Genomic DNA, 288,358 nt, shown 5'->3' with positions numbered 1-288,358 from the left:
CACTATTTCAGCCATGTGATTGACGTCAATGTAAACTCAAAACTTGTATAGAGAATATGTACCCTTAATTTAATATGATAAAAATGTCATGTATAACTTTGTGGCTTTCCTCTGCAAAATCTCTAACCTTGTTCTAGTCATGAGGAAATGATCAGACAAATTCCAATATAGAGACAGCCTACAAAATACCCTGTGCCTCAAAAATATTAAGGCCATTAATGACAAGGAAAGGGTGAGGAAACAGAGCCTAGAGGAGCCTGAGGTATCACAATTACTACATGTAATGTGTGTGGTATTTGGGATGAGATTCAGAAAGAGATAAACGATATTAGGTAAAAACTAAGTAAATTATAGACTCACATTCATAATAATGTATCAATATCGGTTCATTAATTGTGACAAATATACCACAATAAAGTAAGATATTAATAACTGGAGAAATGGGGTAGGCCAGGGGTGTCCAATCTTTTGGCTTCCCTGAGCCACACTGGAAGAAGAATTGCCTTGGGCCACACATAAATTACACTAACACTAATGATAGCTGATGAGTTGGAAAAAAAATAAAAAGAAAGAAAAAAAAATCACAAAAAACCTACAAAGTTTTTCGAAAGTTTATGAATTTGTCTTGGGCCACATTCAAAGCTGTCCCGGGCCGCATTAGGCCCATAGGTCACGGGTTGGACAAGCTTGGTGTAAGCTATATAAGAACTCTCTGCTCCATCTTAACATTTTTTCTGTAAATCTAAAATTCTTGTAAAATAAAAAGTTTAGGGCAGGCATGGTGACTCATGGCTGTAATCCTAGCACTTTGGTAGGTGGAGGCAGGCGGATCACTTGAGGCCAGGAGTTACAGGCCAGTCTGGCCAACATGGTGAAACCCTCTCTCTACTAAAAAAAATACAAAAATTAGCTAGGTGTGGTGGTGCACACCTGTATTCCTAAGCCACTTGGGAGGCTGAGACATGAGAATTGCTTGAGCCCCAGGAGGCAGAGGTTTCAGTAAGCCAAGATTGTGCTACTGCACTCTAGCTTGGTTGTTAGAAGGAGACTTTGTCTCAAAAAAATTTATAAATACGTAAGTATATATATGTAAATTTTACTTAGAAAACTATGTATTGAAAAGTTTTCTTTCCAAAGGTAGAGACATTTCTTCCAAAACAAGTGCTACAAGTATAGTTGCTCCTGGTGTAAAATACACAGTATAAATAAAACTGAAGACTCATGAAATTGTTCATACCACAATCCCCACAGGTCTGAGTTAGATTTGGTCCATAGTCACAACACATCATGAAAAATTCCTGTTTTTGAGGAAAAAAAGTAAAATTAATTGTCCATCGCACTTTGGACTGTTGCAAATGGAATGCAGTCTCCAACTGGTAACTAAACCATTTATACCATGCTCATAAGAGCTGGTTTTTAAAAATGGGTTGCAGTAACAGATTTCATTGTTCATCCTTTGGGAGTCTATTTATAACATTATTTATGTGCCAATTTGATGGTGTTCTTTCATCATGGAGCCTACTTAATTTAAAGTTAATTGGGTCATAAAACAAAATACAAACCAAAGGGAAAAGCTTGTTATATTTAGGGGTGAAGTTATTTCTAGTAGGTGTTGGTAGAGAAAATTGTTTGCTGTAGAAAGTTCAAGCACAAATTGAAGCAAGACCTTTTTCTGACATTTATGAAACATAAATGTTACATACATTGCAATGAAAATTTAATGAAGACATGTAGAATTGCTTCAAAGATTAACAAACTTACATTACTTTGAATAATTAAAAAAATTATCTATGATTCTTGACCAATGTAGTGCATATAGTTATGTATTTCTTAATTTTTAAATTTTTATTCTTTAACTTTCAATCTAAAGATAACACATGCATACTGCTATCTACCATTACTATATAACTGCTACAAAACTATTTTCCTACATAAAAATGTAGCACATCATGTTTGTTTACATCTTAAGATGAAATATATTTAGTTATTGGATAGCGAAGGAAATCTCATGGCCCCTTAGAGTTTCCATTTTCCTCTCTACAAGGGGAGAATTTTTGAGAGGACATTTTGGGTCTCTCGGTTCCCCTCACAAGAGAAGTGAGTCATCATGAATCCAAGTTAATTAGCTGCAGTGCACATTGTAGTTAATATTCCTGGCACCCATTCCACTTCCTCCTTTCAGAAAGATCCTGCATTTTCCAGTCTTGATGTTCAGATGGGAGAGATCACCCAGTTCGAAGGTTGGAACATTTCTGGCTTAAACCAATCAGCATGTTTTTTACATTCTTTTTCAGGTTTGGGGTCAAGATTGAACCTGATAATAACATCTAAGCAATGGCTTTCTCCTAATCATAAGAACTAATTTAGTAATGGGTATGAAACTGTTCTGCAAGGGTAAAATGACTGTGTGACATATGTGCAGTTATGTGCCCTCTTCATCTTCATCTTGTTCTTTCTCTGCCATCTCTCTCTCTTCCTTCAATTCTCTCTGCATATGGACGAGAAATCAAGCAGTTTCCAAAACTGTTGGTGGCCATCTTGGAACCATAAAACAAGATGGCAGTGGAATAACTGAACCCACGAAAAGCTGAGTGGAAGTAAGAAAATAAGCTATATTCTTAGTGACAACATAGACCTATGGAATAATACCAACTCTAAATCCATCTGACTGCTAGTCTTTATAGTTGCATGTGCATCTAAAACTCCTTATTACTTAAGCCAAGATAAGTTGGCTGGTGTTAACTATAATATCTATAGCATTAAGAGACCTAGGTTTCTAAGGGATATATGAGTGTGTGGATCACAGCAAAATATTACTGGTACGTATCATGCTGTGTTTTTCACTTAACTTGCCTGTGGTCAAACATAGCTGCCTCTATTCTGTCTCCTTCTTCCTTGCAGGAGGATCATATGAGCAAAATCTCATAAGTGAGAAGGGAAATGGACAATTTCTTCTGTCTCTCTTTCTCTCTTTGTCTCTCCTTTCTGGCGAATCAATGTGTGATAGAATGAGCTTGGTAAATCAAGATCTGTGCCATGCCCCCAACTGTTCACACATGTGGGTGCACAAATGTAGATTTTTTTAAAAAAAGTATCTATTTTTAGTGTAATCCCTAACAGTTGTAATCCAAGCACTTTGGGAGGCTGAGACAGGAGATTTACTTGAGGCCAGGAGTTCAAGACCTGCCTGGGCAACAAAGTGAGACTCTGTCTCTACAAAAAATTTTTTAAAATTAGCCAGATGTGATGATGCACAACTGTGGTCCCAGATACTCAGGAGACTGAGGTGGGAGGATCACTTGAGCCCAGGAAATTGAGGCTGTGGTAAGCCTGGATAACAGAGGAGGCCCTCTCTCAAAAAAATATCTATTTTAGTTGACAAATGAAAATTGTACATATTAATGGAGTATGAAGTGATGTGGATATGTGCATATATTATGGAATGATTAAATCAAGTTAATTCGCGTATCCATCACATCATGTACTTCTCATTTTTTGTGCTGAGAACATTTAGCTTACTATCTAGGCAATTTTTAAGTATATAATACATTATTAACTCTCGTCACCAGGCTGTACATTAGAGCTCCAGAACTTATTTCTCCTGTCTAACTGAAACTTTGTACTGTGTGGTCAACATCCACCCATCTCCCCGCCACCCTCCCCGAACTCCTCTTAACCACCGTTTTACTCTCTACTTCTATAAGTTCAACTTTTTTATATTCTGCATATAAGTAAAATTACCTACCTGTCTTTCTGTGCCTTGCTTATTTCATATAGCATTATATCCTCCAGATTCATCCATGTTGTTACAAATGATAGGATCTTCCTCTTTTAAGGCTTAATAGTATTCCATTGTGTATATATACCACATTTTCTTTATCCATTCAATTGTTCATGGACGCGTTGGTTTATTCTATATTTTGGCTATTGTGAATTAATGCTACAGTGAACATGGGGGTGCAGATACCCCCTTGATACACTGATTTTATTGTATTTACATATATACCTAGTAATAGGACTGCTGAATGTATAATCATATGGGAATTTCTTTTTTTTTTAAATTTATTTATTATTATTATACTTTAAGTTGTAGGGTACATGTGCATAATGTGCAGGTTTGTTACATATGTATACTTGTGCCATGTTGGTGTGCTGGACCCATCAACTCGTCGTTTACATCAGGTATAACTCCCAATGCAATCCCTCCCCCCTCCCCCCTCCCCATGATAGGCCCCGGTGTGTGATGTTCCCCTTCCTGAGTCCAAGTGATCTCATTGTTCAGTTCCCACCTATGAGTGAGAACATGCGGTGTTTGGTTTTCTGTTCTTGTGATAGTTTGCTAAGAATGATGGTTTCCAGCTGCATCCATGTCCCTACAAAGGACACAAACTCATCCTTTTTTATGGCTGCATAGTATTCCATGGTGTATGTGTGCCACATTTTCTTAATCCAATCTGTCACTGATGGACATTTGGGTTGATTCCAAGTCTTTGCTATTGTGAATAGTGCTGCAATAAACATACATGTGCATGTGTCTTTATAGCAGCATAATTTATAATCCTTTGGGTATATACCCAGTAATGGGATGGCTGGGTCATATGGTACATCTAGTTCTAGATCCTTGAGGAATCGCCATACTATTTTCCATAATGGTTGAACTAGTTTACAATCCCACCAACAGTGTAAAAGCATTCCTATTTCTCCACATCCTCTCCAGCACCTGTTGTTTCCTGACTTTTTAATGATCGCCATTCTAACTGGTGTGAGATGGTATCTCATTGTGGTTTTGATTTGCATTTCTCTGATGGCCAGTGATGAGGAGCATTTTTTCATGTGTCTGTTGGCTGTATGAATGTCTTCTTTTGAGAAGTGTCTGTTCATATCCTTTGCCCACTTTTTGATGGGGTTGTTTGTTTTTTTCTTGTAAATTTGTCTGAGTTCTTTGTAGGTTCTGGATATTAGCCCTTTGTCAGATGAGTAGATTGCAAAAATTTTCTCCCATTCTGTAGGTTGCCTGTTCACTCTGATGGTAGTTTCTTTTGCTGTGCAGAAGCTCTTTAGTTTAATTAGATCCCATTTGTCAATTTTGGCTTTTGCTGCTGTTGCTTTTGGTGTTTTAGACATGAAGTCTTTGCCCATGCCTATGTCCTGAATGGTACTACCTAGGTTTTCCTCTAGGATTTTTATGGTATTAGGTCTAACATTTAAGTCTTTAATCCATCTTGAATTAATTTTCGTATAAGGAGTAAGGAAAGGATCCAGTTTCAGCTTTCTACTTATGGCTAGCCAATTTTCCCAGCACCATTTATTAAATAGGGAATGCTTTCCCCATTTCTTGTTTTTGTCAGGTTTGTCAAAGATCAGATGGCTGTAGGTGTGTGGTATTATTTCTGAGGACTCTGTTCTGTTCCATTGGTCTATATCTCTGTTTTGGTACCAGTATCATGCTGTTTTGGTTACTGTAGCCTTGTAGTATAGTTTGAAGTCAGGTAGCGTGATGCCTCCAGCTTTGTTCTTTTGACTTAGGATTGTCTTGGAGATGCGGGCTCTTTTTTGGTTCCATATGAACTTTAAAGCAGTTTTTTCCAATTCTGTGAAGAAACTCATGGGTAGCTTGATGGGGATGGCATTGAATCTATAAATTACCTTGGGCAGTATGGCCATTTTCACGATATTAATTCTTCCTATCCATGAGCATGGTATGTTCTTCCATTTGTTTGTGTCCTCTTTTATTTCACTGAGCAGTGGTTTGTAGTTCTCCTTGAAGAGGTCCTTTACATCCCTTGTAAGTTGGATTCCTAGGTATTTCATTCTCTTTGAAGCAATTGTGAATGGAAGTTCATTCCTGATTTGGCTCTCTGTTTGCCTGTTACTGGTGTATAAGAATGCTTGTGATTTTTGCACATTAATTTTGTATCCTGAGACTTTGCTGAAGTTGCTTATCAGCTTAAGGAGATTTTGGGCTGAGACAATGGGGTTTTCTAAATATACAATCATGTCATCTGCAAAGAGGGACACTTTGATTTCTTCTTTTCCTAACTGAATACCCTTGATTTCTTTCTCTTGCCTAATTGCCCTGGCCAGAACTTCCAACACTATGTTGAATAGGAGTGGTGAGAGAGGGCATCCCTGCCTTGTGCCAGTTTTCAAAGGGAATTTTTCCAGTTTTTGTCCATTCAGTATGATATTGGCTGTGGGTTTGTCATAAATAGCTCTTATTATTTTGAGGTACGTTCCATCAATACCGAATTTATTGAGTGTTTTTAGCATGAAAGGCTGTTGAATTTTGTCAAAAGCCTTTTCTGCATCTATTGAGATAATCATGTGGTTCTTGTCTTTGGTTCTGTTTATATGCTGGATTATGTTTATTGATTTGCGAATGTTGAACCAGCCTTGCATCCCAGGGATGAAGCCCACTTGATCATGGTGGATAAGCTTTTTGATGTGTTGCTGAATCCGGTTTGCCAGTATTTTATTGAGGATTTTTGCATCGATGTTCATCAGGGATACTGGTCTAAAATTCTCTTTTTTTGTTGTGTCTCTGCCAGGCTTTGGTATCAGGATGATGTTGGCCTCATAAAATGAGTTAGGGAGGATTCCCTCTTTTTCTATTGATTGGAATAGTTTCAGAAGGAATGGTACCAACTCCTCCTTGTACCTCTGGTAGAATTCAGCTGTGAATCCATCTGGTCCTGGACTTTTTTTGGTTGGTAGGCTATTAATTATTGCCTCAATTTCAGAGCCTGCTATTGGTCTATTCAGGGATTCAACTTCTTCCTGGTTTAGTCTTGGAAGAGTGTAAGTGTCCAGGAAATTATCCATTTCTTCTAGATTTTCCAGTTTATTTGCGTAGAGGTGTTTATAGTATTCTCTGATGGTAGTTTGTATTTCTGTGGGGTCGGTGGTGATATCCCCTTTATCATTTTTAATTGCGTCGATTTGATTCTTCTCTCTTTTCTTCTTTATTAGTCTGGCTAGTGGTCTGTCAATTTTGTTGATCTTTTCAAAAAACCAACTCCTGGATTCATTGATTTTTTGGAGGGTTTTTTGTGTCTCTATCTCCTTCAGTTCTGCTCTGATCTTAGTTACTTCTTGCCTTCTGCTAGCTTTCAAATGTGTTTGCTCTTGCTTCTCTAGTTCTTTTAATTGCGATGTTAGAGTGTCAATTTTAGATCTTTCCTGCTTTCTCTTGTGGGCATTTAGTGCTATAAATTTCCCTCTACACACTGCTTTAAATGTGTCCCAGAGATTCTGGTATGTTGTATCTTTGTTCTCATTGGTTTCAAAGAACACCTTTATTTCTGCCTTCATTTCGTTATGTACCCAGTAGTCATTCAGGAGCAGGTTGTTCAGTTTCCATGTAGTTGAGCGGTTTTGATTGAGTTTCTTAGTCCTGAGTTCTAGTTTGATTGCACTGTGGTCTGAGAGACAGTTTGTTATAATTTCTGTTCTTGTACATTTGCTGAGGAGTGCTTTACTTCCAATTACGTGGTCAATTTTGGAGTAAGTACGATATGGTGCTGAGAAGAATGTATATTCTGTTGATTTGGGGTGGAGAGTTCTATAGATGTCTATTAGGTCTGCTTGCTGCAGAGATGAGTTCAATTCCTGGATATCCTTGTTAACTTTCTGTCTCGTTGATCTGTCTAATGTTGACAGTGGAGTGTTGAAGTCTCCCATTATTATTGTATGGGAGTCTAAGTCTCTTTGTAAGTCTCTAAGGACTTGCTTGATGAATCTGGGTGCTCCTGTATTGGGTGCATATATATTTAGGATAGTTAGCTCTTCCTGTTGAATTGATCCCTTTACCATTATGTAATGGCCTTCTTTGTCTCTTTTGATCTTTGATGGTTTAAAGTCTGTTTTATCAGAGACTAGTATTGCAACCCCCGCTTTTTTTTGTTCTCCATTTGCTTGGTAAATCTTCCTCCATCCCTTTATTTTGAGCCTATGTATGTCTCTGCGTGTGAGATGGGTCTCCTGAATACAGCAGACTGATGGGTCTTGACTCTTTATCCAGTTTGCCAGTCTGTGTCTTTTAATTGGAGCATTTAGTCCATTTACATTTAAGGTTAAGATTGTTATGTGTGAACTTGATCCTGCCATTATGATATTAACTGGTTATTTTGCTCGTTAGTTGATGCAGTTTCTTCCTAGCCTCGATGGTCTTTACATTTTGGCATGTTTTTGCAATGGCTGGTACCGGTTGTTCCTTTCCATGTTTAGTGCTTCCTTCAGGGTCTCTTGTAAGGCAGGCCTAGTGGTGACAAAATCTCTAAGCATTTGCTTATCTGTAAAGGATTTTATTTCTCCTTCACTTATGAAACTTAGTTTGGCTGGATATGAAATTCTGGGTTTAAAATTCTTTTCTTTAAGAATGTTAAATATTGGCCCCCACTCTCTTCTGGCTTGTAGAGTTTCTGCCGAGAGATCTGCTGTTAGTCTGATGGGCTTCCCTTTGTGGGTAACCCGACCTTTCTCTCTGGCTGCCCTTAAGATTTTTTCCTTCATTTCAACTTTGGTGAATCTGGCAATTATGTGTCTTGGAGTTGCTCTTCTCAAGGAGTATCTTTGTTTCGTTCTCTGTATTTCCTGGGTTTGAATGTTGGCCTGCCCTACTAGGTTGGGGAAGTTCTCCTGGATGATATCCTGAAGAGTGTTTTCCAACTTGGTTCCATTTTCCCCCTCACTTTCAGGCACCCCAATCAGACGTAGATTTGGTCTTTTTACATAATCCCATACTTCTTGCAGGCTTTGTTCATTTCTTTTTCTTCTTTTTTCTTTTGGTTTCTCTTCTCGCTTCATTTCATTCATTTGATCCTCAATCGCTGATACTCTTTCTTCCAGTTGATCGAGTCAGTTACTGAAGCTTGTGCATTTGTCACGTATTTCTCGTGTCATGGTTTTCATCTCTTTCATTTCGTTTATGACCTTCTCGGCATTAATTACTCTAGCCATCAATTCTTCCACTTTTTTTTCAAGATTTTTAGTTTCTTTGCGCTGGGTACATAATTCCTCCTTTAGCTCTGAGAAATTTGATGGACTGAAGCCTTCTTCTCTCATCTCGTCAAAGTCATTCTCCATCCAGCTTTGATCCGTTGCTGGCGATGAGCTGCGCTCCTTTGCCGGGGGAGATGCGCTCTTATTTTTTGAATTTCCAGCTTTTCTGCCCTGCTTTTTCCCCATCTTTGTGGTTTTATCTGCCTCTGGTCTTTGATGATGGTGATGTACTGATGGGGTTTTGGTGTAGGTGTCCTTCCCGTTTGATAGTTTTCCTTCTAACAGTCAGGACCCTCAGCTGTAGGTCTGTTGGAGATTGCTTGAGGTCCACTCCAGACCCTGTTTGCCTGGGTATCAGCAGCAGAGGCTGCAGAAGATAGAATATTTCTGAACAGTGAGTGTACCTGTCTGATTCTTGCTTTGGAAGCTTCCTCTCAGGGGTGTACTCCACCCTGTGAGGTGTGGGGTGTCAGACTGCCCCTAGTGGGGGATGTCTCCCAGTTAGGCTACTCAGGGGTCAGGGACCCACTTGAGCAGGGAGTCTGTCCCTTCTCAGATCTCAACCTCCGTGTTGGGAGATCCACTGCTCTCTTCAAAGCTGTCAGACAGAGTCGTTTGCGTCTGCAGAGGCTTCTGCTGTGTTTGTTATTGTTTACTGTGCCCTGTCCCCAGAGGTGGAGTCTACAGAGACAGGCAGGTTTCCTTGAGCTGCTGTGAGCTCCACCCAGTTCGAGCTTCCCAGCAGCTTTGTTTACCTACTTAAGCCTCAGCAATGGCGGGCGCCCCTCCCCCAGCCTCGCTGCTGCCTTGCCGGTAGATCACAGACTGCTGTGCTAGCAATGAGGGAGGCTCCGTGGGTGTGGGACCCTCCCGGCCAGGTGTGGGATATGATCTCCTGGTGTGCCTGTTTGCTTAAAGCGCAGTATTGGGGTGGGAGTTACCCGATTTTCCAGGTGTTGTGTGTCTCAGTTCCCCTGGCTAGGAAAAGGGATTCCCTTCCCCCTTGCGCTTCCCAGGTGAGGCGATGCCTCGCCCTGCTTCAGCTCTCGCTGGTCGGGCTGCAGCAGCTGACCAGCACCGATCGTCCGGCACTCCCCAGTGAGATGAACCCAGTACCTCAGTTGAAAATGCAGAAATCACCGGTCTTCTGTGTCGCTCGTGCTGGGAGTTGGAGACTGGAGCTGTTCCTATTCGGCCATCTTGCTCCGCCCCGGGGAATTTCTTATTTTTAATTTTTTGAGAAACATCTATATTTTCCATAATGGCTGTGCTAATTTAAAATTATTTTTCTCCCTTTTTTTTTTTTTTTTTTTTTGGCGGGAGGACAGAGTCTCACTCTGTTGGCCAGGCTGGAGTGTGGTGATGCAATCTCAGCTCACTGCAACCTCTACCTGCTGGGTTCAAGCAATTCTCATGCCTTAGCGTCCCGAGTAGCAGGGACTACAAGTGAGCTCCAACTATGTGGTTATTTTTTGTATTTTTAGTAGAGACAGGGTTTTGTCATGTTGCCCAAGCTGGAGTTGAACTCCTGGCCTCAAGTGATTTGCCTGCCTCAGCCTTCCAAAGTGTGGGGATTACAGGCATAAGCCACCACACCTGGCCTAATTTACATTTCTACCAACTTTGTGCAAGGATTCCCTTTTTTCCACAACCCCACCAACATTTGTTATCCTTTGTCCTTTGCTAAAAGCTATTCTTATGGGTGTGAGGTGATATCTCATGAACAAATGTTTATTTAGGCAGGGAGTAGGAGACTCCCATTTTAGCCTCAGATCCCATCCACTTTCCCCGATCTGACTTTATTAGACCTTAATTTTAGATTTATGGTCACCTCATTGTCCCATCACTAACATGTCCCATGATTTTCATTTGATCATCAGTTTACTTTGTATAATTTTTATAGTTTAAAACCTAAAGGGGGAAAGCGGATCAGGTCTCCTGTCCTATCCCTACATAATAAATCTATTTGCTTTTGCAAACTATCCACACTGCAAGTCTAGTAATTAAAAACTAGAAAAATGCATAATATATCATCTGCAGTTTTGAGAAATAGTTGTCATGGAGTGAATATGGGTGGGCGACTATGTTGTGGTTACATTACTCTAATGTTTCTCTTCTTCCAGGTTTGATGATTGGAGAATGGATGAACAACTAAGCAGCCCTTTCATAATGGTAATTGTTTGCCTTATTCAGTGTCACCTGTTAGGCACACAGTACTCCAAACTATGAATGTTTTCCTATCCTTACAACAACTACTGGAGATATGTCCAAAGTGGGTAAAGAGCTTGGTCAACAGCAGTGGGGTTTGGCAAAGCTCGCTTTTCAGGACAAGCCAGGATTTCAACTGCATTCCCCAGGACAACAATAATAAGGACATAAGAGACATTTTAGTGCTTTCTAACTGTTCCTCATCCTCTAAGCATCATTAATGAAATTCCTGGAATATCTTGAAAGCTATCACCTCCTTAACTTTCCCACAATGCCCCTGGTTATGACTCTCCTTATCTCTCACCTGAATTGCTGTTAAAGCCTCCTTAAAGTTTTTACAGCTCTATAGGTTGCAACTTTAATTTTATCCACTTACTGCTTATGTGACTTGGAGTAAGTGATAAACCTTTTATGAGCGCTTTTTCTAACAATGTAAATTATATATCACACTTCCAACATAGAATTAGGGCCAGGATTAAATGTGTTAGAATAAATGTAAGTGCCAGGGACATTGATTGGCACTCAACAAATGTTATTTTGATTTGTTTTCCTTAAATGAGAATTCTAACGTTTAACTGTTGAAGGCTCATCTTATTCAGGATAGTTTGGTAAATATACATAACTTCAAAATAAAGCCAAAACTCTTTAGACCGACATTTATGATTCTCTGCCATCTTATAATTTTACCACTTTATTTCCCACCACAACCCCTCCATACTATTTATTGTTCCAAGATTACATCCTGTGCTTACATTATTTATACATTCAGAGACACATTTAAATCTGCCTGGAATTTTGATTCCTCTTTCCATTAAAATCCTCCTTATTCTGCAAAGTGTACTTACATTTTCCTTTTTTGCAAAGCCTTTCCTGATCTCTAGGTTATAATTAGAAACTCTGAATCCTCATAAACCTAGATTTTTTTGTTCATTTTTATCTTGATTCTTCCTCCACTCCTAGAAAGCATTTCTACCTCTCTTCTGTACAATGTACCTAATTTCTTAATTAATATATATTGAATTGTGTCATGGAAAATAGACTTCAGAGAATATGAAGATTATCTGAACAATAATTATCAGTCATACATGAGATGAGAATCAGATACTGGAAAATACACCTCTCAGGAGAGAGGCAGGGAACTCAACTGAGATCTAAGATTAAAAAATGGTATTCATTTGTGAGTTATATGAAAGGAAGCATTTATGGTGTGTTGATCTTGTTGCATACACAAATAACTAGTAGAAGGATATACATATTTTACAATGTTTTGAGAATTTGAGAAAGCTTTTTGTACATTTGTGGAACAATGAGGACACAATTTTCAGAAAGACACAAGGTCCAGTGAGGATACAATGTGTAGAGCCATAGAGAAGTAGAGGTAACATTTACTGGACTGACCCTATCAGCCTTTTCTGAGGGTTCATTAGATAGGAACACGTTTGGGCCTATTTATTCACTAAAATTATGAATATAAGCAAACTTTAAAATGCTCTACCATACCCACTTTGCATACAAAACTATGTCTGATATATGTTCCTACAGAGTTGATATTTATTTATTTATTTTTCTTTTTTTTTTCTTTTTTTTGAGATGGAGTCTCGCTCTGTCGCCCAGGCTGAAGTGCAGTGGTGCGATCTCGACTCACTGCAAGCTCCGCCTCCCGGGTTCACCGCCTCAGTCTCCCAAGTAGCTGGGACTACAGGCGCCCGCCACCGCGCCCAGCAATTTTTTTTGTATTTTTAGTAGAGACGGGGTTTCACTGTGGTTTCGATCTCCTGACCTTGTGATCTGCCCGCTTCGGCCTCCCAAAGTGCTGGGATTACAGGCGTGAGCCACCACGCCCCGCCAAGTTGATATGTTTTAGGAAGTAGTTAAACAGCTAGCTTATTGGGAGGCCAAGGCAGGTAGATCTCTTGAGGCCAGGAGTTCAAGACCAGCCTAGTCAATATGGTGAAACCCATCTCCACTAAAAATTAAAGAAAAAAAATGGCCAAGCAAGGTGGTACGCGCCTGTAATCCCAGCTACCCAGGAGGCTGAGGCATGAGAGTCGCTTGAACCTGGGAGGCAGAGGTTGCATTAAGCCAAGATTATGCCACTGTATTCCAGCCTGGGTGACAGAGTGAGACTGTGTCTTAGAAAATAAAAAATAAATAAATACAATGTAAAAAATTAACAGCTAGCTTATGATTCATTCATGCTTTTTATGAGAATTGAGAGGAGCCTACTGGGAAATGGAAAGAAAGAAAATGATCTAGCTAATCCTGCCAATCAGATATTTAAATAAATGGTCTAACGATATATTCACTGGGATAGAGACTTGATCTCTGGAATGCCTTTAGCAGGATATCCTTGGCTAAAATATTAATTAGATTCAGAAACTATAGCGAATGGGTCCCTGGAGAATGTCATGTAAGCAGTATAACTCTCTGGGGTATAAAATGGAAAATTTTAGTAATTTAAATAACCTCTTCCATATGAAGTAAACACATGATATCACTTAGAATCCCTATTTATCATTATGGGCCAGAGGTGCATATCCAAAGCAAGAAGAATATTTTATCCAGCATTTTAAATTGTTTTCTGAGGTAGAAATATTTTGTTATTTAGTCCTTCATATGATTAGAAATGAAAGTCTTGATATTCATATTTCTGCTCAGAAATACAAATATGAATTGATACATGAGTAGCACAACTGGAAGTAAATGATATTATTATTATTATTATTATTTTTTTTTTGAGACGGAGTCTGGCTCTGTCACCCAGGCTGGAGTGCAGTGGCGCGATCTCGGCTCACTGCAAGCTCCGCCTCCCGGGTTTACGCCATTCTCCTGCCTCAGCCTCCCGAGTAGCTGGGACTACAGGCGCCCGCCACCTCGCCCGGCTAGTTTTTTGTATTTTTTTTTTAGTAGAGACGGGGTTTCACCGTGTTAGCCAGGATGGTCTCGATCTCCTGACCTCGTGATCCGCCCGTCTCGGCCTCCCAAAGTGCTGGGATTACAGGCTTGAGCCACCGTGCCCGGCCAATGATACTATTTTTAAATGGTGAATGAAAGACAACTTAATTACAAAAGTAAAACATGGATTTGGGCAGGGCTACTGAATTGTTCTAAAAACTATTTGGAACCATTTTTATAGAGTTTTATTTTATAATTAACATTCTATTTTTGTCAGGGCATCCAAAAAGTCTCTTTTATTTATTTGTTTATTTGCCCACATGTAATCTTTGAGTTTTCCTATATTTTGTTATTATTTTAAAAAGTGTCTCCAGGGAATATTACTATTTCTGCTAAATCGAACTTATCGCTTGGCTTTTTTTGCTTTACTTAACATATACATAATGTCTTTGGGTTTTATTTTATTAAGAACTCTAGAGAAAATACCTTTTATTAATAATAGAAATATATTTATTCTAAAAAAATTCATATTAAATGAAATGTATGAATAGCAGATACAGGACTTAGAAGTGTAGATAATAACTTTCTCTAATTTGTTTTAAGTATTTCACAAAGATCGTCACATCCTAGTGAGTGATAGGAAAGACAAATTGATGCCTTCAGCAAAGATACAGTCCAGCTCACTTGCTGAGATATCTATTATATAACTAAAGAGTTTCCTAAAACTTAATCCAAACTGTCAATTGGAGAGTAATAAGCTCAATATTTGTGTTCATACTAGGAAAGTAAAAGGCTGGTTACCACTAAATCATAAAATGAAACCAGGTGAGAGGTATGTAATATCTATATTTTACTTCTACTTTTGATATTTTTATTGGAATACTGTAGAAATTAAATTAAGTGAGAAGAACATGATTTAGAATCCACTTACAATAAACATTAAGAACTAGATTGGGTCTTCTGCTTCAGACCCAGATGTAGAAACAGAGACAGGGTGTACCCTCCTGCCTGAAACAACAAAGAAAAATAACATAAAATATTGTGAAACAATGGTTTTTAAGACACTGAAGATGAGATATTGAACAATAATCCCTGAGAGACCAGAAGCAAGTGAGGTGAGCACTCTAATAGCATTTCTTGGAGGGGTGCAAGAAGGAGTAAGCCAAGGAGAGCCCAATGGGAATATGGAACTGAGATTGCAGAAGACCAAAGAGAGCTAGGGTTTGCTAAAGAGACTATTCAAGGAGAAACTTGCAGAAAGAAAACTCCAGAGATCTGCAGAGGATCTATCTTAAGTGTACAAGAGAGTACTAATTAGTGCATACACGAGAAAAATACCAGATGCTAGGGAAAGAACCATTGACAAAGGTTAGAGAGACTAGTGCTTGGTGCTCACAGAAAGTGTTGAGAATAATCCCTCTTCCCACCACCTAGACTAGAAAGCCTCATTATTCAGTGAACAGTGAAGATGGTACCCAGAAAGTTCTTACTTTATAGTGTGACATAATTAGCCCTAGATTAATTGTTGTTCTGGTCCTGATTAATTATATGTCAATAAACCTCATAAATATAGATGCTAAAATCCATAACAGAATATTAGAAAATTTGATCCAGAAATATATTAAAAAATAACATATTATGACCAAATAGAGTCATCTTGAGAAAGCAAGGTTGGCTCAATTTTTAAAAATCAATCAATGTAATCCACCATACCAACTGATCCAAGAAGAAAAATATATATCATCATCTCAATAGATATGGAAAATCCATTTGACAAAATCTAACTTTCATTCTGGGTTAAAATTCTGGGCAAACTGGGTATAGAAAGAAACTTCCTCAACCTTATAAAGCACATTGACAAAGACTCTACAATTAACACTATACTAATGGTGAAAATACTGGGGCCTTATCTAGATAGCATCATAAAATGAGTTGCAAATTTGAATAAAAGAAATGTGATTCTCATAGTCTACATATGACATAGAAAATTCCAAAGAATCTAAAAATACTACCTATTAGAACTAATAAGTGAGTCATACTTGGTTGCAGGATGCCAAGTCAATATTACATAAAAGTCACAGTATTTGTAAATACTAGTTAAAAGCAATTGAAACATGAAAATTTTTAAAAAGCACTTGTTCAAAAAAGAGTTAACACAGCAGGTGTGAGACTGATCCTTAGAAAGGCCTATTTGCAAGGTTAGTGCCTGTCTAAATTCAGAGAAATTGGATTTCAGGAGGGTTCCCATCATTTCCTGAGAAGAATTATTCACCAGGCCAAAACTGCTTCTGAAAACAGTATGTTTCATATTGAATATTTGCTTTCTTTCTGGGAGTCTAGAATTGGTACATTCCAGGCAGAGGGTGTTTACATGATCAGCTCCCAATAAAAACCCTGTATATTTGATATCTAATCAGTTTCACTGATACACAATATTTTATCCATGGTTGTTACAATTTATTGTTGGAGGAATTAAGCATATTCTGTGTAATTCCCCTAGGAAAGGATTTTTGGAAATTTGTTCCTGGTTTTCTCCCATGTGCCTCTTCCCTTGCCTCCTTTTGTTTTATAACTTCTTTTTTCTGTTATAAATCATAGTCCTGGGTACAACTATATGCCATGTCCTGTGAGTCCTCCTCATCAATCATTAAACCTGGGAATAATCTTGGGGAATGTTGATATAGTACTATTTACAGTAGCACCAAAATTTTTGAAATACCTAGTGGTAATCTTAAAAATATATGTGTAGGCCTTTATTTCTTTCTGAAATCTATAAAACATTGGTGAAAGGAATCAAATAATCAATATGTAGACACATATACTGTGGTCATAAATTGGAAGGCCCAGTGTTTTTATGATAACAATTCTCCCCTAATTGATCCAAAGGTTCATTGCAAACCCAATAAAATATTCAACAATCTTTCTGGTAGAAATTGAAAACTTGATCATAAAATTCCATAGAATTTAGAATAATTTAAGCATTTTTTAAAAATGAAGAACATGAATAAAATGGTGTACCATAAGAAAAAGAAGAGCCACATAGATCAATAAAAGAGTGTGGAGATTCAGAAGAAGATCCACATACATATTATCAACCGATTTTTTTAAAAAAAAGATGCTAAGACAAGTCAACAAGGAAAAGGAAATCTTAAAAATAAAATATCCATGGGGAAAAACTAAATTTAAATTCTTACTTCTCACAACATAGACAAATTAACTAAATATAGGCCATAAACTTAAGTGGAAAATGTATTAGTCCATTATCACAGTGTTATTAAGAAATACACAAGACTGGGTAACTTATAAAGAAAAGGAGTTGAATTGACTCACAGTTCTGCTTGACTGGGGAGACCTCAGGAAACATACAATCATGGTGGAAGGCACCTATTAAGAGGGCAGCAGGAGAGAAAATGAGTACCAAATGAAAGGGTAAGCCCCTTATATAATTATCAGCTCTCATGAGAACTCAGTTGTTATCACGAGAACAGCATGTGGAAAACTGCCCCCAAGATTCAATTATCTCCACCCTGTACTGCCCTAGACATATGAGGATTCAAGGTGAGATTTGGGTGGGAACATAGAGCCAAACCATATCATTCCACCACTGGCCTCTCCCAAATCTCATGTCCTCACGTTTCAAAACACAATCATCCCCCTCCAACAGTCCCCCAAATTCTTAACTCATTGTAGTATTAACCCAAAAGTCCAAGTCCAAAGTCTCATCTGAGACAAGACAAGTCCCTTCCACCTATGAGCCCATAAAATCAAGAGTGAGTTAATTACTTCCTAGATACAATGGGGATACAGGTATTGGGTAAACATGTCCATTCCAAATGGGAAAAATTGGCCAAAACAAAGGAGCTACAGGACTCATGCAAGTCCCGAATCCAACAGGGCAGTCATTAAAGCTTAAGGTTACAAAACGATCTCCTTTGACTCCATGTCTCACATAAAGGTAACGCTGATGCAAGAGGTGGGGCTTCCATAGCTTGTGCATCTCTACTTCTGTGGCTCTGAAGGATACTGCCTTCTTTCTGGCTGCTTTCACTAGCTAGCATTGAGTATCTGTGGCTTTTCCAGGTGCACAGGGCAAGCTGTTGGTGGATCTACCATTCTGGGGTCTGGAGAATAATGACCCTCTTCTCACAGATCCACTAGGCAGTGCCCCAGTGGAGACTGTGTGGAGGCTCCGTTTCCCTCCCTAACTGCCCTAGCAGAGGCTCTCCATGAGGGCTCCACCCCCGCAACAAACTTCTGCCTGAACATCCAGGTGTTTCCATACATCCCCTAACATCTTGGTGGAGGTTCCCAAAACTGAATTCTTGACTTCTGTGCACCTGCAGGCCCAACACCATGTATAAGCCACCAAGGCTTGGGGCTTGCACACTCTGAAGCAATGGCCCAACCTGTACCTTGGTCCCTTTTAGCTATAGCTAGAGCTGAAGCAGCTGGACATAGGCCACCATGTCCTGAGGCTGCATAGAGCAGAAGGCCCCTGGGCCTGGCCCACAAAACCATTTTTCCCTCGTAAGTCTCAGGGCCTGTGATGGTGGTGGGGGAGGCTGCTGTGAAGGTCTCTGACATACCTTGGAGACATTTTCCCCATTGTCTTGGTGAAAAACACTTGGATCCTTGTTACTTATATGAATTACTGTAGCTGGTTTGAACTGATCCACAGAAAATGGGTCTTTATTTTCTATCGCATGGTGAGGCTGCACATTTTCCAACTTTTATACTCTGTCACCTCATAAATGCTTTGCTGCTTAGAAATTTCTTCTGCCACATACTTTAAAACATCTCTTTCAAGTTCAGAGTTCCACAGATCTCTAGGGCGGAGGCAAAAAACTGCCAGTCTCTTTGCTAAAGCATAGCAAGAGTGACCCTTACTCCAGTTCCTAATCAGTTTCTCATCTCCTTCTGAGACAACCACAGCCTGGACTTCATTGTCTATATCACTATCTGCATTTTGGTCACAGCCATTCAAAAAGTCTCTAGAAAGTTCCAAACTTTCCCACAGTTTTCTGTCTTCTTCTGAGCCCTCCAAACTGTTCCAATGTCTGCCTGTTACCCAGTTCCAAAGTTGCTTCCACATCTTTGGGTATCTTTTTAGCAGCACCCCCATCTCTGTTGTACCAATATAATGTATTAGTTTGTTCTCACACTGTTATGAAGAGATACATGAGACTACGTAATTTATAAAGAAAAGAGGTTTAGTTGATTCATAGTTTCACATGACTGGGGAGTCCTCAGGAAACTTACAATTGTGTTAGAAGACACCTTTTCACAGTGTGGCAGGATATAGAATGATTACTGAGTGATGGGGAAATCCTCTTATGAAACCATCAGATCTTGTGAGAAGTCACTCACTATCACAAGAACAGCATTGTGATAACTGACCCATGATTCAATTATCTCTACCTGGTCCTGCCTTTGACACATGGGGATTATTAAAATTCAAGGTGAGATTTGAGTGGGGACACAGAGCAAAACCATATCAGAAAACTAACAATATAACTTTTTTAAAGACCTAGCAGAGATACAACAAAAAAGAAAACTTCAGGCCAATATCCTTGATGAATACTGATGCAAAAATTCTCGGCAAAATACTTGTAAACCAAATCCAACAGCACATCAGAAAGCTTTTTCAGCACAATCAAGTAGGCTGCATTCCTGGGATGCAGGTTGATTCAACATATGCAAAACAATAAATGTGATTCATCACATAAACAGAACTAAAGAAAAAAACCACCTGATTATCTCAGTAGATGCAGAAAAGGCCTTTGATGGAATTCAACATCTTTTTCTTCTTAAAAACTCTCAATAAACTAGGTATTGAAGAAACATACCTGAAAATAATAGTAGCCATTTATGAGAAACCTACAGCCAATATCTTATTAAATGGGTAAAAGCTAGAAGCATTACCCTGGAAAACTAGCACAAGACAAGGATGCCCTCTTCACCACTCCTATTCAACATAGTATTGGAAGTTCTGACCAGGGCCCTCAGGCAAGAAAAAGAAATAAACAGCATCCAAATAGGAAGTGGGAAAGTCAACTATCCTTGTTTGCAGATGACATGATCTTATATTTGGAAAACTCCATAGTCTCAGCACAGAAAGTTCTTAAGCTCATAAACAACTTCAGCAAAGTCTCAGGATATAAAATCCATGTGCAAAAATCACTAACATTCTTATACACCAATAGCAGTCAAGCTGAGAGCCAAGTCAGGACGAAACTCCCATTCACAACTGTCATAAGAAGAATAAAATACCTAGGGACACAGTTCACTAAAGAGGTGAAATATCTATACAAGGAGAACAAAAAAACAATGCTCAAATAAATCAGAGATGATACAAACAAATGGAAAAACATTTGATGCTCATGGATAGGAAGAATTAATACCATTAAGATGGCCATACTGCTCAAAGCAATGTATAGATTCAATACTATTTTTATTAAACTACCACTGATATTCTTCATAGAAGCAGAAAAAACTATTTTACAATGAAATGTAACCAAAAGAGAACCTGAATAGCCAAAGCAATCTAAGTAAAGAGAACAAAGTTGGAGGCATCGTGCTACCTGACTTCAAACTACACTACAAGGCTACAGTAACTAAACAACATGGGACGGGTACAAAAACAGACATACGGCCCAATAGAACAGAACAGAGGACCCAGAAATAAGACTGCACAACTACAATTATCTAATCTTTGACAAACCTGACAAAAACAAGCAAGGTAGAAAGGATCCCCTATTCAACTAATAGTGCTGTGAAAACTGGCTAGCCATACGCAGAAGACTGAAACTGGACCCCTTCCTTACACCATATACAAATATTAACTCGAGATGGATTAAAGACTTAAATGTAAAACCCAAAACTGTTAAAAACCTGGAAGACAACCTAGGAAATACCACTAAGGACATAGGCACGGGCAAAGATTTAATTATGAAGATGTCAAAAGAAATTGCAACAAAAGCAAACATTGACAAATTCTATCAAATTAAACTAAGGAGCTTCTGCACAGCAAAAGAAACTAACAACAGAATAATAGCCAACCTGCAGAATGAGAGAAAAATTTTGCAAACTTTGCATCTGACAAATGTCTAATATCCAGCATCTATCTATAAGGAAGTTTACAAGAAAAAGGAATTTACAAGAAAAAAAAAAAAAACCATTAAAAAGTGGGCAAAGAACATGAACAGACATATCTCAAAAGAAGACATGCATTTGGTCAACAATTATATGAAATAAAACTAAACATCACTGATCATTAGAGAAATGCAAATCAAAACCACGGTAAGATACCATCTCACACCAGCAGAATGGCTATTATTAAAACACCAAAAAACAACAGATGCTGTAGAGGTTACAGAGAAAAGGGAACACTTATACAGTGTCGGTGGGAGTTTAAATTGGTTCAGTCATTGTGGAAGATGTTGTGGTAGTTCCTCAAAGACCTAAAGACAGAAATATCATTTGACAGAGCAATCCCATTACTGGCTATATACCCAAAGCAGTATAAATCACTCTATTACAAAGACACATGAACATGTATGTTCATTGCAGCATTATTTGTAATAGGAAAAACATGGAATCAACCTAAATGCCCATTGATGATAGACTGGATAAAGAAAATGTCATGCATATACACTATGGAATACTATGCAGTCACAAAAAGAATGAGATCGTGTCCTATGCAGGGACATGGATGGAGCTAGAGGCCATTATCCTTAGCAAACTAACACAGGAACTGAAAACCAAATATCCCGTTCTCTTACTTATAAGTGGGAGCGAAATGATGAGAACACCTGGACATGTAGAGGGGAACGACGCACACTGGGGCCTTTCAGAAGCTAAACAGTGGGAGGAGGGAGAGGATCAGGAAAAATAACTAATGGATATTAGGCTTAATACCTAGGAGATAAAATAATCTGTACAACAAACTCCCATGACACAAGCTACCTATGTAACAAACCTGCACTTGTACCCCAAACTTAAAAGTTAAGAAAAAGAAAATATAGAAAGAAAAGTCTAGTTTTCCTTGGAGTAGACAAAATTTCTTAAAAAATACAATTAAAACATAGGCCAGGCGCGGTGGCTCACGCCTGCAATCCCAGCACTTTGGGAGGCCGAGGTAGGTGGATCACAAGGTCAGGAGATCGAGACCATCCTGGCTAACACGGTGAAAGCCCATCTCTACTAAAAATACAAAAAAATTAGCCAGGCGTGGTGGCGGGCGCCTATAGTCCCAGCTACTTGGGAGGCTGAGGCAGGAGAATGGAGTGAATCTGGGAGGTGGAGCTTGCAGTGAGCCGAGAGGGCGCCACTGCACTACAGCCTGGGGGACAGAGTGAGACTCTGTCTCAAAAAAAAAAAAACAAAAAAAAAAACGACAACCATAAATGATTAATGAAAAACAATAAATTTGACTTTTTAAAATTAAAATATTTTTTCCTTAAAAGACATCCTTAAAATAATAAAAATGAGAACATTCTATAAAGAAAATATTATGTATGTATTTATGACATTTGTATGCATCCAGAACGTTTAAGGAATCATAACAATTCAATGGTAGTAAGAAAAAATGCCACATCCAAAAATATAGACAAATGATTTGAACAGGTATTTTACAAAAGAAGATACATAAATGGCCAATAGTCACAGGGAGAGATGTTCAACATCGTTAGCCATCAAGAAAATGCACATTAAAACCCAATGAGTTACCATTATCAATCCATTAAAATTATTCAAATTAAATGACCAACATTAGCAAGAAAGGTCAAGATGTAAAATAACTGGACCTCATATCTTGTTAATGGCAATGTAAAATGATACAACCTCTTTGGGAAACTATTCTTAAAAAGTTGAGTATTCATTTACCATGTGACTTAGTGGTGCCATTCCTAAGTATTACCAAAAAGAAATGAGAATATATATCCTCACAGAGACATTTGTAGAATTTTTAAATATAGCCCTAAACTGAATACATCTCAAATGCTCATCAACAAAGGAATGGATAAACGAACTGTAGTGTAGCCATATAAAGAAATATTTCTCCATAATATAATATAATAAACATACTACTACGTGAATCTAAAAATCACTTCTCTAAGTGAAAGTAGCCAGACAAAAGAGTACATGCTATTTTGTTCGATTTATGTAAGTTACACAATTCACAGTGGCTTTAAGCAAATCAGTGACTGGGTCCAGATGCAGATGAGCTTTGCACTTTAAAAGGAGCATGAAGAATCTTTTGTGGAGAATGGAAATGTTCTGTATCTTGTTTATGGTTGTGTTTTCATGACTGTACACAATTCACAAGACTGATCAAATTGTGTTCCTTAAATGAATGCAACTTGAATAAATAATGTTATCTATAATAAAATTAATAAAGAAGATGCTTGAGATAAATAGAATGCTTTTCTAAGAATGTATGATTCCACAGGAAGAATCATAAAGAAGGTGAAAATAATTTATGGCTGGGTGTGGTGGCTCACACCTGTAATCCCAGCACTTTGGGAAGCCAAGGAGGTGGATCACCTGAGGTCAGGAGTTCCAGACCAGCCTGGCCAATATGGCAAAACCCCATCTCTACTAAAAATACAAAAAAAAAAAAAAAAAAAAAATAGCTGGGGTTGGTGGCGGGCCCTGTAATCCCAGCTACACAGGAGGCTGAGGCAGGAGAATCCCTTGAACCTGGGGGGCAGAGGTTACAGTGAGCCAAGATCGCGGCACTTCACTCTAGCCTGAGCAAAAGAGAGAGACCTCGTCTCAATAATAATAATAATAAATAATCATTTATTAAAAGAGTATATAAAGGAGCATAGGTTAAAAAGAGATATCACAGGAGAACTGTAGATATACTAAACTCCTGTTTTATGTCTTATCTGATAATAATAATACTACAAATAATAAACAAAAGAAGTACCTTCGAGAGAAAATTCAATATTTAGCTATGGGAGATCATAAAAAAAGTTGGCAGTTTAAAATAATTTCAATTCTTAAGACTCAGATACAATGAATCAAAATTTACTGGAAGAATTTAAAGATATAACTGGAAAGTCAATATTCTTAATCCTAGAGACTATTCGGAGAAAGGAAAAAAGAGACAGAAAAATATATATGTATAAACTGACAATGTGAAACTGTTCATCAATCCTAAAAGAAGGAAAAAGGATTCTGAAACTAGGGAAAGCGAATTATGCAAAACGCTGGCCAATCTGAGAATAAATTACTAAAGTGATTATTTGTGAGTACCTTTAGAAAAGAATGTGCAGAGTTCTGGGAGTCAGTATTAATTCATTAAGAACAAGTTATGATGAATACAAATTTCCCTTTTTAATATGAATCATACATGCACAATTGAGGCAAATGCTTTAGAATATACATTTCAATAATAATACTTGAGGATAGAAAATAAATGTGGATTAAAATAATTATTATATTACAAATATTAATGATAATAATACTTTAGGCCAAGAAAGGCAATTCAACTTTCCATTATCCTGTAGTGTCTTTTGGTTGATTACTAAAATGAGGTAAATCTCAAAGGAGGTTTCTATGGCATACAGCAGAAACAGGTTAAATATCAAATATTAGTCATCGTTTTTGAGGTTTTGCCTATAGGTCTTTTAATATATTTACAAGCAACTTGTGTATAATAATTTCTATGTAATGTTATATCTCCTTGCTAATTTATACCAAGATGATGACGTAATCGGTGAATAAATAAATTTTATACAAAATTGTGTTTACTAAAATGAATTAATAAGAATCTTGAAATGTTTAATTCCTTAATTAGCATAACATTTAGAGTTCCTCTATTTTTCCTCATAATAGTATTTGAAGCCTCCAAATTTAGAAAATCGTCTTTGAGTTTTTGTGATATCATAAAATCACAAGAAGAATATTAAAATAAATATTCAATATCATATATGGATTTTTCTATGGTAACTTTTTAATACAGAATATTTATATGTTAAAAATTAAATTTTGCTTGAAGAAATAATTTTATGATTTTTTAAGAATATAAATCCAAAATCCAAAACGTCTTATAATACAAGAACCTATAGAGACATGTCATTTATATAAATGCTTTTTCACTCAATTGCTCACATATTTGAAATACCTATTTAGAATGAAAAGGAAAATGTGAATCTCACTTAACCTCTCATATAAAATACATATTCTAGTTTACTGAAATCAATTTACATTCCATTACAGGGGTTCAACGTAGACATCTTCAAGTTTTGCTGTAAGTTCTGAAAGACAATGGTACAGAAGGCAAGGAAAATAACCAAATGACACATAGAAATAATAGTAGCAAATATCTGTGTTTTTCTTTACAGAATACTAGTACTTTTGTTGGCATTCTCTATACTGGCAAGTTTGTACCATCACAAGTCTGCTGGTGGTACACAGTTTTTGCTGTGTTCTTTAACTATACTGTAACTTTATTTCTCATGCATATCCTTGTATGATTATATTAAATAATAAAAAGATATATGAGAGGCTGTTTATCTATATCATGACTGTGATAACATTCTTGCCTGTCACCTCAGAAACTTTGATCACGGTCACATATTTCAACAAAGATAGAAAATGCAAGAATATCAAGACTTTCGTCTCCACTCTCACTCTTGTTTCATTTTGACATAAAAACAAACATTTACTTGATGCTACTGCTTTACTTACATCAGTTATATCCATAGTCCACCTTTATTCATGTTTTGCTCTATGAAAACATGTCTTGGCAATGTGCACATTGGCAAATGGAGTTGAGTCCAGCAAATGAGTTCAACAAATGTGTTGATTTTTCTTCTAAAAATACGTGCTAGACAGATTCTTGTAATTCTAATGGCCATATTATATGGTAAAAATTATGCTGACTCCGTCTCTAATACATTTATTTTGTATAATTATTCATAGCTATCAGCTTAAGAGTTTTCTAAAAAACTCCTCATTGACTCTACCTTCAAATAGGTTAAACTCCCTTTTATTTCCCTTGGCAATAGTGTGTTATATAGGTCACAATAACGGGATAACCTTTATGATTCATTTTATTGTACCTCGTAACTAAAAAACAGTGCAAATGTGGCCCATGTTCTACTTCGCTTCATATTTTAGGGAAGTTTGAATTTGTTAGCAAATCCTTTTAGCTGTTTATTGTTTGAAGGTTAAAATGTTAATCTTTCAACAGAAATAAAAATTGTTTACATACATGTCCCATTTGCTTTGTTTCTAGTGATATAAAAACCACTAAATATTAGCAATTAAGAGAGGTTACAGGACCGGGCGTGGTGGCTCACACCCTTAATCTCAGCACTTTGGGAGGCTGAGGCGGGTGGATTACTTGAGGTCAGGAGTTTGAGAACAGCCTGACCAACATGGTGAAATCCATCTACTAAAAATACAAAATTAGCTGGTAAGGGTGGCAAATGCCAGTAATCCCATGTACTTTGGAGGCTAAGACTGGAGAATTGCTTATATCTGTGAGGCAGAGGTTACAGTGAGCCGAGATCGCACCATAGCTCTCCCGCTTGGGCGACAAAAGCAAAACTCCATCTCAAAAAAAAAAAAAAAAAGAGAGAGAGAAAGAGAGAGAGGCTGCATAATAATGGATATAGACATGCTATAGTTTTTTCAATCATCCTAAAAAAATTTGTTCATCTTGCATTTTGACATGAAACTGTGTGACCTAAAACTAAAATAGTACTGAATCATAGTAAAATTCTTTGTGTCAGAATTTTTCGGTAAGGCAAAAAATTGAATGTATACATACATTTTTGTTGTTATTTCTTACAATTTTAGTTAGCCATTTTCGTCAAACTATTCAGGCTGTCTTTTCAGATGTTTCAAAATCTTTTCAGATTTTGTTAGTTGTCACAAAACCATAAAGAGTAAAATGCACACATATTCACAGTACAGTTTGATGTGTTTTGACAAATGTATGCAGTCATTTAATCAATATCCAATCAAAATAATGAACTCAGCTAGCACATTAAATTATTCTCTTCTGCCCGTTTGTAATTAATTCCCATTCACCTTTCCTGATCCAGCCTCAGCCACTATTATGATTTCTTGCCCCAAAAATTAGTTTTGCCCGTTCTGTGACTTCGTGTAATATGTATTGCTTTGCATCGTGCTTCCTTTGCTCAACGTGTTTTTGAGGTTATCACGTCTATTATGTGGTATCTTCCTGTTGTCTAGTATGATTTTGTGTAAATATCCCACATTGTGTTTCTCCAGTCTTCTGTTAATTAACATTTGTGTTATTTCCATGTTTTCTCCCTGTTTCGGTTACTATGAATGAATATGTAACACACATTTTTGTTAAAAGTTATTATGATAAATGTAAGTTTTAATTTACTTTGGAGGTTAAATAGCTGGGAATGTGTGCCGGCTACTGATTTATAACTCTCAGTTCCAAATTCACAAATGTAACCTGCTTTGCGAAAATGGATCTCGGCCATTTCAATTGGCACGATGTTAAAGTGTGTCAATAGAGGGCGCCGGGAACACATTGCCAGAGGAAAGGAGGTTGCTAGAGGGTGTCTCTAGCAGGTTTCTACCTGTGGACCACTTCTCCAGCCTTCACCTTCTACAACAAACACATGGAGCTAAAGCATCCAACTCCTGCCCTGCATGACAGGCAGCAGCATCCAATAACCAACACCTTTTCCCGGACATTTTCCCCTGGAAAGTTTTGTGGGCGAGTACTTCCAATGAGACACCGCTTCAGGAACAGCTTTCCCCAGCACGCTTGAGAATAGATTGTAGACTGGCTCCAGCAAGTCGATTTCCAGCGGGTTTCACAGACACAGCAACCACCGCTCTCCTTTGCCCAGTGAGCTGGGACTGCACCTTTTCCTGAGGTTCTTGAATTCTCTAGCTTGGCCCTTAAGGGTAGTGGCTGCCTATTCTATCTGCCATTCCTGTATTCGTTAGAGTTCTCTTTACTTATAATCTTTTGTTATACTTAATTATTTTTGTATTAAAGTTTCCCTGTACAAATTGCTCGTAGTTTCTTTTGATTAAAACAGGACTGAGAGTAGAATTGCTGGATCTTATGGTCAGTGCATGTTTAGTAAACACATTGTGTCATTTTACGCTTCTACCAAAATTACGGACGTTTTCTAGATACCCCATATTTTCTCTAGCATTAGATATTATGTCGGTTTTACATTTTTCAACCATTCTAAGGCGTGCGTAATAGTTTCCATGGTTTTTGATTTGCAAATCCCTGAAGACCAATAACTGTTAAGCATCTTTTCATGTGCCTGTTGGCCATTTATATGATATCTTTTTTGAAATGCCTTTCTAAATATTTTGCCCATTTAAAAAAATAGGTTTTCTTTTTATCACTGGTTTACAAGAATCTTTATATATTTAGGATACATGTCTATTGTCAGATAAATGCTTTGGAAATATATTCTTCTCTGTTTCGTACTTTCCTACTTTTTATTCCTTAGCTTTGTCATTTGAGGAGCAGAAGTTTTTAATATTGATAAAGTCCAGTTTACAAATCTTCAAATTTTAGTACTATTCAAATTAAATAATCTACCTCAAATTGATGTTTGTGTCCAATGTGAGTATAGTCAAGGTTCATTTTCTTTCTCATATTGTTATCTAATTTATTCAGCACCGTATAATGAAAAAATTTGCCTTCCTTCACTGAATTACATAGAAATACTTTTAATTTCTTTTCTTCCTTGTTTCCATTAGCTATAGCCAGGAGTGCAATGTTGAATACAAGTCACAGGACTGGATGTTTTGCTCTTATTTCAGTCTTAGAGTAAAAACATTCCATATTTTACCAATAAGTGGTTTCTTTTTACAGCTTTAATGAGGTGTGAATGACATACAATGAACTACACATAATAAAATGTACAATTTGATAAATTTAGACATATATACAATTGTGAAGTCCTCACCACAACCAGAGTGATAAACATATTCATCTCCCTCAAAAGTTTTCTCCTTAAGCAACCAACCATCGCTGTTGGTAAGTTTGTGTTTTCTAGAATTTTATGTAAATGGAATAATACTACCTGTGATCTTTTTTGTTAGGCTTATATCACTTAACACAATTATTTAAAGATCCATCCACATTGTTGCATGTATCAATTGTTCATTTTGTTTTATTGCTGAGTGATATTCTTTTTTATGGATATAACATAATATTTCTTATCCATTTATCTGTTGATATATACATGGGTTGTTTTCCATTTTTTTCCTATTATAAATAAAGCTGCTATGAGCATTCATGTGTAAATTTCTGTGTGGACATATGGTTTCATTTTTCTTGGGTAAATGCCTAGCAGCTAAATGGCTAAGTCACAGGCTAGGGTTTAACTGAGCATGTTAAGAAACTCCCAAACTGTTTTATGAAGTGGTTATACATTTTATATTCCCACCAGCAGTGTACAAGAGAATTCCATTTGCTCCATATCCTTGACAATCTTGAATGATTCGTCTTTTAAATCTTAGTCATTCTAATTGGTGTATACTGGTAGCTCATAGCGGTATTAATTTGCATTTCTCTAATGACTAGTGAGGTTGAGCATCTTTTCATATGCTAATTTGCCACCCATATATTGTCTTTGGTGACTTGTCTTGAAGCTTTTGTCTATTCTTTAAAAGGTGTTCATTTTCCTATTATTGCCTTTTCTGAGCTCAGACATATCTTTTATCGCAGGTGTGATTTGCTAGTGTTTTCACCAGTCTACGTCTTGTTTGTTAATTCTCTCAGCAGTTTCTTTTGAAGAGCATACGTTCTTAATGCAGTAGAACATGATTTTTTTTTCCTTTGTATCCTGTGTTTTTGGTGTTATAGCTTAGACAAGTTTGCATAATTCAGAAGTTATGTTATTATAGATGTCATATTTGCATTAAGATTTATTTTTAGTTAATTTTTCTATGTAGTGTGAGGTACAGATGGAAATTTATTTGGGGACATATATATATCCAATTTTTCTAGTATAATTTGTTTCATTGAGATGCCTATTTCTTTATTTAAAAAATGATTGAACCATTTATGTGAGGGCTGATTCCTGGATTTTTAGTAATTTCAAAAGATATAGAAAACATCATAGTCAGTAAAAATTAACATCCACTTATGACTTTAAAATTTGGTAAATATGTATAGAAAAAATGTTACTCAACTTAATAAAGAACAGTCACAAAAACCTATACACACATTATGTGTAAGGGTGAAATATATTTTTAAGTTCTCTTTATATTCATGAAAAATCAAGAAAGATTGCTATCTAATCAGTATGGTAAAACAAGAAAATAATACAATTACATGATTATAAAGGAAAACAAAACTCTCATTATTCAAAGATAATATGATCATGTATATAAAGAACTCACAGTGATTTACAAATCAATCATTAAAATTTATATATATAGCAAAATTATCAATGCACAGTTAATTTAAAGATCATTGTTTGTCTTTATACCAGAGAAAACAAAACAGAATGTGTCATTGAAAAAATTATGTTACTGATATTCATCCACTAGGATCTCACAAAAGATGTAATCAAAGTCCAAATGAAGAAAATGGAAATATTTAAACAAATGGAAATATGTACCATGTGTATAAAAAGAGAAAAACAATATTATGAAATTGTAAATGCTTCACAAATTGATTTATGTATTCTAATAAAAGTTTCAAAATATTTTAATAGAAATTGAAATGAAATTTAATAACTTTTTAACAAGTTGTATGTAAGAACAAATGATACAGAATAGCATAGATGCTCCTGAGGAAAAAAAAAGGTCAGTACCTTACCATACCAAATATCCAAACTTATTAAGTGAGATTGACAAGGAAATTGTGTACTGGGGTAAAACAAGGCAAACTGATCAATGAGAAAGTAGAGTGCAAAGAAATACATTCATATATATTTGGACAATTTAGATTTGACAAAGATGGCAATGAAGATTAGTTGTAGAACTGATGAACTATTAAATAAATGGTGCTGGTAAAACTGATTATTTATATAACAAATTATATTAGAGCGCTATATCAACCTTCTTTTGTTATCCATTTCTAAAATAACTAAATATTCTATTGTGAAATGTATAACTATAATGGCTTCATAAGACAACACGGTAGATCACATAATCTTGAAATGGAAAAATGATTTTGTCAAACCAAATACAAAGGGCATAAAACATAAGTTAAAAGTTTGAGCAATTCACTTACATTAAGATTCCTAACATATATTAATCAGTAGACCAAAAGGTGATCAAAAAGTAGAAGACATTTGTGTGTGTGTGTACTTATATACACACATGTATGTATATTTGTATAATAGCTTATTATAGATTATTTTTTAAGATTTTATTAAAATGATTGACAAAAAGATAAAGAATGTGAAAAAAATTGAACAGACCCTTCTAATAAGAGGATATATAAATATCCCCCATGAAAAATGTAAAAAATATTTAACTGACAAAGTAGAAGTTAAGTATAGTAAAATATAATTTCATCATCAGTTTAACAAAAAATAAAATGTCAAGAAATAGAAAGTGTTGATGAGCATGTGAGCAACAAGAACTCTGCTGGTGGGAATATAAATGAGTACGATCACTTTGAAAAATAATTTATATCATCCAGCAAAGTTGAAGATGGGCATACACACAGATCTAGCAAGCCATCCTAGGCATTTACCCAGGAAAAAACCTTCCAAATGTATCTCAGAAGACATGCTCAAGAATATTTATAGCAGCTTTCATTGTCAAAACAAAATAAAACAAAACCCAGAAAACAGCATGATCAATGAGAGAATAGATAAATACATTTTACAGCAATACTACAATAAATGCTACACAATAATGAAAATAAATTATATGCTTCTATAGGGATCAAGATAGATAACTCTCAGGAATATAAAGTGGACTGAAAATGGAAGTCCTTAACATGTACAGCTAATACCATTTATATAAATTTGAAAATAGTGGAAAACTGAATACATTATTGAATGTAGGCATATGGAGTAAACCCCACAAAATAGGAATAAAAGGAATGAAAAACACAAAGGTCAGGATTGCATATCTTTTGAATGGAAAGGTATAAAGCTTTAATTACACCTACATTTCTATTTCTTAGACTGTAGTGAATATATTACTGTTCACTCCACTTTTATGCATTTTACCCTACACATGCATTATATATATTCTTGTATGTATTTAATATGTAATGGGTTTTTAATTTGTAATCTATATTTAATATATTGCAAAAATAATATATTACAAAAATAATATATATTTAATATATTACAGAAAAATAACTTAACATCATCCAGCAAAGTTGAAGATGGGCATACACACAGATCCAGCATGAAAATGAAAACAATGAAAACAATGAAATAATATTTTCAAATTTTCAAGGGAAATTAAAAAAATAGATTATCATTATGGGCATAAAGTACTATGTAAATACAATGACAGAATAAATAATATTTGGGTAAAAAAGCTTTATAGTTATACATTTCAAATATTTGTTTTAAAAAGTAGCAATCGGGGGCGGAGCAAGATGGCCGAATAGGAACAGCTCCAGTCTCCAACTCCCAGCGCGAGCGACACAGAAGACCGGTGATTTCTGCATTTTCAACTGAGGTACTGGGTTCATCTCACTGAGGAGTGCCGGACTATCGGTGCTGGTCAGCTGCTGCAGCCCGACCAGCGAGAGCTGAAGCAGGGCGAGGCATCGCCTCACCTGGGAAGCGCAAGGGGGAAGGGAATCCCTTTTCCTAGCCAGGGGAACTGAGACACACAACACCTGGAAAATCGGGTAACTCCCACCCCAATACTGCGCTTTAAGCAAACAGGCACACCAGGAGATCATATCCCACACCTGGCCGGGAGGGTCCCACGCCCACGGAGCCTCCCTCATTGCTAGCACAGCAGTCTGTGATCTACCGGCAAGGCAGCAGCGAGGCTGGGGGAGGGGCGCTCGCCATTGCTGAGGCTTAAGTAGGTAAACAAAGCTGCTGGGAAGCTCGAACTGGGTGGAGCTCACAGCAGCTCAAGGAAACCTGCCTGTCTCTGTAGACTCCACCTCTGGGGACAGGGCACAGTAAACAATAACAAACACAGCAGAAGCCTCTGCAGACGCAAACGACTCTGTCTGACAGCTTTGAAGAGAGCAGTGGATCTCCCAACACGGAGGTTGAGATCTGAGAAGGGACAGACTCCCTGCTCAAGTGGGTCCCTGACCCCTGAGTAGCCTAACTGGGAGACATCCCCCACTAGGGGCAGTCTGACACCCCACACCTCACAGGGTGGAGTACACCCCTGAGAGGAAGCTTCCAAAGCAAGAATCAGACAAGTACACTCGCTGTTCAGAAATATTCTATCTTCTGCAGCCTCTGCTGCTGATACCCAGGCAAACAGAGTCTGGAGTGGACCTCAAGCAATCTCCAACAGACCTACAGCTGAGGGTCCTGACTGTTAGAAGGAAAACTATCAAACAGGAAGGACACCTACACCAAAACCCCATCAGTACATCACCATCATCAAAGACCAGAGGCAGATAAAACCACAAAGATGGGGAAAAGGCAGGGCAGAAAAGCTGGAAATTCAAAAAATAAGAGCGCATCTCCCCCGGCAAAGGAGCGCAGCTCATCGCCAGCAACGGATCAAAGCTGGACGGAGAATGACTTTGACGAGATGAGAGAAGAAGTCTTCAGTCCATCAAATTTCTCAGAGCTAAAGGAGGAATTACGTACCCAGCGTAAAGAAACTAAAAATCTTGAAAAAAAAGTGGAAGAATTGATGGCTAGAGTAATTAATGCAGAGAAGGTCATAAACGAAATGAAAGAGATGAAAACCATGACATGAGAAATACGTGACAAATGCACAAGCTTCAGTAACCGACTCGATCAACTGGAAGAAAGAGTATCAGCGATTGAGGATCAAATGAATGAAATGAAGCGAGAAGAGAAACCAAAAGAAAAAAGAAGAAAAAGAAATGAACAAAGCCTGCAAGAAGTATGGGATTATGTAAAAAGACCAAATCTACGTCTGATTGGGGTGCCTGAAAGTGAGGGGGAAAATGGAACCAAGTTGGAAAACACTCTTCAGGATATCATCCAGGAGAACTTCCCCAACCTAGTAGGGCAGACCAACATTCAAACCCAGGAAATACAGAGAACGCAACAAAGATACTCCTCGAGAAGAGCAACTCCAAGACACATAATTGCCAGATTCACCAAAGTTGAAATGAAGGAAAAAATCTTAAGGGCAGCCAGAGAGAAAGGTTGGGTTACCCACAAAGGGAAGCCCATCAGACTAACAGCAGATCTCTCGGCAGAAACTCTACAAGCCAGAAGAGAATGGGGGCCAATATTTAACATTCTTAAAGAAAAGAATTTTAAACCCAGAATTTCATATCCAGCCAAACTAAGTTTCATAAGTGAAGGAGAAATAAAATCCTTTACAGATAAGCAAATGCTTAGAGATTTTGTCACCACTAGGCCTGCCTTACAAGAGACCCTGAAGGAAGCACTAAACATGGAAAGGAACAACCGGTACCAGCCATTGCAAAAACATGCCAAAATGTAAAGACCATCGAGGCTAGGAAGAAACTGCATCAAATAACGAGCAAAATAACCAGTTAATATCTTAATGGCAGGATCAAGTTCACACATAACAATCTTAACCTTAAATGTAAATGGACTAAATGCTCCAATTAAAAGACACAGACTGGCAAACTGGATAAAGAGTCAAGACCCATCAGTCTGCTGTATTCAGGAGACCCATCTCACACGCAGAGACATACATAGGCTCAAAATAAAGGGATGGAGGAAGATTTACCAAGCAAATGGAGAACAAAAAAAAGCGGGGGTTGCAATACTAGTCTCTGATAAAACAGACTTTAAACCATCAAAGATCAAAAGAGACAAAGAAGGCCATTACATAATGGTAAAGGGATCAATTCAACAGGAAGAGCTAACTATCCTAAATATATATGCACCCAATACAGGAGCACAAAGATTCATCAAGCAAGTCCTTAGAGACTTACAAAGAGACTTAGACTCCCATACAATAATAATGGGAGACTTCAACACTCCACTGTCAACATTAGACAGATCAACGAGACAGAAAGTTAACAAGGATATCCAGGAATTGAACTCATCTCTGCAGCAAGCAGACCTAATAGACATCTGTAGAACTCTCCACCCCAAATCAACAGAATATACATTCTTCTCAGCACCATATCGTACTTACTCCAAAATTGACCACGTAATTGGAAGTAAAGCACTCCTCAGCAAATGTACAAGAACACAAATTATAACAAACTGTCTCTCAGACCACAGTGCAATCAAACTAGAACTCAGGACTAAGAAACTCAATCAAAACCACTCAACTACATGGAAACTGAACAACCTGCTCCTGAATGACTACTGGGTACATAACGAAATGAAGGCAGAAATAAAGGTGTTCTTTGAAACCAATGAGAACAAAGATACAACATACCAGAATCTCTGGGACACATTTAAAGCAGTGTGTAGAGGGAAATTTATAGCACTAAATGCCCACAAGAGAAAGCAGGAAAGATCTAAAATTGACACTCTAACATCGCAATTAAAAGAACTAGAGAAGCAAGAGCAAACACATTCGAAAGCTAGCAGAAGGCAAGAAATAATTAAGATCAGAGCAGAACTGAAGGAGATAGAGACACAAAAAACCCTCCAAAAAATCAATGAATCCAGGAGTTGGTTTTTTGAAAAGATCAACAAAATTGACAGACCGCTAGCAAGACTACTAAAGAAGAAAAGAGAGAAGAATCAAATCGATGCAATTAAAAATGATAAAGGGGATATCACCACCGACCCCATAGAAATACAAACTACCATCAGAGAATACTATAAACACCTCTACGCAAATAAACTGGAAAATCTAGAAGAAATGGATAATTTCCTGGACACTTACACTCTTCCAAGACTAAACCAGGAAGAAGTTGAATCCCTGAATAGACCAATAGCAGGCTCTGAAATTGAGGCAATAATTAATAGCCTACCAACCAAAAAAAGCCCAGGACCAGATGGATTCACAGCTGAATTTTACCAGAGGTACAAGGAGGAGTTGGTACCATTCCTTCTGAAACTATTCCAATCAATAGAAAAAGAGGGAATCCTCCCTAACTCATTTTATGAGGCCAACATCATCCTGATACCAAAGCCTGGCAGAGACACAACAAAAAAGAGAATTTTAGACCAATATCCCTGATGAACATCGATGCAAAAATCCTCAATAAAATACTGGCAAACCGGATTCAGCAACACATCAAAAAGCTTATCCACCATGATCAAGTGGCTTCATCCCTGGGATGCAAGGCTGGTTCAACATTCGCAAATCAATAAACATAATCCAGCATATAAACAGAACCAAAGACAAGAACCACATGATTATCTCAATAGATGCAGAAAAGGCTTTTGACAAAATTCAACAGCCCTTCATGCTAAAAACGCTCAATAAATTCGGTATTGATGGAACGTACCTCAAAATAATAAGAGCTATTTATGACAAACCCACAGCCAATATCATACTGAATGGACAAAAACTGGAAAAATTCCCTTTGAAAACTGGCACAAGGCAGGGATGCCCTCTCTCACCACTCCTATTCAACATAGTGTTGGAAGTTCTGGCTAGGGCAATTAGGCAAGAGAAAGAAATCAAGGGTATTCAGTTAGGAAAAGAAGAAGTCAAATTGTCCCTGTTTGCAGATGACATGATTGTATATTTAGAAAACCCCATTGTCTCAGCCCAAAATCTCCTTAAGCTGATAAGCAACTTCAGCAAAGTCTCAGGATACAAAATTAATGTGCAAAAATCACAAGCATTCATATACACCAGTAACAGACAAACAGAGAGCCAAATCAGGAATGAACTTCCATTCACAATTGCTTCAAAGAGAATAAAATACCTAGGAATCCAACTTACAAGGGATGTAAAGGACCTCTTCAAGGAGAACTACAAACCACTGCTCAGTGAAATAAAAGAGGACACAAACAAATGGAAGAACATACCATGCTCATGGATAGGAAGAATCAATATCGTGAAAATGGCCATACTGCCCAAGGTAATTTATAGATTCAATGCCATCCCCATCAAGCTACCCATGAGTTTCTTCACAGAATTGGAAAAAACTGCTTTAAAGTTCATATGGAACCAAAAAAGAGCCCGCATCTCCAAGACAATCCTAAGTCAAAAGAACAAAGCTGGAGGCATCACGCTACCTGACTTCAAACTATACTACAAGGCTACAGTAACCAAAACAGCATGGTACTGGTACCAAAACAGAGATATAGACCAATGGAACAGAACAGAGTCCTCAGAAATAATACCACACATCTACAGCCATCTGATCTTTGACAAACCTGACAAAAACAAGAAATGGGGAAAGCATTCCCTATTTAATAAATGGTGCTGGGAAAATTGGCTAGCCATAAGTAGAAAGCTGAAACTGGATCCTTTCCTTACTCCTTATACGAAAATTAATTCAAGATGGATTAGAGACTTAAATGTTAGACCTAATACCATAAAGATCCTAGAGGAAAACCTAGGTAGTACCATTCAGGACATAGGCATGGGCAAAGACTTCATGTCTAAAACACCAAAAGCAACAGCAGCAAAAGCCAAAATTGACAAATGGGATCTAATTAAACTAAAGAGCTTCTGCACAGCAAAAGAAACTACCATCAGAGTGAACAGGCAACCTACAGAATGGGAGAAAATTTTTGCAATCTACTCATCTGACAAAGGGCTAATATCCAGAACCTACAAAGAACTCAAACAAATTTACAAGAAAAAAACAAACAACCCCATCAAAAAGTGGGCAAAGGATATGAACAGACATTTCTCAAAAGAAGACATTCATACAGCCAACAGACACATGAAAAAATGCTCATCATCACTGGCCATCAGAGAAATGCAAATCAAAACCACAATGAGATACCATCTCACACCAGTTAGAATAGCGATCATTAAAAAGTCAGGAAACAACAGGTGCTGGAGAGGATGTGGAGAAATAGGAACGCTTTTACACTGTTGGTGGGATTGTAAACTAGTTCAACCATTATGGAAAATAGTATGGCGATTCCTCAAGGATCTAGAACTAGATGTACCATATGACCCAGCCATCCCATTACTGGGTATATACCCAAAGGATTATAAATTATGCTGCTATAAAGACACATGCACACATATGTTTATTGCAGCACTATTCACAATAGCAAAGACTTGGAATCAACCCAAATGTCCATCAGTGACAGATTGGATTAAGAAAATGTGGCACATATACACCATGGAATACTATGCAGCCATAAAAAAGGATGAGTTTGTGTCCTTTGTAGGGACATGGATGCAGCTGGAAACCATCATTCTTAGCAAACTATCACAAGAACAGAAAACCAAACACCGCATGTTCTCACTCATAGGTGGGAACTGAACAATGAGATCACTTGGACTCAGGAAGGGGAACATCACACACCGGGGCCTATCATGGGCGGGGGAGGGGGGAGGAATTGCATTGGGAGCTATACCTGATGTAAATGACGAGTTGATGGGTGCAGCACACCAACATGGCACAAGTATACATATGTAACAAACCTGCACGTTATGCATATGTACCCTACAACTTAAAGTATAATAATAATAAATAAATTAAAAAAAAAAGAAAATACACTAAACTATTAAAATATTAAGAGTATACGAGAGCATAAGGTGATAAAATAGAAATTAAGAATAAAAAAATAAGACTGGTCAAAAAAAAAAATAAAATAAAAAAATAAAAAAAATAAAAAATAGCAATCAAAAGAAATCAGCAAAAAAAAAAAAAATAATCCACATAGGGAAAATTGAGCAGTGTGGATTAAATGTAAATTAAATTAGTGAAATTTGTGGCAAAATTAATAAAGCAGAAGTATGTAAATAAAATAATTAATTTTGAAACCCTCAGCATGAAGTGAAATAAATTAGAATTTGGAAATACAATGAACAATTATTTTAAAATACACAAAACATTACTAAAACATAGTGTGCTGTTCAAGTGTTAACATATTTTGTACTAAATATATGTAAGACTGAATCAAAGGAAGTGTTAAATTTATTAGTGTAAATATCTGTTAGTATAAAAAAAGAGGGAGAGATGAAGCATAAAGCTGATGGCAAAGCAACCCAGGGATAGAGGATAGAGAGAAGCAAAGAAGAAGCCTCTTGTCTCTCCACGAAGATGGACAATGTGGTTAACTCAGTCATGTGTATCTTAGGTTAGAAAGATTCAGTATAATACTGTACCTATGAAGATTTAAAGTGAATTGAGTAATGTAATGACTTAATTCTGAATAAATCATTTTTTTAAAAAATGAATGAAAACAATGCCACTGAATATTTGGGAATACAGTAAAGAAAGTGGTTAACTTTAGATTTTATTAAAAGCTTACAGTTGAATTGCATATTAAAATAATAAGTCAACCCAGGGTCAGGAATGGAAAGTGAAAGATGTTCCTATAAGGCATAATATAACATAAGAGATACTTGTGTTAATACAGTTAATTACCTTTAGTGTAGTTCCAAAAGACTGCATGTGTAGAAGTACACACACACACACATACACGCGTGCACACACATACACACACACAAGTGCAAGTATAACTGGTGAAGTCCTAATGAACTGTGTAGATTGTGCTAATGCCAATTTCCTGGGATTGATATTGTACTACATAGATGTGTCAGGTGTTAGTATTGGAAGATACAAGAGGGAAGGCTCCTAGAACTTTCCTGTACATTTCTTTGCAATTTCCTGTGAATCTATAATTATTTCAAAATAAAAAGTTAAAAAAAAACTGAAAAAAGATTAGAAATAGAATACACAATATTAAAAGTAGTAGGAGAGAAAAGCTAATTAGATATTGAGCAAAGAAGACTAAAATTTAATAGCTAAACATTCAATTAAAGAAGCCAGTAAATAAAAATAAGCACAAAATAAGCAGATATTAATAAAAGAAAATTCATTAAAAATAGAAATTATCACAAAAGTAAAAATGTATTTGACATTACTAATAAAATGGAAGTGTTATTGAAAGAACTAAGCAACAAAAATAAAAACATATTAAAATATAATAATACAAAACTGAAATACAGTGTTTTCTGTCTAAGTTTTTAGCACAACCATGAAAAGTCTTTTAACAATAAATCTAAATATTTTTCTGAAACATACTTTTTATCATGATTTGCCAAGGGAGTCTTTTTATCCTTTAAGTCAGAGATGATCCCTATTTCATATACAATATTCTGGAAAATAGTAAAAGAGAGTAAGCTACCCAAATAGTTTAATAAAAGTCATTAAGATACAGTATCAATACTGGACAGAAAGATGTAAACTGAAATGAGCATTAATGTGAAAATCTAAATACTGGGAAGCAAGCCAGTGGATACAAAATAGAAATAATAATTTATTTAAGGGTATAGCCAAGAAATGTGAGGGTAACTCAAATTGGATCATCCATGATTAGAATTCATCATATTACCATTTTAAGGGGAAGAATATAATTATCTTAATAGCCACCCCCTTTGAAAATTAAGAAAATGCAACACTTATTTATAATAAAATCTCTAAGCTGAATAGATTTAAAATAATTTTTAACAGAATAAATAGCATCTATCAAAAAAACTACAGTATAAATCATGTTAATGTAAGATCTTACAGGTATTACTCTTAAACTCAAGAACAATTGTTAGAACACACAGCACATCTTTTTGCTGGCCATAGCATATTGCCAATTGAATATGTTATTTTAAGTCTTAACCAAATCAATAAGGGAGGAAAAATAAACAATTAAACTAAAAATAAATTAAAAGTTTTTGCAGAGCAGAGGAAACAATCAAATGAAAAGGCAAGATACAGAATGGGAGAAACTATTTGCAAATCATATATCTGACTCAATATTAACCATCACAACGTCTAAGAAGGGATTAATATTAAAATCTGAAAGGAACTTACAACTCTATAATCAAAAAATCCGATTAAAAAATGAGCAAAGGATATGAACAGACATTTTTCCAAATAAGATATAAGAAATGTACAAGAGGTATATGAAAAGGTGCTCGACATCATTATTTAACAAGGGGATGCCAATCAAAATGCAATGTCATCTCACACCGGATGGCTATTATCGAAAAGTCAAAAGATAAACGTTTTTGAAAACGTGGACAAACGGAAAACCTTCTTTATACATTGTTGGCAAGAATGTAAATTGGCACAGCTATTATTAAGAACATTATGGAGCTTCCTAAAAAATTCAAAAATATTATTATTATATATCTAGCAATGTCACTTCTGGGGATACATGTGTATATATACATGTTTGTGTTTATGTGTGACTGTATGTATACATATATCTCCAAAACAATCGTTATCTCGAAGAAATCACTGCAATCCTCATATGTATTGACTGCAGCATTATTTATAATAGTCAAGATATGGAAGTAACCCAATGTTCATTGACAGATGAATGGATAAAGAAAATGTCATATACATATATACACACACTATATATATACACACACACTCCTTATATATATGCACAATGTAATATTATTCAGCCTTAAAAAAGAGAAAGTTCTGTGTTTTGCAACAAAATGGATGGACCTGGAGAATATCATGCTAAGCGAAATAAGCCAGACACAGAAAGACAAATACTACATGATCTTAGTTATATGTGGTCAAACTCATAGAAACAGAGTCAAAGGATGGTAGCCAGAGGTGGAGGGAGATGAAGTGTTAAACCATGGGTACAATCTTGCAGTTGTGAGATGAATAAGTTCTGGAGAGCTAATGTACAGCATGATGACTGTAGTTAATAAGAATGTGTTAGGTACTTGAAATTTTCTAAGAAAGTAATCTTAAGTGGGCCGGGTGTTGGGGCTCATACCTGTAATCCCAGCACTTTGGGAGGCTGAGGTGGACGGATCACAAGGTCAGGAGATCCAGACCATCCTGGTTAACATGGTGAAACCCTGTCTCTACTAAAAATACAAAAAATTAGCTGGGCATGATGGTGGAGTAGTCCCAGATACTCGGCAGGCTGAGGCAGGAGAATGGTGTGAACCCTTGAGGCTGAACTTGCAGTGAGCCGAGCTCACGCCACTGCACTCCTGCCTGGGGGACAGAGTGAGACTCTGTCTCAAAAATATATATATATTAATAATAATAATAATCTTAAATGTTCTCACTAGACACACACACACACACACACACACACACACACATAGAGAAAGGTAAACAAATGAGGTGATGGATATGTCTATTAGCTTGATTGTGGTAATCATTTCACCACATAAAGGTTATATCAAAACATCACTTTATATACCTTAAAAATATACAATTATCATTTGTTACTTACGCCTAAAGAAAACTGAAAAATTTTATATGGATATACAAAGAATCTAAATGAGCATCTGGAGGCTGCCAGACTCTAGATTGAGTGACAATTTTTACACCCAGAGCTGGGGAGCCACAAAGGAAAACAGCCAAGGCCTGCACACCCCACCTTTCCGAGGAGCTGGTTTGACTGTCTGAACTGGTATCTTACATGACTTTCCTCTCTGCAATGAGATTGTTCATCATCTGGTTTTTAGGGAGAGCGTGGAGGTCAGAATTCACAGATGCCAGCATGTTGGTCATTCATCATTGAGCAGAAGCACTAGCCTCGTGTTTCTCAGGATTCAGTCCAGTGTGGTCCATGGAGTGAGCCACACCTCTTAATCAGTCGTGGATACACATGCTCAGGGCATTCTTCATGGGCACTGAAGCAGCGCAGTAGATGGAGGCCTGCGCTCAGAAGGGTCACATGCTTGTAGTGCCCTTTGAAAATTCTTAATAATTTTATTTTTAAGTTTGTGTTTTGGACATGAATTTTGGTAAGACAAGGGAGCATGCTCAGGGCACTTGGAGCTTAAGCTCACCAGACATGTTGCCTCCTATCTCCTCCCTGGGACAAGGTTCTCTGAGACCTGCTTCACAGCCCCTCATGCTCACTCGACCCAGGCTACTCTTCCCCAAACTTCTCTCTTGACACAACGGTATGGGGGGAGGCCTACATTCCATCGTAGTCCTCCACACTTGGAGGAGGCTGGGCATTGGCAAACAGAGAGTGAAAAGGTCAGGGTTGCACTGCCACTGGCCTCTTGATGGTAGGGCAAGAAAGTGGCCAATCCTTCTAGCCTTGTGCTGCCACAAGGGTTTGGCTCTCACCTAGCCATGATCCAGGGTGACGAGTGTCCCCAGAGCAGAGGTTGCAATCTCTTGAGGGTCTTCAATTATCTGTACATTGAAGTAGTCCTGCCAGGAAAAGATATATTGATTTTCCTGCCCCTCTCAGAGTCCTGCCTTTTTGTTGTGCACTGGACCCTACAAATTATGTAGTTGGCCCTGTCTATAATGTCCCGCAAAACAGATATGAGTTGCTAGAGATGGGTAATCTTCCAGTCTTACATGGAGAGAAGATAGAATACCTGAAGATTCTCCACCACAGGACAGAAGACTGGTGAAACAGAGTCCCACGACAGTAGCCACCATTTGTGGGTGACATGTTCTGCCAGACACTGTTAGGTCCCGACCATAAGAATTCTATAAGGTCAGTACTATCATCCTCATTGTACTGATGGCAGAACAGAAAGGTTACATAATTTCTTCAAGTGGCAGAGTTTGTTAGGGAAAGGTTTATGGGAAAGGAGATCTTGGAATTGAGCAGTTCCAGGATGGGACTCTTAAGGAGAAGTAAGAATGATTAAAGGCATAGAACATACCACAGTGTGGCCCCTTTTAGGGCCTATGGGTATTTTCATTTAGCAAGTATGATTTGAGCTTAGGTGCAGCTTTAAGATGGGAAACTAGAGAGAGGTGCAAGGAATCAGATGGAGAATCAGAGCAGATGATTAGAAGCCTTGTTTGCCTTTAGGCAACTGAGATTCAGTGGATGTTTTTGGCAGAAGAGTAACATGAATAGACTCACATTTTAATAAAAATCATTCCTCCATAGGATCAAAGGTGACTTGATCAGTATGAGAGCTAAGGGAAAATTTATAAAGACTAGATGGAGGCAAAAGTGGTTTTGTTCCAACAAAGAGGAGTGAGCTGAGAAGTTTGGGTGAGTGGAGAAGGGAGAGGATGGTTGAGTACAGGGAAGACAGGGATCAATCATATCTAATGCCGCAGAAACATAAGAGGTATTTTCACAGTCTTAGGTGTTAACATTAAAAGGTTGTGGTGAATTTTCCTAGTGCAATTTTACTAGTGTGTTTGATGTGAAAGTCTTACATTGTGACTTAGGTGTAAGTGAGATTTGAAGAGGTAGCCACAGCAAATGGAGTATATTTAGTTTCATCCAAAGGCAAGAGACAGGAGAAAGTGGCATGAGTGTTAAACCAGTGGTATGTAAGGATGTTTTGCAATTTTTTTAAGAAAGAATTTCCTATCTCATATTCCCAAAGTACATTTTTAAAAAGACTTCTCTTATGATGTTTGCCTTGCTAATGACAGATTTAAGTATTTATCTATGACTGTAATCTCAACTAGTTGATGAGCTCTTGGAAGACCAGGATTATATTTTATTCATTATTTTAATCCCCATAGCATGCAAATTTCTAGATGAATATGAAATGAGAATTTAATAAAATTTAATTCATCAGTATGTAGTATTTCATCTTTCAAATGATTCTCAAACATTTAGCCTGGAATTGCAAATCTTGTTCACAGTAAAATGTAAAATACCCCAAGTGGGTCTTTCTGATGAAAAGCAGCTCAGTATTGAGCAGTGGTTCTCAAAGTATGGTCCTCAATCCAGCAGCATCAACATCACTCGGGACATTGTTGGAAATACAGATTCTCCAGTCCCACACAAAATTACTGAATGGAAACTCTGGGGATGGGGCCTCACAACCTGTGTTCTACAAGCTCTCCAAGGAATTTTGATTTGCCCTAACATTGAGAGAATCATTGAGGTAGAGAAACACAATCCTTGGATTTAATCATATCTGTTTCACACCTCATTTTTGGCTCGTAATTTTTGGCACTTACGAGCCAAGTGCAGTGAGCATGTTATTAATGATTACATAATGCAGTTTTCTTAAGCAAGGAAGGTGGGGTATCCGGAGAAATAGCTGCAAGAATTGAGTGACAGGCATTTAGCTCGCTATCTGATACAATGTCAATATTAAATAGATACTATTTTTCCCATTCAATATACAATGTGCAATTATGGAATTATGGCTTAATAGAGAAGCCTAGAACTAGCAAAGTAAAAACAAGAGGGGTGGGAATCAGTGTACACTGAACACTTACTTTTCCCTGTTTATTACTCAGTCCTGGGTATTTTCATCTAATATTATCTATATTAGAACCAAGCCCACTTCCTTCAAAGTCTATTTTACTTTTACCATCGTTCCAGTCACGCTTGTGCCAAGAATGAGTTCATTAATTACAAATGACAAATAAAATAAAAGGCTTCTATACAGAAGTCAGCTTTCCACTTCATAGTCTTAAATTCTTTTCTATTTTTCAACTAGGAGAAAAATAGCATCCTATGGTGAATGCTTTAATAGCAAAATTCTAAATAAGGAAGATTTCTCATATTTGAGGAAAATAAAGGCACTAATGCTTGTTTGCCCTGTAAATGCTTTTTATCATCTTGCAGGAATGGGAAGATAAAAGGATCAATCACAGGGAAAGGCATGCATTTTTCGGAGCTTTGTCTCTTACTATTGTTCAGCTTTAGCAAGGGTATTAAAACAGCATCCTATAAACAGCACTTATTCATACTGCTCACATTTTCATATAGCTTTCCCTGATCCTCTATCTGTAAATGCAAGGTCAGCTTAACACCGTTATGAAGAAAACCCTTCTGAAACCACACCTCTCCCTTTCTTTCATGCTTCAAATATGTATCTCTGAGCCCTGTTCTTGAATTGACATACATTTAAAAACAATTCAATCATGGATTGATCAGCTGATCCAGTGATATACAGACTACAGCTTGCTTTTGCCATTGTTTCTCTTTGTTACTAGTGGGCCTTTGTTTGAATCCTGCAGCATCAGCCCTGACTGCAAAAACTGATTGACTGAGCTATGCCACAGGGCATAAAATAACAAAGGAAGAAAAATATGAACAGTTAGTGAAAGGAGCCCCAGGAAAAGACATAAATAAATGTAGCATACCCAAATACTGCAGCACTGGTAGAATCCTAACCAGGGCAAGAAAAACCAGATAACAGTGTCTTTATTTTAATGTTTGAAAGGTGAATTCAAGGAGAGATACTGTGTTCCAAGAACTGTGTTAAGCCTTCGAATGATCATTTTCTAAACACATGAAACAAATTCGCCCACTCATAGATAATGCTGAACCTAAATAGTCTTCACACTTTGGGCTCTTTTAGATAATATGGTAATGATATTTTAAAGAAGTCCACATAGATAATAATCATCAAGTCAATATATACAGACAGGCTACGTCTATGCTAACATTTGCATATAAATCCATTTGAGTGAAATATTAAAAACTCAGCATTTAGCCTTTTCCAGGAATTTGAATAGGACCTAATAAAATTTCTAAATTTTCTGTGAGGTTTGTATATACACAAGGAAATCACGGCCTTTTAAAATCTCAAGGTTGGAAAGGACCTTAGAGGTCAGATGATCCAGCTTTTTTTGTTTTGCGATGAGTTGTTTGGGAAAAGCATTATTATCAAGTGTCCTCTACTGAAGACTCGCACACAATGGGTAACTTGGGAAGAAGCTCAGCATCTGGGCACTCTGATGACAATTTATATAGCAATTTCAGACAAAATATGCTTTAATTAGTGAAAAAGATCATTTTGAGCTGGATGCCTTTTGCAAGAAAGCACAGCATTTATATTGAATCAAATGAAGAGATTTCCTTAAAATGACTTTGTTTATACTGTACTGGGCTGATTTCTCAAGACTTCCTTCTCTGCTCTTCTTCTTCTTCTCCTTCCTTTTCTTTATCTTTCCCTCCCCTCTTTCTCTTCTCCTTCTCTCTCTCTCTCTCTCTCTCTCTCTTGCTTTCCTCCTTCCTTTGTTCTATAAGATAAGTATTAGATAAAAGCTAATTACAGAATCCATTTCAGGAATCTGTATTCAGGAATAGAAGTACACTTAATAAAGCTATGTAGACAAAAATGTGAGGCTGAAGAGAAAGAGTGAGTTGGAGCTGGACTATTCTGTGTGAGAAATTAACAGAATTTGTGTGTGGGTACAGTCAGATGGGAGATGGGAAGAGGATCTGAGCAATTGTTCTGAAATAGCTACCTGTGAAGAATTCTCAGAAGCTAGAATGAGTTACAGATATTTATGACCAGTTATAATTCAATTTTTTAAAATGTTTGCTGGGCAGTGCTGTAATATAATGCCTTTCTGTTTCCTCAAGACGTTAATCAAGTACGCTCACATGAAATAATTTTGTGTTAAGTGGGGTGAATGAAAATAAACAAAGAAATGAACAAAACCTGCTTTTAGAGGAAATATGGAAAGTACAAATATATGCTCATTTATTGATCATGGTGGCAGTTCCATTGCAGGAGAGATTGTTCAATAGCAAAATGTATAATGGTTTGGATCTAATTAAAAAATTACCAGCCATGCAAAAAGAAATATTTAAAAGGATGTTATATGTGTGTTTCCTATGTTCAAAAATCTCGAACATATATTGGACATATTAAATGGAGACATGGAAATATAAAAGTGTCTCAAATCAGATTTCTAGAGATTGAATTTCTGATACCTGGGATGGAAAAAATTTACTGGATGACATTAATGGCAGATTATAAATTTCAGAAGAAAAATTGATAACTTGAAGACAGCAACAGAATCAATCCACAATGTAACACACATACACACAAAGAATTAAACAAAAGACATAAAAAAGCATAAATGAACTGTGAAAAAGCTAAATATATGTGTAAAGTCCTGGAGAAATAAGAATAGGTAGAAAAAAATTATTTGTAAAAAACAGTAGTTCACAATTTTCTAAGTTTGATGAAAGTGAATATCTACTTCATCAAGAATGTGATGAATGTGAATGAATCACTTAACTGCAAGCTCAAGAAACAAGAAGAATATTATACAAGGCATATAATAATAAAACTATGGAAGCCAGCAACAAAGAATGTAAAGAAAATCTTTAAAACAGGCAGAGAGAAAAAAAAAAACAGATATCACATAAATAGGAACAGATATAAGAATGACAACAGATTTCTTTTTGGAGGTAATGTAAGTAGGATGTGAAGCACAATTTTTAAAGTATTGAAAGAAATAAAAAATCAACTTAGAATACTTTACCCATCAAAAATATCTTTCAAACAATAAAGTGAAATAAAGACATTTTCAGAAATAAAAAAGCTAAAAGAATTTATCACAATCAGATTTGCAAAAAAAATGTTAAAGTAAGTCCTTTACACTTTGGGAGGCCGAGACGGGTGGATCATGAGGTCAGGAGATCGAGGCCATCCTGGCTAACACGGTGAAACCCCGTCTCTACTACAAAATACAAAAAGAACTAGCCGGGTGAGGTGGCGGGCGCCTGTAGTCCCAGCTACTCGGGAGGCTGAGGCAGGAGAATGGCGTAAGCCCAGGAGGCGGAGCTTGCAGTGAGCTGAGATCCGGCCACTGCACTCCAGCCTGGGAGACAGAGCGAGACTCCGTCTCAAAAAAAAAAAAAAAAAAAAAAAAAGTAAGGCCTTTAAACAGAAGGACAGTAACAGTGAATGGAAACCAAGATGTAAAGGAAGGAAGAGCAATAGGTATGATAACTACCTTCATAAATATAGAGATTTTTTTCTTATTATTTAAATATTTTGAAGACATAATTCAATGTTTTAAGGAAAAATAAGAGCAATGTATTGTAGAGCAAGTGGAAATAAGAAGATAGCAATAGCACAAAGGCTGGGAAGAGAAAAATGGAAGTTGTTATGCATGTGTAAAGTAACACAATATCAATTTAATATCCATTCAGATAAGTTACAGATATGCACAATAAATCCTACAGAACAACTAAACGTGAATAATGGTTAATGAGTCAACAAAGGTGATAAAATTAAATAATAATTAATATGCAATCCAGACATGGGAAAAGGGAACAAAGAAATACTTAAGACCAAAAAGAAAAAATCAAAAATTTTAATTATACATGAAGAGTAAGTTTTAGAGATCTGCTGTACAACATAGTACTCAGAGTTAACCATATTCCATTGTGCACTCTTGTTAAGAGAGTATATCTCATATAAAGTTCTTACTATTAAAAAAATGGGTAGGGGATACAAGTTTACTACTGGAAATAAAGCACATGTCTATTACCTTGATTGCAATGATGGTTTCATGGGTACACACCCATGAAATCATATACATTAAATATGTAAAGTTTGTTGCATATCAATTATGTCTCAATAGAGCTGTTAAAAATAAGTGAGCAAATATTATCTGCAAGACTTAAACAAGATTTGGAAGAAAGACTTCATACATAGCAGTGTGGAAATGAAAGGGTGTATGTGCCCTCTTTTAAGATGTAGACCTGTGAAGAGGTATTAAATGAAGAACAGTTATGTAGAAATTCATAAAGTTGAGTAGAATTGCACTGGGGAGTAGGTGGAAATGAAGACAAGTAAAAGGGATTCATTGTATGGACATATTACAGACTGTCTAGCCAGAGAGGTACAATAAATAATCTCCAGAAGCAGAACAATATACTGGCTCAGCCTCAGTTAGAACAGAGATGAAGCACTTCATCTATTTCCCTGCCACTATGAGCCCCTCAACTATGGGATATTTCAATGGTGATGTTCAGGTGTTCAGGAAGTAGATTTATTTTCATATCAGCTATTTTGCACTGAATTTTTTTTTTTTTTTTTTTTTTTTTTTGAGATGGAGTCTCGCTCTGCCGCCCAGGCTGGAGTGCAGTGGCCGGATCTCAGCTCACTGCAAGCTCCGCCTCCCGGGTTCACGCCATTCTCCTGCCTCAGCCTCCCGAGTAGCTGGGACTACAGGCGCCCACCACCGCGCCCGGCTAGTTTTTTGTATTTTTTAGTAGAGACGGGGTTTCACCGTGTTAGCCAGGATGGTCTCGATCTCCTGACCTCGTGATCCGCCCGTCTCGGCCTCCCAATGCACTGAAATTTGAAGATATGCCTATTCTAATTTAGATGAGGTGGAACCATGCTCATACTGGAAAAAGAGAGTAACACAAAGGAAAAAGAAGAGGAAACATCTAGCCTAGGGTTAAGAGGAAAAGATTTGTGATATGGAACAAGTTCATCTTTCTGTATTAATTTTCCTTTTTGTTAAAGAGTGGGTAATACTTACCTTGAGCTACTTATGAAGATTAAATAAAATATGTATGAAATACTTAGCACAATGTCTGGTACATAGTTAATTCTCCCTAACTGGAAAGTATTACTTTTAGACTTCAGAAAGGAGACTTCTTCAAATAAAAATATATTTTCTTTTCTCCAGGTTCTCAAAATTTGACAGCAAAATCTAATTATGATAGCTTACATAAAAACCTTGGTTCATTGTAGTTAATTAAACTGAAGAATCCATCCATAATGATTTAGCATTTTTTTCTTATTTCTAATGAAAAAGTCCACCCAGGGAAAGTGCCATGGATTTTCTGTTATATATCACAAAACAGAATGTAAAAGAATCAGGTTGCCAGGCGCGGTGGCTCAAGCCTGTAATCCCAGCACTTTGGGAGGCCGAGACGGGCGGATCATGAGGTCAGAAGATCGAGACCATCCTGGCTAACACGGTGAAACCCCGTCTCTACTACAAAATACAAAAAAAACCTGGCCGGGTGAGGTGGCAGGCGCCTGTAGTCCCAGCTACTCGGGAGGCTGAGGCAGGAGAATGGCGTAAGCCTGGGAGGCGGAGCTTGCAGTGAGCTGAGATCGGGCCACTGCACTCCAGCCTGGGCGACAGAGCGAGACTCCGTCTCAAAAAAAAAAAAAAAGAATCAGGTTGATCAATGATGTCTTTTTTGTCTCCTGTAGCACTGCACTCAAAGACTATCATATATATAGATCAGACTTTTCTCAAATCCAGAAAAATTTAGGTAAAAAATATTGGTTTCAATTTTCTTATATTTCTACAATAAACTTGCATCAACCGTGTAATAAAACATTGATTTAAAGGTTAATATAAGAAATAAAGTAAAATTGACTTTAAATAAAAAATAGAAAAATGGTAGATTTAAACCCAATAATAGCAATAATCATTAAATGTTAATGTTCTGAACATCCAATTAAAATGCAGAGATTGTTGGATTGGATAGAAATGCAAGATTCAACTCTATATAAATTGTACAATATATCCAGTTTAAATATAAATACACAAATAGATGAAAAGTCAGAAAAACAAAAAATACTATGCCAACACTAAAAGGAATATTGTAGTTACTATTTTGATATCAGAGAATGTACACTTTAGAATAAAGAATATTTCAGAGTTAAAAAAGTAATTTTTATGAAAGGTCATAAAAATCCTAAGTGTTTATGTACCAAATAGCAGAGCTTTAAAATACACGAAGCAAAATCTCATAGAATGGCAAGGAGAACAGACAAATCTACCAATAAAGTCGGAGATGTTATTATCTTTCTCTGAGTAACTGAGAGGAGAAATAAAAAGATAATGGACAAGTATGTAAGAGACATGAATGACACTATAAAATAATTTGTCCTGATGGATATTACAGAATACTTCATCCAACAAGAGCAAAATGCACACCCATTTAGGTTCTTTAAAAAAAAAAAAATCCATTTACTAAATAGACCATATTTAGGACTATAAAATGAGTCCCAATAGAATTTCAAAAATTCAGATCATACTAAAGAAATTCTCTTATAATAAAAGAAAATTAAATTAGAAATCAACAACAGAAAATCTCAGGAAAATTCCCAAATACTTGAAAATTTAATAACACTTTTGTTCATAATCTGTGAGTCAAATTAGAACTCGAAGGAAAGTTAGAAATAATTTTGAATGGAATAAAACTCATAACACAACCTATCAAAATTTCTGTATGCAGGTAAAGCTACACTTAAGAATTTTACAGCACTAAACACCTATTAAAAAGAGGAAAATGATTTTAGTTTCTACCTTATAAACAACAAAATGAAGAGCAAATGAAATCAATTATACAATAGAAAAAAATTGATAAATATTAGAGTGAAACTTAATAAAATTGAAAACAAAACATATATACAAATAAATTAAAGAAAACCAAAACCAGGTTCTGTGAGAAGATCGATAATATTGATTTAGCCAGTCTGATCAAGAAACAAACTAAAAATATAAATGATAAATACCAAGAATGAGAGAAATGATATTATTTTACAGACATTAAAAAGTATAATACAGGAGTATTATGAAAACATGTATTCAAATAAATATGTATATATACATATATAGAGAGAGGTAAAATGAAGACATTTTTAAAAAGGTACAAACCACAATCCCTCACTCTACAAGAAATTAAAACTTGAAAAGCTTTATATCTATAAGAAATATATAATTTGTAGTTAACATTTTTTTAAAAACAAAACAACAGTCTTGGTTCAAATATTTTCACCAGTGACCTTTATATAAACAATGTATGTTCTATCCATATTTTCCCCCAAGACTTGAAAAGAAAGAAATATTCTATTACTATTACTAATACAAAAATTACATGGAGATATTTCAAGAAAGAAAATGCATATATCAATACTCCTCATAAACATAGATGCAAAAAGTCTTAGCAAAATTTTTGCTAATAAAATTCGGCAATACATAAAAAAAGATAATACATCAAGACAAAGTGGCGTTTACACTAGAGATGCAAGTTCGGTTTATCATTTCATAATAAATCAATGTCATTTACTACATTATCAAATTTAAAAACCATATGATCATCTCAACAGACGTGCAAATGCATTTTACCAAAACAAAATTAAAATTAAAAAAACCCTCAAGACTTAGAAAACAAAAACAATAACACTTTTAGCAAACTAAGAATACAAGGAAAGTTTCTCAAGCTTGTAAAGGACATCTACTAAATTCATACTTAATGAGAAGAAACTAATTGCGTTCCTTTTAAGATTAGCAATAAAGTATGTTTATTCTCTCTACTTGTTTTCCACCTTGTACCAGAGCTTCTAGTTAGTGCAATAACATAAGAAAAGTAAACAAAATACATTTATATAAAAAAAGAAGCTTAGGTTTTTTTTTTTTTAATTTTACTTTAAGTTCTGAGATACATGTACAGAACATGCAGATGTGTTATATAAGTATACGTGTGCCATGGTGGTTTACTTGCAGATAGGATAATTGTTTTTGTGGAGAATCACATGGAATTCACTAAAGTGCTACTAGAACTAATGAGTCAATTTAGCAAGATTGCAAGATACATGATAAATACGCAAAAAGAAAAAAAGGAATTCATGTTGGGTACAAAGAATCGGACATTAAAATAAAATAAAATATCATACATAATAATGAATTACTTACCTGATAAAAGACTTGCAACCAGTGTATTAAAAAAATTCTGCATCAAGAATATAAAAACTGAAAAAGAGAAAACAAAAAATTTTATTTAATTAAACTAAAGATCTTCTGCACAGCAAAAGAAACTATCATCAGAGTGAAGAACGGGAGAAAATTTGTGCATATGAAGCAATGCACAATATCATCTGTCATTTGGGAAATACAAAATTAAAACCCCCATGAGATATCACTATACAGCTGTTGGAACACCAAAAAGTAACCAAGACTAATGACTTTGTGACAGAAAGTAAACAGTAGCTGGCTGTGCAGAAGTGGGCAAGGAGGATTGGGAGGGAGAAACTACAAAGAACATGAGAAAACATTTGGGGATGATGAACATCAGGAAACTTTAAGGGTATTGATATGTTTATTATCTTAATGATAATGATAGTTTCATAGATATGTACATATGGGTCAAAACTCATAAAATTGTACATTCTAAATGCATCCAGAATAAGTTCAGAGACAGTTTCCAGAATTAGATGGAGAGTTATAAAACATGAAGCCCTAGTATAATAGCACATTCATTAAAAATTTCACGAGAGACTAAGGAAACATTTTATTATCTTAGTAAGGACGATGAATTTCTTACCCAGGAAAATATCTGGATTTGGTGCATGTAGGTGTGTATACGTATGTATGTGTGTATGTGTATGTATATATTAATGTTAGGGGAAAACAAACATTGAAATTAAATATTGTACACAATAGCTAATTACCTAAAAAAGTAGATGATATACATATATACATACACACATATATATATATATCCATGTGACATAATGCTCTTATTTTTGAAATTGGTTTAAACATAATATCCATTTCACAAGATTCTCGTGAAAATTAAATGAGTTAACATTTAAGATATTTATAATGTTAGCCAGCCCAACGTAAGTAAGTCCTTGAATGCTAGACATTATTCTTGGTCAGAATTAGTTGCTTTATATATTCATAGTGATGTTTTGAATATCCTCAACAAACGTTTTAAAGAAACTTTTGATTTCCTCTCTCAATCCAGCAATGCCCAGTTGGTTAATATTTGTCTTAACATCTGCCTCTCAAAATTATTACTTTAACATGCTAAGTGTACCTAGGTAATCTGAAGATTATATGTTTTGCCTTATCCATCAACAGTTAGTTTATTTTTATTGCTATATAATTCCTTTGAGATTATACTCATCACTTTATTTCCTTTCCACTTACATAATTTTAAATTACAATTTTTGGCATAAATGAAATTGACCTTATTACCTCTCAAGGTAACAGATAACTATCTATCTGGATAAAGGTTACTTTTCTTCATGGAGATATCCGTATCTGTTTACAGTGGAGTGAGAAGGAAAATTGATCCATAAAAATTAACTGAGGCTAGTTAAAAAATGCTGTTTTATTATTTTTATTTCTAATTTATCTCAGAATTTTTCATTGTCTCATGTTTGAAGAGCTCACCCATAAATAAAGCACACTTTACAATCTATAATCAATCAGGAAGCAGGGGAATAAACATCTGTAGCTGCAAGTCATCAATTAATTAAATGTTTATGATGCCATGATGACAACCTCAGTGTCTACATAGAATTGTGATGAACGTATTACCTAAAGAAGCAAACATATTTGTCTTATTCAGTGGGCATGGACTCCTCTCTCCATAGATGATAGATAGATAGATGATGGATAGATAGATACATAGATACATAGATAGATATAAATAGATTCATAACTGTATACACAAATACTCATACTGACTGCACACACATACAAATTAATACATATTCATATGTAACCATATATAGACATAGTTATACATATTTTGTATATGTATGCAATATTTCACACTGCATTTAAATACAAATTCTGATACATTAGTTGGTAGATACATGGGCACATTTGTATATACATGTATATACATGTATGTACTTATATATACATGTATATACCTATATGTTAAAAGTACATAATGTACTTTTAATATTTTGTGTGCACTAACCTAGCAAGACATTCTTAATTTCTTGTGCACAGGAATGTAAACTATATTTGAATGTTCTTTCACTCTGAGGGAAACTACAAAAGTTAGAATTGGTTAGGCAGGATGAACGAATAAATGTGAATTGTTACATGTGAACTTGGTTAATGCAAATTTTGCTAGCTGTACATACATTTTGTAGACCTAATGATTTTTGAAAACTATTTCCATGGCTGTTTATGTCTCATGTGGAAATCTAAATGGGATCTTACAGGTACTGGATTAAAGAATTTAGCTCTTGTCAAATATTGCTGGTCTCTGCTTTTTAATTTTTCTTTCCTCAGAGTTCTCCTGCCTTTAATACATGCTTAGACTTAGTAGGCCAGAAGTAGAACTCTCTAGCTAATATTTTCCCCTTCTATTGTACAAAGGAATTGTTCTTTAATGCTTACATGGTTATTTGAGTTTTACCATAGAATGCTGTGCACTGCAGTTTTGCTTTGAAATGAATGATCTTCGTTTTTGTTTCAAGGTAAACAATTTTCTGCAGTGTTTTGTTGCATATTGTTCGGGGTCATTCTATTGCTTAGATGTAGAAGGGGATTTTTAAAAATAATCGCTGCTGTGAACAATTAACTGTTTGATCATCAATGCTTCCTTTATTTTTTTTTCTTCATGTTCTTCCTTTTGTATTGGGTTTAAGTCCCTGTCTGTCCTCTATGACACATCAGGATATGACTAGCTGGTACCACTCACAGTGGAGGCGATTTCGTCTTTGTTCAAAAGTACTCTGTTTCTCAGAAGTCATACAGACATCTTAGAAAGAATGGCTGATTAAATTGTTTTTGGCAGCAGTTAAACTTATCTGACCACATACTCTCTTTGTTTAGGATTTAGAACATTTTCCCCTTTTCATTTCAGAGGATATAATCAGGCTTAATTTCTCCCTGTATCTTCTGCACATTTTGCTCTTTAAACGTTTTATATAGAAAGAGTGATTCTCAGTTGTTCTGGACTTATCTTCCAGTATAAAAACTTATTATTGTTCAGCAATGTAAGCAGCAGAGGTAATACCCCGTTTTTAAACTTCCAATTGGAGCTCTATTTTCTAGACAGTGAATAGAAGACTATTTTATAAATAGCATTTCACCTCATTGTTTGTATCATTTCTTCTATTAAACTAGGTTCTGTGTACATATGAAAGCTGGGTGAAAGATTTGGCAAGAGATTGGTATGAACCAGCTGAAAAATGATGTACTCCCCTGCTGAGAGTCTAGTCTAATTTCCTTCACTTTTCCTGGAACTTGAGAGAAAAATGACAATTGATGTTCTTTGGGAATTGGTTTAAAGATGATGAAGGACATTTCGGTGACAATGAGTGTTGTCCAAATAAAAGGCAGGGACAGACCTAGAGGCATACAAAATACTGTGTTTGTTAGGGCAATGAAGGGTCTAAACAAGAAGAAAAATAAAACTTGTTATTATTATACATTTTATACAATTTTCATTCTTATAAATTTATAAAAATAGTGTATTGGCGTTCATCCACGCACATCGATAATTTGGTAGAGATAATCCTGACCCAATTAAGTATTAACATCTTGTACTGTCGTTTTGGGGGATAATTTCACAGAACACATAAATTAGTTTTCTATATGTGTGTTTAGAGATTGCTTAGCAAAATATAATGGTATTTTAAAAACATACATGCAGCCCGCCGCTCGGCCGCCGCCGCCGTTGCCGCCCCCCTGCCGGCCAGCGTGGGAAGGAGTTGAGGGTCGCCGCCTCCGCCGCTCTGGGGAGAAAGTCAAGCCAAGCCAAGGAGAAGCAGCAGAAGCGACTGGAGGAGCGAGCAGCCATGGATGCTGTGGATGCTGCCAACAGGCTCGGAGACCCTCTGGAGGCTTTCCCAGCGTTCAAGAAACACGACAGAAACGGGTTGAATGTCTCCATTGAATGTAAGCGAGTGTCTGGACCGGAGCCAGCCACCTTGGATTGGGCCTTCGACCTGACCAAAACGAATATGCAAACCATCTGTGAAGTGCAGTTGGAAAGCAAGGTGCGGCGGAAAGGCCTGGGGAAGTTCCTCATGCAGACCCTGCAGCTCATGGCCAACAGCACACAGATGAAGGAGGTTATGCTAACAGTATTCAAATACCATCATGGCGCCTACCAGTTCTTCAGAGAAGCGCTGCCGTTTGAAATTGATGACTCTTCCCCCAGGATATCCGGTTGCTATGGGGAGGATTGCTCCTAGGAGATCCTGAGCCGGAGGACCAAGTTTGGGGACAGCCAGCACTCCCACGCGGGTAGGCACTGCGGTGGCTGCTGCCACTGAACTCTCAGAGCCACTTTCAAGTCACAGTGTTCTCTCCTAAGGCTTTTCCTCTTTCCTGGTCTCACCCTTTGTCAGGTGTCCTCAGAGCTGTGGCCTCCCCAGCCCTGCACGTGCCAGGTGCACCCTGAGAGCACAGAACCCTGGGGAGAAGTGGTATGAGCTTCTCCTCCTCTCCTAGGAGACCAGAGTGCTAGGAGGGAAAGAAAGAGGGAGGGAAGAATGGGTGGGGCCTGGCAGTGAAGCTCATCCTCCACAGTGGCTGCCTCCTCACTTGGCTCCTGGGGCCTGCAGTGGAGGTTCTCCCACGTCTGCAGCTCCTAGAGTCCTGGCAACCTCCCCTCCCCTGACACATACACTTGGACAAATGGAATGTTTATGCCCACCTTTATGAAAGTTCTGGAGTCCTGGGTCTGGGGTTCGCTGATCCCCAAAGAGGAACACACTGGGTGTAAGATCTGGGCAAAGAAGGGGGCTTCAGAGAGACTCACACTTTCGCAGATGGAATGCTCTTATGGAGACTGTGGGAAGGTCTTTTGTGCCAAGATGCAGGGTAGTGAAGAAAGCTCTTTCAAGCTGTTTTTATGGATTCGTGGAGTGGGCTCATGTTGAGACCAGCTGACTCTGGGAGGAAGACTGCCTCTCTCCATCACTGTCAGTGAGAGAAAGGCTGAAAGGCCCCGGAATGAGGTGTTCTGTGGAACCCACCATGGGGATGATTGCTTCTCTAGGCTCCTGGGATGTTGTTGCATTCTAAGCTTAACTTCCTGGTCTCATGGCCGTGACTTGAGCTTTTGATTCATAGAAGAAAGCCAGAGGTTCTGCTCGTTCTTGTCTGCCCGCCCTCACCATTCTTTCTCCTCTGCCTCTCACCTCTACCCCAAATACCTCTGCTCTTAGTCTCAAGGGGAGAATAACATCAGGGAGCCCTTCATCTTCCCCAGAAGGACTTCTCGTTTCTTATATAGTTAACTGCCATTTCTTCTCATCTCTTGGTGCTGATAGCTCTCTAAGGGTAGGGCACCCCTCCCCGCAGCCACCCTACCTCTTCAGAGAGCTCCCAGCCAGCAGCAGGCCCCTCTGCCTGCACTCCTCAGCTTTGCCCCTCACTGCCTCAGTGAGGCACTAGTGCCACTGCCATGGCCCAGCTGGGCCATAGCTCAGGCTGCAGCAGGAATGCCTCTCAGTGGCCAAAACAGCTGCTTTTCTCTCTGGTGTCACCCTGTGGTAACAGGCTGGAGCAGGGGAAGGAGAAAGCCTTCCTCTTCTCTTATAGGATAGAAAGGCAGGCTCAGAACTAATGCTCATCCTGATCTCTAGGCCTTGTTCCTCTTCCAGGGAAAGAAAAACCAAATCCTTATCAAGGAAAAAGCACCAAACAGCTCCCTGTGGATCTCCCTGAGCTCTGCATTGGGGAGTATCGTGAAGGTTCCAGCCTTCGTGAAGTAGCTCTCACAGAGGTCTATCGGTCCCTCTGACCTCAGCATCTGCTCACATCCCACCCTCTGCCCAACTCTGGCAGTCTGTCCTGGCAGATCTCCCCAGAGTGGTCCTTGCTTCTCACCTGGATTCCTACTTGTGCAGGAGCCTGTGTACACAGGGCCTCCCTCACCCAGCCTGGCCCCTCTGTTGAGCACTCTGCACTGCTCTTGATGGGCAGCAGTGGGACTGGGTACTCCTTAGAGAGGGCCTTGCGGCTTTACACTGGAATAAGTCTGCCTCTGCGTCACCCTGCTGGCTCCTGGTGGGTTTCATCCCAGGGAGAGATGACATTGCTGGAGGGGTTTGGTCGGGACTAGGGTGGGAGAGGCACTGTCTGAGACTTGTAATCACTCTCGTTGGTGTTGAGCCCATTCATTTCCAAAACATCTGTCTTTCTCCACTTCCCACAGGTCTTGATTTTGAGAAACATAGCAGGCATGGCTGGGCGCGGTGGCTTACACCTGTAATCCCAGCACGTTGGGAGGCTGAGGCAGGCGGGGTCACCTGAGGTCGGGAGTTCAAGACCAGCCTGGTCAACATGGTGAAACCCCCATCTCTACTAAAAATACAAAAACTAGCCGGGCGTGGTTGTGGCCTGTAATCCCAGCTACTTGGGAGGCTGAGGCAGGAGACTCGCTTGAACCCGGGTGGCAGAAGTTGCGGTGAGCTAAGATCACGCCATTGCACTGCAGCCTAGGTGACAGAGCGAGACTCCATCTCAAAAAAAAAAAAAACAAACAACAGCAACAACAACAACAAAAAACAAAGAAACATAGCAGGCCTCTTGTACCAGGCTTTTTGTTTTTTTATTTGTTTAGAGCATGTTAAGATTTAAAAAAAAAAAAATGTTAGTTATATCCACCCTATTTCAGGTTATTTTTGTTGGTGTCAAGTATATATAGGACATGTGAATGGTTCTTTTTAATCCTTTTTTTTAAAGAGGAAATTCGGAAGATAAACTCCTTCTTGATATATATATATATATATATATATATATTTTTTTTTTTTTTCTTTAGCAGTTATCACTGGAATCAAAGGGAAAAAGTGATCTCTTTTTGCATTGGTTGTATTCGTATGTCACAAATCAAAGACACTTTGTTCAAAAAATATATATATATATATTTTATATATATATATGCAAAACTTGAACAGTGAAAGTGAATTGCTGATATTTAAAAACCAAAAGTAAAAATAGGAATTCTGCAAAGGGTATTATTTGAAAATGAGGAAGATTTTAAAAAGTTTTATAATATTTAAATTATTATGACTAATAAAAGGAATAAAACTTTATAGAAAAATAAGAAAATAATGAATCTTTAGTTAAAAACTCTTGTATTTTCTTGTTTGATGGTGCTATAATTATTTAAAACAGCACTTCATGATAAAATTTCGGAATAGACTCCATCTTGGAAAAAAATATTATATTAAAAATTTAGGAATAGAGACCATGGAAAGGGGACATCAAAGAGAACATGTTTAATAATTTATAATTATTAAACATATAAACTTAAACATAGAAAAGAGAAGCTGATCATTTAAATGAATTTAAACATTTGTAATAAGAATATGTTACCAAATATGTATACAAATATTACTCTATTCTGTTTTTAACAATTAGTATGCTCAGCCAACAGATACATGAAAAAATGCTCATCATCACTCACCATCAGAGAAATGTAAATCAGAACTACAATGAGATACCATCTCACACCAGTTAGAATGGCAATCATTAAAAATATCAGGAAACAACAGGTACTGGAGACGATGTGGAGAAATAGGAACACTTTTACACTGTTGGTGGGACTGTAAACTAGTTCAACCATTGTGGAAAATAGTGTGGCAATTCCTCAAGGATCTAGAACTAGAAATACCATTTTACCCAGCCATCCCATTACTGGGTATATACCCAAAGGATTATAAATCATGCTGCTATAAAGACACATGCACACGTATGTTCATTGCGGCAGTATTCACAATAGCAAAGACTTAGAATCAACCCAAATGTCCATCAGTGACAGACTGGATTAAGAAAATGTGGCACATATACACCATGTACTATGCAGCCATAAAAAAGGATGAGTTCGTGTCCTTTGTAGGGACATGAATGCAGCTGGAAACCATCATTCTCAGCAAACTATCACAAGAACAGAAAACCAAACACCGCATGTTCTCACTCATAGGTGGGAATTGAACAATGAGATCACTTGGACACAGGAGGGGAACATCACACACTGGGGCCTATCATGGGGAGGGGGGAGGGGGGAGGGATGGCATTAGGAGATATACCTAATGTAAATGACGAGTTAATGGGTGCAGCACAACAACATGGCACATGTATACATATGTAACAAACCTGCACATTGTGCACGTGTACCCTAGAACTTATAGTATAATAATAATATATACATATAAAAGAAATACCCTTCAAGTTAAAATATGTTTTTAACATAAATTTTCATATGTTTGATGCATTCTACTTTATAAACTATATGCTTATATCTGTTTTCTTCTTCAAAGTTTGTTATTTTCTCCATTGGCTTGTAATAAATTTTTATTAATATTAACATTTGAAAAAATAACCATTAGTATGCTTAATGTTCTCTGTTCAATATTCTTAACTAGAAAATTACTATAGCACTTTCATATATAAAACAGCCATCTTTAAATACACATTTGATCCAATACCACCATGATGATTTTTGCCAAAGACAATTTTTTTCATGATGACCAAATAAACTCTGGTTGCAGCCAAAGCATTTTCATTTGCTTTGCCTTGTAACCGAAGTACTTTCATTTTGCTTTGCCCTATGCGGATGTCAATAATATTCTTTTATGTAAATGCTTTCTGTCAAATGGCAATTTTGTTTTTCTTTTGTGAAAACTGCTTTGAAACAAAAATGAAATAGATTTTGCTTCTTTAAAACATGTGAGAAAATTGCTTCTTCACTTCTCCCATTTAGTATTCCCCATTAGTTTTTTTTAATTTTTCTTTTCTGTTTTTTTTTTGGGGGGGGGTGTGGTGGTGGAGTCTTAACTATGTTTGTGCACAAGGTCTTTTTAAGACATAATTATAAAACCAGCTGTCTCCCATGTCTGTCCATCAGTGGGTTACTGTGCGTTTTAATCATGTATGCTCATGGAGCATCAGCCATTTTTATTCAATTAGCTGTTAGTTACGTGCTTTTGCAAACTATAAAAACACTCTAACCTTTGTTAACAATAACTAAAAATTAGCTAACACTAAAAACTAGCACTAAGCTAATAGGAAACTTCATGAAATAGCAACATCCTTCTTTCATACATCTATACTTAGAAAAAAACAGTAATGTTTTTCATCTGTAATATTAGTAAATAAAACAGAACTATTATATAGACTTGCTTTAATAAACTAAAAAATACAAAAAAAACAAAGTGTTTTAAACCCTAAAGGAGAAAGAGAAGAACCATATATATTCGCATTTTTAATATTACCCAATTCCTCTACCAAATATCAAATGGTTGCTTTGGATCTGTCACTTTATTTTGATAACTCTTCTGAAAGTTTAGTTATAAACTTAAGAGTGATATAAAAGAACACTGGGGCTGTGATCAACTCCTCTCCAGCGAAGTATATATAATACATAATCAATTACACAAAGTATAAATAGTACATAATCAATTACACATTTTCATGAATGGTGATCATTGAAAGAATGTGTTGCAAAGAATTATTCATTGTAACCAAATTAAGAAAATCTATTACCATTAACAATGTTAGGAATTTAGCTTATTAAAGAGTAAACTAAACTACTTCTAATAATACTCATATTAAAAATTTTTAGAAAATCTATAAAATTGTATTTGTACTAATCTTGAGTTGTATGGTAAATACTTTTTATTTAAAACTGATTTTATTTATTTTAGGGAAATCAAATCCTTTTCACTTATAATCCAAATTCTTTTTCTTCATTTTTGAGGGGTAGACAAGAGTGTTGCTCTGTCACTCAGGCTGAAGTGCGGTGGCACAATCATAGCTCACTGCAACCTCAACAATGTGGGCTCAAGCAATCCTCCCACCTCAGCATCCAGAGTAGTTGGAACTACTTGCTTGTGTGCTGCCATGCTAGCTAATTTTTTAAATTTTTTGTAGAGATGAAGTCTTTCTATGTTGCCCAGCTGGACTCAAGCAATGCTTCTCCCTTGGTCTCCCAAAATGCTGATATTACAGGTGTGAGGACAGTCATCCATCCTATTGCCTTTATATAAACACAATGACCCCTTATCTTAACCATTGGCAATCACTAACTTGTTCACTTCTGTAAATTTGCCATTTCAACATTGTTATATAAATGAAATCTTACAATGTGAGATACCTTCTGGGAGGATTTTTTTTCTCTTAGCATAATTATCTGCAGAGATATACAGGCTGTTGCGCGAAAATAAGTTTTCATTTTTCTGGGATAAATGCCCAAGTATGCAATTGCTGGGTCACATGATAATTGCATGCTTAACTTTTAAGTAACTGACAAACTTTTTCACGGTGACTGTACCCTCTTACTTTAGAATGTTCTCTAAATATTCTTGACACTATTGCTGTGTTGGATAAATGGTTTGCAAACATTTTATCCTTCTCTGTGACTTGTCTATTTGTCCTTCTTACAGGGTCTTTTGTGGAGCAAAGGATTTAATACTGACAAAGTCCAACTTACCAGTTTTTTCCTTTTATGCATCAAGTGTAAGTACTCAATCTAATCCTAGATCTTAACAAATTTTCACTACTTCTCTCTTTCTATTACATTTTAGTCCATTTGTGTTGATTTTGTGTGAAGTTTGAAATTTCCATGTAGACTTTTTTTCCCTAAAGAAGTCCAAATGTGCAAGCACCATTTGTTGGAGAGGTTATTCTTCCCTCATTGAATTGGTTTTACACTTTCATCAAAAATCAGTTGAGCAAAGGTCCACTTAAACAGAGATTATTTTTCAATGAAAACTACACCAAATGTGCTTCTACTACCTCCCCTCCCACCTCTACCATTTCCACTTCTGCCACTCCTGAGACAGCAAGACAAACTTCCCCTCTTTCTCCCCTTCCTTAGCCTACTCAACACAAAGGCGACAAAGAAAAAACCCTTGTGATGATCCATTTCCACTTAATGAATAGTAAAGATATCTTTTCTTCCTAGTGGTTTTCTTAATAACATTTTATTTTCTCTAGCTTACATTATTGTAAGAATACAGCATATAAAACTTATAATGAAAATGTGTTAATATACAATTTGTGTTATTGCTAAGGCTTCTGGTCAAAATTAGGCTATCAGTAGTTAAATTTTTGGAAAGTCAAAAGTTTTGTGAATTGTTGACCATACAATGTGGTGGGGGTTGCCACCACTAACCTCCTGCGCATGTTCATGGGCCAACTATACATTTTAGAATAATATTGTCTATATTAACAAAACATTTGGCTAATATTTTGATGGAAATTTTGTAAAACACATATATTTGTGGAGAATAGACAACATCATTTAATTTCTAATCCTTGAAAATAGTATGTGTCTTTATTTATTTAGATTTTCTCTGATTTGTTTCATCAATGTTTTCTAGTTTTAACATACAAGTCCTATACATTTTTTTTAGACTTACATTCTTTTTTTTTACTTTGAAGGTTGGTAAATGGCATTGTACCTTTAATTTTGGTGTTGCCATGTTTATTGCTAATATACAGATACATAACCGATTTTATATGTTGATCTTGCCTCCTCTAATATTGTTGATCTCAGTTATTAGTTCCCAAAACTTTGCTCTTAGATTTCTTAGAAACTTTTGCATAGACAATTATATCATCTGTAAATAGAGACAATATTTTTTGGAGTCATATACCTTTTATTTTCTTTTCTTGCCTTATTAGAAAAACTTTCAGTAGTATATCAAATAAAATTAGTGACAGTGGATGTCCTTGCTATATTTTTATTCTTGGGGGAAAATCATCATGTTTTTCCTCCTTAAATCTTGATGGTACTCTTCAGTAGACTATATGAGCCAGGAGTTATATTTTTTTAAGGTTTGAAATTGTGAATAATTTTTCTTTAATAGTTACAGATGTATTCAAATTATTTATTTCATATTGGATGAGTTTGACTCTGAAATTTTAAGGAATTAATCCACTTTGTCAATGTCCAATTTATATGTATAGAATGGTTTATAGTACTGCCCTATTTTTCTTTATTTCTGTAGAGAATATAGCGATATGCTATTTTCCAATATTGGGTAATTATTAGAGATCATCTTGGTTCTTTACATGAAAAGTTATTTTCTATTAAAATCTGGATATGTGGAGTATTGTGTAGTTTGACTCTAAGTCTTATTTAAATCTCTATTTTATTTGGCTTTCTCTGACATCATGCTTATAAGAGAAGGAAGATACTGCCTCATTACATCCAGAATGGGATAGAAATGCAGAATCCCTTACTGGCTTTGGTTAACACCAGAGATGGGAAGGGCCATCCCATTAGTACTGACTGGTAGGAGATGGAATTCTTGGCTCACCATTGGACTACTTCTGATACCAGCAGTTGTGGGGAAAAGAAAGAAAGACAGCCTCTTACTGTGTCTATATAGAAAGAAGTAGACATAAGAGACTCCATTTTGTTCTGTATTTGAGATGCTGTTAATCTGTGACCCTACTTTGCAACCTTGTCCTTGCAAGAGACATGTGCTGTGGTGACTCAAGGCTTAATGGATTTTGGGCTGTGCAGGTTGTGTCTTTGTTAAACAAGTGCCTGAACACAGCTTGCTGGTTAAAAATCCTGCCTGTCCCTGGGCAATGGAACATCTCGGTGTAAAACCCGATTGTATGCTCTGTTTACTGAGATAGGAGAAAACCGCCTTAAGGCATAAGGTGGGACTTGCTGGCTGGAGTTGCTGGCGCAATGCTGCTAAGAGGTTTGTGGAGATGTTTCCATATGCATATCAAGGCACAGCATTTTCCTTTGAACTTATTCATGTCACAGAGATCTTTATCCATATGTCTTACTGCTAATTTTCTCCCTAAAATGATCCTATTGTCCTGCCACTCCCTTATCTTTAAGATGGTAAAGATAATTATCAATAAATACTAAGGGAACTCAGAGACCGGTGCCGCGTGGGTCCTCTGTAAGCTGAGCGCGGGTCCCCTGGGCCCACTTTTTCTTTCTCTATACTTTGTCTTTGTGTCTCATTTCTTTTCTCAAGTCTCTCGTTCCACCTAACGAGAAACGCCCAGAGATGTGGAGGGGTAGGCCACCCCTTCAAGCAGTGGCTGTGAGGGTTTGGAATGCTCTGTTGCTGTTCTCTACATGGCCATAATTGATGACACTGGCAGTGTAGCCTCATTACTACTGGGAAATGGTGAATGTTCTGACTCTTCACTGACTACTAAAGGATGTCACATATATAAATCTAAAACAATCATGTAACATGATCAATGATTTATCATATAGAATACATTAAGATGAAAACACAGTTTTCTAAACAAAATCTTAATGGAGGATTCAAATGCACACCACACAAAAATTACTGAATTGCAAGATAAACTTAAGAAAATTTAGAATGAAGAGGAAAAGGATAAAAATTAAATAACTTAAAAACTGACAGATTACCTTAAAGCAAGATGGTAGGACTCTGGTTCATTACCATATGGACACATTGATTCAATAACAATACACAGATCAATTCCCTTTGTGAATAAATCTAGAAACCAGTTAAGTCTCTGGCATCATTTAGCACATAAATAGCCACATCAAATTCAAATGAAAAAATTAGAAATACTCTCTTATCACAATCCTTACCCCTGGCATAGTACTATATAATCAGGAGGAAGCCTTCACCTCTGAGCTTCCATCTGAGAAGGGAAAGAGTTGAACCATATACCCACTATCCTAGCTTTCCCTGGTGCTTCCTGAGAGACTAGCTCCTACATCACTTGCCTTGGGCCTCTGACAGGATCAAGCTCATGTTAGATCCTTGGTGGCTACGGAGAACAAAAACAGCAGTTTGAACTACTGTGGGCCATCCACTAAGCCTCCTCCCCCCTGGCCCAGTGTAGAGCAAGAGAAAGAGAGAGAAAAGAAATAATAATCAATTCCCAATTTCTCCATGGGGAGAAAAAGAATTTGGTGTAGAATTGAACTCTACAACTTTTCTAGATGATGCCTGAGGCAAATGGCTTCTGTCTTACCTATCTTGAAGTGCACTATAGATGCTTGGGGGCCACTAAGAATAAAACTGGTGGTTATGACTAGTGCAAAGGTCTACAGAAGCTCTGGCTGATTCATATATGTACAAATGGTTTTTATTGGAAAAAATTGTATTAATCACAGGTCCTGAGGATCAAGAAGAGGGACAGGAGCTAGGGTTAGGCAGGAGATGTAGGACCTTGCTCCCTAGAGAAAGTTTTCTGATGCCTCAGACTTTTGCCCCATGAGTCTTTACTCACAAAGTCTGCAAGGTAGAATAGATTGATCTAGCTTGTGTCGACCACCTGAGCACCTTCTCCTTTGCTAGTGGCTGGGATGGGCACATGGAATGGAAATCAGTTAATTAAAAACCTCACTACAAATACGTGGGTGTGTGGGTGGGTGGTTAGTGGCATTCTACAAGGAAAATAGTGCAAGGAGACATAAATTATGTATACATCTCAGACCTGGACTCTTTACAGGAGTAAGAGAGAAGGGTTAAGAAATAGCAGATAGTGTAAATCCACTACCACAATAATGAATGAATGGATTTCCTGCTGGAACCTGAACATATCTGCTTTAAAGATTACTTGAAGGCACATGAAGAGTCTTATGTTGGTAACTTTCTATCTAGGATTCATTCTAAGTGGCTTTTACTCTATCTTGAATCAAATCAAATAGATGACCCTAAATAGAAGTATACTCCAGAGAAATTTGAGAGATCCAAATATATTTTTTTAATTCAAACTAGTGACTTTTGAAAGTATGTCTCTGACAGTACCATCAGCCATTGCACAGAAGTTTACACTATATGAAGATAATTGATTGCCTAGTTAAATAGTTGTTGGTTTAGTTTCATCTGTTTTATTAGTGATGGGATCCCTTTTATTTGAATCATTTTGATATTTACAGTGCTTTAAGGAATATTGTGACTACTGATATTGCCACAGATATTACAGAAATTCCAAGATAAAGCTCTGAAATAAACATTTTACATAAACCAGAATTTCCCAACCTTGGCGTTATTGAAATTTTGGGATGGGTGATTCTTTGCTTGGTGTATGGGGCCCGTGCTGTGCGCTGTAGGATATTTACTAGAATCTCTGGCCTCTACTCATTAGATTCCAGTAGCACCTTTAGAGTTGTGACAATCAAAGATGTCTTAAGACATTGTCAAATATCTCCTGAAGAGCAAAAAACTCAGAGCTGAGAACCACTGTTGTAAATAGAGGAGGGGATTCTGGACAATAAAATTAGTAGAACACTTTAAATACACACTGCAAAATATTGGTATGTGATGAACTTAAAAAAACAAAGTACTACCAATGTAAGAGGGGCTAATCTCCTGTTATGGGGGAATTTAGCATGCATATTCTTTGATTAGAAAACCGCCCTAGGAAGTGATTCTCAACTGTGGATGCACAATTCGAATAATCTGTGGGACTTTTAAAACAATATTGGTGCTAGGCCACAATCTAGATAAATTATATCAGACATTTTGATGGTGGACCTAGACATTTTTATTATTGAAAAGTTCCCCTAAAGAATTTTAATTTAGAGTCATTTAATATGCACTATATTATAATAATCTAAAGTAATTATCCTTGAAAATCCACCAGAAGCAAGCTCAGAAATGTATGCAAGACTATGCCACACCTGGATTCCTGCTTGAGTATTCACGTGGCCACACGAATTGTATCCTATTCAGAAGCTTCAGGACAAAGTGCCTCAGGGCACTGCTCCAGGGGTTTACAGCACCAGAAATCCATATCTCAATTGGTTGATCATTAAAACAAACTGAATAAAGGAAATTTACAGGTTAAAGTGTTCTCTGATGAACTAGTAATTAAAATATTGGCAAAATTCTCTATATCAATATTGGACATACCTATATATGGATGAAGACATTGCAACAGTTTATTAGAAAGCTGGATAATATATAGTTAGCATTATACCAGAAATCCTTGGGTGAATTTCAGCTAATTGCTGGTCTACAGTGCTACAACATAGTCCTGGATTTACCAGGAGAACTGATTTATTGTCCATCTGCTTCTGGCCTGTAGGTCAATCTTCACCATATGCTTTGAATCAATTTTGATTATAGGTGGACTTAAAATAATCAAGCAAATATATAAACTTTAGACCAGTATACAAAGTACTGAAAATCAGTAAAAAATGTTGAGATTGTGGCTGTACTGAGTCAGAATTTTCTACCTAATTCTTGTTCTGGTGATTTATTTATTGGGGGCTATTCACAAGAGCCTGGGAATAAGAAAGCAGAACAGGACAGGAGGAAAGAAATAAAGAAAAGTGTGGTCTCAGCTGGAGACTAGCTTTAGTCTTCTCCTATAAGGGACATTTTAGAGCTCAAATTGTAGGGCAGAGTTAGCCCCACTTGAGGCAAATAAAACTACTTTCAGACTCCCAGGCAATTAGTCATTAATTAATTTGTGGGAGAGGGAAAAGCCTCCTGAAATTATATTTGGCTGAGTGAAATTCTCTGGATAGAAGTTATCTGATTTATTAGCCAACATGTGCAGCAGCTACGGGAACACTGCACCTGTTGGTAAGGAGGAGCGGGGCCCATCACCAATAGCATCCACTAGAGGGTATAACATAATCATTTCATATTTTCACATGCAGTATACTATTTTAATCCTCAGTAAATCAGGGAATGTGAACTAGCCATATAACATTAGGATGTCTGCATTTTTCTACACCTTAGCCATCTGTAATCAAAGCTTCTCTGTCACTTTCAAGGAGATAATTTAGACATAACCAATCAATACTGGTGGTATAGAGTTCACTAAGATAAGACAAGGGCACCTACTTCCAGAATGAAATGTGAGATTTTAAGCCAGGCATGGTGGCTCTTGCCTGTAATCTCAGCACTTTGGAGGCTGAGGCAAGAGGACGCTTGAGCCCAGGAGGTAGAGGCTGCAGTAAGGTGTGATCACTCCACTACACTCTAACCTGGGTGAGAGAATGGGACCCTGTCTCACAAACAAAAACGAAAATAGAAAAGAAAAGAAAAACTTCTATGTGCTCAACTCCCTTCCCAAACTTTTTAAATTGAGAAACAAAAATCCAAAAATTAAGAAATATTTCATAGAGTTTATGCATTCATTTGTTCAATAAGTCTTTATTTGAGTGATCTGTATATAATTGACAATGCTCTATAATTTGGGGTACAAAAGAGCAGGAAACAGACAATTTTGGAGACAGTTATCATGGAACTTTTGTTCTAGTTGAGGAAGTAAATAAATAAATAAATAAATGCCAATTTAGTTGTTAACAGGTGTTGTAGAGAAAAATAAAGCAGAGTAGAAAGATGGATGCTGGTGGAGATGGGAGTGAATAGATGCTATTTTAGATCAGATGGTTAAGAAAGTCTTCTCTGGTAAGTTGGCAACTAAGCAGACAGCTGAATTATGTGAGGGAGCAAACACTGTAGATACAGAATTTCCTAAAAGTGTTCTGTTAAAAACATACAACATGAAATACCTCCATAAATCTGATGAGTTTGCATCAATGAAAGTTAAGGTATAGATGACTTTTTAGTCAACGTGATGTCATAGCATCAATAGTCGTCCATCCCTGCCAGTGACTAATGACACAATGTCCCTGAACTGTATTTAAAAAATGAGGTATCAACTCAGATTTGGTGTCTGATTTGAAAAGCAAAGATGTATATGAAACTATTGCAAGAAACTACCAACAGTACGCAGTAGGGAACTAACTTCTTCGAAGACTTACACATGCTTTAAAAAATCGTCATTTTGGCTATAAATTTTTATATGTAATGTTATTATAATTTAAAGCTTATAAAACTTAATTTCTTTATAAAAGAGAGGGGCATAAAATAGGCTATTGATACTAACAAGTTTTACTTAGACAGACATAATAGGTTTAACCTTAGGAAATAGGTAACAAAATGACATTTTATGATGATCAAAAGGATGAAGGATGAAGTCAAATAAACCTATTCACAGTATCCCATAAAATGAATAATTAGAGATTTTTATCAAATTGATAGCAGTGAACTAAATATTAATTTAATTTATTTACTAAGTAGGAAACAAAATTTTAATAATTTATAGCACTTTTCCACTTTATTGTCTTATTGACTGTTACAGCTCTTAGAGCATCCAGATAGAAAAAGATTTTGGAACCTATTAATATACAGTTTCAGTATGGATAGCCTTTGACTGCTTAGAGTAGCTTTAAAAAAAACTCAGATTATCTTTTAAATAAACTAGTTTTAATGTAAAAATTAGAGTGATTTTTGTTTCTGTATCATATTACACCTACTAAAATCAGACCTAAAAATGTACTGTGTACAATAGAATAAATTACACAGGGCAATATTGCAGGAATGCTAGAAACATTGATTGCTTATCAATGCACATAATTTGGTTTTATTTCAAGAATAGTATTAAAATAGTTTAATCTTTAATAGTAACCCAAGTCAAGTTCCTACTACAATTACTTTGTCAAAATTTGAGACTATTCTTACTATCATGTTTCTGAGTAAAATAGTATCCTTGGAAATAAATGGAAATGTTTAATTTATAGTAATACTATCCTTGTGAGTCAATTATTAGAGTATTATGAACAGATGATTTAATCAGAGAACTGAAGAAAGAATATTTGTCCTCGCGCTATATCACTGGCAATATCTTTCTTCACAGATCTAAAGAGATTCCTTGAATTTTGACCTATGAACCAGACATTGCATGCTATTAAGATAGCTATACTATATTTGGAAGATTCTAGATTGTGTGTGCTGCTGATGGTATGTGTGCATCATTTCACGTTTTACTTCAATTATACGTACGTTAAAATAGATTAAAGAAAGGAGGTTCTACCTAAATTATTTCGAGAATCTAAAATATTCCTCTAGGTTTTAGAAAACCTCATTGACCGAAAAATATTATAAGCCAATGATTCCAGAAAATACATTTCCATATTTAATATTAATTATGCCTGATATAGATGAACTTTTAAAATAACTGGAATGAATAACTTTAGGACATTGATAAGAAACAAGATTTCTTGTTCACATCTTCAACTCAAATATATGCATTTTCCAGTGAAGACCTTCTCTGAGTCAGAGTTAAAATCAATAAAATTTTACTCTGCTTATTAGAAGAAAGTTTGCCCAACAATGGAAATTATTTGACAATTCTAATATCAACTGAGTAATGCCAGAAATAAGCAGTTAAAACATGTGCTTATTTATATACCTGTACCTATAAATAGTCTTGAAAATAATTGACTCATTGATTGCTAATCTTTGATATGAATTTTCTTTTCTAAGATGCCCAATTTTCTTAAATTAACTAGAATCTATGATATTTATGTGATTGGAGAGCATATTAATATAAAATTTGCATACCAATTAATGAGATTCTTTTTGTTTTTTTGGTTTTTTGTTTTTGTTTTTGTTTTTTGGTTTTTAGAGACAGGCTCTTGCTCTGCCACTCAGGCAGGAGTGTAGTGATGTGATCCTAGACACAATCATATTATTCAGATTCAGTACAAATCTATTCAATATTTGAATGTCTAAGTACCCACACTGTGTCAGGTGATATTATATTTTATGGGGAGAAAATTCCAAGTTCACTTAAGCAAAGACATTCTTTAAGACTTCTTTATTAATAGTGGGAACAGGACCTCAGAAAAGTTTAGTTTAGCATCTAAACTGAGGGTCAAATATGACTAAGACTTGACCAGGAAATAGGAGGAGGAGAATAAGTATTTCTAGAAGATAGAGAATCATGTGTCTAACATTCTGATGCTTCCATATTCTTCAAGGCTTCTGAAGGAAGATATATAAAATTCAAAAAGTTTCAGAAACTTCAAGTAAACTTTATTAAACACTTGACTAAATAAAACTCGTGACTAATAAAAGTCATGTTCAAAAGCATGGCAAGGAGGTGTGCCAAGTACAAGTTGATCAATTTGCTCATACTTTCAAATAGTCTTCTTTTGTAAAAAGTTACATGTTAGCATGAAATTGGAGAAATCAATGTAAGCAAAACAGGAAAGGATAAGGTTTCAGGATGGAGTCTTTCTTGTATACTTTTTCCTCACTGACTAAAACGTGGCATAATTTTCCAGGTATTTTTTTACCCTGATATTCAAACTTTGATGCTATGATTGAAATAAATGAGCTTAAGAAATGTAGAGAAGAAGAATAAAAACTTTAAGAGCATAGAGATCCCATAGTTTTGTACATAGTTGTTCATTATCGTTATTATAACTAAAGACTAAAAGAAACTAAAGACCCAGGGGAGAATCCAGAAAAAATGTTAGCTACTCAATTATTGCTAAGGGTTTATCATCTTCTTTACACCCAAAGTGTACCTCATTGCTCCTTCCCAAATACTGCACCCTGATACTGACCTTCTAGTTCTTAATACTTTACAATGAGTAAGTAAGTGGAAAAAGGTGGCTCCTGTGAGCTATCCACCCCAGAGCTGCCCAAAGATGACCTTTAAGACAAGTACAGACTTTATTTTAACTAAGGATTTGGCTTGCAATTTAGATGTGCTGGGGCCTCACACTGGTGAACCAAATTGGTCCATATGTTAACCTCAAGGATATGTGTGATCTGTCCTCTTGCATAAGCCACAAACTAAGGCAGGCAAACGATTGTCATTTGTTACTTTCCCTAGAATAGTGTTTCTCAAAATGTGATTGAGAGTTCATAGGTAACAGAGTCATCTGGGATGAATGCTAGAAATGCACATACTTCATCTTCATTACTCCCACCCCATATACATATGATGATTCAGAATCTCTTGAGGTTGTTTCTGGGAATCTGTAACTTCAACACTGTGGAGGTAATGGCACACAATTGTGAGCATCTGCCCAAGAAGACCTCATAGTGGGTACTTGAGGACTTACCCCTGAGGCACGAAGAGACTGAAAAGGCATATCAAAGGAAAACAAGAGCATTTATTCAAATTTAATTTATGTGCCGTTAAACTCATCTTACTGAGAGTTAAACTCACTCACTTAGAATCTCTGTGATGTCTTCATTCTCAGGGCGAATAAAAGAAATGAGTGTTGGGCACCGGCCCACCTGTAACATTCAAGGAGATGCATACATGTTTTGTACCTGAATACTTACAAGTGATAAATAAAGGTCAAAAAACCTGATAAATAAAATATGTTTTATCTTTCTATTTTGATAAATATTCCTTTATAATGTCTTGAGAAACCAGGTCCAATTTAGAATGTTCAGATTTTTTAAGCTTTGTGTTAGTACATGATAGCACAGGGAGAACCAGCTCCAGATTCTCAGCCTCCAACTCATAGCCAACCCCTTCTTATCTCTGTGTGCACTCTGGGGAGTGAGGTAACATAGGAGAAAACATGGGAGATATTTCCTAACATAGGAGATGTTTGCGAGCAAACAAGGGAGATGATAGCACATCGTGTACATATAGGTACCATCTATCCTCAGCCACACCAGGAGTTGCTCTTTGACCATGGCTAATCCTCAGGACCCACATTTGTCCCTTGCGATACAGCTCTTGCAGCCCCTGGAAGCAAGATAAGGGCTATTAAGGTATGAAATTCTCTAGTGTGTTCTCAGTGAGTGCCAGAAGCTTTTGTAGGACTGTCCCCTTTGCCTAGGGAATTCTTACCCCGCAGGAAGGGGTGGAGAAAGACTAGGCCAGGTCTTGATAAAGCACAGGAACCAAAGCAGGAAGGCATGGGGCTATCTTAAGTGGATGGATTCTTACAATTTAAATACTGTGTAGTCTAAGTTTCTGGTTTCTTGGACACAGGGTCTTGTTCTATCACCCAAGCTGGAGTGCAGAGGCAGAATCATGACTCAATACAGACTCACACTCCTGGGCTCAAGTGATCCTCCCACCTAGGCCTCCCAAAATGCTAGGATTACAGGCATCAGTCACCTCACCCAGGCTAGTCTGTTTCTGACTGATTTGTTCATTCATTTGTTAAGTGTTTATTGAGCTATATTGTAAATGTTAGTGAAGACATTTGGGATGTATTAGTGAATAAAACGGACTAAGTTCTTGCTCATGTGAAACTCACATTCTCAATACCTTCTACAGCATGCCTGTCACCTGCAATCTTCAGTCCTCTTGGAAATATGCATTGACAGGCAATTCAGTTTCTCTCATTGTTGGCTACTATTTTTATCTATTTTTTTTTTAATCAATTGGATATATGGGCACCTTCACAAGGTAATGAAAATTCCAGCTGTGATTTTTGGCAATTAATTTATAGATGGAACTAAAGACTCTTGCAAGTAGCTATTTTTTTAAGCCAAGAAAAATAAAGAAAAAATAATAATAATTGTATTATAAATTGCCTCTTGACCATGACATGACTTGATATTGCAATTGATCTGATATGCTAAACTTACTTCAAATAAAAAGACAAACTAGAAGTTTAGAAGAATTTATAGACATTTCATAAAAGTTTGTAAGTTTAGGCCGGGCGCGGTGGCTCATGCCTGTAATCCCAGCACTTTGGGAGGCCGAGGCGGGCGGATCATGAGGTCAGGAGATCGAGACCATCCTGGCTAACACGGTGAAACCCCATTTCTACTAAAAATACAAAAAATTAGCCTGGCATGGTGGCGGGCTCCTGTAGTCCCAGTTACTTGGGAGGCTGAGGCAGGAGAATGGCATGAACCAGGGAGGTGGAGCTTGTAGTGAGCCAAGATGGCACCACTGCACTCCAGCCTGGGTGACAGAGTGAGACACCATGTCAGAAAAAAAAAAAAAAAGAAAAAGTGTGTAAGTTTAAAACTGTATAAACTCCTGCAATTTTTTATCTAAACTACTTTAATTGCTGTTCAAAATGTACAAAATTATAACAACGCAAATTAAACTCCTGCAATTTTTAATCTAAACTACTTTAATTGCTGCTCAAAATGTACAAAATTATAAGTTAACAATGCAAAAAATTATCACAATACCTAATTTCATGTAAGAATATTGATGTTACAGGACAGGGGTCCTGATCCAGACCCCAAGAGAAGGTTCTTGGATCTCAGGCAAGACAGAATTCAGGGTGCGTCTGCGGTGCAAAGTGAAAGCAAGTTTATTAAGAAAGTAAAGGAATAAAAGAATGTCTACTCCATAGAGCATCCCGGGGGGCTGCTGGTTGCCCATTTTTGTAGTTATTTCTTGATATGCTAAACAAGGGATGGATTATTCATACCTTCCCTTTTTAAAACATATAGGGTAACTTCCTGACGTTGCCATGGCATTTGTAAACTGTCATGGCGCTGGTGTAGCAGTGAGGACAACCAGAGGTCACTGTCGTTGCCATTTTTGTTTTGATGGCAAAATGGCATCATTTTTTGGCTGGCTCCTTTTCTGCAACCTGTTTTTATCAGCAAGGTCTTTATGACCTGCATTTTGCGCTGACCTCCTATCTCATCCTGTTACTTAAAATGCCTTAACCATCTGGAAATGCTGCTCGGTAAATTTCAGCCTTATTTTACCCAGCTTCTATTTAAGATGGAGTTGCTCTGGTTCACACGCCTCTGACACTGGGACTCAGATATTTTAAATATGGTAAGTAGTGTTGCTACGTTGACTGACCAAGCTCCAAAGATATCACCAGGAAAATCTGTTGGTTCAACAAAACAAAGTTAATGAGACTTAGAAGAGTAGGGTAAATACCCCGTTGTCAATATCTTAGCTGTGCCTCAGAAGTGAAAATCCTGAGGGGAATATTTATAGTGTTTCAGGCCTTGAGTGGTTGCTTTCAAGGGTTTTGGGACCTGGGCTGGTGATTTTATGGTGGGTTATGGAAGATGGCATAGTGCTTGGGATTGGCAGTGTTTGTGACATAGTGGCTTTGGATTGGCAGCCACAGCAAGAAGAAAGTCTTCAAATGCAAAATGACAAGTACGCTATGTTAGTAATTCACTGTTAAAGCTTCCAGGACCAACTATTTTCTGGACGAAGCAGCTAGGCTATTTTCACCTGGTCTCAGTGTCCCTTAGGTTGTTTAGTTTTGTTTTTGTTTTTGTTTTTTCAATAAAAGATTGTATACTTTGTCCCAGAATTAATTAGCATGGGAACAGGAAAACATGGTTTCAGTTCTCATCTGAACCCCACTTTTTTTTTCTAATAAATTGCTGTTGTAGGAAAGTTGGAAGTTGTTTAGGTTTGTTTTGTTTAGTAGGAGAAGAAAATGCAACCTAATCTTCTTATCAATTATATGAAAACATGATGCCAAAGCAGTTAATCTAATTAATTTTCCATTTCTACTAGCCCTACTGGTATTTCATGTTTCTATATATTATTTTTTTAAAAATATTTTTATTTTTACTTTAATGTCTTGTCTTCAAGAACACCTATGAGTGAAGGAATAACAAATTAAATAATAAATAAAATAACCTAAAAAATTTTGGGATTTATGATTGATTTTGGTTTTCTGATTTTGACCAGGTATGATCTTGCCATTAAGTATGACTCTGTAATTAAGGAAAGTAAAGAATTCAAGTTTCTTTGCCTCAGACTCTCAGCTTTAGAAAATTACCCAGAGGCCACTGTTGGAGTGAAATTGATATGCCAAGAGCACTCTTGCCCTTCCTTCGCTTGACTAAAACAAATCAGCACTAGGTATGTAAAGCCCTTAGGAGAACTCTAACTGCCTTTGACCTCTGGTCAAAGCAACCTGACCTCAGATTCAGATTCTTGTGTTACTCTAGGTGAGAAATATCAATATTAGGCTGGATTTTATGAACTTTAAAAACAAGAATTTAGGAAATTGAACCTAATATTAATCTGTTCAAAGTGCTAATATCTTTGGTTTTGTCTTACTTTGTCACTAATTTTTACTGACTGCTACATATAGTAGATCTTTTCTTTGTTGCATATTTTTCAGTAGTGTTGCTGATTTTTAGGTTTTGCTCTAAGTCCTTTAGCCACAAACAGCTTTTTGATATTTTTTGGCCCTTCTGCTCTAGTTTTAAACTGTTCTAACGGTCATATTAACAGAATATTGCTATTCATTTTCAAAATATGACTACAAACATGCTGTAATGCAATGTGAACTACATTAGGAGTAGGGCAATATGAATATTGGTCCTGGTTCTCAGAGCAACTAACTGTGTAAATTTAGAAAATCCCTTTGGAAATTAACAGAGGTTTAAATAAGTAAGAGCATATAAAAAGAGTTTTAGTTCATAACACGAATTTAATTTTCATCAAATTTAACATAGAGAAAGAATGAAATTTTTCCTAAATAGAAAGCTGATTTTTCTTTGCTTTCTCCTGTCTAGCCTCTCTGCTGATAATGTTGAATTTCATGCCAGCCTCATGCTTTGGAAAACAATGATGGTTAAGAAATCCCCCTAGTCTTTTTTTTATCCAAAATCCTCCTTTGTATGTTATGGGAAATGGATTATCTGGAAGAACTAGTTCCCCATATGACTACGTGTTGATCCTTACACTTGACTCCTGTAAGATTTGCAGATGGCTCCTTTGTTTATCTGTGATAAGGCCAAACACAACCTTCCCCCACTTTGTCTGAACCTGACAACAAAACCAGACAGACCTTTCAACTTCCCCTTTATGGTCTCATAAATGATCAGCTGAGATTAGAACTTTTGTCCCCTGTGAAACTAGCTAGACACAGGGATAAATATTTCCATTTTAGCTAAGAATTCCCTGATTGGAAAAAAAAATATAAGAATCCAAACTGTAGATCACCCCACCTTTATTTAACTTGTCAACTTCTTCCTGCTGAGACCTTGATTTTTAGATCTCCCTCCCTATGGAAAAGCTTTGAATAAAATCAATTTCCTTACTTGTTTGGCTTCTGTCTTTGACACCACCTGCCATTCTTTTTCCTTTTCTTCCTCTATTTCTTTTTTTCACCTGTCTACTTTCTTTTCTTTAATTTTTTCTGGATATCCACAGGGATTCTCAGATTTTATTCAAGGTGAGGCTTGAATCAGATCAGACAGATTCCTTGCCTTGCTAAACCAGTAAGAATGATGAGTAGCAGATGGGCATGTGTCTACTAAAATGAGAAAAGAAAAGATTAACGGCATACTAAAAATATATTGCTTTGGAGCTGAATAGCATTCTAAGGACCACGTAGCACTAAGATATAATAGAAAAATTTAACTTGGATTTGTTATTAGGAAAGCCTGGATTTGAGGTTCCTGATAATAATCTCACTCAGAAAAATTGAGGTTTAAAGTAATCAACTTAAATAAAAGTATATGTATTACTGTGTATGTGTTTGATACATATTCATTTCTGACTATACAATTCCTCAGATTAAATAGGCCCAAAATAATGCAACTTAAAGTATATATATGAGTACACATGTGTTTGTGAGTATAAATTTTAATTTGTTTCCATTTAATCTGGAATAAATATATATCTCTCTCTCCATAAACACACACACCCACACACACCCCCCACACACACACAGGCGTACAGACATACATGTAAAACACACAATCATATGTAAAATATGTAACTCCTTTATTAAATTGAGGGGAAATTTAATCTATTAAAATTCTTAAGATGGTTTCAGTTTAATGACGTTTCTCTAACCTGAGAAGTATTCTATTTCATATTCCTTTAACTTATGCAAGTAATCCATTAAAAAGAAATGCTGATTTTAAACAGGTTTTGGAATTCTTGCCTTCTGTAAATTTAACTGTCCACATGTTATATGCACTAAATCATTTTTTACTTCTAACAAGTTTACAGAGGGGCAAATCTCAAAAGATTTCACTTGGGTTTGTGGCAGAAAAATATAAACATTTAGATACCTCTCCTATTATAATGAAATCCTGCTCCTTTTTCTCAGGCAGGCACATTACCCTAAGTGATGAGGTTCATGGCACTACACAGCATGCTTTTTTGGATCAACACCAGTTCTCCAATCCCACCACATCTTGGAGTGCATTTTTGATGAATAAATTACCAAACTAATGAGAAGCACTAAGAGGTTAAGGATTGATCAAGTACTTAATCTTTTTAATGAAGGACACAGCATGAAACACATTCCTCCAAATAGATACAATAAACAATCTTCTAAAACCTAATTAGAATAAAAATACAAGGAAAGGTGAAATGTCTTAGAATTTCTGTATCGAATAATAACTTGACATTTTCTGCAACAATGCGAAAGCTATTAGTCTACCACCCTTATTTATATTTGAAGCAGGTGAGTCTCAGTAGTTTACTATGATAAAATAATGATATTTTGATATAGAATTTTAATATGTCTTTGAGCCTTCTGGGTCTATGAAAATTGTTTCAAAATATGGCTTTGGAGCTTTTATAGAACTTGCTAGATTTTTGGATATTTAGTAAATGTTTTGTAAATCTTTTGAGTAGACACAATTTTTGAGGCATTGTGAAGTGGATTTAGCCTTTTGACTGTCAGTATTTTTGGGTATAATTTAGGATTTAATCAAGTTTTGTGTTTTTATTTCATTTCGGTATTAAAATTGGGTTGTAAACCTTTAGTGAGAGGTTTAGTTAAAACTGTCAGGCACAAATCAAATTTTTAATGAAATATCTTTATTTTTTTAAAATGATAATGACAACAAAGGATCAGTGGCACATTGAACCAAAATGATCCATCTAGATTTAACAAATACGGCAAAAAGTAGTAGTCCTTAGGAATGTTGAATCTAAACAACAGCCTAGCATTTGGGTTAGTGATGTCCATGCCTACAAACATAATGGTTTCCTTTTGCCCAGTAGTTAGAGTAACACACTAGTTATTAGATATAAGTATTGCTGATTAATTATACCACAATGGTGTTATACAGTATGTGCTGGAGTTCTTTTATTTTCTAATTTTTCACACCATCTGCTCGAGTTGAACACTTAGAGTCCATTGCTAAATCCATCTACTTCAGATATTGCTATGATTTTTTAACACACCACATTGTAGAATTCATTTTCCTTCCAAGGACTTAGGATTCTTTGTATATCTATTTAACACAGGGTTAAGTCCTAATTGTGGCACTGGTAAGCAAAGATTTACTCTCTACTGATAAAGAACATGTGAGATATACCATTCTGAAGGTGTTAATAGAAAAATCAAACTCTGTGAAATATTTTAAAGAGGTTTATTCTGAGACAATATGAGTGAATGTGGTCCAGAGAAAACACAAACCCACAAAGTGTTGAATAAGTGGTCCCAGGCCAATCAGGTTAGTTTGGCTTCATACATTTTACAGACAAAGAAGTAAAAGAAAACTATATCAATCAATACATAGAAGGGGTTAAATAGAGTTTAGCTTAATGCTGCCTGCTTCCATATTTTGAGTTTTATTTAAGGATTTCTCTTGCATAATAAGCTACAACCTAAATGGATGTGTAAACAGACTGTAATCTACTTGATGTGCCAATCATTAAGTTTTGGCCCATCAAAGGAGGCCAACTGTTCAAAATGTGTTCAAATAAGGCAAATGCTAAGCTGTAATCAGTCTGGCTGTTTCTGTACCTCACTTCCATTTTCTCTTGTCATTTTCCCTTTTTTGTCCATAAATCATCCACCACGTGGCTGCGCTGGAGTCTCTCTGAGAGCCTACTCTGGCTTGAGTGGCTGCCCGATTCATGAATTGTTCTTTTCTCAGTTAAACTCTGTCAAATTTAATTTGGCTAAAGATTTCCTTTGAACAAAAGTATACATTAGTCCAGTCTTAAAAGGCAGGACATCTCAAAGCACAGGGCTTACAAGTCATAGATGGGTTTGGGGGATTCTTTAGTTGACAGTTGGTTGACAGTTAAGCTATTGTCTAAGAACTTGAAGTCAGTAGAAAGGAATGCTTGAGTTAAAATATTAAGGGCTGTATGAGCCAAGACCCTTGTTATATGGATGAAGGCTCACAGGTAACAGTGTTCCTAGAGAATAGATGGTAAATGTCACTTTTCAGACCTTAAAGGTATCAGACTCTCTTAGACTGGGGAAAGGCCTAGAAAGGAAAAGCTTGACTACATAAAGAGGATTCTCTACAGATGCAAAATTCCTTCACAAAAGATGCCTTTGCGTGGCCATTTCAACCCGCTGGCCTTGTTGTAGCCATTTCAAAATATGTCAAAGAAATACATTTTGGGGTAAAATATATTGATTTCCTTTAGGATCTGTTATCTATCATATGATGTTATACAGAGTCAGACTGGAAAGTAAACCAGATTGTATTAATACCTGGTTATTTAAAAACAAAAACAAAAACATTTAATGAGAGTTTATGATTTGTAGGGTGTGACTTAACCCTCACCTTGCATAATCCCAGGTCTTGTTTATTCATTGGTATCTTATTTCCACAAAGAGTCTGTTCTGTTAGTCTTATGATCTCCATTTTAACATTACTGCTGGTCAGCTGTGCCTAAACCCCAAAAGAGAGGGGATATGATAAAGCATGTCTGACCTCCCATCCTGTTACATGGGGAATTTCATTATTCATGTTTCTTTGGGCTGCCCTTGGCTAATAAGGAGTCTATTCAGTCAATTAGGGACCTTAGGATTTTACTTGTGGTGTACAAAGATAATAAAAATAACATAAAAAAACAAGGAAATTAAACTTAATTTCTTCCCCTTTCCTATCTTGAATTTTGATTGTATACCATTTTCATTTCTATTGTTTGATGGTATATAAGTTATTTGTAGCGGGGAGACATCTATGTTTGATTTATTCTTGTATCTCTCAACCTTATGTTACCGGAAAGGGGTCCCAATCCAGACCCCAAGAGAGGGTTCTTGGACTCCATGCAAGAAAAAATTGGGCACAAGTCCATAGAGTGAAGTGAAAGCAAGTTTATTAGGAAAGTAAAGGAATGAAAGAATGACTGTTTCATAGCCATGGGCAGCAAGGGCTGCTCAAATGAATATATGTGCAGTTACTTATTATATGCTAAACAAAGGATGAATTATTCATAAGTTTTCCAGGAAAGGGGTGGGCAATTTCCAGAACTGAGGGTGCCCCTCTTTTTTAGACCACATAGGGTAACTTCCAGATGTTGTCATGGCATTTGTAAACTGTCATGGGGCTGGTGGGAATGTCATTTAGCATGCTAATGCATTGTAATTAGCATACAATGAGCTGTGAGCATGACCAGAGGTAATTTTTATCATGATCTTGCTTTTGACAGGCTTTGGTTGGCTTCTTTATCACATTCTGTGTTATCAGCAAGGTCTTTGTGACTTGCATCTTGTGCCTACCTCCCTCTCATTCTGCATTCTGTAACTAAGAAGGCCTAACCTACTGAGGGTGCAGTCCAGCAAGTCCCAGCCTTATTTCACCCAAGCCCTATTCAAGATGAAGTCGCTTTCGTTCAAATGCCTCTGACACTTAGAGTAACTGTATAAACCAAAGAAGGTACTTGTTAAGTGTTTGTGGTCTAAAGGCATAAAATGTCAACATTTCAATTTTTCCAAATTCTACAATAGTAGTAGAATATTTATCTTGCATTTAGTCTATAAAATGATACTAATTTAATTAATATTAATTTAATTGATATTAATTTTTTCTTGATTATATTAAAATGTATAATTTTCTCAGGTACAGATGTTTTCCTTTGTGTAATATTAGTACTAGCATTGTTACTTTTAGAGTAAATAAATATTTACTTCTTGAATTTTCAAACAGTAACTAAAGCTACAGTGCTATTCCAAAGTCCATAAACTATTTTTCTTGCCAACAGAAAAAAATATATATATATATACCCGAAAGTGGTAATTCCACTGTAGTCTCTAAATCAATACACAATCATAGTGTAATATTACTGAATTCCAATGGATTGATAGCTGCTACTCTAGAATACATCAATGACTGCCAACTTTTCTGTAGGAAACAATCAGGGAACAGGCCAGTGGGCTAAAACAATGTTTGAAAAAAAAGATAATCAATCAACTAAGTAATTCCATCTCATGAGAGAAAATGATGAGCCATATTAAATTCAGTGTTCAGGCGTCATATTGCTAACTCTAAGAAAGTCAATATAACAAAGTAAATATTTTCTCCTTTTAGAGTTTTTGGGGGCATATTTCAGCCTACAAAATAAACTGAAGCAGAAAATAAAAGGAGTTATCTTTCTGACTGCTTCCTCTACTCACAGGTGTTTCGAGATTGTTCCTTGAGAAAGACAGACATTCCTAATTAGAAGAATTGGCTCTAAGTAACTCAGTTGTTTTTGTCCTCCAAGAAGCATCTTTATTTGAATTTCCAGTTGAGTGTTTTTCTACATATGTCAGCCTGTTTAAACATAGTTAACATCTCTTCTACACATTGGTGGTCTTAGCAAAGGATGCGACGTGCAGATCATTCCCTTTCAGCTTGGGAACTTCTAGTTAAGGTCATCCAGAAAATACGGTAGAGATTGTTCTCTTTGGTCTTCCTTCTTGATGGCAGCCATGCGGAGGAGAAGCCTGTTCAGAGGAGAAGCAGAGAAATCAGAGAAGCCAGCAAGCAGATGGCTTAATTGTCAAGTCCATCGTATCTATCACCAAGATATGTACTCTTTTGGCAGCCCAGAAAATGATATTTCCAGGAGAAGCAGGAGCTGCTGTGAAAGCCAGCAAATATATTTTTTTTGGTGGTAGCCTCATGGGCCAGTAACTTTGAATGTCACAGGTAGAGATAACCAAAGTTTAATATCACAGGTAGTAATATTATGTGTTTGACATCAAAGGTGCAGCAGTATGAAAAAGTGTGTATCTCTTATAGTGATACTAGTGCTTTTCCTTCTCACTTCATCCTAAAGAGATGGAGGGACACCAAGATAACCCCTAACTGCCTTTATAACCGTGTTAAAAAGTGTAATAACAACTTGTGGGGTTGTTAAAACATTATTATAACATGTTAAATTCTGTTGGTCCTTTTCTTAACTTGAAAACTTTTATTTTATTTTTTTGGTGATGTCCATTATTTTCTGTAGGATGCTGAAAGCTTATAATAGAGCACTGTATTTTGTCATAACGTGATAACATTAAAGATTACAAATTGCAAGCAATTTGTTAAGGAAGTTCCCTAGGGGCCAGCAGGAGAATCCAGACTGGGATGAGGTGGCCAGACCATCGTTTGAGTTCAACTGAATCCCAGACTCAGTGGGAACCTTCAGGGAACTCCTCAGGGAGCCGGGATTTGTCCAGACTTTCAGCCAAGTAGTGGAGCTGGCTCCCGTACTCTTCAATTACTGCTGGGGCTCATGGCTGGGTGACCTATCTCAATCCCCTGCACGTGTGGCTCTCTGTAAGCATGAGGTGCCAGTCCTCTGAGAGAGGAAGGTACAAGTAGTTAGCTTCAAAATATACTGGAGCTGGGAGGTGGTTGCACAAAGATTGACCAGTGAGGCCCAAGGGACTAAGGGGACACCGCCCGTGTCTGCCATAGACCTATTCTGTGTAAGCACGAAAGGTCCAGTTCCCCCATGAGCTGTTTCTAAAAATTGCAGCAAGAATCTGTCTTTTCACAGCCATTTCTTGTTACCCTTCCCTTCACTGAGGGACTCCTGAGTCCCTCAGCTCCCCTGACCATCTATGTGGTGATGACTACTCCTTGTGTAGCCCTCATCCCTAGTCAGCTTTGCCCTAGAGGTGGGTTCAAGCTTTTCTCTTTAATCACAACAACACACTGAAAACAAGGCTGTGCATTGAATTCGTGTGATCAAACCTTTCATAGAAGATAATAGAATTACAAAGCAGAAAAGGGAAACTAAATGGCTCCTGGGTGCATTGGTTCTTCTGTGCCTTAGAGTGAGCTTCTGGCTTGCCTTTCTCCCTGTTCTGCTTCTGTGTTATTGAGGTGCAACCATGCAACCTGCCCTTTTCCCCCAAATAAGATAAGAACCTTTTTTTTTTTTTTTTTTAACACAGCACCTATAATAAATCCTATTTAAGACACTACAAGTTTTTAAATCATTATTATAATTATGTTTTCAGAGAAAAAGACTATCATGACATCTTATTTATGAAACAGAATTCTTAAGTACAGTCTTAACCCGCAGTTACTCCCTGTATTCAGTTTCTAAAAAAAACCGTGGATAAGTCCATGTTTTCCATCTCTACAATGAAATATTCACATGAAAACCTTACTGAAGACAGAGTTTAGTTAAGCCCTAGAGTACAGAACCTCTTGCTTTTTTTAAATCAGCACTTTTTTCTCTCCTTTACCTATATAGCACATCTAATTCACATATCATTTTAAATTATTTTATAGAAGAGGAAAGTAAGCCTTAGAATGTTTAATTTTTTTGAAGTCATGCCATTACCATGTGGAAGACCTGGGATCCCGTCCTTAATCCTCTGACTCCAAATATACTTATATTTCATACTATTTTAATTTCTTTATTTAAAAAAAAATGTATCATAGTGTCATTTTTTTCCTTATTTTTGTGTAACATCTTTTGGGGCTTTAGAGGCCATTTGCCACATTGCGTGGCTCCTCAGGATATTCTAAAAACCTCTCTGCTCTTTGGATAATGTTCCTTATTATGAATCCTGCCTTCCTAAGGCAGGAAATGGTTGGGTCTTATTCTGTCTTGCTAATAGCTTGGACACAGAATACAATCCAAGAACCAGAAGCTCAAATGTGTGACTTGGATAAGAAGAAAACAATATTAGGAAGTAGCAGGGCTCCACAGAACCTATCTTTGAGAGAGCATGGTGGTTAAGGTAGCTAGCTTTTGTGGGCTGCATTAGTGAAATTCTAGCATTTCATTTCAAGCATCAATTCTGTAAGCAGTAGACTCATTTGTGACTTATTAATGTGAGGATAAAATTCATATTTACCTTTGTGGGTGATTAAGAGGATTGAATGAGATAATCCATGCACAGTACTCAAGCATGCACGGCACAGAGTAAGTCCTTAATACAAGTTAGCTTTTATGAAGAATAAAAAGAAGAACAGCAAAACTAATTCATCAACCTGTCTCCACATAGCCACTGCTTTCTCTCTCCCTTAAACTGAGTTTTCTGTATTCTCAAAGTCTACTTCTTCATCCCTCATTACTCTCCATTCTATTCCAATCTTGCTTCACCACCTGCCCCATCACATGACCACCATTTCTCACCAACATCACCAGTAATCTTCAGGTCAGTGAATCTAATGAACATTTTCTATTTCTTTACTTGCTGAACTGTATACCTATATTTAAAAATGTTGGTCAGGCACAGTGGCTTATGCCTGTAATCTCCGTGCTTTGGGAGGCTAAAGTAGAAGAATTACTTGAGCCCAGGAGTTCAAGGTTGCAGTGAGCTATGATCACACACTCTCTCCATCCTGGATGGCAGAGCAAGATGCTATCTCTAAAAACAACAACAACAACAACATATATGGAAATGCTCTCATCCCTTTGTTTCTATACCCCAAAACTCCCCTGGTATTTTTTCTCACCTATTTTAACTCTCCTCTTAGCCTCCTCTTCAGGCTCAGCCTCTTACATTGCTTTTAAAGCTTATAATTCTTCATGTCATGATTTGAGGCCTATAACTCTTCTTGTTGGATATCCAAAACAATCTATCTCAAGACTATGATTTTAATTATCTTCTAGACGCTATTGATACTCAGAGCCTAGAACAGTGTTTGACACACAGTAGATAGCCAATTTGTATTTGTTCAGTGTACAGTTGGGTAAATGAGCAAAGCATTAGCAAGCTACAGATACTTTTATGTGTGTGTGTGTGTCTAACACTGAACCCTAGCATGAGCAGGAAAGAACCTAATAATGCCTTGTCTAATAATGGAGGACCATTGTATCTATATTAAGTAACTGAAATCTTGATATGAGATGAGGCTGTGTTATCTGAGCAAATATTTACATACGTGAGAGCTGTTACCAATAACTACTCCTCTCAGGAAGCTCTGCTGATAGGCTGAAGTTCATGTTTCACTTAAGACCTTGCAACTCTGGACAGAATTGACTATTGTTCCTACACAACTGGAGTCCTGAGTTCAACTTCAGGCCTAGGGTTTAGGAAACAAGTAAGAGAAAAGGTTTCCTATTGTTGGGAGAGGTTAAATTTTCCCCAGGGAAGCAATAGGCTTTTGTGGAATACAGACACTTGTAGGAAGGTATGGCATTTTGTGGAGAATAGGCAATGTGCAAATTGGAGAAGGAAAGATTAGGAATGAAATAAGCAGCTATAAGGACACATTCTTATAAGGTCATTTGTTTATTTTAAAGCATACCCAATACAATATCTTTTATGCTGGATAGCTAACACTTAGATTCTAAGGCTATTGAATTGCCTTAAACGAGAACTCACACTTCAGCGTTTGTCACTGGCAAAATATCAGAAGGTTACAGTCCAAAAGCATAGTATATGTAAGTATATGTAAGCACAATATAAATATTGTATATACTATACATAATACTATATAATGCAAGAGACAAGACACATGCAAGAGGACCATATCTCCTGATTTCCTTGGAGATAACCAGAATCTACCATTTGTTGAGGAAACAGAGGTGGATGTAGAAATACCTAAGTTATATGATCCTAAAGTCTGAAACATATCTAAGGCTTAGAAAATAGTTTGCAGTCTTGTAAGTACTCAGCAAATGTTTTGCAATGAACAAATGAATGACTTTAGCTTTTAGTTTTAAAATATTTCTTTTGTGAATGCAAACAGAAAAGGAAGTCCTCACCAATAGTTTGACTCAATCTTCAGCACCTGCTATTCTGGTAAGTGCTTAAATATGTTTACTGAATGAATGAATGTTTACTGAAAAAAAAAATCAATGAATGAATAAATTTTAAAAGTAGCTGGTAGATTCTAAATATTAAAGTGCATCATGGTGAGAAAAGAAAATTACTCTAGGCTGGACAGATGAGATGTATATTCCTACATTGTTTAAGAAGTACATGTGACTATTGCTAAATAGGATGATAGTAAAATAAATTGATGCTTGTATCTCAAAACCCCAAATATATTACAATAGGTTTACACAAATCAAAATTAGGAAAAATTAAAACATGTTAGAAACAAGTAACATGGTGCTAAAGTAAAAGTAGAAGAGAAAAGGAATGGTTTCCCTTTGAAAAGGCTTATTATATCATTAATGGTACCTTAGCACAGGGACCCATGCAATTATTTTCAAGTTAATATTGTTGATATTATTATGTTAAAGACTTTTATTATTGGAGCCTTTACAAATTTATTGAGCAATGGAAGAGATAATGCATTGAGAAAGTGAAGAGTTAGTGATGCTATCTAGGGATACTAAGTGATGAGTAGAAATCATTCTTAAGCAGTACATTCCTTGGGTAATCAAATGGACTTGTTATTCTAGACAAAAGGTATGAAAACATGATTATTGCCCAGATATTGAATGTTAATCAATATAATGGAGTCAACACAAAATAATCTCGTGGGAGACTGATGTATAAGACAATGCCAATTAATAGTTTTACACTGGAGATTAACCACTTTCACACCTATAAACATTTCCTTCCCTACACAGACTTTCCCAGTATCAAATAATCTGGAAAACTTGGAATTTGCAACTGTGGAGTTACTTCGAATGTATGAAATCAGAACAGGGAAGTAGAACTTTAGGAATCTTTTCTTTCCTCTCTAATGTGAATTAGCCAGTGTTCTAACAGAGCACACATGTCCAGTGACTAGACACTAACAGAGCACACATGTCCAGTGACTAGACAGTTCTTGTTCACCAGATGTGGTGGCATGGAGTAGATGGATTCTTAATAAGACACTCTAAGTATTTATTTTCAGTTTCACAGAGAATTGAAAAGGGATTAAACTTAAATTACATGCATTAGTTATATTCTTATAATTGATTAAATATTTTAATTGGTTTAAGTTTCTACCTAGAAATTTAGGAAACATATCATACTAGGCAGAGAGTTGATAGAAGTATCTAATAACTTGAAAAATATAGAAAAATACTCAGGGAGTACAATATAATTGTATTATCATCACTTTAACATAGAACAACATTCTTACACTTACATATTCTTTGCTGCTTTTGGCTATGTGATAGTTATGTCCGTTTTGCTTTGATAATGCCAATTACTCTTCTCTACAGAGATAATTTACTTGGAAACTTTGTTCCTGAATATGTCTGTTAAGTAGATCCATACATATAGTATACTGGTTCTCTAAATTAGCAAGTATCAAAATCATCCAGAATGTATAATAAGATTTCATATCCCTGGAAGAAACCTCATAGTTTCTTATTCTAAAAGTGTGACCAAGACTCAGGACTCTGCACTTGTAACAAGCACTTCAAGCAATTTAGGTGGGCAGTTCAGAGCTTTGGGACAAACCTGCATACAGCGATTTCATTGTACTGGTGAGTGTCCATCAATCCCACTGGCTTTTGATGTTGGCTGGGCTGGTGTCTATCTGGTCCCATCCAAATGACAAACTGGGCTATCCTGGAACCAATGATCTGGCCAGGATATCAACTGACGCCCACTGGCAGAGTCTGTGCTGCATTTAGCTAGCATATGTTCTGATGGGGAAGGCATCTATCCTCATCGGTGGCTGCTTAGATGTTGTGAGTATGTAGCATTTAAATATTACCCTGGCTTCAGCAGTTCCTTGACCCTCTGTTTTCTGAAGCAGAATTCTTTCTGACTTGTCTCTGAAATAATCTTATAGTTTTCTTTTCCTGAGGAAATGTTTCTACTCAGATATCCAGAGAAGCAAGGCAAACTATTTTCCGAGTCGAAGCAAAGGTTCAGTTTATTAGTGTTTTCTTTGTATCTAGAGTTGACCTAGTCACACATCTGTGGTGAATGCTTGACGATTCAAATAACTAAGTTCCTTCCAAAGTGTTACGGTTATTCTTAGGCCCATTATGCAAACCATGAAACAAAAATTTCTCTACAATGAACACAGGTTGCATACAGAAAAGAAATAGAATTTTAAGAACAATTTTCCTAAATATGAGTTGTCAAAAGCCAGGAAGTAGTGTGAGGAGAGGCAACAGATTGATTTACTCCCTTCTTTGGTATACCATAGATTTTAAAGGAAAGGTAAACCTTTTCCCCTGCAGCATGGTAAGAATGCAGCTCGGCACAGGTGAAAGGCGGTGGAAACATATGAACTATCAGGATCCCATCCAGCATAGTAAGTCTATTTGTTTGTTCTTTTCCTGTGTTTAGATGTGGCAGTGATGGATGCTATTTCCACACAATGCAGTGCCTCGAGCTCGCATCAGGATCATGTTTTTTAATGAAATAAGTGCAGTCCTTTACTTTTCACATCTTGACTACCGACCTATTCATTATGGATTTTGGGAGAAGCACATTTAGCTAATAAGTGTTTAATCATTTTCATACAGTTTTTAGAAAACTTAGGCCAAAATTAGGTGTGTTTAACCTAGTTCCAATAATCTACAGTGTTTTATTTCACAATATCTTAACACACAAGACTCCCCTCTTTCCTCACCTTTTTGATGTTGGCCTTAAACTTTTATGACTTTAACCTAATCCATCTGCTAACTTGAAGTCATTAATTTTATGATGCACTTAGAAGGATAGTGTATCCAAACACCAAGTTGCTTTATCCCTTTATATTTTGTGGTTTAAAATTCCATCTAATTAACAAAGGATCATAGTGTTGTGGTATACACTGGGTACTCATATATTTTTATATTTGTTAACCTGGGGGCATTATAACAGTTTGAAGAGAAAGAGAACTGTTTTAAGCTAGGGTGGGGAGACAAAAGACAATCTTTAACACATTTGTGCAATTTAAACAATGGTGCAAAATAGATGAACGTAAGAATAACGTGAAACTTTTTTTCTACAAAGGCTTTTCTCAAGAAGCTTATTGTTCTCCTATTTTTATCTGCTATTCTAGCAATTCCTTGGGGCATGGCAGTTTGTCTCTGCTCATTGGTTTGGAGCTGACAGCAAAATTTTGAACTCTTTCATCAATGTGCTATATACTTTTTCTGTTTTCATATATTCATCATCATAATTTTGAAGTCTGTGTATTGAAACTGTTTTAGGATATAACTGGATGAGTGTTAAAATTTCCCTGAAGGCAATATTGTTCTGCTGTGGCTGACGGTGAACCTGGACTCACTGATATAATGGTATCGGTGCTGGCCAGGAACCAATGACTTTAATCAAGATTCTAAATGTTCTTCAGATTAAATTGCTTTCCAGAGTGTTTTGAGTCTATGGAGTCTGAGTGAATGCTTCTGTTTCATTTTTGTGGTTTCATTCCCCTAGAATCTTGAGTTTTCTTAAGTTTCAATGCTGTAAATGTAACTATTGAATAAGAGAAAAATATTACTGTTTGCCTTGTAATCTCATTTTGTGTTGCAATCTGAAGCATGTAGATGTTAGTTACTGTAGAAATAAAGGAAATAAATGAGCCCTAGTTTTACCTTCTCATTATCATATCCTTTGAACACATAGGAGAGGTTTTGCACACAAGACATGTTGCTACTCAAATAATAATGTCTCTAAATAAATGGATATTGGTTGCTGTCACCTTAAAGACTGTTTCTAATTTCACAAATACTGCAGTTGTTTAGCACAGTGTTGATCCAAAATTTTAGAATGGTGTTCTAAACCAGCAACAGATTTATTTTTATGCTTCTATTTTGTTGTGTTCCTTCCTTTTTTTCCATTTTTACCATCTCTGTTCTCACCTTGCCTCTCTCTCTTGCCTGCATTCCACTTTCTTCCTGGTAGGGCTTCTGGCAGTGAAACTCGCTGGACTCCCTTGGAGATTTTAATTCTCAGACTTGTCCACACCAAGCCTCCAGCAATTCATCAATTATAGTTTAAGTTTTCCTACCTCAACACTGGTTCCCACGGAGTTTCTTGCTCCTTGGCTTCTGCTCCCGTAAGTTGAGATTCTCTGTATTTGCTTGTCTTTCTCTCCAATTGTTGGGGCAGTGGCTTGCTCTGTGATCTCAGTTCTCAGATGAATCTTTGAAGAGTTGTTGATTTTTTAGTTTTCTTCTTTTTTTCTTGTTGTGAAGGCAGAAGTGATGATTTCCATGCTGCTTACACGCTGGACCTGAAACTGGAAGTCTCTGAAGTACACTTTTAATGCAAAGAAAATGATGGTATCTGCGAGCATTTTGTGCATATTAAGTGTTCTCATTTTTAGCTATCAATAATTCTGTATTTAAAACATCATATCTTTTTGATTCCAAGACTATGTTTTTTAGATTTCAACAACTCTGAAATTGTGATATGGTGTCTTACAATTACTTTGCATTTGATTTCTGCTGCTCCCAACCCTGACTCCCCCTACGAGGAAGCCCAGCCACTGTTAAGGTAAGGGCTAGGCAATTGTCCCTCTCCACTTTGAACCTTCCTGGTCTGGTCAATGCAGTCCCTTTGAACTAAACCCTCTCTGTAAAGCACAAGCCTTAACATCCTTAGACTGAATTTTATACAAGGCAAGCACATCGCAAGGCAACCAAGGTTTTGAGAGGCCGCAGCTTAGTTCTGGTGTCTATAGGCTGTGATAGCACAAGCATCCTGACTTTTTTCTTCTCTCTTCGTCTGTCTCTTTGTTTTGGTCTGTTTCTCTGTCTGTCTCTGTCTCTTCATTTGAATAGAGGATAGGAAACACTTCTGGAGCCAGAGGATTTTTAAAAGAGTTTTTTCAATAAGTGCACAATTAAAAAAAAGGTCAAATAATTATTTTTTATATTTGTCATAGTTTAGTTGGCAACATTATTTCTTGCTTAGTGGTTCCTATAATGATGTTGGACAGCAATGTATATTAGTTCAAATATCCCAGTGCTCTGCTGAATCCTAGTGACTTAGGATTGTGTGCATTTCTTCCCACAGCATTACCAGTGATCTTACTTGGCGACTTCAGGTTAGCCATGCTGGGAGTATTAGCCCTACGTAAAACATTAAAAATCAGCTTCCTTGCCCTAAGGTGTAATTATTAAACATTTATTAGAACACCACTGATTTTATATCTGTATTACAAATTACATTCTGAAAAAGCAATGTCTGTGTGTGATTGGTTACATACAATGCAAATATGGAAAGCTAAAACAAATTTCACAAATTTACATATCACCATTTTTTGGCATGAACCAGTCACTAATTCTCAGAAGACTTTAGCACAGAGTTTTTTAAAAAAATTATTTGGGTTTATTATAAAGACATTGATAAAACTCTAATAATCTTTTCCTCACCTTTGACGAACACTAAACTTACAAGATTTTAAAGAGTGCATTTTAATAGTAAAACAGTGATGTGTTGATCTATTGGTATAAAAACGATGTACAATGACTTCTCTAGGTCTTCCAAACTTACAGCAATTGAAGATCCTTAGGCTTTTTAACAAAGTGTTCCAGATTTAGCTAGTGGTTAAGGGATGTTTTTAAAATAAAGAAACTTTAAAGTTGAAAAACTTTTTACAAAAAGCAGCAATTCCTTGAGCTAATATTTTTCTCGTTGACTATTATTAAACCATGACCTTAGAAAGACCAGTTTCTTTTTCTTTTGAGATCTAGCAATGAAGAAGCAATCCTCTGTTTATGATATAAAGGAAACAATATCCTCTGGAGAACAGTAGGTGAAAACCATACTTTTCTGCAGATTCTCAGTACAAAATGAGTTCTTAAGATGGTAGCTTTTATTATGGAATGTATGCTTTTAACTGAAAGGGAAAGTAGAAATTAAATAAAAAAGGTTACATACCAAAATTACTTCTTAATTCTACACATTGTTTCAAAATGTTTTTCTAGTTCTAGTGGATATCCTTGGAAAACTCATCATCCATTTTGCCTTTAGGTGTTTAGCTTTTGATTGTTCATCTATTTTAGTTGTTCATTGTTTTCATCAAGCACATCCTTAGTTCTTAGGACAATGTCTTATTTATAATAGGAGCTCAAAAATATTTATTAATTGGTTATAGATATTGTGATATATATTAACATATATGTGCATATAATATCCATATTTTATGTGTGTGTGTGTGTGTGTGTATATATATATAACTTAATAAATTGAGGACACATTTATATTTAGTCTGTGACAGGATGTGAGTTTCCACAAATTGTTAAGGGCCTTTAATTCAGACTAAATGAACCTCTGTTCCTGCTCAAGTTCCACCTTAGCTTTGCTTTCTTTCACTACAAGTCTTTTCTAATTCTATTTCTTGAATGCTTTCCTTCATCCCTTTGTTATTTTATTCACTTCTTAATTACCTTTTTTCATGCCACTTCCTTTCACAGGAACTGATGAATCATACAGGCATGGGAAATAGTAACCCTGATTCCTTACCTTGCTTCATATTAAAATGTATTACTGCATTACAGATCACAAAAATGATTGGTAACTAAAAGCTCTTGGGCAGTTACCTCTCTATGCACCAAATTGTAAATAAAGCACATAGTGCCTCAAAGCAAAAAAATGCAATCACAAATTTCATTCACTGCTTTTACCATCCAACTGGAAATCATTTCTGAAATATCTAAAATGCTACTGTATCTCCATCTTTGATAAATAAATAATAAATCATTCCTTGCTTTTTCCAAATGGTCTATAAATCAATATTTTACAAAGTATTAACTGCATTTCTGAAGTTTACACGAGGATATTTATTGACTATATAACAAATATTAACTTCCTTATTTTTAAAGGGTATAGTTCTTTAACCTGTTTATTTAAATAATACATACGGAAACGTTTTAGTTTGTTTTTCTTAATCTGTTAATGAGAAGTTTTTTATTCATTACATTTTAGATATATAAAGATTATTACCCATGTGATGTATAGTCAATTATTTTCAAATATAAATTGGTATATAGTAGGAAAAATTATTTTCAAATGAGTAAGATAAAACATTCAACCATGTTGAAATGACAATATAATTAAGAATATCAACACTAGGAAGTTAAAATAATTTGTTTAGAAAGAAAAATACTGAATGTTTAAATAAAGAAATGCCGCTAAATATACAGTGTACGCTAACTGACAACACATTTTGTTTGTAAGTGCTCCGGCCTCTGCAGAAGACAGTTACTATATAGAGATGCATTCTAGAAATGCGTCATTAGGCAATTTTGTCATTATTCAAACATTATAGAGTGCACCTACATAAACTTAGATGTATAGCCTATTATACACCTAGACTGTATGCTACAGCCTACTGCTCCAGGGCTACTAGCCTGCATAGCATATTCCTGTGCTGAATAGTGTAGGCAATGGTAATATGATGGTAAATACTTGTGTGTCAAAACGTATCTAAACATAAAAAAAGTTACAGCAAAAATATGGTATTATAATCTTATGGGACCACCATCGTATATGAGATTATGAGGTCCATCGATGACTAAAATATCATTATGAGGCATATTTATTAATTGAGAAAGCAAGTAGAACTCAGGTTTAAGTGTAATTAATCACATATTATTAATAAACGTATCAAACTCAAACCTCAAAGCTCATACATTTTTCTAGTTAAACATTATGACAATAACAAAGTACATAGAAGGGAAATATCTGCTGTTTATCTTTCTCTTTTTCCTAGAGAGATCCTCTTAGTCTGGAGCTCTTTTCCCAATCAGAAAATTCCACACCTGAGTGGTCACTGTGAGGTGGTTTTGAATGTGAGAATTGAACCCACTTCCTTCCTTCCTTGATGCTATTTAAATTACATTGACCTGGGAGATAAATACATAATTTAATTAGGTTGTAATTATTTTTTAAAATGTTCATTCTAATATTATGTGGCAATTTCCTGTTTATATCTGTTTTAGTACTTTGGAGATTAAGCTTGAAGGTATTCTGCACAGAAGAATCTCCAAGAGGCTTTGGGAAAGAGACGCGTGTGTGTGTGTTTATAAATTTCTAACCTTTCATTCAGACAGTCTTAGAAGACAGATATTTCTTTGGGGGTGAGAGTGCTGTTACTCATCTCTTAATTAAATGAATATAACTAAAAGTGGAAAGAAAAGTTAGCACAACTCAATGTTTCCTTACTCAAAATGCAGTACAACACACTGATTTATTTGCAGTTATTCTCGTAGAATTGTTTATATTTAAAATTCATAAACTCCTATAGAGCTTTAAAATTTTTAAATCTCCCTGAACATATATTTTTTGCTTTTAACAATTAGCTATTCCCAAAAAATCTGAGAGAGAAGGTCACATGTAACCAATAAAGATGATTTAATTTGGTAGAGGTAAAAATCCCTTTCATGCACCTCTTGAGATATAATTTAAACGTTAACGCTGAAGCCACCTTCTTTTGCTTTTAACCACCTGGAATCAACATCTATGTCACAAAATGGGAGAGACATTGGTATGATTGTATTCAGAGTGCAAAAAAAAAAAAAAAAAAGAAAGAAAGAAAATAATTGTTTTTATTGGGCCCAAAATATGAATTCTAAGGATAAAAATCATCAGAGAAGGGTGGCAGTTTCAAATATTCTGAACTGACTATATAATTGGCACAAATATATTCGTTTCAATATTTGTGCTTTGCTTATACACAGATGAGGTGAGGAAGTTGTCACTGAATTGGACATGTCTATCCCTAGAGAAGGCAATCTTTCTGACCCTCAACAACCTCCATACAATCCTATCACTAAACATTGTTTTCCGGTTTCCAAAGTTAATTATTTTTATGTAACTTTTTCAGAAGTACATGGACTTAAACAATTATCAAAAATGACAATGAGTCAAATCAAATTCAATTAATTAAACCTGGAATATAATGCATATTAAAACCAAAAATGTTCCTATTGTCTGAGCTAATGATAGCTAATTTAGTTCAACCTGAGATAGGAAAAAAAATAATTTCACCACAAATGTTAATATAATGCATACCAAAGACAAAATGATAAGGTAGTCAAAATAAGTGAAAAGTATATAGTTTGAAATAAGGAAAATCACACTCTAAATTGAACTAATTTCTCTACTCACTATGTGAACTTAAAACTGCTTCTTGCTTCTCAAAAGCTTACTTTATATTTGAAATTAGATAACACTCAGTTTGTTGAACCTTATAGGAATGACTTGGCTTATAAGAGTTACTCTGAAAAAGTAGTTCTTATAGATTTTAAGATGTAATATATCAAAAAAAGTATCATAGTTACAACTTATAAAGGTTTTATCTTCTATTTAATTCTGTAAGCTAGCAAATAACTCACATTGTCTTTTGAGAGATAGAAATAATAGTTACTTTTTATGCTTTTTGAATAAATCTTCCCTTGGAATTTCAGAATAAATACATACATACATGCACGTGCACACACAGACACACACACGCATACTTGTTTTAAAATGTAATTTCTCTTAACAGTAATGCTTCAAGAAATGGCACCATAATTTAATGATAATTTTATAATGCTATTTTGATACATTCATAAATTATTCCTAATGAGAAAATGTGTTTAGATTCAAGAAAGGAGAATTGCAAGCCTATAATATATTGGCTGGATCAAATCACAAAATTACTCTTGTAAATACTTTCGATTTTTTTTTCTGTATTTTCTTCAACTTTTTCTTGTTTCTGTAGTAAAAATGACAATATTTTTATCATTAATTTTATATCACAATCTAACAGAACTTACTGCTTAACCTAGATTTTAACACACCAGTTTTTTAAAAGGATCTGTACTTTTACCTTAGATATGTTTTTCCGTTGGATATTTGCTGCTTAATTTTGCTGCAAATCTGTCAAATCTGGCTCACAGATACATTTCGTTTGGTCAGAACCATTGAGATGGGTGTCTCTGTGCTCATGTTTGTGAGACTAAATGTACAAATAATCAACCAACCAAATAAATCTCGTTAAACTGTTTTTAGATGGGCCATGCATTCTCCAGTTCACCACAGACCTTGCCCTTCTCTATTGCTTTATTCTAAGCTGCTTCACATTCTATCTGCCTGGAAGACAGATGAGTTTTGACTCCATCTTTCGAGGTCTTCAGATTGACGGAGCCCTGTAATAAATCACTGCCACTGCCTAGTGAAGACACAACCATTTTAGTGTTCTCTAATACTTTCTCTCTGCTTGTATTTCTGTTGAACTTACTGCTTAAATATATGAGTTATTTATTTTTAAAACAATTCAGACTAAGCTCATGAACTAATAGAGCTCATAGTGTTCTATGTAACAGATGGCTAAATCTATGTAAAATATTCAGAAAGCTTTCATTCTTGTGACATTACATTTATCAGATATACAGCAAAACAGTTAATTTTTGCTATGAAAGCACTTTCAGAGAAGCTATGACATTTCCAGATTTTTATTTATATCTAATATAAAAATGAAGAGCCAAAGTTCACTAATTTCAAAATAACAATTTTACATATATTTGCCCTTTGTAGAAATATGCCATCATCATTGTTTCCTTGCAAAGGAACATTCACTCAATTTCAGTTATTATAAAAATGACAGGCAGATAGCATTAGTTATTTCCAAGCCTAGTGTGGGTTTGTATTTGGTCCTTTTCCAAGAACAACTCTTCTAAGGGTCAACAGATTTTTTTAAATGTTTATTTTTAAATCTTCAGGTTGTCTTAAATGGCAATTATACTACATTTCACAATAGTCTCTGAGTTTGTTTGTTAAAAAAAGGAATATCTGTAACTATATAATATGAATATATGTACTTATATGCATATTTATGCATATGTATATAAACATAGGTATGTATATATACATATACATATGTACACCCATGGATGTGTGTATATATATATTGCATTAGATTGGATTTGGGTATTAAATCTAATAATTTATTGTGCACATGGTGATTTGTCTGAAAAGACTGGGAAGATGAATCGGAGGGGCTGACATTAGACCTGCCAAATGATTGGCGTTACAAACAATAGAATTTCAGACAAGTGGACCTATGAACAAAGTGTAATTTTTATGAAGTTTGGTCAATATAGAAGAAAATATTATTATGTAGGTTACAGATAAAGAAACAGGGATTGCACATAGTATCAAAAATCTAGGTGGGGTTTTCAGTTATTGCCTTCCAGGTAAACAGTGTCGAGAACTTTGTACAAGGATGACAAGACTAAAGCTTAAGTTTTAAGGTAAAACAATAGTCTCGAGGATCTCTGGCAGGTAAGATGGATTTTAGTCCTCATCTGAAGGTGAGGTAGAAGAACAGAAAAGAAATTGACAATTATTGAGTGCTTAGGACTACATGCTGTGCTGGATGCAGGTAATGAAGAGTGCACTTGAAACAGGAGTTGAGAGAAAGTGTGGATGAATGGGAGAGACAAGCTCCTCAGATCTGTAGAGTCAACAGGCAGGCCCCCCAGGGCATCGTGTCCCAGAAACAACATAGAAACTGCCTCTGGCCAGTTGAAGAAGAGTGGAGGAATGCCAGACCCCCTAAATGAGGCACAAATGTACTGAGGCTGCTTCTTGATTTAGTCAAGAATAGTTCAGAAATTGAGTTCAGGCTGGTCTGCAAGTAGAGTACTGGGTGGAGTGAAGGTACTGGAGAGTTGGAAAAATAATCTAATGTTTATGGCTGATATTTAGTATCTAAAACAATCAAATTGAAACTAGGAATGCTACAGATTAACAAAAGTACACTTTTTAACTTATGAGTACCATTCTCTTATATATTTGCAGTCATAAATCCTACTTATAAAATAGATGTATGCCTAAACACATTTATTACATAATACTAATTTTAATACATGGATTTGTATTTTAAGTAAATAAGGGAACTCACTTTTCAAAAAATATCCAGTGAGGTTATCACAAATAATTACTTTGTCCTCCAATGTATGGCCTTATATATTTTTTAGCACTTTACAATTTATCATAAACATTTTTACTTCTATTGTCTTGTTTGAATCTCTTAACTGTAAGTTACACTGAGTGGACAGAATTAGCCATATTTTATGTAAGAAACAGAGGTTAAGGGAATAACATGCTCAATAAACAGCATGTAAAAATTAGCTCTGCGTCTTGAGACATTCTTACTGTTTTTTTTTGTTGTTTTGTATGCCACACTGCCTCTATGTTTTAAAAAATGTATTCTTAATTTCAATGTGTGATGGTCTGTGATTGGGGTCTAATTCGTGACAAGAGGCAGCTTACTCTTTGGTATTATCATTAATACTTTAGCCCATCCTCTTAGTAGGTGGTAGCACCTTGGATCTTGGAGAATACATCTCTTCTTTCTCACACTTGATTCCTCTCTCCACATCCCTTGTTACTCAGACTCTTAGTTGCCACTCTGATGCTGATTCCAGGCCCTGGAAAACCCTCCCACACTTCATGCGTCCTTTCTCTATGGAGCTTTAACCATCTGTAGGAGAGCAGCCTATATAGTTGGCCATGAGTCAGCAGGCTTGGTGGAATTTTCCTCTCTTTCCATTTCAATTCTCTGCTGCCACATAGATTCTTTTTTCTTATATCGTAACAGACTGCCAAGCCTCACCTCCTACACTGCCTCAACAGTGAGGAGGGACTATGTTACACGGCTTTTTATGCCCCATAATTCTTATTGCTAAGCTGATCTGCTCGGCTCCTTAATGATTTCAAAATTTGATAAGCATACTTCAGGTATATCTATATGGCTTAAATATTTTTGTCTTATTCATAGTCACCAGCAAAATGGACCACCTGTCAATCTTTTCCTTCAATATTGGCCTTTAAGATAAGTAATAACTATATTCTTAAGTTTAATGTATTCACTAAATTTGTGACTGGACAATTTTTATTATCACTTCTTGGAATTGTACAGTGTTTTCTTTATAAAATAGGTTAAACAAAATTGTGAGCTGATTTGCAGAAACAAGCTGCCACATACAGGAATGGTTCTTTTGGGAGACATTAATTTCAGATTCCAAACACATAATTTGAACTTAAATTTAAAAAGAAAATCAGCCTATTTGCCGCTTTGAGCTTCCTTATATTTGGTTGTTTTGAAACGAAACACACCTGCTTGACTCAAATTACTAATACCATACTTATTATTTCTTCTATTACAGCTGAGTTTACAAATACTACCTGCTCTGTGGAAGTCATTTATAACTCTGGGGTGGGTAATGTGAAATGCTTTTGCTTTAGAAGCTTTTGTTGCTCAATCATGCTTTAGTTGAATTCACATATTGTGTTTCAGAAAACATGGTTTGACTTGTGAAATATGAGAATTCACAAAATACCCCAAAATTATAATATACCTTGAAGAAAAATATATTTGAAAAGAAAGCTGTCTGTCAATCAAAAGATTATTACATTGATAAGGGACAAGGCAAGAGGAAAGAAAGTAGTAGAATTAAATTTAAAAGAGTGGATATTTTGGAAAACTACAAATATAACCAAAAAATTTAAAGAAAAGAAAGACTATAATGGAAAAGGAGACTAGTAGTTTTCTGTAGAAATTAATAGGAAGGGTCGGGCATAGTGGCTCATGCCTGTAATCCCAGTACTTTGGGAGGCTGAGATGGGTGGATCACCTGAGGTCAGGAGTTTGAGACATGCCTGACCAACATGGTGAAACCCCATCAGTACCAAAAAAAAAAAAAAAAAAAAAAGAAAAGAAAATTAGCTTGCTTGTAATTCTAGCTCCTTGGAAGGCTGAGCTGAGGCAGGAGAATCTCCTGAATCCAGGAGGCGGAGGTTGCTATGAGCCAAGATCACACCATTGCACTACAGCCTGGGCAACAAGAGCAAAACTCCATCTCAAAAATTAAAATAAAATAAAATAATAATAAGAAGAATGTTGATTGGATACTCTAAAAATCCAGAGGTGGAAGCAAGTGGTAAGAATTTTGGTGAGGGTTAAAGTAATAGCAATGTGGGAGACAGCTACAAACTAATAAGCTAAAACAAAAGGAATATGCATGATGCTTGTAATAGAGATAGAAGAGCAGCAACAATATACTGCATTGATGGAGGAAATCCACTCTTCAGATATCTGCTGGAGCCTCATTTTTCTAAAGCAATCTGCCAAATTTCTGTCTTGACAGTTTTATATCTGACACGCAATGAGAAAATATATATGTACTATCGGTGTTTAAACTGGAAAAGATTCAGAAGTATCATGATGGCTGTCTTTAAATAAAGGAAATGTGTAATGTGAGAAAGGGATTACTTAAACAAAATATGCAATTACAGAGTCTGTAATTAGGATCAGTGCCCAAAATTGAAGGGGGATTAAATTTAATTTAATACATGTAAAATTATATTCATTTTTAATGAGTAGGGATACATAACAATGGAATGGGCTTTCCTTTGGAAAGTAAGATGGTGGTCATGGTGTATTTGTGGTTTGAAAGTTCAAATAGGAAAAATGTCTGTGCTTGAAGGGCATTCATCTTTATTAGAAGTAAAGAAAATGCTGGTATTACTACTAATAATAGTGAAAGTTTATTGAATGCTTTTTATAATTCACACACTATTGTAAGCCCTTCGCTTATTTGAGAAGGGTAAAGGTCAGCAGAGAGCTGATGATAATCAGGAGAAAATCTATAAAGGATGGCACTTTAAAAGATCAGGTAGAAGAATTCTTGATGGGGGAATAATAGTTGTCATTATTGGCTATTTGAATTAGACAAAAAGGCACTTTCAATATATTATTGAGAACAGTCTAAACAAACTTAAAAGTTGGTAAGTACCTTAGCAATAGTAATTATAATTCAGGATTTTAGATGCAATAGTCAAAGATAATGATGGGTTGCAGGAGACTAATTAGAACATGAATTTCTTTTAAAGCCTATTTAGAATTAATACACTCAGATAGATTAAATGAACACAACTGGCTTCTATCACACTTATTATACATGTTTTTCCCTGATAAATATTACTCTTTATTTGTTTAAAAGTAATTTATGTGGTATAGTTATTTATCTCAGCACCAAGCTTGACTAGATACTACACTATTTACTTATATGATAACTAAAAATGTATTATCTATGTAGTTTTTGGTCTAAATAATGGTTCTATGGCACCATTAAATATTATTATATTGAGATATATAACAATATCAACAATATCAAAATAGGCAAATTATTTATATAAGTGTTGTAGATGGTGTTTTGCCAGAAGCACTTCCATTTCCTTTCCTTTACTTATGAGAAATAGAAACCCATTCTGACCATGTCAAATTAAAAACTGAGATGGGATTGTTGTAAAGAATCAACAGGCAATATAAAAAAAATGTATATGGGAGGAAATTCACTGTAGTGCAGAGTCATAGGAACTGAATGTAAGAAACAAAGTATCTGGAAGAAAATTATTTTAATTTATCATTTTTCCAGAAAGTTATTTTTTGTTTATTTCTATATAACCAACTTACTTAGCTTCCATTTCATGAACACCCTATACATAGAAAATAACAACGGAAGGTAACAGAAGGGTTCCTGAGAGAAGCGTCTAAAGAATGAGCCTAATAAAAGTAGATTGCTTATATATCATTAAAGATATAAATTGTGACAATTGTTGTCACTTATATAATTAGTAGTAACATAGCCGAATATATTTTTTAATGAGGCAAATGTAATTTCTACTTCTAATGTTTTTCCTTCAGGGATTACATATACTTGGTAATTCTTCCTGTGGACCACAAGTTTTAACCAAAAAAATATTTTTTTCATTTCAAAATGTTGCATACACCCTCTATAAAATCTTAGATTTTGGACTGCACCCAATATCCTGTGAATAATTAATTAAGCATAAATTGATGCCTTGAGATTTTTTAATCAATAAGTATATGAAATTGATGCCTTGAGATTTTTTAATCAATAAGTATATGAAATATTAATTTCTAAAGAAAGATGTCAGAATTTGTGCGATGTTTCCCTCCTTGTTTTCAACTTTTATTATGATAGTAGGACCCACCTATTTAGGAATGAGGACTTAAAATGCTAGATATTAAACAATCTGACTTTAAGCATAAATAAATCTCTCAGACTTTGACAAGTCATTTTTTTGGGAAATAGTGTTTAAGCTACTGTAACCTATACTTAACAGATGCTCTCTAGAGATATGTCAACTATTCCAGAAAGCCAATTAATGAGAGAACAATTTTCAATAATGTATTATTTAAAGTTGTAACTATAGCAACTACATAGTTTCTTTTGTTTCTTCCCCCCTTGGCAAAAACATGAATGCTCAAGATTCACTGGTCTTTTTATTTTCTGGCTTTCATGTTACTTTAAAGAAATGTCTTACTATTTTATCCTTTAATTTGATAAAGGCTATCTACGTAAAAGTAAACACAATATTTTATAGTGAAATGTTGAAAACATTTTCTTACATATTAGGAACAAGACGCAGATGATTGTTATCACATTTTTCTTTTTTTCAATTTTGGGTGTTCGTTGCAGAGGCAAATAAGTAAATCCTGTGCAGACTGAAAACAAAATCAACAACCAAAATAATAAGCTTTCGTCAAACTGTTGAATACAGTCTGAGTTTCCTCAAACTGTTGGATACTGGCTTAATAGTCCAACAGCAAAAGCATAATATACAAATTTTCATTAAGTTAAAAATGAAAAAAAAAACCTTGTTTCAAATAACAAAAATACAAGTTATTTAGAAATTTACCATACAAAAGCTGTGCCATGAACACAAAACAACAAACACAAAACTAAATAATCTACCATATTCATGGTTTGAAATATTCAATAATAAAAAATATAAATCCTTTAAAAATGGATCTATAGATTCAATGCACTTCTAATCAAAATTCAATGTGTGTGTTTGTAGTTGTAAATGTATATGTATTTATTTATATTCATTATTTTAACCTGAAGTTTATATGAAAGTGCAAGGAATCACAAGTATTTAAGATAATTTTAAAGGGAACACTTGCCCTACCAGGCATGAAGATTTTTGGTAAAGATGTAGTAATCAAGAGAGTAGAGTGTTGGTGAAGACATACAGAAACAAATGGAGAAAAGACATAACATATTTTATATAAGTGGACTAATGGAACTTTTTATCATGTTGTCCTGGAATACATAATCATCTCTATGTAAAGAGAAAGGTCGAGATTAAATTTCTTCTTTACATCATGCACAAAAATAAATTCTAGGTAGATTAAAAACATAAACATGAAAAGAAAATCTTTACAATTTTAAGAAGGCAATATAAAAAATATTTTTTGCAACCTCAAAAATAAAATGATTTCTGGTTTTTGGAGACAGTCTCATTCTGTTTCCCAGGCTGGAAAGTAAGTGATGTGATTTTTTTGTTTTTTGTTTTTTGTTTTTGTTTTTTGAGATGGAGTCTCGCTCTGTCGCCCAGGCTGGAGCGCAGTGGCCGGATCTCAGCTCACTGCAAGCTCCACCTCCCGGGTTTACGCCATTCTCCTGCCTCAGCCTCCTGAGTAACTGGGACTACAGGCGCCCGCCACCTCACCCGGCTAGTTTTTTGTATTTTTTAGTAGAGACAGGGTTTCACCATGTTAGCCAGGATGGTCTCGATCTCCTGATCTCGTGATCCGCCCGTCTCGGCCTCCCAAAGTGCTGGGATTACAGGCGTGAGCCACCGCGCCCGGCCAGTGATGTGATATTGTCTCACTCCAACCTCCATCTCCCAGGTTCAAGCCCTTCTCATGCCTCAGCCTCCTGAGTAGCTGTGAATACAAGCATGTGCCACCACACCTGGCTAGCTTTTTAATCTTTTGTATAGATGGGGTTTCACTATGTTTGTCGGGGTGGTCTCGAGCTCCTGGCCTAAAATGATCTGCCCACCTCAGCCTCCTAAAGTGCTGGGATTACAGGTGTAAGCCACTGTGCCTGGACAATAAATGATTTTTTAATAGGTAGAAAAGCGAAATCATAAAGAAAATAATTGTGAAATGCAACCTCCTTAAAATAAAAAAACATTATGTATGAAAGTAAACAATAAAAACAGGAAAAGTCATGCCCCTTTTGCAACATGTATAAAATATTTCCAGAATATTAAAAGAACTTCTACAAGTCTGAAACCATTCCTCATGAATTTAATGAAAGTTAATTATAACATTTTAGCAAATGTATAAGCCTTGAATAGAAACATAGCTAAACATTAGCCAGCTTTCCCTTTAGCTCACTTTCTTATAGTTGCTCACTGCTTGAAAGTCATGTACACTCTGTCAGGAAACACCAACTTCCCTTAATTGTTTCTATAAATAACATCTTAAGTGTTAGAAAACTCATATTTTTCATTTGAGATGATTTCCAGATCCTGCATTCCAACAGATCTGTGGATACCAGCTAGTCTGAAGACACCAGAGGAGGAACTGACTCAGTACAAGAATGCAGTCTTCATCTTTATAATTTCATCCTGCATGCTCTGATCTATCAGTGACCCATATGCCTCAAACTCCTACCCATCATGAACAGTTAAAAACCCAGCCCTATACTCAAGTAGGTGAATTTAAGGTTTCCTCCCACCTCCTCAGTTGTCTTACGATTATTAAATATTTTCTCTGCTGCAACTCCTGTTGTTTCAGAGTATTGGTATGTTACTGCACATCGGGCAGTGAAATGTGGGAGTCCTCTAACAAGTCTGTACAAGAAAGATAAAAATCTATTCATAATATTGGCAAGAGTTTTGCACATGCATGGCGTAGAAAAGAAGATCTAGTTGGGACACAAGTATGTGCAGTGTTATTCAAAGAAATGCAAATATAATTACTGTTTAAAATATGCTTTTTTTTCAGAAAGATAATGTAAATGACATGTCTTCTGACTAAATATATGCTTGAAATTATCCCATTTCTTCTAAGATTTAATTGTGTAAATAGTCTTCATATTTTCTTTATATAGATAGCCTAATTTTTTAGTCTGAATGATTTTATATTTTTTTCTGTATTCACGCAATTTAGAAATATTATAGGGTTGTGACTTATTTGACAGATACTTACTGTGCTTTTTAAAATAAAGATTTAGATATCTTATACTCAGAAATTTAAAAGTATATTTTTTCTTAGATTATTTATTTTGCCCTCAGCCCCATTCTCTCCATTTGAAATCCTATATGTAAGATTTCCTAAATTAGTCCTCCTCATTTTCTTCCTAACTTCTATCTCCTTTTGTTTTATTATTCTTGAAATTATGAGATTTTTCCGGATTTCTCATTTATTTAATTCAATTATTTTTTTCTGCCTTATTCAATTTATTACTGATTGCTTTTTAATGAAAACCTACAATTGTAATTTGCCTTTTCAAGAACTTCCTCATTTTGGTACTACTCCATTTCATAAGAACCAGCTCTGGATTTACCAATGAAATATGTTTTCTAATTTTCTTAAAACAAAAAAGAATTATCTTCTTTTTCTTGTAATGACTATTTTTAGAGAGTATCTTTTGCTCTCATTCTCATTTTGTCCTATTCTTTTCAATGCTGAATGTTGCTGTATTTTTGGATTTGTTTTATTTTCCTTCTTATACATACAGAGGCCTCCATATACCAGCACTGGTAGAGCTGGGTACTTATTACTGATCAATTTCTTTAGTTTCAAAACAAGTGTAAATATTTAAATACATTGCAAAATCCATTTTGTCTGTGAAGTATTAAATTTCCTGGGGAGTGTTTGGCTTTGTGCAAGAAGAAATAGTTTTGGAACAGAGATAATTTTTTCTCTGTTAGAATCAATCTATATTTTAATTAGGCATTGAACCCCAAAGATAAAGTAATCTCCTGTCTCTGACTGGCTAACTTGTATATGTGCACTTCTGTGTTTTCCCATCTCTACCCAGTAAGCCGTTTCTGTGAATGTGTTTCCAGATCCCTACAGATTAAGTATTGATTTAGGGGCACAAACAGGGCCACAGACTATTAATATACTCTGTTTCCCAGACCTTCTAATCATGTCTCCACTTATAAATAAAATAATGACTTGTAATTTTATCTGTGTGGCAATTTAATTTTAGACTTTTAGATCTCTAATGATTGATAGAATTACATTATAATCTTGATGACAAAATTGCAGACAATTCCATTAATTTCTATGTGTGTTTCTGCCATATTTTTTAAAACATATGATGTAGTCTCAAAACATTTTTCTCAATTTTGGTGTTCACTTTTAGTGCATATATTTAAAAGAAAATATTAAGAATACCTTATTCATAAATTTGAATCTAGTATTATTTTACATGGGGAATCAACATTGACATTATAGCACTATTTTAGTTTATTTTAATCACTATGGAAACCCTTTTTTTTTTTTTTTTTTTTTGAGACGGAGTCTTGCTCTGTCACCCAGGCTGGAGTGCCGCACTGCGATCTCGGCTCACTGCAAGCTCGGCATCCCGGGTTCACGCCATTCTCCTGCCTCAGCCTCCTGAGTAGCTGGGACTACAGGCGCCGGCCACAACTCCTGGCTAATTTTTTGTATTTTTGGTAGAGACGGGGTTTTACTGTGTTAGCCAGGATGGTCTCAATCTGCTGACTTCGTGATCCGCCCCCCTCCGCCTCCCAAAGTGCTGGGATTACAGGCGTGAGCCACCGCACCCGGTGGAAGTTAATAACAAAATTAAGCAGAAGATACAGAGATTTCCCATCTATCTCCTGTCCCACCAGGTATGGCCTCTCCTATTTTCAACATTCTCAACCAGAGTCATGCAACATTTGTTACAACTGATGAACCTCCATTTATATGTAATTATCACCCAGAGTCCATCGTTTACATTAGGGTTCATTCTTGGTATTGTACATTCTGTGGGTTTTTACAAATATATGCTAACATATATTCACCATTGTAATATCATACAAAGTATTTTCACTGCCCTAAAAATCCCCTGTGCTCCACCAAGTCATTCCTCCCTCCCCGTAACTCCTGACAACCACTGATCTTTCTACTGTTTCCTTAATTTTGCCTTTTCCACAATGTTTTATTATAATCAGAATCATACATTGTGTAGTGATATGCATTTAAGGTCCCTCCATATCTTTTCATGGCTTAATAGCTCATTTATTTTAAGCACTGAATAATATTCCACTATCCAGATGTACCACAGCTTATTTATTCATTCACTTCCTCAGGGTCATCTTGGTTGCTTCCAAGTTTTGGCAATTATGAATAAAACTGCATACATATCTATGTGCAGGTTTTTGGGTGGACTTATGTTTTCAATTTAAAATGTATGTTTTCAACTCCTTTGGGTAAATACCAACAAGTGTAATTGCTGTATAGTATAATAAGAGAATGTTTTGTTTTGTGAAATATTGCAAAAATGTTCTCCAAAGTGACTATACCATTTTGCATTTCCATTAGCAATGAATGAGAGCTCCTTTCACTCAACATCCTCAACAGCATTGGGTGTTGTCTGTGTTTTGAACTTTGGCCATTCTAATAAGTATATAATGATATCTCAGTCTTGTTTTAATTTGCTTTCCCTAGTGATATATGATGTGGGGTTTTTTTTTGTTTATTTGAAAGTGTTAATGGAATGCAGTATTTGTTTAGGGTTATCATTTATATGTAGCTTATTCCTGAATTTTAGTTATAACTTAAATTTATATTGTTTTATATTTAAATGTATATTGTAACCATTTACATTAATTTTCAGTTAGAAATAGTCATGGCTGGCAGTAGTGCATTTTGATTAAATTAGACATATGCACACATATTCAAATTCTGGATTTGCCATTTACCATTGACTTTTTTTAGATTAACTTCACTGATGTTTCAGGTTCATCTTCTGTAAAATGAAGAAAATACCGCTGGTCATATTGTTTTGTGGAGTAAATAAATAAATTATAGAATATAAATTGACTGTTACTACATTCTTTCTGTGTCTTTTGTTTAGTTGTTTTGTTTAGTTCTGTCTAGTTGTATGCTGATTTTTAAAATTTTATTTTTATTTACCTTGGTTTTGCTTGTTTTTATGTAAGATATTTTGTTCATTTATAGCTTCTACGTATATTGTAAATTTGGTTTAAATACTTAAAATTCTTTAAATAAAGTAATTCAAAATCATTCTTTAATCCACATCTCAGTAATTATAAAAATTAAGGAGAGGCCAGGTGCAGTGGCTCACGCCTGTAATCTCAGCACTTTGGGAGGCAGAGGCGGGCAGATCACAAGGTCAGGAGATCGAGACCACGGTGAAACCCCGTCTCTACTAAAAATACAAAAAACAGCTGGGCACGGTGGCGGGCGCCTGTAGTCCCAGCTACTTGGGAGTCTGAGGCAGGAGAATGGCAGGAACCCGGCAGGCGGAGCTTGCAGTGAGCCGAGATTGCGCCACTGCACTCCAGCCAGGGGGACAGAGCGAGACTCCGTCTCAAAAAAAAAAAAAAAAAAGTAAGGAGAAAATTACTAATTCTTGCTAAGTAGGACAATTGAGTTTGTAGTCCTTTATTCTTTTGTAACTATTGATATAATTTAAATTTTTATACACTATCTCTATTAATTTTTCACAATATTGAAAATATTGTTCTTCCATAATTTATGACAAATTTATAAATAAGACTGCATTATATCTATAAAAATTATTCATATTAACCCGATTCAAAACTGCTTTTGATGTCTACTTCATTATTTGCCTATTTTGTTCTCTTAAATGCTGAAATTATACTTTTGTGTGTAATAACATTATTTTTTCTTCCTCAGAAAGATATATTTCGTAAACATATTTATTTACATGTAGACTACTTGAGTGATTACTGAATTCTGGGGTTTCAAAATATTTGGTATTTTAAAAGAGAAGCCTGTTTTACATTTGTATTTCTCTTTAATTTAATTGTATATTTTTCAAAGTCTATTTTCTGCTTGGATTTTTATAGAGTTTTAACTTCTTCATTATGTAATCCAAGATCTTTGTTTGATATTTCTAGCTGTTGACCTTTACATGTGTAACTGGCACACAATAAAGATATTTGATAAGTACTTCCAAGATCCATTTATAAGTCAGAAAATACTCTGCTCGTGCAATTTTACCATTTCTTATGGTGTATTTCCTTTGCATACTTAATTAGGATTCTCAATTATCCAGACACTTAATCTTTTTTCTTTGTGCTTTATATAAAACATTTCTGCCTTTGTTATTTTGAGATTTTGTGCTTTTACATATACTCTGCATTCTAGAAACATTCCTCCTCCTCCTCCAGGAGTTTAAAAGGGAAACACCATATTTTTACATTTTCTATTCACTCTTTTAGGACTTCTTATGAAATATAGTAATTAAACTCTACAGTAGCTGTTGATTAACTTTGTTTGATAAACTTTATTTCCTTTACAATGGTTTTATTTTTACAGGAAAAGTGTGAAGATAGGACAGAAGGCTCTCACAGAGACCATCTCCAATGCCTTCTATTATTAAGAACTAACATTAGTATCATACATTTGTCATGATTAATGAAACAATATTGATACATTGTTATTAATAAATGCCCATACTTTACATAGATTACAGTTTTTACTGAATAACTTTTCGTTGTTCTAGTTATTATTTGAGATAAGCAATCTATAAGATGGTATACATTTTAGCCCACAGATTTCTTATGAGGGTGACATGAAATAATTAATGTAACATGTTGCACAACCCTAATGAGGCACATTGAACAAGTGCTGGCTCATTCATTGTCCTAAGCAGTGGTCGACCAAATGAGAAACTTGTACTTTATGGATTATGCAGGAAAATCTACTTTAGAGGAAAGATGCTATATAAGAAATATCAAAATTTTTATTTTTGTCACATTAATTTTAATTTTATTTTGTATATCTTATAATAACATAATACATGAATATATTGGTATATATACTTATAATGGAATGCATAAAATAGTTTTCTTACAATACTTTTATATTGATAAAGACGCATAATTTTTTGAAAATGGGAAACTCAAACAATGCCTTAGAAGAAACACACCTGGCATCTTAGACAAAATAACTAGGTTTATATAACTGTCTTAGTCTATTCTATGCTGCTAATAAAGACATACCTTATACTGGATAATTTATAAAGGAAAGAGAGGTTTAATGAACTCACAGTTCCATATGACTGGGGAGGCCTCACAATCATGGAGGAAGGCAAAGGAGGAGCAAAGGTATGTCTTACATGGCAGCAGGCAAGAGAGTATGTGCAAGGGAACTGCACTTTATAAAACTATCAGATCTTGTGAGACTTATTTTTTATCATAAGAACAGCACAGGAAAAAACCTACCCCCATAATTCTATTACCTCTCACTGGGTCCCTCCTATGACATGTGGGGATTATGGGAGTTACTATTTAAGATGAGATTTGGGTGGGGACACAGAGAAACCATATTAATAGCTGTTCAAATAATTAATGGGTGTATGACCTGGAACACATTTTTTTAATTGTCTAAATTTTAGTTTTCAGTTATGTAAGTGGGATGCTACCAACTAAAAGGGGTAATTAAAAGAGAAAACATTAACCAGAAAAGATAATTAAAAGAGATTATAAGTGACAATTTTATAATTTCTGTAATTGTGGTTGATTTTATAAGTTGTTAGAAAATAATGAAGTCAAGTATAAAGGTATGATCTTCCTGAGTTGCATTTGCCATAGTAATCTATAGTGAGATGAAATCTAGTAATGTAGATCAATGAAGATATTCAAGATCATAAAAATACTCTAACTACATACTCATATTTGTTGTTAATAGAAGCTAAACCAAAGATAATTATCTGATTTAATTACTGAAGATTCAGCAATATATAGCAATTTTTTTTTTAATCTCTACAGGGACTTCTAGTGTTACAGAGAATAGATGTTAGAGTTCTTTTTTTGTATTGCATGCTTAATATCAAAATTTATAAATTCTTAAAATTATGTTTATTTTTTATATTTTATACATTACTGTAAATTCCTAAAATAGTTTGCTTTTTAAGATTTTCAGTTTTTTGATACTTGAAGAAATCTATGTATGTCTATTATCTTTCTAAATATTCTCTTGATCTTAGCAAAATTTAGATCGTCTAAAAGTTCAGCTCACATTACAAACAAAATCATTAAGCTAAATTTAAATGTATTATTCGTGTTGGTATAAATTTTATTCTATATATTTTCATTATAAACACTCATGTAGGAGAGTCTATAGTATCAATACTGAAAAATAAGATTTATTCATTAAAATGTAATATAACACATGTCACTCATGGGTATTTACTAAGTTAATACATTTATGTAAGAAGAGCTTCATAAATACCCATGATGTTTAAAGGCCTTGTCAATAGAGTTTTGCTCTCCCAGCTCCTATGCATTCTATGATAATGGACATTAAAGGAGCATATTTTTAGGAGCCAATGTTTTATCCAATGGAATGTTTAGTTTGATTTGTTACATGGAATATTAAGATCATTAGGTAAGAAGACTTCTACTTCTGACCTAGGTGGAATATCAGGGACCAAATTGACCCCGCTACCTGAAGCAACTTTTAAAATAGAAAAACAGACAAAATATGTAAGAAACGATAATTCTCAAGATATTGGCAATCAGGTCACAAAATCTCCAAGAGACAGGAAGCAAAAGAGTTTAGCCACACAACTACTCCAGAGTATTGGCTAAGGTAACTTTCTTTTTTTTTTTTTTTAATTTTTATTATTATACCTTAAGTTCTGGGGTACATGTGCAGAATGTGCAGGTTCGTTACATAGGTATACAGGTGCCATGGTGATTTGCTGCACCCATCAACTCATCAACTACATTAGGTATTTCTCCTAATACTATCCCTTCTCTAGCCTCCCCACCCCCCAACAGGCCTGGTGTATGATGTTCCCCTCCCTGTGTCCATGTGTTCTCATTGTTCAACTCCACTTATGAGAGGGAACATGCAGTGTTTGGTTTTCTGTTCCTATGTTTGTTAGTTTGCTGAGAATGATGGTTTCCAGCTTCATCCATGTCCCTGCAAAGGTCATGAACTCATCCTTTTTATTGCTTCATAGTATTCCATGGTGTATATGTGCCACATTTTCTTTATCCAGTCTATCCTTGATGGGCATTTGGATTGGTTCTGAGTCTTTGCTATTGTGAACAGTGCTGCAATAAACATACGTGAGCATGTGTCTTTATAGTAGAATGATTTGTAATCCTTTGGGTATATACCCAGTAATGGGATTGCTAGGCCAAATGGTATTTCTAGTTCTAGATCCTTGAGGAATCACCACACTGTCTTCCACAATGGTTGAACTAATTTACACTACCACCATCAGCGTAAAAGTGTTCCTATTTCTCCACATCCTCTCCAGTATCTGCTGTTTCCCGACTTTTTAATGATCACCATTCTAACTGGCTGAGATGGTATCACATTGTGGTTTTGATTTGCATTTCTCTAAGGACCAGTGATGATGAGCGTTTTTTTATATCTTTGTCACTTGCACAAATATCTTCTTTTGAGAAATGTCTGTTCATATCAGCTAAGGAAACTTTCAATGCTGTAGCACATGATAGGAAACTCGGGCTGAACTAGGAGGTCCCTTTTAGCTGAAAAGATATAGCTGAGAGTCTGGCAAGGACAAGGCAGCTTGAGTCTACAGGTGAGAGTACCAGAGTGGACAGTGTTTTTAAACTTGAAAACTCCTTAGATCTGTAAAGAGTTCCATTAAAGTATTCAGATGAGTACTGATTAGCAGATGAATGTGTGGAAACTCTGAGGCTGAACCCACTTAAAGTATGACAAGTAACAATCAGCACAACTTAAACAGGGTCATGGATTTTGCCTATTCTCACCAAACAGTGTGATAAACCTCATGATTCATATTGCATTGAATAAAGTCATCTCAAAGGTTTTGCTTCAGTAGTGGGAATAATTAACCTTGGACTAAATGCTGCCCTAATTCTTCATGACATGGCATAGAAGAAAAGCCAGAGAACATCACACTTTTGCTAAGTATCTTAACTTCCTCCCAAAACAAAACTGTAACATATATACGGGTTTTTTTTTTTAAATTCTACACACAAGAAGGTAAAAGTACAATATCTTTTATTCAACTAAAAACTTTTAGACATAGAAAGACACAAGAAAGCATTGTCTAAGATGAAGAGGAAAATTAAACAGTCAGATCTAAACCAGAATTGATACGGATGAAAGAATTAATAGATAAGAATATTAAAATAATGATTACTGTTTCATATATTTAAGAAGCTAGACAAATTTTGAATGTTTTAATTAGAGCTATGAAAGATACCAAAATGTCCCGCAGCCAACTGTTACAGTTAACTACAGTGTCTGACATGAAAAATACACTGGATAGGATTAATGATATATTAGATGTAGCAACAGAAAAGATTAACAAACTTGAAAACATAGCAATAGAAGGTATTCAAAATGGAAATTCCCTTTTATTGTATTCCAAAAAAAGGGAACAAAAAGCTTTAAACAGAACTTCATTGCATTGTGGGACAGCTTTATCAGCCTAATAGATATGAACATGGAGTCCCTGAAGAAGCATGAGGGAGTTCAGAGAAATATATGAATGAACAATGGCTGAGTTTTAAAATGTGATTAAAACTACATATCTGCAGACCCCGAAATACAGTAAACCCTATCACAATAAAACAAGAATAAAACTACACCAAACTTGTCATCATCATATTAGTTAAAACCAGTGATAAGGAAGAAAATCTTAAAAGTAGCTGGAGGAAGGATACATTATGTTCAGAAGAATACAAAAGAGGATTAAAAACAGATTTCTCATTGAAAAAATGCAAACAAAAAGGCAATGGGGCAACATATTTAGGACACTGAATGTAAAAACTGTTAACATAGTATCCATTTTGGAGCAAAAATGTATTACAAAAATGACGATAAAATAATCTTTCAGAAATACAAAGAACATATTTATTACCAGTTGACTACTTCTACAAGAAATGTGGAGGGAAGTCCTTCAAACAGGAGAAATATGATACGAGGTGGAAAACTGAAGGTACACAAAGAAATGAAGAGCACTGGAAACAGTAATGCAGTAATGTCATGATTAAATTGAAAAAACCTTTCTTTTTTTTTTTTTTAGACGAAGTCTTGCTCTGTTGCCCAGGCTGGAGTGCTGCAGCATGATCTCGGCTCACTGCAAGCTCTGCCTCCTGGGTTCACCCCATTCTCCTGCCTCAGCCTCCCAAATAGCTGGGACTACAGGCACCCACCACCATGCCCAGATAAGTTTTTGTATTTTTAGTAGAGATGGGTTTTCACCATGTTAGCCAGGATGGTCTCGATCTCCTGACCTTATGATCCACCTGCCTCGGCCTCCCAAAGGGCTGGGATTACAGGCGTGAGCCACCGCACCTGGCCAAAACAAGCTTTCTTTAATTTAACATATTTTAATACTTGTATAACAAAAATAATAGCAATATAATGTGAAGTTTATAAAATGTGTAGAATTAAAATATATGTCAATGGTAGCAAAAAGTCCCAACAAGGAGGAAAGGGAGTATACTGCTGTAATGTTATTAAATCACATGTGAACTGGCATATTATTTGATATATATCAAACTATGAAGCAATCACTAAAATAACAAAACAAAAGTTATAATAATTGAAAAGAGAGCATAGATGATTAAATATTATCATTAAATAAAAAGCTCAAGTCATCTAAGGAGTGAAGAAAAGAGGGGAAAAAAAGATAGTAATGAAGTAGCAAGATGGATGGCTTTAAATACAATCATATAAGTAATCAGATTACCACTTAAATGATCTGTATACACCAATTTAAAACAGATTGTCAGATTGGGTTAAAAACAAAGACTGAGCCATGTGCTGTCTACAAGAAATCCACTTTAAATATAAAGACACAAATGAGTTAAAATAAAATTATTTAAAATATATGCTACATAAATATTTATTAAGAGAAATCTGCATTAGCTACATTTGTTTAAAACAAAACAGATTATTAAAACAGAACCTGTCAGCCGGGCACGGTGGCTCAAGCCTGTAATCCCAGCACTTTGGGAGGCCGAGACGGGCGGATCACGAGGTCAGGAGATCCAGACCATCCTGGCTAACACGGTGAAACCCCGTCTCTACTAAAAAAATACAAAAAAACTAGCCAGGCGAGGTGGCAGGCGCCTGTAGTCCCAGCTACTCGGGAGGCTGAGGCAGGAGAATGGCTCAAACCTGGGAGGCGGAGCTTGCAGTGAGCTGAGATCCGGCCACTACGCTCCAGCCTGGGTGACAGAGCGAGACTCCATCTCAAAAAAAAAAAAAAAAAAAACAGAACCTATCGTCTGAGATAAATAAGGTCAATTCATAATGCTACAGAAATCAATTTACCAAGAGGAAATGACAACCCTAAATGTTTATGAACCTAATAACAGAGCTTTAAACATATTTTTAAAACTCTGTTGGAACTGCAAAGAGAAATCGTAAAAATCCACAAATAGAGTCAAAGATTTAACTTCTCTAGCCCAATAATTAGTAAAATAATAGGCATTTTATTCTTTTTGCGGCTATGGTGATTGGGACTGCCTTCCTGATTTGGCTCTTGGCTTGTCTATTGTTGATGTATAAGAATGCTAGTAATCTTTATACATTGATTTTGTATCTTGAAACTTTGCTGAAATTGTTTATCAGCTGAAGGATCTTTTGGGCTGAATCAATAGGGTTTTCTGGATATAGAATCATGTCATTTGCAGACAGGTATAGTTTGACTCCCTCTCTTCCTATCTGGTTGCACTGTATTTATTTCTCTTATCTGATTGCTGTAGCTGGGCTTCCAATACTATGTTGAATAAGAGTAGTGAGATAAGGCATCTTTGTCTCCTGCACATTTTCAAGGAGAATGTGTCCAACTTTTTCCTATTCAGTATGATGTTGGCTGTGGTTTTGTCATAAATGACTCCTTATTTTGATATGTGTTCCTTCAGTACCTGCTTTATTGAGAGTTTTTAAGATGAAGTGCTGTTTAATTTTATCAAAAGTCTTTTCTGCATCTGTTGAGATAACCATGTGGCTTTTGTCTTTAATTCAGTTTATGTGATGAATTACATTGTTTGATTTACATATGTTGAACCAACCTTGCATTCTAGGGATGAAGCCTACTTGATCATGGTGGATTACCTTTTCGATGTTGCTGGGTTTGGCTTATAAGTATTTTGTTGAGAATTTTTGCATCAATGTTCATCAAGAATATTAGCCTGAAGTTTTCTTTTTTGTTGTGTATTTGCCAGGTTTTGGTATCAGGATGATGCTAGCCACACAGAATGAATTGGGGAGGAGCTCCTCTTCCACAACTCTTTGGAATAGTTTCAGTAAGAATGGTACCAGCTCATCTTTGTACGTCTGGTAGAATTCAGCTGTGAATCCATCTGGTCCTGAGCTTTATTTCGTTGGAGGGCTATTTCTTCCTGATTCACTTTCAAAGCTCTTTATTGGTCTGTTCAGGAATTCAATTTCTTCCTGGTTCAGTTTGGGAGGGTGTACATGTTCAGGAATTTATCCATCTCTTCTAAGTTTTCTAGTTTGTGTTTGTAGAGGTGTACATAGTAGTTTCTGATAGGTATTCTTATTTCTCTGGGGTCAGTGCTAATATCTTCTTTGCCATTTCTAGTTGTGGTTTCTTTAGGGTCTTCTTTCTTTTCTTTATTATTAATCTAGCTAGCAGACTATCTCATTAATTTTTTCAAAACAACTCCTGGATTTGTTGATCCTTAGAACGGTTTTTTATGTCTCAATTTCCTTCAGTTCAGCTCTGATTTTGGTCATTTCTCGTCTTCTGCTAGCTTTGGTGTTGTTCTCCTCTTGCTTCTCTAGTTCTTTCAGTAGTGATGTTTGGTTGTTAATTTGACATCTTTCTAACTTTTTGATATGGGCATTTAGTGCTATAAATTTCCCTCTTAACACTGCCTTAGCTGTATCCCAGAGATTCTGGTACGTTGGATCTTGATTATTATTAGTATCAAAGAACTTCTTGATCTCTGCCTTAATTTCATTATTTACCAAAAAGTCATTCAGGGGCAGGTTGTTTAATTTCCATGTAATTGCATAGTTTTGTGCTACTTTTAAAGTCTTGACTTTTAAATTTCTAATTATTTTTTCTTCAACTTTTATTTTAAGTTCAAGGATATATGTGCAGGATGTGCAGGTTTTGTTACATAGGTAAACATGTGTCATGGTTGCTTGCTGCACAGACCATCCCATCCCTAGGTATAAGCCCAGCATCCATTAGCTATTCTTCCTGATGCTCTGCCTCTGCCATCTCCCCCTTCAACAGGACTCATTGTGTATTGTTTCCCTCAATGTGTCCATGTGTTCTGATCATTCAGCTTGCACTTATAAGTGAGAACATCCAGTATTTGGTTTTCTGTTTCTGTGTGAGTTTGCTGAGGATAATGGCTTCTAATTTCATCCAAGTCCCTGCAAAGGACATGATCTCATATATTTTTATAACTGCATAGTATTCCATGACATATATATACCACGTTGTCTTCATTCAGTCTATCATTGATGGGCATTTAGGTTGATTCTATTTCTTTACTACTGCAATGTATAGACACATGTGTGTATCTTTAGAATAAAATGATTTATATTCATTTGAGTATATACTTACTAATAGGATTTCTGGGTCAAATGGTATTTCTGCCTCTAGTTATTTAGGGAATTGCACACTGTCTTTCACAATGGTTGAACTAATTTACACTACCACCAACAGTGTAAAAACTTTCTCTTTTGTGACATCACCAGCATTCGTTGTTTAAGGACTTTTTAATAATTACCATTCTGACTTGTATTAGACGGTGTCTCACTGTGGTTTTGATTTACCTTTTAATGATCAGTGATGATGAGTTTTTTTTCATATGTATGTTGGCGGCATGTGTCTTCTTTTGAGATGTGTCTGTTCATGTTCTTTACCCACTTTTTAATGGGGTTGTTTCTTTCTTATAAATTTGTTTAAGTTCCGTGTAGACATTGGATATTAGACCTTTGTCAGATGGATAGATTGCAAAAATTTTCTCCTGTTCTCTAGGTTGTCTAATCACTCTGATGATAGTTTATGCTTTGCAGAAGCCCTTTAGTTTATTAGATCCCATTTGTCAGTTTTTGCTTTCCTTTCTATTGCTTTTGTTGTTTTCATCATGAAATCTTTGCCTGTGCATATGTCCTGAATGGTATTGCCTAGATTTTCTTCTAGGGTTTTTATAGTTTTGGATTTTACATTTAAGTCTTTAATCCATCCGGAGTTAATTTTTGTATTTGGTGTGAAAAATGAGTCCAGTTTGGATTTTCTGAATATGGGTAGCCAGTTCTCCCAGCACACTTTATTAAATAAAAATAAATAAAAATAAAAGGAATAACACAAGCATACATTAGTATTGAGAAATATAAAATCCTTAGGGATAAATAGCCAAAGTGCTTTTGAAAAGAAGAACTTACACTGTCAATTTCAAGACTTACTGTAAATCTTCAGCAATCACAATTTTGTGTCAAGATAAACACGTAGATCAAAGGGACAGAATAGAGTCCAGAAATAGACCACTTCCCATAGGGTCAACTGATTTTCAACAAAGATGCATAGGTAATTCAGCAGAGACACTATAGTTCTTGTATTAATAGTGTTGAAAACATTGGCTATCTATGTTCAAAAATATAAACTCCAATTAATATCCCTGAAAATAAACACAATTTTACTCAAAATAGATTACAGACATAAAACCTAAAAATATGAAACTTTAAAAAGAAAACATAAAATAAGATTTTTTGTAAGTTTGAGTTAGGCCAAAGTTTCTCAAATGCCTCACTATTGAATTGTGTAATTCTTTATTGCAGGAGGCCACCCTGTGTGTCATAGCATATTTAATGGTATTAACGGCCTTCCCCCACAAGATGCCTATCGTGTTCCTCTTGTAACATCAAAAGTGTCTGCAGACATTGCCAATGTCCTGTGGATGGAAACATTTCCCATGGTTGAGAGCTATGTGTTTAGAGAAAGGGTGTTTTAGCTATCATATCAAAAGCACAATCAAGGAAAGAAAAAAATTGATGAATAGAACTTTATTATAATTAAAAATTTCTGTTCTTCAAAAGACACTATTAAGAGAATGAAAAGGCAAGACAAGCCACAGGCTTGGAGGAAATATTATCAAATAATGTATCTGAAAAAAAAGGACTTGAATGCAGAATATATAAATAACTCTTAAACCTCAGTAAGTAAACACATATTACAATAATAAAAGCAAAAAATTTGAAGATACTTCATTAAAGAAGGTAAATGGCTCAATTATACCCTCCATAATGTATATATATTTCAAAATATCATACTGTATGTGATAAATATATACAATTTTATCTGTCAATTTAAAAATGTTTAAAGTATATGGGTAGTGTGTCAGGCTGCTTTTTATTGCTATAAGGAAACATCTGAGGCTGAGTAATTTATCAAGAAAAGAGGTTTATTTGGCTCATCGTTCTTCATGCTGTACAGAAAGCACAGCATTGTCATCTGCTTAGCTTCTAGTGAGGCTTTGGGAGCTTTTACTCATAGCAGAAAGCAAAATGGGAGCCAGGTATTATATGACAAGACAGAGAGCAAGGGGGTATGGGCAGGTGCCACACTCTTCTAAACAACTGGATCTCATGTGAACTACCATGGCTACAACTCACTCATCACCACGGGGATGGTGCTAAGCCATTTCTAAGGGATCTGCCTCCATGATTCAAACACCTCCTACCAGGCCCAACCTCCAATACTGGGATCACATTTCAACATGGAATTTGGATGGAACTAATATCCAAACCATATCAGATAGCAAATGAGCACATAAAAAGGTGCTTAACATAATTTGTCATTGGGTAAATGTAAATTAAAATCAGAGTGAGATGCCCCTATATAACTATGATAGCATCTAAAATCATAAAGAGGAATGATACCAAGTATTGTCAAGAACATGGAACAACTGGAACTCTCATGCTTTGCTGATGTAAACTGCTAAAATAACTTTGGAAAATAGTTTGGAAATTTCTTAAAATATTAAATCTATGCCTACTATATACTCATTAATTCCATTCCACTCATGAGAAATGAAAGTGTATGTCTATATAAAAATACAAACAAATATTTGAAATTATTTGCCTTTTAAAAATAATCTAAATCCAGACAGTACCCAAATGTCCATCAACATGTGAATAAAGATTTGTGAACTATCATACAATAAAATATTATACAGCACTAAATAGGAAGGAACTATTGATCCACATGCAAACATAGGCGAGTCTCCAAATAGTTACGCTGAGTGAAAGAAGTCAGATATGAAAGATAACATACCAGATAATTCTGTCTATATAATATTCTAGAAAATACAAATTAAAATGTCAGAAAGCAGATCAATTACGGCCCAGGGATGTGGGGGCTAGAGGGGTGGGAGGTAGGGATTATAAGTGGATAGAAAGAAACTTTTTGGGGTGATGGACACATTCATTAAATTGATCGTGGCAATGGTTTTATAAGTGTATGCATATGTCACTTTATTACTCGATAAAACTGTAAAACGATAAGGAAGGGGGTTTGATCACTAAATAGAATACATAAGTAAGTCTACCACTCTACCGAAGACATAACATTTGCATTATTGTGTTACATGTTTGAAATGCCTTGCAGCGAAATAACCTATTTTACTAAGTTTAAACTAGCATTTTTTCAATGCATTATATATTAGGATCTTTCAGTCAACATTTTTTTCTTTTCGTGTAATACCTATCATTATCCTTGAGTACCAGTTATGGCACAGATCTCACTTTAGAAAACATTGGTCTTGAGCTGTAAGCAATGGCACAGTGTCTGACTGGAAATTACAGTTATCGAGAGGGTAGCCACCATATTCGGGTAAAGTCCTACTGAGAATTAAGTAGATTCTATGCAAATTTTTACTTGGATATATAGATATATGTACCATGGTAGCAAGTAAGTCCAAGTAGGCATTAGGAAAAAAGTTAGTGTCAGGATAATAGCTAAATTCCAAAAGGTCAACATCCAAGAAAGGGCGGGAATTTAAAAGAAATAGTAGATGGACAAAAAAAGCATAGGTGAGCACTAGGTGTCAGAATACTTAAAATACTTTGTATAAGGGGAAGGATACACTCTAGGCTTAGCCAGAATAACACTTGTGAGTAGAGTGAAAAAAAAGTGATTTATCTGAGAGAAGACCGAAGTAAAAATTAAAGCATATGCTGAAAAATTGAGTATTTTTTGAAAGATTTGCATCGATCTTATATTGCATTGATCATATATACTCTTAAAATTTATGATTTTTTTCATCAGACAATTTTTCTGAGAAATGCATTTATTGCAATGATAGGGTTTGATATAAGTATACTCTGATCACTAAAATCAAATGGTACCTTAAGGAATTAGATCTAGTAGCCTTCTACAAAATTTCAATGTGATATCTCCGAAGTGTTTGCATGCACTCAATGTTGAATAAAAAAAGAAGTCTGCAGACAAAATTGTAAGCATTACCTGATTCTCCTACTACTTCCCTTTCCAAATACATTCCTTTTCTTAATTATTACTCTTCCAGGATATATCCACAGTAAGACTGACAAATCAAACATATTAGGGTATTTGGGGGTTTAGCTAGCAACATGGTGCAACTTCTCCCAAATCTGTTTTAATATTAAACCATAGGAGTACATTGAATGTGGTAAACACAATAATAACATACTTTTTCTATTCAAACTTCACTAATAAATCCTTGTCCTTTCAATGTAGGAACAGATACTCTTTCTGACTAAGAATCCCGTATTTACAGTAAAACACCAAAATGTCGATGCACTTGTCTTTTTATTTATTTATGTTTTCTTCTAGATGAGATATTGGTAGAGAGTACACTGAACATTGTACCTTGGCTGGGTTCCTTATACTCACATTCTAAGATAAGAAATCAGCTATGTGTTATTTATTAAGAAACTGCTCCCAGGAGAAACCCGTATGGGAATGGAGAAAGCAGGGCTTGATATTGGAAGAAGCCGAGCAAAGGCAAAATTTCAGGCAAAGTCTCAGTCTCAACCTGATTGCACAGGGAAGCTGTGAAGTATAGATCAGGCTTCAGAATTTGTCCCCAGTTCAGTCAAGGGAGCGAGGCTTTTATAATTCTGCACCAGTCATTGGCTAAAAGCTACCCTGGAGGGACATAAATTCCCAGGCGCCTGTGGCTCCCACCACTGGTTGGCAAAGCAGCTCTAGTCCAAGGACATTCCTCCAAAATAAGTTGAAAGTGTAGGTGGAAAGAAGTAAAGCCCTTAGAAGCTGAGGCATTTTGGTCTGAACACTGAGAGTGCCCACTACAACTGAGTTGTGAGTATATGTGAATTAAATGGGGAGAGCTAAGATTCACTGGGGGTGGGGGTGGTGTTTCTTGTCACTATTGTTTTAAAATCAAGCACAGCAAGCATTCAATGGTTTTGTGGCCAAGTGTACACTATCCATTTCCAAGTCTTACTTCAAGAATTTACATTTTTCTGTGTTCCTAAGAAGAATGATGAAAGCAGAAAAAGAAAAATTTGCATTTTCACAGATACTAGCTAATTTTTCTTTTAGGACAGTAGGCAATATACACAGATAAGCCTTTGCAATTTATAAATATTTTCCGATTTATTATATGTGATGGCTGAGTTAATAATTTATTCATATTTTAATCAAATTCCACTTACTTTCCCCTTAAATAGAGTATGTCAGAAATTCAGTAATGGAGAACTTTTTCCAATTGGTTATTTTTGAAAGACTTCCTATAACGAATATCCAGATGAAAGAAATTTAACCCTTAAATTCTTTAAGGCAATGTTTTTCAGGTTATGATTCCAGGGTCACTGACATTAAAAATGCTTGGGGAATTGTTAAAAATCTCCATAAATAAATCCTACCCTAGAACTCCTGATTCAAATTTCTGATGGTGAGATCTTGAGTATGCCTTCTTACAAAAGATTCCTAGATGCCTACATACACGCAAGAATGAGAACCTCTTCCGTGGATGGTACAGATGTTATATAGAGGTGTTACTTTTTTTTTTTTTTTTTTTTAAAGGAAGCTACTAGGAGAGATTTACTGAAGGAGATTAAGCAGAAGAAGGTTCAGAGAAAAGTTCAGAAGTAAAGCTCTGCCCTATTACTTTTCTTCTTGAGTTTTGTAGTTGCTGCCAGGTATTTTCCCCACTTTCAGCACTGCTTCTCTTCCAATCCAATTTCAATTTCTGCTGATAGGCCACTGTCCTTAAGTCATAACTCTAATCATGCTTTACTTGCTCCCCAAATAGCCATGCCTAATAAAGGAAATCCAAATGCTTGAACATGATCCTTAAGGACCTTCAAATATGGCTCTAATGTATATTTTCAGTCTTATCTTTCATACATTCCTTAAAATCCTCTCAAATTCATCTACTCACATCCATCCTTATAGTTTTCGAAATTTTTAAACCCTATTTGCCTATTACCTTACTATATTATCTTTCCATATCTTCCTCAAAGGCCAAGAAATAATGTCATCTTTTGGTAGCTATAGGTGTCCACTCTAGCTTATGCTTTGTCTTTCCAATAAACTTCCAAGGGATTTGGATTACATCAGTCACATGCACTTTTATGGTCTTGTCTTCTGGTTATTTTGTCTCACATTTATTCTCCCTTTATTTCATGTAGGGTTATCCTCATTAAATTGTGAGCCTATTTATTATATAAATTTGTATTTCTCACAACTTGAACTTGTCTTTTTATTATGTTTAACAAGTAATAATAATAATAATAAAATAACTGTTAGATTATAGAACCTACTAAGGACTTCTAAGATTAGTTTTCCTGGCCAATAATTCATTTCAGTCTTACAAATAACTATCTATCTCATCTACAGCTATACCCACTCCATACATAATCCCCATAAGTCACCCCTGAAACCATTCCATATAAACATAAGTTCATGCTTCCTGGTTACCAAAAACAGATTCATTCCAAAGAAAAATTCATTGGCCCCACACCAATCTCCTTCTTTCAAACTTATTTTCACCTTGAACACTACCTATATTAAAATTATGGTTGACTACAGCTTTGCCCTAAATCCTCTATTTTTACTCTATAAGAAAATTGAAGAATTCAACTGTTCAAGACAATAATCTCAGTTTCCTCATCCAGTGTTGTGGATAATGACACCTCGCCTTTGTCTTGTCAAGATTTGAACAGTAAAAAAAAAAAAAAAAACCTCAGCATTTAATTTTAGAGTACTTTGAGAATGTAAGAACATAAGTGAAGTGTTGATTGGTTAACATTTTTCTCATGAAGCATGCTATTAAATATTTTTATCATCACCATTTCTGGGACTCTGTTAAAAACTCTTTTTGGTAGACTACAAATAGGGTGCAGTGTATACTGCTCTGATGATGGGTACACCAAAAATCTCACAAATCACCACTGAAGAACTTAATTATGTAATGAAACACCACCTGTACCCTAATAACCCATGGGAAAAAAAGAACTCTTTTTGGAATAAACTGTAAACTGTACATATCTTTGTCTAAAAATTGTAATTTACTGTAAAAAGTATGCAATATCAATTTTAGAAATAGGTATACATTTTGCTGCTCTGATTTAAGATAAATAGGGAATTAAATTTGGTAGATAAATGTACATTAACCTTGTACTAGCTATTTCAATTTTTAGTTACCATACTGTGAATAGCTTTAATAGAATATATGATTCAAGTATTCTTAGAATTCTTTTTTTACTTTAGAAATAGCTACTGTGAAATGTAAAAATGTACTTTAAAAAGCTGCAAACATTAATCAAAGCTAGATCATAGCATGTATTTTTGTATGGGCAGGAATCTTTCTGTTAGTTTAAAGAAAAAAAAGAACTTGTTTTACAAAGTAGAAATGTAAAGTTAGGATTATTGTTTCAATCTAAATAAATCACTACTTATTAGAAATACAGTAAAGGAATAAATAACATACTTTAAACTGTGCAATAATATATATGAATCTCTGCTACTGGTTCTGAGCATATGCTATGCTTTTGATCCAGCTTGATTTAGAGAGTCACCTAAATTCCCAGTCTGATTTGTATACCTCTCCCGTGATGACCCTAGGAATCTGCAATACTTCTATCACAATAAACTTAACGTTACCTCTTTTACCTTTATGTCCCCAATATGAGGCAGTACTGCCAAGGAGTAGATGCTTAATACATAATTAATAAGTAAATGAATTCATTTCATAATTTATAAAATAAAATAAGCATGTCATAAAGAAAAAGTGCAAGAAAGTTTTGCCTGTCAATTTTCCCATGTTTATAAATGTAATAAAAAGCTACTGGAAGCATCTACTAAGGCAAATCTCAGGGTACAGAGATGTATAGAAAGTGGCCTCTGCTCTCCAGTTTTTAATCCAATAGGACAACAGAGACACAATCCGCACACAACAATAGTTCAAGACATTACACATAGTGTTGATATGGGTGTTGGTGCCGCCTGCCTCCCTCCCTGCCTTCCTTTCTATCTTTTCATTTTAAGAGACACACAGCAAATGGAGAAGAAATTTGAAGAAGGAAAAAATGACTACTCATTGAGGTAATCAGAGGGTGCTGTTGAAGCATCCAGGTTGCTACCTAGAGGCAAGAGTGGGAAAGAAGTAAGGATTGGCATGAACAAAGCATTGCTGGCAGAATAGGGAGCACACACTTCTGGTACAGGGGGCAGTACAGATGATGAAAGGCAGCAGAGATGAGAGGATTGTGGCCAGAAATCCAACCAGGTTATAGGGACATAAGGAGCAGGTACTTTAGCAGTGAAAGAAGGATAGCTGGGATGTCATGGAGCAGTGCTGTGTGGTGCCCATCAGAAGAGGAAGTGAGAGCGTCACTTAGGGAATAGAATGTAAACAGCCAAGCCCTCTGCCTATTACAGTGAAGCACAACAGAATATATTACATGTGTTATTTTGATTAGGGGCATATTTTGATGCTTTATTAATTAGCGATGAAAAGGAAAAAATACAATTTTGATGCTTCATTGACTTCAAACTTTTATGTGACACAGAATTTACTTTAAACATGATAATTATGGAAAAACATGTTTAGGAAAATAATAAAAGAAACTTGGGTGAGATAAACTAAAAATCAGCAAAGGCTGGTGTGATGAATGGTTTGAATATTTGTGTCTCCTCAGAATTCATTCATTTATTGAAACCTAATGCCCAATGTGCCAATATAGAAGGTGGGGCCTTCAGGAAGTGATTAGCCTATCAGGGCAGAGACTCCAGAGAGCTGGCTGCACTCTTCCACTATGTGAGCATGCCATGAGTAGGTGACATCTATGAACCAGAAACCAGGCCCTCACCAGACACTTGGCACATCTGTAAGTGCCTTGATCTTGGATCTCCCAGCCTCCACAACTAGGAAAAACAAATTTCTATTGTAAGCTACCCAGTCTAAGGTTGTCACAGCTCAAAAACACTAAGATAGCTGTTTACTTCTTATTTGACCCAAGTAAAGCTTATAGTAGTTTTGAACTTATTTGCTTAAAAATAAGGACACCTATGGAAAATAACTATTCTCCTACATATCATATTTGTTATGTTAAGTTTACATAAACACTTCACATACCAATAGTAAGAGGTAATGTTCATATTTTATCAACACATCTATATGTAAATAGTATATATTTAGTATATTGGCTATAAATAATGTCTTAGTCTTATGAATAATTTGAAATAAACTCATTTGACATTGCCTGAAGTTTTTGTTCATCAATCAGTTTTCTGTGAGACATCATTATTCTGTAAGATAAATTCATGTAACTTACAGAAACTAAACTTTCTGTGAGTTACGTGAATTTCCTATGCCCTTCAGAATAAAAAGATAGAAATGTTTCCATCATGCTAAGATGATGGAACCCCTAAAAAGTAGATAAAATCATTGCTATAGAGTGAATTATATGATCTGCCCAGATTACTGTGGTTCTATCTTCACATTTCCTTTACATTGCCTCATACCTTATACTTGGCATCCATTAATTCCCAGCTGCTCGTGTGCCCTTTGTTATGGCATCCTACTTCCACCTTTTTAGATTTATATTTCCAATTTATCTACCATTACCGCTACCATCAATATTTTTCTGCTCTATGACCTAAAGCTTAAAGTAGCCTTCTGCTTTTCAAGATGACAGCTTATATGGCATTCTTTCTCTTGTGCTCCATGAAACAATGACGAATTTCTTTAATCATCTTCTTCACTCTTCTCTTTCTGTAAATATCTACTAAATGAATGTTTGCTTGGCTTTCAATTCACAGGCCTCTTCTCAGGCCATAGTTTTCCTGGAAGACCATTTCATTCTTGTAATTTCCATCCACCTCTGTTCTTAATGGCCTTTGGTCTTATAGATAGCTGTAGTTCCCTCTTGTGTTCAAACACACATTGCCAGCTTCCTGCTAAGTGCCTTTTTAGGTCTCCCTCAGATCCTTTTAATACAACATGTACAACATTGAATCAAGTGTCTTTATTTACAACTCCTTCCTTCCCTTTTCTTCTCTGTCACTATTCCTTCCTCTTTCCTCTTTCACTATTCACTATTCCTTCTCTTTCTTTTCCATTTAACCCCACAAATGTTGAATGCCAGGGGATATAATAATAACCTAAGCCAAGTTTGGGCATAACAGTCAGATGGAATGACATAATTCTCAACAGACCAATATGTTGATTTAATAATGAATGAAATTGACATAATATAAATGTCAAAAGATAGGCTTCTATAATACGAACTTGATAATGCTCTCTGTTGACTTGCAGAAGCTTGCAATTCTGACAACACTTTGTTTGGACTCCTTTCCAGAAGAGCACTTGGAGTGCCTCCCCTCCCCTCTCCCCTTCCTCCACACCTGCAGGTATTGGGCAAAGGTGCAAATGGAAAATTTGATTAGAGGGTCTCCTTTCATGGTCTGCCAAATTATGAAGGACTTCTAGTTGGTTCAAAAGCCTCTTAGATTAAAAAAAAAAAATCAAAACTGTGAAGTTAGAGTCGGCAGAAAAATCCATCCATTGTGAACCTTTTCCCCTGAAGTTCCACATTAGTGTTAATTAAATCAGCAAGCCTCGGTTGTTCATGTGCCGCTTAGCGACCCGTCCCCGGTGAGGCTTTTGCAGAGCAAAGCTAGAAAGAACTGTACTACCACATTTTTTTAAAAAAATTAGTAGTTGACACATATTTTGCAATACTAAAACTTTGAAAGCCTGCTGTAAATTCTACCAAACCATTGGCCTGTAAACTTTGTTTAAAGATACAGTGGAAATAACTCTACACCTCTAAGCATAGAGCAGGCCAATTTTATCCCCATTTGTCAAGGGATTCTTGTTAATTAGAATCTGTGGGCTGTGTTGAGCTGAAAACGGTTTAACAACAAAGACCTTTTGGAACAAGCTGGTTGCCCGAGAACTAGCGACCAAGGCTTTTTTCCTCTTTCTTTTCTCATCTTTTGCCAGGATCCTGAAACCAAACATTAAATGAAAACACATTCACTATGCTTTAAATGTGCTTTAAATTAACTATTTTCGATTAGATTTGCAATAAATACACTTCTAAAGATTTCAATGTTTATGTCCCCTTAAAGCAAGTGGGATTGTCACTGATAGATTAAATGTGTTATCAGCTTGATACCCTGAGAAAGTTGATGTAATAAAATAAGTCCTGAGGCATTTCTTTGACGACTGCTAGAGGCTTACTCATTGGCTATTTTGGGATTAGTTTCAGGAAAGGCAAAGATTAAAGAAATTTAGTGTTTGTTTTAACTTTAGTTCTCTGATAAGGTAAGATTTTCTGAGCATGAAGGCTTATAAAACGTCTTAATGCTGTCTGTCCAAATGTGAGATGTAATGAAAATGTTCAGCCAAGAATTCTGTGGTTTGTCAGTCGTCTTCAATGTAGTTTCCTCTCTTCAGACGTAACAGCCATTCTGAAGCTGTTGTACATTCTTCCCTTCTCTTCTCCATCTATGTCTGCATCCATAAACAATTCACAGTGCTCTATATGTTTTGAAGTTATAGCAATATCAAAATGAATATACTTTTCTTCAACATTGTTATTGAAATTTACTCATGTTGACATTTGAATTTAGTGTGTTATTCATTCTCCCTCTCAAATTTAGTTTCCAATTTACAAACACCTATCACTTATTTATCCATTTTCACATTTGTGGGAAATTAGGCTGTTTTCAATCCCATGTAAGCATTGTTGTCATGAACAACTTTGTATGTGTCTCCTTGTATACCTGAGTAGTGATGCCTGTATGGCATGTTCTCAGAAGTGGGACTGCCATGCACATTTCCATGTTCACCTTTATTGATATTTGGTGGCCTATGTTTTTCAAGCCTTGAGGTTCAGAAATATTATCTTCTTGGTTCTTGGTGTATTTGGTTACACTAAATATGTTTTTTTCTTTGCTCTTTTGCTTGCTTTTAATAAAGATCTGTTTTGTTTTCATTACTATTTCTTTACTTTATTTCATTACTATTTCATTACTATTTGTTTCATTACTATTTCTCTCCAAATATTTGTTTTGTTTTGTTTTGTATTGTTGGGGGGAGGTCAGTATATGTCTGATATACTTTTCCATTGCTTTGCTTTCAATTTTTGTGTCATTATGTTTAAATGTGACATTTATATATAACCTAGTGGATTTTTAAAAATCCAATCTGGGAATTTCTGCCTTTTTAGTGGCTAATTTAACTCACTTAACTTTGTCATGATTACTAACATATTTGGAATTTGGAGTTCCAGATTTATTTGAAATTAATTCTTTCTTCTTATGTTCTATCTTCTATATATGATGAGCTTTCTTTGCTGCTGCTGAGCCTTTGCTTTTTGCTATTTGCATTTATCAATTTTTTTATTTTTCCCTTTCCATTTCTACCCCACAATTAGTATAATTCTTGAACCTACATAATTGAATTAAATCTAAAATATATCAAACATTTCTCCCTCTGTTACGAAGAATACACAGACTTGAGAACATTTTAACTCTGATTATATTCCTCTGTGATATTTTTTCAGGTATTTTAGATGCATGTATTTAATGTCCTCAGTTAGTTGCAAATTTTATTGATACACGATTTTCACAATTGCTTCACCTTTGCTTTTAGTGTAACACCTTGACATTCTGGGTTTAATTTCCTTTTTTTCAGAAATTTGTGTTTAGTTGTTAAATAACTAAGTTTATATGAGTAGTAAGTGCATAGGCTCTGTTCTTTGGTCTGAAAATACACTTTTCCTTCAGTTTTTATGATAATTTATAAGGTATCATATTCTACTTTTACAACTGAAATACATTGAAGAGAGCATTCCATTGACCTCACTTGTTGCTTTAGGGAAAATTCCTCTCAATTCAGCATTCTTCTTTGGAGGTAATTTTTATTTTGTTGCTCTTCATATTTTCTTCTTTTCTAAACTATTTGTAATTTCACTGCAACAGGTTTAGGTCTAACTTGATATTTATTGATTCTATTGGAACTCATGGTTTTTCAATATTTATGACTTTCAACATTTCTGGAAGATTCTCAGCCATTTTCTCATTAAATAATAATTATTTCTATGTATTCTTCCTGGATCTCATATTTAACCCATGTGTTAACTTCTCATTCTAATTTCTATGTCTTAACTGATCTTTCATGTTTTTCGTCACTCTTTCTTTGTGCTGAATTATGGGTTCTTTTTTCAGCTCTAGCTTTCATCCATCGAGTGTTTAATTGCAATGGTATTTTTTTCATTTCTACAAGTTAATGTTTTATGATTCTTTTCTAAGCTTGCTTCTTTTCTCGTTTTAAAAAGATTTCGTTACGGTTTCTAACTCTTCTTTCGTCTCTTCAGTAACTTTAAATGTATGTATTTTATAGTCTTTTTCAAAACCGCTCTTATATTGTAGCCTACAAGTTATTATGCATGTTGCTTCTCACTCATTGGATCCACTCATTGTGTGCTTTTAAGTTTTTTTACATTTTGACCTAATTTTTTGTTATTATTATTATTTTTTATTATAGAGTAAATTTGCTTTGAGTTTTTACTTTCCTATAAATTATCCAGGGCTTTCATTGACTTGAGATCTGTTTAAAAAATAATCATCATTTTAGAATTTTAGTTTCCATGCCCTTGTGTAAATTTGAACCCTATTCCCGTGCTGGTGTAAACTTAGTGTTTTTTGTTTGTTTGTTTGATGTCTGTGCTTCAACAGTTTAACAAGTTTCCTGGCCTCCTCAGATAAAGTTTAAAATTTTCAATTTTACTTATGAGTTCTTTCCAGGTCTTACTCTACTCATCCCTTCTTCCCACTGATATCTTTCTATTTTCACCTCCACACTCTCTATTCCAGTTGTGTTTTACTTTTTTTAGTTTTGATTTACCAAGCTCCCTCTTGCTTCTGGGTTTTTAAATGGTTGTTTCTACTTCATATACCATTCTTTTCCCCTTCTTTTCCTAAGGTAATTAGGAAATCTTAAGCATTATGTAATATTCTCTGAAATAGATGGTCTAGAGTTTTCATGACCCATGTGCTTCCTAAAACTTACCAGCTGTCATTGTAATAACCTATTTGTCTTCCTTGCTAAAATGAATGTCTGTCATATTTACTACCTTGTACAAGGCAACATTTCCATATATAGTAAATATTCAATACTATTTGTTGTATGAAACAAATAATTGCACATATTGGATAAATGAATGAGTAATGGCTTTAGTTTCCTTTTGTTTTGGGTAGACACATCATACATACTCTTGAATCCAATTATGCTTGCAATTAACAAAAACCCCAATCTAATTTCATACATACAGTTGCTTACCTTGTTCTATATATACAATATGTTGAAGAAATTTATGTGAATTTTTATGTCTAGTTCCTATATTGTGGGAATATATTATCTACAGATTCCTGGATTTAATTTGTGTCTCGGCAATTTGACTAAAATAATTGGTTCTAGTGGTCAGAATTTGATGCCATATGGATTCTCAATGATCCTCTAAACTTGTGCAATCTTCCTTGTGCCTTGGCCCAACTTTGGACTGATCCTATGCCTAGATCCTGCCAATGAACTGCATTCTGAGCATAACAATGGAGAAGCTGGAACCATCTTAATATTTATTGTACCAAGTTTAATTTTTAATGATAATTTATGAATACGGGCGAGAGAAGTGGATTATCTTACTGGAAAAAACTAAAATAAATTCTCCCTGAAGAGAATGAAAGCCATCCTAGGTAGAAGATGAAAGAAGGCAAATACTGCATACATGATCCTCAGTTGGTACTGGCATGCCACTGCAGGAAAAAATTCTGAAATAGAATAACAGAAGCAGTCCTCATGCTGCTTTACCAGTGGGTGTCTGTGGATGAGCTGTCAAGAACACTTGGCCTGAGGTTGTAGGAGAAAAGAAAGCAAATAAAAATCAGTGTTTATCAGCTACATTTTTTAAGGATGAGGTAATGAAACCCTTTATTTTTCACAATTATTCAACAATAGATAAAGATATAAAATATATGCTATAAATAGAAATATCTGTACATGTATGTGTGCACACACACACACACACACACACACACACATTTGAGCCAGGCTTCCAATAAAAATTTGGGAATCTTTCATAAGAGAGATAATGTTATATTTTTCAGAACACTGTTGTTTATGAAAGAAACCACACCCCAGTGAAAGTATTCTATATATGTACTTTGCCCAGTTACCTAAAAAAAGGAAAAGAAATAAAACAAAACAAACCTGTGGCTGAATTTTGCTTTTAAAGAATTGGGAATACCAACAGAAGCAAGTTTATAAATTGTCTATTCTGTTACCTTGTTCACAGTAAATATGTTCTTGACTTTAGGATTTTAAAGTCCACCTAGCTATAACCTTATGTTAATAAACAGGAGATATAAATTTGATTATAGCTTAGTGTTCTTTAATCTCCATATGTTACTAGCAAGCTGTGTTTAAAGCATCACATTTTTTTTGTAGTGGAAAAATATCCAATGTCTGAATTTCTTATAAAATTGGGAGCAGTAATATTAAGCAGAAAGCCAGACATTTGGATAAAGAAATATGCACAGTAAGGAAACTGATATACTTCTTTTCAAATGTCCCTAATACTCATGTCAAGATGGCAAAGATGATTTGCTCCGTGGAAATCCTTTGATCATAAATCCAGGGTGATGCCTCATGGGAGATTTGTTGATTTGTTTTTACATAGAATAATATGCATTTTATGGTCGGTTCTTCATTCATTCTGTAGAGAATGCCAGGATACATGGAAGTGCTTTTTGTATGGTATGAATCCATCTGTTTTCTAAACATCACCTCTGTGAAAACTGCTTTTAATTTAGTAAACAAGTGCAATTACATCATAAGCTTCAAAGTGAAAGGGGCAGTAATGTAATAGTAAATCAATATTAGATTAATTTGAGGAATGGAACTTGAGTAACATTGCCAAATCAACCCTGAATTTAGATTGACTGTGTGTGTGTCTGTGTGTGTGTAAGAGAGAAAGAGAGAGGGAGAGAAAGAGAGAGAGATTACAAAGGCTGTTGAAGCAAATTGATGTTTTTATTTCTTTTCCTTCCCTTTTTTGCTAATTTCCACTGGAATTAACTTTGAGAAATACAAAATACCAAGGTTCGGCTGAGAATTGTTTGGAATATTTCTGGAATTAGCTAAGTTGATGACAGTGTTTGTCCTAGATACAAACATTTTGCCTTAGAGAACAGTCTCAATTTTATTATCAGTTCAGCAATTTCAAGGCCGTCATAAAGCTAACGCATAGTATGATTTTGGCTACAGTAGCATTTTTGAAAGTGATATCAGATGCCATTAGAAGAAGAATTGACTATTTTTACAGATAATGTCTCCCAAAATATTTGAGCTCTGATACAAAATTCTTATAGTTGCCTGGGGGAGAAAAATGATCTTTCTGAATGTCTTGAGTATTCCATAATGCCTATGAGCACCTCCTCTGGAGTTAGGTTGCCTGCGTTCCTCTTTTGGCTCAATACATACTAGCTTTGCATCCTTGTGCCATTAGTCTGTTGTACTTCAATTACTTCCTTTGTGAAATGATGATATTAAAAGTGTCTATCTAAATGGTTATCGTAAAGATTTATACACACATGGACACACACTCACACACAGAAGAATCCCTAGGCATAGTCCTTGGCAAAACAAACATTGACTCTTAAATAGTTGTTGTTACTTTTTGCTATGTTTAATCAAGCTATTATGATGACAGTTCGTTAGCACTGCAAACAGATTACTTCTTAACTATGACTTGGACACTATTTTTGTTGTATAACTTCATAGAAAAGTCTGACATATGCTTTTCCTCACTGAACTTAAAGGTAACATTTGCAAAGTGAAAGAGTAAATAAAATTATCTCTGATTCTTTATCAGGGAGCCTGAAGTTTTATATTGATTTCGCCACAAGTGAGTTTCACGGCCTGTGATAATAAATTGATTTGTGGGCTGTCCATGTGGCAACATCTTTGCACATATCCAGTTTAACTGACAATGATGCTGCTCTGGAGACCCCAAGAACTATGGTCTCTGACTTGGGGATTTTCACCCCCTGTCATCTCAAATGTCATTTCAGAGACATTCATCATGAGTCTCTGTCGCTGGACAAATAATGGTTCTCTGTAATCGTCACTAAAATACACATAGTTTCCCTGCTTGGGTGACAGGTCCTGCTATTGGCTCCTTGAGATTATGGAGAAGTTCAGACCCGTCAAATATCAAATGGGGAAGACATGAGCTGAAATGGCACCATGTATGTCACTGAGGCTGCTGATTAAATGAAGGAATGATATCAGAACAAGACAGCTCTCAGAGCTGCGATGACATTTTTAGAAATAGCAAACAAAACATCACCCTCTTTCTCTTTGCAGCTTGCAGCAGTTGGAAAAAGGCTTTCATAGGGCAGTTACTACAGATTAGGTTCTTTAGAATCACCTGTGCATTGAGACAATCGTTTCCTGAAACAAAAGACTTTTCTTCTTTGTTCTGCCTCCAGTCTTGAATGGAAGCAAAAGATTCAGGATTTCACATCATTGCAAATAATTGTCTTCCATTGAGCAATATGACAATGCTTTCTCATTGCTTAAAATGTTGTGTTGCAAATGTTAAGTGGCTTATATATATTGTTTGAGCTGTGTAGCTTGAGCTATTAGTATTAGGACCCTCTTGACTCAGAGTTATAACCACGCTGGCTATTCAGGGATGTATTTTAAAGCTTATCAAGCAAGCAATATTTGCCACATCTTCTGGCAATTGTTGAGGTAGGTGGGTTGCAGTAGAGGTTCCCCCAAATCAGGATATATTTTAGGGCCCCATATGCCTATTATCTCCCTCTTATTTTGATATAACAGAGCCATTTCTAGTCCATTTCTGTCACAGAGCTCCCAGTCTACCTCATTACATTTATACTCACATGCTCTGAATATCCTAATTAATATGTGGGATAAATGTATTGCCTAGGGGAATAAGGTATGAGATGAGAAATCAATGTGGTTTTTGTTAATGTCATACAATATTTTGTGTCATTCCTTCCTACCTTGTTCTAACAAAGTTAACGTAAGAACAATTTTCAGCTGTTGTTATCGTGGCCCCTGCCTTGCCCACCTTCTCTTTAGTTAGAATGACTTTTACTTTGGAGCTAGAGTCTGTTCCATCAATATTAACTACCTTCCAATCTTTCTTGTACCTAACAAAATTATCATGTCAGGTAATCTCAACATATGACCAGAGAGCTATCCAAGAATTGGCTGTTAGAGGCATAACTCTTCCTACAATCCAGGCTTTTTTTTTAATTTGTTTCCTTCCTTCCTTCTTTCCTTTATACCAAAATTAAAGCACATTTTTGTAGGTCATAAGTTAATTCAGAATTCTAATCCTTAAAAATAATTCTTATATCCACCTTCAAAATGGAATCAAATTTCAAATGCTGCTACTGAGTGGTTGACAAGAAAACATGAAAACATTACTGGAAATGTAGGCTCTTCTCTTCAATTAAATTGTCTAGAAACTAAAGTAACTTCTACATTCAGTGACCGTTTTCCAGACTAAATACCTAGTGATTTGTCAATAAGGAAGGTAGTATTTGGCCTTGAGTCATCCTTCAATAAGTAAGAAAAGACAGACTTTTCTTACTTTGGTGGAAAATGATTTGATTACAGAAAGAACTCAGGCTTCCTTATTGCAATCTTGTAGATTGTCTGCCACTTAATTTATAAAGCACATTCAACTTTTATGAAGGCAGCTTTCTCTATGCACGTTACATGAGTTTGGTATTTGTGAAAACAAGTCTACCTGGATTCTACATCTTCAGCATTCCTTTGAGAATTTAAGAGGTTAGCCAAGGCAGGATGTTTAAATCTACTGATGCTTGCAGTTGGTTCACTTAATAGTCCCTTTTCTTAAATTTTATTCCTGTTAAAATGTCTTCAATATCCCATTTCATCAAGAGATACAATTATTTGTGCATCACAATACTGAAGGCTCCTCAAGGGCAGGCTTATTTTTTTGATTAGTGTCATGTTCATATTAATAATATTCATATTAATACCTATTAATATTCATATTAATATTCAAGTAAATATCGAACACACTATTTTTCAACTTACATTTGTTGAGTTGAAATAGATTGAAACTGTCATCTGTGTTACAAGAACAACTTTTCATAATTAATTGCTCAAGTGGGAAAGAGATAATTTGCCTTTCTTGAATGTTTTCTGTTTTTACTGTTTGCATTAAATGAAGGCATATCCTACTAATTTGGGTTATTTTCCTTTCTCTCTTCCCTCACTACCCATACGTGTTGTTAAAGTACATCAACTTACAGCTAAAGTGGATACTATTAGTAGCACATTCAAAACTCTGGGGAAGTTCAAGCTCATTCTATCCCCAAGGTAAAGGGAATCTGACTATCTTCAAGTGTATGATTTCTATTCTAGGCATGAGCATTTATGCCATTGTACTGGGGGAAGCTGTTAGAGAGATAGAAGCATAAGTAAATGTGTCTTTAATCACTTCCACATGACCTTTGATCAACCTGTCTCTTTGTAGCTTGTGTTACAGTCAGTGGGGGAAAATGATGTGTTGGAGAGAGATGGCCACTGCCCGTGGAAGGCCAGGAATGAACAAGGACGCAACTCAAGGAGAAAAGAGGTGGGGAAAGCCCCTTAAGCTAGAATCCAGATGAGACAGGTGGGACTTTAAGGTCTCATGTGAGATCCAGCCCTTACGTAATGACAACAAAGTACTACCCCACAAAACCACGTTCTCTTTCACTCTAGTCCTAGCAGCAACCCATGAGGCTAAAAACTGAGGAATTTCTGGGCTTAGCCTTTTCACTGTGTTCAAGTTCTGACAGATGTTTACTATGAGCTAATACTTACCTTACTACTTACTTACTTTCTCAGGAAGTGAGTAGCAGCTCTACTGAAATGGTGATCTCAGGACAGAGGTAAAATGATAAAATATACGAGGAAGTATATCTAGTGTTATATCTGTGTTTTCTTTACATATTTCAAATTTGTCTTTTGCTTTACCCTGTCTTTGTTAAGGTTCTCCTCTCAAACTTTGGTCCTTTTCTTAAAAAATTGTACTATACTGGCTGGGCGCGGTGGCTCACGTCTGTAATCCCAGAACTTTGGGAGAGTGAGGCAGGAGGATCACGAGGTCAGGAGATCAAGACCATCCTGACCAACGTGGTGAAACCTTGTCTCTACTAAAAATACAAAAATTAGCTGCGCATGACTGTAATCCCAGCTACTCAGCGGGCTGAGGCAGGAGAATTGCTTGAACCAGGGAGTCGTAGGTTGCAGTGGAGCCGAGATTGCGCCCCTGCACTCCAGCCTGGTGACAGAGACAGACCCCGTCTCAAAAAAAAAAAAAAAAAAAAAAATTGTGCTATATTGAGTTAACCTGAGGTGACATGACAAGATTATATTTCAAAGTTATTGTCACAAGGTATTCAGCACTTAGAGGCTGTTTTCAGATCTTTTGGTGTCTTAAAATCAAGCACATAAAAATATACTTACTGATTTATTATGTAAACTCCATGTTAGAAATGTATACATATGGCCAGGTGAGGTGGCTCACGGGTGTAATTCCAACACTTTGGGAAGCTGAGTTGTAAGGATCGCTTGAGTTCAGGAGTTAGAGACCAATCTGGGAAACATAGGGAGACCCCCATCTGTATCAAAAAATCAAAAAAATTAGCTAGGCATGGTGGCACACACCTGTGGTCCCAGCTACTTGGTAGATGGGTCCCAGCTACTCCAGCCTGGGTGACAGAGCAAAACTTGTCTAGGAAAAAAAAGATATATAAGTATATACACAGACACACACATAAATATATACACACACATATATCTACATATATATACACACACATACACATACACATACACACTATATATATAAACATATATTCACACATGTATACATTATATATCAATAAACAAAAATATAGAACATCAGTTTTGAAAATTTTCATTAATAGTTACTTTTAGTGCCTTACAAAATGTTTTTAAAAATCCAACATATCCAGAATCCTGTATGTTTAAGCAGCTTATCCAGTCACTATAAATCTACAGCTGGTTTTAGCAAAGATCTAACCTTTCCAAGGACTAGATCTTACCTTTCTGAGCACTAGGACATCTACTATTTGTTGAGTGGCTCATTGCATCTTTGCTTCTTTCTTCTTGATTAAGGCAGGGACCTAGAAGTAATTGCCTAATTAAAGCAGTGTTGGGAAGATGAAGTAAGAAGAGTGGAGTCGAATTAGCTAATGGTTCTCAATCTTGGCTATATAATGGGAATTATTATAGGAGATTTAAAAATAGATCCTACCTCCAGGGATTCTGATGTAATTGATATGGGATGTGGCCTGAGCCTTGGGATTTTAAAAGCTTCCTAGGTGACTTTCATATGCAGTTAAGGCTACCAACCACCAAATTAGAGGTCAGGCAGTATCACACTTTATCAATTAAGTTTTTCATAGCAGTAATAGTTGCACTAGATTGTATGGATGTAGAACATCAAAATAATACAAATTACGTATGGAAATATTCTCCAAAATATAACATATAACTCTTACAGAACTTGAAGAATGGTGCAAATCTCCAGCCAGGAAAAGCACCTAAAATTCCTTGTGTTTCTGAATGACCTATTATTTATGTCATTATTTAATATAAAGTGTGTAATGTTATTTGGAACAATAAGTGCTTTCATTTTTTTGTATGAAGTTACCATTATAAATGATTTTAAAGATGAAAGTGACATAGTAACATAAGTAAAAGTGAATTCCAAAGTAAACTTAAACGAACTAGGTATTATTCTACTAGAAATCATCCTGAAAGCTTTACCTAACAACAGTAGTAAAGTGCATACTGGATTGGAAATTTATGATTAGATTTGGAGTGAAAAACATCAGCTTGCAGCGTATGCTTCCTGAAGATTTGGATATTTTAGATTAGTATTTGTAGCTCTTAAATTGATTTTTTTCCTCTTCACTTATAAAAATAATAGCCAGGAAGTACAAGGTAAGGTATGCAGCAGGCAACTGGGTGCGGTGGCTCAAGCCTGTAATCCCAGCATTTTGGGAGGCCGAGGTGGGTGCATCATGAGGTCAGGAGATGGAGACCATCCTGGCTAATACGGTGAAACCCCATCTCTACTAAAAATACAAAAAATTAGCCGGGTGTGGTGGCAGGCGCCTGTAGACCCAGCTACTCGGGGGGCTAAGGCAGGAGAATGGCGTGAACTCGGGAGGTAGAGGTTGCAGTGAGCCGAGATTGTGCCACTGCACACCAGTCAGGAAGAAAGAGCGAGACTCTGTCTCAAAATTAAACAAAACAAACAAAAAAAGATATGCAGCAGGCATTCACCTCATTTTATACATACTCATATATGTGAACCCCAAGAAATCAATAGTTATTAAAAATGTGGAAGATAAGTAGAGCTTCTTTGGAAATATTTTTTTCCGAGAAATGAGAGGATTATTTGCTGTTTATTTTTATGCTAATTGGGGAAAAAGGTAAAGGATGTGTAAATAGGATTCACATTTCTCACAGATTGTTGTAAAATTTAATAGCATTAATAAAATCTTGGATGGAGAAGACATTGCTTGAATGACTTTATGTTTCTCAAATTATTCTTTACCAGGACTCTATGTAGACGACCACCAGACAAGGGAACTAGGTCTTAGACAGCTTAGTATAGTTTCTAGCATTACACAGTTATTAATTGATGAAGTCAGGAATGAAATCCAAGTCTGTGTAAATCCAAAACCTCTTCTATCTCTGTTGTAACACCTTACTGTGAGAGATTAACAAGGGGACTGTGGGATTATCTCTAAACCTCTTAAAATACATGGTGATTTTCAACCTTGCTTCAAAGTTGCAGAAAGTAGGGAATGTATTAAACATGTGATCTAAATTTTAAGTACTGAAATAGAGTGAAAATGAATTCCTCATCTATCTTAGTCAGTTCTGGCTGCTGTCACAGAATACTGTGGGCTGAGTGGCTTAAACGATAACTGTATTTCTCAAAGTTCTCAAGCCTGGAAGTCCAAGATTAGGGTGCCAGCATGGCTGGGTTCTTGGTGGGGGCCCTCCTCCTGGTTCACAGTGGGCCATCTTCTCACTGTATCTTCACATGGAGGAGAAGAGAGATTTGTTCCCTTCATCTCCTTATTAGTACAGTAATCCCATCACAGGCGGTTCACCCTCATGACCTCATCAAAACCTGATTACCTCCCAAACACGCAACCTCCAAATAGTTCCCAATTTGGGATTAGGGCTTTAATACATGAATTTTGAGGGTATAGAGAGATTGTCCACAGCATGATTAAACACTTTTTCTTCAAACATTATTACTGTTAAACTAAGGTTTGAATGCTGTGAAGATAGAAAAGGAGTTGATGACTGTACAGGCAACAAATAGAGCAAGGCTATGACCTCAGTGGATGCTGCCCTTGTCCATAGTGAACTCCATTCTTGCTGTGTTTAAATACATTCAGCGCCATCCCTAGGAACATTTTGTGTAGCACCTGCATTTTGTTTTTATTGTACTCTGTATTTCAATTGTTACACATTTCTTCTGTAATACCCATCTTCCTATGCCTTAGGCTATTGTCACTCACTTTAGTGTCCTATTTTTAACTTGCAACTCTATTTATTTGGAGCTTACTTTCCTCTTTCCTAACCTGAGAATTTCTTTGTTAACACAATCTCCACTAAAATGAATGACTCAAATATGGGCATTTAGTCCAGTGAAGAAGACTTTGAGCTTAGATTTGGAAGCATAGAAATTTTTTGCACACTTACAATTGTACTTTGAGAATGACTATTTATTTTGTTACATCTAAGGGTCCTGGTAGCTTTACAAAAACACAGATTCTATGAGTCTTTCAAAAAAATAAGATCACCTATATTTATATTTTAATTTTAAATATTACAAAACAGAACAAAACAAAATTCAAAACAATTTCCAGTACTTTCATTGTAAAAAATGCCAACAAATTTAATGTCTAACAGTTCACCTGCTATACTTCCCTCATTATATAGATAAGAAAATGAGGACCCAAATGAGCTAAAGGAATTTGACAAAGATCACAAAGCTAATTAGCAGCAGAACTAAAATGCAAATCCAAGACTGTTGATTTCCTTATCAATGTTCGTTTTAATAAGTAATATTGACTTTTTAGAAAGTCAAGTTATGAAGCTATAGAAGAGATATGTAACAACACCTCAAGTAAGTCAACAAAGTAGTTGCCTTTGCCAAGAATGTCATCAACATTTATTTTATAGTAATTATATGATTTCTTCCTATCTTGCCAATGATGGGCTTCCATTATGTTCTACCAAAAAGAATTACTCTTTGGATTGTTTAAAAATTTCTTTTATACTCATTTCTCAGTTTGACAGTCATGGCAAGTAATCTTTAATTTTTTTTTCCTCATGTAACACATTAAATCCATTGACAAATACAACTGATTCTACATTCTCAGTGAATTTGTGTCTCTCTTTCCTTCTCACTGTCAATGTCGAAGTGGCTTTTCTAAAGCACCGTGCAACTATTTCCTGTGCTTGTCCCTCCCAGGAAAATGGAAAGCTGGGTAACACATAGTGCAAAGTTTGGATTTGAGCCTCTCAACTTATTCCCACTTACTAGTTATTACAGAGCAATTGGGAAAAAATTCATCATGTCTGTTCCTGTGTCCTCAGCTAGAAAATGTGAATGATAACAACAATAATGTTGTGAGCCTCAAGTGAAAAAATTATATGCAAAATGAGAAGAGCATAGCAGGAAGATAGAGCTAATAGAAAGAATTAAGACTTGGAGTCAAAGTACCTGGCTTGGACTTCTGTTTCGGCCTATACTTGAAGTAATTTAGGAGTGTTACTTTAATCCTTTATTTTATTTTTTCTATAAGTGAACTACAATACTATTAACACTTTCATAAGATCATGGGGAAAATTAACTGAATTAATTATAAGCATTTAGAAAACCACATATAGTCGGTAAGCACTGATATGATTAAATGACTTGTAAACTTTGAAGCATTATAAAACAACAATGTACCTAATATTGGGGCCCAGATATAAACTCCAGACTCTACATTTTTATATTATATAGTATTTCATATACTATTTTTGTCTACTTGAAGTGAGCATTTAATTTAATCAAAAGATTTGCTGGTTTGATTAAATTTAACAATATAAACAACAGTTACTCATGAGAATGTTTTATAAAATCCAGGAAATAAGCAAATTTTGAATGACATTAATTAGATAAAAAGCTCTGCAATGTTTACTTTGTGGTATTTGATAGAACTTTAAATTTGATTATCAAATAATTTTTTTGGTTTAAGAAAATAGTGGATTCATTACATTTTCTAAATATAGGCAAATTATTATTTTGAAAATATTTTAAAAGAAATATTTTCATGTTATATCTTTGACGAAAAGCAAATCATTAAGAATTGCACTTGCTCAGAAGTGTGAAAGATAAAAAAATGTATATAAAGAAAATCAATCAATTAATCAAAATTTAAGTGCTTATTATGTTTCAGGGTAGACATGAAAAAATGAATTACCCACAGTTCTTGATACGATATTGAGCTACAGTGTACTGTGCCTACACTGATACACTGATCAGTTTAGATTACTCATTAGTAAATTCAGTTTGTTCCTTAAAGCAAGTCAAAACTTAAAAAGTTTCACTCGCTTGAATTTCTTAGTGTCTCTTTGAGGAAAGATGTTGAATAAAACTCTTTTTTTTAAGATAAGAGTCTCGCTCTGTCACCTAGGCTGGCACAATCTCAGCTCACCATAACCTTTGCCACCCTGGGGTCAAGTGATTCTCCTGCTTCAGCCTCCGAGTAGCTGGGATCACAGCCACGCCACGCGCCAATATGCCCGGCTAATTTTTTGTATTTTTAGTAGAGATGGGGTTTCACCGTGTTGCCCAGGCTGGTCTTGAACTCCTGAACTCAACAATCTGCCCCCATCGGCCTCCCAAAGTGCTAGGATTACAGGTGTGAGACACTGCTCCCAGCCTTGTAAAACTTCTTTGAAATGCCGTTAGTTCCTGTTATCTTTCCTCCTATACTTTACAAGTAAACTGACTGTGCCATTTTATTTGTGTCAAGTAGCTTGTACCTCCCATTTCCATTTTTGTCAGCTACAAATGCTATCTTGCAGCAGTGCTGTTCAGTGGGCCCAGGGGAGCCAAGCGTCAGTTCTTCCAGATGGCGAGCTGCCAGTCTACAGCACACCGCTCAAAGTCACCGGCGGACTCCATTTCTTTACAGAACCAACAAACATCATTTACTTTATGCACACCTTCGTACATGATCAGCTCACAGTAGATGAAATAGCCCTGAAAAAGACACAGATTGAGAGCGAGACACAATGACCGACACAGGGAGAGAAAGAGAAAGATAAGGAGATGCAAAGAGACACAGGAAGATGCTATTTTAGTGAACTCAACCCATTTTCTGGGCCATTATAGAATGACATACATATTTTGCAAACGGAAAGTTTTTAAACATTATTGCCAATTTACAGGAACTTCTCTCCTAATAGCTGGAACAAAATTCTCAATTTGCTCTAATTAAAATACTAGTTTTGGGGAATGAATTTTTCCCCTTTGATATTTAAACTGAACATTAAAAAAAGCTAAATCACTTTAAATGGTCTTTAAATTGCATTCTCTCTATCAGAATTGTTAACTCTTTTTGCCTAAGGAGAAAACCCACCATGTATGAATGTAATATCTGAGTGGAATAGAAAGTGGCTTTTCTATAATAAATATTTTGGCTTTTACAGTTTGTATTTAAATGGGAAGTATTATCAGTTCTACCAATGGGGAACGCTAAATGAGAAATATGTTATTTCATAATAGCCATGTAAATGAAAACCTGAAGAATGGGGAACTGTATGATCTGAAATAATATATCTACAGGTAGAAAGTTTAAATGCAAAGGGCTATAAATCAAAAGATGCCACAGAACATAGCATATAGGTGGTGAAGGCTGCAACCAAGACAGGGATTTCAGTGTCAAGCCTACTAGGTATCAGAAGATGGGCAATCCCTTTGGGCCTAATCTGTAAATAAGAAGTTTGGTTTGGTTCTTTAAATTGCTCCCTTCTCTCAGGTGATATTGATTATAACTAAAAGTCAAATACCTACTGAGCAAGTATAAAACATTACTTTGAGATAGTTTTGTTATTATAAGGCATCTTCATTTTATGATATAGAAAAATGACATTATTGTGGAAGAGGAATTCAGAAATGCAATGTTTTCTGATGGCTTTGTTTCTTAATACAAACATTGATGGGCTCATGTATATTGAATAACCTAGGGCTCATGTATATTGAATAACCACAGTGTCATGCCAGCATCTGAGAGCTATGATTATTGTTGTTCTTAATTTTTTCATCACCTTCAAATGTCTTTAATCAAATAATTAATGAATTTTATTCATGTAAGAATTAAAGGAATAAATTATTTTTATACTGGAAATAAGTTATTTTAATTCACAACTAAAAGTAGTGTTACAATGGGCAATGGCAGAAACATGATTATCTTTTAAATAAGATAGCATAAAGCTAGACTTTAAAAAATGTATTCTAAAAATAATACCATTTTTATTTATTGTATACTACTTTCTTCCAAGATAAAATTTGAATTACAACTTTCATTATTCTTTAAGTTATTACAGCATTTCAACTTTTATTACAAGATAGAAGGTTTATGGCAGCATAAACAGATAAAAAGAGCTACAAAAAATGTTTTCAATTTAAAAAACCCTTCTTGATCATCTCTATTTTGCTAAATCTTCTATTTATCAAAGATTTCCAAAAGTGTATGGTATTAGTTCAGATGCTATGAAATTCAAAGAAAAATGAATGATTTACACTGCATGTCAGAAGTTTAAAAGCTGCAAAATACCATGCAACCCTTGGAGTCCACAAATAGGTACCATCACCATACAGAACCAAATATACACTTTTTAAAAATTATGACTTAAAGAATTAATTTTATATTCTAAGTATAGAGTTTTTAGATGTAGAATTGCTGGTCAGTAATCAGAGCACTAGTTTTTAAGAAAAAATCAACTTCAGTATTTTCATAGTAAGAGAAGCAGAGGGAAATTGTCATTTGTTATGAATTTGAAACATATATGTAGATAGCTTTATATTCCATATGAGGAATCTATGGCTCACATTGACTAAATAGCTTTCCCAAGATTCAAGTGTGATGATACCAAGAGCTGTCTTCAACTCAGAGAATCCTGGATGTAGCACCAGGGTTCACTCCATTATTTCCTGGTGTGGTAAGACTTTATGGTGTTGGGAGGATTCAAAATGTTTTAATTCTTTATTGCTTTTGTCCTTAGTAGTGTGAATGCAATGACTGGTACATGGTAGGAATTTGTTTAAAATTTGAGTTGTTGAGGAAAGGAGTCAATGAAGAAGCTCTAAGGCCATAATTTATATTAGCATATGATAAAATATAGGGGACAGTGTGTACATGAGAGGATGGGAGTGGCAAAGACTTCTAGGAGACTGAAGAAAAGAGACTAAAACCCAGAACTAACTTTCTCATTGTTTTCCAGCCCATTGTCCAGGTTTCCTCACTATTGTTCCATACAAATATAAAAGACTGAGTAATTTCTAGAGTGTGCCAATCTTCTACAAAACTTTCACCTACTTTTTCATTAACATAACAGTGCTTCATATGTTATTAACATAATGACCAGTGTTCACTTTAATAGGAAGTGAGCTCAGCACCCTTTCTCTTGATCTCATTTCATTTTCATAAAAACTCCAAGGTAGATGCTACTATTACCCTTGGAAAGCAAAGGAACAAAAGCTGAAGCCTTTGAAACTTTCCCAGGTCAAACTGTTAATCAGCAGTGAGCCTGGGATGTGGATGCTGTGCTGAACTGAAGGAGAGTTTCTGCTTGTAACAACTACAGGAGTATTCTGCATCAAATATGTACTCTGGATAAATTACTTTCAAAGGTTATGAATAGACAGAAAAAGAAAATAATAATAGCTCTGTTTTATGTTCAAATAATACATTGGAACCAAGACACCTATTTGGTTTATTCAAGATTTCTCTAGAATTTTAAATGGTTATATACATTACATTTTCAACAGAATAGAGGAATAATGTATGTTGCATTTCCTAAATGTATTTGACCATGTAACACCTGTTTAAAAAGTATTTTTCCTAATTTGTTAAATTCCTTTTCTAGGTTACTGTCTGTTAACCTTCTTATCTTCTCCAAATATCTCAGCCTCATGTCATAGCTAGCCCCAGACCATTACTAACCATGGTAAAACATATACAAGGTAATTAAGAAATATTTCTTCAAAAATAAGTTCATATAGTAATCTGATATTTTGTTGCTATTGCCTTATTTTGAGACTGCTTTTTTTCTGAAAACTGTGAAAGTCTAAATCCACTGTTTTTTTTTTTTTTTTTTCATATACTTGCTAATAAAACTTTCATTATCCGTTAGCTGAAGCCATTTGTCACTTTGGACTTAAGTTTTTTTTTTCAATTACAATGAATTTTTTGATGGCAGGAATGATATATCATTCATCTTGATGTTTTTCAATGCAAATGGTAGAATCTTAATAGATGTCAAATGTGACTACTTTTCATTTCCTCTCGGATCCAACACTCCTGCGAACACTTATGCATCGGCTATGTTTACTTCTATCCCGTCCGTAATTAAGGTTATTTCGGATCTTGAGAGCTGAGGTTTTAGATCGCAGAGATCTTCTCAAGTTAGACTGATTAATCGTTCCAGCTTTCATACAGCTTTTCACTGGTAAAGAAAAAGACATGGAATTTATTTCTTCTTCCCAAAGAATATTTCATAAACTATATATTTTTTCAGATTGTAACAAATATCAATTTGAGACATCACAGCATCTGCTCACACTAGGAAGCCTAGGGGAGAGGAGATTACAGTTATCCAGTTTGGATATGACAGGTCTTGATGCTGGGAATGGAAAGGGAATATCAGCTTCAAGCAGTGGTGTAAATAGGGTGGTGTGGTCACACTGCTTACAAACACAGAAGGAGAGAATAGGGCCAAAAGTATTTGATCTGGGTGCCTTCAGATAATTCCTCCCATGTGTCTGGGATGACGCTTGTTAGTCTGCATTGTATAGTGGCCCAGCTTCATCTTAAGCTTTTTGTTCATCTGTAGCCTTGTAGCCTTGTAACTACCTTTACATGTTTGTACTGACTAGACTTGTAGCAAAACATGTCTAACCTGTTGCCTACACACCGTTATCTTTACTGAGTCCCTGAGAAATTATTCCTATGCCCTGCTTCTAATCCCACTCAGGTGTAGTATTTTTCTTGAGATATCTCCCCAGTCATGGACTTAATAGATGTCATCATGATTCTAAGAATCATTAACTTATGGCTTTCTGTGTTTGTGGGCTTGTGTTAAACTGACTCAATTTTCCTTTTCTCTTAATTTTTTCTCTCAATTCTGTTCCTGGTTTTCTAGTTTGTGTATTGTCTGAATAAATTCTAATCATTCCTGTCTCTACTGGTGGCACTAGCTATGTTTATGAAGGTTAAGTGATAAATTGATGTCTGTTCACTAAAAACCCATACAATTATATGTTCCAAATCTACATATTTTGAGAATATTTTTGCTCTTGTTACTGCTTTATAGCAGCCAGATATTCTTTCTCAGTCAAGGTGGTCAAGTCAGATTCAAATCAAGCATGGCAGTATTCATTAAACTATGAGGATGCAATGGCATAAGAATGATACAATGGACTTTGGGGGCTTGGGGAGAAGAGTGGGAGGGGGAAAGGGATAAAAGACTACAAATATGGTGCAGTGTATACTGCTGAGGTGATGGGCGCACCAAAATCTCACAAATCACCACTAAAGAAATTACTCTTGTAACCAAATACCACTTGTACCTGAATAACTTAAGGAACAATAAAATAAAATAATAAACATTAAAACAAAACAAAAACAAACAAAAAAATAATTAACTGTTATAGCGGAGCAAGAAAACTGATATTCTTGCATGGTTGATAACAAAAGATGTGTCTGTTTTACCTATTTTATGTGGCTTATAAACTGGTTTTGAAAGTAATTTCAGATTTTTCAAAATATAACATCACAATAATCAGTCACTGGATTTCAGTCATTGAGTAAGAATATTTAGTTTCATAGATAAATCCTGCCGAAGAATATACGAATTACTAATAGATTAGCCTAGTTTAAAAAAATAGTAAATAATCAGAGATCTCACCATATAAGTGCCATTCAGTTATTCACGTGCGATGGGGACTTATGACTAGACTCGGTCCAGAAGCTGTAGTTCTAGCCAATCGAATGCCTTGGCTTGGTTTTATTTGCCTGGATGAGTGGTAAGCTGAAATCACGCCAGAGTGAAAATCTCAATTCAGAGACAGCAATGTTTTCTTGACTCTCAGGGCTGATCTCATTGTTGCTGCTAATTCCAACTTGGCTCCTGCTGATCACTGGCAAAGGGATCTGATACTGTTTTACTTTCAATTTGGGGAAATAGTTTAGAATTTGCCTTGGGGCAGAAAGCTCAAGTTAAAACTGGTCTCATGCCAGCAAAATGAGAAGTTGTCAATACATGTTCGTTGAATTGAACTGAACACTCCTGGATGCAATTAGTATTATGACAGGAAAGAGGAGGCTGGTGGCAATTACTCAATATTTGTGCATCACCTACTATATAATAGTGTGTATGAAAGAGAGAGCACAGTTTACATCTCTGACCTTCAATAGCTTCCAATCTTGTAATGGCTGACAGTGAGATATACTGCACTTCCTTACAAAACATAGAGAAATAATGAGGGAGAGCAGAGCAAACCTATCACCATGCCCCAGGCAACGTTATAGAGAAGTTTCAAACCGTGTTTTAAGCCAAGACTGTAAATACACGTCCTTGGCAAATTATACCAATTATGCCTCCCTGGTAAGGTTGTCATGCATATAAATATTTTCCTGTTAGTTAACATAATGCTTGCCATCTAGTAAAAGCTCACTCAGCAATGGACAATCTTACAGAATCAGGGTTGGGGCTTCTTGGCCATTTGCAAGTTGCAATGCTTCCTTCTGAACATGAATTTGGAAAGCAACCTAGGTAGGAAACCACAGCAGAGCAAGGCTATTGCTCTAGGAAATTTATGTAAGTTATGACTTACAAGGCAGTGGAACATTAGGTATTTTCTAGGTCTTTATAGCTTACATTTTCTCTTGCACTTTCTCATGCTGGTTACTTTGTAATAGCTCTGTAAGGAAATTTGAGAAGTGTCCCTCTAAAGTCTTAAGAGATAGAAAATACAATTGGATAGCATCTTTAATACAAAAGAGAGAGACATGGAATTACAGGGAAGAAAGTAAGACCAAAATAATGTTCAACTTAATCTTTAAAAGTAAAAAACATTGTGTAGGGTTTTTTATTTTTATTTTTGTCTGAGCACAAGGAGCAGTATCAAATGTCTGTTCAGATGGTTGGTGTGGTCCAGAAATTAAATGAGAGGCCTCTTATTCTATGTGCTGGGTAACAAGTTTGGGTATGACAATTGTGTTTTCCTGAATAAAAATAGAAGCAATTAACTAAGAACCCTTCCCACTGATTTCCATCTCTTAGAATTTTACACCATTTACTTACTGTCTAAATGTGCTTGGTTAAAAAAAATAATTCTCCACTGATCTAATTTTCCCTAATTTATATATCTCACACACACACACACACACACACACACACACACACACACACATATGTAAAACATCTCTAACTAGACTCTCTTTTTATTTTTTACTAACTCATATAACAATATCTATTTACCTTCGTATCCATGACTTGCTTGCTATGGTTTGTATGTGTCCTTTTCTAAATTCAGATGATCAAACTTGATTAGCAATGTGATGGTATTAAGAGGTGGGATCTTTAAGAGATGACAAGGCCATAATTGCTCCTTCCTTTTGAATGAGATTAAGTCCCTTATAAAAGAGGGTGTTCTGCTTACTTACCCTTCTGCTTTCTGCCATCTGAGAACACGGTGTTCCTTCTTTCCAGAAAATGCAGCAATAAGGCTCCATCTTGGAAGCAGAGGGCAGCCTTCACCAGACAATCAAATCTGCCACTTGCCTGTGCCTTGATGTTGGCACATCTTCCCAGCTTCTAGAACTGTGAGAAAATAAATTTCTATTTATAAATTACCTGCTTTCAGGTTCATGGGACTGCAGTTGCTTCTGCAAAGATAACTCAAGGATACTAGTTAATAAGGAGCTTAATTTGTGCTTAGTCTCAGAGTATTGTTTTTCTTGGATCACTTTCCTCTACTTTGTCATAATTTGTTCATATTAGTGGCTCTCAAACTACGGTGAATCTCTGAATCTTCTCTAGAGCTTCTCGAAGACACAGATGTTACCACTGTAGCCTAGAGTTTCTGAGTCAGATCCTGGATGAGATTGAGCATGGGAATAACAGATGCATCATTAGAAGATTCCAGGGTGAGTTTTGCCACCCCTTAGGTTTACCTACATTCCATAAGAAGGGTCTCTCTATATACATTTTGCTGCCCCCAGCTGCACAGATTTTTTACTTTGGCTTCTTAGTAGGCCTAACCTGCCAGTCCAAATTTCTACTCCTAATGTATGAACTTGTGTATGGTCATTAATTCACAAGTTTATTTCTCCCATTTTGATAACTATTAAATCATATTGAATGTCCAGAAAATAAGTTTTATTTGAAAATGCTATTAAAACCTAGGTTTAAATTAATTAATATGTTAGTTAATGGTATAGGTTAGATAAATACATTTTAATTTTGTTTTCTGAGAAAATGCTTTAAATGATACATTACATTAGTAAAGAAAATTCCAACATTGTAAACTGAGCTGTTGATATAATTATTTCATCTTGATTAGTGTTTCTGAGCCCTTCGAATCTGGCCCAACAATAGGTTTCCTATTCTATCTCTGTGCATTGCTAATCTATTATCACTTTTAGGGACAACATTAGTTAAGAAGCCTACAACAATTATTTGGTATTATATCATAATTACTCTTCTCTCTGGACAATTTAACTTTTTCAAGAACACAAAGTAATACAAGAATCAAAATATTATGTCACAAAAAAAATGGTTTTATAGTTTGTTGTTCCTTTAAAAGTAGTTTAAAAAATGGAATGCAAGAAACTTATTCACATGTTCCAAAAAATTGCTTAAAATAGATGGGATGCTGAATGTGATTGTCATTAAAAGAAATCAATAATGAAACTCTTCAGACATTGAAGCAATCAAACACAGCTGAATAACATTAATTGGAAACCATGATATATTTTATAAATCAAAGATGGTAAATCAATATCAAGGTTGAAGGTGCGCCTGTGGTGATCAGTCTTGGTTGCATTTTCCTGACAGGTGACCACAAAATATTGATTGGGAAGAGGCTTATATTGAACAGAGGAGATAAACTGGTATCTGGGCCATTCACTGCTTACAGCCACAACGAAGATGGGAACTTAATGAATGAGTCTTCTTATGTGCATATAATTACATAAGCAAACAAGAAATACTCATGTGAGAGTAGGACGCATTGTCAAATTAAATGGTTAGTATATGTTAGAGGTTATAAAATTACAAATAAGAAGCTGCATCATAAATCATAGAATCTGTGAAGCAAAAAGTACCTTAGAGAACATAACTCAACACTCTCACTTTACAGATGTGAAATAAAGAAGTAGAGCAGATAGATGATTTGCTCAAGGCAAAATAATAGGTAATATCTAGATCGAGAAACCCAGACACTGTTCCTTCTGTTTCTCATGTATATTTGTAATATCCAGGAATTACACAAAAACATACATAGACACATAGAATTAATATAATATTTCTATGGTGAAAGATATTTAGCTAGTTGGTTTTCTGGAATTTCATTTCTATTTTCCCAGAGGTAGGTAGAATTTTATTTATAAAAGGTAGACCTCCAGAGAAATCCACAGAAATTTTCTTGCCAAAAAGCCATATTTTCCATTGCATTTGAAAAAAGGAGTGGTGGAAAATTTTGGTTCATGTAACTTTGAGAAGAAAAAGTTGAAATCTAAAATGTTTTATTATAAATTTAAATAGCCACAGTAAATAAAATTTCTTATGTGTTTTCTAGGTTGACATTCTATAGTCTGTGTCTACCCTTCTCAGTACCCCCAAACTTCAAATTCAGTAAGCATGAATTTGTAAGTGAGTGGGAATGTTCAAAATGGAACATGTTTAAAAAGAAATGTTCTTTGTCTCTTTTAGCATCGAGATGAGCTATTTCCTTTCACTGTCAATCAATGTAATGATTTATTGTTGTCTTCTGACAAATATTGTAAATCACCATGGAGAATTTTACACCTCCAGTGTTTCTATTCACAAACTCTAATTAGTGTTGAATCATCTCGTACCCTAATTCTCAGTGATTCTGTGTGTCAGTTACCAATTGCTTTTAACAAGCCACCCTAAAGCCAAATGGCTTGAAGTAACTATTTAGTTCATGAATTCCATGGGTTATCAATTTGGTATCAGCTGTGTGGTTCTTCTGTTGGTCCTGACCAAGTTCACACATTCAATAGAGTCACCTGTCAGTCATTTGGAAGACTGCTGCTAGGAACTGAATGGCTGTGTGCTGTGACGACAGAAGTGGCCAGGCCACATGCCACCCTCAAACAGCAGGCTAGCTGTGGCTTTGTTACATGGTGGTGGTGGCAGGGATCCAAATAGCATAAATAGCCAGAAAACATCATTGTGCTAAAGGTTTTAAGTCTCTGCTCACATCATAATGCTAATATTCTCTGGGCCAATAAATATGACATGGCCAACCCAGAGTCAGGGGGTGAAGAAACAAGCCCCAAGTCTTGATAAAAAATGCCTGCAAAATCACACCACAAGCCATAAATGCAGGATGAAAAGAATTTTTCATCAATTTTAAAATTTACCACATGTTGGTACTGCTCATAACTGAGAAGCTGCCTACATAGACTGTCATAAAATTCAATAACTTACTCAATGTCCCATACATAGTCAGTTTGAGAGAAAGCTTCAAGCCAAGGTGTGTTTGATTCTAAAGCTATTGAACCATCTTTTGGAAGATCTTAAATGTATTTCACTCATATTCTACTTTCATCTCCACTGTATTATCCTAGTTTAAGCCATCATCTCTCACCTCGATATAGCCTTCTAATTGATCTTCCTGTTTCTACCTCCCCTACCTGCAATACATTTTCCACACATAATCTGAGCAATATTTTAAAATGTAAATCAGATTATGTTATTTCACTAATTTAAACCTTTCCATGGCTTGTCATCCTAGTTAAATAATACAAATCCAAACTTCTTATCTTGACTCACAAGATACTACAAGATTTCTCCCTTCCTTTGCTCCACAAACATCTATTATTCTATCTTTCCCAGGATTCACTATGCTTGAGCTGCACTGACCTATTCACTATTTCTCCAATATATTGAGCTTATTCCCCTTTAAAGCTTTTGCAATTGCTGTTCCTCAAGATAGAACTTCTGAAAGGAAGCCTCTTTTTTCTCTTAAACTACTTGGCTTTCTCTCTCATTACTCAGGGCTCGCTGCCAATGTCACCACCTATAGAAAGAGCTTTCTTGACTACTCTGTGTAAAATGCTCATGCTTCTTCTCTGGGTTCTTCTCAAAGGCAATTTATTACATTAATTTGGGGATGGGGACCAGGGAGGGGTATCAATATAAGACTCATTCATATTTGAAATTGTCTTGCATATTCATTTACTTTCATAAGATATGTTTCCTTTCTAATCTTAGAGGCCAAATAACAATAGAGACCTTGTGTATCATAATCACTGCTACGTTCTTAATGAAGGAACATTGCTTGACACAATATTTATTGAATTAAGAAATGATATGCTTCAGAACTTGAAAAAGCCCTGAAAGAAATGATACAGGGCTTTTTCCATACTCCTTGAACTTTCAGTGATAACCCAAAGCCCAACAATTTCAAAACTCAGTCTCTTGAGTTTTTTTTTTAATTTTTTTTTATTTATGAAAATCTATATTGTTGTGCATGGCCCTAAAAGGATTAAAGCATTCATCTTCAGGGTGTGTAGGTCAGATATGCATTCAGGGAATCTACGTAACCAAAGAGAAAACAATGGTCTTTGTTTGAAATTCTTTTTCTCTACTACCTAAATGACAACTATATCCCTACCAGATATGACAAAGGGGTAGTAATAAAGGGTGAAGACAATTGAAGACCTGAATGATGGAGAGAAGTAAATATTGATAGGAAAAAGCATAAATAAGTATTGATAGGAAAAACATTGTGGATCTATTGACACAGAAGACAAACTTTATTGACTTGCTCCGATTAGCCCTGTTTTCTTTTAACTTGGTAGAGACAAAAATATAAGCTATGCCTGGAGTATTTTTGTTATGCCTGATTGAAATATAGGCAGCTGTGTTTTAGATGATTTATGAATATTTTTTAACACAGATTGTGTAGAGGATTTCAGTCCCAATGGAATAAAGTATACTTGACAGCAGAGTTATAACTAGAAAAACTGGTAAGAACAGACTTATGAAGATGAAGAAATGTGTCCCAGAATTAAAAGTGTGTAAACCAAATAGTTAAGTCCTATAATTACCTTAAAATATTGGTAAAGAAAGGAAAATAACCATTAAACTGCAAAATATATTATCTTTTCTCTCAGTGCTGCTCATTGAGGTATATTTTTTAATGCTGTGTGGGCATTGTAACAAAATTGGCTTCTTGAGAATGCCTATATTGGAATATTGATATTTCCCGAAGATTCGTGATATAGCAACATGTCTAGACACTTACTAGAAGGAGCATATATCTTACTCAGTTTGATTCTCAGTTGAGAAATGCAGAATACTCTATATACTTGTTATATACTGTGTGTAGATGTATGTATTGAATGTTCTTATTTTTGAATTTTTTGTTTACTTTTTATTAAAATGGTAAAATTTCTGCTCCCAGATTTATTTAAATCTTTATAGGACTACGTCTATAAGTTTAGTCAACAATGTGCTTTTCAAAAAAATTGCTGTGACTGTTGCTGAATTTTAATGTATTTACACCCCTGAATATAGCAACTATTGAAACACAGCAATACATTCAAATAACTTAAGAGCATTTAAGAATCAACATTGTTTACTCAATCATTCAATAAAATTTGTTCACTGAACATCTACTAGGTGGAGGGAACTGGGTAAGTAACAATGGAAAATGCTAGATAAGAAGACATACCTCTTCTTAAAAAATAATTAAAATTATATTTTAGTGAAGACAATACACATTCACAAATCAGCAAAACATCAGGTTGCAAACACTGTGTGCAATTGTATATAATACTTTAAATGGGTGAATTTATAGTAAGTGAATTTTATCTCAATAAATTACTAAAAAATACTGCATACAAACTGATATTTACAGAAATGCAAATTAATGTTTACAGAAACATTAACGACTCCAGGTGGATTCCTTGAAGCCTGATATTAGCTGGTAGGCACAGCACAGCAGTTCCGTTCTTTACTGCTGATATCTATTCTGACTGGGGTAGCCTGTGTTCTGATTGGTCAGAGCAGATAATTTGCCAGTTATTACTTGATTATCACCTCTGCTCTCAGGGAGTGGATTTGGAGTAGAAAAACATTAAAAGATGGGCAAATTTGGAGACAGAGATGTGAGACCAAGAAAAATGCAAATGGAAAAATTTAAAAAGCTGTAGTCTACTGGGATAGAGGCTTAGGAGAGTTTCTTAGGGAATGATCATGGAACCACAGACCTCAGAATACCACAGTGGCTTGTCAGAAATCCAGAGTTTCTAGCTCCACCACAAATGTAGGGAATCAGATTTCCCTTGGGTAAGACTAAGCAAATTGCATTGTAATACCACCAGATAATAAATTATTAACAAAAGTATTATCATCAGATAATTTTTAATGTTTTAAACTCAAAGTTGTAGAGCCATTAGGTTAGAGCACATCTTTAGTACTTGCAGAGTTTGACTGGCATTATTGAAACAGAAGAATGACTGTGAAAACCAGACAGAGTGGTTTGTTTCACATTTGAGGATAGGAATAAAATGACTTACAGAGAAAACAGGAGAAGATGAAATTACTGGAGTTTTGCTTTATTTAGTTAAATCAATGGTATAGTCTAATCCTAAAAATTTTTTTGGCAACTGAAAAACAAAACATAATGGTTGAGATACACTTCTAGACTCTCCTGGGGAATATACAGAGCTGGAAATAGCATCACTTCTATGCTTAGATGAAAAATAGTTGGACACACTGTAAGTTCATGAATTTTTTGAGTCCAGCAGAAACTTGTGGTCACAGCGCAAGAAACTGGCGTAAGATCTAAGGAAATACAGACACTTACAGAAAGAGATGAAATGCCAGAACTTGGAACAGATGTAGCTTGACACAAGTAAAAAGAAGTAAGTTGGAATATTTAACAAATTGGTGAAGGTCAAGTGTAGGTTGGTGAAGGAGTGTGAACCCTTGGGTCTGGGCACATAAGGAAAGTTCATATCCTTTGCAGGTTTTCTCCTCTTGTAACCCCAATTGCCTAGAATGGTGGTGAAGTGTCCTGTCTTGAGCAGACCTGAGGGAGGAAAAGTAACTACATGGGAAAGACACAAAACTCTACCCAAATGCTTCTCCCCGTTCTCTTTTTGGAACAGAAGTCTTAATCTGTATTAAGGGGAGGGTATCAAACACAATCATATTTAGTGTATTTGCAGTAAGCCATTATAGCTGGATGTAGGTAATGGGGAAAAAACCTACCTGAGGAGAGAGGGCCAGAATACATGCAGGAAACAGAACTGCAGTTTGAGGATGGGAGGTAGAAAAGCTAAAAAGATTTCAACTCTGACAATCAGGTACACCTTGCCTACTTAATACTGAGACTAAATCAACACAATAGAAGGGACCCCTACCCCTTCACTCCTACTCCCAACCGCCATCATGAGCCTAATAAGTATCAAGTAACAAATAGCAATGAATACTGCAAGAATAGTTTCAAGAGCATGAAGACAGACCAATCCCAAAGCACAGTGCAAAGGGAACACTTAAAGCTAAAAGTGAAATGAACATTTAAAGCTATCTTGCAAATCTGCCCCCACCTTAAACCTAAGGGAATGCTAAGGTATCTGAAGAGAGTGGTGCTCTGAGGCTAATGAAGCAAGAAAATCACCAAAACAAAAACAAACAACCAACAACAAAAAAATCAATTTACCTCTGTCTCTATTATTATACATGTGATGACCATCTTTCAATCAAAGATTACTTAAATGAAAGACAGGGAAAAAAAGACACAACACTAAGAGATAAATCAGTAGAATTAGACTCAGATCACACCTGTAATCCCGGCACTTTGGGAGGCCGGGGCAGGTGGATCATCTAAGGTCAGGAGTTCAAGACCAGCCTGACCAACATGATGAAGCCCCGTCTCTAGTAAAAACACAAAAATTAGCTGGGCATGGTGGCGCACGCCTGTAATCCCAGCTACTCAGGAGGCTGAGGCAGGAGAATTGCTAGAACCCACCCAGGAGGAGGAAGTTGAGGTGAGTTGAGATCATGCCATTGCACTCCAGCCTGGGCAACAAGAGTGATACTCCATCTCAAATAATAATAACAATAATAATAAAAATAATTAGACTCAGATCTCAGGGCACAGATGTTGGAACTATTTTACATTAAATATAAAATAACATTTTAATATGTTAAATTTTCTAATAAAGAAGGAGGACAACATAGTATGTGGATTAATTCAGCAGAGGAAAGAGACTATAAGAAATAATCAAATAGGAATAGGAGATTTTTTAAAAAACACAATAGCAGATGTAAAGACTGTCTTCTATAGGATCATAGTAGACTCAACAGCTGAATTAAAAGTCAGTGAATTTGAAGATACAAATTTGAAACTGAAATTAGCTGAACAAAACCACAGTAAAGTGAAAAAAAATAAAAAATAAAAAGAACAGAGAATACAAAGCTGTAGGTAAATAGCAAAGTTCTAATACAATTGGCACCCTAGTAAGAAGAGAATGAGAGAGATAAAACAAGGCAGAAGTAATATTTGAAGAAATAATGGCCCAAATTTTCTGTAATTGATAAATATCAAACCATGGATATAAAAATTAAAGAAATACAAAATCAGATAAATATCAAACAAAGCACACTTAAATATATTATACCTAAATGGCTATATACAAAAGAGTAAAAGAAAATCTTGAAGGCAGTTGGCAAAAAAAAGGCAAATTACAATCAGAAGAATAAACGCAAAAATTACAACAGACTTTGAATTTGGAGTGATATATTTAAAGAGCTGAAAAAGAACAACAACAAAAGTCAACCCAGAGTTTTATACCCAGTGATATATGTTTTAAAGTAAAGTAGAAATGAAAACAGTCTCAGCTGAGAAAAACTTGGGGAACTCATTGCCAGCAGGTCTATTCTACAAAGCTATTAAAGTTCACACACAAAAGAAATATAAGACCATACAGAAAATTTAAGATGTCAAGGAAAGGAAGTATATTTGAAAACACAACAAATACTGGTAAGATGAATTTCATTTTGTCTTCATTCTTTTAATTGATCTTAAAGGCAACTGCCTGTTTGAAGTAAAAACAAAAAGCAAAGTATCACGTTTTTGTTATATGTTACAAGAACATTTTATGACATTAGCACAAAGGATAAAAGAAAGAATTAGTTACATACTTTTCAAGGTTCTTACACAGCAGGTAAAGTGGTATAATGCTATTTGAAGGTGCAGATAAATAAAATGTATTTACTAAAGATGTATATTATAAACATAGAACTACCAATAATATTTTTTTAAAAAGAGGTATAAAAATAAGACACTATGGGAGATAAATCAATGAAAAATGCTCAATTAATCCAAGGAAAGAAAGGTAAAAGAGTGAGGTGTAACAAAGCACAAAAGAGATAAATTGAGAACAGCTACCAAAATGTTACATTTTAATCCAGCAATATTAAAAATGTCACTTTAAATATGAAGCAACTAAATCCACCAAATAAAAGGCAGAAATTGTGATACTGGATACAAAAACATAACACAAATTTATTATTCAACAAGAAACTCATTTTAATACAAGGAATAAATTATTAATATAAAGATTATTTTCAACAAAGCTGCCCAGACAATTTAGTACATAAAAACAAAACAGTATTGCAAATAAGTCATGCCAGGACAACTGGATATCTACATGCTAAAGAATAAAGTTGAATCCCTACCTCACACTATGCACAAAAATTGAGTCAACATGAATCATAGACTTAAATATCAGAGTTAAAACCAGCAAAGAAACCATCATGGATGTTCGTGATCTTGGGTTAGGTAGCAGTGTTTCCAAGTATGACATCATGAAGCACAAGTAACAAAAGAAAAAGAAAAGATGAATTGGCTTTATAAAAGTGAAAATTTCCATGACTTCAAAAGATGCCAGCACGAAAGTGAAAAGAATGGGAGAAAGTATTTGCAAAAAAAAAAAAAAAAAAAAAACCTTATACATACATAAATATATATGTGTGTGTATATATATATTTATGTATGTATAAGTTGACAAGAAACTATGACTTGACAAGAAACGTACCCAGAATATATAAAGAACATTTAAAATTCAAATATCAAAAGACAACTCAATTTAAAATGTGCAAATAATTTGAATAGACATTTATTTAAAGAAGATGTAAAAGTGGCCAATATGCACACAAAAAGATGCTCAACATTATTTATCGTTAGGAAAATGCAAATTAACACCACAAAGAAATCCCACCACTCACCCATCAGAACAGGTAAGACAGGATAAAAAAGACAAGTAATAACAAGTAGCCTTGTAGTATAGTTTGAAGTCAGGTAGTGTGATGCCTCCAGCTTTGTTCTTTTTGGTATTCATGGAATAAGTTTAAATTCTTGTAATATTGATGTAAGTAACTATTTCAATATAAAAACAATTTCTTTTCTCTATTTGAAAAATAATAAAAAAAAAACACAAGATCATGTTATTTGCAGGGACATGGATAGAGCTGGAGGCTATCATCCTTAGCAAACTAACACAGGAACAGAAAACCAAATAACACATGTTCTCACTTGCTAAATTATGAGAATACATGGACACACAGAGGGTAACAACACATACTGGGGCCTTTTGGAGGGTATGGGGTGGAAGGAGGGAGAGGATCAGGAAAAATAAATAATGTATACTAGGGCGTAATACCTGGGTGAAATAATCTGTACAACAAACCCCATGACACAAGTTTCCCTACGTAACAAACCTGTGTACCCCTGAACTTAAAATAAAAGTTAAAAAAATTTAAAGCAACAGCAAACACACCTATATTCTAAAGTAAAATGCCAGCATAATATTTTCTTTAATTTAAGTAATAATTTGTCCACATGATTATTTATTCTTAGCCCAAGAATGCAATACTATGAGGGTGGTGCAAATGTAATTGTAGTGTTTGCCACTAAAGGGATGGCAAAAAAAAGTGATTACTTTTCTACCAACCTAAATATATAGCTATGCTACTGTTTATCCCCTAGATGTATTTGAATAAGTATATGCTACTAATCTTGTAAAAAATTATTTAATGCCTCTGCGTATCTTTTCCACTTTCAAAAACGTTGGATTTCTCTTTTGAGCATGTTTTCTAAATTTTTTAGTTTGTTCATAATTGAATGTTATCCTGATGTGAATAAAACAAAACAACTACAACAAAGGAGAAAAAAAAGAAAAAGGAAAATAAAAAAAAATACCGAATTTAATTTGTGCCTCTACTAATTACAAGCTGTGTGATCCTGAACATACTGATACTTGACCCTCAATTTTCTCATATTTTAATTGGTAATAAGAAGGCCTTCTCTACTAATTTATTTTTATTCTTGTTAGTATCAAATGGGAGCACTGTAATATGAAAAGGGCAAACAGAATATAGGGATATAACATAGATTAATACCCTAAGCAAGGCAGCAAGCAAACTCCTTTTAACCTTCCAAGCTGCAAATTGGAAGGCATCTGGGGCATCTGGGGGCAAAAAATAAGAACTATTCTTGAAGAAGAGGATTTCTGAGTAGAACAGTAGAATCTTCCATGTGAAATTTATCCTCGAAAAGCGCCTCCACCCCCACCTCCCATCTAAAGACAGAGGTTATATGTTTCACCCGGACAGCTGCAAAAAGTAATTTACAGAAATGCTGTAGCAGTCATTTATTTATTGATTTTGCTGGAAGTGTTAGCAGAGACCATTCAAATATTTAGGTAACTCAAATATCAGCTGCACCCCAGCCTTCATGGATCGCACTGTTTTAACCTTGTGCTAACTTGTGTAGAGATCAGATCTTTTCTGCTTTTCAGTAAGTAATACAGTTTACATTTTCGTGGCTATTTTGTAGGGGAAACTCTGTTGTGGTGAGGAGGAGGTTGTGGATGGAGATAGTGTTGGTGGTAACATTACATCACCTCACAAATAATACTTCCTTTTAAATCACACATATGTGTTTATTTTTCTTTTTAAAATTCTTCTTGAATCATATAGAAAAGTAGTGGTGCTTTCTTCCCTAACCCTTCTCTCCATTAAATTTTTAACTGTGTTCCTGTCTTCTACTTTCATCTCATGTTTTCTTCTTTGAAATATCAAATTAATCTCCTACAGTTCATGAAGTGTAACTTCTTTTTTCCTTAGGGAAATGGGATACCCATTTCAAACCCAGGCACTTGACTCTTGTATTTACCTTGCAGAGGAATTGTTCTCAGAAAAGGTCTCTTCTGTTGATAGAATTATTTTACCAGGTGCTAAGAATTCAAATATTTCTCTAAATTATCGGATTACTGGATATATTGCTGTTCAACTTTCCCCGTGCCCTACCAGCCTTCTCTTGAATGTGTGTACAGGGCAGCCAGTTATTTGCACACTGTCTTCACTTCCGAATAGCTAACAAAGTCTATTAGCACACAGTATCTCTGGCTCTCTTTCTAGCTAAAATAGGGAAATGCTTTCGTTGTATATGAATAATTGTCTGCTTTTAGAAGTTAGCAACATTTTAGAACACAACGAACTGAACTCCTCCCAAGAACAGGCAATGGTGGGCCCTGCTTACTTCTGATTCTATCTATTGGTTCTCTGAGATTTCTATTTTAGTGTAGTTGCTGACCAGTAGAATATTTTACATGTTTCACTCCTGGTTTAGGCCCATATTTATGTCTAGTAAGAATCAACTGTGTTTTCTTGCTTTCAGATTCATTTTGGTGAGATTTCCCCAAATACGACTTTGCTTGGTATTTGACACTTCTAATTCCTTTTTAAATGTCTTTTGAAAACTGTGTCCAATCTCCTTTTCATTGCACCTTGATAAACTTTGTTACTGTATGTTATTTTTAAAGATTTACATGTAGCAAAATTCACTCTTTTGGTGTATAGTCGTATGAGTTCTTTTACATAGATTACCAGAACCACTAACAGAGACAGAATACAGAATAATTCTATTATCTCAATGAATTCCCTCATGTTGACCCTTCATATTCAGACCCTGCCAAAAAATAATATAGAAGAGAACCTGGCATCCACTGATATTTTCTCTTCTCTTGTATTTTTGCCTTTGCTAGAATAAATGGAATCATACAGTTGGCAACCTTTTGAAACTGTATTCTTCCACTTGGAAGAGTGTATTGAGATACGTTCATGTGTGAATTGGGTGAATCAATAGTGCTTTCTCTTTTTATTGCTGAATAATATTCCATTTTGTGGATATACCACAGAATATGCGTTACCCATGGAAAAACATTTGAATTGTTCCAGTTTTAGGTCTATTATAAGTAAAGATGCCAAAACTTTTGCATATAAGTTTCTTTATTTCTTTGTGTAAAATATATATTCATTTCTTGTGGGTGAATACCTTGGAGTAGGATTCCTGTGTCATATAATTTTATATTTAAAAACTGCCAAACTGTTTTCCAAAGTAGTTGTGTAGCTGAACTTTCTTTTAAATGTGTTTGTCTTACTTAATATTTACATGATTTTTTTTTTACTTAGTAAAAAAAGAAAATTGCAGCTGTTTTCTAAATGTATCTTTAGGCAATTAATATAATCTAAGGGAATAATTTTGAGTTTTGATAGGGTTGAACTTATTTTATGCTGCAGAATTTAAAAAATTCATTTGATATGATTTTTTCTGTTCTCTTTAAAATTTCTTATTTTCTTGCCACTAATAGTGTGCAGAAATAATAAAAACATGCTTCTGATAGCCTATCATCCATCTTTCATTTAAGGCAGTTAGGCTGATTCAGCTCTTGTGCTGTAGAGAAAGATCTTGAAGTAGTATCACTTCTATAATTTGGATTTCTTGGTATGCAGCATGTATTATGAATTTGAAGTCTATTTGTAGCAAGTTTATGAATTAAAAGGAAACATAAACTGATAGTATAGGTATTATTTATTTTCCTCTAAAACTTTTCTTAGTTTTAGTGTGATTACACTTGATGCCTTTCTCTGCGGATTTCTAATCCATGTAGGTCCTGGAAGAAAAAAGGGTACTCATGAATCTGCAGTTCTTATCTTTCAGACAGTGGCCTTTTATACACTCCATATCAAGGATCTAGTATATGAATGAAGGACATGCTAAAGCTAGAGTTGGAAAATATTTAAAACCTATGTAGTTTTGAATAGTTATGCTTGTATTTGACAACTTAATTCAATTATTTCTAAATTTCAGGTAGGTTCTAAAATACTTTTTTAAGACGTTTTCTCTCAGATTCCAAGACGCTGGATTGCACATAGCAGTGGCAGACACTTTATTTCTAGAATGTTCTTTTTATCAGGATGTTAATGAAACCAGTGGGAGAACTTTCTAACGTCTTACTCCCACAAATAACTCAAACATAATACTGGAAAAGGCAGTCTTCCAATAGGGACCTGATTTATCTAGCCTCCTGATATGGTTTGCACCTGTGTTCCCACCAAATCTCATGTTGAACTGTAGTCCCCAATATTAGAAGTAGGGTCTCATGGGAGGTAATTGGAACATGGGGTGGATTTCTCAAGAATCGTTTAGCACTGTCAGCCTTGGTATGTCCTCATCATAGTGAGTGCATTCCTGTGAGATCTGGCTGTTTAAAATTATGTGGTACCTCCACCCTTTCTCTCTTCCTCCTGCTCCAGCCATCGGAAATGCTTGTTCCCCCTTTGCCTTCCACCATGTTTATAACTGTTCTGAGGCCTCCCTAGAAGCTGAGCAGATGCCTGCATTACGCTTCCTGTACAGCCTGCAGAACCATGAACCAATTAAACCTTCTTTCTTTATAAATTCGCCAGTCTTCGGTATGTATCTACAGCCATGTGAGAATGAACTAATACACCTATACATGAAGATGCTGACTCCCACCCTCAGTTGGGGTACCTTAGGTCAGGTAGTTGCTGATACAAATGCCTGAGAGCATACTCAGCCAGGACTATGTGAAGATAAAGACTACAGGGTGACTGATTGAACCCACATAATATAATAGGAAGTGTGCATTAATTACAAACAATACATCTAATTATAATTATGTAAGAAAACCCACATTTTATCCTAATTAGGAACATGGTAAAGAGCTGCCAGATATGGCTAGAAGAATGCTTTATTCTTCGTCCTAAATCTATGCTTGTCTGAATTTGCATCTACCTTACTGCTTTAGTTCTATGCCCCACATTATTTTTATCCCTGCTAGTATACTCTGGAATGGTAATTTTCTTATTATTATCTCATTTCCAATCTATAATTGCTCACAGTTTTACTATCAAGAGACTTAACTATTCATCAGCGCAGCATTGCTTTTCTTTAAGATGCTCAGTAAAATGTGACCTCTTCATTACTTATTTTTTAAAGACTTATACTATTATTGAACCAACAGAGGCAAATGGCTAAGCTAACAGTATTATGCTAAAGTGCTTCCCATCTCCCATGTTGTCCACAGGAGCAACACATACAGCTTTTTATTTTATTCTTTCTGATAAATCAATAACCCTAAATAATATGCTTCTACACAAGTTTTAGTTTACTTGCTTTAGATATTACATATTTATTTCCTGTTTTAAGAAGCAAGGATTTAGCTAGCTTATAAAAACTTTCATCTTTCTTTCCCTATCCTGACAATATAGGGCTGCCACACCTTGCAAATAAAAATACATAATGCTCAATTGCATTGTCATTTCATATCAGCAAAGAATCTTCTAAAATATGTGTCTCAAATGATACATGGGACATACTTATATAAAAAAATTATTTATCTAAAATTCCAGTCTAACTGAACATCCTATATTTCATCTCACAACCCTATCAGAATACACATATCATTGTATTTTATTAACTCTGTTGGTTACATTTTGTAGCAATGTACCTTTAATTCATGCTCCATCAACATTATTTTTTATTCTCCACTTTGTGAAATGCAAATATTTGTACTTCCTCTTTCTTTTAACTGTATTCCTGTTCTTGTTTCTATATTTATAATTTCTAGTTATGTAACATTCACATAAACAATGTTTGTGTTATTTGTGTTTAAACAAACATATTCATTGCAGAGCTAAATTGTAAATGTTTACTACATTGTTTTTCTTGAAATTTTTGTGTTTCACCACTCCAAATATTTTCTAATGCCATTTTTCCCCTTGGTTAACTCTCATGTTTTCAAATATTCTCAAACTTTCCAAAGACTGACTTCTCCGGACCTTTCTGAACTACGGTCATCTTGAGGATTGATTCCATTTAATGCTTTCCTAGATTCAATTCATTTTTTGTCTGGATCCTCATTCTTAGTATATTTGTTTTGCTGAGAAAAAGAGCTCCACTTTCAAGTAACTTTCTAAAGAATTTGCTGGGGGTGATTTTTTGAGATCTTGCATGTTTGAAAACAGCTCAATCCATTCGTCATACATGATTGATAGGTCAGTTGTGAACAGAATTCTAAGATAAAAATAATTTCACTTGAGAGGTTAGAGGGAATTGCCTTCTTGTCTTCAGGCGTTCAGCATTGCTGTTGAATCCTGCTGTTCTGATCTATTCCTGTGTCTGCATCTCTGCTGCCTTTTTTTCACGCAATATTTACCATCTCTTTTTACTTATAATTCTCAAACTCTGTAATGTTGTAATTGAGTGCATATTTCCCCCATGCATAGAACTGTGTGGGCTCGTTCAATCTAGAGATACATTTCTTAATTGGGAGAAAATTTCTTACATATTTCTTTAATTTCTTTCTCTAGTCCAGTTGTTCTGGACTTTCTCAAACATCTGTTAGTTACATGGTAGTGCTTCCGAGTTGATTCTTCATGTTTTTTATTTTTCTCATATCTTTTTTTCTTTGTTTTTGCCTCTTTGGAAGACACAGCAAGCTTTATTCTTACACTTGTATTGATTTTTTTCCCCAACATTTTATAATAAAAATTTTCCAATTTAATTTTTAAAAAAGACCCTCTTTCCCTCTTATTGTTTAGGTTTTTGTTGCTGTTTGTTTGTTTGTTTTTTACATTGTGTCTTAGGACATACATTTTTTAATATCACTTTCTTCTGGAGTAATTTTCTTTATTTACCTTTGTCTCTTCTATTTAGAGGAATTTTGTAAATATCTCATGAGTCTTGTCTTATTAACTCACATTTAACATTGAGTGAATAAACAATAACTTGGCAAATCTGGTTGCATGGCTGTGACTTGTGAACAGGTGGGCTTTGCTTTTGAGTGTTTGGACAAAGAGTAATACTTCACTTGGGAAGTCCTAAATACCCTATTGATTAGGCTGTCCAGATTCCGAGGGGAGAACCTTTTGTTTTATTAGTTTTATATGTTTAGTGGGGTACAGTCTTGTGCAGTGATCTGTATATAAGCAGAAGCATATGTATGAATGTGTATATGTCTGTGTAACAATGAATGTGTCTTAGGTGAGTTAGTTAATTTTTTTCTTTTTTTATTTGTACAAAGTTATGGGGTATATGTGCAATCTAAACTTTCCTTTTTCCTACCCACTGTATTTACAATGCTGTAGACTTCAGGGATCTGCCAAGTTAAGTTGCATCCTTCTCCTTAGTTTTGGGTAAGTCTCATCAGATTTTGACCAGCTTCAGCAGGCAGGCATCTTCAGTTTTGTTGTTGTTGTTGTTTTTCTGTTTCTGTCTCCTAGTCTCTCCATCATCATGTTTATGCCTTGATATTCCTTCACTACAAGTTTACTGGAATGTTTCGAGAGATAGGAGATAAATGTGCAAAATTTCCCAGTTGCAAAACCAAGTGTTTGCCTGGGAAAAGTCATCTTGGGTTTTGTGCATATTGTTATACCTTTGTGGAAGTCCTAAATATTCATTTCCAGAAGATATGTCAGGGATGTGAGGGTCAGAGTTTCCTGCTCAAGGCATGGCTGTGCCATCTGCTCTCTCAGTGAACTTGAGAAAGTTATTTAATCTATTTGAGTATTAAATATTAATCAATATCTGCAGAATTACCTAGACAGTGACTTGTACCTATCAGGTAATAATAAACAACTGTAAGAACTTTCCCTAACATATTATCCTATGCAAGAAACTTTGTAAAATAACTCATTTTGAATCTAGATACTTCAGAATTATTACACATCAGATCACATTAATAATTCATCTCCATGTTGTCAAGTCATAGATGAAGAAACCAAATGTCCAGCTCTAGGGAAGTTTACAGTACAACCAGTCAACTTACTGTGACTTGGACAAGTGTTACATCATCTAGTACTCCTGCATGGAGATAATATCTGTTTCATAGGGTTTTCATTGGAGTAAAATATGTTCATACATTTAAAGTGCATAGAAATGTACCTAGCTGAGAGAACCTTTTGATGTGCATGGTTATTAGAATAATTGTTTTTATATTATTATTATTTGACTTTCTGTATAAGAATTTTCCATGTATCATTTATTACCTTGTCTTAGTCTTACAGCATCCCTTTGAGAAAATACTATTATTATTATCTTACAGATGAAGAAATGAGGCACAGAGTAGTTAAGCAATTTGTTCAAGGCAGCAGAGCCAATTGGTGGTGCAGGGAGGATTCAAATGTAGGCACTCTCATTTCAGAACCTGTAGTAAGTCACCAAGACAAACTATTTGAGCAATAAAAGTATAATTAGGATAGTAAAAATTACTCCTCTAGGTTGGGTTTAGACCCTGGGTAGGGTTCAGATTGATATAGAAAGGAGAGATAGTGGGACCACCAAGTTGGGTTAGTGCACAAGTCTGGCACTGGTAAAATGATAATGATTAAACTTTAAATGATAATGAATTCATCTACGTGGAGATATCAACTTGAATTATTTTAAAAGAAGGAGAGTAAATGTTAGTTGCTGGCAAAGAAGTTTTTCCATATTAATAATAGGAAAACTTCAAAAATGTATTGAATCTAAATGTTGAATGATAAGAATTTTTTTAAAAATTTTTTTCAAGAATTGTGAAAAGTGCTGCAAGTACTGATAAAATGTACGTTTCTTGAAATCAGGAACCTCAAAAAAATGTTGCTTACTGCATCTAATAGTTTAAAAAATTCTGCAATATTTCCATAATTGCCTCCATCTCCTTTTCTTGTAAGTGTTTTAGTTTTGTTTTCAGTGTTGGGTTTTCCTTTTTCCTCCCTCCATATTGACCCGGATATTTAGATATTTAACTTTAAAATCCGTATGCTGTCAAGTTTCTTAGTATAGCTAAATGCAAATTTATCACATCCTCTGGTTTGATTTAGGGGAGCAAATTTAATTCTGCACTGTAAATAAAAATACTTTGAATATGTAATAGGAATGCTACTTCTCTCTCCCCAGTCCTCATTCTAGACATTTAAGTTATTCATAGATGCTGTTCCCATAACACTTAAAATGATTATATCTATTGCCAACTCCTATAAATTATTAACATCAGAGCAAGTGGTTCTCTGGCACACAATTTCAGCCTTCCACAGAAAGAGGAAAACTTAGGGTGATTTAAATAGATTAAGGAAATTCAGTTGATAACATGGTCACTACAAATTTCATCTTTGTTTACAAATGCATTTCTTTTTTTTCCTTACTTGTTCTTGTTCACAAGATGATCATAGAAAGGAAGGGTTCTGTGAAGATTCCAAAGTTCAAGAGTGATATAGCCGAGTAAAGATTATTCCACCCAATCTTTCTTCACAGTTTTAAGTAATGAGGCAGCAGAGCCACCGCTCACTTAACGACATCTTGTAGTTATTACAGTTTATTCAGCAAGGGCTTACACACTGAATTTATAAAACAAGGATTTATTGAGTTCAAAGAAAGGAATGATGAAGATAAATTGAGAGATGTCTAAATGAAATTAAAAATTATTACCTCCTCAGAATTCAGACAGTGGCTGACTGTTGTATGCAATATCCAGTTTACAACGTCAGGAATTAAAGGTATGCAACTTGATAAAGATGGATGTCTTACTTTTGTGGATACAACTTAGGCAGTTGAGAATAAATATTGTAATAATTGATCTTTCCGAATGATGTGCAAGTGCTAAATGACATTTGATCTATGGTATCAACTTCCTGCCTTTGGCACTGATGAATGGTCCTCAAGTTTTTCCTGATAAAAACATGGCCAAGCCTTCAATTAGACATATCACGGTGCATCAAATAAAGTTGAATATAAATGGGTGGGAGACTCCATTACTACCATTTTAATATTAGCCCAGACTAAAGCCATTTCTACCACGTATGCTGACAGTAGAAAGGTATTGCAGATGAATGATGTTCAAATTACTCTGTCATAGTAAAGATCGGGGGGAAGGGAAGTCAAGGTCCCCTGTTTCACAGCAGCTGCCTGGTTACCTCAGTAAGTACGAAGCGGCTTCAAAAAGGTTATTAATAGCCATATTGACATTCTGATTGAAAGTAATTTTCCAGCAGGCTTGGGTATAATTCAGTAGAGATTTTATTGGCTCTCAACCAGCAATTTCAAAGAAATACTTCAATTAGTAATGTAATAATCTGTCTGTAGTCAAGGTGTATTTAGGAAATTTATGCCTTGGCTTGGATCGGAATTGTCTTACAAATAAGAGTTTGCCTGTTTGTTTGGACAAGGGTTATTGTTACTCTACAAGCTATAAGGATAAAAAATATATAGTATTAGGTACTTAAGTAGATCAGAGTACATTGACTGAATCTTTGGTGCCCAGACATACTACAAGCCAGCTTTTAATTTTCTAGGCTGCATTTAAAACACAAAGTCTTCTAGTAGACTTTTGTTTCTGTTTTGCTCAAAATTCAAAAATTCATTACTCTTTTTTATGTTTCTGCCCCTTTTATCATTTTGGAATAATAAATATTTATTTTTTCTTATGATGAAAGACTGATTCATAGATTGATGAAACTCATGAATAGATATTTCAATAGAAAGGCAATCCAGAGTTTTGGAAACAGAGATTCAAAGTGAGTTCCTATGGGAAATACAATTCCTAATTTTATTGTTATTTTTAAGGCCAATGCTTTCTCTGGTAATTAATTTTAACTGCTGCACATCGGTGTAACTTTTGTATCGCCTATGTTTTACTGTATTAATAATAGTGTCCCTAAAGTGAAAAAGAGTCACACGAATTAAGTTCAACTTAATAAAGGAATATTAATTTGCATTACCCTTGGAATAAAGGGACTTGGATTAAATGGAGAAGAGTTGGCAGAAAGGGAAACTTGTATTTTTCTATAGTTTATGCGTGTTTTTTACCATGTATGTGTACTGATTGTTTAAGTACAGCATCATTAAAATCTCACAAAGTAAACATCCCCATGTAAACATCTTCCAGATTAAGAAAGTGAACATTTCTCAAGCCCCAGAATTTTCCTGTGTTCCCTCTGCAGTTACTACCTCCCTAACAACTCTTCTGACTTCATGTAGCAGACAAGAGTTTTGCCTCTTCTTAAAAACTAAATATTAATGGAGTTACACAGTGTGTACTCTACAATGTCTGGCTACTTTTGTTCAGCATTGTAAGGCTCATTGATCTTATTGCACATAGTTGTAAATCATTCAGTTATCCTTGCTGTAGGATATTCTGTTGTAGGGATGCATTTATTTATTCATTCAATTGTTGATAGGCATTTAGAAACTTCAAATTTGTGGCTATTGACAGTTGTGCTGCTTTGAATATTCTAGGACATGCTTTACTGGTAAACATATGCACAGATTTCGAACGGGTATATTACCAGGACTGGAACTGTGGAGTGGTGCAGTATGCCCATATTCAGTTTTACTAGGTATTTTCAAAGAGTTTCCCAAAATGGTTGTACTTTCATAGGCTTTTACCAACAATGTATAAGAATTCTGGTTATTTTATATTCTCAATAATACCCGACATTATCTTTTATTACCCATTGAGTATCCTATTTATTAGTAACTTTTGTCCATTTATTCCTGTTATGTTGTCCTTTTATTGATTTATAAGTACTTTAAATACTCTGGATATGAAGTTTTTGTTGGATATATGTATTTAAAATATTTTCTTCTAGTTGATGGTTTGCCTAGGGTCTCTCTTAATTGTTTCTTATAATAAACAGAACTCCTTAAATTTAATATAGTCAAAATGGATAGGAGATAATAGGCCATCTGTAAGCCCTTGATTCTCTGCTGGGGATTACCTATAAGAAGGATGGCTGCAATCAAACTTTCCTGTAAAAACAAATTAGGGACTATATACCAGAACCTTCATGCTAGTGGCATTCGTGGCAGAAAGATAGGGTCCTAGCCACAAAATCATTTTGTAGTAGAAGATACATGGTCTCTCTGACTATACATTGAAAATCATCCTGAAAATTATGGACTTATGATACATAGCATTGCTGGCTGGATAATGGAGACTACTCATTTAGATTGTATAACCAACAGTAGGTAACATGAAAATAATCTAAAACCAAAATGACTCTCTTTGTGTAAGTAATGTTTCCACATAAATTGCAGAAGGATAAGGATATTTTAGGGACTGCCTAAGACTTCTCCAAGAAAGAAACCAAGATAAAATATATATACAAAATAATTTTCCATGCAAAATTTTATTATACCAATGGTTCTGTGTTTCTTATACATGTTTCTTAATTCTCTCCTTGCTTTTTACAAATTTGATGTCACTTTAGGGGCATTGTGTCAATATTTAATGGACATGGAGATGGAATATTTGTATCAATATTCACTATTAGACCTAGAACATGGAATTTTTGCTTTCTGTAACAAACAGACTTACTGAATATACAAAAATATTAACATAATTTGAGAATATTAGTTTAATATGAGGTGGCTTTTACTCTTTTTTATTTGTATGGATTTAAGGGTACAAGTGCAGTTGTGTTTCATGGATGTATTGCATAGTGTTGAAGTCTGGCCTTTAGTGTACCCGTCACCCAAATAGTGTACATTGTACACAATAGACTAGTATTTCATCCATCACCCCCTTTCCATTATCTCACCTTTTGGATTTCCTGGTGTCTATTATTCCACTCTGTAGGGCTGTGTGTACCCATTGCTTAGCTCCCACTTATAAGTGGGAATGTGCAGTTTTTCACTTTCTGTTTCTGAATCATTTCGCTTAATATAGCTCCATCCTTGCTGCTGCAAGAGACATGATTTTATTCTTTTTTATGGCTGAGTAGAACTCCATGACGTGTGTGTGTGTGTGTGTGTGTGTGTGTATACACACATATTTTAATGCAATCATCTGTTGCTGGACACTTAGATTGATTACATGACTTTGCTATTGTGACTATTGCTGGACTAAACATATGTGTGCAGATGTCATTTTGATTAAATGATTTATGTTCCTTTGGGTAGATAGCCAGTAGTGGAATTGCTGTATCAAGTGGTAGTTCTATTTTTAGTTCTTTGAGAGCTCTCCATATTGTTTTCCATAGAGGTTGTACTAATTTACACTCCTACCAACAATGTATAAGTGTTCCCTTTTTACCATATCCTCTCCAATATCTGTTGTTTTTGTCTTTTTAATAAGAGCCATTCTGACTGACGTGAAGTGGTATCTCATTGTGATTTTAATTTTCATTTCTTTGATGAATAGTGACTTTGAGCATTTTTTCATGTGTTGGCCACTTGTATGTTTTCTTTTGAAAAATATCTGTTCATGCCTTTTGCCCACTTTCTAATGGGGTTATTTGTATTTTTCTTGTTGAGTTGTTTGAGTTTCTTGTAGATTCTGTTTATCAACCCTTTGTCACAAGCATAGCTTTGTGTCTCCGTTTTTTAGATTGTCCGTGTTCTCTGTTGATCATTTTGTTTGCTGTGCAGAAGGCTTTTCATTTAACTTTAAGCCCAATTTGTCTTTTTTTATATTGTGAATAGTGCTGTGATAAACATAAGTGTGCAGGTGTCTTTTTGATAACATGATTTATTTTCCTTTGAGTAGATACCTAATAGTAGGATTCCCGGGTTTAATGAAAGTTCTATTTTTAGTTCTTTAAGAAATTTCTGTATTGTTTTCCATAAGGTCATACTAATTTTTATTTCCACTAACAGTGCATAAGCAATCTGTTTTCTCCACATCTGTACCAACATCTATTATGTTTTGACTTTTTAATAATAGCCATTCTGACTGGTGTAATATTGCATCTAATCGTGGTTTCAATTCGCATTTCTGTGGTGATTAATAATGTTGGGTGTCTTTTTACATGTTTGTTGGCTACTTGCATGTCTTCTTTTGAGAAATGTCTGTTCATGTCCTTTGCCCTTTTCTAATGGGGATATTGATTTTGTTTTAATTTTTTTGTTGTTTTTGATTTGTTTAAGTTCCTTATAGATTTTGGATATCAGTCCTTTGTTGAAAATATACTTTGCAAATATCTCCTTCCATTCTGTAGGTTGTCTGTTCACTCTGTTGATTGTTTATTTTGCTTTCCAGAAGCTCTTTAGTTGAATTAAGTTTCGTTTTTCTATTTTTATTCTTGTGTTTCCTTTTGAGAATTTAGTCATAAATTCTTTGCTGACAACAAAGTTCTGAAGAGCTCCTTTGGAGTTTTCTTCCAGGATTTTTATAATTTCAGATCTTATACTTAAGTCTTTAATCTATCTTGAGTTAATTTTTGTATATGGTGAGAGATGGGGGTCCAGTTTCCTTCTTCTGCTAAGGCTCTCCAAATTTCCCAGCACCATTTATTGAACAGGGAGTCCTTTCCTCAGGGTATTTATTTATTTATTTGTTTATTTTTACTTTGTCAAAGATCAGTTGGTTGTAGGTATGTGGCTTTGTTTCTGGGTTCTCTATTTTGTTCCATTGGCTATGTGTCTCTTTTTTTTTACCAGTACCATGCTGTTTTGGCTATTATAGCCTTGCCGTATAATTTGAAGTCAGGTAATGTGATACTTCCAGCTTTATTCTTTTTGCTTAAGATGGTTTGGCTATTTGGGCTCTTTTTTGGTTCCATATGAATCTTAGGATAGTTCTTTTCCAGTTCTGTGAAAAATGGAACCGATAATTTGATAGGCATTGCATTGCTGTAGATTTCTTTGGGCACTATGGCCATTTTAATGATATTGATTGTTTCAATTCATGAGTATGGCAAATTTTTCCATTTGTTAGTGTCATCTAGGATTTCTTTCATTAATGTTTTGTAGTTACCCTTGTAGAGATGTTTCACCTCCCTGGTTAAGTATATTCATAGGTGGCTTTAAATGCAACAGAAGTTCAGGAAACAAAATAATTGCAGGACCAGGAAATTTGAGAAGACTCAAAGAAAACAAATGATCTCATCTACTATTTATTTTGGAAACTAAAACTGATAGGTTTAAAATATGGGATATGTAGGATTTAAAAACTAGGCAGGGGAATTGACCTTTGTGAAATATCACCTGTTCTGGTGTTTTTTGTCAGGCTTACCCTAAATCACAACAGAAATACAGCAACTGTGTCTTTTTTTCTTTCTTATTTGAAAAATAATAGAAAGGAGAAAAAATTTGGAAATCCAATTTGCTATTAATAAAACAATATATACTCTTACATTACCTGAAACATGACCTAATATTTTAATCTTTAATATTAACTTTATGCATAATGCTTGTCTTAATTGGGAATGATTATTTTAAAAACAGTACATTGCATATATATCATTTAAGACTCACATGTTTCACTTACAAAGGCCATAACTGTGAACATAATTTTATGATTCTATGAGGCTTTTTAAATCACAAACAAATACATACAAATAGTACTAATGCATTGTGTTGGTAATTTAATATAATACAAAACTTGAATTTTGAGAAAATTGAGAAATGAATGTTTGCCTTGATGCATCTTGTACTATCCCCATTTAACATTATTTGACTTTGTGAAGCTTGTTAATGAGAAATAAATAGACCACACTTAATTGTTAAACTATTGGTAAATGTCTAAATGAGAGAAATTCTTTGTGATTTTTTTCAAAGCAAAACCTATTTTTACATAAAAAGCATGTAGTTGTCAAATTTAAAATTTTGTTATATAATTTTTAATGAAACCCCACTTTCAAGTCTAGATGGGACACCCCATTTCATACAGAGATTAAATGCAATACCTACAGGCATAGTCAATAGTTTTTCACAAGGCACAAAGTGATTTATATTTATTTTCCAAAAATATACTTCAGTGAAGGCCTAATACTCTCTATCACACATATGTACGGCATTATCTTAGCCTAGGAGATGTTTTGGGTGGAGATAGCTAAATGCCTGTCTTTATCACAAAGAAAGCTTAAATGTTACCTCAAGAACATGCACATGTGAAACCACAAATCAATGAGTTAACCAGGGTAAGTTAGACACAAAATGCATCCTCTGACAATTAAATCGTTGAGTAGAATTGCTTACTATAACCAAGCAGGATACAGAAGAAATGTGTACCAAAGATCCCGACTTTTTCAGACTTCAGTTTATTATGAGCTCTGCGTTCTGATATTAAACAAAAAATTTAGCTGCTTATTTTTAACTATTAAACTGTAAAATATGTCATTAATTATACATCAATAATTCTAATATACAAACAAGAAAAAATATTTCAGCAGTACAGAAGCAAACCTCTTTCCTCTAAATTTCAGTTTATTTCACAGAGATAATTGATAAGTATTTCTATTGTTAATTCTTTTGTGGGTGGTCATTGTAATGTTAAAAATAACATATCCTTACTTTTTTTTCAGAATTTATGAAACTGAGGAAATAACTGCACTTATATTGCCTTCATGCTTTTTATTTTACCACTACCTGGCTGTGATACATATATAATTTTAATTCATTCTTGAAGTTACTTTTATAACTTGAGATGCTATATGCTTGAATTTGTATTTCTCAGTTCATGATTTTGACCATGTATTATAAGTAAATTAGTAGATCTACACTCCTCTCCACTATTTTTTCTTTTTTTGTCAGTTCTGCCATTGCTTTTATGGAGTCATACTACTAATCATTTGCATTCTAGTCTTAAGTGTTCCGTTTTGCCAATGAGATGACTGTAAAAAATAAAAAGCCCCCCAAAATTTATGGTTATAATTTACTGCATGTTTTTTATTTTGTCATTAGTATACATTATTGTTTTCAAAATATTTTAATTTATATGCATTTACAAAGTAAATTCCTTACCTTACAACATGCGAGCTTCTGATACCAGCAGGATTGGCACAAACTCCTAAACATTTGTGGGCTGAATTCTAGTTGAGAAAGAGTTTTGTACACACTTAACATAAATAAAATTTACTTTAAGAATTGAATTCTAAATTTATATAATAAGTAAAGACTTGAAATACGTCCTTCAAAAGACGTGTTAGCAGTTGGAAAGAAACAATCTGCTGGGTTAACATTTCCGTTTACTTTTTCTGGAAGGGAAGGAACAGATGGTTTTACAATGATCATTGTTATTTGCCAATACAGTAACTGGAATAAAGGGTCTTGTGTGTGTGTGTGTGTGTGTGTGTGTGTGTGTGTGTGTCTTTAGTCTGTTCAGGCTACTATAATAAAAATACCTATAGACTGAATGGCTTGAGTAGCAAATATTTATTTATCATAATTTTGAAGACTGGAAGTCCAAGACAGAGGCACTAGTAGATTCTGTGTCTGTCGAGGGTCTGGTTTCTGGCTCATACCTGGCTTTCTTCTTGCAGCATCCTCATATGGCAGAAAGGAGTAAGAGCTCTCTGGGATTCCTTTTATAAGGGCACTAATCCCATACATGAGGCTTCACCCTCATGACCTAATCACCTTTCAAGAGCCTCACTTCCTCATACCATGACCTTGGCGGTTAGAATTTCAACACATGACTTTGGGGACAACATAAACATTCAGTCTATAACTGTATGTGTGTGTGTGTGTGGGGGGGTCTGTGTGTTTGTGTAGGCCGGTGGTTAGCCTCTTTGTCAATGAGAAGTTGGTGGGGACATAAGAACTATTGGTCATTGAGAAGTTTATCTGTTGTTACCTAAATATACCCTGTGAAAATAAGCTTGGATCCCAAGGACTGTTCTCAGTAACTGGGGCACACAGGTCAGTTGGAAAGAGGATGGTGATTGGGATAGGTTCTAACTATTATATTAAAAACTGTATATTTTCATCCTAAGACAGAAATATACAGTGATCAGAAATCTTGGAATCACTCAACAGGAATGTTTATGTTTTGTCTGCTGCTTACTAGATATGTGACCTGGGACAATTTACTTAATATCTCTGGGCCTCAAAAAATCCCATCTGGAAAATAGGGATAATAACAGTTCTGATGACATAGGGTTGTGAAAAAACTAAATTACAACAGTATATGACACATTGAAATGAATAATTATGTATTATGTTCATCTGGAAATACAGTTCAGCTAGTAAGAATGACTCTGACTCTATAATGTAAGAGAGATTCTTGTTTTTATAATAGTGATTTTTAGCAATTTAATATCCCTTTAATAAATTTAGTCTAGAAATCTTTATCAATGTAATAAATATAACCTTTGAATTACGTATTTTTTCTACCACATAAAGACAAGTATACTTTTTTAAAAGAAATAATCCCCCTCCCCCTTTTTTAAGTTCGAGTTCATCTCCCGGCACAGTATTTGCATCAAAATCACACAAAAATAGTGCAGTCTAGTAATCAATAGCTTAGGCTTTAAAATAATAGTAATATTACAATGCTGTGGTTTGCTGACTAGCTTGGTGACCTAAGATACTAAACTTTCTGTGACTCAAATTCCTCATATACAAGTTAAGATAAAAAGTAGCTACCTTATAGAACAGTTTTGAGGATTAAATGAAATAATATCTGTAATAAACTATACATCTTACTTTGAGCATAGAAAAAACACAAAAAATTGGATAAACTAGATATGCAAATATACATTAACTACTTTAGGGTACTATGAGAATTGTAGTCTAGGAGGGAGGATATGGCTCTTGCCCTGAAGAGAAAGGTATTGAAAATTTATAATATGCAACTCTCTCATTTGAATTACTTCATATTCTGCATGTCAACATGTTCCATCTCTAATAAACTATATAAAGGTTACATTAAATGAATCACAGAGAAGACTGTGTGGAGCATATTTCAGACTTTGTAAAGAGTTTTATCCAACTGTAACCTTTGCAGTAGTGATATTCTAAAGTGTCAAATGAATTGAAGGAGATATAAAAATGTAGACATTGAACAACTACTTTAACAGAGCTAGATCAATTTACATCCAAACTTCACGTAAAATAAAGCATTCTTGTGCAGTTTGCCTGTCAGCACATTGACACAGCAATACTGTCTTATTTCCATGTGTGCCTGTGTGTGTGTGTATTATATTTTTTAAAGATGATCAATATTACTAGACAAAATTTAAAAAGCTAGGACTGCTAAATATAAAAGTAAATGTATTGGTAGGGTGTGGTGGCTCATGCTTGTAATTCCAGCATTTTGGGAGGCTGATATGGGTGGATCACTTGAGGTCAGGAGTTTGAGACCAGCCTGGTCAATATGATGAAACCCTGTGTCTACTAAAATTACAAAAATTAGCTGGGTTTGGTGGCAGATGCCTGTAATCACAGTCACTTGGGAGGCTGAGCCATGAGAATCGCTTGAACCCAGGAGGCAGAGGTTGCAGTGAGCTGAGGTTATGCCACTGCTCTCCAACCTGCACAACAGAGAAATACTCCATCTTAAAAATAAATAAATAAATAGTATTAAAATATGTATATATTTAGAAGGTGTAATCACACAGTAGAGAGAGTGTAAATACATACAAATAAGCAAGATGGTGCTTTTCTTCTATGTATTTATGAATGGCGTGGTCTAAATGTGTCCTCTCAATATTTATGCATTGAAACCTAATCCCCAATGTGATAGTAATAGAAGGTGGGGCCCCTCAAAGATGATTATGTCACTAGGTCTCTGCCCTCATGATTGTGATTAGTGTTCTCATAAAAGAGGGCCCAGAGAGCAAGCTAGCCCCTTCTACCATATGGAGGTGCATGGAGAACGTGGGTGTATGAAGAAGTAGGCCCTCACCAGACACCCGTCAACCTCCAGAACTGTGAGAAATAAATTTCTGTTGTTTATAAGTAACCCCACATTTTCTTATGGCAGCCCAAACAAACTGAGAAACCTATAATTATACTTTTTATGATAATGAATTACATGTCTAAATGAGTTTCTATCATATTTAAAGAAAACAAATCTAATTTAAAATTTAAATTTACCTAAAATGTGTGAATTTATCTAAAATGAAAATCAGATGTATTAACTTACCTATTTATTTAGTTTCGTATCTATACACACATTCAACCAGAAGGAATTAAGCTATTAAAATTATTTAATCGATGTACAAATTAGAAATGAATTTCAATCACACATCAATAAACATTTGCTATAATATTAAATGAAAATTTTCTTATGCATTCTACTGCAAAACTTCAAGATTTTATAACCCCTCATTGGACCTGAAGTTAGTAAGAGGTAAAACCCAGGCAGTCACAATCAAAGAGAGTGTTAAATATAACTATATAAGAAAAGTAGTGGCTGTTATGCCCAGACCGTTTGTTCCCCAAAGAAGACCACCAGAGTCCAGTGTCAAAGCCAAGCGGCAAGGATCTTTACTACAAGTTCGAACTTGGTCCCTCCATTCCACAGTATACAAGAGGGCAAGAGGGCCCCGAACAATGCGAGCGTTTGCTTTTTATAGCCCGAAAGTTGCAGGGGAACAAAGAAATTCTTTTGGCTCCCGCGCTTTCAGTAACCTTGAACGGCTGTCTCCTTATCGGAGACTTTCCAGGTGGTGTTTGTACTGGGCTCAGGGAGTTTGAGAGATATATGGCGGTATGTGGTGGGATGGGAGGATGGGATGTGTTTGTACTAGGCTCAGGGAGTTTTGAGCCCGGGGCTGAGGAATGTGCCCAGCTCCTTTCAGTGGCATGTAGTTATAAATATCTTAAATTTAATGTATAAAGCTTCTTTCTAGAAGAGTTAGTTATATAACCTCAGAGGACTTTCAGAATATGAGATTAGAAGCAGCAACATCACGCAGGGAGTTGACAAGCCTGCAGTTAGTCATTTATCTGACTCCACTTTCTAACTTCACTTTTTCTACACCAACCGGTTTGATCTGGATTTTTTCCCCCAAGACAGCAAACAACATGCACCTTATTAAAGTGCCAGTGATCTGTATTTTGCCAAAGTCAATGGTTGTTACCTGTTGGGCACAACCAACTCCTTAGAAACCTTACTTCTCTAGGATAGTGTGATACAACTTTAGCTGGCTATGCCTCACCAATCAGACTCCACTACTGGTGATTCTCCTTTACTGGAGATCCAGTTTCTGATCTACCAGTCCTCTAAATATAGGAGACTTCTTCCCCTCACCTCTTCTCTTTTCTCTCATTAGGTGCTTTCATTTAAATCTCAGTTAAATGGTTCTAGAAAGAATTTTACATGCTAATCAAGTCTATATTTTTGCCCATTACCTGTCATTTAAGTACAAACCATCACTATCCCTAAACTTTTGCTCCTTTATAATCTACTCTCTGTAAATCAACCAGATTAATACTTCTGAAGCTTTAAATTACTATTGTTCTCCTGCTTAAAAGCCCTGTTAAGTTATTCCTGTCGCAATGAGAATAAAATCTCTCTCAGATCAAATATCTCCATCAGAAAGATATACAGCACCCCATTCACCCACCTGTGCACACACATATCCACACATTGGGGTAAATAAGCATGTGTAAATGCTTTCTAAATGGGAAATTAACTTCATTGTATTAGCAGTGGTGGTGGTATCAATGATGATAAAGATAATTATGAAACAATGCCCTGATTAGAAATTGCCCCAGGGACACCACCAAACCAAAAAGACTAAACAATGTGACACAAAACTTCTACCCAGAACTAAATAACACTATATTCTTTCCACAGTGGCCTTTGTCTGTAAGAGATAATGTGCCTAAAAATTCTAGGTTCTATGGGAGGCGGAGCTTGCAGTGAGCCGAGATCGCACCACTGCACTCCAGTCTGGGCGACAGAGCAAGACTCAGTCTCAAAAAAAAAAAAATTCTAGGTTCTATTAAACACTGTATAAAATATTTATAAATACTAAATGCATATGGATTTCTCACCAGTATATAGTGTATCTGATGATTTGGGAAACTTGATTTAAGTAAGTGAAACTAATACTCATTTGCTCTTTGCTATTTTTCTGGGCCGTTTTTGCAGGATGTGATTTAGATTGGTTGCCCAGCATGGTCTCTGTCTTCCTTTCCTTTCACTGAGTTTCTCTTCTTAGTTTTTTTCCCCACATAAATAATGGCTATTTAATCTAGAAACTTAATTACTACTAATTTAATAGTAGAAGTTAAACATCCTAATTTGAGCTCCAACTAGTTATTATCATATACTTCTTAAAGGTACTACATCTAACTCATGGTAATGTTTCAAATAGTAGAAAAACTTAGCAGTCCCCACTGAGAAGGTACAGACTGGCTTTCGAGTTTCTTTCCACTGTATCTGTTAATATAGCGTCCATCCTAGGAGAACTTGATATTGCTGTAATAACCCCATTTAACATGGAAGCATAATACATGGTGAATGGAATCAGATACAGCTGATTTTGAACATTGGCTGTGGCTCTTTGTTGCTAGGGAAAAAATAGCTGTATGTGACATACTTTTTTTTTGTAAAAAAATAAACTCTTATCTGCATTTTCTCAGTCTCATTTTTATTTGTAAAATAAGAATAATTCATTTTTTTCATTGGCTTATTATGGGTATTGTAATATTTTATGTGCCACTATAAGAACAGATGCAGGTAGTTAATTTTACTCTTATATTGACTAAAGTAGATTATTGAACTTGAGCTGTATCTTGAAATACAGTTAGTCATAGCAATTGTTGAAAATGTGTCTGGGTTTACGTCGATAGGCTTGTCTAACTATTATAAAATACCACTCTCCCCATAAAATACAAGCAAAATGAGAGAAAGCCCTTGAGACCTGATGAGCAGCCCAGTTCCATTCTGAGGCTCTCATACTTCAAAATTGGGGCTCAGCCCAGGAGGGTTCCTCAGTTTGCTCAGAAAGAACTCAAGAGTGAGCTGACAGTGAAAGAAAGCAAGTTTATTAGATCAACAATGTACAGCAAAATGGCTGCTCCACAGACAGAGCAGGGCTGTCTCATAGGCAGAGTCACCCAGAGCAGCACTGGTGGCAGCAGTTACGGCAAAGTGGCTGCTCCATAGATGGAGCAGGGCTATCCCATAGGCAGAATCACCTAGGGCAGCAGCAGCAGTAATGTACAGCAATAGTAGCAGTCTAGAGCAGCAGTGCCATGCTGGCTAGGTATATTTATACGTAGTTTTATTTACATGCTAATTAAGAAGCAGATTATTCAGAATTTTCTAGAAAAGGGGCAAGGAAGTTACTGTGACTTCCGGGTTATTGCCATGACGTTTGTAAATTGTCATGGCACTGGTGGGAGTGTCTTTATGCCAGTGAGCAGTGAAGGCAACTAGAGGTCACTTTCCTCTATGTACTGGTTTTGGTGGCAGGTTTTTCTACTAGGTTCTGTTTTGATCAGCAGGATTGTGATCAGAAAAGAAGTCCTGCTTATCTCCTATCTCAATTGTATTCAATTCTATTCCATTCTATTTTTCTGTCCCTAGCTTAGTTGATGTTTGTTTTTACGTATTTTGATGATTGCCATCATGTTTTTGTCACTCTGTGCCCTCATGCTTTTCTAGAAAATTGATATATATATACAATTGATATATATACACAATTGATATATATACACAATTGATATATATACACAATTGATATATATAATTGATATATATATACAATTGATATATATAATTGATATATATATACACACACAGACATATATATGCAAACCTGTATACATACATACATAGACATATACAGATACTAATAATTTTTCCTCTGGAAATTATTGTAAAAAAATGATTTTTAAAAAGAGTTTAAAAGGTATAGCATATTGTGTAAAGATTTGAGTCTGGTCAATTTCTTTTTAAAAAGCTGTTGTAAATAAAATTGAGGTTGAACTTAAAGGTCCATATTCCCTTTCATTGTCTCAACCTTGCTTCATCTGTCTACATGAAGACCTCAACAGCTTTAGTCATGAACAAATTCTATACTTTAGTGAAGGTCAACTTACCTACTCCAATTCTGAAATGACATGATAATTGGGATCCTGTTTTTAGGGAGATGAAACTTGCAAAAGATACTTTTCATACTCCTAGCCCATTTAATATCAACATTGTCCTGATAAGATTAGCATCTTTTCCCGTTTCCTCTGAATGGCCCTGCAGCTTTGCAGAAGTTGATAACCGTATATATATTTCTGTGGAAAAATTTATACCTAAAAAATTCAAAAGAGTAATATATTGCACACTTGTTTTTCTATCACCTGCTTAAAAATAAAATATTTCGATTCCTTTTAAATCTCTTCTAAACAACAATCACTAAGTTTAATTTGGTATTCTTATATTTTGGCAGGTATTACATTGTAAATATATATATTTTATCCCTAAAGTACATATTATATTTTACTATATTAAGGTTTATTCAAATGTTATGTTGCCTACATTGTTTTGCAAATTGTTTATTTTTGTTCAATATATTTTTGAGAATAATACATTTTAGAATATATAACTAGTATGCATTCATTTCATAGCTATTAAATCAATACAATATATGTATCTGCTTTTCACTTTGTGAAAATTTAGGTTGCTGATAAATTTTCTTTTTTGTAAGCGGTTCTATATATATATCTTTATGTATTCATGTTTGTGTATGATTGCCTCCTTAGAGAAAAACTGCTGGGTCTTACAGTATGTGTATCTTCAGTTTATTTAGATTGTCAATTTACTCTTGAATTGGTTGTAACTATTGAAATTCCCACTAGCAGGTTATAAAAAATATTTTTGCTCCACATCCTTGTCAAAACATGTTATTGTCAGATTTAAATGTTGCCAATCTCCGAGTGTGAAATGGTTTCTGTAACTTACATTCCTCTTATTGCTAGTGAGAGTAAACCTTTTTACACACAAATCACATTTCTTTGAATTTTCCATTACTATATTTTTTTACACTTTGTTGGAGTGTTTTTATTTTTTTCCTCCCTCTCTGCCTCCTTTCTTCCCTCTTTATTTCCTTTCTTTTTTTTTCCACCAGGTACCATAGTTTATTTTGTATTTGGCATACTGCTTCTTTGTATGTCTTATGCCATGGCGATACATCTCCAAGTCTCTGAATTGTGTGTCTGTGTGTTTGTGTGTGTAATTTAATGCAAGTACTTTTACAAAGTATATTTTATGGTTTTGTACTTTTAAGGAAGTACACTCTTATCCTGAGGTCAGGTTTAGGATACAATATATTTATTCATGCATGATATATTTATATCAAAATATGAAATTTGCTTTTCAGATTAAAGTCCTTGTGTGAAGACTTGATTTTCTTTGTATGAGTGATGACTTTTTCCAGTACCTTTAGTTATTAATAAATATGCCATTGTTTCATCTATCATCAGCAATGGCACATATTTAAAATGTTTCCATATATTGATGGATCTATTACTAAACACTTTGTTATCAAATTCTATTCTCTTCTATTCTATTCTAGCATATCTTATCTGATCTTATACTGTATACAAGTGTACCCTTACCTATCCCATTCTGTGATAGCCTAGTCATCTGTCACTGAGCCAATACTTTCTAAACTATTTCTAAATTACTATATCTTTATAATAATTTAAATTTCTGTCGTCTTTATCTACCAGAATCACCTGTAGTATTCTTGGTCTCTTCTATATTCTTGCTCTCTCCTTGGTCTCTTGTTTTTAGCCACCTTTCTCAGTTCTTAAAACACTGTGCTAATTGGCATTTCATTTAATTTAAAATATTAATTTGGAGAAAAGTGGCATTTTTAATACTTTGAGCTTTCTTATTTCTAAAATCTTCATGTTATCTCTTCCTTAATTCTTTATTAATATCTTTCAATGTAAAATTTATTTTTTTCTAGAGTTTTAATCCACATTTGGCAGACATAGTTCTATGTATATTTTATAAGGGGCTAAAATGAGAATTATCTTTAAAATTATATTTTCTAATAGACATAAAATATAAAAATGATATCCAGAAATTATATTGTACAGTCTTATTTACTCATAACTGTTCTCTGGAGTCTATTGGTGCTCCATGTAATTGTACCATTTTCATTTGTTTTTTCCAAATCTTGGCATGTATTTCCTTCTTTATTTTTAGGCAGGTAATTATTACTTCACGTGTTCATATTAAACATAAACCAGGATAATTATCATCTGTATTTACTTTCCAATTTAAAAAAGTAGATTATAATTTTCATCATGGATTTGTATTTATACCATTATGTCATTGCTGTTGTTCTGTTTGTTTGGGGTTTTTTAGGTATCCTATATCAGGTTAAAGAAAAAGGAAAGCTCCTGATTTACTTACTTTTCTTATTTATTTATTGTGCATTCATACTGAGTTGTATGAAATTCCCAGGTTAAACCTGACTTTCTCTTGTTACTTTTAATTCCCTAATAAACTCAGTTTGAGAATATTTTGCTTTGGACACATACCTCTATATTCATGAGTGTGGTTGGAATTTTTCTTTTCTAATCTTGTCCTATTTTGGTTTCTAGAACAAAAATACATAATGTATGATGTGTGAACTCATGCCAGTTTTGAACTGTTTGTTGCTGGAGCACACACAAACACACAAAAAAAGACTTTGAGTCAGAATTTAGAGAGAATTTAGACTTTGAGCTGCCATCATAGCTCACTGCAGCATCAAACTCCTGGGCTCAAGTGATCCTCCGACCTCAGCACACAGATAGCTAGGACTACAGGTGTGCAACCACCATGCCCAGCTATTTATGATGATGATGATGATATTATTATTTTTATTATTTTGTATAGAGATAGCATCTTGCTATATTGCTTAGGTTGGTCTTGAACTCCTGGCCTCAAGCAGTCCTCCTGCCTTGGCCTTCTAAAGTGGAGTATTACATACATGAGCTACCATGCTGTGCCCTCAGCTGATATTTTTGGAAGCAAGACTTTCTCAGTGAAGGGAACAGCAAATTAATTTACATTCTAGTCTAAACGACTTATCTCATTGCTGATCAATAACAAATAGCTGATTGACTACTTTGAGTAGCACTATTCTATAAATACATTACCCACAAAATGAGTTTGGTAACAGCCTTCTACTTTTAATAGAGTTCTATTAAGTTTCTCATTATCAGCTTTGTGAAAGTTTTGACAATTAAAATTTTAAATAATCTTTTTTTTCTAGTTGTGTAAGTATATATGTCTGTTGAAGATAGATTTTAAGCTTCTGATGGAATATTTTAATAGTTATTTTATTAAAATTTTCTTCTTGAGTTAGTGTTGTTCAGTTAATCAAATCATGTAACTTTTACATTCATTTGAAAAAAATATTTATTGTATTTTAATATTATTTTAAATCCTTTTTATATTTCTAGTGTGATGGCTAATTTTATGTGTCAACTTGACTGGATTATGGGATGCCCAAGTGGCTAACAAAGCATTATTTCTGAGTGTGTCTGCGAGGGTGTTTCCAGAAGAGATTGACGTTAAAGTTAATAGACTGAGTAAAGATCTTCCTCAATAAAGTGGGTCACCATCCAAAGCGTTGAGGTCTCAATTAGCACTAAAAGGTCAAGGAGAGGTAAATTTTCTCTTTGTCTTCTTGATGAAACACCCATCTCCTCCTGTCTTTGGACATCAGCGCTCCTGTTCTCAGGCCTTCTGACTGGGGGACTTACATCAACAGTCCCCTGGTTCTCAGGACTTCTCATTCTGCCTGATTTCAACACTGGCTTTCCTGGTCTCCGCTTACAAGTGGCATATTTATGTGGCTTCTTGCTTCTCATTGTCTTCTGAGCCAATTCCCATAATAAATACCCTCATCCAGCCGGGCGCAGTGGCGCACGCCTGTAATCCCAGCACTTTGGGAGGCCGAGGTGGGTGGATCATGAGGTCAGGAGATCGAGACCATCCTGGCTAACACGGTGAAACTCCGTCTCTACTAAAAATACAAAAAATCAGCTGGGCGTGGTGGCGGGCGCCTGTGGTCCCAACTACTTGGGAGGCTGAGGCAGGAGAATGGCATGAACTCCAGACGCAGAGCTTGCAGTGAGCCGAGATCACGCCACTGCACTCCAGCCTGGGCGACAGAGTGAGACTCCGTCTCAATAAATAAATAAATAAATAAATATCCTCTTATATATCCCTTTATATATCGTATTGGCTTTGCTTCTCTAGAGAACCGTGACTAATACCTAGCAATGCCTCCTTTTTCTGGGCCCAATTATATTCAATAGAAACATTTTTTTTCTGTAATAGTCTTGCGAGAGGTTTATCTCTTCTAATAAATTTTACGAATACCTTACCTTTGAATTTGTCCTGTTTTAAAAAAATGTATATTAATTACCTTCCACTCTTTTTATTTTTATTTTTATTATTTCAGCTTATTTTGTTGTTTTCATTTCTTAAGCTGATGACTTATGTATTTAATTTTAAAACCTTTTCATTTACAGCATAAATTCAATCTATAATTTTTTTCATACTATTCCTAACATTTTACATAGATAATAAAACACAATGTAAAATAAATACCTATACCTTCCAACAAAACTATATAAGAATCTTAAAGCGTTTAAAATTATTTATTCATTTTTGTTGCCCAACATTTTAGATTTCTCTTATATTTACATTCAAATTGACTATTGTTTGTTATTTTTAAATGTATATTTTATATTTTTAGCTATATGTTTACTAATTTTCTTGGTGTTATTATTTCTTATATTTTATCTTTATCCTTCCAAACATAATTTCCTTTGTCCTGAAAGACATCTTTGAGATTTGTCTGAGACTTGAGTTTTGCCTCTCAGAAAATGTCTGTATATTGGTTTTGTCCTGAAATAATACCTTAGCTATGTATAAAATTATAGTTTTTAAATTTTTTTCTCATAATTTGAAATATATTATTTAGTTTTCTTCTGAAAATGACTCTTCAGAAGCCTGCTATTACTCCTAGTAATCTTCTCTTTCTCTCTAGCTGCATTTAAGTTCTCCTTGATATCTTTTGTGTTCTATAGTTTCAGAATTATGTGTTGGAAGGTGGGGTTTTCTCTGTCTTTGTTTGGCATCTTTTGGAATTTTTGTGGTTCCTCCCTTGAACAGAATTACTTTAATGACTTGTAATATTGGTTACATATTTAAAGTTTGTTTATTCTATTTTATTCAGCTTATTTTGGTGCCTTTATTGAGAATATTTTCAGGACATCTAATTTGTGTTATTGGCAGAAACTAAAGTTTCAAGCTGATTAAAACCTAGAAATTCTTTTGTTTGTAAAACTTACCTAAAACTGTAATGTAACAAAGGCAACCAAGGAAAGGTTATGCTACAAAATCTAAAACAGATAAGAAGCAACAAATGTTTTACAACAGCAGCTGAGAAATTAAGTGCCATGTCATCTCCAAGAAGACAGTGTCTTCAATTGGACATTAGGCACTTCAGAAAGACATTTTGATAATGAAGTTTTACCTTCATTTTGTGAGAAATAAGTGGAAACATATTTGATTTTCTTTTGCAATAAAAGGAAAATTATGAACTATTGAATAGAATCTGAATATAGCATAATCTTTAGTTATTCAAAAGTAAACATCTGCCTTTAAACCGAAAGAGAAAGCAGAATGCCTCTTTACAGTTAAGGTTTCCTGGAAGCTTTTCTGGGTCAGCAAACAAGGAAATTGGAGAAAGGAACAAAAAACTTCTTACTGTGCCAAGCCTGTAATACATACTATTTAGTTTTCCAAAGATAGTAAATCCTTTTAATCTATTATTAATTGCTATAATAATTGGAGGATAACTACCTAAGCACATTTCAAATATTTTTTGTAACAAAAACAGGCCTTTTTTGGTGTTAACATTTCCCTTTCTGAAGGCATTTAGTGAGCATTATGTTATAGATTTCCTGTGCTGAGGTATCATGCTGATTCACACAGGTGGAGACAAAGTATCACACCAGGAGGTGTGAGCCTCTGGGATTTGAGAAGACAGTATTTTAACAAGACATATCAATGAATTTTTTTTAGTGTAGAATCTCTTTTATTATTTTTTTCTATATGACTCTTCTGAAAAGTATATGCCAAAAGCACCACTGAAAAATTTACACCTGGGGTGCAAAAGCGAACAGTCCAGATGAAAATAGATATATTTGATCAGCATGTGTTCTAAAATTTATATCATTCCTTTTTTTGAACGATTTTAAGTGTATGTAAAAACTCTAATTTTAAAACTGATATATCTTCACAAAAAACATTTAATATTATGTTGATTATCAGAAGTGAGTAAATTGGGATTTTGTATTTTGTATTAAAAATACAATACTATTGTGGAAGGGCAGAAAGATTAATTGTGAAGCTTGAGTTTTAATACTAGAATTAAGAAACTAAGAATAATCAAGGAGAGAGGAAACAGAATGGGGCGGTATAAGTGAACTAAATCAGTATCTCACAGCTGAATGTTAGAAAAATCTCAACAGAAAATATTCAAATTTTATTGGTATCTAAGGAAGTATTGGTATCTATGAAGTAACAGTATAAGCTTGATACAGAGGATTTGGAAGTAAACATAAGAAGACTTGAAAAATGAAACAGTGTTTGCCTCTTAGAAGAACTATGGCTGAGGCAACAGCCAGATGGATGCTTCTCATTAAAATCTTCTCTATGGAACCAGTTTTCCTTTCCTTTTGTTGAAAACCATGTTTCTACAACATATGGGAAACTACCAATAGGGTGTTATCTGTTGGAGATTTCTACCTTAGAGTCCTGCTCAGTGTATAAGATAGCAATTATTACTTTGGGGTTTTGAGGAAGAAATTAAGTGGGAAATTTTCAGTCAAGCTATCACTTTTCTGTTTTCAATATTAACCTAATTAAAGATTTTGTTGTTGTTTTGGTATGGGAGGTAAGTAATTATTTCTGTGTTAAAGTATGTGCTACATAAAGCATTATGGGTCCTTTCGGGGACATTATTTACCTAGTTTTGTCTACTGTGATCATTACAAGCTTTACTGTAATAAATTGGTAAATTTTATTCAATGTAATTGTTCTACATAAAATAATAAATGGAAGTTTTCTTTAAATCAGTACTTTTATATATAAATATATATTATACATTCTCTATATAGGGATATATTTATGTATTTATACATACACACATTTACACATGTACATGTTTACCTATTCATTTTTATATTTGTTATAGCAACTCAAGCAGAAATATAGAATTTCAATAAAGTTACACCATATGCTTCTAATATGAACATCCCTCATGTCTGTTTTACTGTTATTTTTCTTTCTGATTTTTCTAGGGGTCTCCAGTGACAACTTGGTACCATCTCATTTGGGGCCTAAATTGTCAATTCTAGATAAGGCTGCAAAGTATTTTATGACACTTAGAGGCTACCACACATCTGGTTAGATGTCAAACACTTGGGTTAACATTAGGTGAATATGATGATATTTTCTGTTATTGATTGCTGTGTAAAAAAATCTATCCCCAAAATTAAATAGCTTAAAGCAGCAATCCTTTGATATAGTTTGCTAAGAATTGGGGTAGAGTTCAGCTTGGTATTTCTTCTGTTTCTCATGGTGTCATGCAATGATACTCAGCCAGGATAGGGCTGGTATATAGGGTCCTATGTGGCTTAACTCACATGTCTGGCACCTGATGGGGATAGCTAAAAAGCTGGATGTAGCTCACACTGTTGACCTACATGTGTTCTCTCCAATGTGGTGGTCTCAAGGTAGCTAAACTTCTTACATGGTTGCTGGCTTTGCCCAGAGCATGCATTACAAGAGGTCTTGATGGAAGCTAAATGTCTTCTTTGCTTTGGAAATCCCAGAATATTACTTTGCCATATTCCATTTGCCAAGCTAATTAATTAGTCCAATCTTGATGCAAAGGGAGGTACATTTTCCCTATGATTCTCAATGGGGGGAACAAAGAATTTTCAGCCATCTTTAGTAAAATCATGTTGCAAAATTCTTTTTTCACATAACTGTCCTATGGAGGGACCATGGTCAATGTGTATCTGATAAGTCATGAAAGCCATTAATACTAGCGCTTCTAAATTTTTGAATATTATAAAAATGAAACAAAGCAGCTACTTCCTCATCATCTTCCACCCACCCTTTCAGTTTTTCAACTTGTATCCCTGTTAAAAGCATGTACTTATTAAACTTGAAAATGGAAAGCTGTGAATATGTATTTCACACTTTCATTTTTATTCTGACATTCTAAACATTTTCCTACAGAAAGTTTAAGAATTGATCTTACAAAAAAACATTTTAAAAAAGTAAATCCAAAATAAACATCTGTGTGAAAGACGCTGAAGGGCTGAAAATTTTCCACTGGATGTATCAAAACCTTAGCCCCCAATTGTTCTTCTCTACCCCATTTGATAAGTCCAAACTGACCAAGAAATAGCAGCTAAACTGGACCCCCAGGCTTGCTGTCTCTATATTCCATCCTGTGGAAAACATCAGTTTCCTCACACCTTCTGAGTATTTTACCAGTGAATGACACTGAGCTAGATACCTTTTCATGCATATGTCATGTAATCTTTACAAACCTTATTTTCTATTTTGCCATCAAAACTATGTGTGAATTTAGTAGTGGAATTTTATGTAAATAAGATAAAAATTTAGACCTGGAAACAATCTTAGAGATATTCTTTCTCGGCATTCTTATTTTTCAGATATGGTAACAAAAGGCTAGAGAAAAGGGAACATTGAAACAACAGCATGTAACCATATTATGTAATAGAAAATGGTTTTTGCCCTAAAGAATTAGAATTAGGTGATTCTAAAGTAAAACATCATTATATTAGTTATTATATTATTTATTGCTGCATAACAAGTTATCTATGATTTAGCATCTTCAAATACCACACATGTATTTTTCACAGGTTCTGTGGATCAGGAATCTAGGTGTGACATACTTGCATGGGTCTTTGGTTTTAGGGTCTCCCACAAGGCTGCAATCAAAATTTTGGCAGCCACAGTCATCTCAAAATTCTGTAGGGGCAGGATCAGCTTTCAAGCTCTCTAGATGGTTGTTGATAGGATTGTATCTTGCAGGCTGTTGGACCGAGTTCCTTGCTGGCCACTGATGGAAGCTTTTCTCATTTACTTGCCACTTGGGCCTGTTCATAGGACAGACCAAAACACAGCAGCTGGCTTCATCACAACGAGCAAGAGAAACTCCAGCAAGATAGAAGTCATAGTCTTTTGTAATCTAATATAAGAAGTGGCATCACAACACTTTTGCAGTATTCTGTTTATTAGACGCAAGGCACTAGGTGTATAAGTCCATTTTCACACTGCTATAAAAAACTACCTGAGACTGGTTAGTTTATAAAAAAGAGGTTAAATTGCCTCACAGTTCCACATGGCTGTGGAGGCCTCAGGAAACTTACAGTTACAGCAGAAGGGGAAGAGGCACATCTTACGTGGTGGTAGGAGAGAGAAAAAGTGAAGGGGGAACAGCCACACACTTTTAAATCATCAGATCTTATGAGAACTCACTCAGTGTTATGAGAACAGCAAAGGGGAAAACCACCCCCATGATCCAATCACCTCCACCAGGTCCCTTCCCTAACTCATGGGGATTACAATTCAACATGAGATTTGAGTGGGGATACAGAGCCAAACCATATCACCAGGTCCAGCCCATACTCACCTAGTGATTACCCAAGGGTACACTCAGAGGCAGGGATCACTGGAAGCCATTTGAGTAGACTTCCATCACAATTATATATCTATATTTAAAATTTAAAAATTATTTATCTATCTCTAAATATAATGTATAGTCAACTTTTGCAAGTTTGACCTGTCAACAATTCTGACCTCACTGAACTATGATCAATATTACAATGGATAACTGTAAGGGTGTGGTTTCTGTTTTGGTTTTGTTTTGTTTGGGTTGTTTTGCACCTCAGAAACACCAAAGCTAGCTGAATCATACCTTCTGCATTATGATCAGTGTATATCAAACTGCAAAACCACTTGGAAAATATTTTTTTAAATTTATCCCAAATCAGGTGAAATGAAAGTGTTCCTTTGCATTCTAAACTTGCTTGCATTCATATCACAGAATATACAGCAGTTCTTTAGATATATCAAGTGTCATTTATGGCAACAATGAAAAATATACAAATATTAACATGATTCCACAGCAGGATACACATATGAAGACTTAATGAAGTTGAAGCATATGAAAAGCAAATTCTGTAATATGATTGCTTCATTTAATAACATTTTTGTGAGAAAGGTGTAAAATATAAGTTATAACTTCCAGTAATTATATGAAATTTAAATTTCTGCTTCTATTCTAGTAATTATTAAATTTCTACATTTTACTAATTCCATAAAATATGCTGCTGACAATATAGTATTACATAAATTAGAGAAAAAATTGGAGATATATATATATATATAAACACACACACACATATATATGTGATGATTTTTTTTAACACAGATTGACATGGCTGGCTGTCTTATTGGCACCTTAAATAATGTTTCAATTATTATGTTTTCCACTATTCCCTTACTTCTCAAAAACAAATCATACGGCCTTACTTTAATGACTATATAGAGGACATTAGGTTATATGAAGCCTAATGGAGAGTTTTAAATTTAAATATTATGAAATAGATTTGCATATATTTAATAGTTTAGATATTTCTATTGATTTACATATATCTAAACCTTATATACTTTATAAATCAACAGATTTTTATAAAAAGTATGATTGATTTTATACTTCTTCTCTTTTGACATTGTTTTATTCATTCTTGTCTTTCAGGGGTTTGCCACCTTTCCTAGGGGGTAGTGTTCCTATGTTTCCACCACATCCCAGGGAAACAGAAATGCTCTTCAAAGGATAAAATTGCTGATGACATTGTTCATGGCAATTGGGAATGAAAAGATTACATGGAGAACAAGAAAAATGCCAAAGGTCTACATGTAAATTCATTAGCTGGTAAGAACATTACCATAAGACTTCTAAAGTTGATGTCCTTCATTATGTAAGTCTATTTTATGTCATGCTACATTGACAAGGTAAACACTAGAAAAAAATTGTGTTAAAAATAATCACGGCGGGCGCCTGTAGTTCCAGCTACTCGGGAGGCTGAGGCAGGAGAATGGCGTGAACCCAGGAGGCGGAGCTTGCAGTGAGCCAAGATCCCGCCACTGCACTCCAGCCTGGGTGACAGAGCAAGACTCCGTCTCAAAAAAAAAAAAAAAAAAAAAAAAAAAAATCACAGACTTTTTCTTGTTTAGAATCCTTTGGCTTTCAGTATGTTTTTACTAAGATGTATGTTGCAATATTTTATTAATGTACTATGTCATCCTTAGTTAGAATCTACTTATAACTTTGATTTTTAAAAACGCTCAATACAAATCAAAACATCAGATTACTACTCAAAGGATTTGATATCTACGACTGTAACAGCTAAATGAACTTATTGTGTCAATAACAGTTTTGTTTTCTTTTTATAGATATGTAGGTAGCAGGACCCATACTACCTGCCTGCCATACAAATACTGTCATAACTTTGATTTCTCTCGTTAACTGTTGTTGTCACCATTGCTCCAACTGATTAGGAAATCTTGTACCTTCTTCTTCAAGCATCCTTCCTGATCCATAACGTAACCTCTTTTAAAGACTGAGTGTTCACCCTCTTTTAAAGACTGAGTTTTCACAAAGAGGTTCACCCAAAATCAAGGTGTTGAACTATTCAGTACCTTATCCAGAACTGTGAGAAAATAAACCTCTTTGTTTAAGCCACCCAGTCTATGGTATTTTGTTATGGCAGCCCTAGCACACTAAAGTAGCCCCTGTCATTTCACTTAGTTCACAGGCATGCCCTCAACTTCCTAACAAGTGAATCCAAAACCAGAGAGGGAAATAAGTTACTTTTGTCTTTCCTTCTTTGCTGCCATTCAATTCCTTATTGGAGCTGGTACAATAAGGACAACCTTATTGGTAAGTCTAAATTGGTAAGTCGAGTTTAGCGGTTGAGTGTAGGACAGCTCTCGGTTCACAGCTATTATGATGACCTGGATAGCAACGCCCTAAAGATTGCAATGGTGGGCCGTGTGCAGCGGTTCATGCCTATAATCCCAGCATATTGGGAGGCTGAGGTGGGTGGATCACAAAGTCAAGAGATCGAGACCATTCTGGCTAACATGGTGAAACCCTGTCTCTACTAAAAATATAAAAATTAGCTGGGTGTGGTGGCATGTGCCTGTAGTTCCAGCTACTCGGGAGGCTGAGGCAGAATTGCTTGAACCTGGGAGGCAGAGGTTGCAGTGAGCCAAGATCACACCACTGCACTCCAGTCTGGTGACAGAGCGAGACTCTGTCTCTAATAATATTAATAATAATAATAATAATAATTGTAGTGCTGGTGACCCACACTTAAACCCCAAGGTACGATAGCTCTAGTATTTTAGAGATGCATTTTCAGCAATCTTTCTTATTCTATAACTGCCGTACTGGAGTATCTGAGACAGAAGGGTTCTTTGAAAAGGGAATTAGCACTACTAAATGAACAATTAAGCCTTGGTAGTATTGCACCCAGGTCACTAGTCCAGACCCTCTCCTTTTCCCCATGCATTTTTTTTTTCATTGTTTTTTTCTACCTAACAGTCACGGTGTGAGAAGTATAAAGAAGAATAAGGCATACCTGTTGCTAAAAATTGGAACTTAAATTTTTTTTAGAAACAGAATTTTTTCTGTTGTTCACACTGGAGTATAGTAGCATGATTATAGCTCACTGTAGCTTCAGTCTCTGGCTCAAGTGATATTTCTGCCTCACCCTCTAGAATTGCTGGCACTACAGGTGTGAGCCACCATGCCCACTCTGAATTTATTTGTATTTTCAATGAGATAATCAGCGACCCATGCTCAGATAATTTTTGAAAACATGCAAAATATATGTGTGTGAGTATATATGTGTTTTATATGTACATATAGATATTAAAATACATGTACATTTTATAACACTCAGGAATCATAGAATGGCTGAATATTTCTGGAGGTAAGGGAAGATATGACAGTGATTTAAATGAATCTACTTCCTAGGTAGAAACTTGATAGCATGAAAAGGATTTTAAGGATGTTGGTCTACCAAATTACTCAAGAGATGTACTTCAGAGAACAATCAATGGGGAAGTAAAACTATTGGGGCGGTGGAGTATACTAAAACAACGCACACAATAATTATTTCTTGAATGAAAATGAATTTGACTTATACTTTTCTGGGAATATCCTATCACTATAAAGTTAAATAATACTTAATAGTGTGTTTGAAGAACTATGACTTCTTAATTTCTAATTCTGGTCTATCTGGCCTAGACTAAAATATAAATGTCAGTCAGAAAATGGAGTGAGAAAATGATGTGGAAATTCACACGTCATTTGATATCAGTGAACATAGAACACAGAAGTACCACTGTGAGGAATTTAAATAAACCAAGCTGGACATTCACAGAATGAATGAGCCTTGAAGTCATATTCATATTTCATTACATTTGTGTTTGATTTTAGCAAGTGGATGGATTTTTACAGGATTATCTTCAAAGCAGCTCTGCCTGTGGACTTCTGAGCCTCACTGGTCTTTATAAAGATCCAACTTCTATACAATTTCATAGTGAAATTGGGGTAAAAGTTTTTAATCTCTCTATCAATTTGCTCAGCTGTGAAATGGGATTTTGGTATGGATGTCTCAGAATTATGTTGAGCATTATGCAGCATAAGTTTAAGCCTTAGTAGAATCCTAGAAAACAAGAATTATTAGTTGATATCAGGAATACTAGCTTATTGCATCTGATGTTTGTTTCTGAAATAAAGAGACACATGTTACTGCTTCAAGTCAGTATGTCACTGTTCCTCACTCATTCTCTTGACTCTGGAGCACCCCTTTGGTTTGTACCTTCATACTCTATGTTTTTCAAGGCCTGGCTGCCATTTGAGCATGTGTTTCATGGCTGAGCTGGTAGTCTAATTTAGAGTTTGAGTATTAGATAGTCCATTTTTGCATTGAATTAAACCATCTCCTCCAATTAAGGGTTTGTCACTAATCATGGTATTTTAATCTTTATTTTCCTATTGTCTTGCTCTTTTAATCACTTCCACATTCCTTTGTGAGAAAGGTGCTAATTTGGGGGCCCTTCAAACACCAATTTTCATACTAATACTAATACAGTCATGCACCATATAATGGCGTTTTGGTCAATGAGGGACCACGACTGTTCTCTCATCAGATGATAATGGCTATACCATATAGTCCAGATGTGTCATAGGCGATACCATCTAGATCTGTGTAAATATACTCCATGTTTGCACAACCATGAAATTGCTTAAAAACACACACTTCTTTGAATGTATGCCTGTCATTAAGTGATGCATGAGCATACTTGTATTCTTTCTTCTCATATAGATTAAGGAACAGAGGATTCAAATCAATACCTAAACACACAAACACGTTTGTGTGCATATTTTCTCCTTGTTATTGATAGATTCTGTGTTTGTGAATTCTGATACTCAATAACATTTATTTGTAACCCAAAAATCAATACTCACAGTGATTTTATGTTATTCACTAACATGCACATAGAGTAGGAAAATTTTTGAGTGAGTTGCCTAAGGAATATATTCCCAGCTGAGGTTGAGCAAAGTGATGCTCTCTCTTTCACATCGGCTCTTGTACTGATATAAAAATGTGTCTTTTTATAATCTATTTAGTGCCACATTTTGTGGGTATTTTCTTTTTTAGGTGGTTTTGTTTCATGCGGCCCCCAAACATAGTGTTGAAGTTTTTTCCAGTGTTCCTAAGTTCAAGAAGCCTTTGATGTTCCTTGTGGAAAAAATACACATGCTTCCCAGTTTACAATGGTTTACCTTACAATGGGTTTATTAGAATATTAAATGCAATTTCCACTTATACTTTTGACTTACCATGACTTTATCTGGACATAACTCCTTTATAAGTTGAGGAGCATTTATATGTATGTTAAATAAGGTTCATCAGGCATGAGTTATAGTGCTGTTTGCTGCAAATTCAATGTTAATGAATTAACAACATATATTAAATGAGGTATCTTTAAGTAGAAATATACATAAAATTAAGTTATTGGTTTGTTGATAAAATGTTGTGGCTAGATGCTTATGGGAACCTCATCATGTATTTCTTCCAGGAGTAATGATTCAGTATTCCCTAATTCAGTATTTGCATTGATTTTATAAAACAAAATTACCATGAATAATGAGAATCAACTGTATATGCATATAAAACAAAATTTGAGACAGCTTTCTACTTGCATATCCAAAACAGCCAGGTTTTAAATCCAATGCTGCTTCTTACCAGGTGTTTAATTTTTAGAAGTTAATTTATCTCCCTCGCCTTTATTTCTATTATATTTAAAATGGTACAAATAATACCTTCTAAGTTTCTGGGGATATATCCAAGGTACACCAGAATATACAAAATACTAGAACACTATATTCACATCCTTGACCCTTTGAATAAGTAGAGATTCATTATTCTTTATAGACTGACCATGCGATATTTCTAATGCTTCTAAATGATTCAGAACTAAATGGGAATTCTTTCCAACTAAGGGAAAATAGAGTTCAGTTCTCTTGAAAAGAGCAGGGAGGTGCCAGCCCTGTGCAAACAACATAGGTTTAAGGAAGACATATTCCAGAGGAACATAGACTCATATGGAAAATGAATCTGATGCCCTTTTTCCTTTCTTTTCAGGGACTATGAAGTCTAGCTCTCAGTTAATTAAGTAAAATAAAAATATCTCCAAATTCCTTGTCTTAAGCGAAAAAAAATTGTGATTTTTCTAAATGAAACTGTAGAAGAACAGTGTAACAATTTAACTTATTTAGCTCTGACCAAGGCAATTTACTTCCCATCATCTGACTGGCTTTACTAATCTCTCTGAGATACCCTTTTCTACAGCTGCTGGGTCTAGGTTTTCCTGTCACTCACAAATGTAGTCAGATAAAAGTATAGAATGTTCAGAGCTCTTGATAATGAGATAATGTGCCTGACAATGGTTTGCAACAGAATAACTCTAAAATGGTTTTTGTAAAGTCACATTTTAGGGTTCATGATCACTTATCCACCTGGACAGAAAATCATTCTTATTTGGTGGGATCTTGACAGATCTCAGAAATGTCACAGAGAGGAACCAGGATAAAAAGGTTTATTTTGGACTGTGCAAAATCACTAAGGGGACAAAAGGGTGATTAGCTGGATGGCAAAGGTGCTAGGAGATGATTTCACATGCAAAAACACAGAGAAAACACCTTAGGATAAAAGATGAGCCTTGTCTTCCATTGAAAAGAAAGTCTCCTTCTACCTTTGATGACAAGAACCAAAATAGTTTCTATGATAAAATGTACCTTTTATGCCATTGAGTCTCTATAAAAAGGGAAAATACATTTTGCTTATAAGTGTATTTTATTTGAACGGTGATAACTCTAGTTTTGTATTGTTTTTCAAGAAGCACATAGAATTTCAGTTTAGGAAGGACTTAAACTCCTGTGGGTTGCTGGTGGAAATGAAATATATCAACTCTACAGCAACATTACATTTGCATTTGGCTTTTCTACTTCTGGGAACACATCATGTACATATACATGACTATGGGAGATGATTGATAAACACTCAAATATTCACTGCAACATTGTTACAACAAGCAGTTAAGGGGAAAAAGAAAACAAACTAAAAAACCCTAAGTATCCATTTATCAAACATTGGTTAAATAAAAACTTTGAAATACTATGCAGCTATAGAAAAAATGGCAAACCATTATATTTCTAGGACATTTCTAATTGGAAATTTCAAGGTAAAATACAGTTTATATAATATGAGACCTCTTGTACTAAAAAAGAGTGTGCATTCATATTTGCTTGCTTTACATATACAAATTGCATGGAAACCTATATTAGAAACTAATAAATGGTGTTACCTACACATTTTTAAGAAAATTCCCACTTCTTTATAATTTCATTGTTATTGCTCAAGCACAGAAATTTAAAAAGTACATTCAAAGGAAAGAGAAAGGGAAAGGCAAAAAAGGGAGCTGATGCATTGGCTAAACTAGCTTCATATTTACAACAAGTGAAACTGAGGACCAGCATAGATAACTTACATGAGTGTGACTATCCTTCATCCCAACTGGAATTCTGAGTCCTTTAGAGAAAGATTATATTCATTTGTCTTTATATTTCTAGTGGTCTTTAATTCAGTGCTTTTATTCAATAAACAATAGTTGATTGATTGTCATTTAAACATATGCTGACAGCTTATTTCAATTGTTCATATCTTGAAATATTCTAACACATTAAATATCTCTGTAAAATGTCTTTTAATGATTGACAAGCATTCTTAATCAATACTGCTTATAATGGACTTATTAAAATCAGGCGTGGTTGGGTTCCATTTTGACACATTTGAGTAATACCTTTTTTATCCACTGTACTGATATTTAAGCTGCAGCAATCTTAATGGCATGTCTGATTCACCTTTTCTCTAGCTTAATGCAACATCAAATAGAGGACATAATGAGGGAAAATGTATTTAAGGGTACAAATGAGCCCCTAAATTATTTCATTCTATGACATTTGGTAGTTAAAATCTATTCCAATTAAACTCTTTTGAGAGAGTAATTTATGGTAAAAAGACTGTGAATATTCAAAAATAGTTAAATGCTCAGAAGCTTTATTCTAATCATAAAAGCATAAATGTCTACAAAGATTTCAGAACATAACTACTTGAAGTGAATCTGCCCATAGTAGGGCTTATTAGTAACACTAAGATTGAAAAGAATATTTATACTTTAAAAAAATTGCTAAATTATATATTAAACAATCAAGCTCTTTGGCTTTTGTGGGATAGTTAGATTATATTTTTATATGAATAAATATGGGTATGGTTGAAAGATTTAGCAAAGTTTCAGACATTTTCAAAGTTTAAATAAGATTTTTATACACATTTACATTTATTTATTCAAATCATTTTGCATATGGATTATGTACAACTATTTTGCCAGAATGGACAGTTTTGTTTAGTGGAAATATGACTAAATAAGATAAGGTTGAAATTGTTTTATTAGTTTCAGAAAAAGCTTAGATCCACATCAGAATGAGACTATGCAATATTTGATTTTCTGTTCCCGGTTTATTTAACTTAACGTCCTCCAGGATCATCCATGTTGTCACATATGACAAGATTGGCTGAATAGTACAATTATTATGTATATATTTGAAAAAAGGAAAAAAGAAAATGGTTTAGAGCTGTAGTTTCCAAAATGAGTTCCATGAAGTGTTAAGTTTATGTGAACTCCTCATATATTGAATCAATGTCTTCTCAGCACTTACTAGGTGCCTGACAAGAAGTGAAACAAAGTGATCATCTTGAGAAGGTAATGTTCTGTTAAGGGACTCAGATCTCAAAGTAACACACATATACATAATATGTCAAATTATGATAAGTACTAGGAAGAACTAGCCTAGGAGGATAGATCACAATGGTATGAGGGATGCCATTTTATACAGAATATTCTGAGAAGGCCTCTCACATAATATTCTGAGAAGGCCTCTCAAATAACCATGAGGTTATTTGAGCAGAGATGTAATGCAAGGTGAAGGAGCCGTGGGGCTATCAAGTAACTAAGAAGAGCAAACTCAAAGACAAGGAGGTGTTGATGTCCTTGGTAAACTGAAGGGAGGTCAAAGAGTCCAGTGTGGCTTGAGAGGAAAAGAGAAAGACAGATGATGAAGCCAACGATGTTTGGAGTGTGGGAGGCTTACTGACATGGCAAGGACTTTGGTGTTTGTTCTGAAAGAGGAGTTGTCAATGGAGGATTGAGAACAAAGAGTAAAATGTCATTCAATGATCACTAGTCATTATTATGTGTAATTTCAAAGTGTTAATTTTATATCAAATACATATTAAAATGCATATAATATAACGTATGTATTATTTGACCTATTGGATATTTATTACAGATTAAGCATCAAAGTCTGAACATTTTTCTTAACAATTAAACTCCATATACATATTATACTTCCTACTTACATTTTATAAATACATTGTACATTTCAAGGTATACCAGGAAAAAATCTATTTGTGAAAGTCCGATAGAGAGTAATGACTTGATTCTTTCATTGAGCATCTACAATTTACCAGGTATAAGCTTATGGATAGAATTAAGAGATGAAAAGGGTGTGACCTTATGTTCAATTTGCTTATTTTTTCATTTAAACAGGATTTTTGAAATGTAAAAATATATGACGGGGCTTGAAGAAAAATAGATTTAAGTACATACAAGTTATAAAGACAACTCTTAAGTATTAACAGGTTGGCAAAGTCCCAACTGAGAAAATTTCATAGAACAGTTTCCACAGATATGATGCATTAGCTGAGTTTTGAAACGCAAATGGGATTTTTAGGGGTAGACAAATTGGGTGAGTGCATTAAAGTAGTAGGAATGGCCTATGCAATTATATTGATTTGCAAATTAGGAGAGCTCTAAGTAGCGGGATTCCAACATTCAGTTTGCTTTTTCATCTATTAAGTGAAAAGCAGCTTGGAAAAATACAGTAGGGAGTGGTGGGACTTGCGATGAACTGGACGGTTTAAAATCATTTTAAATAAGTATAAATATATTTATTATGCCATACATACATACACACTCTATGTGCATACATGCAGATATATACACTTTGCAATAACCAGATGGAATGCATCAATAGGCCAGATTTATTATATTTGCTAATTTGTGTCATCCACTTTGAGGAAAGTAGTAGCTAGTAATAGATTGGTAGGTAATTTAGGTTACTCTATTATGATAGTTCAGTGAAAGATGACAAATTTACAGGTGTGGTGGTAAGAATATTGAATATTTTTGCATCACCACTGAGGTAAAAAAGACAGAATTTGCTGAGTGATATATATAGGACAGGATGAATACAGAGAAATATAGAGTAAATGAGTATTTTTATTTAGAGGCATAGGAGGGTGCTGGCAACAGCAACAATCACCGAGCTAGGTGAGAAGGATCAGTGTTAGGAAGAATTAATATGAGTCTTGCCATCTCCTGTCTGTTTCCAGAATTCACAAATCTTGTCCTAGGTCTTCAAATATTAAATTTGATTTTATAACATTTGTATGATATCAGAATATATGTGATATTAGAAATATCACAGTATTTAAGTTTCGTTGTATCAAGGTCATATCGGTCACAAAATCAGTAACTTTCCAAATTCTGAAATTGAATAAGTTTGAAAATATGATTGTATACAATGTTACTTCTCAAGAAGTTTTAAGATAGTTACGATAATCAAAAGTTTATAGTACATAAAGCTAGAAGTGTCCTTGGAAATCGTCTAAGCCTATACACTTGTTTTATAGCTGAGAAATCCAAGACACACAGAAATTCAGTTGACTTGCTCAAGATTGGGCAGCTAATTAGTAGCAGAATCATAGAATTTAAACCCTAAGGAAAGAATCAAAGTAAACATAACAAACTTACTAAATATTTTATTAATGTGGATTTAAGAAGAAAATAAGGGGTGTAGGATATCATGAAATGATGGCCAGAAATTTCCCTTGGAGCATGCATTTTTATTCAACGCATGTGACAAAATATTTCTGCTGCATCCATAGGTGTAAATGTAACTTTTACTATACATTCATATCTATGTTTGGTATGGTCAGGTTCCAATAGACCTAAAACCTGTTTTTTCTTTCATTAATTTAGAAAACATAATACCACATGCATGGCTTAAATTATAAATAACTTGACAATTTTTTTTTTTTTTTTACTTTCTGGTGGATAGCACAGAGACAATGTGTAAGTTGGGTAAAATATCTTTTTAAAATTGTGAAACAAAATGTTGATTACCAACATTCTATGTTAGCTTTTATCGTTAGTGTATCGTATTTGACATTTGCTGAAGTGAAATTACTTTGCAGCTGATCAGTGTAAAACAAACAATTCTACTTCTCTTATAGTTATGTTGAATCTGCTTCTTCAATAGTTTACTTTTTTATTGATGGACAGTTAATTCACATTTTGTAAGTTTATGAAGTCTATTCCACAGACAGTCATATGGATTAACTTCTGTTAATTACCACTGAAATGTTGGGTTTTCGGCATAAATTGTGAAACGATCCTTTAGAGAATATATGACTTCACAGCTTTTGCTCCTGCCAAACCCTTTGGTTCTGTGGTGCAACATTTAGCCTCTTTGTAATTTAATTTTCTACTTTGAAATGTCACTTGCCAAATACCAATCCAGCTCCCCTTACTCTACATCCAAAAATCATGCCATAAATGTCACATATGTTAAGAAATTGATTGCTTGGATTTGCCAGTGGGCTTGGTGAAAAATCTCGGAGATACAATATTATTTTCACTCCATGAAACTGTTTATATGTTTTGCAAAATAATTCTGTTTCCATAATGTTCACTACACCCATGGATCTCTGTTATTTCAATGTGGTTATGTATGATTCAGGTAAGCTTTCATATAAGCTGAGAACCCTATATTTAAATTATATTTCAGCTGAAATTTAACCTAAATCATATCCTAATTTTGACAGTGATTATTGGTATAAACTGTTGAACAAATTATGACTTTATTTTTCTACAATACTGATTGACTTTCAGAATCTTTTCAGTGCTCTGATTTCTTTTGGAAGTAAATAACACTGTAAAGTATGACCTGTTCAGAGGTCAATTGCTATTCTCCAAAGAGTGACTTTAAGTTATTTAAACCTCCAGGGATCCTGAAATAGACTGTAGCACAAAATATTTCAGTGCTGCAATTTTCTGTCAATAAAATCATATACTCTTACTAAATCAAACAAACCAAAAACAAAAAAAGCAAAAAGCTAGCAGTTTGCTGAGTTTATACATTTCTGTCATATTGCTGAATACATACCATTCTGAAAAAAGATCTCTTGATCTAGTTTTATACAGTTTTCATATGGCTTGATTCTATCTTCTCTTTTCGAGATGAGGTAGCAATATAAGAAATGATTTGTATGTATGAAATGCTTTGTGAATCTCAAATGCCTGCTTCACTTGAATTATACTCTAATTTTAAGTCATTGCATTTCAAAAGTATCATTACCTAAACTCCATTTAGTAACAGAAAAATATCTTTCATTTAGAACAATCTCATTAGTTTTTTTCCTGATTACTCCTTAAAGTCTATATATTGGTGAGTTTTTATCTCTGCAATGTCCTACATTGTTATTTTGTTGATAGTGTACATGAACCTGGAAACTCTTCATCCTCTCTTCTGAGCTTCAAAATATTGACTTCTTAATAGAGTATCTATTATTGTTTTCATTTAAATGTCCAATAGACATCAAGTACAATGTATTTTGTAGGGCTAAAAATTTTACTTGGTGGATTTTCTGTTTCAGAGACATGAAAGGTAACGATATCTCATTCACTGATTCTTATCTTGGACATCTTGACTGACATACCCTGAAAAAAAAAAAAAGGTGTTACAACTGCTTTCCAAGGTCAATGAACAATCAATCCAGTTGATACAATATCAGAGAAAGTGAGTAGAATATGTTTGCCAAACTCTCATTTTTTTTTTTTTCTCAACTATGGTTATACTCTTGACTACTACCTCTATTTTCATCTTAAGAGCCAACACTTAACATATAAATTTCAAGAAACGTTTCTGAATTTGGAATCTTATTTTGAATACAGATTATTTCTGTTAGCTGCATGAATTAAGAAAAAAATTCTATTCATTGTCTTTATTTGTGAAATTCTTATAAGGCATGCCTTGCTTGACTCACATGGTTCTATTTTGAATCCAATAAATAAAAATACGTGAAAGAATTTTCAAAACTGTCAAACACTATGTAAATACAAACTATTGTTATTATTATATTTAAAAACTTTCCAAAACACTGGACAATCATGAAAAGAAACTATGGTATTTGCTTCCTTTACGGAGTACTAATGAGGGTCCAGAAAATCTTGATTTATTTGGCTTAGAGTTAATATTTTGTGCCTCTTCCTCATCTTCCCTCAATGGATAGTCAATCGATGACTTAGTGTTTGTATGTATGCATCAAAGGCTTTGGATAGGGATACATAACTTATGGTTGAACTTCAGCAATAGGACTCAAGGAAGTCAAAACTTATGCTGTAATAGAATAAACGAAGATGGTTTGAGGATGGCCACTGACTGCAGTAAAGGGAAGGAAGAAAGGCCCCATAGGACCCAGATAAAATTAACTCCTCAGACTGTTTGAAATTTTTGGTTCTTACCAGTGCTTACTTACAGCAAAGAGATGTAGTGAGATCTAAGTAGTTTCTGTAGTTTAGTTTTAAGGAGAAAAATGAGTGTGGGAGTAGATACTGGGATTTGGATGTTAATATCAGGGTCAGTGGAGATGAGGAAGCTGAACCCAGAAACATTTGGTTTTGTTATCATGTATGTGGAGGCATATCTGAATATATCATATAATTCATATATTCTCTCATTTCTCTTTTTACAGGCTAATAGCCTGAAAAAAATGAATTGCATTTTTCGGTACTAGTGTAGCATTTTTATCACTTAATAATTTACTTTTACAATTCCAGTAGTTTAAATCATATAAATAATTCTCTTATATGCCTCTTTCTCCTTTATCCTCTTCCTTCCATCACATTATTCTTTGTGGTTTGAATATACTGACACTCTATGGAGAAGGTGTTGCATCCTAAAATACAAAGCTAAAGATTATGATGGAAGGTGTCTGCTTCTTTTAGCATGCTTATTCGACTATTACAATTTTGCTTAACCTTCCAATTGAGCCTAAAGCAAGAATAAGGGTGACGCTATTTTTATGTTCCCTGGGCTATACATAGTCTCTACTCCAGTGGTTCCTAAATTTCAGATGCATAATGTTCACCTATAATGTTGTAGATGAGCACCTATCTAGAATCAACCACCTGAGATACCTACCTAGTAGGTCTGGGCTATGATGTGCAAAGCTCCTTTTCTAGTAAGTACCCAAAAATAACTGAATGCAAGAAAACCATGGACTAGGTTTTTGTAAACATTGCAAGCTCCAAACACTTTTAACCTTTTTTATTCATCACAGTACAAAACTGATGCTGAAAAGAAGAAAAATAGCTCTATAAACAGCATACCCATGTCCATAAAACTCTTATGACTTGTCCCAATTTTATGTGTGCTTTAATTTGCCCATATGTTCTTTGTAACTTTTCCTTATAAGACATTATTAACTTTTTCTCAAAGGTCTGAGGTAGGAAGATTTGTTTACAATGTCCCTTTGCTTTTCTGGAAGCCTGATGCAATCACCTGTGCTGAGAGATATTTATGCCAAGTTCTCCATCCCAAACTCTTAGGTCTCTAACTCAAAACAGAATCATTGCACGCCTTTTGAGTAATGTTTTGACATCTAACTTGTTTTATTACTGTTGCAACTTTATTTGTGTTACTCTGGTATGAGTGTAGGGTATCACACAGTTTTGTGTTTTCTTGTTGTTTGTTTGTTTGTTTGTTTGTTTTGGGATTAGGTCTCACTCTGTCACCCAGGCTTGAGTGCAGCCACATTATCTGGGCTCATCACTGCAGCCCTGACCTTCCTGGCTCAGGTTATCCTCCCACCTCAACCTCCCAAGTAGCTGGGACTACAGGTGTAGCACCATGCCCAGCTAATTTTTGTATTTTTTGTAGCGACAGGAATTTGCTGTGTTGTCCCGGCTGGTGTCGAACTCCTGGGCTCAAGTGATCTGCCTGTCTCAGCCTCCCAAAGTTCCTGGCTGGAATTTCCTCAAACAAATTAAAAATAAAACTATCATATAATCTAACAATGTCATTACCGGGTAGATTTCCAAACAAAATGAAACCAGTATTTTGAAGAGCAGTCTGCACTTATATGTTTGTCGCAGCACTGTTTACAATAGCCAAGACACAGAGTCAATGTGAATGTCCATCACTACATAAATGGATGAAAAAAATGTGGTATACATACACTATGGTGTACTACTCAGCCATAAAAAGTGAATAACATTCTATCATTTGTGGCAACATGGATTAACCAGGAGTAAATTATGTTAAGAGAAATAAGCCAGGTACAGAAAGACAGATATTGCATGATCACTCTCATATGTAGAATCTATGCATAGAAGTAGAGAACAAAATAGTGGTTACCAGAGAATTGAGAGGTTAGGGAGAAGGAGGTGGTGGTGAGAGATTGGTCAATGGGTACAAAGCTACAGTGAGATAGGAGGAATACGGTCTGGTGTTCTTTTGCACTGTTCAGTTACTATAGTTTGTAGAACTTTTTGAATTTGGTACTGCAATATCATTGGTTTGGATTTTTACTGAATATTGTTTTGTCTATTCAGGATTATTTTATGGTTTCATAAAACTTTTAGGGTGTTTTTCCATTTCTGTGAAGAATGTCATTCTTATTTTGAGAAATTGCATTGAATTTATACATCACTTTAGGTAGTATGGATATTTTAACAATATTAATTCTTCCAATCCACAAACATGGGCTATCTTTCCATTTATGTATGCTTCAATTGATTTTTATCAGTTTTTTAATAGTTTTCATATAGAAATGTTTCACCTCCTTAGTTAACTGTATTTCTATGTTTTGTTTTGTTTTTAGCTACAGTAAAAGGGATTGCTTTCTTAATTTTAATTTCAGGTAATTTGTTATTGGGATATAGTAACACTACTGAATTTTGTATGTTTATTTTTTATGCTGCAACAATACTAAATCTGTTTATTAGTTTTAATACTTTTTCAGTGGAGTCTTTCTGGTTTTCTATATGTTAGATTATGTCCCCTATATATACAATTAGGGACAATTTGACTTCTTCCTTTTCAATTTGGACGCCCTTTATTTATTTCTCTTGCCTGATTGCTATGGCTAAGACTTCCAGTATTGTGTCGAATAAAAGTGGTGAAAGTGGGCTTCGTTATTTTAGATCTTAGAGAGAAAGCTTTTAGCTTTCCCCCATTCAGTACAATGTTTGCTATGAGTTTCTTATATATGGCCTTTATCATGTTGAGGTACATTCCTTCTATACCTAATTTGTTATGAGTTTTTATCCCGAAAGGATGTTATGTTTTATCAAATGCTTTTTCAGTATCTAATGAAATGATCGTATGTGTTTTTTTTCCTTCATTCTGCTAATGTGATGTATCAACTTATTGATTTGCATGTGTTGAATCATCTTTGCATTGCTGGAATAAATCTCACTTGCTCATGGTGAATAATATTTTTGATGGACTGTTAAAATTAAGTTTGCTAGTATTTTGTAAAAATTTTTGCATCTATGGTTATCAGAAATATGGGCCTGTACTTTGCTTTTTTGTTTGTTTTGTTCTTGTCTGGTTTTGGTATTAAGGTAATTTTGTCCTTATACAATGAATTTGGGAGATAATCTTCTCCAATTTTTTGGAATATTTTGAGTAGAATTGGTATTAGTTCTTCTTTAAGTGCTTGTTAGAACTCAGCAATGAAACCATCTGGTCCTGAGCATTTCTTTGATGGAGACTTTTTACTATTGATTCCATTTTATTACTTGTCATTGGTCTGTTCAACTTTTCTGTTATTACTGATTTAATATTGGTCAATTTTATGTGTCTAATAATATATCCATTCTTCTAGGTTGTTTAATTTGTTGGCATATAATTTTCCCATAATAGTCTCTAATAATTCTTTGCATTTCTGTGGTGTCAGTTGTAATGACTTTTTTTCATTTATGATTTTATGTATTTAAGTATCCTCTTGTATTTTTCTTTTAGTCTAGCTAAAGTTTTGTCAATTTTGTTTATCATTTCAAGAAACTAACTTCATTTTATTGATCTTTGTTGTTATGTTTTAATTTCTATTACATTTATTTTTGCTTTAATATTTATTATTTCTTTTCTTCTACTGATTTTGGGTTTCCATTTGTTCTTCATTTTCTAGTTCCCTGACTCACAAAATTCAATTTTTTATTTGAGGTCTTTCTTTTTTATGAATCTAGAATTATTTTTATAAACTTTCCTCTTAATGCTGCTTCTGCTGTGTTCCATAGGTTTTTGGTATGTTGTGTTTCCATTATCATTTATTTCATGACATTTTAAAAATCTCTCTTAATTTTATCATTGACTCTTTGGTTGTTCAGGAGTATGCTGTTTAATTTTCCTATATTTCTATTGTTTAAAATTTCTTCCTGTTATTGATTTCTGGTTTTATAATAGCGTGGTCAGAAAAGATACTTGACATAATTTCAATTTTTTAAAAATTGTTGAGATTTGTATTGTAGTCTAACATATAATCTATCCTGGAGAATATTCCCTGTGGTATTGAGAAGCTCATATGTCTGGAAAGGAGTTTCTCTGTAATGATAGCAGCATATAGTTCAATAAACTGCAAGTGGCCTGCACTTGAGTAGATGTTCAATGTAGGAGACTGACCTGATTAAAAGCATTCATAAATTAAAATAAGGGCGATTTTTGAATGAACTTACAAATTGAAAACAAGGGCCATTGTCCTACAATGTGTAAGATCAGTTAGGAAATGTTATTTTTAATGCACACTATACATGTAGCATTTTAATTTCCAAAGTATAAAGTTTTAGAAATCAAACACTGAAAGGTAAAAGGTAAAATCCAAAAAGGCTCAATAATAAAGTAGTTATATTTGTTGTTTTACAATTGTTTTTGTTACGGATTATTAATACCCAGTGGAAAACATCAAATTTTCTGTGGATATGTAAAACATGAAGGTACACAATTCTCTAATTATATATTATAATTTTAAATGTTGTTAATCAGAGGGCCTAGACTCTGAAGCTAAAATCCAAATGCCTCTCAGTAACTAAGTCATTCTCTGCTGTAATACTTTGATTGTTATTTGGTGATTTGTTCTTCAATTCCCTAGCTCAGTAATGTTAGACAAGGTACTTAAAGTCTCTCTACTTCAGTTTGCTCAAATTAAAAGTGATATGATATTAGAACCTCATCCATTGGGTATTATAAGAATAATGAGTTAGTTTATTTAAAGCAGTTAGGACACAGCACAGCCCATGGTAAATGCTACAAAAATGCAGCAATGTATAATAGCATATAGTTGAGATGGTAGTAAAAGTTATTATATCTACTTCAGAGTGCAAGAAATACTGCTAAAGGTTATTGCTTGACATTTCAGAAATAACATACGCTCTGATTTTTTGTTTAAATTTCCCAGTAGAATTTTTTTTATGTTATATGAAATTACCTGTCTCACTAGTAACTTAGAGAAGTTATTCTAAATAAAAATATAGATAAATTATTTAACCTAGATATAAATTAATTACATTTTTTTTCTTTCTTATTTTCCTACCTGGCCGTTGTTTTTAAATTATAGGATGACTCATGGGTACATATTTCCACCCTTGTTAAATGATATCCATATTTATGATATCCACATTAAATTATAAATATATGAAGTTTGAAATCTCAACAATGCTGAGATTTCAAATCTCAACAGTGCCTCATATCTGAGGGGAATGGCTTTAAATACAATAACCCTTACTCAAATGAAAAATATGAGAATTGAAAATTACTAAATAACATAAAAACAACTTAAGAAGCTCTAGATAAATTTATATTAATGGACTTATTAACTTAATTCTGAAATAATATATTTTGTGAGTAATGCATAATTCAAATTATAAATTTACAATAATATTTAAAGGGATATAAAAAACTTTATTTGAAATAATCACTAACTAATATTCAAGGACTGGCATATTTCTGGCAAAAAATAACTGTCAATATTTATCTCACTGCTTGAAAGGAGTTATTAAAAGGGCTCAAGATAATTTCATCTAATGCTGAGTTAGATTTTTTCAGCTGAAAGTGAGTTGACAAGAAATGTCAGCAACAACTGTACATACAAAACTGAATCCACTTGGTTTTGAATGAACTCCCCATGTAGTCTCCATCTTGCCTGCGGGAAAGCTTTAAATAAGGCAAGAAATTCAGTGAAACTTACTATCAGAGACCAAAACAAAAGCCACTGAAATAACTACAAAGAAAGAGCCTAGTAATAAATAATGTTTTATTCTTGATTTTGATACCTGATATTCATGACATTAGGTTTTGTTTGCCCTGTACTATAATTATCTTTTCTTAAAGATAAGGAATGTTATCTTTTTTTCGATTTCCCTTACATAAGAAGTATCTCAAACATTTCTTTTAGTTCCTAGTATTTGTTGAATAAAAAAATTCCCAGTGAAAACTATTGAAATACAGGGGGAAGATTATGCTCAGACTTCCACAGAGCCAGAGAAAACATCACCCAACTAAATCCATGTTAGCCCACAGTTCCTCCCAAAACAATGCAGACAAAAAAAAAAAAAAGAAAAAGAAAAAGAAAACAAAAAAAAGCAAAAATAATATGCTCAAATACAGAAAATCTCCAAATTAAAAATTACTTATAAATTACAAAGAAAAAACTAGTCACCAAATCTCAGCAAGTAACAGCCACACTGTATCTATAGCAAATAGTTATAGATATGTTGTGCGTATACACACACACATACACACGCAATGTACATACATACATGAATATATTTTCCAACTCTGAGAGTTCCTAAAGGCAATAACATCCCACTGTCACTAAGCAAACATTACACACAGATTTTTGCTTCTAAGTATTATTCTCTTCTAAAAGGTATGCAGGTATCCTTGTAGATACGGCTGATTCTAGGACTAAAACATGGAAACTGTAAGATGTACTTAGAACATTTTGTAGTGTTAGGAAGTAAAAAGCAAGCTCAGAAAATGATGAGGACATGTAAAAAGAACACAAGGGTCAGCTTGAACTCTCTCCCCTTGACCAAATTTGGAACAATTTGACCAATGAAAATCACAGTAATAGTAACAGAATATAACACACAGAATATAATAAAAATCAAGGATTCAATGCTGAAGTGAACCGATACATGAATAAATGGGGAAAGTGAAGAACTCATACTGTAGAATTTCAAGGAATAAAAGTAAAAAGAATCACAGAATTAGAAAAATTGCCATTTGTTTGCAATCATAGTAGTAATAGATTCAGGCAAGGATATCAATGGATAATGGGCAAAAGTATGACAACAAACTGAATATTTACTTGGTAACATCTCTTCATAAGATGCTTATTAATTACAAAGAAAAAATGGTAAATTTGTAGTGGAGAAATCTGGTAGACACAACCTTAACTGCAGATTTAAAATGTACATTATGAGCAATGGGACAAATCAATACCAGATGCCTCCTAATAAGAAATACTGGGAAACACACATCACATCTGCTATATTTCTGCAAACATATTATAATCTGCATCTAATAGTTAGAAACCATTAGTCAAACTCAAAATGAGGGACAGTTAACAAGATAATTGGCCTGATCTTTTTAAATATGTAAGGTAATATTAAGTCTGACAGAAGTGAAAACTAAAGATAACATGCCATTCTGTATTGAATTCTGGAACAAGAATGGACATTAGTGGTAGAACTGACAAAATCTGATGAAAAGATTTAGATTAGACAATGCTGCTTTATCAATGTTATTTTCCTCTGTTTAATAAGTGGATTCTGGCTAAGAAATATCCTATTTTTAGAAATATACTGAATTTATAAACACATGGAAATATTGAGAGGTAAAGGGGTATTTAAATGTAAAATCTGTAACTTACTTGCAAAAAATGTATTTTAAAAAAACAAAACACACAAGTGTCTTAGCCAGTTTTGTGTTGCTATAACAGAATAATATAGATGGGTAATTTATAAACAACAAAAATCCATTTCTCACAGTTCTGGAGGCTGAGAAGTTCAAGATCAAGGTGCTGGCAGATTTGGTGTCTGGTGAGGATCCACTCTTTGCTTCCAAGATGGGGCCTTGAATAATGCACCCTCCAGAGAGGAGGAATCCTGTGTTCTCATATGCTAGAAGAGTAGAAGACTGGACAGAGAGTTCATTCCTGAAGTCCTTTTATTAAGGATTTAAACCTACAGATGAGGATGGCGCCTTCGAGGCCTAACACCTTGTAAAGGCCTCACCTCTAAATACAGTTACAATGGCAATTCAATTTCAATATGAGTTTTAAAAGGGACAAATATGCAAAGTGTAACACACAGACAAAAATAGATAGATGATAGAGATGACAGATGATTAGATAGATAGATAGATAGATAGATAGATAGATAGATAGATAGATGATGGATAGAGACAGAAAGTGAAGAGCATGATAAAGCATGTATGAAGAAAATGTTAACACTCATGAAATGTAGGGGGAAAGATATGACAATACTTTCTACTATTTTGTACTATTATATATATAGTGTGTGTGTGTGTCTTTTTAAACTCTTGCTCAGTTCAACCTTAACTGGAAGTATATACATTCTGATAATTAAATGTTACAATATGAGAGTTATAAACCATGTATCCTATTTGTTTTCTCATTTTATTACCAATTTGTGATATGAAGTGTTATGACACCATTGCAAAATAATTAGAAAAGTATTATTGTTTAAAAAAAATTGGCCATGCTAATAGGGCAAGCAAAAGCGAATCTGAAATTTGTCATAACTAATGCATATTCCTTAGCATGGAACAGGGAAAGTAATATCTTTAACAATATTGAATTGTCAAAGAAAAAATTGCTTTGACAGATTTCACTATTTCGGAGACAAAGCTTAAAATTGGGACTATACAGAAAAGACAGAGGACAGGGACAGAAAGGAGGTGGCTTCTTGACCAGTGAGGGGAGGCAATGTCTTCATAGATTATGGACACTGCAGACAAACAGCGGCTACGTTTACTGGGCTGCTGTATGCACGCTTGTAGTGCTTGTAGTTGAGGATGATTATGGTTAATGACTCCAGTAATGTGCACTTTCAAACCAGCAGGACAATGTAATTTGTATCAAACCTATTCAGTATCTCTTCAGGCATTTTGCCTGGTTTAATCTTAGTCCAGCACTGGCTACAGAGAGATTCTCTGGAAGCTTCACAGCTGGCTCAAATTAAAGATATCATGCCCTCCCTGACACCCAACCCCTTCAGTATATTCAGAGTAAATAAAGCTGTTTGAGTCTTCATATCAGTTGGATGGCTCAGGGCCTGTCATAGTTTAATGCGACGGGACAAAGATCTTTAGTACTGAAAGCACTAGGTTTTAGTGTGCAGATAGGAAGCAGAACATCTGTCTGAAATTCACTGATGAGACCCTAGCCAACAACAGCTACACTTCTTGGTAAGAGGAACCCGTTTTACATTTTAACGTAGTGTGAAGCGTAACATTCTGTGACATTATGAGAATTTCTCAAAAGATAAGAAAGAAATAGTTAATAGAGAAATATGTGTATTTCTGTATTTCTACAACTTCCAGGAGGAAATACCTGGTAACCAAATTGCTTATGGAATCAATTCAGGAATATATTCTATTTAGAAGCTTGCCTATTACCTTAAAACTAGTGCTAGATAAATTATGTAAATGAAAACCTTTTTAATTTTTAGCCATGAGGTTAAGAAGCATAAACATGCTTTTCTTTTCTTTTCTTTTTCTTTTTTTTTTTTTTTTTTGTTTAGTGCCATTTCAGGGAGGGTTAAGGGGAAATTTCTAAACACTTGTGTCTGTAATTTTCAGACTCTCTTCGCAAATACTGAAGCATGACAGAGTTGTTTACACAAATGAGACAGAAAAATATGTGAGGGGCCTAAGGCTCAAGATAATTATAATTTTGACATTAAAAAAAAAAAAAAGCTATTATGTTCCACTCCTCTGTTTTGTACGTTGAGTTTTCCTTTCCATGCAAGAGAATGCAAACCACTGCATTTCGTCAGTTCCAGAAGCAACATTTCAGTCTAAACAAAAATGCCTGTCAATGACGACAGTAGGACAAGGTTGAAAAATGAGGTTAAAGTTCAGGCATATTGAGGTCTCAGTGCTAGGTAAATGGCATAGGGAATGATTGACACGTTAAAAAAAAAAACAACAGCGTTTGGATGGCAAGTAGTTATAAGCAACAGAGAAATGTGAATAACTCAGGCGATTGTGATACCAGATTTTTCATTCATAAATGTAAAGGTGCATGCCTATATTCCCAGCTACTTGGGAAGCCGAAAGAGGAGGATCTCATGATCTCAGGACGCTGTAGTGTGCGATGATTGCACTTGTGAATAGCCAATGCACTCCTGCCTAGCCAACAAAGCAAGACCTTTATCTCTTAAAAAAACCAAAAAAGTTTGCTAAATTTTATTTTTTAAATATTTATAAATCAAACTGGTATGCTCTCAAATGTTTACTTATGTGTTAAAACTCTAAAATTTTTGACAAGGACCTCACATCACATTGTTGATTATGTTATCAAGTTCCTATAATAAATAATTTTGAATGTAGAAATACAGTTGTTTTATTTCAAATGCCTCAAGTTAAATTGACTATAAATGACCACATCTTTTCTAGCATGGAAGTGCTGTTGCTCCTTTTATGAAACTAATTTTAAAACGTCATTTGCTATAAAGACTTATTGGCAGAATTTACCAGTTTCACCAGCTGACTGAAAAAAATAAAACTCTTATAAAATCAGATAAAATATAAATATGTTGTTTTGCAGTTTTCTTTTTGTATCACATTTTTAAGAAAATAAGTTTAAAAATGCTACAATTTTTGAAAGTAAAAGGACACCTATTATAATACAGTGTAAAATAAAATACATACTTTTTGGACTGGTAGTAATTCAGTTAATCTATGTAATCTATGAGAGATTTATAAATTCAAACTCTCAAAAGATTATAATTATGACTATAATTCCCCTAGTATCTCTTCTAATAATTCTCTAATCTTTCTCCAACGTTTTGATGATCATTCCATTTTGACTTCTCTTTATGAGTGTCAGTGACTACTACTCAGGACTAGCTCAGAGTATGGAGTATTAACACTACATATCCCAGATTCCTTTGCAGCTGGTGCCCTGCATATGACCAGGAATTTAGTAGCAGATGCACCAGTGTGGGAACTGGAAAGGGAAAGGTCTTTCACAAACATGATCATGAAGGCATTTCATTTTTCTTTCCTATACAGCTGTGGCATAGATCCTGGCTTTGTGACTCTTGACTAGCAAGCAGCAGCATTAGGATTTCTGCTGAGTCAGTCCTGTGATATAGTTAGGCATTTTTCTGGCTTCCTTGTTTTAGGTTATGTAATTTATAAGTTGAAATGTCCTGTAATAAACCAATTTTTATTTAAACTAGCTGGCGTAGACTCTGTAGTCTGAATCTTAAAAACCTTATTAGTAATATGTGAAATTGTAAAAGATGTTTATTTCCACGTGCTTGAATCCTGTTATTTTTCTGGATGGTGTGTTTCATAATGAAGCAAAATCAATGTCACCATCCCTCAGTAGTGGAAGGGAGTGTGTTTTCTATGTTGTTATAATTTTTTGTCACTTTTTCTTTTTTTTTTCTGAGCCATTATGCATGACTGAATAATTAAGCTGTTATTTCAAATGTCTGGTCACAAAAACATTTGTGCCAGCAGTTTCTAGTATGATCTGATCAACGCGAGTGAGACATTTTTGCAAACCTATAACTGAATCACAGTAGCAGCTCTTTATCATCAAATTTTTTGCTCTTCTGAAGACTGGTCAGCTTGAAAAACATTCAAATAAAAGACATGTGCACTTTCACGATGCTTGGTTTCTATAATTACCCAACATCTCAATACCTTGTCTTGGCCAAGTTAAAATGAACTCTCTTAGGCCAGTGTATACCTGCTTTCTCCTCTACAGGTAGGCAAATGGAGCTTCTGTGCTTCCGGTCTAGTTCTTCCTGGATCATACTCTGTTCATTGCCCCTCACTCTAATATTTCTTAAACTTTTCTTTTTTAGAATATTTCCTGTCTCTTTCCTTTGTACTTCCTAACAGCTATCTCTTTCCTTAGAATTATTTAAAATTGTATTGCATGTTTACAATTTCTTCCTCTGATCTGTTTCAATTTTACAGAACTTTCTAAAGTTGCAGATTGCCAATCAAATATTGACAAATGCTAGAAAAATATTGCGGTGCAACATCTGAAAATATTCTGCGCTAGTCATCCAATGCTTAAAATCAGTAGATATGCATCGGTATTTGATGTTTTGCTGAAGTAGAGGTAAAACCGCTACTGTCTTGCCTTTACCTGATCTTAGGAAAAGTCTTCATTATTGATCTTATGAAAAGTCATCATTAGATTCCAGATATGTAGCCATTTTCTACAGAGTATGCCAGCCCTTTTCACATATTCTTGAGATATCATTAGGAGTAACAGAGGCTTACATTTTGACCATCTTTGGGACCAAAGGTCATTGTAATAGGTCAAAAAAGAGGCAGTCACCCTTGGTCTTGTCATGCTACAAGCCATCCTGGGCCCTTGAAATGAGAGAATTGAAATGTTAACTATAATAAGAACATCGTAAGAGTGGACTTTGATGATGTATGGGACTGAAGAGTCCAAGGCACATCTATCAGGTCTCTGAGTATATCCTGATAGAAGATGAAAGGTTGGCCTATCTAGATAAAACTTATGTTTCCCAAACATTTGAAACTGGTGCTATCTTCTCCCCCACTTACAGTATGTCATGTTTTATACAATGTTTAGTTGACATACAATGACAGTAAATAACATACCAGATGCTTATAGTAAGACTTACTCAGAAATTTTTAATCTTTTATCAGGAAGACAATAAATATATCACTTATCTTTTCCTTTGCTCTATGTTTCTACTCTAGAGAATGAAAAACAAACAAACCAAAAAAAAAAGTGGGGGGTTTTAAATAGCCAGTAATTACTTGGATATTTGTGTGCTTTTACTTCTTCAGATTGAGGTCTATTGAAATAATTTCATTAAATATAGAATAAAACTAAATTACAACAATATTTTTCTCTTGGAATATTATTCTTTTTCTCTAATCCCAGTTGATAGTCTTTCATGGCCTGACACCTCAAATAGGGCATTCTGCAAAAAGGCATTTTTTAATTGGCACTTTGAAGCCTACATTCAGTATATTGTTTGAATGGTCAGGGAAGAATAGAAAGCTTTTCTTTTCAAAATTAAGTTATTTTGTGGAAAAGGGTATAGCTTGGCTTCAGATTTATCTATGTCATATATGTACATTAGAAATATATACCTTTTACAGCTATGTATTCATATCAAACGCATTTAATGAAAGGTTTTTTAATATGCAGCTTTTGACAATCAATTTATTTCCTGTTGACCTAATTCAGACTGAGTAACATATTTTATAGTGCAAAGGTATAACTGCCAGCAGCTAGTTTAGTTTTGTTTTGTTTCAGTATTAAGGGAGAGTTTTGTCAACATTGGAATCCAAGGAAATTTTGGAAAATCTGAGTTAGAAAACAGATTTTATGCTCTGCATCTGGATATAGTAGAAAACCTACTGTTTTGTTTACTTGTTTTCAAGAAAAATATAAATATAGAAATTTTAAACCATCTCCGACATAAATGTTCTGGATAATAGCAAGTGAGTCCAAAACATATGGATTGGTATTTTCCTTTATCCCAAAAGGCTGAAAACTTAGTGTCTGAAATGGTTGATAAAACTTTCCTTCTTCTTTTCGCAATATTAAGGCTGATAGTAAAGTAACAGACTCCAGAATGCTAAAACAATTACTGAGGAAGTACATTAGTCTGGGTTCTCCAGAGAAACAGAACGAATAGGATATGTGTGTGTGTGTGTGTGTGTGTGTGTGTGTGTGTGTATGCGTGTATGTGTGTGTGTGCGTGTGTGTGTGTATACACGGGGGGGGGGAGAGAGAGAGAGAGAGAGAGGGAGATAGAGAAGAATTTTAAAGAATTGTCTAAAAAAAAAAAAAAAAGAATTGGCGCGTGTGTAATGTGATTGTGGGGACTGGCAACCTCTTATCTGTAGGACAGGCTGTCAGGTTGGAGATCCAGGGAAGAGCTGATATTGCAGCTTGAGTCCAGAGGAAATCTGGCAGTAGAATTCCCTCTTTCATGGATGACCTTAATCTTTCTCTCTTAAAGACTTCAACTTAAAACAAATCTGAGACCCACTCACATTATTGAGGGTCATCTGCTTTACTCAAAGTCTACTGATTTAAGTGTTAATCTTACCTAAAAATACCTTCACAAGGACATCTGAGATTGCTGTTTGAACAAACACTTGGAGATCACAGCCTAGGCAATCTGACACAGAAAATTACTCATTGTGTGTGGCATTGATAGTCTGTGCTCACCAAAATTTAAAATTATTTCACCAAACTCTTCTTTGTGGACATCATTATCTATCAAATTTCGAGGAATATAAATATCCCATATTCCTTCTCTTCAACCCTCTTAAAAATTATATCATTTTAACATCCTTTTATTTCCAATATCCCCTTTCTCTATGTCTTTTTCATCTTCTCAGCTCTTGCACCCACAGTACAACAATGCATGCCAATTTTCCTGATTGAATTACTCCTTATGACAGGGAAGACAGAAATCCCCACGATCCATTCAGCAATTTTGAATCTCTGGTACCAGTTGACCTCTACTCCATGGCAGGAACTACACCATCCCCTGTTTCTAGCCTCTTGAAGATTAATTTTTATGTGCACTCCTGTGTATATGTGTATGTTTGCGTTAGTTCTCTTCAGATGAAATTCATTTATTTTTCCAATCCAATATCACTAAAGCAGAAGACAGAAATTTTCACAGTTCAATGAATGCAAAGTAATAATTACATATGTGAATATTAAAGAATTACAGAGCTAATTATTACTCTTCCAAGCATAGACAATTGTAGGCAGAGGTAAAATCTCAGGAAACCCAGATATAGGGCTTAAAATAGTTAGACATTACAGTTATCCGAAGGGCAGCTCCTCTGTAAGATCAGATGGACATCCCTTTCTTGCTCTTTGTTTCACTGATGTGCATCTCCTTTCGCTGTCTGAAGGGAGAACCTATGCTGGAAAGCCTAGGCAGGGGTTGTCTAGAAAATTCTTGTGTCTTCATACTATGCTGCATCTACTGACAATATGCTCCTTAAAGCAAATATTTAGGAAAAGATTTACTTTTATGTTTTAGGACAGCACATTCTACTTACAGCTTACTGAGACTGAGCTTCAGAAAATGTATTATAGTGCCTAAGTAGAATCCTCTTGTTACAGAAAATAACACTCTTCTGCCTAGACATATCCCATATGGAAACCAATAACAGTTGATCTTTTATTAATCATGTTACATTTTTCAGACTACTGTTTCAAATATTTCTACAAGGCCACAAAAGCCTCAGATCAAAAATGAGTACATATTTGCCAAGGTACATTCCTGGGCAAGTGGCCAGAGGGGCAACCAGGTAACCCCAGCCAGACATTTTGTGATGATATGTGACATCATCTAAACCATTCATCCTCCTTTTGTTTGTGCTTTGCTCATTTGCTAGTCATTGTCTGACATTTATTACCTTTTTCTCCCCCATTGATCTATATGTAGAACAAAGCCCTCTGAGCAGGCACTGCAGGCTCCAGTAAAAATAATTTTTCTTTTATTCATAAGGTGAACTTCACCCCCAGCTATGAGCTCGTAATTCTGACATGCAATTCCATTATCCAGGAATTGAGATGCTGTTTATTGATACCATCTGCACATCCATTGTTCACATGTTAGGTTATTTTTCTCAACTCCTAACTCTCAATAAGACTATGTGATGACAATGCCATCTGTGCTTCCAAGTTTTTCATCTTCTTACCCAAGAAGGTACGTTCTTAAGGTATGATTCATGTCAGTATGGGTCGGTAGAAGTGCTATGTGGAGATCAACATGGATGTGTCCTTCAGAAAGGTGACACCAGCCCTAACTGGCAGCAATCCATATTCAGTTGTTCAGAAACTATTAATGAGAAATCACCAAACAACATCCCTAGTTTCCTCTCTTAAGGCCCAGGTTGCCTTAAACTTCTTTGTTCCCTGGAATTCTTTATGGGCATGGTTTGTAAAGAATCATTCCTTGTTTTCTTTGGACCTGAAGACCAGTCTTTTAATGCATAAGTCTATCCAAACCATTATCTTTCCGATGGTTTCCTGCTTCCCCCAAAATTTTCCCCTTATGGGCCATAAACTGTGTAATATAAAGAGTAATAGATTGAGCTAGAATCCAGGTGTTCTTATTTCTAGTTCTAACACTGTAAATAACTTTGTAGGATTGAGTGCACATTAAACTATCTTTAGGATTCTATTTCCTCATCTGAAAAACTAGTGTAATGGAGTGGTAATTGTATAGCATCAGGGTGTCAGTTGACTTTTAAGTAGGAATTTATCTTTTCTCTCTTTTATGTAAGTGAGATATGAAATGGCATTTAGAAAAATGTTCACTGAGTTTTGAAAAAGAAAACACACTGCTTTGGTTTACTTTGTCTTTTTAAAAAGACAACATTTCACTATGATGTTGAATTAAATTGCATGTTCCCCATAAACACTTAGAAGTTATAATAATGTTATTCATTTAAAACCCCTCCAGAGCTACCATGTAGGTAATATTTAAAGATCATTGTTCTGAACCAATGACATAGAATGAGTTACTGAGCTATCAACCGCCTGCATTGGTGACAAACGTAATTGTATATAAATGTTTTATATGATGCACAGATATGAGTATTTGATGAGTACATGCCATTAAATCCAAATATATTTATCATTGCTGTTCTGTGCAAGGATTTCATGTAATTTAAATATTTCCCTTGCATGAGGTTTTCATTGTAAATATATTTCATTTATAAAGTCTTATTAATTTCACAGGCTCATGGTTTTACTATTTTCCCTATTAAGAAAATTTGCCATTTCCTCATTTTTCCTCATTATAATAACACTTTAATTCAGAAATTATCACATGAAGGATTTGGAATGGTGGCAGACTTTGTTGTGACATTTTGCTTCACACAGCACAGCCTTGCTTTCTGCAAGAATTGTACAGTGACAATGCAATGACCTTTAGATACCACACATCTGCCTAGGATAGAAGTATCTTTGTTTCCTTTTATCACACACTTTTTTTGAGCATTTAAGATATTCCAGGCCCCATGATAAGCACTAGAAATACAAAGACAAAAAGGTACAATTGCTGCCTTGTAGTAACTCGATGTTTCATGTGAGATGTGGATTCGTCAGGGCAAGATAGTAGATAAAGCATTGGTACCTACCTCCACTTTTTTCAGGTCCCAACATGCAAGTAAAATAAAGGTAAAGAAGGTAAATAAATAAATTGACAGCTGAGAGTAGGGTGGGGGCATCAATTAAAGACAGGTTTAGACATTTCTGGCAGACAAAAAGAGATGAATGGGTGAGTCATTAATCAAAGAACAGAAAGACAAAACCTAGAACACTTGAAGAGGAAGTTGCAGCTAATGAAAAGCAGACTTCTTCAGCAGAACCCCCAAGAGGATGCAGACTAAGAAATGCCAATGCTTTGATGGGTACAAGGAAGAAATAGGACTAAGACAAGACAAATAATGGAAGACTTACATGGCAGATGTAAATCACCCACATCTCTTTCTCCAACTCCTTATGCTGGATGCTCAACATTGAACCCTTTACCCCAGGCACAAATACAAGTTTGACAAAGCCATCTAAGGGAAATAAGGTTGGTTAGTTTAAGTAACAGAGACCCAGAGTGAAATCTTCTTTGTACTTTCTTGTCCTGTTGTGTATGGGTCCTGCAGCATAAGAGTCACCCCCATGATTTCTTTTTCTAAAGCATTTTCTGCTGAATGCTGTCTCTCTATCAATCTTCTTAGACTCTTATTGTTAAGTATGGTTTGACTGCCATGACTCGCCATAAATTCATAAAGGTACTGCAACATGAAATAGAATGGTGAAGATATATTAAGTAAAAACTAATCCTGAGTAAATAAGAGTAATTTAGGAAACCCAAATAATTTTTTAAAGTCTCCTCAGGCGAATTTGAGGTTTTGGCCTTGAGAATTAGAAAAAGAAAGAAAGTAAGGAAAAAAAAAGAGGAAGGAAGGAAGGAATAAAGGAAAGAAGGAAGGAAGGAAGGAAGGAATAAAGGAAAGAAGGAAGGAAGGAAGGAAGAAAGGAAGGAAGGAAAGAAGGTAATGAGGAGAAAAAATCTTGGAAGTTAAAGGCATTATTGAAATAACATATTTAATAGGAAAGTTGGAAAATAAATATGAAGTTACTTGCTCATTTGATATAACTACGATAAAAATAAAGGAATATGGAAGAGAAAAAATAACATCAGTTCAGGATGGCTAACACTTGGCTAAAAGAGTTATTGGTAAAAAGCATGAAGAGAATAAAGATGAAATGATCAAAGACACGGTACCAAAAATTCTTTAAAAGCTAATAAGAGAAACCAACCTAATTTAAAAGGATTTCCATGTACTCCACCTTAAAATATTTAGACACATCATTGAGAAACATAAGAAAAAAAATCCTAAAATCACCTGTAAATGACATACAATTAGACTATCATTGATTTAGCATTATAGATAAAAAATGGAAACATGTTTTCAAAATTCTTAGCAGAAATTATTTTTGATGTAGACTTACATACTCATGAATACTTTCACTAAAATGTTAGGAATGAATAAAATATTTTGAAATCTGAAAGAACTCAGGAAGTATGCTTGGCCAAAAATTTCCTTAGGAAATTAATTGTGGTCATATTCCAGCAAATTAAATGAGTAAGAAAGGAAAATGTGAAAATCAGGAAATAAATAAAAGAGAACAAGATAGGGAAGCTCTGATATGTCACTCTGTAATTCGCCTCTTGTCTAGTTTAGATCAGAAGGACCTATAATAGAATATAAATATATCAGTGTATCACAAAGGAGAAGATGTAATCAACGCACTACCTGGCCCTATTCTAAACTCTAATTTACATTTGCACTATACTTTTATGATAAACCTGTAGACAGATTATGAGATTATTAACTTTGCTTTAAGATAAGAATATAAAAGCAAAAATACAGAGAGTTAATAAAGATAAGTTGGAGGAAATGGGTGCAGCAATGCCCTCATCTTAGAAAGTGGGTGTCAAGACATAAAAATTAAGGTTCATAGACCATAAATAGTCATTTGAATTTGCAGATAGGAACAGTGAAGATAGAAACTGAGAATTATGGGTTAATTATTGGGGGTGGGGAGTGGATACATGGGTGGTGAATTAAAAGCCTGGCTTTTTAGAGTGAGATACTAATAGACAATGAATACATTTGAAAAATCTGAAAGAAAATTTACTTTTTACTTTTTTGGAGTGTATTACTGTTCCTAATTCTCAGGGTATTCATTGGACAAATTAAATGTAGAAATATTTGTAAATTGTTGCTTCTGGATAAGGGAACTAGGTCTGAGGAATATTGAGGTGTTTATGTTAACTTTATTGCACACCCTTTGGTAGTATTTAAGATTTTTTTTTTAATTTTATGTATTATTTGAATAAAAAGTAAATAAAAGAAATAATAGCAGCGTGAAAAATGCTAGGATGTTGATTTCCACACAAGAGTTTATGTAAGAACATTCAGAGAGTGACGGTTAATTCCAATTGTTCTCTCTCCATATCCATTTTAGTAAACTATTTAAAATGCAAGGTCATGGATTTGGACCTTTTGCTTGGGGGAGGCTAATGCACTTGCTAAAATGCATTTTGTCTAGGGATATATTTACACACTGATCAATGAAATTTAATAAGGCTTACTGTTCATTTACCTCTCTTATGGGAATATCATTGTTTATTTCACTGTTAATTGACTATTATTGATTATTTATCATTTATTAATACTTGTGTGATTTTAATTTAGTGTTGGTTTTAATTTCCCTTCTAGTAATAATTTTCTTCAATTAGATTTATTTCAATGGCTTTACAGAGAAACAATAACGTTATTTTCCTGGATAAATTTAAGGAGAGATTTAAATTTTAATGCAAAGTTATCATCCTTAATACCATTTCAAACATGCTAGTCCATGCTCTAACCAAATGCTCCTGAGGTAAAGTTCAATTATTTCATTGATCAAATGTATTAATGCATTGATGTTAAGTCATTAAATAACTAATGCAGGACATCTCTATGTAGAGGAACCACACAGCTGGAGTTTGTAGATAAGATCCCAAATATTGCTATTTCTCTGACTACCTAATGCTTCAAGGGTTTGTACTTTAACAACTCTTCTTTTAAGCACTTTGTCTATGTGGGTAATGCCTGCCTCCTATTGATATTGTAAAAACTAATTACAACTTTTTAGGAATCATGTATTTCATGATTGGTTAAGTAGAGAATCATAGATGTGAGCCCTATTTCAATGTCTTTGTAAGCTAAAGATTAAAGATAATGGAGAGGTCCCTACAGAATAACTGTTATCTTATTAGTTCCTGGTCTTGTCCGATATTTAAAACAATTACTCTGCTATACCTTTCTTAAAATGATCATTAATTATACTATCTAAGTATTTTAAATTTTGTTTTTAAGATTCATTATAAGCTGGTAAAACACTGTAAAAGGGATCTAATTTGAAATCAAACTTATTTTTAGATTTGAGTGCATGAGAATAAAGATGTTTTAAGGTAGTTGGCAGATTTGGCATCTTCACTGGTAAAATGTGTTTTTATTTCTATATAATTACAAAAAATATGTAATCTATTCTTTCAAGCAGAGACTATTGCTGGAGATTGGAGCATAGCCAAAGTGTTGAAAATCTTGCAGAAGGGAGTGAAGGGTAATCCAAAAATTATACACTGGCAACTCTCACCTCTGCACCTGGAAAACTAGTTTGAAAGATCTTGGAAGGTGGAACACAAATCATCTGGGTGAGCAAAATTCTTTAGGAATAAATCAGCCTGGGCTTTGCAAATGTAAATCATTCCCCCTCTGCCTTGAAAGGATACTTTATGATGCTTTACGAAGAGTAAATAAAGGAAGTTTGCCAGATGTACTCAATTTAGACTTTCAATGCCTCTTAAAAGAGATATTTTTATCCTGAGTATCACCTGACAGTGGGAATCTGTACCTACATTTAGAGAACACACAAGAAGCTTTTTTACCACCTGGCTTAGCTACAGTCCAGCTTTACCAGAGACCACAGAGTTAGCTTCTGCCCCTGGACAAATCCATTTTTTTGTTGCATGTCAATTCCCAAGAACCTGTAAATTCTTGGCAACAGAAGGAGAGGGAAAGTTCTGTTCATGATTAAAAACTGGATTAATTACAAAAGGCAGGATTGTGAGTATTGTCTTGCTGCTATTAAAAAAAAAAAAAAAAGAACTGTCTGCTTACTGGAACAGAGTCAAATATTTAATTCATCATTTAGAATAGAAGGAGGTGGGCTTTTTATGTTGAATTGCTGAGGACAAACACTTAGAGGAGATGAAAAATCCTGAGAAACTAATGCAAAGAGAGTAGAAATACATGCACCCTGCCCCACTCCCTGTGACCCGATTCTTGTCTATAGGACTATGAAAAAAAGAAAACATTTATGAATTAGTACCTTTCTTTAACCGATTCATAATCTAAGAAGATACGACTAAGTGCGGTGGCTCACACCTGTAATCCCATCACTTTGGGAGGCCTAGGCAGGTAGATCACTTGAGGTCAGGGTTGGAGACCAGCCCTGGCCAACATGGTGAAATCCCGTCTGTGTTAAAAATACAAAAATTAGCCGGGCATGGTGGCAGGCACCTGTAATCCCAGCTACTTGGGAGGCTGAGGAAGGAGAATCACTCGAATCCAGGAGGCAGAGGTTGCAGCGAGCTGAGATCACACCACAGCACTCCAGCCTGGGTGACTGAGCAAGACTGTCTCAAAAAGAAAAAAAAAAAAAAAAAAAATAGGAGATGCTACATATAAAATGGTCATTAACCTTGAAGTCAAATGCAAGAGGCAAATGATTGACCCAGAGAGGAAGTAAAAGCAGATTTCAAAGGAAAGCGCAAACAATCTTATGTGAGATGGTCAGTGCAGATATGCTTTGGTCCTAAAAAGGGGTGCATGTCAGAGATAGCGTAAGACATTTGTCCAGGGTGGAAAATGTGGGCAAAAGAACAGAACAATTCAAAGTGATTTGTGCAGCATTTAATAGCCCACATAGCTAGTTAAGTACTGTGATTAGCCAAATGTCTCCATTAATGTTTGTTGAACATGATCAAAGCAAACTTTTGAATATATTTGTTATATACTATACAATATATGAGGAATGAGTCACATTCATGAGTGAGAGGCCTGAGATGCAAAAGGGTTGGAATGAGCCAGGTTTTGAACATTTACTCTATTGAATAAAGTTAATTTTTCTAAAGTAATTTATATAATAATAAATATGAATCAAATGCAAATACACAAGTCCTTTTTAAAAATACAGTGGAACTAGACAAGCTAAATAAATATAAACTTCTAAGGAAAAATAAACAAGAAAATACAGCAAGAAAACTTAGAAAAAAGAACAGAAGATAAACTAGCCCTTCAAGATTTTAAATGCTTTCAATAAGTAAAACAGTATACTACTAGCACATGAAGCAAAAGGAAGTCCAGTGGGAAAGAATAGAAAACTCAGAAATAAACTGACTTTATAAATAGATTAGGCAATAAACGATGTGAAAACAAGTCTAAAATGGTGTGATAAGAATATTAATTAGCATTAACACATCACATCAACTACCAGGATATAGTCCAACTAGTTACAACATTCAAATATATAAAATAAAGACATAAATATAGCTGAAGAAAATACGGATTTATTTTATCACCTCAAATGGAAGTAGACTTTCTTATATGATTTCAAAATTCCAATACACAAAATAGTTTTTAAAATTGTTAAATTCAACTCCATAAAAATAAATAAATCTATACCACAAAAAAATCATGAGCAAAGTTAAAGTAATAATAGTCCAGAAAACTATCCACTACTTGTATAATAGACAAATTACCGTATTCTTAATACATAAAGAACTCCTATGAGTAGATAAGGAAAAAATCAACACAGTCATAGAGAACTAGGTAACACAATAAAGACACTGTTTACAGAATAGAAAGTAATGTGACCTTTAAAAATTAACAAAATATTCAATTTGTTCATAATTAGAAAAACACAAACTAAGCCTTTACTGATTCTTTTACCTTTCTATTTGGCAAAAATTCAATTTTACTAAGTTGCTGAGTTGCAGCAGTGCTGGTGGCAGTGTAAGAGACCCTATTGCTATGGGTAGAATTTAGCAACATACTAAATGTATAAATGCATCTACTCTTCAACCCAATAATTCCATTCCTTGGAGTTTATCCAAAAGATATATTCTCACCCATTTGAAATGCTGTATGTGCTGGGGTATTCAAACAGCATTTGCAACATCAAAATAAAAGTAACACTTTTATGTTACTGTCCTCAATAAATGAAAAACTTCCAAATACATTTTATTTATATAAAAAATTTTTTTTCAAGTAAAGAAATGACAGAACAATTTCATGCTTTGTACCAGAAGAGAGCATTACCAAAATTTTTAACCCATTCATCCACCGAATAAAGTTAAATCCCATCATTTGCCCATGAAGTAAAAATAAGAGAAGGGGGAGAAACATTAGTGAACATATAGAATTGTTCAGGAATCAAAATCCCTTAAAGGTTGATTTAGGTAGTTAACTATTTTGCAAACTTCAGGAAATATTAAAATAATAATAATAAAGGCTAACCTCCTGTAATATTCCAAAATATACTTTTCTCTCTCTCCAAGTACACTTACGTACTTCTGTTAAGTCCAGCATGTGTAGCTGTCAGACAGAAGAAACCCTATTCATTGTGAATCAAATAAAATGCTGTCTGCTACAAAAAGAAAAGTGTTTTCCCTACTTTTGAGACTGCTTTCCAATTTTAAGAATGTATGAGACTTCTGTTTTAAAAATAAAATTTGACTCTTCATTTCAATTAATAACAGTAAAATTATTTTCAGAGACTTGATCTTTATGAGGAAGCAGACATATTTGCAAAAAAAAAAAAAAAGTAAATAAAAATTAGGAGTGTTAGAGGATAAGGGCAAGAAACCTCAATGCTAAATATTCAACTCCCACATTGGCACCTTCACCCTAGCCTCTGTCAGAAACGGTGTAAGTGATGGAAAAATGAAAAACTAACAAGCAGCAGCCTTGTTTTCAAAGCTGGAATTACTGGTGACTGACAAAGGAATCTACCATCTATGTCTGCTTGTCACTCTGGGAGTCAGCTGTTACTGGAAGAATAATGGATGCCCAACTTCTGATATACCTTTCTTACCAAAGATGTGGATAACTATATTTCTGAATAATCATCAGTTCTTCTGTCATAAGTGATCATATTTCCACATTCAAATTTTTTTGTTTTTTCTTTTCCAAATTATCATGTGCCTGGAGAGTCATAGAATGGTCTCTCATGAATTCAAAGACATAAATTGTATACTGTGGAGTTTAAGTAATTTACATGAATAATTTAGGTAATCATCTCACCCTTTTCCTCTCCATGTTCAGAAGCAATTGAGAAACAAGCACAGGAGTCAAATGAGTATTCAAAAATTAAGTTTTAAAAACCAATAAAACCTGGATTGGAAGATGCAACTCAGCCCCAAACTGGAACCATGTTTCTACTTCCTCCCCATCCCTTGTCTACAATGTTCCTTCTGCATCCAGAATCCAGCAGTGATGCCTGCAGTGCAAAACATACTCTATAAGATGACTTCATGATAGAGTGGTAAATATATGGTTAAGGGTCCCAGAAAAAGAAGAACCTAGGAAACACAGTTTTACTCACGGGATAAATGAGTCTTCCTTTGGAAAAGAATGAGTCAGAGAAGCCAGAGTGGGAGTATGAGATCCTGGATCCTGAGTCACTCTTGAGTGACTCAAGCCAACTGCAAAACACTATTAAAGTGCAAATATACGCTCTCAATTAAAAGCAACCACTTTTAATTCATCAGCATCTTCTCAAAGATAATAGTAGATGTTCTAGCTGATACAAAGAACTACTGTCAAAACTGTAATACGCAGAATTGAAAACTCCAGATGAAACAATTGGAATATAGAAGGTATGTGAGATACAGGAGAAGCAGGTCCATGTGAGGGTCATAGTTCAGGGTTGCTGGTGTCTGTGCTGCTTCATAACAATTCTGGATTTGAATCAAAACTTCAGTTACCATTTTGCTTTTTGCTAATCAACTTTCTAAGATAAAGATAGCAACATCTAACATCTCTATGATGCTATCATCTAGAATCAGCAAGGATATACTACTTCTCTTCTACTTTTCTTTTGGGGCCACTTTATTGAGTTGCTAGTGCAAACTGAACAGGATATATTAATTTTTACCTTTAGTGGCATTATAAGCAACCTCACCTACACCAAATATTAGCAATGAACATAAACATTTGCTGACCACATCTAATTGTACTAAGCATCATATTTTAGCCACTTGGCAGATATTACTCCATTTCCTCTTCATAACTTTATGAGGTATTATTAAACCATTTCACAGTTAGACTCTGTTTCTATCTGAGAGTAAAACTCTTTCTATTGGGTGCAATCCCTTAAACAACTAAATAATCACCCAGGCAATAAGATAAGTGAACTTATTCAACATTTGATACTACTGAACCCTGTATTTATCAAATCATTTTCTTTTCCTATCAAGAGGGAACTTTATATTAATTCAGCTAGCACTCATGGACCCAGCAGTGGGCACCTACCTGACGAAAACAGCAGTGAACAGGGCGCATGCTAGACTTCCTGTCTATCTAAGTGGCAATTGGTTGATTTGACACAGCTGAATTTTCTATTTTTTCTCAGAAAGCTAATAGATCTAGTAAGAAATGATAGAGTATTAGGAATGTAGGAACCTGAAATCTAATAGAGCAAACAGTCTCCTCCAGGAAAGTATTATTTACTCATATCCATATTACCTAGAAGTGGCAGAAAAGAATCGGAAGGAAAGATTGCTATGGATTACTGTATAATCCACTAAGCATTCTCTGTGAATGAACTGCATTCTTGAGTGAATCACCACTGGCATTACTGAATAGTCTGAATTCCAGGGCTCTGAGCTACAATTTGGATGTTCCACAAACAGCGAGATACTGGAAAACTACTATGAACTCATTAGACTATGAGAAACTGAAATGAACAAAAGGAAAAGTTTTTTATTAACAGTCCAACATTAGTGAATTGGTCTTTGTTTGCTTTTTGTTGTTGCACCAATAGGAAATTTTTTGATAGTTGTACTTTCATCAATTGGCTGAGAGAAATAATTTTTTAAAAGATATTTAAAATGTATAAAATTTGCATGAGTACATAGTAGGTATATGTATTTATGGAGTACATGAGATGTTTTGATACAGTCATGCTGTGTGAAATAAGCACATGATGGGGAATGGGGTATCTTTCTCATCAAGCATTTATCCTTTGAATTACAAACAATCCAAGTAAACTCTTTTAATCCTCATTTTAAAATATACAATTAAATTATCATTGATTATAATAATGCTATTGTGCTATCAAATAGTGGGTATTATTTGTTCTTTCTATTTTTTTTGTACCCATTAACCATCCACACCTCCCCTCTATATCCCCAAAACCCTTCCCAGCCTCTGGTAACAATCCTTCTACTCTCTATGTTCACAAGTTCAATGGTTTTTATTTTTAGATCACACAAATAAGTGAGAACATGTGATGTTTGTCTTTCTGTGCCTGGTTTATTTCACTTAAGGTAATGATATCTCAGTTCCATCCATGTTGTTGCAAATGACTGGGACTCACTCTTTTTTATATGGCTGAATGGTACTACTCTATTGTATATATGTACCACATTTTCTTTATCCATTCATCTCTTGATGGACATTTATGTTGCTTCCAAATCGTAGCTATTGTAAACAGTGCTGCAACAAACATAGGAGTGTAGATATATCTTTAATGTATTGATTTCCTGTCTTTTTGGGTATAGACCCAGCTATTTGATTGTTGGATCATATGGTAGGTCTAATTGTCTTTTTTTGAGGAACCTCCAAACTGTTCTCCATAGCGGTTGTACTAATTTACATTCCCGCCAACAGTGTACAAGTGTTCCCTTTTCTTCATACCCTTACCAGCATTTATTATTGCCTGACTTTTGAATATAAGCCATTTTAACTAGGATGAGGTGATATCTCATTGTAGCTCTGGTTTGCATTTCTCTGAAGATCAATGATGTTGAGAAGTTTTCATGTGATTGTTTGTCATTTGTATGTCTTCTTTTGAGAACTGTCTATTCAAATATTTTGCCCATATTTTGAGCAGATTATTAGACTATTTAGAATAGAGTTGTCTGAGCTCCTTATATATTCTGGTTATTAATTCCTGTAAGGTGGGTAGTTTGCAAATATTTTTCCCATTATGTTGGTTGTTTCTTCACTTTGTTGATTGTATCCTTTGCTGTGCAGAAGCTTTTTAACCTGATGTGATCCCATTGGTCCGTTTTTGCTTTAGTTGCCTGTACTTGTAGGGTATGGCTCAAGAAGTCTTTGTACAAACCAATGGCCTGGAAATTTTCCCCAATGTTTCCTTATAGTAGTGCTATAGTTTGAGATCTTAGATTTAAATCTACTTCATTTTGATTTTATTTTTGTATACGGTGTTGGATAAGGGTGTAGATTCATTTGTGTGTGTTTGGATATTCAATTTTCCCAACACCATTTATTGAGGATACTATCTTTTCCCCAGTATAGGTTCTTGGCACCTTCGTCAAAAACGAGTTCAGTGTAGGTGTGTGCATTTGTTTCTGGGTTCTCTATTCTGTTCCATTGGTCTATATGTCTGTATGTTTTTAGGCCAGTATCATGTTATTTTGGTTACTATTGCTCTGTAGTATAATTTGAAGCCGAATATTGCGATTCTTCCAGTTTTGGTCTTTTTTCTTAGGATAGTTTTGTCTATTCTTGTTGCTATTCTTTTGTGGTTGCATATAAATTTTAGGATATATTTTTCTATTTCTGTGAAGAAAGTCATTGCTATTTTGATAGGGATTGTATTGAATATTTAGATTTCTTTTGGTAGTATCAACATTTAACAATATTGATTCTTCCAATCCACGAACAGGAAATACTTCCCATTTTTAAATGTCCCTTTGAATTTCTTTCAACAGTGTTTTACTCTTTTCATTATAGAGGTCTTTCATTTCTTTGGTTAAGTTAATTCGTTGGTATTTAATTTTATGTGTGGCTGTTGTAAGTGGTATTACTTTTTTTTCTTTTCTTATGTTGTTCACTGTTGGCATATAGAAATATTACTGATTTTTGTATGTTGATTTTGTATCCTGCAACTTTACTGAATGTATCAGTTCTAATGATTTTCCTCTGGAGTCTTACAAGGTTATATCATCTGCAAACAAGGACAATTTGACTTCTTCCTTTCCATTGTGGATGCCCTTTATATTTTTCTCTTGTCTGATTGCTCTAGCTAGGAGTTCCAGTACTATGTTGAAGAAGTGGTGACAGTGGCCATCCTTGTTTTGTTCCAGATCTTAGAGGAAAGACTTTCAGTTTTTCCCCACTCTGTATGATACTAGCTGTAGCTCTGTCATATATGGTTTTTTATTATTTTGAGGTATGTTCCTTCTATGCCATGTTTTTTGAAGGTTTTTATCATGAAGTGTTATTTAATTTTATCACATGTTTTTTCAGCATCACTTGAAATAATCATATGGTTTTTATCTTTTAGTCTGTTGATATAATCTACCACATTGATTGATTTGCGTACATTGGACAAACTTTGCATACCAGGGATAAATCCCACTTGGTCATGATGAATGATCTTTATAATATATTGTTGAATTTGCTTACCTAGTATTTTGTTGAGGATTTTTGCATCAATATCCATCAGAGATTGGCCTGTAGTTTTCTTTTTTTGATGTGTCTTTGTCTAGTTTGGGTATTAAGAAAACACTGGCCTCATAGAATAAGTTTGTAAGCATCCCCTCCTCCAATATTTTTTGGAATAGTTTCAGTAGGAATGGTATTAATTATTTTTTAAATGTCTGGTAGAATTCAGCAGTGAAACCATCAGGATCCAGGCTTTTCTTTACTGGGAGACTTTCTATTATGGCTTCGCTCTTGTTACTTGTTATTGGTCTGTTGAGGTTTTGGATTTCTTCCCAGTTTAGTCCTGGTAGGTGGTATGTGTCTTGGAACTGGTTTATTTCTTCTAGATTTTCTAATTTATTGGCATATAGTTGATCATAGTAGCCATAGTTGATCAATATCTGGCTTCAAATTATACTATGTAGCCAATAATTTAATGGCTACTATGATATTATTGGCTACTACTATACATAGTAGCCAATAATTTAATGATTATTTAAATTTCTGCAGTATCAATTGTAATGTCTCCTTTTTCATTTCTGATTTTATTCATTTGGAGCCTCTCTTTTTCTTAGTCTACCTAAAGATTTGTCAATTTTGTTTAATTTTTCAAAAAACTAACATTTTGTTTCATTGATCTTTTGTGTTTTTAAATTTAAATTTCATTTATTTCTTCTCTGATCTTCATTTTTGTCTTCTATTAATTTTAGGTTTTGTTTGCCCTGCTTTTCCAGTTCTTTAAGAAGCATCATTAGATTGTTCATTTGAAAATTTTCCTATTTTTTGATGTAGGCCCTGATAGCTTCCCTCTTAGTATTGCTTTTACTGTATTCCATAGGTTTTGCTATGTTGTGTTTCCATTATCATTTGTTTCAAGAAATTTTTCAAATTTCTTCTTTATTTTATTTTTTGACTTTCTGTTCATTCAGGAGCATATTGTTTAATTTCCATGTATCTGTATAATTTCCAAAAATTACCTGGTTATTAATTTCTAGTTTTGTTTCATTGTGATCAGAGAATATGCTTGATAATATTTCAAATTTCTGAATACTCTTAAGACTTATTTTGTGACCTAATATATGATCTATCCTTGAGAACAATCCGTGTGTTAAGAAAACAATATATATTCTTCAGCTCTTGGATGAAATGTTCTGTAAATAACTATTAGATCCATTTGGTCTATATTGCAGATTAAGCCTGCATTTTCTTTGTTAATTTGCTACCTGGAAGATCTGTCCATTGCTGAAAATGGGATACTGAAGTCTCCAGCTATTATTGTGTTGAGGCCTATCTCTCTCTTTAACTCTTAAAATATTTCCTTTATATATTTGGGTGCTCCAGTGTTGGGTGTATATATATTTTAAATTGTTATATCCTTTTGCTGAATTGACCCATTTATCATTACATAGTAACCTACTTTGCCGCTTCCTATAGTTTTTGTCTTGAAATTTATTTTGTCTGATATAAGTATAGCAACTCCTGCTCTTTTTTGATTTCCATTGGCATGAAATATCTTTTTCCATGTCTTTATTTTCAGTCTATGTTTGTTTGTATAAGTTAAGTGTGTTTCTAGAAGGAAACAGATCAATGGGTCCTGTTTTTTCAGCCACTCTATGTCTTTTGATTGGAGAATTTAGTCCATTTACAGTCAATGTTATTATTGAGAAGTAAGGACTTACTCCTGCTGCTTTGTTATTTGTTTTCCGGTTGTTTCATGATCTTCTCTTCCTTCTTCATTTCCTTCCTGTCTTTCTCTAGTGAAGGTGATTTTCTCTTGTGATATGATTTAGTTTCTTAATTTTTATTTTTTGTGTACTCATTGTCTTTATTTTCTTTTGATGAGAAAATATATCACAAGAGGTAAAGTTACCGAGGTGTTTTCAAATTATTTATTAACATGGCTTTGTCAGGTGAATTTAGTGCACAGGTAGATAATTTGGTCAAAACTGGACAATAAGAAAATTCAAAACTCAAAGAATAAAAGTACCAGAAATGGATGGTCACAATCAGATGATATCTGAGAAGATGTTTTACGTGGACCTGGAAGAATTTTTCAGTGGAATCACACACATTGATTAAGAAAGAATTACTTTGGGAAGCTTACCCTGTTTCTCTTTTGTCAGTTGAACTCTCCTTAATGTGTTAGCCTGATTGGTACTCTGACAGATTGTGAGAAGGCAGGAAAGCAAGAGGACCATTATGACCTTTCTTTAGTCTTGAAATTCAAGCCATTCACGCCATTCACACATCTTAAATACTAATCCTTTATAAAAGCAATTATGTGACTCTCACATTAGATTTTTTTATGAGAAGCCACTCCCCTGTTCTCCCTGACTCTTTACTGCCAGTGAACCAGGAGGTATGGACTAAATATGTAAAACTGTAGACTTGAAGAATTACGTCAAAACTGTAAGACAAACCTGCCATCGAGCATTATATAAACAAATACCAAAGTCATGTTCAGTATGATAATACCAGATATTCACAAATACCATCCCTTACAGTAAGTATTTTGATTTATTGCAGTGTATTCGGGCAGAGGCCAAATTATTAATATTTAGAGGCTGGACTTTTCAAAATGTGAGGATGGGATAGCGAATGGATATGACAGTAAGCAGAGGCTCTCTGTTGGGTGCTGTGGGGTGGAAAGAAGTTAATATACACAAGTAGTTGACACAAGATGCTTTGATTTAATAAATTTAACATGCTTTCTTTAGTGAATACTACAATTCAGTGCTTGCACTAAGTGCTAGAAAACTCATAACACAACTTCTCATATAGTTATTTTTTATTGTAATTTACATTGTGACAGAAAAGTCAATTCCTATACTTATCCCAATATCTTTGTATATTGAACATCAATATCCATGTCTTATTAAATAATAATTAATTTTTGATTAAATAATTTGTTTTGTCTAACATGTTATATTCATGTGTAAGTGATTTTAAATACTTCAGTTGCATAGAGGAATAATGCAATGCCATCTGTTAAATATTTTTAAATAAATTTCTATTTCCTTAACGTCCTGGAACCCTTGAGAGCTGAACTATTTAATCCCAAAGAAAGTATTTCATAAGGCCTCTACTATTCCGCATCCAGTATCTTGTCAAAATGCTTTCAATATGCTTTGTGATGCTGTCATATTTTCTTTAAGTTATAGAAGAAAGTGACTTTTTTCTTGGTATAAGAAATAATGTTTCTTGACTGGTGTGATGTCAAAATTCTAATATATTAGACTGTATTAGTCTGTTCTCATGCTGCTAATAAAGACATAACCGAGACTGTGTTATTTATAAAGGAAAGAGATTTAATTGACTCACAGTTCAGCATGGCTGGAGAGACCTCAGCCATGCTGAACTTACACCTTACAACTCTGGTGGGAGGGGAAGCAATCATGTCCTTCTTCACAACGGGCAACAAGGAGAAGTACAGAGTGAAGGTGGGGAAAGCCCCTTATATAACCATCAGATCTCGTGAGAACTCATCCACATCACGAGAACATCATGAAGGCAATGGCCCCCATGATTCAATTACCTCCCATTGGGTCCCTCCCATGATATGCAGGGATTATGGGAACTACAGTTCAAGATGAGGTGTGGGTGGGGACACAGCCAATACATTTTTCTTGGTATAAGAAGTAATGTTTCTTGACTGAAGTGATGTCAAAATTCTAATATATTAGACATTTCCAAGTTAGAATAGCTAAACAAATGTTTTCAGTCATAAGCAAGAGTGTTCCAGGCAAAAATTTGTATTTATGATGCAACTGGATTTATGTCCCTATGTTAGACTCCATAAGTGACTCATTCTCATATGAAAGGTTATTATCTACAAGCAGAATACAGTTATCCTCAGATTTTCATTGTTTTCCCATTTATGATTAAATATTTGTATTCCATCTTTATCTCCCAGTTTTCATTTTTACTGCTCCATCTGGTGATCAATCATGTCTTCTGTTTTTAAATAGCAATTTGTAGAGGGCTTAAAACATGTCCATTTTTTACACTGTCAGTAATAAAAAAAGTATTGGTTACAGTGTCTTCTGGGGAACACATTCATGTCATGCTCATCTGAGTCACTGAAAGATTTATGAAAAGGAAAAGGTTAAAGGGCAGGCATTTTTAATGCCGAGAGTCTGATCAATACAATAAGGAATTACATTGCTAGACCTATTTATTTTTTCTTTATTCACAGAAATGGAACAAGGGGAATGCAATCTCACAGGATGGAAATAACCTGTGGTGAATTGCTGCCATCCAGATCCACTTTTAAGTCCACATGGTTCATTCATTTTGGACTAGATCCTGGTACAGCCCAGTGAACTGGTGTTCTTGAAATCAGGCACAGAGGCTCTGAAGTAATGCATCACATTTGCATCCATGATTTGCTTAAAATATTCCATTTAGCCTTTCCTCCCAGGAAACAAAGCCAGCAGTATTTGATTATTGAATAGCTCTTTTTGGATGCTTAGTTTGAGAAGATTTTATTAAGATTATGGGAAACTTGAATTTTACAAAATGAATCATAGCTATATTTCAGTTTTGATTTGTCTCCAAGGGTTGAAATACATAGAAGTCTAGGACACATTATATATTAGCTCTATTTTAGCATGCATTTAATGCAATCACAGGCAAAAATCAAATGCTTTAAAGAAAAATGTTGCACTTTTTAAAATGAAAGATGCGAGAAAGGATGAATCTGTATAGATAAAAGTGAACTTAGAGTAATAGCATGCAATATATTCTATATAGATATGCATATTTTCATTGTATATTATGATTTCTCTCATCACAATAATTGGTTTAAACAATGGATTGGGGAAAATATTTAATCTAAACTTTCAGGAGAAGATGTCAGTTAACTCTTATATGTGTAAAACAAAGTTTGGGATGTGTGTGCACACATATACACACACAAACACATACATACACTTTTCTAATCAACTAACATTTAAGGAATACCACTGAAGGAAATGTTAATGACAGAAAGAGCTTTTCTGCACACAGAAAAGCATGCACACTACTTTGCAGCATACAAATAGGTAAGAGTACATGTTTTCCCTAAAAGACGAGCAAAAGACCAACGAAATAAGCCCCTTTACTGGATTCCCATAGGGCTGAATGGTCTCAATATCTTAATCTTTAGAACATACCTCAGCATCTCCTCATCTCCTCCTACCTCTGTCCTGTGTTGCTGGCACACAGGGACAGGAAATGGACGCATCCCTTCCCACTCACCCTGAAACAGCTCCTCTACTCAATCTCAGCCCCCATGCCTCTTCTATTCTTCTGCGAGGAAGTGGCTTCTCAGGACGTATCAGAGAGTTCAGCACATGTTAAGTTCTCATGCAGGCTTAAGCCAACATAATCCTCAACATTAAAAAGTAACAACATAATATTTGGGTGGAAGATGTTTTCTGTTCATAATCAACAGTGACTTCTCAGAGTGTCCTTTTCTGACCTCTCTAAGTAGTACTTTACGTTTTCTCTATCCCCTCCCTAAATTACTCTGGTTCATTCTCTGTCATAGAAATTTTACTGCTGAATAGTGACTTAGACCTATCCATTTATTTATCTCCTCACTCTTCCCAGTAAAACACAAGGTACATGGAGAAGAAGTTTGTTTTGTTCCCCTCTGCCACATGGGAAAGAACAGTGGTGGCATTTAGTAGATGCTCAATAAATATTTGTTGATTTAATACAAAAAAATTCATTTGTTGGATTTCTTAAGTTGGCTTATCCCAGATGCAGATCCAAAGCCAAGGACGGAGTTGCAAGTGATGCATTAAGGATGTGTTTCCAGGAGCATCCAGAAAGGAGACGGGGACATGGAGCAGAACAGGAAAGGGGAAGGAAGCAAGAGTTTGATTTTAGGTGGACACAGGAAGTTCTCATGAGAAGCCCTGAGATGTAAATTTCAACTCTAAGTTTTTCATCTGGAAGCAAAGTAACTATATACTTCCCACCAAAAAGTACCTCATTACTCGGAGCCCCTGATGGGGAGGGAGGTAGTAAACTTTCCCTCCTAGTTTATTGTTGCCACACACCTGACTTAACTTTCTTGAACCACCTCCCTCTTTAGATGGTGACAATTAACTAAGGTGAGCAACTAATGTAGCAAAAAGATAGAGGGTCCTCTACTTTCACATTAAATAAAGTATAAACTCTAAAGTGGCCTAATTTTTACACAGTGTCATCAGATCTGTGAAGCATTGTCATATGTAGTATTGATATCCTTTGATTCTCAAAACAACCTTTTAAGCTAGAAGTAAAAATGTTCTTTCTTTATCTTGCCTCATTTTGAAACACTGAGATCCGGATAGGTTAAGTTTTAGTAGTTGAGCCAAGATTCAAAAAGGAGCTTGATTGCAGAAATTATTTATGTTCTTACTGCTATACCAAGCTGTCACACAAAGAGATTATTCTGCCTTTATTTTCTTAATCACTAAGATTCTAAAAATAAATATAAAAATCTCCAGGCCAAGTAAGTGGGGAAGAAGAAATCAAACCAGATTAATGAGGGAAATGTTAATGACAGAAAGAGCTTGGAGACTCTCCAACCACATTGAGCAGGGGCTGCTGATTCCATCTGTGCTGGAGAATAGTGTGACACTGTGCCACCCCCATGCTACCCGCCCCTCTGTGTAGTCCCTCATACTTACCATGAGAGTTATCTTTATTCTGTTGAATCCTACTCTAAATTTTGCATTGTAAGATTTCCAAGATTTCACTAATGGAAAAGAATTTGAAAAATAACATTTGAAGAATGGTAGTGGGCTTTAATAGTCAATGAAGAGTGAAAAGAAGTATTTGTTTGGACAAAAACAGAACCCAGAAAGCAGCCGATGACCTACATACTAGCTGGAATGACTTTGCCTTCAGGTTATAAAAGCACTTTGTATCTATTTATTTGTCTGGCTACTGTGAAAATAAAACACTTTTATGCAATCAAAATCTGAAGTTCTGAAAAATAAAGTTTTTTAACACCTAAGTATGTTGGCACTTCACAGGTATAAATACTGATGTTTTTTGGAACGCTTCTTTCATAGTTAAATATGAGAGGTCACTGTAAAATGTTAACCTATTCTTTACAAATAAACCAAGTATAAAGACTTTGATATTCAACTTGGCTGTGCATTTAAATGTTTTGTGCTAAATTTCACCAAATATTTTTAAAATAATTGGACCAGATTGTTAGAAAAAGAAGATGGTTTAAGACTATTTCTTTAACAAAGGATATTATACATCAGAATACAATATTGTTTGTGAAGTAGCTTTTAAGCCATTTTGTATGCCTTATTTTATCCTGACATTCTCTTCTAAAAATTTATATTAAAAACATACAATATGTTAGAATTGGAGAATTACAGAAATTTAGAGCTCAGGCAGATAACTATGAATTTTATTTTAAATAGAGGAAACCATGGCTTAGGGAAGTTTCTAACATCACAGGGCTCTGAAGTAACCAGAAAGATGCAAGAGCTGCATCACAGAGATCACTGTTCTGAGCTGAGGCCATTATATACTTCTTCTCATTTCTATCGTAACATATGAAACAACTCTGAATTGGATTTGTCCTTGACCTGTGGCTCCACAGACCTTTACAGAAACACTGCTGTGGATTTCCTGGATCCAAACTGGATTGTCTCAAGTCTCTTCCTCTTTCTTTTATTTATTGGTGGTAGATTTTGAGTCTGGCTGCAGCCCTGGACCTTATTTCTGTCAAAGTCTATTTGTTGGGTGGTAGGATGTGGGAATAGGGGTTTGGTACTGAAGCGGGACGAGATGTCTCTGCAACACTCATTACCTGTCCATCACTGCCCTGCAGTATATTAATAGATTAAAATGGAGATGTACAACAATGTGTTATATGCACATGGTGCATAACATTATTCAACTCATATTATTTTTATATTAACAATTTTTATCTGATTATGTTACTTTGGATATCAATTCGATATGTGAATATCTGTCTAAGAAAAGCATATGAAATGGCATTTCTAGATAGATAAACTGATTATGTAATGTGGCAAAAGAAAGAGTCCGCAGGTCCATCATTGCCCAGGTAAATCAAAAGACGCAAGCCTTCTGAAGCAGATTTTATTTCTAGAATTTTCTCATGTCAATAAGTCTTCTTCAGAAATATCTTTTGTTACAGCTATAACCACCCATCATTTGAATACGCTCTCAATGAACCACTCTTGTATTTATTAGAAATGTAAGTCATTTAAAATACTAGATTGTTTCTCATAAAAATCTCAATACACATATCTGTATACAAACAAGACTACTTCATTCAATATAAAAAGGCTGAATTGCTGGGTCAAAAGGTAGGAATGTGCTTAGGGCTCTTGAAACATATTGCCTAACTGCTTTCCAGAAGGTTGTATTAACTTATATTCCCACTCATATGTGAAACTGGGTCATAATATCCTTGACAAATTTGAAATTTTGAAAACTCTTTGACAAATTGCTTGATAGAAAATTACATCTTATTTGTTTTAATTTGTATTACTGAGTATATTATTTATTAGTCATTTACATTTCTACAATGATAATATTTTAGTTTTATTAAAAAATACAATCCCCGTTTTCTTTCTTCATATTGCATAATCACTTTATCCAGACAGCAATACTATTTCTTGGACTGTTATTAGGCAGATAATCACACACTGAAGTTATAAACAAAGTAATAGAGTCATAAAAATTGCTAATGTAAAAATAACATGAGTTGAATAATGTTATTATATATCATTTATATATTATGCATTGTTGTACAATTCACATTGTAGTCCATTAATCTGTCTGGAACTGAGTTCCAAATAGACAATTGATTATGCACTTCTTTGTGATACTTCTTGAAATGTTACATTGTGATATTTTTTCCCCTTTTGTTATTTAACCTGAGTGTGTTTCTATTTAGCTTCTGCACTGGATTCTAAGCAACTTAGGCTAGGAGCATTGACATAAGCCTCTATTAACTATTTTAACTTCTATTGTATCAAATCGCATGTGCTGCAGAATCCTCAAAACACATTTACTGACTGATTAGGTGAAGGGTCAGATATAATCTCTCTCTGTCTAACGGATGCAACATTTTTCATCATCTAGGGGCACAAGAACACAGTCATTACGCCAGGGTCATCCTGTAGGCATGATCCTTAGCATACAGCTGATTCACAAAGATTTAAGTATCATACATTGTCTGAGGTCACAGAGATTTTCCCTGGAAATAAAGCAGAAATACAGCATAAGGAGCAAATGGGCATATGGGCATTCAGGCACACACAGGAGCCCATCCTGTTTCCTTCCTGGAAGGCAGCACCTCCATCTCTAATCCTGATCTTTCTCTGACCCGAATCCATCAAACCTACCCAATTTCAGTTCTTATAGTCACTCTACCTGCTACCTTCATCTGCACTCCTTTACCTTTTCAACTCTGATTTGTCTTCTACACTATTTTTCTGAGCTGAAGGATCTACTTCTACATTAATTCTGCCTAGGAGTCAACCATTTCCAATCATTTATTTTTACTATTAGACTTCCTCTTTGCAAACATTTTCTCCCCACTGCGGAAACTACATATGAATTGTGTGTCTCACCTTATTTGCTCCAGTTTTTTCAGTATGGTTGAGTTCTGAGTAAAAATGGTCCCGAAATACTATGGCCACTATAGCTTAGCATATAGCTAGCTTCTTTAGCTGGAACTGCCCACACCCCAGTCTAACTTCAGCTGGCACCTGACATACTTTATGTAACATTGTGACAACAGAAATAACTTGGCACCCCTCTTAGGATGAAAAGGAATCATGTAGGTCAGAGGCTGCCTTTTTATTTGGATTTGTTACAATGTGTCCAATTGTGAATCTTCTGCATCTCTCAACCTCTCCAGTGTTCCCTGAATGCTACTTAGGATTCAGCATAAATCAGTCGTTGGCCAGCAGAAGTGCGACTTTAAAAGGAACGCCCAAAAAGAGCAGAGTTGAGGGGGGCTGATGTATAAAATGATAATTCCAAATCAACCATGAATCTCATTGCTTCCAAAAGGGGTGATTACATTTTTATCTATCCAAAATCTTTTGGGAATAGGCGAACATAGAAATAGGCCTTTATTTTATTTTTTCTTTTTTATTTGTTTGATTTGTTTGTGTTTGCATTGTGAAGTGCCAGCATTTTCAGAAAGTTCTGAAGCCGACATATATTATCTTTCATGATTTGACCCTTTCTGACTTCCTGAAGTTTTATCTTTTAATCTTTGTCATAGATGTTTTGTTCCTAGGTGTGCTCTGAATGTATTATTGTTGCCTTCCTGCTTAACATCTGAATATATATTTCACTTTCTTCTCCTGGGTAATTCCTACAAATCTGTCACGACTCAGGATAGCAATCCTCTTCTTTATTTAGTGTTTTTTGAGTCTCTAAGCTGGGCTCAGTGTTTCTCTTCTATGCACCCATTGCCCCATGAGTACCAGCATTATGGTGCTTGTTATGCTATAGAAATGAATCTATATTTCACAGGAATGTTTGCCTCACATGTATTGTCACAACGTAGGGAGTTATATCTTATTCATTTTTGAATCCATTATGTTCATAGTGCCTGGCATGCAGTAGATGTCTGTTACATAGAATGAGCTTGGTAATAACCCTTTGAAATCAGCTTTATTATTATTCATATTTTAGTTATGGAAATTAGGTTTAAAACAATTGCTGAGATTCACCTGGCATTAAATAATGGAGCCAACATTTGAATCCAGAACTCTCCCCAAAGTAGAGATCCAAGACCATATAGACTATAATGCCTGTGGAACACAGGTTTGCATCTCTCTTACATACTCTGTGTCTAAATTTTTGCATAGTCACAAATAACTGTTTTCTTACACTACCTGCTTGGTTGATCACCAGAAGAAGGAAGTCCTTTTGAAATACATTTTTTTTTTTTGAGATGGAGTCTCACTCTGTTGCCCGGGCTGGAGTGCAATGGCCTGATCTTGGCTCACTGCAACCTCCGCCTCCCAGGTTCAAGTGATTCTCCTGCCTCAGCCTCCTGAGTAGCTGGGATTACAGGCACCCGCCATCATGCCCAGCTAATTTTTGTATTTTTTAGTACAGATGGGGTTTCACCATGTTGACCAGGCTGGTCTCGAACTCTTGACCTCAGGTGATCCACCCACCTCAGCCTCCCAAAGTGCTGGGATTATAGGCATAAACTACCATGCCTGGCCCTGAATCACATTTTACTCCATTCTCAAAGACAAGGAAAAGTTATCTAAGTTGGTCAGATTTGAGACTACTTTTAAATTACGTTTTATAGATGGTGGAATCAAGTCTGTGTAGGCCAAACACAGAGCAGTTTCTATGGAAGTTCAAGAAGTGGTGGCTCCTGAAGCCTTTGTCCCATTAAAGGAGAAAATTCAATGACCAAGATTTTGGCTCTATTGTTGCAGGATTCAGGAGGACGAGAGAGGTCTCAAATTAAAACAGGAGAACCTTTTATTGAGTGCGCTCAGGCCCAGCAGACTCACATCCAAAGACTGGGCCCGGAACAAGGACAACACTTGACTTTTATACACACTTCACAGACGGGGGTGGGCTAGCTTGAAATGAGCTTACAGTGGCGTGAAAACAGGGATACAGAGGCAGGACAAAGACAGTTAATCAAATTGTAGCAGGTTTATAACTTATGATTGCACATAACCATTGCTATGCAACCCAGATGTCCTTTATCTAGGTTTGCCTAGGCACACGCTTATCCCATAACCTTCCCTACAGTGCCCAGGCAGCTTGTAGTTCAGGCCTACTCAGGCTTCTCATGACCTTCATTGTACTTCTTAGATAAAACAATACTTGAAGTCACTAGTTACAGAGAACAGGAATCTATAAACTCATTCCATAAAACAAAGGGAAATTTGTGTTTTCTTCTCCCTATGTTGAAGCAGTGCTGGGAGAGTCTCCAGAGCACGTTAAATAATACTAGCCAGACTTTTCCTGGGTCTGGGCTGCGCCTGTTGCCGCTTCTGGGACAAGTTAGCCTAATACAGGAAAACTTATTTCTCTTTCTTTTTAATCTTATTTTTCTTTAATTTCCCGCCTCACTAGGACAAATGGAGAGAACGGGTCTCGTAAGTATTGATTATACATAACATATCAGCATATCTGACATTTAAAATAAAGTATGCTTTCGCTTAGTGTCTTGAAATTCTGCTTCAGAGTTTATGGTAAATGCAGAGTAGAATGCTTCTTTGTTACGCTTTAATTGTATTGTATGTATACTTCCCTTGGGGACCTTGCAGGAAAGAATAACAGTTTGTGGATAAGAATGGGATGTTCACAAGTTTCCTGGACAAAAAGTCATTACAATATTACACTGTAATAAATCCCACTATTGTTATTATGCAAACAAGGTAGATCTTGTTGGTGATCCAGAGTGATTGATGTGTCTATTGTGGAGGAAGGATGCACCTCTGATCAATGAATACCCTGGCTGTGGTGCCTGAATGTTTATTGAGTCCCTGGGAAGGGGAGAGGAAAGATTTCCCTGTCTCTTACCAGAGCTCTCCCAAGTCCTGGCCAAAGAGGAGAAAAACAACAAGCATGGGTCTGGCCACATGGATTCCACAGCTTAACTAAAATACAGTGAGTTTGTCCAAAGTTAGTTTTCATTTAAAAGCATACAAGAAGTATTTTATTTTTTGTGGATATTCAGAAAAACTAAACATCATTTAATCCACATTCAGATAGCTCCTAATATAGCCAAGTGAAAAATAAAGAATTGTAAGTTGAGCTCTTTGTCAATAATCATGCAGCTTTACTGAGGCAATGCCCTATTCTGAAATAGTTTTAGTCACTATGAATCTCGGCTGGCCATTTCAAGCACTGAGTCATTGCCTCTTCTAAGCAACCATTTATCTAGAAACAACTCAGTTTATTTCAAAATCAACTCTTCGTGGAAAATGACTTCCAAACAGAATTTGATGTATTCTCCTCAAGCACGCAATGAAAAGAATTCTGAGATCATCTGAGATTATGGCTCTGCTCTAACTCATTCGTGACATTCTTTACCAAGAGCAGTGAATGGGAATCCATTCAGGAAACTTGCTGGAATTCTAGTATAAAAGGAAAAAACCAATCAACATTTGTGAAAAAACTACTCATTAACTTCTGCATACTTCAGGCTCAGGTCTCTCAAGAAAAAAAAAAAAAAAAAAAAAGACAAAAAAAAAAAACTGTTCTAATAAATGCTTGATCACAAACAGAAAACAGCTTATCCAGCTTTCATTATGTATAATTCGTACAATTCCCCATTTCTTAGTACAATAACTTAAAGAAGCTTCTTGTATACTCATCTATTGATACAAGATTTATGCCTTTGGGTTAAGAAATTTCAGCTTCTGTTTAGACAACTATCATGGCATATCTTCAAGTATGCTTTAAAATAAAACCTTTTTATTTAGAAAGATTTTTATAAAGTTACAAATATATAAACATAAAAATAGTACAAACAGTACCAGGTTCAACTATTGTTCCTATTTCAGCTCATTTTCTTGGTCATTTGTGTCCCACATCCATGTGTGTATATGTATGTGTGTATAAGTGTAGATGTATGTGTGCGTATTTATATGCACAATACTTTTGTGAATTATTAGAGAATAAATTTCCTTTATTAATTCTCTGCATAACCTAAGTGCAATTCTAAATTCAGTAAATTTATCACTGAAATAACACTTTTAACTCGTTTAACATCCATATCCCAGTTTTGCCAGTTGACTCAATAGTGCCCTAAATAGCATTTCACCCTCTCCAGTACAGGATCCAGTCTAGGATGAGATATTTTGTTTAATTGACATTTATCTTTAGATTCAATTTATATGGAACATTCACATAGTCTTCCTTTGTATTTTTTGACAATATTTTTGAAAAACATTTTTTAAAAATACAAAAAGTGTTATTTCGTGTTTCTCTAATGAGTCCTCATATTCATCTCAGGTTATGCATTTCCAGACACAACACCATGAAACCCTGTGTCATTCTTAGCTTATCACATCTGGAGATGTCTACCAGATACTAGATACCCATCTGCTCCTCATTGCTGATTTTAATTTTAATTACCTTGTCAAAGAGTTGTTGATTTCTTCGATGATATTTAAAACTTTCCCTCTTGCAACCAGTAAGTCTGATATAGACACTTCAAGATAATACAGCCATGGATGGTCTAATGACATTTCAGCCAATAATGGATTGCAAATACTAACAGGGTTCTATAATATTATAATACCATCCTTTGACTGTAGCTTTTCTGTGTTTAGATACACAAATACTTACTATTGTGTTACAAGTGCCTAGAGTATTCAGATAGTAACACACTGCACAGATTCTCAGCCTAGGATCAGTGGGCTCTGCCATACAGGCCAGGTATGTAGTAGGCTCTACCACCTAAATGTGTGTAAGTACACTCTGTGATATTCACACAACAAAATTGCCCAAGATGCATTTCTCAGAACGTATTCCTGTCGTTAAGTGATGCCTGATGGCACATACACCCTGCTCCTCACCAAAATGTAACAAGAATTGATTCATGCTACTGTCAGTTTTTACTGTGATAATTGCAAAGTACTTATTTATTGTCCACCTCCAAAACTCCCTCCACATTCAGGCCGGGCGCGGTGGCTCAAGCCTGTAATCCCAGCACTTTGGGAGGCCGAGACGGGCGGATCACGAGGTCAGGAGATCGAGACCATCCTGGCTAACACGGTGAAACCCCGTCTCTACTAAAAATACAAAAAAAAAAAAAAAAAAAAATAAGCCGGGCGAGGTGGCGGGCGCCTGTAGTCCCAGCTGCTCAGGAGGCTGAGGCAGGAGAATTGCGCGAACCCGGGAGGCGGAGCTTGCAGTGAGCGGAGATCTGGCCACTGCACTCCAGCCTGGGCGACAGAGGCAGACTCCGTCTCAAAAAAAAAAAAAAAAAAAAAAAAAAAACTCCCTCCACATTCACCAAGAGACTTGTCATTCTCTACTGCTTATTTCACCATTTATTATCAACATGGACATAATTTATTTTCAATGGTTAATATTCATTACTATACTGAATCCTTTGGGTACTCAAATTACCCTTTAAGCTGGCTTCTGAATTCTTGTTACACGCCCTCATTAACTTTTTGTGTACTCTTTGGCATAACATGTTCTAGGATTTTCTTATGCCTACTCTTTTCCAGCTTTGGAATTAGCTATTTATTTACTTAAATAGGCTAGGTTATAATTAGTGTAGGATGGTACTAGAAATAAAGACTTTGGTGTAAGGTATGTTCATTTAGAATTTTATCTAGAACCTTTAAGCAGACAGAGTTAAGAAATAATTCATACATATACATAGATACCTACACAGCTGCACCTACACATACCCATAGATACATACATATGAACATATGCATGCATATACGTATTTTAGAAATATGTTTACACCAATATTGTCAATTCCCATCCATCTCTGCAGGTTTCTTTTCTGCCTTCCTTCTTCCATATTTGTATGTTTCTCTTTCACGGTGAGAACCCACATTTGACAATGTTATAAAATACCTAAAGTGTTTCAAAATTGATCTGTACCTATTCCTACTTCAAAAAATGCCCCAATCTGCTAAAAAGTGTTTTCTTCAACATGGCCCAAGACTGAGAGCACATAGTTAAATTTTTTGTTCATATATTACTTGAATTATTGCTTTCCTTTTCCCCTTCAGTAGTATTCTAATTTTAGTTTGAAGCACAATTCAGCTTACTTCCTTCTGTTTGCTTTCAATTTTACTTTTTCTTCTCTCCTTTCCTTCCTTGTTGATTTAATTTTATTTTTCAAACATACAGAACGTTTACATGCTCCCGTCACCAAAACTGCATGAAAAACATACTCAAGAAAATGCTCCTTTCTAAATATCCTCCAACCTATTTCCTTATAATTTGTGCAGGTAACGCTATCAGTATAATTCAATCAGCAACACAGAGCCGACATATATTAGAATTTGCCCTTATTTAATTGTGGGGGCTGATTACATTATCCATTTGAAGGCTGATATTTCTGTTAGCTGCTCTACGATGAAGTTCACAGGCCAGGCTGTAAAAAAGGCAAGGGAGATATAAAATAGTGAAAACAAGGAAAATCTAATATCTGTGAGGCTGAGTAGTAACCCATATAGATGGAATAGAATGTACATCCATGATGGGGTGGCCTGCATTGGTGTTCCTCATCACGAAGCTAAACTTCTACTGGACGAAGGGCTACAAAAGCTGAAGCAGAGGATCTTCAGAACCTGGAGGAGCATTGCCCTAGTTACTGCCCCCGTGTCAATCAGGAGCGGCATGTAAGTGACAACAGGCATGATCTGCAACATAAAAGAATCTGCAGCATAAAAAGAATATAGCTGCTTTTACTGCCACCTTCTCATTCTGGTGGGAAAATCTTTGTGACCCATATGAACGCCAACCACGTATGGAAGGGAATTCTGAGAAATATAGTCCCAACTTAGCTAACATGACACAATATAAATCTACCACAATTTATGACTTGTTAACTTGGCATCCATATGTATTTTTTATATATATATAATATATATATAACTTCATATAGAACTATAGTAAAAAATATATCATTTTGCATAAATTAATGTAGCTACCTCTTCTATGGCAAAAATATATGCAAAACTCTCCATACAATATTCAAACTATCCACCTTTGAGCGATGTTAATTTCTTTTCTAGAAGGGTCACATCTCTCCCTTTTGACATCCTGGGACTTTCATACTAAAATATAAGGTGAGTTACTATAACACATAATATTTTAGATGACAAGGGAATGACAGAAAGGAAAAGAACAAAAATAGTATATGCACAAATATATCAAATAAATAGTTGTAACTATTAGAGTCCTTGTCTGTGGCTGGACAAGTGGCTGCAGTTGGTGTTAATAACTACCTTTCCCCACAACCCATTCCATATTGTCTCTATTCTCAGCAAGCTTCTCTTTGGGTCATGGTTTTTGATGGATGGAGTTAGCCAAGTTTTCACTGTTGAAAAATCCTTTTGGTACTGGTTTGTTCTGCTTTTCCTCTGACTTAAATCACAAACTGTTGGATTTAACAGATCACTACTAAGAACTTCCCTGGCATCTCTTGCATTCCAAACATATATCTTCTTATCCCCATTGTGTAAATTCAACCCAATTACCACTTAATAATCAGAGCAACCACTCTAGACAGAATAAATAACCCCCTTCTTTGACTTTTGATTCAGTAGCATAAGCAGCCACATTGGACAGGTGGCAGTCTCAGCTCCCAGCATAATGGAGCGACTGTTGGGTGTCTTGTAGAAGTGTTTTTTCTTGGGAACCAAGACTTCAAGACCAACAGAACCCAAAGCTGCTGAACGGGAAGCCAGATTTTGACAGTGGATAAATAGTGACACAAAAGACATTCTGATTTCTACCCCTTGACTCCCAGACTTCAAACCTTGACTGTGAAAGAAGCAGAGCAATATACTGGTCACTCATTGAGAGATTTCTGGAGGACATAGCAAGGTCCTACAGTGACTTCACACCACACAAATATGTTATCACTGAGTTGCCACTGAGCCAGCAGGTGTTGCTAAAAGGTATTGCCACCCAGCAGATACTATAATTGAGCCTTAAAGGGTAATAATTTATTTTTTGAATGCGTACCATGTTAACATGGTCCCAAAGTCAGAAAAATACAAAAAGTTATATTCAGAGACTGGTCACCGTCTCTCTCATACACTTTCCATCCCATCGCCTTCCCTGCATCTGTTGAAGTAACAAATTTATTTGTTTACTGATGTGCTTTCTGTGTTTCTTTTTGTAATGATAAGCAGATATATGTAGATTTTTAATTTTTCCCTTTTTTACATAAAAGCTATAACCACATATATACACATATGTGTATGTATGCCTGTGTGTGTGTATATATGTGTGTGTACATATGTATATACATATGTGTGTGTGTGTATATATATATATAAAAAATTACTTGTACTTTGCTTTTTGCTCTTATCAATACTATCATCTGGAAATCAATCCCTATTAATTATAGAGGTCCCCTTTTTATTTATTCTTTCTCATTTATTTTTTATCAGTATCGTATTATACCATTGTGTACATAGCATTCTGTATTTACCAGTTTCTTCTGCTTATATGTTTAGGTGGCTTCCATTATTTTGCAGTTATATAGTGAATAACCTTGCCCATTTGAATTTTTAATAATGTTAGAGGTGTACCAAAAGGGTACATCCCTGAAAGTAGAATTACTGAATTGGAGGATACATGCATATATAATTTTCTCAGATTTTGCTAAATTCTCCACCACTGGGACTGAATCAATTGCATTCTCACTAGCAATGTACCTGTGGGGGTGTTGTTTGCCCAAAGCCTTGTTGAAACCTGTGTTATCCATTATTAGAGATTTTGCCCATCTCACAGGTGAAACATTGTAACTCTGTGTGTTTTCATTCTACGTTTCCCTTACTATGAGTGAAATTGGACAACATTTTATGTTTAAGGTTGTTTTTATACTTTTTAAAATTGTCTTTAATTTTACTTATCTTATTGAAATAGGATTCTTGGGCTTTTTCCTCTAAATTGTAAAAAGTTCTTTGTACATTAGTGGTATTAGCGCTTTTTCTATATGTGGCAAATTTTTTCTCTTATTTTCTCATCTGCCTTTTGACATTGTTTAGGATTTTTTTAACCATGAATTGGCTTTTTTTTTAATCTTGTAAAACGTATTAATCTTTACTTTTTTTTACATCTGGCATTTTAGTCATAGCTATCAAACTTTTCCTTATATGCGGGTTAAAAAGAAATTCACCCCAATTTTCTTCTAACACTTAAATTATATACATATGTGTGTATATACATATATACATATATATAACAGCATCTATGTATATAACCACATATACACGGTTGTATGTTTGGAGTTTATTTATGTGTATGCTGAGAAGAAATGATTTAATTTTATCTTTTTCACAATAGCTGAACAGTTTAACCAAAATCATTTATTTTAAAAAACACACAAAAAACAGAACTTTACTCCGTTGATTTATGATTCCACCTTCACTAGATTTCTATGAGTAGTTTTGTCTATTTCTGGACCTTCTAATCTTTCTCATTAGTCTCTCTGTCTTTCCGTGTGCCAGAACACTCTTTTAATTATAGCAACTTCCTAGTTTGTTTTCATGTCTTCCGGGACTAGTTCGCCATCTCCACCCCATATCTTTTCTTTTTCAGTGGTTTCTGGCTCTCACTGTGTGTCAAATCTTCTAGCTTCATTAAAAAACTTCTTGGTGTTTTTGTTGAAATTCCTTTACACATAAATTAAACTTAGGAAGGGCTAACATCTTCATTATGTGGAGATATCCCAACCAAACATAAAGGATGTCTATTTATTCAGATCAACTTTTCTGTCTCTCAGGAGCGTTTTATGGCTCTCCTCATTAAAATTTTGCTTAGTTTTGTTAAATTCATTACTAAATAGTTTATCATTTAAAAAATTACGAAAAATGCAACTTTTGATTGAATACATGATAGCCGCTTACCTGCTAGTGGGTTTTGGGAAGAATACATACATATATATCTTCCAATTAGTCTCCTTATAAATAGAAAAATACTGGTACTAAACCAGTTTCAATTTAGAAAAAAGGAAAGTGGTCTTGCTGCTTAGAATACAGGTTTCTTCAAAAACTCATAATATATTAGAATATCTGGTAATACAAGAACATGATTGATATCAATTGTATGTGTAATGGGACTAAGCACTTTCCAAACTGCATTGTCCTCGTAGGAGAAGTGAGTATAATACTATTTTTCTAGCACATTTTAGGAGTTAGCATTGTTCTAAGTAAAAGATTCAGCTATGGAAGGCACTCAGTCAACATTTGTGATTCTGAATATTAAAGCATACATACTTGATAGAAGAAGGAAAAGTTATTTTCTAGAAAACATCTATTCTATCCATGAATCAGGCAATATTATGCCCTATTTTGAAAATTAGCTATCTGTAGAGATATTGGAAGATGCATATTTTGTGTGTTTTTTTTTCTACTGACACCTGCCTTTTATGGGGGAGAGAACAGGGTAAAGACAAATAAGCTGACATGGAATGAGGTAGTTCATATTCCTCTTCCCTTGGGACAGATTTTGAGGCATGACAGCCATACCTTTGAGGTAATCAACATGGCCTTGAAGTTCTCCTAAGCTTGAATAAACTTTAGAGAGGTTTCTTTCTGACTGTAGGTTCCTGACCTCCCTTTTCTTACAGCATTCACTTTAGAAAACACTTCATTGTAAATTTGCATCTGTCCCTTTGAGATGTACATCTTCTGCAACCAAGAAATGTCCTTCTCAAGGACCTGGGAGCCATATCTTTGAAATGTAATCATTGAATGGCATAGTGCCCCTTTCTCTCAATTTCTGTGGGAGAGTAGGGGCTTAGCTTCCATAAACACCAATTAGCAAATACAGAGGGACTCAATGCATTGACTAACCACCCTTCCATACCCCACTCAACCTCCTTCAGTATTTCTTTATTAGTCCATCTCAGCACCTAAAAACTCTTTCACCTTTTGTTTCAAGAGAGTTGAGTTCAGCCTTTCAAGTATTCCTTGCAGTTTAAATCCACCTGGTACAATTATTCCTTGACAGAGACCTTTAAACATCAACTTGCTGTGCAAATTTTACAAATTAACTTTATTGATGCTAGGCTAAGGTATATAATACTCTCCAAGAACAATTATGCATTTACAAATGGCCCTTGGCGTACCTTAAATCTGTGGGTATAGAGAAAGTATTCATTTTAAATTGATATATAATAACTACTTTAGTGTGTGTTTCATGAAAAAAACAGATACTGACTCTTTGAACATAAAAATTATTTTTGTCACTCTGACAAAAGAAGAGTTTGAGAGAAATATTGAATTATACTTAGTAGGACACTATTCTTGAGACAGCTTCATTTTTTTCCCAAAATTTCTTGTAATTTGCTTCTTAATTTTCATCCTAAACTTAAACAACTGTGTTGGGTTTTACTAACACACCTCTGTGTCTAAAGAATAGCTCTCTAGCTCGGTTTTGCTGTCAATTAATCTTTTATTTTGAATATTTTTCTTTTGTTACCTATTTAATCAGTTTGGCCAACTTTCATATATACTACAAATGACTTTCCATTCAATGTCTAGTTTTTTATTTCATCTATTTGCCAGGTATTAGAGACATAAAGAAGATAAATGATTCATACAAGACAATGAATAAGAAAAAATTTCTGTCCTGAAATTTTTTTAAAGTATAGTGGGGAAAGAAATCAGTAAACAGATAACAGTAATAGAGTATACTAAGTTGTATGGAGCTATTTCAGACTGACTAGAGGAAAACATATACTGGACAAATAATCTCAGCCTTGATGGTGATCATGGCGGAAGTAGTGGATACATGCAGGTTTCTGGGAGGAAGCATCTCTCAAATGGGTGCCACTGGAGAGCAGAATAAATGCTGAAGGTATTGGTAGAAGGTGATGAAGAGGAGGAGTGCTGGAAGGGTAAACAGGAAGTTTCACATTAGGGAATTTAAACTTGATCTTGCGTGTGAGAGTGCTGTTGAGATATTCTGTAGTTAGAAACTTACTGGCATAATCCTATTTAGGATTTAGAAGAAAGGTCCTGTTTTAGTATGGGGAATGATTTGGAAGTTGTATTAAAGTTTTATAAACTTTTCAGTTTACCTTCTTAATAAATGTAAGAGAATTTAATTGTTGAGTAAATTTATTATTGTGGCTATATAACATGAACATAACACACTAAGAAGTGAAAATGTTTGACCAAACTAGTGATTATATCGTTATCTTGTAAATTATTATACTGTTATATATTATTTTTATTTTTAGACCAAAAAACTCTCAAAAATTGTGAAAATCTTTTAGCCAGGTTATGTTCACAAATGAAGTCACTGAGAGATAAAGATGTTAATAATGCACCCAAAGTTACAAAGTCGATTACAACTATATTTGATTTTCTAGCATAAACACTTTCTCCCTTACATAAAAAATCAGGCCTATTTCACACACAATTTTCTGAGTGGCAGTGAATTGTTTTAGTGGAAATTGAGAAAGATGTTTTGTTTCACATTGTAGCACAGAAGAAGTGAATGTTGGTCAATAAGACAATTCCTAACTCCAATTCAGCAGAAGCAGGAGCCTAGAACCTGGGGTGGGAGGAGGATGGAAATGAGAACATGATACCCCAGGAATCTGCAGCAACACTCGGGAGAGCTTTGGTCATGTCACAGTTTAGATCAGAGGTTAGACTGTTTACTTTCTGTTCTTAAAGGCCTGTAGCTCTAGTTAGCATGTCTTACATTGTGTAGTACTTCATAGTTTTATACTCCTCAAGCCATGAATTCCTTATCATAATCCCATTAGATAGTTGGGGTAACATTTTTGTTGCTTTATAAAATTAATCTTTAATATACACAACAGAAGATTTTATTGAGCTGTGCATCTGAGTTCAAAATAGATATATTCTTATTTTTCAGCCCAATGATTTAAGCTATTGCCACATTATATTCATTTTCTCTCCCTTAAAAAAAGTTTCCTTTTAGTATTCATGAAATTTACATGCAGTAACATTTCTGATTGTCTTTTGTTGCACTGAAGTACACCTATCCGACATAGACGTTTATGGTTAGAAATAAGCTCATAATTTGTTTTGATAGAGTGCTAAATATCTTTCATTTGTCTGGTTAGATTTACCCTTCACCCTCGTTCCACCCTGCTCTGTGGTCTGTGAAGCTGATCCATTTAGCTTGCTTAATGATGCCCTTGCCCTCTGGCTTCCTGTTGACTTTGATCAATAGGAGACACTAGCAGATCAGAGGCAGGAGAATGAAGACTGGATATATGTTCCCCTGGCACTGTTTTACTGTTACCATCTGTTAGCTGTATCCCTCTGGGTGACCTCTCTATGTTCTGGAAACTACTCTGTCCTTTTAGCACTAGGGGGAGTTAGGCTCCCTGATGCTGCTAAGTTAAGTTAATTACATTTTCCCTTACTTCTATCCCTAAACTCTGTCCACATTTTTATACATTGATCCTTTATTGAAGTCTTTCCAATTGACCCAGTTTGAACATGACTATTTAGAATTGTCATTTTATTGGCGTAACACATGAAAGTTGTCATGCTAGTGTGCGGCACGTGGTAATAGGAGGCCGCATGGTATTATTTAAGAGGATGGCATTGGGAATAACAGCCCAATTTCTAGCCTGGTTCTCTACACGGTGATGTTGAGCACATTTCCTAACACTTGTGTTCCTCAATTTTCTTATTTGTAAATGAAATACACCTATTTCATGAATATATAAGTTAAATATAAATATATATATGTGCATATTAGGACTTCGGTGTCAAATAGAGATATGAGAACCATAAATGTGAGCCACACGTAAGATTTTATATTTTTTAGTAGCCACTTTAAAAAGAGTAAGAGAGACAGGCAAAAATAATATTTACTTAACCCAATATAAATGTTTACTTAAACTGATATATTTAAAATGTTAACATTTCAAAACGTACTCAGTATAAATATGGAATAAAGAGGTATTCTACATTTTTTATGACAAAGATATAGCAAAAATGTAGTATGTGTTTTACACTTACAGCATATCTCAGTATGGACTACCCACATTTCAAAAGCTCAAGGCCCACACGTGGCTAGTGGCTCCCTATTGGATACAACAGCTTTAGTAGCTCTTTGAACCTACACTTATATTGGGGATCAGAAAACCTCACTCCGAAATATGGTGCTTCTATCCCTATGGTTCTCTGAATTTCTCTGATCTACCTAGAAACTAGACCTGCCAAAGAGAAAAACGATTGCCTTCCCTGAAATTTCATTAGCCCCTGAAAATTAAAACTCATATCACAGAGGAAGAGAGGCTAAAAATTAAGCACCACATCTGGAGCCCAGGCAAACTTTGTGCCAAACCTTTGTCTTTTCTGTCTCATTTAATTTTCAAAGAAAAATATTTACTAATAATTGTCTAAGTTTTAAAGCCATTCATTTCCCCTAAAAATTGTTTTACCATTTCTCAAATTGCCACATTTTCCCTATCTCCTCTTTCCCTCTGACAAAGAATATATGAGCATCTGTACCCTACTGGGTTATTGAGTAATCATCGCCCTGCAATTCCCCTGTGATATGTACATTAAAATAAATGTGTATGCCTTTTTTCTCGTATTAGTCGACTTTTTGTCAGTCCACTTGCAGTGAACCTCCAGAAGGTGAGAGGGGAAGCTTTCTCCTTTGGTCTCTACATTTACTTGAACAACTTATTTGATTAATCACTTCTCTTCATTCTTTCTGTTCACCAAAATGTGCTTATAGGATGCTGAGTAGCCAAAGTTCACAGGCAACATTTTTATTCAGTAGTCCCTGCTTATCTATGGAAGATACTTCCAAGACCCAAGTGAATGCTTAAAACCTCAGATTGTACCAAACTCTCTCTAAATACTAGCTTTCCCTATACATACATACCTATGATAAAATGTAACTTATAAATGAGGCACAGTAAGAGATTAAGAAAAATAGCTAATGATAAAAATGAATAATCATAACAATATACTGTAATAAAAGTTATGTAAATGTAGCCTCTTTCTCTCTCTCTCTCTCTGTCATATTTTAGGACTGCTGTTGACCCTGGGTAACTGAAACTGTGCAATGCCAAACCTCAGGTAAGGGGGGACTACTGTACATCCATGAATATCTGCTCCCACCATTTGAATTATATACTTAAGAAGTAGCAACTGTATTTTTTTCAAACCTGTTTATGCCAGTTATATCCGTTATTACAATAATTTAATATATTTGTTTATAAACCAATGACATAGCAGTATGGAAGGAAATAGAATTGTCATTTCTATAAAAATTAAGTTAAATGCTTTGGGAAGGATCAATAAAGAGACATTAAATTATGAAAAGTAGATGTAGTAGAGAAAACTGAAAACAAAATGTGGAAAATAATCAATAGCTGGAGGTATTCTGCATTCAGACCACTTTGCAAGTGTTAGGAAGTTCATACTCCATTTAAAGAAGGTGAATCTGGGTATCACACAGTGATCATATGGTTGTGTTTAATGAAAACTAAAATAAAATGTAAAACGCCAATATAAGAATATAATAGATATTGACATTATACCCACAAACTGTTGGGTATAATTTATATATATATATTCATACATACCTATACATGCATTCTACAGCAAGCCCCATGAGGGCAGGTATCACATTTGTTTAGCTTGCCACTAAATTCTCAGTGCTAGAATGGTGATTGGCTTAAAGTAGATGCTCAACAAATGTTTGTTGACAGATTGACTGACTTGTTATTTCCATATGGCACCTCTGACTATGCAAGCCAGTTGGTTTTTCAGTTTATAGTTTGCTGTCACATTTTTAAAAACATGATATTGTTTTATTTACAACAGATATAATTTTACAGTCCTTTTTTTTTAAGCGAAACATTTTAAGTCATCTAGAAAGGGAAAACTCATGCAAAATTTAACTCAGTAAATTTAGACTTGTTGTTTTATTAGAACAATGCCTTGCTGGGGGAAATGGAAGAGAATGAATAAAATTTAAGTCTATCTGTTCCTGAGAAGGTCAAAAAAGCTTGCTTTTCATATGTTCTGGGGAGCTGTGAATAAATATCCAACAGAGCTCATCTGGATTCACAATCTGTTCATCAAAAGCACCTAAAATTATCTTCTTCCTAAACATCCCTATTAGCAGACATTGGCTATGGTGATACACATGTATCAACTTGAAAAATTCCCTGAAACTACCCAAACAAATGTGGATATTATAGTTATTGAATTTACACCTCCCACCCCACATTGATGGTGAAGATTTAGTCACAGTGTAACTGAAGAAGTGTAAAGTAGTTAAGTCAAAACTAGGATCCTTCTTGAGGGACTTGCCAATATACTTTTTTCTTAGTTCCCCAAACAGGTCATTTTTAATGCAAATTTTAATTAAAGTATTACACAAATAAAAAGTGCACATGTCATAATGGTACAGCTTGATGAATTCTCCCTAAGTGAATATGCTATAAATGGTTCCAAGATCAAAATAGGGAATACTAGCAACAGCCCAGGAGCCCCTCTTCAGTCTTTTTATGGTCATCAGTCTTCCTAATGTAATTAATATTCTTACTTGATTGCTATAGATTCCTTTTACCTACATATGAACTTTAGATGAATAGAATCACCCAGTACGTACTGTGTTGTGCCTGGCTTCTTTTACTCAGTAATATTTAGAAGATTCATTCATGCATGTGGTTGTAGTTTGTTGATTCTTATTGATTTGTGGTAGTCTTTTGTAGAAATACACCACAATTTATTTATCTCCTTTACTATTGGTGAATATTTGCATTGTACTCAGTTTTTGGCTATTATGAGTAGCTCTGCTATGAACATTCTTGCATGTCTTTGGTGATCATAAGAACACATATCAACAGACATAGGTGTGAAAATTCTAAGTCATAAGATGTGCAGCATGTTAGGTTGGAATAGCTACTATAGTAAAATCTCTTCTGTATTGGGTTACTTTTCAAAACAAAAAAAAGCAAAGGGGATTTGGTCTTAGAAACTTCAACTTGTTGGTTGTTGTATTAAAAGATATTATATATACATCTATTTGTTAATCTCTAATTAGATTCCTTGGAATATTTCCACTTTTGAAGAAACATGTTAGCTAATAAATAGTTAACATTCCTAATGCATTTCATTTTTAAATTTTAAGGCTGTTATTATTTTTCAGAATTGTAGTCACATATTTACCAATAAAAATTCTGGGTAACAGTAGGAATATATGATATTCATAAATATGACTTATTTTCTAATTATGTCAGGACTTAACATGCCCATGGGAATAGAATTAGGAATGACACTTTGCCATTTGCCTTTATAAAATCAAAGACACCATTTCGTCAATTGTATATTATACTGATTAGAAATAGACTTTCTCACTTCAGAAAACCTCACAAAATATCTGTTCAGCCTTGTTGCTTTGCATATATAATTCTTTACTCCCAATGACACTTTCAAAATTCTCATATACATTTTCATACATACTGTACTCTTATACCTATAGTCGTTGCCATGTATATATGTAGTTTCCAAATTCTCAATGATATTTTAAGTCTCTGTTATGTAGACTGTACACAACCTTATCTTAAAACATACACGGATCACTTGAAGTCAGGAGTTCGAGACCAGCCTGGCCAACATGGTGAAACCTCCGTCTCTACTAAAAATTTAAAAAATTAGCCTGGTGTGGTGGTGGGCACATGTAATCCCAGCTTGTTGGGAGGTTGAGGCAGGAGAATCGCTTGAACCTGGAGGGAGACGTTGCAGTGATCCAAGATCATGCCATTGCACTCCAGTCTGGGCAACAAGAGCAAAACTCCCTCTCCAGAAAAAACAAAAACAAAAACAAAAAACAAAAACAAAAACAAAACGCCCTCAAGCACATTTGAAAGCTAATTTTAAAAACATTGTTTTATTTTACAAATCTAATCAGAAACAACCATTATAAAATCTATAATATCTTACAAGAGATAACAATGTTCAAACATCAAAATTTAATTTTTTGAATCTCAAATATGAGCAAATCACTCTATCTTTCAGAGGACAAAGCAGCAAATTACTATTCCAAATGGCTTTCTCTACATTCTTTCCACACATATTTTAACCCATGTTTTCTGACACCAAATGTTTCTGGTTTCTGGTACTATATTTCTTTATGTATTTACAGAATCTAACCTACTCTTGAACTATTTACGAACATGACTATACTTATCTGAATTAAATTTTTCTGCCTTCTCTCTAAGCTTTTGGTCATCAAAACTATCTAATTGTTAAATCTATTAGATTGGTACAAAAGTAATTATGGTTTTTGCCATTACTTTCAATGGCAAAAACTGCAATTACTTTTGTACCAACCTAATAGGAAATACTCAATTGGTTACTTCTTTGTCTTTGATGACAGTCCTTCCTTCCTTGAAACTAATTTTTTACAATTGTTTTAACCATTCCATTTTCTCAATTTGTTATGTACTTCACTGTGTATAAAATTCTATATTGATTACTCTGCAATCACATTCCCTCCATTTAAATATTTTCCAGCATTTGGACTACAGCCTTCCAACTCTGTATACTGTGCTGTAGCATCAACTATCATGTCCCCAAACCATATATGCAACTCAGTCTTCTTTCCTGAGAAATGTGTTTAAACCTCATTTATCCAATCACCTACTTACATAATTACCTACACCAGCAGTCTCCAACCATTCTGGAACCAGAGATCATTTTCATGGAAGACAATTTTTTCATAAACTGGGGGCAGGGGATGGTTTGGGGATGATTAAAGCACATTACATTTATTATATATTTTATTACATATATATATATATGTAGTGTGTGAATATATATATATTAGTCCCACATGGGGGAGATGGGAGATGGTGCCAAATCATCAGGCATTAAATTCTCATAAAGAGTTCACAGCCTAGATCCCTCACATGCACAATTCACAATAGGGTTCATGCTCCCACAGGAATATAATGCTGCCACCGACCTGATAGGAGATGGAGCTCAGGTGGTAATGTGAGTGATGGGGAGTGGCTCAAATGAAGCATTTGCTTTTGGGTTGAATAAATGAAATTTCTGCCTAAGCCAATGTCTAGAAGAAGCTTTTCAATTTTATCTTCTAGAATTTTTATAGTTTCAGGGCTTAGATTTAAGACCTTGATCCATCTGGAGGTAATTTATGTATAAGATGAGAGATGAAGATCCAGAGCTTTTGCACAGCAAAAGGAACAATCAGCAGAGTAAACAGAAAACCCACAGAGTTGAAGAAAATCTTCAGAATCTGTACATCTGATAAAGGACTAATATCCAGAACCTACAATGAACTCAAACAAATTAGTTAGAAAACAAACAAAAAATCCTATCAAAAAGTAGGCTAAGAAGATGCATAGACAACTCTCCAAAGAAGATATATAAATGGCCAACAAACATACGAAAAAATGCTCAACGTTACTAATGATCAGGGAAATGCAAATCAAAACCACAATGCAATACCACCTCACTCTGGCAAGAATGGCCATAATCAAAAAAAAAAAAAATGGATGTTGACATGGATGCAGTGAACAGGGAACACTTCTGCACTGCTGGTGGGAATGTAAACTAGTACAACCACTACGGAAAACAGTGTGGAGATTCCTTAAAGAACTAAAAGTAGAACTACCATTTGATCCAGGAATTCCACTACTGGGTATCTACCCAGATGAAAAGAAGTCATTATACGAAAAAGATACTTGCACACGCATGTTTATCACAGCACAATTCGCAATTGCAAAAATGTGGAACCAACCCAAATGCCCATCAATCAACAACTGAATAAAAAAACTGTGGTGTATGTGTGTGTACATATATATACAGACACATATGTACAAATATACACATAAATACAATGAAATACTACTCAGCCATAAAAAGGAATGAATTAGTGGCATTCACACTAACCTGAATGAGACTGGAGACTATTATTCTAAGTGCAGTAGCTCAGGAATGGAAAGCTAAACATCGTATGTTCTCACTCATAAGCGGGAGTGAAGCTATGAGGATGCAAAGTAAGAATGACACAATGGACTTTGGGGACTCAGGGGAAAAGGGTGGGAGGAGATAAGGGATAAAAAAAACTACAAATTGGGTACAGTGTATACTGCTTGCGTGATCAATATACCAAAATCTCACAAATCATGACTAAACAACTTACTCATGTAACCAAACATCACCTGTTCCCCAATAACCTATGGAAATAAAAAAATGAACAAACGTAAAAATACTGATGAAGCTTCGCTCACCTGCCCGCCACACACCTCGTGCTGTGTGGGTCTGTTCCTAACAGGCCATGTACTAGTACCAGTGTGTGGCCCAAGGTTTGGGGACGCCTGAGCTACATATCCCAGTTCTGTTTTAAATTCATTTTTTTCTGTATTTTCTGCTATGAACTAGAATTTTCTCTTGTGTCTCCTTTTTTAGTTAATGGTACTTGTTGGGGCTCACAAATCGACAACCCAAAACTATAATGCTTTGTATATGCTGAACCAAAGAAGAGGCCTCAAGGCTTTCTGTTTCACCCCCGTCCCCACAGTCTCTTCCTAAGCACAAAATAGAGTTGTATTCTGAAGTTCCATTATCTGCAAGCCTGGACCTACCAAAGAAGAAAACAATTACCTCCAGTCTCTTCCCTGGGTTTTCATTAACTGAACTCATATCACAGGAAGACTAAAGTCTGTCAACAAACCTGGACAGACTTTAGTCTCAAACCATTGTCTTATGCTCTGTGTGCTCAACAGCCTTTGTGCCAGATCATTGGATGTTTTTCAAGTCAATTGAATTGCCCTTAAAGTCATTTACCATCTTCCAAACATCATCCACACTTCTCCATCACTCTTTCTTCCAAGAAGTATATAAGCATCCATACCCCATTGGAATATTGGACAATCACTCTGTGATTCTCCCTGTGTGCACAGTAGTAAGAAATTTGTAAAGTCATCATTTCTCTAATTTAATCTGCCTTATTGTGAGTTGGTTTTTCAGTGAAACTTCTAAGGGCCAAAGGGGAAGTTTCCTTGGCCCCAACATACCCATGTTGCCAATTTTAGAAAATTGTAAATAGGTTTAAAAATTTATTAATACATTCTTCTTCTTTTATCTACCTTCAAGCACCAAAGGAATCACACACTATTTCCGTCTTACGTCCTTCTTTTCATTGCTAATGTATTTCACACATCCATTTTTTTTATGTACTGTTGTAATGATATGTCTACTGCTTTGAGAAACTCCAATCTTAAAGTCTTCCAATCCATTCTCTACATGCCAGGTATTATATGTGTGCTTCCCTAATAGGCAAGTAGGAATATGCACTTTCCTAACATGGATTATGCATATACATTTTCGATTACTTAGGATATGAAAATGAATGGAACGTGCTGTCTGTGTCCTCAAAGAACCCACACTTACAAGCAAGACATAACTGTAAATGACTCTAAGCAGATATAAGTACCATGGGGAATTAAAAAGAGTATTCATGCTCTCTACCATTTATTCATCAACTCTTCTGAGTATTGTTCTAAGCACTAGTGATACAGAACTGACCTGGACAAAAAGATGTCTTAGCTCATGAGTTTTATTTTCAATGACAGAAGACAGAGGAGTCAAGGAAGGTTTCATAGGGAGATGACAGGAGGTGAATTTTAAAATCACTATTTCTAATGGTTGTAAGGGAGAAAAGATTTCTTTATTTGCCCATTGCTAGGCTCATGGCTGATACTCCTATAAGAAAAGACAGATTAACAAGAGAAAAGCATAGCAATTTATTTAATATAAATTTTATGTAACACAAGAGCCTTTAGAAATGAAGACCCAAAGAAACAGGAAAAACTATACATTTTTATGGACAGTTGTGTTGAAGTATGATTGGAGCTTAACAGGTTATGATCTAACGGCAATGACTTGGGGGGAACTTAGCAAGGCCTGTTTGTTCAGATTCTTCTCTGTATTTATGTGTGATAATCCTTTTCTCTGGACATAGAAGGGACCATCCTGGAATGAGAATCTTATGGCCTACTTCAGAGAAAGGCCTGCTAGGGTCTGCTAGGTTTTATGCACCTCTTCAGGAAAAGAGCAAGGGGAAGAGGAGAGTGAGTTTTCTATTTCTGTTGTTTTTTCCAAATGCCAAGTGCCATATTTTGAGATAGTGTGTCTGTAGCTCTATCATGGTGAACATTATTTATATTTTAATAAAAGATTTAAGAATGACTGAGAAATAGACAGTTACAATCAGTGAGACTATTTTCTGTTGATTAAATAAACTTCCACAAAAACAAAGAGCTTGTACATTCACATCTGGACATATGAGGTTCCCAATGGATGTAAAGAGATTCCCCAATTCAAAGTCTTCTCTACCAAAAAACGTTGAATTATCCTCCAGCATCTTTCATTTGTTATTTCAATCTTTCAAGTAATAAACAAATATTTATTTATTCTCATGACCTACACTAGCAGATAAAGAAAGGCTTATCATAAGAAGTGACATTTTAAGGATTAGTAGGTCTCACTTTGGTGGGGAGAAGCAGGAGGGGGTGAAGAGCATATAATGTTCATTAGGGAATGTGGCTTTAGGGAACATGGCATGATTATGGAATTGAAACAAGGGCAGGAAGAGTGGCATGCAGAGATTAGTCTGTCGGCTTGAAAGACTTAAGATTTTTAAATTCAAACTCCAGAGACAAAATTATTTTCCTTCACATGGCCCTCAAACATGCCGGAATGCCTGACATAGAGTAGGATCTTAATGCATATTTGTTAAATAAATGAATATGAATAATGTTGGCACTAAGAATGCAACACCCTAATGTGAAGGCCTCAGAAATAGCCTCAGAAAAAAAGTCTCTCTCTGAACTTCTCCTACCCAACCTCTTTCATCCATCATTCTCCCCCAAGGATAGCCATAGAAACTAGAATTCCTCTTCCCCAAAGCAGGTCATAGAAACCAGAACCCCTTTTCCCCAAAGTCAGCCACAAAACATAAAATATACTCTTCACTTTCCCCCATTTTTCTGCGTATGAACTGGCTATAAAGAAATTCTCTGACCTACTTTGTTTGATTGAAGGCCCTAAGGTCCCCTCCTTTCAGCAAAGGTTCTGCGCCATACACAGAATAAACAAATGCTGCGCAGAGAGGCCAAGAAGAATCTGGATAGGCCTTACTAAGTGATATGGTTAGGATCTGTGCTTTTGTCCAGATTTCATGTTGAATTGTAATTCCCTATGTTAGAGGTGAGGCCTCGTGGGAGATGACTGGATCATGGAGGTGTTTCTTATGAATGCTTTATCCCCATCTTCTTGGTGGTGTTCTCATGATAGTGAGTGGGTTCTCATGAGATCTGTTTGTTTAGAAGTATTTAGCCCCTCCCTCACTCTCTCTTTCTCCTGTTTCTGCCATGTTAGATGTGTCCGTTACCTACTCACCTTTGGCCATGTTTGTAAGTTTCCTGAGGCCTCCGCAAAGCCAAGCAGATGCCAGCATTATGGTCTCTGTACAGCCTGTGGAACCATAAGCCAACTAAACATCTTTTCCTTATAAATTACGCAGTCTCAGGTATTTCTTTATAGTAAGGCAAGGATGGACTAACACACTGAGTTTCCCCACCTACTCTACTAACATTAGTTCATATTGTTTTTGTTAAACAGTGCTACATGGCTTTCATTCTTCATTGAATCAGTGCATGAAAATGGATGGCTTTCCTCATATCTTTGGGTGTTATTCTTAAGTTTTCTGTGTCATGTAAAACTATGGTCAAATACATCTATTCTGCTTTTCTGTTGTCAATCTGTCTTTGCCATAACTGTGGTGGCTGTGATTCTTATGGTGGGGAGAAAAGGATCACCCCCTCCACCTATACAGTTTTGGTAACAAGAATGGGATGGTTGGGACACCTGACTTGCCCCAGAGCCTACAGATGAAGTCCTGGGATAACTGACAAAAAGAAAACAAAGAAAGTTAATAATTTTTACCAATGTCACCTCCCCTGGATCTCTACATATAGTGCCCAGTTAAGAACGGAGAGTAAAAATATCTTCATATCCCTCCCCTTCCAAATTCAGCTTAGCAGGAGGAAATCGTTTGCTTGAATTATGACTCTTTTGTAAATTTGGCTTTGAGCACCCAGTTATTACTGATCCTTTTCCCTCTCCTGGACAGCTATTATTTTCCTGTTTATCTTATTTTGTGTTCTGAAAACGCGGCTTGGCTTGCCTCCTGTTGGGGCACACGGGTTATCAGGTCTGTGTGTACAGATGATAAACCAAAAGGCTAGGGACCCCATAAAAAGAATGCAGCTGAATAGAAATGTGGGTTGGCCCCATTTGTGGTTAGTGAACCAACAGCCACCAGCTCTAAATAAGTTATCTATGTATGTTTTCACTTTTTGCTGTCTTTGGGGATGACTCTGGATCTTCTGAAGACTGCATGTTTGTATCTCTTTGGAGAAGCTTCGTGCATCCTTGGTTAAGTCATAAAAGGTGTATTGATTTTGGTTCTGATTCGTATGTTAAGTAACATTGGTTTAAAAGAAAAATAAATCAATAAATAGGAAGTCAGAAATATTTGATGTTTGTCCTGGCTAAAATCTGATAAGGTATTTGAAAGAACTTTTTTTTAAAAGAGCCTTATGATCAGAAGTTGGCTTAACCAGCTGATATTCAGGCTGTCCTTTTTTTTTTTTTTTTAACAGTCCCTTCTTCTGCCTATTGGATCCTGGTTGTCCCATGGGAATATCACAGTGCTGACTACCAAAAGAGAGGATCTAAAGGAGACTTCTAGTGACCCTGAAACCCCTTGAGGAACACAAAAAAGGCACCAGTGACTCTCTTTTTCATGGTCCTGTCTTCCTCATGGACCCCCAAGAGTTGTGGTTGGGTTACCCTCAGGTATGAAGCTCTACTGTCTTTTACATTGAGATCCCTTTGATTTTGGGGGGCACCGATGGTTACTGTATGCTTCAAAAGGGCACTTGCACTTTGGGTGGGTGGAAACTGATTAGTCACTGACAGAATCTCTAACTTTTAAGGTGACAGACAGCGATTGCAATAAATGGTTATTACTGCAGGGGCCAGACAGAAACTGACAATAAAAGGTAATTTCCTACGAGAAAAGTCATTGGCTTCATTGCTAGTGAGAGGATCTTAAAGATGGGGCCATGGGTTGATAATGGGCTTATTTTTGGCAATTGGTCTCAAGAGCCCTTGAAACCAATGGATAAGTCTCCCATCAAGCAGTGAGTTCATCACAGAATGGGCTAGCTGGCACTGTCACTCACCACCCTGGAGGGTACATTCTTGCTGCTGGATACCCTGTGGGAGTGCTGCATGGCCCACTTTCATGGCATTTCCCTGTTTGGAAATTTGGAAAATCCAGGGTTCAACATAAAAATGGGATTCTGAATTTCTGGAAATCTACGTGCCCCATCTTCTAACTATTCCTGCCTTCTGAATATGTAAGTATGAGTCCTAGAAGTTATAGAAGTTTTGTTTGCTCTATTCATTAATGGGCTCCACCCTAAACTCAATAATCTGGTTAAGAAATTGAGGCTAAATTGAAAAGTTAGTGATCTAACTAAATTGGACTCCAAAATATAACTTTCTGGCATTCAAATGATTATTTTAAACAAGTTTTTGATTTTCCCCAAGGCTCATCTGTCTATTTGTAAAATCCTGTAGTAATTTCCTGTGATTTCATGTTGCCTGGGAATCCATTTTTCAATTTTTCTGTATGTCTCATCTAACTGACACATTTGAACCTAATTCCCTTCCTAGCCAAGGCTCTCCTGGAGAGTGGCTATCTTAATACACCTGTCAGGGCATGGATAGATTTTATAGTCACTCCCCAGACAGATAAGATCTAAGTTCAAATTAGAGAAAAATGCAATAAATTCAGTTTTAGCAGAAATGGATATTTTGTCCACCCCGATAAGCTCTGGACACATTCAGACTTAAAATTTAGCTCACAGTCCCTACAAAATTGACCTCTGATAATAGCTATCTGCCAAAAGGTCTTTCTTGAGGGAAACAAAACAATCAAACAAACAAAAATTAAATAAAAACAAACGTTCATTCCTTTTCTGTACCTTGAGATATAAATTTTCTCTTTTGTTCCTCCTCCTTAGAAGCCCAAACTTAGGGTTGCCTAACTATTGCCTAGGGCAATGGAACAGGTAGTTAAAGACTTATAATCTGAAAGGAAAGAGAAACTCTTTAAAAACTGACAAATTAAAAACTTAAAGTTGTAGAATAGAAGGATGAAACTGGAGTCCTAATTTTCACCACATACAAAAAGTAACTTAAGGTTGATTAAAGATTTAAATGAAAGTCCTCAAATTATAAGCATCCTAGAAATAAACCTAGGAAACATCATTCTGGACAATGGCCTTGAGAAAGAATTTATGATTAAGTCCTCAAAAGCAATGGCAACAAAAACAAAAATTGTCATGGGACCTAATTGAAGGGCTTCTGCATAGCAAAATAAACTATCAAAAGGTAAACAGGCAACCTACAGAGTGGGAGAAAATACTCACAAGCTATACATCTGACAAAGGTCTAATATCTAGAATCTATAAGGAACTTACTACAGTTCAACAAGCAGAACACAAATAACCACATTAAGAAGTGGGCAAAGGATATGGACAGACACTGCTCAAAAGAAGGCATACCAACAAACATGAAAAAATGCTCAACATCACTAATCATCAGAGAAATGCAAATCAAAAACACAATGAGATACTATCTCATACCAGTCAGAATGGCTGTTACTAAAAAGTGAAAAAAAAAAAAAAAAGAAAAGGAAAAAGAAAAAACAGATGCTGATGAGACTGCAGAGAAAAGGGAATGTTTACACAGTGCTGGTGTGAATGCCAATTAGGTCAGCAACTGTGGAAAGCAGTTTGGAGATTTCTCAAAGAACTTAAAACAACTAGCATTCAACCAACAACACCTTTACTGAGTATACATCTCAAAACAAATAAATTATTCTATCAAAAAGACATATGTTTGGCCGGGCGCGGTGGCTCAAGCCTGTAATCCCAGCACTTTGGGAGGCCGAGACGGGCGGATCACGAGGTCAGGAGATCGAGACCATCCTGGCTAACACGGTGAAACCCTGTCTCTACTAAAAAAATACAAAAAAACTAGCCGGGTGAGGTGGCGGGCGCCTGTAGTCCCAGCTACTCAGGAGGCTGAGGCAGGAGAATGGCGTGAACCTGGGAGGCGGAGCTTGCAGTGAGCTGAGATCCGGCCACAGCACTCCAGCCTGGGTGACAGAGCAAGACTCCGTCTCAAAAAAAAAAAAAAAAAGACATATGTTCATCACATATGATGACTCATATGTTCATTGCAGCACTATTCACAATAGCAAAGACATGGAATCAACCTAGGTGCTCATCAGTGGTGGACTAGATAAAGAAAATGTGGCACATATAGATGATGGAATACTACGCAGCAATAAAAAAGAATGAAATCTTGTCCTTTGCAGCAACATGGATGCAGCTGGAGGCCATTAAACTAAGTAAACTAATGCCGGAACGGAAAACCAAATATCTCATGTTCTCACTTATAAGTGCAAGCAAAACACTGGTTACCCATGGACACAAAGATGGCAACAAGAGACACTGGAGACCAACAGAGGAAGGAAAGAGGAAGGGGCACAAGGGTTGAAAAACTAACATTGGGTATTATGTACACTATCTAGATGACAGGGTAGTTCGTATTGCAAACCTCAGCATTAAGTAATGTAGCCATGTAACCATCCTGCATGTGTACCATCTGAATAGAGAATAAAAGTTGAAATTCTTTCTTTAAAAAGCTGAGAAACCTGCTTCTTTCTGTGCATTTGTGAATGTCTGTATATGTGTGTATTGAGAATGTGTGGTATTTTTTCCTGCAGTTTTAGTACCAAAATATGAGTTATATTTAATTAACTTAGAGAAAATAGATAATAAGCACTTAAGTGTTTTATCAAAAGGAAAAATATAACAATTAACTTAAATGCCTTTTAGTTAATGTGATCTTAGATAATCTTTGGTAAATAAAGTTAGTTTATAATTTTTGGTAAGATAGAAATGTTTTTAAAATTGTCAGCATTGATTGTAATGCAAGCATACTTTTTTTTCACAAGAGTTGTAGTCAAGTAAACTTGTTGCTTCCTAGATGTTTAAGAAGAGAAAAAAAAGTTTAACTTTTAACAGTTTTTGCTCCTGTGATATTTGTGATACCCGTGGTGAGCTAATGCTATGAATCAGCTGTTGGACTCTACCAAAACCTTCCACACATCTTGCTGTGAGCTTCCGTGTTTGGTTTTAAACTTCTGTATTTTGGGATCTGAGCAGGTAGCCAAGGTGAATGCTGAGGACATGTGTGTGTCTGTAGCACTTGGGCTACCAGCTGCAAGACAGGGCCAAACCCAGTATGATTGCATCCTGTGTCCAGTGTCTGAAAGGTTTTGGTTAAAACAAGGCTGGCTGATACTTGCTAAGCTTGATTTTACTTAAAAAAATAAAAATAAAAACAGAAAAATAAACTTAAAAAAAGACTTGCTTGTTTTCCATGAGCAATTTAAATATAATTATTAAATGAGTAAATGAGATAAATGTAAATAAAATAACGTTTATATATACATATATCAAATTTTCAAAACTTTTTTTAGTAATTTAAAGTCTTAAATTCATGGTTTGTTAAATGATAAGTAATAATAAATTATCTGAGCCAACTAAGTACTGAAACATTAATTATTAAGCATAAGTTTAAGTATACATACTTCAACGTCTTATTTTTATACAGTATAAAATAGCTAAATATATCTGGATTTGTTAGTAAACAAAAAATTGAGAAATGTATCTTTCTAAAACTTATGAAAGGGTTTTTAGTCTATAAATGTGGATATAAAAGTTAAAAATTACTTATTTCCTAGGTTTTCATGGAAATGAAGATTACTAAAAGTTAAAAATTCAGATTAATATATGTAATTAAACTACTAAATATATAAGAAAAAGAACATGCATGCAAAGTATACAAAAAGATAGATTTTTTGGTAAGGAAATTAAAGTACTAGAATTTTTCTTTTGTTAAGAAAAAGAACTAAAACTTTGTCTAGAGATTATTTAAAGGGTATTTAGGAGTGAATGAATGAAAGAATAAATAACATAAAACTGAAAACAAGAAAACTTGTAAAAGGGTTATAAATGATGAATCTTATCAAACTGATTTTTGTGATCAAACTGATGAAAATTAAACAAATTTATTATAAATATTTTTAAATGCACCTTAATATCAAAAGTACACTGTTAAAAAACTAGAATGTGGTTTTATCTTTTAAACAAGGTTTTTATGTAATACTAATAAGAGACAATAATTGTTTAAAAATATTTTGATTGAACTGTGAGACAGAGAGAAAGAGAGACAGAGAGAGAGAGAGAGAGGCTATGTTATCAGAATAGTTTGTTGTGCTTCTTGTCGTCTTTCTTGGGTCTTTGATTACCTAGGAAAACTAAATATTAAAAGGGTAATATTTTTCTATAACTAGGTAGTTTCCTGTGTTTGCTTTAAAAGTATTTTAATTATCACACTGGTGTGATGAATATTATTTCCCAGAGATCTGTGATTTTATTTTGATCAAGTATTTTTAAAACGTTTGACTTTGTTTTTTTTTTTTACAAACTATCCAAAATCAAAATTGAGTCTTTTTGACCTTAAACCATCTTTTGGACCTTTTAGAGGGGCCCCTGGAAGTTCAAGAGAGAAAGATGATAAACTAATTAAGCTTATTTGTTATGTTAAAATTATACGGGAAGCACTGTCAATTAAGAAATATGTTTAACTTTCTTGGAGTTATATTTCTGTGGATATGTGACTGACATATGTGTTCCAAATTTGTATAAAATTCTAGAAACCTAACATGTTACTAGTCATAAGTTTGGTTATTATATGAAAGTGTTTTCTGCCACGAAAGAAAATACAAATGTCATCATTATTATAATGAACTCCTATCACATCTTTAACCATTATATATATTTTATTTTATTATTTTATTTTGAAATGGAGTCTCACTCGGTCACGAGGCTGGAGTGCAGCTCACTACAACCTCCACTCACTGGGCTCAAGGGATCCTCCCACCTCAGCTTCCCAAGTAGCTGAGACCGCAGATGCACACTACCATACCTGGCTAATTTTTGTATTTTGTTGTAAAGATGGAGTTTCACTATGTTGGCCAGGCTGGTCTCGAACTCTGGAGCTCAAGCAATCTAGCTGCCTCTGCCTCCCAAAGTGCTGGGATTACAGATGTGAGCCACCCACCTTGCCTCGCCTCTTTAACCATTTTGTTTTCATCATCCACAGCTAAATGTTTTCTTCTGATGCTTCTTCTGAAAACTCTTTGCAAACATTTATAATCCTAAAGTATGTCTTCAAGGAGGTTCATGGAAGGAATGGAAAGAACTCTAACAAACACAGATTTCTGACAACTTTGAGGTCATATCTTTGGACTGGATAAGAGTTCCAAAACTCAAAGGAAAAAACTGGAATCATAAAATTTCTCACCTAATATCAAGCAAAACAAAAATTAATTACACAGGGCTGACCCGATGAAGTATTACAATATTTTCTACTTCATTTTATTCAAAACATTTGATTCTTTTTATGATTCATTTTCCAGATTTGATAAAACTTTTTTTTTTTTATTTTAAGCTAATCTATAGCTTACAGCAATTTGGTGATGTTACCTTTTACACACAGAATTGAAACATTTTCTTTTTTCCCCCCACTTGATCCCTTCCAAATTTGGACACTATTCATGAGTATTCTTGCTTTATGAAAATACAGTTATTTGCATAAGTTCAATAAGAATCTGTTCTTGTAACAGCACAACTGGAAACCTGGTTATATTACCAAGGCTTTGCCTGAAATTTTATATCTTCCAGTATGGCCAGATAACTTTGAGGAACTAATGTTGAGTTTGTAAAGTTGATAAAAGAACTTGGAAAAATTGGCCTGGTACCTTGTCTACACAGTTCCCTTATAAGTTTCCTAGCCTTGCAGTAAATAATTTCACTTTCTGACAAACCCAGAAATCTCAAGATATTGTGGAAACCTGGAGAAGAGAGGAATTTACCCAGTTTGTAAATGTGTTACAGGCACAGTCTGATGGTGCATCTTGCCTTGGCTTCTTGGCCTCAAGCGGCTTTTTAAAAGTCTAATGCAAAAGCCTTTGTAAAAATGTTCCATCAATGCCAACTTAAAAAGAACCTGTGTGATCAGTAATTATTCTTGCTGCAGTCAGGCCAAGTTAATAAAACTTAACTTATTTTATACACAAATTGGCCTTACTGTGATTATCTTTATCAAAATGAGGGCGAGTGGAGAGAAAAACTATTAAGCACTTGTGTAAGACTCTACCTACATGTTTTTGAGGGTATATTATCTCCCTACAAAATGGACTGGATCCAATATCTGGCTGTGAGTCTCCAAACTAACATTTCCAATTTTCTCTGATCCTTCTGGCTTGGAATCACTGTAATTAAAACTGCTTTTCATCTTGCCCTGCAAGATGAAACTGGGCCATTTGATATAGACTTCAGAGAAGCCAGCACAGCAGCTTAGATATAAAAAGGATTTGTGTCTTTTGCTGGGTGGACTACTCAGAAGTTTCACTGAGGCACCTGATGCAAACTGCAACCAGGAAAAATCTGTCACATTGCCACTGCCTACTGTCACTTCATCTGAAAGCACTTCAAGCACAGGATCTGAAAATCTTAACTGGCTGCCCTCTGGACTAAAATACTGAGTTTATAGTTCGTTCTAACCATCAGTGTTTATCTTTTATTTCCATAGAAATGTCTCTGATTCTTCAAATGATACAAAGACTTGACTATGGTGGAAGTCCATCTGCAACACTACTGCCTGAAACGAGACACAATGGTTAGCTGTGTAACTAGACTTGCCTCTTCTTGGGACCGAGGGATTGGTTCAGTAGCTTAGGAGACATTCTGTCTTCTCAATTTCTGAACTCTGAAACTTCTTGGGAAATTTTACACTGAGGAATGTTGGGACTTAAAAATAATACTCCAAGTGGAAGCCTCAGAAGCAAAGTTCCTCACTGACCTTCTCTGTCCTCTTATATCTCACCTCTCATTTTCCCACAAGGCTAGCCATAGAAACTAGAATTCCTCTTACCCAAAGCAGGTCATAGAAACCAGAATCCCTTTGGCCCAAAGCCAGTCATAAAACATAAAATATTACTCTAACCTTCCCTGATTTGTCTGTGTAAGAATTGACCATGAAGAAATTACTGACTTACCTTGTTTGATTGTAGGTCATGAGACCCCCATTCCAAAAAAGGTGTTGCCCCATACTTGGAAGGAAGAAAGGCTCCACAGAGAAGCCAAGAATAAGCTGAACAGATAGGCCTCAGTCTATTAGCATATCTTTTTGTTCAATTACAATTCCACATGGCTGTTACTTCTTCCTTGAACCTAAGCTTAAAAATGGACAGTTTTGCCTGTATCTTGGGGTTTTCATTCTGAAGGCTTCTGCGTTATGTGAAACTATGACCAAATAAATGTGTTAATCTCTTTATTATAGGTGCATCAACAAAGACCCTTATGATTTGGAGAAAAGGAATCACCCCATTTTTACCACTATAATAATAAATTGAAATCCATTCCTAAATAATAGTGGTTTAGGCTTAACATATCAAATCACAGTGTTTTTCAAAAATATTTTATCAAGTTTTTACTTTCGGAGCCACTATTAAGAGGTGCATGTTCTTGACAGTGTTTACACTTTATAAAATCTCTAGTCGCAGAGACTGAATAACTGCCTCCAGAAAACAACAGAAACAGATGGGAGTGCCCTCCAGGTCTTTTTCTTAGCTATTCCCTCAGGCTACCTGAATATCTCAGACACTGGGTGCCTGAGAACTTACTGTGATAGCTAATTCATTTAAAAAATGTTTGCACTAAAACTGAGATCAATCCAGATAAGAACAGTAGGAATTTCAGAACATGTTAGAGCCTGAGAGAGAATATTTTAGATGCCATAAATGACTGGCATAATTGTTAACCATGCAAAGTATAGTAGGTTTGCTCATTCTTTGGGCTTGAGGTGGGAAGAATGAAGCAGTAAGCAATAAAAGGAATATCAGACAGATGTCTTTACCTTTTTGCTTCAGCATTTAACGTCAAGTGACCTGCAGCAATTTATAAGATCTTTGTGAGCCTCAGTTCATTTGCACACATGTAACATGTAGTTAAATACTAAGAACTTGTGGAAAACACATAACATACCTACAATAAGCATAGTTACTTGCACACATGACACCCTCAGAGAGTCATTTCCATTCCCCTCCACCTAGTTATTTTTTGTGCTTATTTTTGGACTTATGTAATTGAAATTTTAGGAAGTAGAGTCAAACTAATACCTCTAAAAATTTAAACCATACTAATTTGTTTTCACAATTTCAAATAAGCAATATCTTTGTTTAGGTACTTCCAAGGATCATAAGAGAAATAATCTCACCCACGTTGAGAAATTTTATTTTGTTGCCTCCCAGCTGTCACTTAAGATCTCTCTGATTGACTCCCATTTTGACCATAGATTGGGGCTTGCTGTGAAACTGCACTGGTTTGTGTTTATTTTTTTCTCTCAGGGAAAATAAGAGACTCTAAAAGTATTATATACATAAGTTTAGGCTATAGACCAGATCTTTCTTTCCTGAAAATTATAGTGCAAAGTATATTTTATTATGTTGCTATTTTGATAGCAATAGCTCCAAATCACGCTTCATATTCCCCACTTTGCCCTACATGCATTTACTATCCATTTCTCATAACATTATTTCCTGTGGTCTTTGTAGGAATTGCTTAGATTGCTTAGATTGCTTTATTAGCTCTTATAGTACACTTTGGTGTTTGACTGTCCTACTATAAATATAGTTTCATTTCTTAAAAGTAATAATTAAATTATCATTTTGTTTTCTTAGATCCTGCCATTTGCTAACTATATCCATTTTCTCATCTTGTGACAATTACTTGGTTTGGCCATACAATTTCCTGCTTTTCTTTTCTTTCCTTTTCTTTTTTTTTTTTTTTTTTTGACCTATCTTTTGCAGTTCTTGAACTTCCAACATGTTAATTATAATTACTCTGAAAAACATATTGCTAGGAATTAATCCTATTCTTCAGGTGACTCTCAATTTATGTGGAGGATGTCTTAGTCTATTTTTTGTTGCTATAAATGAATACCTGAGGCTGGGTAATTTATTTAAAAAAAAGAAAAAAAAAAGGAAAAAAAAAGAGGTTTATTTTGCTCACAGTTCTGCAGACTGGGAAATTTAAGTTGTATGGTGCAGGCTTCTGGTGAGGGCTTTCAGGTTGCATTATAACACGGCGGAACGTTAAAGGAAAGTGGACATGTGCAAAGAGGTAAAGCCTGAGAGGCAGCCTGGTTTTATAACAATCCATTCTCAAGAGAATGGATACATTCTTCAGCAGCAAAACTTACTCACTTCCTTGAGATGGCATTAGTCTATTTATGAAGAATCCACCTTCATGACCAAAACACCTCCCACCAGGCCCCACCTACCAACACTGCCACATTGGGGATCAGATTTTAACATGACTTTTAGTGGGGAAAATCACATCCAAATCATAGCAAAGGACAAATGAAATACCCTCTTGCCTGGTTGCTAAATATACTGAAAGCCACTGTTTGAAATCAACTTTAAACTATTTCATTTAACAGTGTAATTGCATCACAGTTAGGCCTTTTTGTACTTTCCTTTTTGGATGTATAAAAAGTTATTTGGGTAAAGGGAGTATTTGTCTTTGCTTCTCTTTTACAGTTTTAAATATATCTACTTAGTCTCCAGTATTCTTTGAAGATTTTGTAAAAGGAAAATCTTTCCTCTTCTCTAACAGAAATAAATTTAAATTTATCTCTTAATCATTTGAAGAAAGGCATATTAATTCTAACTTAAGTGATGTCTCCCTACTTTTAAGCTGAATTTATTTAATTTATAACTTTATCAGCATAAATATCTGTTTTGTGAATAGTAAAAGCCTTTCTACCATTGATTTAATTATCTGTATCAATAATTGGTTGCAAGCTATTTGTAACATTACTAGCTCAGTCAAATTGATGTTAGACAATTATATATTCCTAGAGTAGGAAGAGAAATAATCACCCCTGCTGAACTGTGATAAGATTGTAAGTATCACAATTTTGCATTCATCTGGAAGAAATTAATTGGAAAAGTATTTTTAAATATATAGATGATGTCTTATCACTGCAACTTTCTCTTTTGTGTAAAAAAGAAATATAACTTCTACAGAAGTGCATAAAACATAAATATAAAGCTTAATGATTTATTACAAAATGAAAACCCAAGTAACCACCTCAAAGTCCAGAACGAACATTACCAGAATCTTAAAAGCCATATTTATGACCCTCACAATTATTACCTAGATTCCTGTGTGAGGTGATCACTATCATGACATTAACACTATGTTATGATTTTTTACTGTCTTTATTCTTTATATTCATGGAATAACCCTCTAAGAGTACTCCTATTTTCCTATTGTTTTTGCTCATCATTTTTCCATATTATTCTATTTAATAGCAATTAATATTTTTTTATTCTTTAAAATGTTATTAAATAAATATACCATAATTTATGTATTTAGTCTATGGTTGATGGGCACATTGATTATTTCTAATTTTGTCAATTACAGATAATGCTACCCTACATATCTCTGAGTACATACCATTATGTTTTCTTTGCAACTAGTAATTATCAGCCCATATTTATAATTTTAATGAATAATGCCAAATAATTTTCTAGAGTGGTCATTAAACTTAGACTTTGACCAGCAGGGATTGAGAGTTCTTATTGCCCCACATCATTGCTTACACCACTTGGTAAGGTGTAATTCTATTTTTTAAAAGATTTTTATTCTGCTGGTAGAATTCCCAATGAGATTTTAATTGATCATTTCCTAATGACTGTTGAAGCATTTACTATATTTATTATCCATTTGGATACTCTCACATATGAGAGCCCTGTTCAAGTATCCTGCCAATTTTTCTTTTGAATTACCTTTTTAAAATTTTATTTATAGGGTTTTTAACTATATTCTGGATATGAACCTTTTGTTCATTATATAATTAGCTATATAAACAAATCTATGGATTTTTTTGGACTGTAATCAACATAAACCTGATTTTTATGTAATCCAAATTATAAACTTTTGAAAGATTATTACCTTGGAGGGTGCTCTGTTTAATAAATTATATATATTTTTTCATATATTATCTTTTGGGGATCCAAAATTCCCCAAATGGAATTAAGATATAAAGAAAGAGTGATACTTTACTTACCATACACAAATATACATATACATACTGAAAAGTAGCAAAATTAGACATTTTTCATTTTGAATTCAACTTTAAATTTCATTTATTCCAGGTCATTTGACCTTAACCCATTTTCCATCAAATACACGTCTTTGAAATTTACTCACTTTTAACAACTACATTTCTGTTTATTGAGGATAGATTGGGTGTCTGGTAAAGAATGCTTCAATGTGTGAGGTGAACAGTATTTCTAGGCTGAAATTGTTCTATGCATTGAAATTCATGAGAAAGAAAACGAAAATAGGGTGAACAGGAGATAACAAACTTAATGAATTTACTGGCTGAATGCTAGTTTCAGTAGGCAATAGATTTGTTGAAAATTATTTGAGAAAATTATTAAAATAATTTCTGATAAATCTACATTTGGGGGTAAAAAGACACAAGACACATTTCAATCTGTAGTATCAATATAGCCTTGAAGTACTAATAAAATTTGTTTTTTCTTGGATATTTGTTTCTTACGAACAAAAGTAAAAATTACTCTACTGTCTTCACTGAAACCAGACATGCTACCTTTTTAGTTGTATTTGGTCTTTATACTATTTTTAGCTAAAAGCCCTAATACCATGTAATGTTCACATGTTTTTATTTTTTGAGAATTTCAGCAGCATTTCTTAAATATGACTTTTTGTCATATATCTGTGAGAATTTCAACCCTTGTCTTAATTATTGTTGTGTTATAATAGGATATAATGTCTAATCAATGTTCACTGTTACTCCTACCTAAACAATCCTTCCTTCATATACAAAAGGAAGAAATAATAGACCCAATTTGCAGAATGCTTTACTGTAGTCATGCTGAGTAACATGATTCAATAATCAACTTTGTCAAAAATAATGATGTACTAATTTGTAAGACAGTGCTGTGTAACATTGTTTGAGGTGAGGGAGAGGGAAGAAAAGCAGATGTTTCCAAGGAATTTGAGTGGTTTAAGCAAAAAAAAAAAAAAAAAGAGAGAAACATCATTATCCTAATCTGTTTTGTGTTGCTATAAAAGAATGCCTGAGGCTGGGTAATTTATAAAGAAAATCTATCTATTTGGCTCACAATTCTGCTGACTCGAAGGTTCCAGATTGGGAATCTGGGTGGAGGCCTCAGGCTGCTTCTATTCATGGTGGAAAGTAAAGGGGAGCCAGTGTGTGCTGAGATTATGTGATGAGAGAGGAAGCAAGGTGGGGGTTCCAGGATCTTTTTAGCAACCAGTTCTCATGGGAACTAATAGAGGGAGAACTTACCCTCCAGGGAAGGCATTCATCTATGCATGAGGGGACTGCCCCATGACCTCCCATTAGGCCCTAACTCCAAAATTAGGGATCAAATTTTAATATGAGATTTGGAGTGGAAAAATATTCAAGACAATTTTGCATGAAAATATTTATTTGCATTAAATGTAACAGAGGTCAAATACGGAAAGTCAGCCAAGTATTCTGGACCTGTTTGCTGATTCTCTGTAACTTGTCCATTTTCAGAGGACTCTGCAGCAGCTTTGGGAGTCCCCAGTGCTGTGTGGAATGCAGTTTGAAAACCACTGAATTACTGTATAAAAATGGTGTCATTGTAGGAAAAGTTTAGAAGTAGCTACAGCCCCTACTTAGAAAAAAAAAAAATCTCTGAGAAGACCATTAGAGGGAAATAGAGAAGACACATATATGGTTGTGTACAAATGTGAAAAAGTGGAAATAGCATAGTCTCTTTAGAATACTGTCGCATTATTCTGAACAATTATGTTAATGTTAAGTTCTCTGAATCCAAGTTTTCAACACATACAATTAAGAATATGATGTCTACTTCAAACAGGTGTTATAAGGGGAATTGAGTTAATGTAGGTTAAAAATGCTTTGTTTTTAAGAAAACATACTTAACAAATGTAAGGCAATAGTATCCTATTACAAACACATACTTACAAATGTAAGGCAATAGTATCCTAAGTACTGGAGAAACTATTTGCTGAATATGCTGTTATTGTTCCTATGTCTTCTAATATCATCTACTACAGCAGGAATTAGCAAACCTTTTCTATGAAGAACAATATAGTAAATATTTTCAGGTTTGAGAGCCATATCATATTTGTTAGTCACAGCTACTCTACTCATGTTAGATCACAAAAACCATCGTAGATGATATGTAAAAAAGTGAGTGTGGATATTTTCCAATAAAATGCTATTTATAAAAACAGACAACTGGCAGAATTTGCCCAGTGAACCACAATTTGCAAACCTCTGTACTAGATCCTTTCAAACTCAAAGTATAGTCCATAGACCACCTGAGAGCAGGAAAAGCTACATAAATTGTGTGACCTAATACAAAATGAAAATGCAGAGCCCCTTGTTTAAAAATTACTAAGAATATTAAAATGCTGACAGCAGAGCATTCTTTCAAATGTGGGTTTCTTTTGCAGACTTACAAGTCACACATCTATGATCCAGCCCTGTCTGGGAGCTTGTTAAAAATGCAGGCCTTGTCTCTGACCTACTGAATCATAATCTGCATATCAGTAAGATCCCTGGATGGTTCATATGTACATATGTTTCGAAGAGTACTATAGACTAAAATAATTTTAAAACTGTATTTCTGGCTAGGAGTTCTCTAACAAAGGCCAAGTAATTACTTCTATGAGAAATCTACTTTAAAATTCTTAC

General features: G+C 35.0%; 2 long non-coding RNA genes and 1 pseudogene across 3 annotated transcripts; 2 read left to right on the top strand and 1 right to left on the bottom strand.

Annotated features, from left to right (window-relative positions):
• Positions 1 to 57,383: 57,383 nt before the first annotated feature.
• On the top strand, positions 57,384 to 58,303 carry LOC139359971 (N-alpha-acetyltransferase 40 pseudogene; annotated as a pseudogene).
• Positions 58,304 to 58,428: 125 nt separating this feature from the next.
• Positions 58,429 to 281,437, top strand: LOC105465530 (uncharacterized). 2 transcript variants are annotated; one of them, XR_011616784.1, is made up of 6 exons: positions 58,429 to 58,558; positions 64,129 to 64,201; positions 198,507 to 198,683; positions 210,166 to 210,308; positions 264,319 to 264,367; positions 281,138 to 281,437. It is a non-coding gene; the product is annotated as an uncharacterized lncRNA (long non-coding RNA). The 2 variants fall into 2 exon arrangements; XR_011616783.1 differs by lacking the exons at positions 264,319 to 264,367; positions 281,138 to 281,437 and adding exons at positions 231,421 to 231,577; positions 243,796 to 244,210.
• LOC105471153 (uncharacterized) lies at positions 150,603 to 180,768 on the bottom strand. Its single transcript, XR_981018.1, has 3 exons — positions 180,697 to 180,768; positions 154,067 to 154,223; positions 150,603 to 150,845 (listed from the first exon to the last, which is right to left on the bottom strand). It is a non-coding gene; the product is annotated as an uncharacterized lncRNA (long non-coding RNA).
• Positions 281,438 to 288,358: the final 6,921 nt, after the last annotated feature.

The sequence above is a fragment of the Macaca nemestrina genome, chromosome 19 (genome assembly GCF_043159975.1).
Source record: "Macaca nemestrina isolate mMacNem1 chromosome 19, mMacNem.hap1, whole genome shotgun sequence".
NCBI lineage: Eukaryota > Metazoa > Chordata > Mammalia > Primates > Cercopithecidae > Macaca > Macaca nemestrina.
The sequence above is the reverse complement of the archived record's forward strand: the minus strand, read 5'-3'. Positions and strand labels throughout refer to the sequence as shown.